Below are 288358 nucleotides of genomic sequence, written 5' to 3'. Positions count from 1 at the left end.
TACAAGCTGTCCTGGGAAACCTGCGCGGTTCTTTTTAATTGTACCGCAAGCTACTGTATCAAAGCAATACAGTAGCTTGAACAAAAGGACACTTGTATAAAAATTGTCTAAGTACAAGTGATACCCTTTGTTCATTAGGGGTAATATCAGGTCCCAGACAATCTTGCCAGTGGTTCCCATATGTTCTGGGCAACCTGGAGGGTCAAGGTGGCTATCCTTTCCCTCATACACCCGGAAGGCCTGAGTATACCCAGTCTCGCTGTCACAGAGCTTATACACCTTTACCCCATATCTGGAGCGTTTGGAAGGAATATACTGCTTGAATCCCAGCCTTCCCTTATACTTCATTAGGGATTCATCAACGCATATATTCCTTCCAGGTGTATAAGCCTCTGCAAACCTGGCAGAAAAGTGGGTTATCAGGGGGCGGATTTTATACAGCCTGTCAAATTGGGGATGCTCCCTAGGGGGGCACAGGCTGTTGTCGCTAAAGTGCATGAAATGCAGAATCATTTCATACCTCTTCCTCGACATAGTCTGGGAGAAAATGGGGGTAGAGCAGATGGGGCTAGTACTCCAGTAGGAGCGAATGGAGGGTTTCTTTATGATGCCCATCAGCATAGTCAATGCCCAGAATTTTTTGAATTCTGGCACATTGATGGGGGCCCATTGCTGCTTTGCCAAATATGTTCCAGGCTTTGCAGCACGGAACTGATGGGCATATAAATTAGTTTGGGCGACAATGTTCCCCAATATATAATCGCCCAGAAACACTTCCAGAAACTGCTGGGGGCTAAAACCTGCCACATCTATATTTATGCCAGCATTTGCTGTGAAGGGTGGGATATCTGGCCTCTGGAGATGAGGCGTTACCCACTCTTCAGCAGCAATGGCAGCAACACGCCTCCTTCTGGCAGGGGGGCTGGCAGGGGGGGTAGCAGGGGGGCTGGCAGGGGGGCTAGCAGCCACAGATACATCACTATCAGTTGAGACTGCATCTAGTGATGTATCTGAGCACATGGCAGGGTCAAAATTGGGGTCTGAGTCAGAAATAGAGGCATCTGACTCTGACGCAAGGATGGCATACGCCTCCTCAGCACTATATCTTTTCTGTGACATTTTTGTATCTGTCACAGAAAACAATTACTAAAAAAAATTAAATTAACTAAATTTATTAACTAAATTAACTAGCAAAAAAGTACAGCTATGCTACTGCCAGTGATTTATAGCGATCACTGGCAAGCTAGGGGTTAATGGCTCTGAAAATTAAATTAAATTAACTAAATGTTTCTGAAAAGAGCCTTTGGGTTTTTAAAAAATTACAACAACAAAATTAACCCCTAAAAAAATGCACAGACAGCAAAAAAGTACAGCTATGTAACTGCCAGTGATTTATAGCGATCACTGGCAAGCTAGGGGTTAATGGCTCTGAAAATTAAATTAAATTAACTAAATTAATTAACTAAATTAACTAGCAAAAAAGTACAGCTATGCTACTGCCAGTGATTTATAGCGATCACTGGCAAGCTAGGGGTTAATGGCTCTGAAAATTAAATTAAATTAACTAAATGTTTCTGAAAAGAGCCTTTGGGTTTTTAAAAAATTACAACAACAAAATTAACCCCTAAAAAAATGCGCAGACAGCAAAAAAGTACAGCTATGCAACTGCCAGTGATTTATAGCGATCACTGGCAAGCTAGGGGTTAATGGCTCTGAAAATTAAATTAAATTAACTAAATGTTTCTGAAAAGAGCCTTTGGGTTTTTAAAAAATTACAACAACAAAATGAACCCCTAAAAAAATGCACAGACAGCAAAATGCAGCAAAAAAAAGTGTACCTATGCTACTGCCAGTGATATATAGTGATCACTGGCAAGCTAGGGGTTAATGGCTCTGAAAATTAAATTAAATTAACTAAATGTTTCTGAAAAGAGCCTTTGGGTTTTTAAAAAATTACAACAACAAAATTAACCCCTAAAAAAATGCGCAGACAGCAAAAAAGTACAGCTATGCAACTGCCAGTGATTTATAGCGATCACTGGCAAGCTAGGGGTTAATGGCTCTGAAAATTAAATTAAATTAACTAAATGTTTCTGAAAAGAGCCTTTGGGTTTTTAAAAAATTACAACAACAAAATTAACCCCTAAAAAATGCACAGACAGCAAAATGCAGCAAAAAAAAAGTGTACCTATGCTACTGCCAGTGATATATAGTGATCACTGGCAAGCTAGGGGTTAATGGCTCTGAAAATTAAATTAAATTAACTAAATGTTTCTGAAAAGAGCCTTTGGGTTTTTAAAAAATTACAACAACAAAATTAACCCCTAAAAAAATGCACAGACAGCAAAATGCAGCAAAAAAAAAGTGCACCTATGTTACTGCCAGTGATATATAGTGATCACTGGCAAGCTAGGGGTTAATGGCTCTGAAAAGAGCCTTTGGTTCTATATTTTTTAACAAATAAAAGAAATAAATCTCTCTCTCTGCTAAATACAGGTCTCTCTCTCTCTCCAACAAAATGGCAAGTGAGGAGAGGGAGGGAGATCCACACTGATCATAGTCAATATTTACAAATATTGACATGATCAGACAAATGGGGTATTTTATTATTATTTTTTTTTTTAGGGTGGGAGGCTCAGATAGGGTGACCCTAGCTTGCCCCTATGATGATGCAGGCTAGGGACACCCCCAGAGGCCCCATGATGCACTGGGCATCGCCATCTTGGATGCCTAGTGAAGGGGGAGGGGGGGGCTATTTAGGGCTTTTTTTTTATTTAATTCGTTTTTTTTTTTTTTTTTTTTTTACTTTTATTTAATAACCAACTAAGTGCCTCGACCCACCGAGGCACTTAGCACACAAGCAGAGCATCGGAAGCGTGTCCGATCGCTTCCGATGCTCTGAAACACTGCCGGGCTCCACGTGGAGCGAAACCGGAAGTGATCACTCGCGGGGGAGTGATCAATCCGGTCCCGGCACTCGGGAACAGTATTGCAGGATGCCTAGACCTCAAGGCAAGCCTGCAATACTGTTAGAGCAGCTGGAAGCGATTTCGATCGCTTCCAGTGCTCTGTTAAACCGACGACGTATGCCATACGTCCTCGGTCGTTAAGTGCTTTTTTTTTGAGGACGTATGGCATACGTCGTCGGTCGTTAAGGGGTTAATATTTATTTATTCCCCAGCTTTGCATAACCAACATATACTTTTTACCTCTATGATTACCTGTATCTAAGGCCCTGCTGACTGTTCCTTATCTCAGTACTTTTTTTTAGCTTTTTACAACCTTGCATTTTAGCCAGTTAGTGCTGACTCTTGGAAACCATTATCATTCACCACATGAGTGAGCACAGTTATTTATATGGTACACACAGGGGCGTATTATGGCCTAGACCAACAAGGCCGGTGCCTAATGTGGCAGATTTTTTTTGGGGGGGCGGCACTAATTTCATATCAAACACTCATGGAATGCATAGTTCTATTTGAACGCATTTATCCCATGGCTGCCTAGGATGGTAGACCATTGTGTAATTAAGCGCTCGATTTTCCTAGGAGCTCAGCACCAAGATTTTGTGATCCTCACATTCTCTAATGTCCATACGTGGGCCTGCTATCCCTGGCCTGTCATATGTCCATGCGGCTGTAGCACAGAGTGTTTATTCATGAACCCAGCCCTCCCTGCTTACTCGCTATACTGAGGCTTACAAGCAAATGGCCGGAAACAGCAGGTGGATGGTGCGAGCGAGCGAGCGGGAGGCATTAGTTCCAGCAGAATCAGACAACAAGCAGGGAAAGTCCCAGCAGACCGTACAGTTCTGATCTGTAAACCAAAGAAGCAGCAGATCGTAGTGGCCCGTGAAGTAGCGTGCCACGGGTGTTTGCAGCAATGCTCTTGCTTGAACTGATATAGTTAGTGATGGTTCAACAGCATGCTTCCTGCCTTGTGTCACATAACAGGTACGGGGTAAAGCCTCAGATTTACTGAGTGGGAAATCTGTTTATTTTGTAAATTCCAAAAATGCCACTATGGTTATATCAGCCAGATATTTGTTTAATGGACAAACTTAAAGTCATTCCAATGGAACAAATCACTGAGCTAGCACAGTCAACATCTATTATATATATATATATATACATACATACACACAAAATGTATGCATGTGTATAGGAGTGTGCGTACGTGTATATATATATATATATATATATATATATATAATGTTGAATGTGCTAGTTCAGCGAATGGTTCCATTGGAATAACTAATATTCCAAATCCATCACAAAAATAACTACTTGAGCAGAGCCCCTGGCCAAAAAAATAACAGGCAATATTAGAGGTTATAAATTATATTAATATAACAATATTGGTTATATAAAGCTGGAGAATAGATAGTAAAGGCGTTGCCTATATTTTTAAACAAAAAATACAAAACAATTAGACTTTCCCTTTAATTGAAAATCCTAGTTAGGGATGGGCGAATGGGTAGAAAATACAACTTGTTTGGTTGAACGAATAGTTCTGTGGACATTTGTTTTGGACAAACAAATATCGATAAGGAGAAAAACCCTTTAAAAATCGTTAAATTAATGTTATTTTTGATTTTTGAATGTTAATTTAGTTTTTGAATGTTCAGAATTAGATTGAATATCCAAATTGAAATTTTGAATGTAACATTTGATTTAACAAACACTATTCAGAAGTTCATGTAATTTAGTAAATTGATACAAAGTAGATACAAATATATAGATTCAAATATTTCTATTTGGAATATTGCATAATTCAAATATTACATTTAAAGAGAGCATTAAAAATACCATTACAAATACATTGATTCAACGTTTTCTAATTTGAATATTGCATAATTAGAATGTTTAAAAATAGCCTTAGAAATAGTATTACATTAACCCCTTAAGGACCAGCACGTTCCTGGGCCTCTTTCTGCCACAATCTCGCTAACAGTGGTGAGATTGTGCTATTTCTGCATGCCCCACGAGTGGGGCAGTTCAGAAATTGAAGTGCAGAAAAAAATTATGCAAAGAGAGACACCCTGTGTTCATTGTTGGCGTGAGAGGGCCAGGAAGGAGGTGTGGGTGGTCTATCACTGGAGGAGGGAGGGAAGAGACCGCTACACTGCAGAAAATAATCCACATTGAGAGCGGGAGAGAGGGCCCCTAGAGTGGAGTGGGAAAATTACAGGGAAAAGATTGGGAATTAGAGGTGAGAGGGTTGAATCAAAAAGATCGCTTATAGGGGGGAGGTGGGGTGAATGAGGGGGGAAGCTAAACTACAGAAAAATTTGTTTTTTTTTAAAAAAAAAAAATGTATAGAAAACTGGGTACTGGCAGACACTAGTTAGAGGGGGAGGGTTAAAGAGCTGTTTGGGAGGTATCAGGGAGTTGGGAAGGTAAGGGGATAATCTTACACTTACCTGATACTTCACATTGGCAGACTGCTGCCAGTACCTAAGATGGTGTGAGGTGAGGGAGGGAAGAGAGCTTTTTAGGAGAGATCAGGTGGGAGGGTAATCTCTAATCTATAGTTAAACTTAACCTTACAAGATACCTGATTAACCCCTTAACTGCCAGGAATTTCAGAAATATAGAGCGTCCTTCTGTTTACCAAAAATTAATGGCAAAGCTATGCATGTCTGCTATTTTTGAACAAAGGGGCTCCCAGAGAAGCATTTATATTCATTTGTGTTATGACTGCACAAGCTGTATATAAATAATTTTAGTGAGAACCCCAACATTTATGAAAAAGTTAATTTTTTTAGTATGATCGCATTTTGCAGCAAAATGATGGCATGAAATATACCAAAATGGGTCTAGATCAATACCTTGGGTTGTCTACTTAAAAAAATTATATAGTTTTGATAAGTTAATTAAAAAAAAAAACAAGGCTCTATTTATGTTTAAATGGAGAGATGGCAAAAATGCTTAAGGTCCTTTAAAGGGTGGTCCTTTAACCCCTTAAGGACCAACGACGTACAGGGTAGATCCTACAAAAAAAATGTCCTTAACGACCAAGGACGTTGGTTCCTTCAAACGGTGGAAGCGATCCTGATAACTTCCAGCTGCTTTCCTGTTATTGCAGTGATGCCTTGATATTGAGGCATCCTGCAATAACAGTTTTTTTAGCCATCTGATGCAGAGAGAGCCACTCTGTGGCCCTCTTTGCATCGGACATCAATGGCCACGATCGTTGGTGGGTGGGAGCCGATGTGGGAGGCGGGTTGGCGGCCATCAATGTCAGGTTGCCGCCAGAGCGGGGGCGTGCACTGGGGGTGGGCGCGTGCACGGGGCGGCAGCGGATGGGAATCGCTACACTATGGAACATTTTTTGGACACAAAGTGGGAGAGAGGAGGGAGGGGATTTTGATCTAAGGGATCTAGGAGGGGGTGGGGGTTCGCTATTGAGGGGGGGCAGCTACACTACAGAAAAATAAAAAATAAAAAAAATAAAACCATTATTTTTGGCAAACAGGGTAATGGCAGGGTGAGGGTTAGAGAGCTGTTTGGGGGGATCAGGGAGGTTGGGGGCTAAGGGGGGATCCTATACAGCAGAATATGTAAATATGTGGGAATTTAAAAATAAAATTAAATTAAAAGATACCTTTTATTTTAGTACTGGCAGACTTTCTGCCAGTACTTAAGATGGCGGGGACAATTGTGGGGTGGGGGAGGGAATAGAGCTGTTTGGGAGGGATCAGGGGGTGGGATGTTTCAGGTGGGAGGCTGATCTCTACACTAAAGCTAAAATTAACCCTACAAGCTCCCTAATTAACCCCTTCACTGCTGGGCATAATACACGTGGGTGGTGCACAGCAGCATTTAACGGCCTTCTAGCCTTCTAATTACCAAAAAGCAATGCAAAAGCCATATAAGTCTGCTATTTCTGAACAAAGGGGATCCCAGAGAAGCATTTACAACCATGTGTGCTATAATTGCACAAGCTGTTTTTAAATAATTTCAGTGAGAAACCTAAAATTGTGAAAAAGTGAACGATTTTTTTTTATTTGATCGCATTTGGCGGTGAAATGGTGGCATGAAATATACCAAAATGGCCCTAGATCAATACTTTGGGTTGCCTACTACACTAAAGCTAAAATGAACCCTACATGCTCCCTAATTAAACCCTTCACAGCTGGGCATAATACACGTGTGGTGCGCAGCGGCATTTAGCTGCCTTCTAATTACCAAAAAGCAACGCCAAAGCTATATAAGTCTGCTATTTCTGAACAAAGGGGATCCCAGAGAAGCATTTACAACCATTTGTGCCATAAGTGCACAAGCTGTTTGTAAATAATTTCAGTGAGAAACCTAAAGTTTGTGAAAAAATTTGTGAAAAAGTGAACGATTTTTTTTATTTGATCGCATTTGGAGGTGAAATGGTAGCATGAAATATACCAAAAATGGGCCTAGATCAATACTTGGGTTGTCTTCTAAAAAATATATATATATACATGTCAAGGGATATTCAAGGATTCCTGACAGATATCAGTGTTCCAATGTAACTATCACTAATTTTGAAAATAAGTGGTTTGGAAATAGCAGAGTGCTACTTGTACTTATTGCCCTATAACTTGTAAACATTGGGTATTTCTAAACTCAGAACAAAATTTAGAAACTATTTAGCATGGGTGTTTTTTGGTGGTTGTAGATGTGTAACAGATTTTGGGGGTCAAAGTTAGAAAAAGTGTTTTTTTTTTTTTATTTTTTTCCTCATATTTTATCATTTTTTTTACAGTAAATTATAAGATATGATAAAAATAATGGTATCTTTAGAAAGTCCATTTAATGTTGAGTAAAACTGTATATAATATGTGTGGGTACAGTAAATGAGTAAGAGGAAAATTACAGCTAAACACAAACACAGCAGAAATTTAAAAATAGCCTTGGTTCCAAACGGTCAAAAAATGGAAAAGTGCTGTGGTCACTAAGGGGTTAAAGGAGTGGTCCTTTAAAGGGATAGTAAAGTGGTCCTTTAAAGGGATAGCAAAGTCCAAATTAAACTTCAATGATTCAGATAGGGCATGTCATTTTAAACAACACTATAATTTACTTTTATCATCAAATTTGCTTTGTTCTCTTGGTATTCTTATTTGAAAGCTAAACTTAGGTAGGCTCATATGTTAATTTCTAAGCCCTTGAAGGACGCTTCTTATCTGAATGCATTTGACAGCTTTTCACAGCTAGAGGGTGTTAGTTTATGTGTGTCATATAGATAACGTTGTGCTAATGCGCATGGAGTTATTTAAGAGTCAGCAATAATTTCCTGAAATGCAAGTTTGTCAAAAGATCTGAGATAAGGGGGCAGTCAGCAGAAGCTTAGATACAAGGTAATTACAGAGGTAAAAAGTATATTTCTATAACAGTGTTGGTTATGCAAAACTGGGGAATGGTAAATAAAGGGATAATCTATCTTTTTAAACAATAACATTTTTGGTGTTTACTATCCCTTTAAGTGAATAGGTGCCTTTTTTTCCTTGATTTTTAACTGAGTAAAAGTCACACAAAAAAATCAAGCAAAAGCTTGTATATTTGCATACAAATGCTTATATTTTTGCTTGTAAACCAAATAAAAGCTTGTATTTTGACAGTTTTTTTTTTATAAAAATATGTTTGAAAAAAGTGATACTGCCCCTTTTTATGTATCTGTTATATGTAATTATTATTCTTGGATGCTCACTGTGCAGATTAAAGGGCCATGATACCCAAATGTTGAAGCACTTGAAAGTGATGCAGCATAGCTGTAAAAAGCTATCTAGAAAATATCCCCTGAACATCTTTATGTAAAAAAGATGTTTTATTGCACAATTTCCTCAGTAGCTGAATCCCATTGTAAAGGGACTTTAAGGGGTCGATTTATCAAAGGCTTTGCAAGCCTTTCGACCCCCTATGAGTGCAGGTTCTCACAAGAGAACCTGCAGTCCGTATTTAACAAGCAGCGCTCATCTAAGATGGCGAAATTCAATCTCCCCGTTCTCGTCCGACCGGGAAAATTGACAGCTCCTGCCCGCGGGTGATTGGCTGAGCGCAGGCCCCCTGCAAAATAGTGCTCGTGTGCAATGCTGAATTCCGCCAGCGGAATTCAGCCCGCCAGAGGCGAGGTGCGGCGGACAGGGGCGCTTTTAGATAAATTGACCCCCTAAGCATCCAATGAGTTTCAAGGAAGCATACATCTGTCACTGTCACCTTATTGGCCTCCTAACTTTAAAGGGACATTACACACTAATTCAATGTAAGCATTGTATTAAGATTATTCCCCCGCCTCCCTCTATTTATGGGTGCCGCCATGTTTAAATGTATCTTTCACTACATTTTAGTACTGACCTGTTTGCACATGTGCAGCAACTCTCCTTCAGTGTATCCTAGGTGTCATAATGATGATTATAGGGAGGTGCATGAAATGTATTTAGTGTTTAGTATCCCTTTAAGGAAGTTAACTATGAAACCTAGCAAGATTTCAGTGAAAACCACATGAGGTCACAGTAAGGTAATTGGCTGTAGTTTTTTTTTTCTCTGTATCACAAAGCACTTACTCTGGTAAGCTGAAAGAATTTTGAGGTAAAATATCTTCTCTTTTTTACAGAGATGTTCATGTGATTTTTCTTGTCAGCTTTTGAAAATGATTCTGCACTTTCAAGTGATTTAGCATATGGATTTTAATGTCCCTTTAAGAATGTGGATACTTTTTCTTTCTGTACCACTATTTTGCAGGTTTTTGTCCACTGGCTACATGCAGATGGGAAATTTTGCAGCGTGCCTTAATGCTTTTTTTCTGAAAAGCAATTTAGCAATTACAATCCTTTAGAAACATTAAAGTCTATGGGGATTTATAAAGATAAATTATGAGATAAACTTTTCTAAAAGATTGTGATCGACCCAATATATTTAAAATATGTCTAGTGGATACTTAAAAAATGCAAATGCTTGTTTTTCATGCAACAAACCACATGGCTAAAAAAAAGCTCACATACATTACAAGAAATGCTTCAGAATTTTGTCACTTTGCTTGAACTTGAATACTGGCTTGCTTGATTTTGAATATGCACCTATGTGTTAAAAGCCTTTAAAAGGGTTAAACATGTAGTCAAAGTTACACTTCTGTAACACCCCAACTCTGCCCCAGATGAGTATGACACCCCCCCCCCCCATGACTCTTTTTTCTGATGCTCACGTTTTGCTTTATCATCCAATCAGAAATGAAGCTGCACGGCTTGCTATTTTCCATGTGTCCTAGTTTTATTTGTCATATGCTTTCACGATTATTTGCAGTATAGCCACATAGGGTATCCCAATGATATAGTAGTAAACATTGAATTGGAGCTCTTGTTCCTATTCAGTGTTTACCTATATTGCAGCAATGTTTTGCACACTATTTCCCTGGCGCACACATTCAGAACTACGTATAAAGTTTGTGGGGCTGCTCTAAACGTCACTAGGCTAGAGAAAGGAAAGTACAAGAGGGACAAGTAATTAACACCCTGAGTGCTAACGACGGTTTAGAGCCATCACTAGCACTCACCTACCTTAAAAGCAATCTGGGGGCTCCAATCGAATCCCACCCCGGTGATTGGGCCTGTATAGTGACAGGCATTGCCGGGGGTTCCCGCTACGTGCGGTGACGTCACGCGCAATGACGTGATGACGTCAACCGCGCAACTTTATTTAAAAATTACAATGGACAAGATAGGGAAAGGGGGCATGCTGCTTAGAAGCCTGTATCTCAGGCATCTAAGCAGCTACAGACCCCCAAGACCCACCGTTGGAAAGGTAATCGCCTAACCTTATATAAGTCTTGGGGATCTGGGAGGGAAAAAATATTTTTTTTATTTTTTTTAAATAGTAAAAAGCAAAAAAATATTAAATCCAGCTTAGCACTCAAAGGGTATTAAACACACAGAGAAATACATTGTTTATAAATTTTAAACATACAAAGACATATTTATAAGAAATAAACTAGAGGATTTTTGCTATGTTACGAATACTATTTAATGGTAAGTTATAAACAGGTTTACTTTACCATTACTTTAAGGTTAAGAATTAGAAATGTATGTTCCTTCATCAAGGTATTTACTATGATATCATAGCACAAATCATTATTTTTTACATAACTGTCTACTAACGCTACCTTTTCTGCTATGTTTAGTACAATGTAGATTTTTCTTGAAAAATAACTCAGAAACCTGAAATTAAAAGGAATATGAACCCCCAAAAATGTATTTTGTGATTTAGAATTCTAAAAATGTTTCTAATTTACTTATATTATCAAGTTTGCTCAGTTCCCATTTTATTCTTTGTTGAAGAGATACCTAGGTAGGCGTCTAAGGCACAACATTGGAGGAAAAACTGCTGCCATCTAGTGCTCATGCAAATGGATAACATACTTGAAAAACTGCTGCCATATAGTGCTCCAAACACGTGCACGCTCCTGAGCGTATGCCCCTGCTTTTCAATAAAAGATGCCAAAGGAACAAAGAAAATGTAATAATAGAAGCAAATTAGAAAGTTATTTAAAATGGTTTGCTCTATCTGAATCATAAAATAAATTGTGGGTTTCATATCGCTTTAAAGGGGCATACTACCCATATGATAAATCTCTTGAAAGTGATACAGCATAACTGTAAAAAGCTGACAGGAAAATATCACCTGAGCATCACTATGTAAAAAAAGGAAGATATTTGACCTCATCCTTTCTTCAGCTCACCAGAGTAAGTGCTGTGTAAACAGTTATAATTCAGCTGCTGTCCAGCTGCAAGTTGGAGGAAAAAAATGAGATTTCATAAAACTTACTTAAACTGAATAGGAAAATAACATGACTGCGCCTGCACATGCCACACTCCCTTGCAAGTCCTGGGACAAGAATCCTGACTGGCTGCTTAAAGTATCTTTACAGTGGAGTGTGAATACTTAGGAAATTTAAGGTAAAATATCTTCCTCTTTTACATAGACATATTAAAGTGATATTTTCTATTCAGCTTTTTACAGTTATGCTGCATCACTTTTATGTGCTTCAACATTTGGGTATTTCAGCTTCTATAATGGTCAAGGAAGAGGTGGATGTTTACCTCCTATGAATTTCACTTACACCTCTTGGTGCCTTGCCAAAACTTACGCCTAGATTACGAGTCTTGCGTTAGCCTTAAAAAGCAGCATTGAGGGGTCCCAACGCTGCTTTTTAACGCCTGCTGGTATTATGAGTCTGGCAGGTACAGGTGTACAGCTCACTTTTTTTCCACGATTTTCGCATACCGCAAATCCCCTTACGTCAATTGCGTATCCTATCTTTTTAATGGGATTTTCCTAACGCCGGCTTTACGATTGCTGGAAAAAGTGAGCGGTACACCCTCTCCTGTCCAGACTCCTACCGCATTTAAAAGTCAGTAGTTAAGAGTTTTATGGGCTAACGCCGTAACATAAAACTCTTAACTAAAGTGCTAAAAAGTACACTAACACCCATAAACTACCTATTAACCCCTAAACCGAACCCCCCCCCCCACATCGCAAACACTTAAATAAAATGTTTAACCCCTAATCTGCCGACTGGACATCGCAGCCACTGTAATAAATATATTAACCCCTAGACCGCCGCACTCCCGCCTCGCAAACACTATTTAAATTTTATTAACCCCTAATCTGCCGTCCCTAACATCGCCGACACCTACCTACATTTATTAACCCCTAATCTGCCGCCCACAACGTCGCCGCTACTATATTAAATATATTAACCCCTAAACTAAGTCTAACCCTAAGTCTAACCCCCCTAACTTAAATATAATTTAAATAAAACAAAATTAAATTACTACAATTAAATTAATCCTATTTAAAACTAAATACTTACCTGTAAAATAAACCCTAAGCTAGCTACAATATAACTAATAGTTACATTGTAGCCATCTTAGAATTTATATTTATTTTACAGGCAACTAGGTAGAATAGTTATTAAATAGTTATTAACTATTTAATAGCTACCTAGTTAAAATAAGTACAAATTTACCTGTAAAATAAATCCTAACCTAAATTACAATTACACCTAATACTACATTTCATTAAAATAACTACATAAACTAACTACAATTAAAATAAATAAACTAAAGTACAAAAAACAACAAACACTAAATTACAGAAAATAAAAAAATAATTAAATTTTTTTAAGATAATTACACCTACTCCAATCCCCCTAATAAAATTAAAAAGCCCCACAAAATAATAAAATTCCCTACCCTATACTAAATTACAAAATAGCCCTTAAAAGGGCCTTTTGCGGGGCATTGCCCCAAAGTAATCAGCTCTTTTACCTGTAAAAAAAAAATACAATACCCCCCAACATTAAAACCCACCACCCACACACCCAACCCTACTCTAAAACCCGCCCAATCCCCCCCGAATAAAACCTAACATTACCCCCTTGAAGATCACCCTACCTTGAGAAGTCTTCACCCAGCCGGGCACAAGTGGACCTCCAGAGGGGCAGAAGTCTTCATCCGATTCGGCCAGAAGAGGACATCCAGACCGGCAGAAGTCTTCATCCAGGAGGCATCTTCTATATTCTTCCATCCGGAGCGGAGCGGGTCCATCTTGAAGACATCCAACGCGGAGCATCCTCTTCCATCCGACGGCGACTGAAGAATGAAGGTTCCTTTCAAGTGACATCATCCAAGATGGCGTCCCTTCAATTCCGATTGGCTGATAGAATCCTATCAGCCAATCGTAATTAAGGTAGGAAAAATGCTATTGGCTGATGCAATCAGCCAATAGAATTGAGCTCGCATTCTATTAGCTGATTGGAACAGCCAATAGAATGTGAGCTCAATCCTATTGGCTGATTGGATAAGCCAATAGGATTGAACTTCAATTCTATTGGCTGATTGCATCAGCCAATAGGATTTTTCCTACCTTAATTCCGATTTGCTGATAGGATTCTATTAGCCAATCGGAATTGAAGGGACGCCATCTTGGATGATGTCACTTAAAGGAACCTTCATTCTTCAGTCGCCGTCGGATGGAAGAGGAAGCTCAGTGTCGGATGTCTTCAAGATGGACCCGCTCCAGATGGAAGAAGATAGAAGATGCTGCCTGGATGAAGACCGGTCTGGATGTCCACTTCTGGCCGGATCGGATGAAGACTTCTGCCCCTCTGGAGGTCCACTTGTGCCCGGCTGGGTGAAGATGTCTCAAGGTAGGGAGATCTTCAAAGGGGTAGTGTTAGGTTTTATAAGGGGGGATTGGGTGGGTTTTAGAGTAGGGTTGGGTGTGTGGGTGGTGGGTTTTAAAGTTGGGGGGTATTGTATTTTTTTTTACAGGTAAAAGAGCTGATTACTTTGGGGCAATGCCCCACAAAAGGCCCTTTTAAGGGCTATTTGTAATTTAGTATAGGGTAGGGAATTTTATTATTTTGGGGGGCTTTTTTATTTTATTAGGGGGATTAGAGTAGGTGTAATTAGCTTAAAAAAATTGTAATTATTTTTTTTATTTTCTGTAATTTAGTGTTTGTTGTTTTTTGTACTTTAGTTTATTTATTTTAATTGTAGTTAATTTTAGTTAGTTTATTTAATTAATTTAATGATAGTGTAGTGTTAGGTGTAATTGTAATTTAGGTTAGGATTTATTTTACAGGTAAATTTGTACTTATTTTAACTAGGTAGCTATTAAATAGTTAATAACTGTTTAATAACTATTCTACCTAGTTAAAATAAATTCAAAGTTGCCTGTAAAATAAATATAAATCCTAAGATGGCTACAATGCAACTATTACAGGGAGTGCAGAATTATTAGGCAAGTTGTATTTTTGAGGATTAATTGTATTATTGAACAACAACCATGTTCTCAATGAACCCAAAAAACTCATTAATATCAAAGCTGAATAGTTTTGGAAGTAGTTTTTAGTTTGTTTTTAGTTATAGCTATTTTAGGGGGATATCTGTGTGTGCAGGTGACTATTACTGTGCATAATTATTAGGCAACTTAACAAAAAACAAATATATACCCATTTCAATTATTTATTTTTACCAGTGAAACCAATATAACATCTCAACATTCACAAATATACATTTCTGACATTCAAAAACAAAACAAAAACAAATCAGTGACCAATATAGCCACCTTTCTTTGCAAGGACACTCAAAAGCCTGCCATCCATGGATTCTGTCAGTGTTTTGATCTGTTCACCATCAACATTGCGTGCAGCAGCAACCACAGCCTCCCAGACACTGTTCAGAGAGGTGTACTGTTTTCCCTCCTTGTAAATCTCACATTTGATGATGGACCACAGGTTCTCAATGGGGTTCAGATCAGGTGAACAAGGAGGCCATGTCATTAGATTTTCTTCTTTTATACCCTTTCTTGCCAGCCACGCTGTGGAGTACTTGGACGCGTGTGATGGAGCATTGTCCTGCATGAAAATCATGTTTTTCTTGAAGGATGCAGACTTCTTCCTGTACCACTGCTTGAAGAAGGTGTCTTCCAGAAACTGGCAGTAGGACTGGGAGTTGAGCTTGACTCCATCCTCAACCCAAAAAGGCCCCACAAGCTCATCTTTGATGATACCAGCCCAAACCAGTACTCCACCTCCACCTTGCTGGCGTCTGAGTCGGACTGGAGCTCTCTGCCCTTTACCAATCCAGCCACGGGCCCATCCATCTGGCCCATCAAGACTCACTCTCATTTCATCAGTCCATAAAACCTTAGAAAAATCACTTGAGATATTTCTTGGCCCAGTCTTGACGTTTCAGCTTGTGTGTCTTATTCAGTGGTGGTCGTCTTTCAGCCTTTCTTACCTTGGCCATGTCTCTGAGTACTGCACACCGTGGGCACTCCAGTGATGTTGCAGCTCTGAAATATGGCCAAACTTGGCAGCTGCATGCTTGACTTTTCTCAGTTCATGGGCAGTTATTTTGCGCCTTGGTTTTTCCACACGCTTCTTGCGACCCTGTTGACTATTTTGAATGAAACGCTTGATTGTTCGATGATCACGCTTCAGAAGCTTTGCAATTTTAAGAGTGCTGCATCCCTCTGCAAGATATCTCACTATTTTTGACTTTTCTGAGCCTGTCAAGTCCTTCTTTTGACCCATTTTGCCAAAGGAAAGGAAGTTGCCTAATAATTATGCACACCTGATATAGGGTGTTGATGTCATTAGACCACACCCCTTCTCATTACAGAGATGCACATCACCTAATATGCTTAATTGGTAGTAGGCTTTCGAGCCTATACAGCTTGGAGTAAGACAATATGCATAAAGAGGATGATGTGGTCAAAATACTCATTTGCCTAATAATTCTGCACTCCCTGTAGTTATATTGTAGCTAGCTTAGGGTTTATTTTACAGGTAAGTATTTAGTTTTAAATAGGAATAATTTAGTTAATTATAGTAAATTTATTTAGATGTATTTAAATTATATTTAAGTTAGGGGGGTGTTAGACTTAGGTTTAGGGGTTAATAAATTTAATATAGTGGCGGCGACGTTGGCCGCAGAAGATTAGGGGTTAATAAATTTAATATAGTTGCGGCGACGTTGGGGGGGGGGCAGATTGGGGGTTAATAAATAAAATGTAGGGTTTGGTGATGTTGGGGCATCAGATTAGGGGTTAATACATATAATGTAGGTGGCGGCGGTGTCCGGAGCGGCATATTAGGGGTTAATAATATAATGTGGGTGGCGATGATGTCGGGGTGGAAGATTAGGGGTTAATAAGTGTAAGATTAGGGGTGTTTAGACTCGGGGTTCATGTTAGGGTGTTAGGTGTAGACATAACTTTTATTTCCCCATAGGAAACAATGGGGCTGAGTTAGGAGCTGAACGCTGCTTTTTTGCAGGTGTTAGGTTTTTTTTCAGCCAGCTCAGCCCCATTGTTTCCTATGGGGAAATCGTGCATGAGCACGTTCAGCCAGCTCACCGCTGACTTAAGCAACGCTGGTATTGAGGTGAGATGGGGAGCTAAATTTTGCTCAACGCTCACTTTTCTGAGGCTAACGCCGGCTTGCAGAAAACTCATAATACCAGTGTTGTCTTAAGTGAGCGGTGAGAAAAAAAGGCTTGTTAGCACCGCACACCATTACCGACAAAAACTCGTAATCTAGGCACTAGATTTCCTAAGATAAATGGAACAAGCCACAGTATCTCACAATTTAATTTTGTATCAGGTAACTTACAAAAAAACACATTTGCAAACAAGATTATTTAAACTGCCATTATCTAAAATAAAGCTGAGATTAAAAATATATTTATATATTTTGGGCCCTGGTTTGTGTGTTCCTGTCCCTAGTACCTTAACCCCTTAAGGACCGGGCATTTCAGACTAAGGGGCCAATTTATCAAGTTCCGTATGGAGCTTGATGCCCCTTGTTTTGAAGGCTCGCCGGAAACAGAAGTTAAGAAGCAGCGGTCTAAAGACCGCTGCTCCATAACTTGTCCGCCTGCTCTGAGGCCGCAGACAGATATCAACCCGATCGAATACGATTGGGTTGATTGACACCCCCTGCTTGGCCGCAAATCTGCAGGGGCGGCATTGCACCAGAAGTTCACAAGAACTGCTGGTGCAATGATAAATGCAGACAGTGTATGCTGTCGGCATTTATCAATGTGCGTCGGACATGATACGCTACAGCGTATCATGTCCGTCCGCCCTTTAATAAATATACCCCTATAACTTCCCCAAAAGACCAGAGCATTTTTAGCATTTTTGCCATCACTACATTTAAACAGAAATAGAGCCTTTTTTATATTAACCTATCAAAACTATATATATATTTTTTTTTTTATAGACAACCCAAAGTATTGTTCTAGGCCCATTTTGGTACATTTCATGCCACCATTTCACCGCCAAATGCGACCAAATAAAAAAAATTGTTCCCAACTTTTTTACAAACTTTAGGTTTCTCACTAAAATTATTTACAAACTTCTTTGGGATTTCCTTTGTTCAGAAATAACAGACATATATGGCTATGCCATTGCTTTTTGGTAATTAGAAGGCCGTTAATTGAAGCTGTGCACCACACTTTTATTATTCCCAACAGTGAAGGGGATACTCAGGTAGTTTGTAAGGTTAATTGTAGCTTTAGTGTAGAGATTACCCTCACACCTGATACTTCCCACCCCCTGATCACTAATTGATCCCTCTCAAACAGCTCTCTTTCCTCCCCCACCCCCCATTGTCACCCCCATCTTAAGTACTGGCAGAAAGTCTGCCAGTATGAAAATAAGGGTTTTATTTTTTTTAATATATATTTTTTAAAAATATAGTTTCTGCAGTGTAGGTGCCCCCTTAACCCCCAACCTCCCTGATCTTTCTCCAAACAGCTCTCTAAACCTCCCCCCTCTACCTATTAGCCGCCATCTTAGGTACTGGCAGGTGTCTGCCAGTACCCAATTTGCTATAATTTTTATTTATTTGACCAAAAAAACTTTTTTTCTCTGTAGTGTAGCTGCCCCCCCCCCATTACCATACCCCCTCACAGATTTTTTTCCCACCCTCTACCCCACTTTCCACTATAGGAACCCCGTCTCCCTGCTTCCCCCTCCTCCACCCTCCTTCCCACTCACTGCCACGCTACACTTTTTTTTTTTACATAGCGTAGCGGTCCCGCCCCTCCCACCCACCTCCCGCCCCCCTACAGTGAAGGACCACCCAAACGCCTCCCTCCTTACCCTCCAACCTGAAGGCTCACCGGAAACAAGGGGCCTCAAGCTCCATACAGAGCTTGATAAATATGCCCTTATATCAGGGATCCCTGAATAAATGTTACCAGTGTAAATGTTGCAACTTAAAATATATCATAGCCGTGTAATGTGGCACCACGTAATCAGCAATCTGTTAAAAGTTCCACCTGGAATAGTGAACAATGTATCCACAACATGTTGCAGTTCATATAAGTGTTAAAAAACAGGGCTAAGTAAGCCTCTCTTCTTAGTGACTTAGTGAATTCACAGTATAAATCACTGCAGCATGCAAACAGACCAGCGGTCCTCCTATAGAGCAAGCTCACCGGGCCACTAGATCTTCCGCAGGGACTCACCAGCTCTGACTTGGTATATGTTAATATGCAGGTCTTCTTACCCAGGGGTGATTTATACTGTGAATTCCCTGTCACTAAGCAGAGAGTTTTACTTAGCCCTGTTTTGTTACACTTATATGAACTGCAACATGTTGTGGATACATTGTTCACTATTCCAGGTGGAACTTTTAACAGATTGCTGATTACGTTGTGCCACATTACACGGCTATGATATATTTCAAGTTGCAACATTTATACCGGTAACATTTATTCAGGGATCCCTGATATAGGCTCAGTTGAATTTGTTTGTTTTTTATTGCCCTAATAAATATTAATTTGATGTATCTCAATATGAGTGTGAAGTGTACACTGATTTGTTCTTAAAGGCACATTGTCTGAACTTCTGTATTTGGCTTAATAGGGGGTTGCAGGATTAGGTTTACTGTTGGTGCTCTCTTTGATCTCTCTCTCTCTCTATCTATCTCTCTCACTCTCTCTCTCTCTCTCTATATATATATATATATATATATATATATATATATATATATATATATATATATATATATATATATATATACATACACACACACACACACACACTAGTGTCCAAAATTTGGGGGTCACTCCGAAATGTCATTGTTTTTGAAAGATTAGGATTTTTTGGTCTAATAATATAAAATCAAATTAATCAGAAATACAGTGTAGATGTTAATGTTGTAAATGAATTGTAGCTGGAAATGGCAGATTTTTAATGGAATATCTACATAGACGTACAGAGGCCCATTATCAGCAACCATTTGTCCAGTGTTCCAATGGCACATTGTGTTTTGGAAAAAAAAGGGTTATGGACAGACAAATTTAAGTTAGATATGTTCGGATCAAAAAGAAGAACATTCGTTAGATGCAGACCAAATGAAAAGATGCTCAAGGAGTGCTTGACACCATATGTCAAGCATGGTGGGGGCAATGTGATGGTCCAGGGGTGCTTTGGTGATAGTAATGTCTGAGATTTATAAAGGGTAAAAGGGACCTAGAAGAACGAAGGCTATCACTCCATCTTGGGACGCTATACCATACCCTGTGGGAAGTGCTTGATTGGAGGCAATTTCCTCCTGCAATAGGACAATGACCCAAAGCACAGCTACAAACTATGCAATAATTATTTAGGTTAGAAGCAATAAGCTAGTATTCTGTCTTTAAAGGAGTGGCCAGCACAGTCACCAGATCTCAACCCAATTGAGCTGTTGTGGGAGCAGCTTGACCATCAAGTCAATCCAGCTTGTGGGAGTTGCTTCAGGAAGCATGTTGGGAAATCTCTTCAGATTACCTTAACAAATTGACACCTAGAATGCTAAAAGGTCTGCAAGGCTGTAATTGCTGCACAAGTATGATTATTTGACAAAAGCAATGTTTGAAGGACACAATTACTATTTTCTAACCTTGTCAATAACTATATTTCCTATTCAAACTAATTTTATGTATGTTTTCATGGAGAATAAGGAAATGTTTAAGTGACCCCAAAGAAAAATACCACTATAGTTTGCTAGTCAGGTGTTAAAAGCTCCTAACCCAGAGGGGAAAAGTTACTAGTACAAACAATGTTAAAGATAGGAAAAAGTAAAATTTCTAATTCGTCAGCTGCAATTTCTTACTCGTCCGGGAGTAGTGCAAATTTCAAGCCCTGTACATTATATATATTCAGTGCACATCTAGAATCTGATAATATGCTTTTACGCAAATGCAGGATGTCTTGGGGGGGGGGGGGCACAAAAAAAATTCTTGTACCAGTGCCCACTGTTTATTATGTTACAAAAAAAAAAAAAGTTTATTAAATCTCCTTTCTTCTAGCATTCAAGCGTGACCTCTTGCCACAAGCAATTGTCTTGGTTTTTAAAGCACTTTCACCAAGTATGTCTATAAGCCTTGATAATATTTGTATTAAAATAAAAAACAAGAGTAAACACCCTCCAAGGTGCGCTAAAAGAATACACAAAGATATAAGCAATAATATATATATATATATATATATATATATATATATATATATATATATATATATATATATGATATAAATGTATAGAAGTCTGAAGATTATGTGACTCCACAACTTGTTCATACGGCTGCACTCCAAGCTAGAAGGTGGATCGTAACACAAAGTCCTATAAGACAAAAAAAGGAGGCGCCTAATGGTGTAATATCATCAGGCAAGTAGATGTGTGTGTATAAAATGACTATTGCCAACTCACATATGGAGAAACATACACAGTGCTATCACAGACAAACCGAGGCCTCTGAGCCGCTCAATGGTCTCACTCCCAGCACAGCTCTCTCAACCACGAAATATTACGTCCGCCAATGGAGATTCTCTTCATGCAGTACATCAGATGCACAGTCAGGGAACCACCACCAATCCGACCACTCAGACAAGGGGTGTGTCTCATACCACGGCACAAAGTCTGGTACAAATATAAAAATGTGAAGCGGAGATATGGTTTAAAAGGGTTTCTTAAAAACACATATTAAAAACAGCAACACGTTTCTCGGCTCCTATGCCGTTTCATCAGGCTGTCCAGCAGCGCTGGGAGTGAGCCCATCGAGCGGCTCAGAAGCCTTGGCTTGTCTGTGATAGTACTGTGTGTGCTTCTCCATATGTGAGATGGCAATTGTCATTTTGTATACACACATCTATTTGCCTGACGATATTACCCCATAAGGCGCCTCCTTTTTTGTCTTATAGGACTTTGTGTTATAAGCTTTTAAGAAGTATATAAAACTTTTAAATATTCCTCGTTTTTTAGTAGCTAAAAATGGCCACCAAGCTCCGCCCACAGCTTTCTTCTTGTCCAGTTAGCTGTTTTCTTGTATGCCAGTTTAGCAGTGCACATTTAATACTTTTCAGTTAGCTATTTCAAATTGCACATGCACAAATTAGCATGTGCGAGTAGAAACACTTATTCAATTGTGATTGGAGAAACTTAACATACTAAAATATACACGCAATAAGTGGGTGGGGCTAGGTAGCTATTGTCTGCTCCCTAAAAAACTATGAATATTTAAATGTTTCATGTACTTCTTACAAGCTTATAGATGTGGGAGCAGTTGCAGGATGCTTCTCTGGTATGTAACAAAAAGTAATCAAAATTATGTATTGGGTCTAGACTGTATTTTTTAGTGATCAGATCACCTCTAAAGCACATTTTTCTACAGTAAATAGACCAAAATTGTCTGACTTCTCCTCTAGACGAAATACTCCATTCCCCGTTTTGTGGCCCTTCTCTGAATCTTTCTAATTCTCCAATGTCCTTTTTGAAAATTGATCCCCTGAACTAAAGTTCATATTCAAAGTGATGTCTTACCATCTACTTAGCGATATAAAAGCAGGAGAAACATTAGGGTATAGAGGTGCCAGAAGAAAAAATAAATGGAAGCCGCCCAAAAAATAATATGGGCGGGGTCGTGGACTCTCCCTGCCAGGAAAGAAAGGAATTTATCTGGTAAGCATAAATTTTGTTTTCTTTCCAAAGGCAGGGAGAGTCCACGACTTCATTCATTACTGTTGGGAACCAATACCCAAGCTCCAGAGGACACTGAATGAACCAAACAGGAGGGCAAAAAGGAAAAAGGCGGACCCTAATCTGAGGACACCACAGCCTGTAACACCTTTCTCAAAAGCTGCTTCCGCAGAAGTAAAAACATAAAATTTATAGAATAAAAAAGTGTGTAAGGAGGACCAGGTAGAAGCCCTACAAATCTCATCCATAGAAGCTTTGTTCTTAAAAGCCCAGGAAAAAGAAACTGCTCTAGTGGAATGAGGCGTTATCCTCTCAGGAGACTGTTGTCCAGCCTTCTCATAAGCCAAACGGATGATACTTCTCAGCCAGAAAGATAAGGAAGTCGCAGTGGCCTTCTGGCCCTTTCGCTTACCAGAATATAACACAAACAAAGAAGAGGATTGCCTGAAATCCTTAGTAGCCTGAAGATAGAATTTTAAGGCACGTACAATATCCAGATTTGAGGAAGAAGAATTAGGACAAAGGGACTCTGCGAGCAGAGGTGATAGCCAACAAAAACAAAACCTTCCAGGAAAGAAGTTTAAGATTAACAGAATACATAGGCTCAAACGGAGCTTGCTGTAAAATACAAAAATATAAAAGAACAAAGTTGAGGCTCCAAGTAGGAGCAACAGGTTTAAACAAAGGCCTGATTCTAGCCATAGCTGAACAAAGGGCTACACATCTTGAAGATCTGCTAATCTCTTGTGCAGTAAGACTGACAGGGCCGAGATCTGACGTTTAACAGAACTAGCGGACAGACCCTTCTCCAAACCGCCTTGGAGAAAAGACAGGATTCGGGTAACCTTCACCTTGTGCCATGGAAGACTATGTTCCTCACACTAATGAAGGTAAGTATGCCACACCTTATGGTAAATACGGTGAGTAACCAGCTTGCGAGCCTGAATCAAAGTGTCTATGACACTATCCGAAAAACCTCTTTTGGATAAGACTAAGCGATCAATCTCCACACAGTCAGTCTCAGAGAATCTAGATTTTGATGTAGGAATGGGCCTTGAATCAGAAGGTCCGCTCGATAAGGTAACCTGCACGGAGGGGAGGGAGACATTCTTATTAGATCCGCAAGCCAGGTCCTTCGAGGCCAGGATGATGCTATTAGAAGCACTAGAGCCTGCTCCTGTTTGATGCGAGCCACTACTCGAGGAAGGAGTGCCAATGGAGCAAAAAACATAATTTATGTAAGAACTTACCTGATAAATTCATTTCTTTCATATTAGCAAGAGTCCATGAGCTAGTGACGTATGGGATATACATTCCTACCAGGAGGGGCAAAGTTTCCCAAACCTTAAAATGCCTATAAATACACCCCTCACCACACCCACAATTCAGTTTAACGAATAGCCAAGAAGTGGGGTGATAAGAAAAAAGTGCGAAAGCATATAAAATAAGGAATTGGAATAATTGTGCTTTATACAAAAAAATCATAACCACCACAAAAAAGGGCGGGCCTCATGGACTCTTGCTAATATGAAAGAAATGAATTTATCAGGTAAGTTCTTACATAAATTATGTTTTCTTTCATGTAATTAGCAAGAGTCCATGAGCTAGTGACGTATGGGATAATGACTACCCAAGATGTGGATCTTTCCACACAAGAGTCACTAGAGAGGGAGGGATAAAATAAAGACAGCCAATTCCTGCTGAAAATAATCCACACCCAAAATAAAGTTTAATGAAAAAACATAAGCAGAAGATTCAAACTGAAACCACTGCCAGAAGTACTTTTCTACCAAAAACTGCTTCAGAAGAAGAAAACACATCAAAATGGTAGAATTTAGAAAAAGTATGCAAAGAGGACCAAGTTGCTGCTTTGCAAATCTGATCAATCGAAGCTTCATTCCTAAACGCCCAGGAAGTAGAAACTGAACTAGTAGAATGAACTGTAATCCTTAGAGGCGGAGTTTTACCCGACTCGACATAAGCATGATGAAATAAAGATTTCAACCAAGATGCCAAAGAAATGGCAGAAGCTTTCTGGCCTTTTCTAGAACCGGAAAAGATAACAAATAAACTAGAAGTCTTACGGAAAGACTTAGTAGCTTCAACATAATATTTCAAAGCTCTAACAACATCCAAAAAATGCAACGATTTCTCCCTAGAATTCTTAGGATTAGGACATAATGAAGGAACCACAATTTCCCTACTAATGTTGTTGGAATTCACAACCTTAGGTAAAAATTCAAAAGAAGTTCGCAACACCGCCTTATCCTGATGAAAAATCAGAAAAGGAGACTCACAAGAAAGAGCAGACAATTCAGAGACTCTTCTGGCAGAAGAGATGGCCAAAAGGAACAAAACTTTCCAAGAAAGTAATTTAATGTCCAATGAATGCATAGGTTCAAACGGAGGAGCTTGAAGAGCCCCCAGAACCAAATTCAAACTCCAAGGAGGAGAAATTGACTTAATGACAGGTTTAATACGAACCAAGGCTTGTACAAAACAATGAATATCAGGAAGATTAGCAATCTTTCTGTGAAAAAGAACAGAAAGAGCAGAGATTTGACCTTTCAAGGAAATTGCGGACAAACCCTTATCTAAACCATCCTGAAGAAACTGTAAAATTCTCGGTAATCTAAAAGAATGCCAAAAAATGATGAGAAAGACACCAAGAAATATAAGTCTTCCAGACTCTATAATATATCTCTCTAGATACAGATTTACGCGCCTGTAACATAGTATTAATCACAGAGTCAGAGAAACCTCTTTGACCCAGAATCAAGCGTTCAATCTCCATACCTTTAAATTTAAGGATTTCAGATCCTGATGGAAAAAGGACCTTGCGACAGAAGGTCTGGTCTTAACGAAAGAGTCCACGGTTGGCAAGAGGCCATCCGGACCAGATCCGCATACCAAAACCTGTGAGGCCATGCCGGAGCTACCAGCAGAACAAACGAGCATTCCTTCAGAATCTTGGAGATTACTCTTGGAAGAAAAACTAGAGGCGGAAAGATATAGGCAGGATGATACTTCCAAGGAAGTGAAAAATGCATCCACTGCCTCCGCCCAAGGATCCCGGGATCCGGACAGATACCAGGGAAGTTTCTTGTTTAGATGAGAAGCCATCAGATCTATTTCTGGGAGTTCCCACATTTGAACAATCTGAGGAAATACCTCTGGGTGAAGAGACCATTCGCCCAAGTGCAACGTTTGGCGACTGAGATAATCCGCTTTCCAATTGTCCATACCTGGGATATGAACCGCAGAGATTAGACAGGAGCTGGATTCCGCCCAAACCAAAATTTGAGATACTTCTTTCATAGCCAGAGGACTGTGAGTCCCTCCTTGATGAATTGATGTATGCCACAGTTGTGACATTGTCTATCTGAAAACAAATGAACAACTCTCTCTTCAGAAGAGGCCAAGACTGAAGAGCTCTGAAAATTGCACAGAGTTCCAAAATATTGATCGGAAATCTCACCTCCTGAGATTCCCAAACCCCTTGTGCCGTCAGATACCCCCACACAGCTCCCCAACCTGTAAGACTTGCATCTGTTGAGATTATAGTCCAGGTCGGAAGAACAAAGAAGCCCCCTGAACTAAACGATGGTGATCTGTCCACCATGTCAGAGAGTGTCGAAAAATCGGTTTAAAGATATTAATTGAGATATCTTTGAGTAATCCCTGCACCATTGGTTCAGCATACAGAGCTGAAGAGGTCGCATGTGAAAACGAGCAAAGGAGATCGCATCTGATGCGGCAGTCCTAAGACCTAACATTTCCATGCATAAGGCTACCAAAGGGAATGATTGTGACTGAAGGTTTTGACAAGCTGATATCAATGTTAAACTTCTCTTGTCTGACAAGGACAGAGTCATAGACACTGAATCTATCTAGAAACCTAAAAAGGTTACCCTTGTCTGAGGAATCAATGAACTGATTGGTAAATTTATCCTCCAACCATGAACTTGAAGAAACAACACAAGTCGATTCGTATGAGATTCTTCGAAAATGAGAAGACTGAGCAAGTACCAAGATATCGTCCAAATAAGGAAATACCAAAACCCTGTTCTCTGATTACAGAAAGAAGGGCACCGAGAACCTTTGAAAAAAATTCTTGGAACTGAGGCTAGGCCAAACGGTAGAGCCACAAAACTGGTAATGCTTGTCTAAAAAGAGAATCTCAGACACTAAAAGTGATCTGTATGAATCGGAATATGCAGATACACATCCTGTAAATCTATTGTAGACATATAATGCCCTTGCTAAACAAAAGGCAGGATAGTCCTACAGTAACCATCTTGAATGTTGGTATCCTAACATAACGATTCAATAATGATAGATCCGGAACTGGTCTGAAGGAATTGACCTTCTTTGGTACAATGAAGAGATAAAATAAAACCCCAGCCCCTGTTCCAGAACTGGAACTGGCATAATTACTCCAGCCAACTCTAGATCTGAAACACATTTCAGAAATGCTGAGCCTTGCTGTGTTAACTGGGACACGGGAAAGAAAAAAAAAAAAAAATCTCTTAGCAGGAGGCCTTAACTTGAAGCCAATTCTGTACCTTTCTGAAACAATGTTCTGAAACCAGAGATTGAGAACGGAATTGATCCAAATTTCTTTGAAGAAAACGTAATCTGCCCCATACCAGCTGAGCTGGAATAAGGGCCGCACCTTCATAGGTACTTAGGAGCTGGCTATAGGTTTCTATAAGGCTTGGATATATTCCAAACTGGAAATAGTTTCCAAACTGATACCGCTCCTGAGGATGAAGGATCAGGCTTTTGTTCCTTGTTGTGAGGAAAGGAACGAAAATTATTATTTACCCTGGAAAGAAAGGGAAAGCAAAGTTGACTTAGAAGACATATCAGCATTCCAAGTTTAATCCATAAAGCTTTTCTAGCTAAAATAGCTAGAGACATATACCTGACATCAACTCTAATGATATCAAAAGATGGTATCACCAATAAAATTATTAGCATGTTATAGAATAATAATAATGCTATAAAATTATGATCTGTTACTTGTTGCGCTAAAGCTTCTAACCAAAAAGTTGAAGCTGCAGCAACATCCGCTAAAAATATAGCAGGTCTAAGAAGATTACCTGAACATAAATAAGCTTTTCTTAGAAAGGATTCAATTTTCCTATCTAAAGGATCCTTAAATGAAGTACTATCTGCCGTAGGAATAGTAGTACATTAGCAGGAGTAGAGACAGCCCCATAACCTTAGGGATTTTTGTCCCAAAAAACTCTAATCTGCCAGATGGCACAGGATATAATTGCTTAAACGTCTAGAAGGAGTAAATAAATTACCCAAATTATTCCATTCCCTGGAAATTACTTCAGAAATAGCATCAGGGAGATTAAACACTTCTGGAATAACTACAGGAGATCTAAAAACCTTATCTAAACGTTTACATTTAGTATCAAGAGGACCAGAATCCTCTATTTCTAATGCAAATAATACTTCTTTAAGTAAAGAACGAATAAATTCCATCTTGAACAAATACAAAGATTTATCAGCATCAACCTCTGAGACAGAAACCTCTGAACCAGAAGAACCATTATCAGTATCAGAATGATGATGTTCATTTAAAAATTCATCTGAAAAAAGAGAAGTTTTAAAAGACTTTTATGTATACTAGAAGGAGAAATAACAGACATAGCCTTCTTAATGGATTTAAAAAATAAAATCTCTTATGTTATCAGGAACACTCTGAAAATTAGATGTTGACGGAACAGCAACAGGTAATGTAACAGTACTAAAGGAAATTTTATCTGCATTAATAAGTTTGACATGACATGCAATACAAACAACAGCTGGAGAAACAGATACCAAAAAGTTTATAGCAGATACACTTAGCTTGGTAGCTCCAGCACTGGGCAGTGATTTTCCTGAAGTATCTTCTGACTCAGTTGCAACGTGGAACATCTTGCAATATGTAAAGAAAAAAACAACATATAAAGCAAAATTGATCAAATTCCTTAAATGACAGTTTCAGGAATGGGAAAAAAATGCCAGTGAACAAGCTTCTAGCAACCAGAAGCAATAAATAATGAGACTTAAATAATGTGGAGCCAAAAATGACGCCACATCCGGAACGCCGACATTTTTGACGCAAAAAAACGTCAAAAAATGACGCAACTTCCGGCGACACGTATGACGCCGGAAACAGAAAAAAATTTTTGCGCCAATAAAGTCCGCGCCAAGAATGACGCAATAAAATGAAGCATTTTCTGCCCCCGCGAGCCTAACAGCCCACAGGGAAAAAGTCAAATTTTTTAAGGTAAGAAAAAATGATTGAAACAAATGCATTTATCCCAAATATGAAACTGACTGTCTGAAAAACAAGGAATGTTGAACATTCTGAGTCAAGGCAAATAAATGTTTGAATACATATATTTAGAACTTTATAAACAAAGTGCCCAACCATAGCTTAGAGTGTCACAGAAAATAAGATTTACTTACCCCAGGACACTCATCTACATGTTTGTAGAAAGCCAAACCAGTACTGAAACGAGAATCAGCAGAGGTAATGGTATATATAAGAGTATATCGTCGATCTGAAAAGGGAGGTAAGAGATGAATCTCTACGACCGATAACAGAGAACCTATGAAATAGACCCCGTAGAAGGAGATCACTGCATTCAAATAGGCAATACTCTCCTCACATCCCTCTGACATTCACTGCACGCTGAGAGGAAAACCGGGCTCCAACTTGCTGCGGAGCGCATATCAACGTAGAATCTAGCACAAACTTACTTCACCACCTCCATCGGAGGCAAAGTTTGTAAAACTGAATTGTTGGTGTGGTGAGGGGTGTATTTATAGGCATTTTAAGGTTTGGGAAACTTTGCCCATCCTGGTAGGAATGTATATCCCATACGTCACTAGCTCATGGACTCTTGCTAATTACATGAAAGAAAGATATATCAAATTCAACCTCCATGGAACTGCTAATGCATCCACTAGTTCCTCCTGAGGATCCCTCAATCTCGACCCATACCTGGGTAGTTTGGTATTGAGACAATAAGCCATAAGGTCTATTTCCAGTACTCCCCATTTGAGAGTTATCTTGGAAAACACCTCAGGATGGAGAGCCCACTTGTCAGCTGAGGAAGTCCGCTTCCCAGTTGTCCAACCCGGGATGTGAATCGTGGAAAGGAGACAGTTGTGAGACTCCACAGTTGTGAGACTCCGCCCATTGAAGAATTCAAGACACCTCTATCATTGCAAGGAAACTTCTTGTTCCTACCTGGTGGTTGATGTAAGCCACCAAGTTTATATTGTCTGATTGGAATCTTATATACCGGGCAGAACAGAGCTGGGGCCATGCCCTTAGAGCATTGTAAATCACCCAAAGTTCCAAGATATTGATCAGAAGAGGAGATTCTTCTCGGGACCACGTCCCCTAAGCCCTCTTGGGACCCCAGAATGTTCCCCAGCCTGAGAGGCTGGCATCCGTAGTCTCAATCTCCCAGGACGGTCTTAAGAAGCACATTCCTAGGGCCAGGTGATCTTGGCAGAGTCACAGAGAGAGAGAGTCTCTCGTCAGATTCTCCAGAACAATTTCATGAGACAGGTTTAGGTGACCTCTGTTCCACTGACTTAGCATGCATAGTTGTAGAGGTCTGAGATGGAAGCTGGCAAAAGGAATAATGTCCATGGAGGCCACCATGAGACCAATTACCTCCATGCACTGAGCTACAGAAGGATTTGCTGTGGACTGAAGGGATAGATATGCTGCAACCAGCTTGGAACATCTCTGATAGTTCAGAGAAAAATAACCCCGGTACTGGGAAACAGGGAACTCTTTTCCAAATTTATCTTCCATCCGTAAGTTCTGAGAAGACACAGAAGAGACTCCGTCTGAAATCTTGCCAAAGGAAAAGATGCAGCTTGAACCAAGATATCGTCCAGGTACAGAGTCACTTTGATACCCTGAGATCTGGCCACTGTTAGGAGAGCTCCCAAATCCTTTGTGAAAATTCTGGGAGCAGTAGCTAAGGCAAATGGCAAGGTTATGAACTAGAAATGTTGCTCGAGGAATGCAAACCTTAGAAACTGAAAATGATCCCTGTGGTTCGGTACATGAAGGTATGCATCCTTTAAATCAATTGGATTAATGGAAGGATGGACTTAATGGTCTCCATTTTGAAGGAGAAACAATGCAACGCATTTCTCAGTAAAAACTGTTTCATCAGGCATCAGATGCCTGATGAAACAGTTTTTACTGAGAAACTAGTTGCATTGTTTCTCCTTTTATCCAAGATTTTATTTGGCACTACAAGAAGTTGTGTATTTTACAATTTTTAAATAAATTTGTTTTTATTTTACCAACTTTTAAGTGTTTATCATCTCTTGGTGCTACGCTACTAATAGGGTGAATTGCCCTATTGCTACCATCCTGCCTGTACACCTACTCTGGTCTTCAACCTGGACCTGTTGATTCCCTGCACCCTGGAGTTGCTTGTTAGGGCCTTGATCAGCTAGCTGGACTGCTGTAGAAATCCAGCATGCTCCTATAGGCATAACTGATTGCCTCTCCTACAAGTGAGTACCCTGTGTATATCTCTTATTGATAACCCTTGAGATTCCTCATTGATCTGCACCATTGGCGCCTCTATCTATTCTATCTTCACTACAGATCGTCCATCATTGTATGCTGTTAGAGAGCTCCTAAGAGGACTTTAGGGGGTTATTTATATCTCCCTTATTTCCTAACTTTTCTATAGTAATTGGCAAACCCCAAAAAACATTGAATAGACCGAAGACCAACTGGGCAAGGCCAATGCAGAACTGCAGATAACTTGTCAGGATCCATGGAGAACCCTGCAACGGAGATAACATAACCTAGGAAGGTTACTTGAGTCTGATGGAACTCACATTTCTCGAGTTTACAAAACAGGCCATTCTCACGTAGTCTCTGAAGAACCCGTGTAACATCAGAACGATGAGCCTCAAGTGTGGGTGAGTGTATGAGGATGTCGTCTAAGTACACCACAACACACTGTTGCAACATATCTCGTAGGACATCATTAATAAATTCCTGAAAAACAGCAGGAGCATTACATAGGCCAAAGGGCATTACAAGATACTCATAATGCCCGCTCCTGGTGTTAAATGCTGTTTTCCATTCGTAGCCCTCCATAATCCTAACGAGATTGTATGCTCCTCTCAAATAAAGTTTTGTAAAGACCGTAGCTCCCTTGAGGCAGTCAAAGAGTTCCGTAATGAGCAGAATTGGGTAAGCATTCTTAATGGTAAGACGATTAAGACCCCTATAATCGATGCATGGTCTTAACTTGCCACCCTTTTTCTTCACAAAGCAGAAGCCAGCCCCTGCAGGAGAGCAGGATTTGCGGATGATCCCCGCGACAGAGCATCGGCAACATACTCCTCCATAGCACAATTCTCTGCAACAGACAGAGGGTACACCCGGCACCGAGGAGGAATGGCTCCGGGTTGCAGGTCTATGGCACAATCGTAAGACCAGTGAGGAGGCAACGTACCGGCACGCACCTTGTCAAAAACGTCTAGGAACTCTCGGTACTCCTCTGGCAATTGAGATACAGAAGAAGTGCACAAGACTGTAACTGGTTTCCAAAGACAAGTGGAAATACATTGCGGGGACCATGACAAAATTTCGGACATGCGCCAGTCGAAACTGGGATTGTGCTTTTGGAGCGAGGGATAACCCAGAACAACCGGAAAATGCGGAGAGTTTATCACCTGGAACTGAAGGGTTTCAAAATGGAGAGCCCCAACAGCCATGGACAATGGAGCAGCTTTGTGAGTAACAAGTGCGGGCTGAAGGGGCCTGCCATCAATGGCCTCAATAGCAAGCGGAACGGACCGAGGAAAAACAGGAATGGAGTGCTTTGATTCAAAAGCACTGTAAATGAAATAGCCCACAAGTCAACAAGAGCCTGAGTGACTATGGAGGAGTTCACCCAGGAAAGGACAACCGTGACCAAAGGTTTCTCCTTAAGCGGTTCCGGGGACGAGGATAAACCACCCAAGGTCTGCCCCCGACAGGACCTTAGGTGTGAGCGTTTCCTGGCCGTGTAGGACAAGACTTCAAAAGGTGGCCCTGTAACCCACAATAGAGGCAGAGACCTCCCTCCTCCTAAAGGCCCTCTCCACTGGGAAGAGACGCATGAATCCCAACTGCATCGGCTCAGCAGTACCTGGTGACTCGGGACCAGGAGGCATGGGAGGAGAGGGTGGCATGGGTGGGAACGAACACGTATTAGACAACGGAACAGGAGGCTTTTGCAAGCGCACCTTGAAAGAGGGCCTCTCACTGAGTCTGATGTCAATTAGGATCAAAAAAGACACCAATGCCTCGAGATCCTCTGGTAAATCTCTGGCAGCAACTTCGTTTTTAATCGCACCAGAGAGCCCATGAAAGAAGGCGGCAACAAGGGCTTCATTGTTCCAACCTACCTCTGCGGCAAGTGTACGGAACCCAATGGCATACTGAGCAACAGATCTTGTACCTTGCTGAATGGACATGAGTCGTTTAGCAGCAGAGGAGGAGCGAGCCGGAACATCAAATACCCTTCTAAAGGAGGCCACAAATTCAGGGTAATTTGAAATCACAGGTTTATTAGTCTCCCACAAGGGATTAGCCCAGGCAAGATCTGTGTCAGAGAGTAACGAGATGAGAAATCCCACCTTAGCTCTGTCAGAGGGAAACGCCTGAGGTAACATCTCAAAGTAAATGCCCACCTGGTTCAAAAATCCTCTGCACTGAATAGGATCGCCTCATATCGCTGAGCTAGAGGTGCAGAACCGGACATGCTCCTGGTAGGCATAGGTGCAGCAGCGGAAACAGGAGCAGCCATAACTTGCGGGACACTTTGGTCCAAATGTGCAGTACGAGTCAGCAGGGTTTGCAGGGCTAGTGCAAATTGATCCAAGTGGTGATCCTGTACATCGATCCTGGAAATGATGGCAGGTAAAGGTGAATAATTAGCACCATCAGGATTCATGGCCTTTGCGTAATGTCAGGGTGCCAGGAATCAGATGAGAAGTGCAAAAATAATCACACCTTTATTAATAGCAAAAAATAATAAAAAGTCCACAAGTCAAATAACAAGCCAGGAGTCAAAACCAGAGCTGGTAGTCAGACGAGCCGAGTCAGGAGCCAAAGCGAATAGTCAGACGAGCCGGAATCAGGAACAATGAAAAAAGCAGAGTCAGGAACAAGCCAGGGATCAGGAACCAGGAAGGACGTCAGGCAGCCAGGTAATGCACAGGAACTCTCACAAACAGGTCTGAGACAACGCAAAGGCAAAGCATACTGAACAGAGGCCCTTTAAATAATAAGTGATGACATCACAATTCTGAGACTGCATCCTGTCTCCCATGGATGATGCACACCAGTCTGGCCATAAAAGGAAGTACAGGAAATGAGCAGCATTCCCCACAATGCACCATAGTCAGGAAGAGAGGTGAGTAAATGGGCTGCCAGCAACACATGACAAACAAACAGGGAAAAAACCCTGACACATGGTCAGTCCAGCCCCAAAATACCTGGCAATTAACCTCTGAACAAGGAACATGACAAACCCAGACGATCGTTTCGGCCTCCTTTGGGCCTCGTCAGTGAGGTGCAGCCATAACCGGCACGATTACTCCCAAGGAGACAAGATCCCAAACATAGTCTAAAAAGGCTGCTCTTTTCTCTGGTCTTGTAAACAATCTTGAAAGAAGAAATCTTCCCCTTGGGGGACAATATTTGAACCCTATCTTGTAACCCTGGGAAATGATATCTAATACCCAGGGGTCATGAATGTCTTGGACCCAAGCCTCTAGGTAGGACAGTCTGCCCCCTACTCCAGTCCTGGATCAGGGGCCGATTCTTCATGCATATTTGTTATCTGTAAACTTCTTGGTCTGCTTGGATTTGTTCCAGGACTGGTTAGGTTTCCAAATACCCTTAGACTGTTCAGGTTTGGGGGAGGACTAAGTCTGCTGAGATTTGTCTGTACAAAAGGAATGAAAATTAGAGAATTGGCGACCCTTAGTTCTCGCCTTCTTATCCTGGGGCACCCTTCCCTCCTGTTACCGTGGAAATGATGGAGTCCAGGCCTGACCCAAACAAAATCTTTCCCTTAAATGGTAACGAGAGAAGTCTGGTCTTAGATTCCATATCTGAAGACCAAGACTTTAACCAAAGAGCCCTACGCGATAGTACTGCAAAACCTGAAGCCTTGGCATTGAGATGGAACATTTGCATATTAGCATCTCAAATAAAGGAGTTGGCTATCTTAAGAGCCTTAATCCTGTCCTGTATATCCTCCATAGGGGATTCAACTTCAATTAAGTCAGATAACGAATCACACCAGTAAGTAGCAGCGCCTGCGACTGTGGCCACAGCTGCCGTCGGCTGAAATAGGAGGCCCATAAGTTGAAACATCTTTCTTAGATAGCCTTCCAATTTCCTGTCCATGGGATCCCTAAACAAGGAGCTATCCTCTAGAGGAATAGTAGTACGCTTGCCAAGAGTAGAAATAGCCCCGTCTACCTTAGGAATGGAACTTCATAACTCCAAATGTGAGTCAGGGACTGGAAACAATCTCTTGATAGTTGAAGAAGGGGAAAAAGGAGTCCCAATCTTTTCCCATTCTCTTGAAATAATCTTCGCCATTCGTACAGGAACTGGGAAGGTTTCAGGAACCTTCTTTTCCTCGTAGACAATATCTAACTTAGGGATAATAGGTTCCTCAGGAATCTTAGCATCCGGGACCTCTAGAGTAGATAATACCTCCTTCAAAAGAAAACGAAGGTGCTCAATTTTAAACCTAAATTTCGGTTCCTCGGGAGTAGGGGATTTCATTTCAGACACCTCTGACTCCGAAAGCTCACCCTCAGATGCAACCGAGGTTAGATCATCCTCAGAAAGGTGAGGCAAGCTAGCCAACTCAGATTGAATAGAGGGATTAACCCCCAAGTCAGTGAAACTATGCTTAACCTTTCTCTTAAGTATCCCAGAAATAGGTAAAATGTTTAATGCAGCTGGGACAGCAGATTGAAGCTTAGAAGTAAAATCTGCTGGCAAAAAAATTACCTCTAGCTGGAGATATAGGTGTGCCGCGGACACTGCCTGTGACATAGGGTTAAAGGGGGACAGTGGATGAAGAATAGGCATCTCCTGGACAACAGAATTCTGAGAGGTGGAAGGCTCAGAGCGCATAAAAGTGCCAGGGGATAAAACAGTTTTAGGCCCCCCTCTTGGCCTTTGAAACAGAACATAAGCAGACAGAACAAAATTGTGCAGGGGGACAAGCCATTGTCTCCTCACAATACAAACATCCATTTGTTACAGTGATTGCTGAAACTGAACCCTCTGAGGTTTTAACATCAGAATCCTCCATAGCGGTGCAAAAAGGTCTCAACATAAAGTGAATTTTTTTTTTTTAGCGTGGCGCCTCTACCCTCATCCTTGGTTGAGGTACTTACCACCTCCTAGCAAGTCAAAACTGACCAGAATGAAGTCAGTATCCCAAAATCCTGCTGCGAGATCCGTTATGCTGATCACTACGCTGGAACACATTTCTGTCTAGCCGAAGAGGAAACCGCGCCTGGTCACATGGTGCTCAATTCCGAGACCGCCTAGTAAAGAAAACGCGCAAAGCTGAATATCAGCTGCGTAGCGGTATATGGCCCCAGTAGGAACATTTTCCAAACTACCCTGCATTACACAAAACTGTCCTTATCTGTGTCTCTCATGAGCTAAGCAGTACATATAAAATAGCCCCAACTGCTCAAAATAATAACCTTCCTCAAAAAGGTAATAAATGTCCCCAGATCCAGAGGAGGAATGAAAAGTATTAAACTGTGAACTGATTTGCTTTATTAATGTCCCTGTAACTTCAGGGGAATTTGTAGCCCTACTAGGCATAATCCCAAAAAAGTAAAAAATAAATCTCCTCCAGGATCATTGCTGTTTAGCAGACATAGCGTCTCAAGGTCTGACAGTCTCATCCAACACATCTGACAGGGACCTGAGGAGAAGGGAAAACAGTGTAAAAAGTGAACACTGATTTCCCATTAGGTGATAGCGTTAAATCCCTTGATAGAGGTCAGAGATCGTTCCCTGCGACATCTAGAAGCCACATTTCACCATAACTCTCACTGAGAGGATAACATGGTTACTCAAACACCCAATCCACACTTGAAGGGAAAGTACCCATTAAATAAATACATTTTCTTCTAACACTCTCTTGCCATCCTCAATGACTGGGGGGATAGGGGAAGTGGGAGGGATATTTATAGCCTTTGGTTGGGTTGTATTTGCCTCCTCCTGGTGGCCAGGTGTTGATATTCCCAACAGTAATGAATAAAGTCGTGGACTCTTCCTGACTTTGGAAAGAAAGTATGTTTGGGTTGTAAACTGAAATTTTACACAGAGTTGGATGTCCATATTCTAGGATGGATTTCAGGTGTAGCCATTCTAAAACAGGGAAAACATTTTTTTTTTTTGTATGGAAAGGGGCACACACATTTTAGCAGGAATAGTAGGTTCTTTTAAGGATGGAATTGTGATAACTTATGCATATGATCTACCTCCAATATGTAGTAGTGTGTATTAATGTGTGTTTTCCTCTTGAAAAGGCTCCCTGCCCTTGTAACATCATGTGGTTTTTCTCTAACCCTGTTACATCATGGCTTTACTTTAACTAGTGGATATCTTCCCAGTGTCCATGACCTCTTATGCAAATCATGCTGTTGTAATTATCTTCCGATCGGCAAAAGGTCTTGTAAAATAGATCTCGACATTCATATATCACACAGGCTTATCTTTATGTTATTTGCAATAATGATTTAAGACTGAAGAGTAGTTTAATAAAATTTTGAGATATTTCACCTTTTATTCAGAGATTATGTCTGATTTGACACAATTAGTGATTTTCTTTATCAAAGGGACATTCCAGTCAAAATTGGAATCCTCATGAATGCATTTCAATTTTGAAAAGAAGCATATTTGTAATATACATGTATTGGCAAAAATGCTTCTAATATAAGCTATAGCTGTTTTAAAAGTGTATGTTAGTATGCACCATGCACCAGCATTTCAAACACAACACTTGCTCGGAGAGCCTAAGGTGCTTGCACCATCTGGTAATTACTCAATTTGTTAATTGCTGACATGATACAATCCCCACTAGCACTCTGAGCAGCTGCAGTATTTATCAAATGCTGGCGCACTGAGAATACCTAGCTATGCTTTACATGCGTGTGCAGAGCAAAATGTTAGCATTAAAACAGTGATAACTTTTACTAGAAGCATTTTTGACAATACATGTATATTGATACGTTTCTATTCAAAGATGTAATTCATCTACGTGCATTTAAATTTTGACCTGAATGTCCCTTTAAGCCTCATAAAAGTAGCTTTCCTAAACTTACTTAGTTGGGTTCACAGCAGTCCAAGGGGTACATTTAACAAAGGTCGAGCGGACATGATTCTATGTAGCGAATCATGTCCGCTCTACCTCACTAAATGCCGACAGCATACACTCTTAGCATTTAACATTGCACAAGCATTTATGGTGAAATGCTTGTTACATGCCGCCCCCTGCTCACTGGAAGCCGCAAGCAGAGGCTGTCAATCATCCCAATCACATCGGGATGATTTCAGTCCGCCACACAAGTTAAAGAGCAGTGGTCTTATGACCACTGCTTCTTAACCCCTTAAGGACCGGGCATTTTGGACAAAAACTTCTCCAAAAGACCAGAGCATTTTTGCCTTCACAACATTTAAAAAGAAATAGAGCCTTTTTTTATATTTACCTATCAAAACTATATATATATTTTTTTTTTGTAGACAACCCAAAGTATTGATCTAGGCCTATGTTGGTATATTTCATGCCACCATTTCACTGCCAAATGCGATCAAATAAAAAAAAATTGTTAATTTTTCACAATTTTAGGTATCTCACTGAAATTATTTACAAACAGCTTGTGCAATCATGGCACAAATGGTTGTAAATGCTTCTCTGAGATCCCCTTTGTTCAGAAATAGCAGACATATATGGCTTTGGCATTGCTTTTTGGTAATTAGAAGGCTGCTAAATGTAGTTGCACACCACACTTGTATTATGCCCAGCAGTGAAGGGGTTAATTAGGTAGCTTGTAGGGTTATTTTTAGCTTTTGTGTAGAGATCAGCCCCTCACCTGACACATCCCGGCCCCTGATCCCTCCCTGACCCCCTCTCAAACAGCTCTCTTCCCTCCCCCACCTCACAATTGTCACCGCCATCTTAAGTACTGGCAGAATGTCTGCCAGTATAAAAATAAGTTGTTGTTTTTTTTAAATATATTTTCTGCAAGGTAGTATCCCCCTACCTCCCAAACTCCCTGATCCCCTCCAAACAACTATCTAACCCTGTGGCCCTCTCTGCATCTATAACTCTATTTCTGCAGTGCAATTTTTAGCGAGACTGCGGCAAAGAGAAGCCCAGGACTGCAGCGACCTTAGGGGCATAACGACCAGCGTCGTACAGGCTACAGCGCTGGTCCTTAATGGGTTAACATCCGCTTCAGGCGGGCCTGAAACGATGGGGCTCCAAAGCAGCATCTGCTGCTTAATAAATGAAGCCCCAAGTCTTTAGCAGCAGTGTACCCTTCACTTCAGTCTGAGTATCTCTTATGAAATGACAGTTTAGGTGAAACCCTCCTAAGGTTTTAATTTAAACCAATTAATATTGAATGTTTAATGTCGTAACTTAAAGGGACATGAAACCCAAAACTTTCTTTCATGATTCAGATAGAGCATACATTTTTTAACAAATGTGCTTCATTCTCTTGTTATCCTATGTTGAAGGAGCAGCAATCCACTACTGGGAGTTAGATGAACAAATTGGGTGAGCAAATGACCAGAGGCATATCTGTGCAGCCACCAATCAGCAAATAGCTTCCAGTAGTGCATTGCTGCTTCAGAGCCTAACTAGCTATGCTTTTCAACAAAAGAGCAAATTATTAGATAATAGAAGTAAACTAAAAAGTTGTTTAACTCCTTGTGCGGTATGGACATAGGTATTATGTCACATATATCCAGCACAGAGGTTCAGAGTCCATGATTACAATCCCCATTGTCAGCTTAGACAGCGGGAGCCGCAACTAGAGGGCAGAAGGCATCTGCCATTTATATGTTAAAGGAGCATATGAAGCCAGATTGCTGATCATTATGGTTTGTGTCACTCTCTGCATCGATTATCCCATAGGCGTCACTACAGGGGGGCAAGGGGGGGGGGGGCAAGTGTCTCTCCTAGTTTATCCTTTGCCCCCCCCATGTAAACCCCCCCCCCCCTACTGAGCCGTGAAGTTTTCACCTTGTTTACCTACTTGCTCATTGTTTGCTGACTGAGAGGAAGAAGCTGTGACAGCAGTGTGGAGGTGGGATTGAATGAGCTGCCCGCTGAACTGAGAGGACAGAAGCAAAGTGTATCGACTAAACTAGGAGAGGAACAGCTTAAGGGAAATTGACTTTACTGACTGGGAAGGTTATAGGGGGTTGGGGGCTAGGCGTAGCCCCTTCCTTTGAATAGCACAGCTATAGTAGGACAATAGAAGAAGGGATGGGCAGTGTAGATAAGCTGCAACTAGCTGATCCTGAATAGACTAGCACAGGGATTGGCCAGGAGGGGGAGAGGGGGTATGAACAGGAGTTGAGGGGATTAACTGCCTATAAAGATGATTGCACAATGCTTGGAGCTCACAATAATTATTTTCTTTTTTCAGAGCAGAGCAGAGCAGTTTTCTTTGTTGCAGAAATGGCTCCAAGTAACAGGATAATTGCTAAGAAATTTGGAAAGAACTTTGGATACTGAAGTCTCATTCATTGTTACATTTCTAGCTGGTAATGTATAAATAGGTTCTACAGCTTAAAGCTGTGATTTAATAGTGTATTTTATATCTATAATTTAATATCAAATAGATCATTGTATCCTATATAATATTCATGCTAGCATTGATTCAATTTACCACTGTAGAAAGGGTTTTTGTTTTTTATACTCATAAGCTATTTTAGTTACTGGTAAAAGTTTTGAAATTGATTGTGGCCAGATCAGACTCATTATGCTGTACTTGTTGATATATTGAATTGTTAATAAGGTATAAAATGCTCTGGTTGATTATTTAGTCAGTGTTTTTACAAGTTTGTTTAAAATTAGGAGCCAGTAATAATATTTAGGAGCCAGGCATATCTTCTGGAGCCAGACAGTTAGATTTGTATATAGATATATGGATAATAACCCTTTAGGAAAAAATTCTAGAAGCCAGTGGCTCTCAGGCTCCTGGGTTTGTTGAGCCCTAATTTAAGTCATATATAACTATTTTGGTTAGATAGCTAAATTATACCTCCTGGAAATTATAGTAGCTTTAATATTTGCTAGCTATATGTTAAATAAGCCATATTCCAAATTCGTTAAGGTTACTGGCTAATCATAAATTGTTCTATCTAGTAACATTAAATGGTGATATTTTATAGTTAAGTCATTTTGAGGTAAAGTCATTTCCTAATAATAACGTGACCATATCCAGGATACAGGCGATTTAATTGAATATTAATTAATCTAATTAACCTTACTTTATATTATAATTTTATTATGGTAATAATCAATTTATATATATGGTCATAACCAATAGTCTATTTACTGCATACATATAATCACTGTGTTTATAAAAACAACCTGTTCAGAAATAAGATAATATTTTAATTTGGGATTAAATATTGATATTTGATAGTAAGCTTGTTGTCATTAATTGCTAAATATCTCAATAGTGTGATTTTGGAGTGCGCTTCTGGAATTATATAACAATTTTCTGGGGTGCACTGCTAAGATTTTACTATATGAATTGGGGTATTGCTGACAATAATTTTATTGTTGTTATTAATATTCATAATCCATAAATAATCTCATTGGGAGGGCACTCCTAAACTGTACTCATATTTATTGAATACACAGCTGAAATATTCTATTAAGCAAAATATCTAATGGAGGGGAGAGAACGGGGGTTTAAAGGATAAGGATACAGAACAATATGATCAGGAATATGATGCAGATGATGAAGTCTCAGCAACAAGGTTGCTGCCGTTATCTAGGCATTTAAAGACAAAATTAGTGGAAAACGCTGAGAAGGCCCTGAATGGGTTATAGGTTTTGCTTTCTATGCACAGACAAAAGGGATGATGAGGTATTTGCATTTGATCGCTGATTGTTACATGGCATATGGGGGGTTCTTACAAATTCCCAGAAGTTTTGAGAGAAAAACTATGGAAGGAGGTAGCCTTAGGAAGGATGGCAGGCCCCCTTTAATGACAAACAGCTAAAGAATTGATTAAATCATCTTTGGGAGTGGTTACCAAAAAAGAGGCCAGTAAATTCTGAATGATTCAGCGATTATCCTACCCTAAGGGTCAGTCAGTAAATGATGCATCAGTATCCTACCAGCATTTGACCAGGCAGTAAATTTGGTTAGGTTGGCAGGCTGGGTCCTGATTTAGCAAAAGTTGATATAGAATCTGCATTCAGATTACTACCTATAAAGCCAAAAAGTTTTGTTTTGATGGGATGCAAATTTGAGGGCAAGTTTTATATTGACAAATATCTGCCTATGGGGTGTGCTATATCTTGTGTGGATTTTGAAATGTCCAGCACTTTTGCATTGGCTGGTAGAGAGAAGGGCAGGTGAGAGTAGTATCGTGCATTACCTTGATTACTTCATGGTAGTAGGTAGAAAGGGTACAGGAGAATGTGATAGAGTTCTTAATGTACTGCTGAAAATGTTTGTAGAGATGGGGGTTCCAGTGGCAGATGACAAATCAGAGTGTCCCTGTTCTAAGTTATTCTTTCTAGGCATTTAGAGTTATTCAGTAATCCCCATTGCAGATTGCCCCAAGATAAGGTTGTGAAGATAAGGGAGGCCATACGGCAGGTGATTTATAAAAGAAGGTATCACTTGGAATATGCAGAAATTACTGAGGCTGTTACATTTTGCATGCAGGGTGATTCCAGTGGAATCATTAAAAGAAGGTTGGAAGTGAGTACCAGAGGGGCTGTAAAGCCTAGTCACATGATTTGACTGAACAGTCAATTAAAAGGGGATTTAAAAGTATGAGATCATTTCCTAAGTAGTTTTAATGGCATCAGGATTTGGGAGCAGAAGGTGACAGCTAATGAAATCCGGTTATATACAGATGCTACAGGAAGTGCAGGGTTTGGGGCTTATTTGGATGGCAGAAGATGCGTGGGTAAGTGGCCACAGGCTTGGCATGAGAAGGGTTGGTGTTACTTGAATCTTTCCCAATTGTGACAGCGATAGAACTATGGGGGAAAGAATTGGCTAACAAAAGCATTTTGTTCCAGTCTGACATAGAGGAGTTGTAATTGTATTAAATAACCTATCAGCATCTTCCCCTCAGGCCATAGCATTCATGCAGCCTCTAGTTTTAAAATGTTTAGAGCAATAATATAAAGTTATAAACACATACCAGCAGTTAAGAATGTCGTAGCTGATGCTTTATCAAGGTTTAAATGGGAGGCCTTTAGGAAGCTCGCACCCAATGCGGCGCAGAAAGGTAAGGATTGCCCCATTTATCTTTGGCAGATTGGGAGCAATTAGAGGTAATCAATGGTTTGGTCAGACAATCATTGACAACACGGACATGGACTGCATATAATAAGTATTGGAAGGATTGGTAAGGGGTAAAAAAAGGATATTTTTGGACAATTTGGTATAACCTAGGCACGCAGGTATCAAGAAAGGCAACTTAAGCACTGTAATGTCAGTCTCCTTCTTTGCGCAGCTGTTGGAGGAAGTGGATGTGACAAAAAAGATTCCTGGTTAGGAAAAGGGTTAGAGGTTGGTCAGTGGAGAGATTGGAAATCTTAGAAAAAATTTTAAGCAAGGTTTGTACTGCTGGTTTTGAGAATACAATTTTTGCAACAATATTTATGCTGGCTTTGGGGAAGCATTGAGGATGGAATTGCAGTAGAATCAGGAATAATATTCATATGAAGATCAGACAGATAGGGAAGGGAAAGGGGCTTGGATAACTTCTAAAGCAACAGGGGGTAAATATGTCCTGTTTCACATGTGAGAGGCTATTTAGGTGTGGCCCCTGCTAAGGGCGTCATGTTCTTTAGGCACAAGAATAGTAGTAGTTTAACCAGGTTCCAGTTCAAAAGGGTTTTTTCATTAGTAGTGGAGAAGCTAGGATAGAAAAGCAGCTTTAGACAGTTGGTTTGTTGTTTACGTTGTGGTGATAATGTGTTTGGTGTGTCCATTTCAGGTAGAGCCACAAGATTATGGATAATCGGACACTCCTACGTGCACTGGGCAGCTTCACACACAGCTGCAACCAGGCAGGGAGCAAACTTAGGTTTTAGTTCTAAAGAAGCAGGAATTAGGTGGATTGGGAAGAGAGGGATGAAATGAAACCAGTTATTGGGGACAGCACAGATCTCTATGTGAAAGTGGGGTCTACCCGATATCTTAATTATACACCTGGGTGGGAACGACGTAGGTTTGGTTCCTTCAATTGAGCTACAGGAGCAGGTAAAATAAGTATTCATCTGGTTCAAGCTAAAATGGGTGGGGACTGAACTAGTCTGGTCTCTGTCTTGGAGGGATAGTGTCACACAGGAAGGATGGACATTGAGTGGTGGTCTGCCGATAAAAATAACATGCTCGCCTGCTCTTCAAACCTTGTGTTATTTGCTATGTCTTACAACTTCTTAGTCACGTGGGGCCGCCTATTTCTTTACAATGCTGGTGCCTTGATCTGTATGATCGGACAAGAGTAGGAAAAAGGTAAACCAGGCTGTTATGATCTGTTATGATCCAACAAGGGTAGTAAAAAGGTAAATCAGGCTGTTATGATCTGTTATGATCCGACAAGAGTAGGAAAAAGGTAAACCAGGCTGTTATGATCTGACAAGAGTAGGAAAAATGTAAACCAGGCTGTTATGATCTGTTATGATCCGACAAGAGTAGGAAAAATGTAAACCAGGCTGTTATGATCTGTTATGATCCGACAAGAGTAGGAAAAGGTAAACCAGGCTGTTATGATCTGTTATGATCCAACAAGAGTAGGAAAAAGGTAAATCAGGCTGTTATGATCTGTTATGATCCAACAAGAGTAGGAAAAGGTAAACCAGGCTGTTATGATCTGTTAGGATCCGACAAGAGTAGGAAAAGGTAAACCAGGCTGTTATGATCTGTTATGATCCGACAAGAGTAGAAAAAATGTAAACCAGGCTGTTATGATCTGTTATGATCCGACAAGAGTAGGAAACGGTAAACCAGGCTGTTATGATCTGTTATGATCCGACAAGAGTAGGAAAAATGTAAACCAGGCTATTATGATCTGTTCTGAGGTCTGAGATCTGAGGGCCATCGTAAAGACCCTTACAAGGTAAGAAAAGGTCACTAGGTGTGCTTTGGTTGGCGGCAAGAGGGTCCTCTTTTGGTGGCGGGAAGTGGGCGTCCTGGCACGTGGGTAATGCAGTAATGGGGGGAGGTGTGTAGGGTACGGGGGCGGGGTATTGGTCTGTCGGTCAAACCCACAAGCCCTCCTAGTCTGCAGACCTTTCGGCCCGTTACTAGCAAATTGACGCCCCTGAGTTGCGCGCGGTCACGCTCCTTGGTTACGTGGGGACGCCCAGTTCTCTCGTCATGCTGTTGCATGAATTGTGTTATCAATTCAAATCCAAATTGGATTAAGGATATGTTATTATCCTAGTAGTTGAGGATCGCTCATTTTTCATAATTTAGATTTGAATTTAATAAATGTGACCTTTTCTAACGCCAAATCTGTGTCTGTCATTATTGGTATATGAAAATTGGGTAAAAGGGGTTACCGAACTAAAGGTAAAGTGGGAGCATTTGGGTAGCAGGTACCTGTGAAGATAGTTAAAGTGTAAATCCCTTAGCAAAGTGTATCGACTAAACTAGGAGAGGAACAGCTTAAGGGAGATTGACTTTACTGACTGGGAAGGTTATAGGGGGTTGGGGGCTAGGCGTAGCCCCTTCCTTTGAATAGCACAGCTATAGTAGGACAATAGAAGAAGGGATGGGCAGTGTAGATAAGCTGCAACTAGCTGATCCTGAATAGACTAGCACAGGGATTGGCCAGGAGGGGGAGAGGGGGTATGAACAGGAGTTGAGGGGATTAACTGCCTATAAAGATGATTGCACAATGCTTGGAGCTCACAATAATTATTTTCTTTTTCCCTCCCTCCCTCCCTAGAAACGACAAAGCCTAGCCCAAGGAAGAGGTCACGCACAAGAGCGATCACAAGCGACACGGCTAAGGGCAGATGCTGTGGTGTTTCCGCCACTCAGATTAAGACCGCCCGTGTAGCGCCCCTTAAGGGTTTTTTCGCCACGAAGCAGGAAATCGGCTACTGGTCTGTCGGTCAGAGCTGGTGGATGGCATAGAGAAATCATGGCGTTTTTAGTGGTATATTTCATGACGCGGCGGGAAGTGGGCGTCCTGGCACGTGGGTAATGCAGTAATGGGGGGAGGTGTGTAGGGTACGGGGGCGGGGTATTGGTCTGTCGGTCAAACCCACAAGCCCTCCTAGTCTGCAGACCTTTCGGCCCGTTACTAGCAAATTGACGCCCCTGAGTTGCGCGCGGTCACGCTCCTTGGTTACGTGGGGACGCCCAGTTCTCTCGTCATGCTGTTGCATGAATTGTGTTATCAATTCAAATCCAAATTGGATTAAGGATATGTTATTATCCTAGTAGTTGAGGATCACTCATTTTTCATAATTTAGATTTGAATTTAATAAATGTGACCTTTTCTAACGCCAAATCTGTGTCTGTCATTATTGGTATATGAAAATTGGGTAAAAGGGGTTACCGAACTAAAGGTAAAGTGGGAGCATTTGGGTAGCAGGTACCTGTGAAGATAGTTAAAGTGTAAATCCCTTAGTGGTGTTATGAGCAAGAAGGGAGGAAATAGATGGTTAGGAAGGTGCACAATGACAGGTGGAAGTAGAAGGTACAGGGCACCAGACGGGACAAGAAGAAAAAGGGGCAGCTGAAGGGGAACCATCTTCTCCTGGTTTGAAACATGTATATTAGCGCTCTTTCCAGCTTTCAAAGGTGACCATTTCTTAGCAGGCTTAGTGACTGTCTGACTATGCCATTTGTAAAACTAGAAACAATCAGTTGTGCTAACATAGCACTGAGACACCAGGCTTTCCATTCCCTTCTGTCCCCCCCTTCTCTTTTCCCTCACGCGCTGCTGAAAATATTTCCTGTGCAGTAAGGAAGCACACTGCGCAGTTGTGCGCACACACACGGCTAAGGCAGGAGGTCAGAGATAAGCTGAGCCAGATAGGGTAAGAAAGGAAGCAAAGGGCATCTGTGTTTTAAAGGTGCAGATTGTCATCTGATATTATGGGTTACTGGCTTTTATGTCTGCTTCATGCATCATTAAACAAGTAGGCTCCCTGCTTCAAGCTCCCCCATCTCTGACCTGCTACTGAGCCTCTCCTCTGCTAGATAGAGTGGCCAGAAGCTTTTTAACATTTTTTCTTTCACTCCTTTTTCTTTTACAGCATTTCTTTATCTACTTCCTAATACACACTCTCTGTAACACACAAACACAAACATCTCACACAAAAAACCCAGACAGACACACTCTATAAATATGATATGCAATATTTTTTAGCAAACAAAAAAAGAAAAAAACACTTTGCATGTGTTAATGTGTATGTATATTTTATTTTCTATATACTGTATGTATGTATGTATATATATATATATATATATATATATATATATATATATATATATATATATATAAAAGGATAAAGTCCAGCACCAATTCACCTTAGTTTATGGGTGCAAGCAGTCTCTGTCTCACCTCAAACAGATAGTAATATCAAATATAGAAATTACTGCAGCACTCCAATAGTATTTTAAGGATTTTTAATTACAAGCAGTTGTGTTGCTATGATTATATGATTCTACAGCAGCCTGGACTACATTTCCTATTACTGAATATTCTATAAAAAAAAGATAAAATAAAAAAACCTACAAGAGAATATAAAATTCAAAATGCTTCCATGTATCACCCACTTGCTGATCTTCCCTACAGTGTATAACATTAGCATGTTTGGGATTCTAAAAGTGTGTGGAAAAAAACTTGCTTAAAGGGACAATAAAGTAAAAATTACACCTTCATTATTTAAACAGAGGATGCAGTTTTAAAAAAACTTTCCAGTTTAATTCTATTATCTAATTTGCTTCTTTCCCTTGGTATCCTTTGTTGAAAAGCAGATATAGGCAGGCTCAGGAGTACTAAAGCACTACTGGTTGCTAGTTGCTTATTGGTGGCTACACATATATTCATCTTGTCATTAGTTCATCCAATGTGTTCAGCTAGCTCACAGTAGTGCATTGTCACTCATCTGATAAAATATACCAAGGGAATAAAGCAAATTTGATAATAGAAGTACATTGGAAAGCTGTTTAAAAACATATGCTCTATCTGAATCATTAAATAAAAATATTGTGTCCCTTTAAGAGGATACTTACATGGCTTATACAACAGAGTGGTTCAGAAACCTGTGTCTGGTTACAATGTTTTTTTTTCTCTTTAATTTTTAAATAAAGCTTTGCTAGATGATGACCATGATAAATGAATCTTACATGGCACAGTGCAGAGGTTTAGTAGGTACCGCAATAAATATATATGATTTAGTGGTAAAAATGATTAGTGCCCCTCCAGGTTTGACTGTGGTATCTTATGTGCCCCCCTATATATTGTTCCTAGAGTCGCCACTGGATTATCCATTGGTACCGAATGAGAGCAGTGGGAAGGAGGGAGGTGGGTCTGCGGTCCAGCAGGGGAGGGAGGGACACGGTTCTGTACATTACATCAAGGGAGAGATGGGGCCCAACACTACAGAAAAATGAAAAAAATATATATTTAAATATAAAGTAACAAACATGGAAGGTAGCAGTGGGATGGGGAAGGGTTAAAGAGCTGTGGGTGGGTGAAGAGGAAAAAAAGACCCTAAAATTGCATACTGGTAATCTGCCAGTAACTAAGATGGTGGTGACCAGTGGGATGGAGGGAGTAGAACGGTTTGGAAGTGATATCCCTGCACTAGAGAAAATATTAACCTTACAAGCTAAATGATTAACCCATTAACTGCCAGAAATTTCAGAAGTTTGATGCGCAGCTGCAATTAGTGACCTTTTACCAAAAACAATGGTAAAGCCATGCATGTGTGCTGTTTTTGAAAAAGGGGATCCCAGAGAAGCTTGTACAACCATTTGTCTTATAACTGCAATAGTTGTGTGTAAATTTCAATGAGAATCGCAAAAATTTGCAAAAAAAATAAATTTATGCTTACCTGATAAATGTATTTCTTCCAGATATGGTGAGTCCACGAGTTCATCTTAATTACTGCTGGGAATATCACTCCTGGCCAGCAGGAGGAGGCAAAGAGCACCACAGTAAAACTGTTAAAGGGACACTGAACCCAAAATTTTTCTTTCATGATTAAGATAGAGCATGCAATTTTAAGCAACTTTTTAATTTACTCCTATTATAAATGTTTCTTCGTTCTCTTCCTATCTTTATATAAAAAAGAAGGCCTCTAAGCTTTTTTCTTGGTTCAGACTCTGGACAGTAGTTTTTGATTGGTGGATGAATTTATCCACCAATCAGCAAGGACAACCTAGGTTGTTCACCAAAAATGGGCCGGCATCTAAACTTACATTCTTGCATTTCAAATAAAGATACCAAGAGAATAAAGAACATTTGATAATAGGAGTAAATTAGAAAGTTGCTTAAATGTCCTGCGCTATCTGAATCACAAAAGAAAAAAAATTGGGTTCAGTGTCCCTTTAAGTATCACTCCCTTACCCACAACCCCCAGTCATTCGACCGAAAGGAAATGGAGAAAAGAGTAACACAAGGTGTGGAGGTGTCTGAGGTTTAGTCAAAAATTCTTATAAAAAACAAAAAGGGTGGGTCCATGGACTCACCATATCTGGAATAAATAAATGTATCAGGTAAGCATAAATTTTGTTTTCTTCCTAAGATATGGTCCACAGGTTCATCTTAATTACTGTTGGCAACCAATATCCAAGCTAGAGGACACAGATGAATAGGGGGGATAAAAAAAAAGCATGCTAAACAGAAGGCACCGCCGCTTGAAGAACCTTTCTCCCAAAAGCCGAGGCAAAAGTATCAAATCTGTAAAAATTTGAAAAAGTATGTAAAGAAGACCAAGTTGCAGCTTTGCAAATTTGCTCCATGGAAGCTTCATTTTTAAAAGTCCAAGAAAAGGCAACAGCCCTGGTGGAATGAGCCGTAATTATCTCTGGAGGTTGCTTCCCAGCAGACTCATATGCTAGACGAATCACACTTAGCAACCAAAAAGAAAGAGTAGAAGCAGTAGCCTTCTGACCTCTACGTTTCCCAGAAAAACAAACAAAAAGAGCAGACGACTTGCGAAAATCCTTAGTCGCCTCCAAATAGAATTTAAGAGCACGAACCACATCCAAATTGTGCAACAGACATTATTTAACAGAAGAATGCTTCAGACACAGAGATGGAACAATGATCTACTGATTAATATTTCTTGTAGAAACAACCTTAGGAAGGAACCCTAACTTAGTACGAAAAACAGCCTTATTTGCATGAAAAATAAGATAAGGAGAATCAAACTGCAAAGCTGAGAGTTCAGAGACTCTCCGCAAAGAAGAAATAGCCAAAAGAAATAAAATTTTACAAGACAACAACTTAATGTCTAAGGAATGCATTGGCTCAAACAGAGCCTGCAGCAAAACTGTAAGAACAAGGTTAAGGCTCCAAGGCGGAGCAACAGATTTAAACACAGGCCTGATTCTGAAGGCCCAAAATTTTACCCTTAGAGTGCTAACAGATAACCCTTTCTCCAGGCGCTCATGGAGAAAAGACAAAATTCTTGGAATCCTAACCCTACTCCAAGAGTAGCCCTTGGATTCACACCAATAAAGATATTTCTGCCATATCTTATGGTAAATCTTTCGAGTAACAGGCTTATGAGTCTGAATCATGGTATCAATGACTGACTCAGAGAACCCACGCTTAGACAGAATCAAGTGATCAATCTCCAGGCAGTCAGCTTCAGAAAAATGAGATTTGGATGATGGAAGGGACCCTGAAGTAGAAGGTCCATCCTCAAGGGTAGTCTCCATGGAGGTAGAGACGATATCTCCACTAGATCCGCATACCAGATCCTTCAAGGCCAAGCCGGAGCAATTAGAATCACTGATGCTCTCTCCTGTTTGATACGAGCAATGACTTGTGGAAGCAGAGCAAATGGAGGGAATAGGTATGCCAACCTGAAGTTCCAAGGAACTGCCAACACATCTATCAGAAAGGCCTGAGTTCCTCAACCTGGAACTGTACTTTGGAATCTTGGAGTTCTGTCAAGACGCCATCAGATCCAGCTCTGGTACCCCCCATTTGAAGGTTAACCTGGAGAACACCTCCAGATGGAGTTCCCACTCCCCGGAATGAAATGTCTGCCTGTTCATGAAATCCACTTCCCAGTTTTCCACTCCTGAAATATGAATGGTAGATAGGCAGCAACTGTGAGCTTCTGCCCACTGAATGATCCAAGCCACCTCCTTCATGGCTAGGGAACTCCGAATTTCCCCCTGATGGTTGATGTAAGTCACTGAGGTTATGTTTTCTGACTGCAATCTGGTGAACTGGGCTAAAGATAGTTGAGGCCAAGCCATCAGAGCATTGTAAATAGCCCTCAACTCCAGAATGTTGATAGGGAGAGCGGACTCCTCCCGAGACCAAAGTCCCTGCGCCTTTAAGGAGTCCCAGACTGCTCCCCAGCCCAACAGGCTGGCATCTGTGGTCACAATCACCCAGGAGGGTCTCCGAAAACAGGTGCATTGAGACATGTGCTCCTGAGAGATCCACCACAGGAGAGAGTCTTTCGTCTCCTGATCTAGAATTATATTCTGAGACAGATTTGCATAATCTCTATTCCATTGTCTGAGCATACACAACTGCAGAGCTCTTAGATGAAATCTAGCAAAGTAAACTATGTCCATGGAAGCCACCATCAGGCCAATTACTTCCATACATTGCGCTACTAAAGGATGTACAGCAGCCTGAAGTAATCGGCAAGTGGAAAGAATCTTTGCTTTTCTGACCTCTGTCAAAAAAATCTTCATCAGAACATAATCTATTATTGTCCCTAAGAAAACTACCCTTGTAGCTGGAACCAGGGAGCTTTTCTCCAAATTCACTTTCCATCCATGAGAACGAAGAAAACACAACAACATCTCCGTGTGAGATTCTGCTTGTGGAAAAGATGGAGCTTTAATTAGGAAGCCACAGCAATTCCCCTGAACCGAAACACAGCCAAGAGGGCCCCCAGAACCTTTGATAATATTTTTGGAGCTGTGGCAACACCAAACGGAAGAGCCACAAACTGGAAGTGATGGTCGAGAAAAGCAAACCTCAGAAACTTGTGATGATCTCTGTGAATGGGAACATGAAAGTATGCATCTTTTAGATCTATGGTTGTCATGAATTGACCCTCTTGTATTAAAGGAAGAATGGTACGAATAGTCTCCATCTTGAAGGATGGAACTCTGAGAAATGTGTTTAGACATTTCAGGTCTAGATTGAGACGGAATGTTCCCTCCTTCTTGGGAACCACAAACAAGTTTGAGTAAAAACCTAGACCCTGTTCCAGTAATGGAACTGGGACAATCACTCCCAGAGAAGAAAGATCCTGAACGCATTTCAAGAACGCCTCTCTTTTTCTGGTCTGCAGATAGTCTTGAAAGGTGGAACCTGCCCCTGTGAGGGCAATCTTTGAATTCCAACTTGTAACCCTGGGAAACAATGTCCACAGCCCAGGGGTCTTGGACGTCTCTTATCCAGACTTGAGAGAACTGAGACAGTCTATCCCCTACTTGATCCAAGCCTGGATCGGGGGCAAACCCTTCATGCTGAAGCTACAGGTTTCTTCGACTGTTTTCCCTTGCTCCAAGACTGATTTGGTTTCCAGGAAGGCTTGTTATGGTCCTGTTTTGACGAGGAAGAGGATGGTTTTCCTCTAAAGTTTAGAAAGGAACGAAAATTACTCTGACATCCCTTTGGTCTGGCCTTCTTATCTTGAGGCAGAAAAGACTCATTCCCGTCTGTAATATCAAAAAGGATTTTAGCCAACCCAGGTCCAAACAAGGTCTTCCCCTTGTAAGGAAGCACCATAAGCTTGACCTTTGAGGAAACATTGGCTGACTAAGACTTCAACCATAATGGCCTTCTGGCTAAGACTGCAAAACTAGAAGACTTAGCTCCCAGTCTAAGGACCTCAGTTTACTGAGGCGCTTACCTTACCACCACTGTGTTCCTCCTCCAACTTCATAGACCTCTAGCCGAGAAGATGGAAACCCTGTTGCAAAACGGAAAGGGCCGATCACGTGATCGGACGTAAGAGAAGCGCGAAAACCTCCTGCGGCGCAACAGTAAGGGGGGCGGAGCCAAAACCCAAAGTGAAGACTCACACACGCCACAAACAAATGGCAAAAAATAAAACAAAAATCTCACTCTTCACAACAGCACTTTCACATACAAACGGATCACTTCCACTGTGACCTGTCATGCCTTAGTGTGGCCCTTATACCAGGGTGAACTAATCTTCGTCCCAATAACTTAGCAAGGTAGTGTAGTCTTGAAACCTAAGTGCACATATCTCCCACCTGGAATAAAAGCACTTACCTGCTCTGCTGTCCGGCATGTAGACAGTCCCTAGGCATGGAAGGACACATCTCCCCACAGAGACCTAGAACAAAGGTAGATAACAAAGTAAACAACTTTGGTATCCCATACTAGGGCAGCCTTGTTGAGAAAAATGCAGCAAGCACCTCTTTGCAAGTTCCCAACTGCTTTAAAGCCACCACAGCTCGACTACAAAGACTGATGGGGGATATGGCAATACCCTAAAAACTTGCTAGAATCAATCTTCTCATCAGACACCTAAACTTTACTTCCTCCATGCACAAAAGGCAAAGAGAATGACTGGGAGTTGTGGGTAAGGGAGTGTATACTTAACAGTTTTACTGTGGTGCTCTTTGCCTCCTCCTGCTGGCCAAGAGTGATATTCCCAACATTAATTAAGATGAACCATGGACTCACCATATCTTAGGAAGAAAGTTAATTTAAAAATATAAATTTTATATATATATATATATATATATATATATATATATATATATATATATATATATATAACCCGCTCTATTTCTGTTTAAATTGAGTGATAGCAAAAATGCTAAAAATTCTATAGGGCAAGTTTTTCTCTGAAATTTCTTGTAGCAAAGGGGTTAAAATTGCATGCTCTGTCTTAATTTAATTAAAAAGTTTAATTTTTATTTTACTGTCCCTTTTAATATTTCAACATAAAAAAAAAAATCTATGTTGTAACCAAATAAAAAAATATTTCAACATAAATGAATATTAAACTTTTGTCTTTATTACGATCAGGGTTTATTCTGGTTACAGTGACAAAAAACACCCTTACATTTTATTAAGTATAAGGAAGAAAATATTATTCCTTACATGTGTGTATGTATATACATATATATATATATATATATATATATATATATATATATATATATATATATATATATATTTATTGTCTGAGGAAGGGGAAGGTTGTTCCCTGAAACTTCACTAATAAATACACAGATGAAGAGTGAGTGCTGTGTCAAATATATATATATATGTATATATATATATATATATATATATATATATATATATATATATATATATATATATATATATATATATATATAATCTATATCATGTAATGTAAGCCAAGATACATAATTAAAGTTAAAAGAGAAATTCAGCGAATGCAAGCTTCAATTAATTTGTAAATACCCACAAATCCATAAACAAACTTCAAAGTCGTCAAAGTTTAAACTAGAAAACAAATTATTAATAAAGAAGTTATTTGGAATTTGAGGAAATAAGCACTAAATCAGGATCAATAATTCAAAAGCTATTAAATCAAACAACATGTTTAATGTTTGAATGTTCTAGAGTTCGTTTGATTATTTTATTAATGTGTTTTTCCATGGTCAATGTATCACGCTTACCCCTTGAGTCAGTAATACTAATATAAAGCTATTCTTGGTATGTGTAAATTATAAAGGTCCGACATTTCTGTATTGATGGTATCCTCTAATGATATCCCCAGTTTCAACAGAAATATTGGTTGTATATTGTGTTTAAAATAGATCATTTTAAAAATGATCCAAAGCAGACATTTTAAAACATCACTGATTGGAGATAATTATTTATCAGTTACTTTTCACTAACACAACTAAAATATAACATTATCATGGTCTAATAATCTCACAGAGATGTATTGTGCCTAGCGATAATGTTAAAGTTAGTATAAAATCAGCATTATAAAGGTAACACAGTACATAAGAAAAAAAAAATTGTTTGGAGACTGATTATGTCTTTTAGGAACAACCTAAAAAACATGGCTCCTAGAATTTTACAACTGGTTCCTAATTTTATTAGATTATTCTATGGGAGAGATTTTTCAGTTTGGACCATAGATCTCTGCCCTTATTTATCATTAATGAAAAGCCCCCTGTTCTCAAGCAACCAATCACGAGGTAGCAGGGGTTGTCAATCATCTTGTTCAGATCAATCAGGGGTAATTTTAATGTGCGACTTCTGAGTAGTTGATCTAGACTGCTGCTTCTTAAAATTCAGTTGCAGGCTTGCATGAGCAAACCTGCACACCCAGTGCCATTCACATTTTTATAACTTACCCACCAATATATATCTAAACTGTTCCGACTGTCTTGTAAGTGTGATATTAAATGCATGAGGGCTTAGTCCTACTGGATATTTCACCCTACTGAGATAAATTAACCGTAACCTTAACTTTAACAAATAAATACAAACACACAAAGCTGGGTTAAAGACCATGCCTGGTCGCGTTTATTTATAATTAATAACCAATTAACTGTAAACAATAGGTGGCGGCATACAAGGCTATAGAAACCCCATATGACCAGAGGCCATGATCCGGGTTTTGAGTGTGGGTGGATCCTGCCAGAAATTCCACCCCTAACAATTTGTACAACCTGGGGACATCACCCCGCCCATTAGCCCGACTGTCACCCTTGTGGACTCTGTACTGTAAACTTGGGCCATGACCTCTCGCCGCTAGGAGATAAACATTCTAGACTACTCCAACCAATAAGGCAACTGGATATAAAGCCATACAGCAATTTACTCCAGGGGAGAGCCAAAATTAAGACAAATGGATGAGGGCTTACAAAGACTAGGCCAACTAACCCTATCCCTGCCTAACCCAGATCAGCAATCCTATGGAAGCCATCACCCTCAATTTGCCGCCACCACTCAGACCTCTCTTAGGTCTTATCAGTGTTGAAACTCACTGTTAACTAATTTTTTTTTAAACTTAAAGAAAAAAGGTGGAGGGAGGGACAAGCTTCTGCAATGTCTCCAGGAAGAAGAAAGAGGCAGAGATGGACACTCCTCTCACTTAAGTAAGGTAAGGCTGACTCCTCCCCTTAACCTGCAGCCCTCTTAGGCTTACATGTCAGCAGAGGAGCAGGCCCTTAATTCCATTTCTGGATACAAGCTCCCTGCACTTAAACAAGGGCTTAGTTCCTAATGGACATTTCACTCTACTGAGATAAATTAACCGTAACCTTAACTTAAGCAAATAAATACAAACACACAGAGCTGAGTTAAAGACCATGCCTGGTCGCATTTATTTATAATAAATAAATAAATAACAAATTAACAAGGCTATAGAAACCCTATATGACCAGAGGCCATGACCCAGGTTTTGAGCGTGGGTGGATCCTGCAGAATCCCGCCCCTAACAATTTGTACCAGATGCCCTAGAGGATCTTCAGCCAGCAGACCTGCATAATGTCCCCAGACTCTCAGGGCACGACCTGGGGACATCACCCCACCCATTAGCCCGACTGTCACCCTTTGCGGACCCTGTACTGTAAACTTGGGCTATGACCTTTCGCCACAAGAGACCCTCTCACTTAAGGTGAGCCAGGACTCTTGCCACCACCATTTTTTTTAATTTAGGAAGACAAGGTCATCTTAAGGTCTGTGAAAAATATGTCCTATCCCTCATCCGATAAGTGGTCTCCGTCCAGCCGAAACAAACTTTTTATCAGCTGACAGATGGTCATGATGGACCCCAAAACCCCCGGCAGCCAGCACAGCTCTACCTAGCTCCCTGTTCAATTTTTTCCTAATGTGGTAAGCAGCTTTGGGGGTTGGGAAGTTCCACCATCACAGCCTCGGTACAATGTTGGACCAACCCAAATGTATCCCTGGGTACGTTGCACACATCCACCGTACATCCGATCTCATCACATTGATGAGGTCCAATGCCATGCCGACTCCATGTCATTGCCACCCAGATGCAAAAGTATGATATGGGGCTTGCCCCATCTGCACTGCATCTTCTGAAGTAGAAAAGACAATTCACTTCAACTCAATCCCCTCCAACTGAGCCACCTCAATGATGCTTACAAAGCCCAAGAGCTGTCCGTCTGGAATGGAAATGGCCAGAATGGCTGCCCAGCAAATGTAGGGATGACCCACTATCCAAACTCTAGTGGGCCATAACAAAAAATAACAAAAAAACATAAGCCTATACTCCAGAGCATAGAAACTACAGAAAATGCCCACAAGAGCAACAATATAAACTAGTCTAATCCTGAACTGGGGGCCTAACATATAACCTGTATCTCTGCGACTTCCAGTGCCCTAGGTGTCTGATTGTCTGCTCTGTCCAGCCTAACGCAGCCGTGCTAGTTGCAGTCCCTATTCTATATGAGTGAGGGGCCAGTCGAATTTCCCCCAAACCCTACTTTGCTCTTACCCTGCACAACACTGCACAAACTGGAATTTAGTCAGGTTAGAGTCAACATTGTGAATCAAAAGCTGCTAGCTACTCTGCGGCCTAATAGCTAAAAATTCCCTTGTGCAGAAAACCGGACAAATATTCTTCACATCTGAAAGTGGCAATGAAATCCAAGCCCCCCTTGCCTCTTGGTCTGTTTTTGACCTGGGAATAAACAGCATCAGGAACCTGTCCAATACCTGGACATGTTGGATCTGAATCCCTGAGCCCCTGCTAGACTTGGAGCCCGCTATCAATTCCCCCGGGACGAAGTGCCCCAAACAAAGCAAGCACATCTAAACAGGCACCATTCGTAGTGTGAGGTGTATACTTCCCCCAGAGACTCCATCAAAGCGTGCAAAAGTAGCTGGCTCCCAAGTATCAGCCATTTTACTTAGAGACTGTCCCCAACCTTTCGCTACTTGAATGATGATGTGTGATTCTGAAACCTGTACAGTTTATTGAAAAAGGACAAAGCTGCTAACCTACTCCCCAAGGCGCCCTTCTGCAGCCCTTGCGCCTGAAAGGCCCATTAGCCATTCAAGAAGGAGCGCTTGAGTGCCCATCTGGGGAGAAGACGCATTCACCATGCAGAAAGACCCACAATCATACCAGTATTGAGTATATGCCTGCCATGTTGAACGAGCCACCGATGCCTGGATCAAAGGAAGAATCAACTCTCAGTCTCTGCAATCTGCCATAGAAAAGGTGGACAAGGCAGCCCATCAGTTGAGGCCTAAGGCACCAATCTCCTAAACAGCCCCACTGAAATCTGGAAAGCGAATCGGCTTTCACATTATTCATGCCAGGTGCATGTCGGGCCACAAAGTGGATATTAAACTGCAAACATCTAAGTACTAGATGCCGCAGGTAATTCCCCACTACTGGCAATGATGCTGACAACCAATTAATAGCAAAGACTACACTCAGGTTATCTGTCCATAAGACAATTGACCTGTTTGCTAGCTTGAGCCCCCACAATTCAATAGCGATCACAATAGGGAAAAGTTCTAAGAGTGTCATGTTACAGGTAAGCCCTGTCTCCACCCAGCATGGGGGCCACTGCCTAGCACTCCATGCACCCCCTAAGTATGCTCCATATCTGACTACTCACCGCATCCGTAAACAGATGGAGCAACTGACTCGTAATGGGAGCCTCCTGCCATAGAAAGATACCATTAAAGTGCTGAAGAAACAGCTCCCATACCCTAAGGTCCGCCATCATCTCAGACAAAATCTGGATCCTATCCTTCCCGTCATAACCGCCCCTAAGAGGTGCTTCTAGCCGTCTGTTAAAAAAGAAATGCCCCATGAGAATCACTCTGCAGGCAAAGTTCAAAAGACCCAGCAGTGACTGAAGATCCCTAACAATCACCTAGCTTGCTGCAGCAGTCCTTTCCGACCACTCCCAGCAGATGCTGAATTTTGTCCTCAGGGAGACAACATAGCTTTTCCACAGTGTCAATCAGTGTCAGTGTCAAGGGACCTGGGTCTTATCCTCTGCTAGCAGAAAACCAAATTCCTTCATTAAGTGTTGCATAACAACCATAAGTCTGTCACATTCCCGGGAGCCCGGCGGACCAACCAACAGGAAGTCATCTAAGTATTGGGCTAACACACCACCCCCTACTGCCGTTGCCACGGCCCAGTGCAGAAATGAGCTAAACGCCTTAAAATATGCACATGAAACCGAATAGATATATCAATATAGGAAGGTTTACAGACTGAAATTTCAAAGAAAGAAAATACTAAATATACTCTTGTTTATTCCAATCAGTTTTTATAGATAAAAGCATAAGACACATATCATAAAAAACATATCTTCAAAACATAATATATTCTATAAATGATTTATTTATAATGTGACTGGCCAGTCAAAGATAGAAAAGAGGATTATGTTAATATATAATCAACCTAACTATATGTCTAAAAAAGTAACAAAATATCAAATTTAAAATAAACCTCAGTAAAAAATTAACTTGTATCAATATGATCTACCTAACTTGTTGCCTAACAGAAGGGAACAAAATATCAGATGCAAACTCCACTTTATATATATATATATATATATATATATATATATATATATATATATAAAGAGCTTATACCTTTCTGTGTACAGAACTAAATATTGGTGTAACATAAGAATTATAATTGAAAATTATCATGCACCCAGGAGTTAGTCAAATTCGACAGATCAAGCAAACAATGTTTTTTTCTTTTCAGTTGGTATTCTGAAATGAGGACCTATTTTTAGAGTATCGAATCAGAAGTTTCAAAAATTTGTGCTGAATAAGTCTCCAAAACTAAGCAAGCCTTATTTGTATAAGAGTGCCAAAAGCAGTTATTAGCAATGATTGTTCCGATGATTTATATTGTTAAACGTTGGCAAATACCGGTAAATGCATCCTCCGATTGATCTGCTTTGAGGTCAGAGTAATTATCCGCTGGCGTTCTAAGGGACACATGTATACAAGGCGGGGCCACAGTAAGACTGATTTCAAAATAAAAAAACTGCCATAATTTTAATGGGAGGATATAATTGTGATGCATTTACCGGTATTTGCCAACGTTTAACAATATAAATCATCGGAACAATCTTTGCTAATAACCTATCTTGATATATCTATCCTGTTATATATATATATATATATATATATAGATCATATATTTTAGTTTATTTTAGTCTATATCTGTATTATCAGCTTTAAGCCTTTATTTGAAAGTCTAGGCTAACATTTAAAGGCGCAACCACACATTTTTTTGTTTTTCAAATTGTATCCCAGTACGCCAATTTTCCTGAGGTTTTATCGTTTTTAGTGTAGTTGCTTAGCAGATATATACAGACGCACTCTTTTTACTGTCTTTTAGTATTTTCTTGAACATGAAACCGAACAACCCATTGGGAGACATCTGTCGATGTAGTACTGCCCTTTGAAACTTGCAGCCCATCAACCTAAAAGACGAAGGGTGAATGGGCAGCAGCCGAAATGCAGACTCAATGTCCAGCTTAGCCATGAGGAGGCTCTAGTACTTGTCCCACATACTAGAGCCTCGTCAAAAGATTGGTACTTAACAGGGCTGACCTCTGGGGCTATCGAGTCATTAACCGACCTGCCCTGCAGGTTGGACAGATGCTGAATGAGGCAAAATTTACCCAGCTCCTTCTTGGAAATCGAAGGAATCAGGGTTTCCTTAAAGGGCCTACAAATCGACCCAGGGATAGCTCCTTCACCAATTTATCTTGGAGGACCTCAGGGTGCTCATATGCTATCTTGAGATTCATATGTGTTGCCAAGCCAACTACATCCCCCTGGGCCGGAATCTTGAACCCCTCCTGAATGCCCTTGCACAGTACCTCTGCTGCCTCCCCATCCGGGTAGGCCACAAGCCAGGGCTTAAAGGGACAGTATACACTCATTTTCATATAACTACATATAATAGACACTACTATAAAGAATAAGATGCACAGATGCGGATATAAAAACACAGTATAAAACTGTTTAAAAACTTACTTAGAAGCTCTCAGTTTAGCTCTGTTGAAAAGGTAGCTTTTTTTTTTTTTTGCATATGAAAAGACCCTTTACACAAACAGGAGCAAGTTGAAGAAGGTAGCTGACGGTATTCTCATAAAACTTTGGGGCTTGGTTAGGAGTCTGCAAATCAGAGCAAGGTTATTTAAAAATAAGCAAAACTATACATAAAAAAAAACTTTATGGGCTATATAAATAGATCATCTACAAAACATTCATGCAAAGAAAAATTTATGCAAAGAAAAAAATAAGTTTATAATGCCCTTTTCAGCGCTGCTAGCTTCAGAGGCGTTGGGGCCCTTGTTATCACAATAATTTTGTGGCTGACCCCTGCTGACGTGAGCCCCCGCAGTACAAGCATATGTGTCGAAAGGAGCAATATATCCCTTTGTCGCACTGCCTGTCATTATACTTCCAGCACTCCCTGCCCCTTCTTTTAAGCGCTCCCACCTGCCTAACAGATCCAGTACGCTGTTGAGGCACTGGTGTAATGGAGTCTCGTGCCCGAGCAAGTACCAGAGATGCAGATCTTTGGAACCAAAAGTCAGCACCGGATTACCTACCGTCTTACGTCGGAATTCTGAATCGTAATTCCTCCATCACCAAAGTTACTGTGTACGTAATCTATGGTGTCCAAGTATTTAAACAGATCTATCGCTTAGCCTCAATATAGCAGGTTGCAAACATGTCAAAAGATCTCTGCCACTCCTCATAAGTGTCAGGGTGTTTCACATTCTTGGGACCCATCCCATCTGCGCTACGCTCTTTATCTCTATAGGCCTCTTTGGAGAACTCGAAAATATTAATATATTTTCCCTTGCAGATTTTTGCAACCGCCTTTGGCATCAGATTCCCATGTAAGGAATGCACAAAGCAGGGATACGAATTCCCTTGCACTGCTGCCTTCCTAGCTGCTGCTCCCAACTGCTCACTTATTAACAGACTAGCCACACTGCCCTGAAGCTAACCTCCTATGTCCTACTGTGGGTGCTACTCAGGCCCTCCCCCCACTACAGGTGCTAGCAAGGGGGCTGATAGAACCATAGCACCAGGTAGTACTGCCTCAGCAACTGTGGGCTATCTAACTCCCCCACCCTGACCAAGGACTGAAACCACCCTGCGCAGCATCCTATACATCCTTCTCTGTTTATTGACTAAACCTAAGGCCTTACCACTATCGGAATCCGAATATAAACTGGATTCCCAAGTGGGTGCCTGTAAAAACAAAATGTTTGCTTACCTGATAAATTATTTTCTTTGCTGGCATGGAGAGTGCACAAATCCATTCAATTACTAGTGGAAGTTCAACTCCTGGCCACCAGGTGGAGACAAAGAACAACCCAGCAAAGCTGTTAAGTATCACTCCCACTTCCCATAAACCCCCAGTCATTCAGCCGAGGGAAAACGGAAAGAGAAGAGGACACAAAGGTATAGAGGTGCCTGAGGTTTAAAAGAATAAATATAAACACCATCTTAAAAATAAATCAAGTGCGGGTCGTGGACTCTCCATGCCAGGAAAGAAAATAATTCATCAGGTAAGCATACATTTTGTTTTCTTTCCAATGGCATGGAGAGTCCACACATACATTAAATTACTAGTGGGAACCAATACCCAAGCAAGAGGACACAGAAAGGAAAGGGAGGAAGAAGAAGACAGGCGAACCTAAACAGATGGCACTGCCACTTAAAGAACTTTCCTCCCAAAAAAAACCCCATTGAGGTCAAAAACATCAAATTTGTAGAACTTTGGAAAGGTATGCAACAAGGACCAAGAGGCCGCCTTGCAGAGTTGTACCACAGAAACCTAATTTTCAAAGGTCCAAGAAGAAAAGACAGCCCTTGGAAAGAGCCGTAATCCTCTCCGGGAAGCTGTTGTCCAGCTGTATCATATCCAACCTAAACACACTTCACAACCAAAAGAAAAAGAAATGATCTTCTGGCCTTTACGCTTACCAGAAAATCTCTAGTTGTTATGCAAAAGATGAACTGTCTAAGCTGAAGAAATAGGAGAGAACGAAGGAACGACAATATCCTGATTGATATTGAGGTTTGACACCACATAGGAAAGAAAACCTTACTAGGTACGAAGAACCGCCACATCCTCATGAAAAATAAGAGGAGGAGGGTCTTATTGCAGAGCTGCATAAGAGACAAAACCTTAATAAAACCATATTGCACAGGATCAAACAGTCTCTGTATTAGGACACTAAAAACAAGATTAAGACTTCAAGGAGTAGCAACCCGACTGAAACACAGACCAGATTCTGACAAATGCCTGACCAAAAATAGAACATCTGACAGGTGAGTCAGATATTTATGCAAAGGAATCGAAAGGACACAGAAATCTTACCTTTTAGGAAACTGACTGAGAAATCCTCCTCCAAGCTCTTCTGAAGAAAAAAAGACAAAATGCTAGGAACCCACTACAAGAGAAAAATCCTAGATTCCCACCAAAAAAGTATTTACGACATACTTAAAAGTAAATCTTGTGAGATACTGGCTATGATTCTGAATTGTAGATCAATCACCATATCTGAAAAACCTAGTCTAGACAAGACTAGGCATTCAATGTCCAAGCAGTCAGCTTCAGAGAAAACTAGGTTTGGATGTATGAAAGGCCCCCAGTAGAAGGTCCTTCCTCAGAGGAAAGGGCTAAAACATAACCAGAGAGTGGATTTGATCCCTCAACCCTCCACTACTATGATTAATAGGGACATCCTGCACCAGCAGCTGAATTCAAACCAACAACCCTTGAGCTGCAAAGTCACAAAGCCAACTTGGCTACATTGACAGCTAGGTACAGAAAGACACAAGCTATGCCCGAGGAAGGAGGGCCAGCCGAGGAATCCGAAAAAACATAAATTATGCTTACCAGATCATTTCATTTCCATCTGTATGAGGAGAGTCCATGGCTTCATTCCTTACTTGTGGGAATACAGAACCTGGCCACCAGTAGGAGGCAGACACACCCCAGCCAAAGGCATAAATACCTCCCCCACTCCCCTCATCCCCAGTCATTCTGCTGAGGAAACAAGGAACAGTAGGATAAATATCAGGGTATAAAAAGGAGCCATAAGAACAAAAAAATTTAGTCCCGCCCAACGGAGAAAACGGGCGGGAGCCGTGGACTCTCCTCATACAGATGGAAAGGAAATTATCTGGTAAGCATAATTAATGTTTTCCATCTTAATATGAGGAGAGTCCACAGCTTCATTCCTTACTTGTGGGAAACATATACCCAAGCTCTAGAGAACACTGAATGAAAACGAGAAGGAAGAGAGAGGTGGACTCTATTCTGAGGGCACCACAGCCTGTAAAACCTGTCTCCCAGCCAAAGCAAAAACATCAAATTTGTAAAACTTTGAAAAACTATGTAAGGAGGACAAGGTAGCCGCTCTCCAAATCTGCTTCTTTGGGACCACAACAAGGTTTGAGTAGTATCCCAGACCTCTTTCTGCTAGAGGTACTGGCACAATGACTCCTAGGGAGGAGGGATCGCTCACGCACCCCAGAAAGGTGTCTCATTTTTATGGTCTTGAAGACAGGTTTGATAAGAGGAATCTGCCCCTGGGTGGATGATATTTGAAGCCTATCCTGTAACCCTGGGCAACGACCTCCAGAACCCAAGGGTCTTGCACGTCTCCCAGCCAAGCCTCCACAAAGAGAGATAGTCTGCTCCCCCACACGATCCGGTGACGAATCGGGGGCCGCCCCTTCATGCCGATTTTGTCTCAGCAGGCTCCTTGTTCTGCTTGGATTTATTACAAGATTGAGCTGGTTTCCAAGTTCCCTTGGGCTGATCAGGCTTCGCGAAAGGCTGCTAATGTTGGGATTTATCCAAACAAAAGGGACGAAAATTAGGACCCTATCCTTTAGCTTTATTCTTCTTATTCTGCGGTAAGAAGACACCCTTGCCCCCAGTAACCGTGGATATGATAGAGATCCAGTTCTGGACCAAAAAGAACCTTCCCCTTAAATGGAAGGGAAAGTAATTTAGATTTGGAAGTCATGTCAGCCGAACAAGATTTCAACCATAGAGCCCTATGGGCTAGAACAGAAAAGCCTGATGTCTTGGGCATTCAAGCGGATAGTCTGCATATTTGCATCACAAATAAACGAATTAGCAACCCTCAAGGCTTTAATTCTTTCCTGGATCTCATTGAGGGGAGTTTCCACCTCGATCATCTCCAAAAGGGAGTCATAGCAATAGGTAGAGGCTCAGGCCACCGCAGCAACCGCCACGGCCGGCTGAAATAAAAATCCTGTGTGCTGAAACATCTTTCTTAACAGAGTTTCTAGCTTCTTATCCATGGGTTTCATAAATTAGGAACTATCCTCAAGTGGGATAGTGGTGCGCTTAGTAGCTCCATCCACTTTAGGGACAGACCCCCACAACTCTAATTGGGAGTCAGGGACCGGGAACAATTTCTTAATGGAAGAAGAGGAAAAAGAGGATCCCATTCTTTCCCATTCATTCTTAATAATATTTGTCATCTTTACGGGGAACCGGGAAAGCTTGTGGCACCACCCAGTCCTCGTAAACCTTATCAAGCTTAGGAATAGAAGGTTCCTCGGGTAACTTGGATTCCGGAACCTCTAACATAGCCAACACTTCCTTCAACAGAAAGCTTAAGTGCTCTATCCTATATCTAAAGTCTGGTTCCTCTGTAGTCAGAGGCTTAGAGGCAGCCGATTCCGACCCAGAAAGAGCCTCCTCTTAAGTATCAGAGGCGTCTTCATCAGCGGATAATCTAGTATCAGATAAATCAAACAAGTTAGTAGATGACCCCTGGGAAGAATAGCAATAATTAACCTTTTGCTTGTGCTTAGCAGGGCGAGGTAAAGCACTAAAGGCCGCATACACTGCCGTTTGCAACTGTTCAGAAAAGTCTGGCGGTAACAGGGCCCATCCCGAAGCAGGATTAGTAGTGCAATGGGGAGCTGAATGTGTAATAGGAGATAATTGCAGGGAATGCACCTCACGGGACAGAGACCCTTCAGAGGTGGACGGCTCAGTGGTACTAAACATCTTGTTCTTTTTAGATATAACTACTTTATCAAGGCATGTGGAACATAATTGAGCAGGCGGGTTTACCGTAGCCTCCTCACAATAAAAACAGGTATTAGATTTGGTTAAAGAGGAAGTACCCTCTAACGCATCAGACTCCTCCATAGCTTGTGCTTGTACAATGGACTACAGAAAAAAAGAAATGGCACCTTTATACCCTGAAGCACTCACTACCTCCTGTGACTCAGGCCCCACAGAGAAACCGCTTTGTCTCCTGTAAACCGCACGGTCAGGAAAGACAAAGCCAATGAGGCCACACTCTGTCACATGGAGTGCCATGCAGGACCGCCTCTGCTTCAGAAAGAAAGAGCGCCAAACTGACAGGCTGTGCAGTTATCCAAAATGAAAGTAAAACCTGAATGTTCACACATCTGCCAGAGCCTCATCTCATACATGTCGCAGCATAAAACATAATAAAACAAATCATGTATAAATCCCCCCTGTTCAATAATCCCCTTCCGGAGATATTAACTCTTGATTCCATACAGATAAAAGAGTCACACTGTGACCCTGTCTTCTTTCGTTATCATATGAGATAAAATGAAACAATCTTACCGGAATCATTGCCTTGGAACACACACAGTCTCTCAAGTTTGACAGTCTTGTAGCATCGCACCGGACATGGACTTGAGTGACAGAAGCAGACAGTGAAACTCGTCAACACTGATTGCTTAGGAGTTGTTAATATGAGTCTGGATGGTTTCATAGAAAGACTCTCCCTGCATCTCCAGACCCTAACCTTTGTCAATGCTCTCACTGAGAGGCTGAGAAGACTACTTAAAACTCCAGTCCCATAGCGAAGAGTACTACCTTCCATAAGCGACTACTCCAAATCTTCTGACACTTCTGTGCCATCCTCCTGTGACGTAAAGCAAAGAATGACTGGGGGATAAGGGGAGTGGGGGAGGTATTTAAGTCTTTGGCTGGGTTGTCTTTGCCTCCTCCTCCTGGTGGCCAGGTTCTGTATTCCCACAAGTAAGGAATGAAGCCGTGGACTCTCCTCATATTAAGATGGAAAGAAACCGAAGATCCATGAAACCACTAGAACATAGAACAGGGTCGCCTGTGGATCTCATGATCTGGATCAGAATCAGAAAGCTTGGCGTGTAGGAGAAAAATGCCATCAGATGTAACTCTGACAACTCCCCTCCAGAGAGTGATCATCGAAAAGACATCAAGGTGGAGAGCCCACTTAGATAAAAAATGTAACCCTTGGGCGAAAGGTCTGTCTGCTCAGATTCCTTTAAAATGTTATATAGAGAACATTCAAATGATAGACCTGTACCTAGAAGAGATCACATATCAGGGTCTCAAAGTCTCATGACTTTCTCCCAGCAGCAACGGAAAAAAACAGGGCGCAAGGTAATGCACTCTATAAGCTCCTTACCAAACTATACCCTTCCCTAGGTGTAATAAAAGGAGTGAATCAAAGAATAAAAAGTTTTATGATAAGATGCGCTCAATGAGAGCAATAGAGTACTGAAGGATTAAATATGAATGAAAATGTATTTAGCAATATAATCCATGATATAAAACTTAACATAAACATAAATATTGAAAGGCAGCAGATAGAAGCTTTAAAATAGGGATGTCTCCCAGAAAAATCGAAAAATATATTAGTATAAAGCTAAAATACAACCCACAACCAATGATTAGACTGAATTCTTAAGAGCTTTGAGTTGTGTGCATAGTGTTAAAGTGCAAAGATATAAGGTGCAGGTATATGTGATAATGTAGATAATAAAATTAGGCAAACCTAAAATAGAGTACAAAAACTAAATGCCTAGATCGACTGTAAAACCTATACGGCTAGATTTAGAGTTTGGCGTTAGCCATCAAAACCAGCGTTAGGGGCTCCTAACGCTGGTTTTGGGCTTCCGCTGGTATTTAGTCAGTCAGGAAAGGGTCTAACGCTCACTTTGCAGCCGCAACTTTTTCATACCGCAGATCCCCCTACGCCATTTGCGTATCCTATCTTTTCAATGGGATCTTTCTAACACTGGTATTTAGAGTCGTGGCTGAAGTGAGCGTTAGAAATCTAACGACAAAACTCCAGCCGCAGCAAAAAGTCAGGAGTTAAGAGCTTTCTGGGATAACGCTGGTTCATAAAGCTCTTAACTACTGTGCTCTAAAGTACACTAACACCCATAAACTACCTATGTACCCCTAAACCGAGGTCCCCCCACATCGCCGCCACTCTAATAAAAAATTTTAACCTCTAATCTGCCGACCGCACACCGCCGCCACCTACGTTATCCCTATGTACCCCTAATCTGCTGCCCCTAACACCGCCGACCCCTATATTATATTTATTAACCCCTAATCTGCCACCCCCAACGTCGCCTCCACCTACCTACAATTATTAACCCCTAATCTGCCGACCGGACCTCACCGCTACTCTAATAAATGTATTAACCCCTAAAGCTAAGTCTAACCCTAACACTAACACCCCCCTAAGTTAAATATAATTTAAATCTAACTAAATAAATTAACTCTTATTAAATAAATTATTCCTACTTAAAGCTAAATACTTACCTGTAAAATAAATCCTAATATAGCTACAATATAAATTATAATTATATTGTAGCTATTTTAGGATTAATATTTATTTTACAGGCAACTTTGTATTTATTTTAACCAGGTACAATAGCTATTAAATAGTTAATAACTATTTAATAGTTACCTAGTTAAAATAATTACAAAATTACCTGAAAAATAAATCCTAACCTAAGTTACAATTAAACCTAACACTACACTATCAATAAATTAATTAAATACAATACCTACAAATAAATACAATTAAATAAACTAACTAAAGTACAAAAAATATAAAAGAACTAAGTTACAAAAAATAAAAAAATATTTACAAACATTAGAAAAATATTACAACAATTTTAAGCTAATTACACCTACTCTAAGCCCCCTAATAAAATAACAAAGCCCCCAAAAATAAAAAAATTCCCTACCCTATTCTAAAATACAACTAGAAAAGCTCTTTTACCTTACCAGCCCTTAAAAGGGCCTTTGCGGGGCATGCCCCAAAGAATTCAGCTCTTTTGCCTGTAAAAAAAACCATACAATACCCACCCCCCCAACATTACAACCCACCACCCACATACCCCTAATCTAACCCAAACCCTCCTTAAATAAACCTAACACTAAGCCCCTGAAGATCTCCCTACCTTATCTTCACCACGCCGGGTATCACCGATCGGTCCAGGCTCCGAAGTCTTCATCCAAGCCCAAGCGGGGGCTGAAGAGGTCCATCCTCCGGCTGAAGTCTTGATCCAAGCGGTGGCTGAAGAAGTCCATCATCGGGCAGAAGTCTTCATCCTATCCGGGCAGAAGAGGAGATCCGGACCGGTAGACATCATCATCCAAGCGGCATCTTCTATCTTCTTCCATCCGACGATGAGCGGCTCCATCTGATCGGAACAGCCAATAGAATGCAAGCTCAATCTGATTGGCTGATTAGATCAGCCAATCGGATTGAACTTGGATCTGATTGGCTGATTCCATCAGCCAATCAGAATTTTCCTACCTTAATTCCGATTGGCTGATAGAATCCTATCAGCCAATCGGAATTCGAGGGACGCCATCTTGGATGACGTCCCTTAAAGGAACCTTCGTTCTGTGTTAGGACGTCGGAAGAAGAGGATGGATCCGCGCCGGAGGTCTTGAAGATGGAGCCGCTCGTCGTCGGATGGAAGAAGATAGAAGATGCCGCTTGGATGAAGATGTCTACCGGTCCGGATCTCCTCTTCTGCCCGGATAGGATGAAGACTTCTGCCCGATGATCGACCTCTTCAGCCGCCGCTTGGATCAAGACTTCAGCCGGAGGATGGACCTCTTCAGCCCCACTTGGGCTTGGATGAAGACTTCGGAGCCTGGACCGATCGGTGATACCCGGCGTGGTGAAGATAAGGTAGGAAGATCTTCAGGGGCTTAGTGTTAGGTTTATTTAAGGGGGGTTTGGGTTAGATTAGGGGTATGTGGGTGGTGGGTTGTAATGTTGGGGGGGGTATTGTATGTTTTTTTTACAGGCAAAATAGCTAAATTATTTGGGGCATGCCCCGCAAAAGGCCCTTTTAAGGGCTGGTAAGGTAAAAGAGCTTTTCTATTTGTATTTTAGAATAGGGTAGGGATTTTTTTTATTTTGGGGGGCTTTGTTATTTTATTAGGGGGCTTAGAGTAGGTGTAATTAGCTTAAAATTGTTGTAATATTTTTCTAATGTTTGTAAATATTTTTTTATTTTTTGTACTTTAGTTAGTTTATTTAATTGTATTTATTTGTAGGTATTGTATTTAATTAATTTATTGATAGTGTAGTGTTAGGTTTAAGTGTAACTTAGGTTAGGATTTATTTGTACAGGTAATTTTGTAATTATTTTAACTAGGTAACTATTAAATAGTTATTAACTATTTAATAGCTATTGTACCTGGTTAAAATAAATACAAAGTTGCCTGTAAAATAAATATTAATCCTAAAATAGCTACAATATAATTATAATTTATATTGTAGCTATATTAGGATTTATTTTACAGGTAAGTATTTAGCTTTAAATAGGAATAATTTAATTAATAAGAGTTAATTTATTTAGTTAGATTTAAATTATATTTAATTTAAGGGGGTGTTAGTGTTAGGGTTAGACTTAGCTTTAGGGGTTAATACATTTATTAGAGTAGCGGTGAGGTCCGGTCGGCAGATTAGGGGTTAATTATTGTAGGTAGCTGGCGGCGACGTTGTGGGGGGCAGATTAGGGGTTAATAAATATAATATAGTGGTCGGCGGTGTTAGGGGCAGCAGATTAGGGGTACATAAGGATAATGTAAGTTGCGGCGGTATACGGAGCGGCAGATTAGGGGTTAAAAAAAATATGCAGGGGTCAGCGATAGCGGGGGCGGCAGATTAGGGTTTAATAAGTGTAAGGTTAGGGGTGTTTAGACTCGGGGTACATGTTAGGGTGTTAGGTGCAGACTTAGAAACTGTTTCCCCATAGGAAACAATGAGGCTGCGTTAGGAGCTGAACGCTGCTTTTTTGCAGGTGTTTTTTCAGCTCAAACTGCCCCATTGTTTCCTATGGGGGAATCGTGCATGAGCACATTTTTGAAGCTGGCCACGTCCGTAAGCACCGCTGGTATTGAGAGTTGCAGTGGCGGTAAATATGCCTGTACGCTCCTTTTTTGGAGCCTAACGCAGCCATTCTGTGAACTCTCAATACCTGCGGTATTTGAAAGGTGCAGGGAAAAAAAAGCCAGCGTTAGCTACGCGGGTCGTTACCAACAAAACTCAATATAGCCGATAGTATTTAAGCTAAGTAATAGGCCATGGTGTACTAAAGTGATAAATAAATAAGGATGGATACAAATAATAATAATTCATGTCTCTAATTGATCTAAATATAAGTCACAAAATCTCAGTCTAAAAAGGTATCCTATGACTAACAAAAATTGACACAATAATGTATAGTATAAAAACTAAATAGATATCGGAAAATTTGACACAATTAGCACAATGTTACACAGTAAAAACAAACAAACAGTGGACACAAATATAACTAATATAAAACCATCCTTGATTTTGGGTATATAAAACAGTGTTGAATCAACGACTATTGGGGAATGTTTGTAAGAGTATTTCCACAAATCCAAAGGGGATAAATCAAACCAGTCTATCGGCTAATAACAGGAGGGTATAAACAGATAGACCCCGGAGTAGAAATGGTGGCTGAAAAGAAACCATATATAAAGCAAGCTTCTCTGCTTGTATCTTTGAAGAATATATGAGTGAGTCTGTTTATAGTACTGTGACTTTACCTCTGACCAGTACTCTTGATTATCTTCTCAAATGCTGTAATCTCTCACAATAAAGAACTTGGCAAATCTGTTGTATAACTTACGGAGCCTTAGCCACATTCGCGGCTTACCACAGCGTCTATAGAGGAAGCACAAACTGTTCCCCAGCCAGAGAGACTGGTAACAGGGCTCACAATCTCTTAAAAATTTCTCAAGAAGAATGCATCATGAAAAGAAAGGTCCTGATGGAGCCACCGGGATCAGGAGCTCATTAGATTGTAAAAGACTATCCTCTGCAAGAGGACAATTCTCATCTATTGGAAAAGCAAGCATAACTGTAGAGGTCTCAGATGGAAGCAAGCAAAATAAATAACTTCCATGGAAAAAATCCTTTAAAAATGGTTCCCATACAGAGCCACCGTAGGTGGACAGAGAACTGAAGAGAAAGACCAAATCTCTTGACCATCATGAGAAAAAAACACAAAAAAAACACATGGAGATCAAATCTATGATCGTCTCCAAAAAACCTCCCCTGGTATCTAGTACCTACCAGATTCACCTTCACACAAGAAAGAGGAGGATCAACAAGAGATATCTTGCTGAAAGAGCGCCCTAAAAGAAAAATGTCCACTTTGGAATGCTTGCTGACACCAGAAGCACACGTCAGATGAGGAAGCAGGAGCTTTACCTGGAAACAAACCCACAAACTTCTGTTTCAAAACAGTGAAGCGAACCACTTGAGCCACATCTCCCTTAACCAAGATATCGTCCAAAAAGGTGAACCTAGAGATCATGCCCCCTAGAAGAGCCCCTAGAACCAAAGGATTTAAGGGGCAGGGACTACAAATTAAAATATTTTGTCTAAAAGGCATAGGAACAGGAAAAGGATCCTAGAGCATAGGGACCTAATACACACATCCTTCAAGACTATGGAAGTCTTGTACTGATTCTGAAATAGGAGAAAAACCTAAACCATTACCTGTTCCAACAGAGGAACTGGCACAATCACTCCAAGAGAAGATGTAGGCCTGTAGAATAAGGAAACCTGCCCTCTACATAAGCCTAGGTTATATTGGTGGTGAAACCTTCATGCTAAATTGCTTTCAGAGAAAGGCTTCTTAGATCCCATATCCTTATACCAAGGCTGGATAAACCTTAATAAAGAGTCTAGAAGAAGAGGATGGTAGTTGTCTAAAATCAGAGTATGCCCTTCAGGGACTTATACATTTAAAGAATCTGAACACTTGTGATCACCCTTCAAGGTGCAAGTAGCTTTAGAAAATTTCAAACGGCAAACCTTCTACGTGCTAGGATGCTAAGATAACCATTAGGCTATAGAGCTGGCTAAATACCCAGCTGAACCACCTCATCTTCTGAAAGTTGTGAAAGGAAGAGAATATAAAAAATTATCTTAGAGTCCTAAGACTATATATATATTTTTTTAAAACTGTAAATCGGACAAAAAAAAAAACAAAAAAAACATTAAAAAGGACATCTAGTCCCAGCCGTTGGGACAACAAACCTACAGATGGAAGATAAACCATATTCAATAGGGAAACGAAAAAATAAAGAAGTACATGAGCAAACAACATGAAAAGCAATGTAATAGACATTAGAAAATATATCATCACCTCAATAGCAGAAATATTCTAATATGTCTTCCTATAATTAGATTATAGTTGAAAACAGCTTGCGAGCACATATATTAGGTGCTAGGACCTGCTGTTAAAATAAAAAGAATAGTGTTGTAACAGAAATTTATCTTTCAAAATGAGAAGAAATACGCCCTTAAATATAAAATAGGGCAACATATATGTCGCAGACACTACATGAAAATATGAAAAAGATTACATGGTCAAATACATATACATAGTTAGGGAAACCTAAAAGAAATAAATTAAATGCTCCCACCACATAAAATGTATGTATATATATATATATATATATATATATATATATATATATATATATACACAAACAAAGAGGTATCAGCGCACATCCATTTTCAAAAGCACAACATATTTTTTACTGCTTCAAAAAATTGCCTGCATATACATCAAGAGACAACTATCTTTTTTTAAATAATATTGGGAACTTAGTCACACAATATGGCCATATTTTGCTTAGCCAGTCACCGCTTACAAGGTGCCCCAATTCGACTGGTCCTACTCTAAATCCTTTTGCCACAGAGGGCTGAAACATTGGGGCACCTTGTAAGCGGTGACTGGCTAAGCAAAATATGGCCATATTGTGTGACTAAGTTCCCAATATTATTTAAAAAAAGATAGTTGTCTCTTGATGTATATGCAGGCAATTTTTTGCAGCAGTAAAAAATATGTTGTGCTTTTGAAAATGGATGTGCGCTGATACCTCTTTGTTTGTGTAATTACTGGGTCATATTGGCAGCACTCCCAGATGTTGATTTAAACTTTTTGTAAGGTGTGCTAAAAAACCAAATTTTGTATTTGTATTTAAAATTACCAGGGAGACTGACCATCTCCCATTGGTTTAAGCACCCCACCCAAGTTCAGGTGTGCTCATTACAGTGTTAAAGAGTTGTGAATAAAAAGCCAGGGAGTCTCATTCTATTATGAAGAGTAAAAGCAGTAATGTTTCAGCCCTCTGTGGCAAAAGGATTTAGAGTAGGACCAGTCGAATTGGGGCACCTTGTAAGCGGTGACTGGCTAAGCAAAATATGGCCATATTGTGTGACTAAGTTCCCAATATTATTTAAAAAAAGATAGTTGTCTCTTGATGTATATGCAGGCAATTTTTTTGCAGCAGTAAAAAATATGTTGTGCTTTTGAAAATGGATGTGCGCTGATACCTCTTTGTTTGTGTAATTACTGGGTCATATTGGCAGCACTCCCAGATGTTGATTTAAACTTTTTGTAAGGTGTGCTAAAAAACCAAATTTTGTATTTATATATATATATATATATATATATATATATACACACACACACACACAGACTCTGCTGTATACTAGGGTACGACCATCCCACTACGTGTGGGGGGGCTGTCCCCGTGATAACGGTAGCACTTGGCATCAGGCGCATTTTGTGGCTTGAGTGCTAGGTGGAAGTCCAGACATTTCGGTGAGGTCACTCAATATTCCACGATAGAGGACCATAGTCCTAATTCAGGACATTATTCCTAGTACTTACAGGGATACATTGGGGCATGGACTCTAAGCACCTGCATTGGCTTTATGAGCAGGATGTAGTAACACAGGGGTGCCGATGGTCACTTCAAAATAAGTTCCACAGTAGGGGTACTGTCTGAAGTATAACATCATATCACTAATTGGTCTTGGGGGTCCATAATGGTACTATAAGTCTGGTATAGGATGGTGTTAGATACCAAATTATGTTGGAAGATACAAAATCAACAGTTAAAATGTAAACTTTTACACATAGATCTGGGGTCAAGAAGTAAAGTGAGCTGGAAATCACTAATTGGCACGCAATTCTATGTGAAGATCCATGCATTAATACATACATAGATAGATGTATATATAACAATTAGGACAGCACACAGTATGGTCTTATAGTGTTGTTTGTTTTTAAGTGTGTATATGTGGTAACATTTTTTTGGTGTGGAGTATACACCATAGAGGCGGGATACACCTTAGTGTACAGGTACAGGTACGGACCATAACCGCACTATGTGACATATACGGCTCGAATAATTTTCATTTTTAGTTTTATTTCCCTTTAAGTGTTTCACAGCAGGGGATAAACATAGAGATTATGCATATCTAAGAATAGGGGTACATTATGTTACCTGTCTGAAGTTCCCCAACAATATATGATTCACTTGATATTTTTGATATACGAAATAGGTTAAATGATATGTCCTAGGTGTGAAAGGAAACGGATAAGGGGTTTGATATGAGCCGTAGCGGTTACTATGGCAATGAAGGAAGCCATACCGCATTATGACCTCTAGTTATCAACGTGTCTACCTCAAATACGCTGGAATTCCGCAGTGTATTTGTGGCAAGGCTGATTCGCCTTAGTTATCAAGCCCTAGATACCGGCAAAAGTAGAATTTAGTGACGTAAGCTTTGATCCGCCGGACTCAGTCCGACACAGATCGATTCTTACGTCACTCCAGATGTTCCGCACACAAGTGCGGCACAATCTGACTACTTTTGCTAGTTATCAAAAAACTAGCAGGTACGCTCGGCACTTTTCCGGCCCTGGAGGTGGCGGATCCCATAGGAATCAATGGGAGTCTGACCATAGCGAAAGTTCATGTTCGCTGCTGCCCGACATCCCATTGATTCCTATGGGAGCTGTCTACACCTAACACCCTAACATGTACCCCGAGTCTAAACACCCCAAATCTGTCCCCCTACACCGCCGCAACTAAATAAATGTATTACCCCCTAAACCGCCGCTCCCGGACCCCGCCGCAAGCTATACTAAATATGTTAACCCCTAAAACGCTGCTCCCGGTCCCCGACGCAACTATAATATATGTATTAACCCCATAAACCGCTGCTCCCGGACCCTGCCGCCACCTACATTATACCTATTAACCCCTATCCTGCCCCCCCTACACCGCTGCCCTCTATTATAAAGTTATTAACCCCTATCCTGCCCCCCCTATACCGCCGCCCTCTATAAAAAAGTTATTAACCCCTATCCTGCGGATCCCGGACCTCGCTGCAACTAAATAAATAGTTTAACCCCTAATCTGCCCCCCCCCCTACACCGTCACCACCTATAATAAATTTATTAACCCCTATCCTGCCCCCCCTACTTCGCCGCCACTGTAATAAAATTATTAACCCCTAAACCTAAGTCTAACCCTAACCCTAACACCCCCCTAACTTAAATATTAATTAAATAAATCTAAATAATATTTATCTTATTAACTAAGTTAATCCTATTTAAAACTAAATACTTACCTTTAAAATAAACCCTAATATAGCTACAATATAAATAATAATTATATTGTAGCTATCTTAGGATTTATTTTTATTTTACAGGCAACTTTCAATTTATTTTAACTAGGTACAATAGCTATTAAATAGTTATTAACTATTTAATAGCTACCTAGCTAAAATAAAGAGAAATTTACCTGTAAAATAAAAACTAACCTAAGTTACAATTACACCTAACACTACACTATACTTTAATAAATTATTCCTATTTAAAACTAAATACTTACCTGTAAAATAAACCCTAAGATAGCTACAATGTAATTAAATAAATTACCTACAAATAACTACAATTAAATACAATTACATAAACTAACTAAAGTACAAAAAATAAAAAAAGCTAAGTTACAAAAAATAAAAAAAATAAGTTACAAACATTTAAAAAATATTACAACAATTTTAAGCTACTTAAACCTAATCTAAGCCCCCTAATAAAATAACAAAGCCCCCCAAAATAAAAAAATGCCCTACCCTATTCTACATTAAAAAAGTTCAAAGCTCTTTTACCTTACCAGCCCTTAAAAGGGCCTTTTGCGGGGCATGCCCCAAAGAATTCTGCTCTTTTGCCTGTAAAAGAAAAATACAACCCCCCCAACATTAAAACCCACCACCCACATACCCCTAATCTAACCCAAACCCCCTTAAATAAACCTAACACTACCCCCCTAAAGATCATCCTACCTTGAGTCGTCTTCAGCCAGCCGACCCACCGATGGAACCGAAGAGGAGATCCGGAGCGGCAGAAGTCATCATCCAAGGCGCGCTGAAGAAATCTTCCATCCGGGCGATGTCATCTTCCAAGCGGCGTCTTCAATCTTCTTTCTTCCGGATCCATCTTCATCCCGCCGACGCGGAACATCCTTCTTCCCCGACGGCCGACCACTGAATGAAGGTTCCTTTAAGGGATGTCATCCAAGATGGCGTCCCTTCAATTCCGATTGGCTGATAGGATTCTATCAGCCAATCGGAATTAAGGTAGGAAATTGTTCCGATCAGCCAATCAGATTTTTCCTACCTTAATTCCAATTGGCTGATAGAATCCTATCAGCCAATCGGAATTGAAGGGAACCCATCTTGGATGACGTCCCTTAAAGGAGCCTTTATTCGTCGTTAGTCTGTCGGGGAAGAAGGATGTTCCGCGTCGGCAGGATGAAGATGGATCCGGAAGAAAGAAGATTGAAGACGCCGCTTGGAAGATGACATCGCCTGAATGGAAGACTTCTTCAGCGCCGCCTGGATGATGACTTCATCGGATGGAAGACTTCTTCAGCGCGCCTTGGATGATGACTTCTACCGCTCCGGATCTCGTCTTCGGTTCCATCGGTGGGTCAGCTGGCTGAAGACGACTCAAGGTAGGATGATCTTCAGGGGGGTAGTGTTAGGTTTATTTAAGGGGGGTTTGGGTTAGATTAGGGGTATATGGGTTGTGGGTTTTAATGTTGGGGGGGTTGTATTTTTCTTTTACAGGCAAAAGAGCAGAATTATTTGGGGCATGCCCCGCAAAAGGCCCTTTTAAGGGCTGGTAAGGTAAAAGAGCTTTGAACTTTTTTAATTTAGAATAGGGTAGGGCATTTTTTTTATTTTGGGGGGCTTTGTTAATTTATTAGGGGGCTTAGATTAGGTGTAAGTAGCTTAAAATTGCTGTAATATTTTTTAAATGTTTGTAACTTATTTTTTTATTTTTTGTAACTTAGCTTTTTTTATTTTTTGTACTTTAGTTAGTTTATGTAATTGTATTTAATTGTAGTTATTTGTAGTTAATTTATTTAATTAATTTAATGATAGTGTAGTGTTTGGTATAATTGTAACTTAGGTTAGGATTTATTTTACAGGTAATTTTGTAATTATTTTAACTAGGTAGCTATTAAATAGTTCATAACTATTTAATAACTATTCTAACTAGCTAAAGTAAATACAAACTTACCTGTAAAATAAATATAAATGTAATTATTAATTATATTGTAGCTATGTTAGGGTTTATTTTACAGGTAAGTATTTAGTTTTAAATAGAAATAATTTATTAAAGTATAGTGTAGTGTTAGGTGTAATTGTAACTTAGGTTAGTTTTTATTTTACAGGTTAATTTCTCTTTATTTTAACTAGGTAGCTATTAAATAGTTCATAACTATTTAATAGCTATTATACCTAGTTAAAATAAATTGAAAGATGCCTGTAAAATAAAAATAAATCCTAAGATAGCTACAATATAATTATTATTTATATTGTAGCTATATTAGGGTTTATTTTAAAGGTAAGTATTTAGTTTTAAATAGGATTAACTTAGTTAATAAGAGAAATATTATTTAGATTTATTTAATTAATATTTAAGTTAGGGGGGTGTTAGGGTTAGTGTTAGACTTAGGGTTTAATAGTTTTATTACAGTGGCGGCGGTGTAGTGGGGGGTAGGATAGGGGTTAATAAATTTATTATAGGTGGCGACGGTGTAGGGGGGCAGGATAGGGGTTAATAAGTTTAATATAGGTTGCGGCGGGGTCCAGGAGCAGCGGTTTAGGGGTTAAACTATTTATTTAGTTGCGGTCAGGTCCGGGATCAGCAGGATAGGGGTTAATAACTTTATTATAGAGGGCGGCAGTATAGGGGGGGCAGGATAGGGGTTAATAAGTTTAATATAGGTTGCGGCGGGGTCCGGGAGTGGCGGTTTAGGGGTTAAACTATTTTAGTTGCAGCGAGGTCCGGGATCAGCAGGATAGGGGTTAATAACTTTATTATAGAGGGTGGCGGTATAGGGGGGGGCAGGATTGGGGTTACTAGGTATAATGTAGGTGGCGGCGGTGTCCTGGAGCGGCGGTTTAGGGGTTAATACATTTATAAGAGTTGCGGCGGGGTCTAGGAGCGGCAGTTTAGGGGTTAATAACTTTATTGAGTTGAGGGGGGCTCCGGTATAGGGGGTAGAACAGTGTAGTTTAGTGTGGGTACTTAGTGACAGGCTAGAAATAAAGCTGTCAAAAAGCCGAAGAGCAGCGAGATCGGATGAGTGATAACTCTCACAGTCCGCTGCTCTTCGCCCCGTACTTGGTGCGCGGCTTTTTGACAGCTCACGGTATGAGATTTGTGTTGTGTATTTTGTTCACTATAAATTGTGTGTTTGTATTCACATTTGACATGCTGATGAAGGGGACATTGTCCTCAAAAAAATTACATTAAAAGTGATTTTACTTTGTTTGAAAAGACCTGTGAGTGCAATCTTTTTTCTGAACTATATATATATATATATATATATATATATATATACATATATATATATATATATATATACATACATACATACATACATACATACAGGTGGCCCTCGGTTTACGCCGGTTCAATTTGCGCCGTTTCAGAATAACAACCTTTTTTTCAGTCATGTGACTGCTATTGAAAAGCTTTGGAAAGCAAAGTGCACTAATTAAAATAGCCAGTAGATGGAGCTGTCCACTTGTTTTGCAGCAAAGTTATGCAACTTAACAGCCTTAAACTGATCTGTGTACACAGATCAGACCAGATCTATCAAGCAAAATGTAGCAGCCATTTCCCTATTATCTTCCTGTCCAGCAGCTTGAGTTGAGGGTGCCTAACTGCCTATTAATCACTGCAGATTAAAATGCATAGAATAGGTGCAGACCCGATATTATCTAACATGCTAACAATGCAGAGAACTGATTGCAGAAAAATGCAAGTAAAAAAACATTTTTGTTCATTACTTAGTTTGATGATGATGCAGTCTGTTGTGTGATTATCTAATTAGGTGCTGTTAGCAAATGTTTTTGTTCATTAAACTTAGTGTGATGATACAATCTACAGTTGCAATAAAAAGTATGTGAACCCTTTGGAATGATATGGATTTCTGCACAAATTGGTCATAAAATGTGATCTGATCATCATCTAAGTCACAAAAATAGACAATCACAGTCTGCTTAAACTAATAACACACAAAGAATGAAATGTTGCCATGTTTTTATTGAACACACCATGTAAACATTCACAGTGCAGGTGGAAAAAGTATGTGAACCCCTAGACTAATGACATCTCCAAGAGCTAATTGGAGTGAGATGTCAGCCAACTGGAGTCCAATCAATGAGATGAGATTGGAGGTGTTGGCTACAGCTGCCCTGCCCTATAAAAAACACACACCAGTTCTGGGTTTGCTTTTCACAAGAAGCATTGCCTGATGTGAATGATGCCTCGCACAAAAGAGCTCTCAGAAGACCTACGATTAAGAATTGTTTACTTGCATAAAGCTGGAAAGGGTTATAAAAGTATCTCCAAAAGCCTTGCTGTTCATCAGTCCACTGTAAGGCAAATTGTCTATAAATGGAGAAAGTTCAGCACTGCTGCTACTCTCCCTAGAAGTGGCCGTCCTGTAAAGATGACTGCAAGAGCACAGCGCAGACTGCTCAATGAGGTGAAGAAGATTCCTAGAATGTCAGCTAAAGACTTACAAAAGTCACTGGCAAATGCTAACATCCCTGTTAGCGAATCTACAATACGTAAACACTAAACAAGAAACAGAATTTATGTTTACCTGATAAATTACTTTCTCCAACGGTGTGTCCGGTCCACGGCGTCATCCTTACTTGTGGGATATTCTCCTCCCCAACAGGAAATGGCAAAGAGCCCAGCAAAGCTGGTCACATGATCCCTCCTAGGCTCCGCCTACCCCAGTCATTCGACCGACGTTAAGGAGGAATATTTGCATAGGAGAAACCATATGGTACCGTGGTGACTGTAGTTAAAGAAAATAAATTATCAGACCTGATTAAAAAAACCAGGGCGGGCCGTGGACCGGACACACCGTTGGAGAAAGTAATTTATCAGGTAAACATAAATTCTGTTTTCTCCAACATAGGTGTGTCCGGTCCACGGCGTCATCCTTACTTGTGGGAACCAATACCAAAGCTTTAGGACACGGATGAAGGGAGGGAGCAAATCAGGTCACCTAAAAGGAAGGCACCACGGCTTGCAAAACCTTTCTCCCAAAAATAGCCTCAGAAGAAGCAAAAGTATCAAACTTGTAAAATTTGGTAAAAGTGTGCAGTGAAGACCAAGTCGCTGCCCTACATATCTGATCAACAGAAGCCTCGTTCTTGAAGGCCCATGTGGAAGCCACAGCCCTAGTGGAATGAGCTGTGATTCTTTCGGGAGGCTGCCGTCCGGCAGTCTCGTAAGCCAATCTGATGATGCTTTTAATCCAAAAAGAGAGAGAGGTAGAAGTTGCTTTTTGACCTCTCCTTTTACCAGAATAAACAACAAACAAGGAAGATGTTTGTCTAAAATCCTTTGTAGCATCTAAATAGAATTTTAGAGCGCGAACAACATCCAAATTGTGCAACAAACGTTCCTTCTTTGAAACTGGTTTCGGACACAGAGAAGGTACGATAATCTCCTGGTTAATGTTTTTGTTAGAAACAACTTTTGGAAGAAAACCAGGTTTAGTACGTAAAACCACCTTATCTGCATGGAACACCAGATAAGGAGGAGAACACTGCAGAGCAGATAATTCTGAAACTCTTCTAGCAGAAGAGATTGCAACTAAAAACAAAACTTTCCAAGATAATAACTTAATATCAACGGAATGTAAGGGTTCAAACGGAACCCCCTGAAGAACTGAAAGAACTAAATTGAGACTCCAAGGAGGAGTCAAAGGTTTGTAAACAGGCTTAATTCTAACCAGAGCCTGAACAAAGGCTTGAACATCTGGCACAGCTGCCAGCTTTTTGTGAAGTAACACAGACAAGGCAGAAATCTGTCCCTTCAGGGAACTTGCAGATAATCATTTTTCCAATCCTTCTTGAAGGAAGGATAGAATCTTAGGAATCTTAACCTTGTCCCAAGGGAATCCTTTAGATTCACACCAACAGATATATTTTTTCCAAATTTTGTGGTAAATCTTTCTAGTTACAGGCTTTCTGGCCTGAACAAGAGTATCGATAACAGAATCTGAGAACCCTCGCTTCGATAAGATCAAGCGTTCAATCTCCAAGCAGTCAGCTGGAGTGAAACCAGGTTCGGATGTTCGAACGGACCCTGAACAAGAAGGTCTCGTCTCAAAGGTAGCTTCCAAGGTGGAGCCGATGACATATTCACCAGATCTGCATACCAAGTCCTGCGTGGCCACGCAGGAGCTATCAAGATCACCGACGCCCTCTCCTGATTGATCCTGGCTACCAGCCTGGGGATGAGAGGGAACGGCGGGAACACATAAGCTAGTTTGAAGGTCCAAGGTGCTACTAGTGCATCCACTAGAGCCGCCTTGGGATCCCTGGATCTGGACCCGTAGCAAGGAACTTTGAAGTTCTGACGAGAGGCCATCAGATCCATGTCTGGAATGCCCCACAGCTGAGTGACTTGGGCAAAGATTTCCGGATGGAGTTCCCACTCCCCCGGATGCAATGTCTGACGACTCAGAAAATCCGCTTCCCAATTTTCCACTCCTGGGATGTGGATAGCGGACAGGTGACAGGAGTGAGACTCCGCCCATAGAATGATTTTGGTCACTTCTTCCATCGCTAGGGAACTCCTTGTTCCCCCCTGATGGTTGATGTACGCAACAGTTGTCATGTTGTCTGATTGAAACCGTATGAACTTGGCCCTCGCTAGCTGAGGCCAAGCCTTGAGAGCATTGAATATCGCTCTCAGTTCCAGAATATTTATCGGTAGAAGAGATTCTTCCCGAGACCAAAGACCCTGAGCTTTCAGGGATCCCCAGACCGCGCCCCAGCCCATCAGACTGGCGTCGGTCGTGACAATGACCCACTCTGGTCTGCGGAATGTCATCCCTCGTGACAGGTTGTCCAGGGACAGCCACCAACGGAGTGAGTCTCTGGTCCTCTGATTTACTTGTATCTTCGGAGACAAGGCTGTATAATCCCCATTCCACTGACTGAGCATGCACAGTTGTAATGGTCTTAGATGAATGCGCGCAAAAGGAACTATGTCCATAGCCGCTACCATCAACCCGATCACTTCCATGCACTGAGCTATGGAAGGAAGAGGAACGGAATGAAGTATCCGACAAGAGTCTAGAAGCTTTGTTTTTCTGGCCTCTGTCAGAAATATCCTCATTTCTAAGGAGTCTATTATTGTTCCCAAGAAGGGAACCCTTGTTGACGGAGATAGAGAACTCTTTTCCACGTTCACTTTCCATCCGTGAGATCTGAGAAAGGCCAGGACGATGTCCGTGTGAGCCTTTGCTTGAGGAAGGGACGACGCTTGAATCAGAATGTCGTCCAAGTAAGGTACTACAGCAATGCCCCTTGGTCTTAGCACAGCTAGAAGGGACCCTAGTACCTTTGTGAAAATCCTTGGAGCAGTGGCTAATCCGAAAGGAAGCGCCACGAACTGGTAATGCTTGTCCAGGAATGCGAACCTTAGGAACCGATGATGTTCCTTGTGGATAGGAATATGTAGATACGCATCCTTTAAATCCACCGTGGTCATGAATTGACCTTCCTGGATGGAAGGAAGAATAGTTCGAATGGTTTCCATCTTGAACGATGGAACCTTGAGAAACTTGTTTAAGATCTTGAGATCTAAGATTGGTCTGAATGTTCCCTCTTTTTTGGGAACTATGAACAGATTGGAGTAGAACCCCATCCCTTGTTCTCTTAATGGAACAGGATGAATCACTCCCATTTTTAACAGGTCTTCTACACAATGTAAGAATGCCTGTCTTTTTATGTGGTCTGAAGACAACTGAGACCTGTGGAACCTCCCCCTTGGGGGAAGTCCCTTGAATTCCAGAAGATAACCTTGGGAGACTATTTCTAGCGCCCAAGGATCCAGAACATCTCTTGCCCAAGCCTGAGCGAAGAGAGAGAGTCTGCCCCCCACCAGATCCGGTCCCGGATCGGGGGCCAACATTTCATGCAGTCTTGGTAGCAGTGGCAGGTTTCTTGGCCTGCTTTCCCTTGTTCCAGCCTTGCATTGGTCTCCAAGCTGGCTTGGCTTGAGAAGTATTACCCTCTTGCTTAGAGGACGTAGCACCTCGGGCTGGTCCGTTTCTACGAAAGGGACGAAAATTAGGTTTATTTTTTGCCTTGAAAGGCCGATCCTGAGGAAGGGCGTGGCCCTTACCCCCAGTGATATCAGAGATAATCTCTTTCAAGTCAGGGCCAAACAGCGTTTTCCCCTTGAAAGGAATGTTAAGTAGCTTGTTCTTGGAAGACGCATCAGCCGACCAAGATTTCAACCAAAGCGCTCTGCGCGCCACAATAGCAAACCCAGAATTCTTAGCCGCTAACCTAGCCAATTGCAAAGTGGCGTCTAGGGTGAAAGAATTAGCCAATTTGAGAGCATTGATTCTGTCCATAATCTCCTCATAAGGAGGAGAATCACTATCGACCGCCTTTATCAGCTCATCGAACCAGAAACATGCGGCTGTAGCGACAGGGACAATGCATGCAATTGGTTGTAGAAGGTAACCCTGCTGAACAAACATCTTTTTAAGCAAACCTTCTAATTTTTTATCCATAGGATCTTTGAAAGCACAACTATCCTCTATGGGTATAGTGGTGCGTTTGTTTAAAGTGGAAACCGCTCCCTCGACCTTGGGGACTGTCTGCCATAAGTCCTTTCTGGGGTCGACCAAAGGAAACAATTTTTTAAATATGGGGGGAGGGACGAAAGGAATACCGGGCCTTTCCCATTCTTTATTAACAATGTCCGCCACCCGCTTGGGTATAGGAAAAGCTTCTGGGAGCCCCGGCACCTCTAGGAACTTGTCCATTTTACATAGCTTCTCTGGGATGACCAACTTGTCACAATCATCCAGAGTGGATAATACCTCCTTAAGCAGAATGCGGAGATGTTCCAACTTAAATTTAAATGCAATCACATCAGGTTCAGCCTGTTGAGAAATGTTCCCTGAATCAGTAATTTCTCCCTCAGACAAAACCTCCCTGGCCCCATCAGACTGGGTTAGGGGCCCTTCAGAGATATTAGTATCAGCGTTGCCATGCTCTTCAGTATCTAAAACAGAGCAGCCGCGCTTACGCTGACAAGTGTTCATTTGGGCTAAAATGTTTTTGACAGAATTATCCATTACAGCCGTTAATTGTTGCATAGTAAGGAGTATTGGCGCGCTAGATGTACTAGGGGCCTCCTGAGTGGGCAAGACTCGTGTAGACGAAGGAGGGAATGATGCAGTACCATGCTTACTCCCCTCACTTGAGGAATCATCTTGGGCATCATTGTCATTATCACATAAATCACATTTATTTAAATGAATAGGAATTCTGGCTTCCCCACATTCAGAACACAGTCTATCTGGTAGTTCAGACATGTTAAACAGGCATAAACTTGATAACAAAGTACAAAAACGTTTTAAAATAAAACCGTTACTGTCACTTTAAATTTTAAACTGAACACACTTTATTACTGCAATTGCGAAAAAACATGAAGGAATTGTACAAAATTCACCAAATTTTCACCACAGTGTCTTAAAGCCTTAAAAGTATTGCACACCAAATTTGGAAGCTTTAACCCTTAAAATAACGGAACCGGAGCCGTTTTAAACTTTAACCCCTTTACAGTCCCTGGTATCTGCTTTGCTGAGACCCAACCAAGCCCAAAGGGGAATACGATACCAAATGACGCCTTCAGAAAGTCTTTTCTAAGTATCAGAGCTCCTCACACATGCGACTGCATGCCATGCCTCTCAAAAACAAGTGCGCCACACCGGCGCGAAAATGAGGCTCTGCTTATGCTTTGGGAAAGTCCCTAAGTAATAAGGTGTCTAATACAGTGCCTGCCGATATTCTTATATCAAAATACCCAGATAAAATGATTCCTCAAGGCTAAATATGTGTTAATAATGAATCGATTTAGCCCAGAAAAGTCTACAGTCTTAATAAGCCCTTGTGAAGCCCTTATTTATGATCGTAATAAACATGGCTTACCGGATCCCATAGGGAAAATGACAGCTTCCAGCATTACATCGTCTTGTTAGAATGTGTCATACCTCAAGCAGCAAGAGACTGCATACTGTTCCCCCAACTGAAGTTAGTAGCTCTCAACAGTCCTGTGTGGAACAGCCATGGATTTTAGTTACGGTTGCTAAAATCATTTTCCTCATACAAACAGAAATCTTCATCTCTTTTCTGTTTCTGAGTAAATAGTACATACCAGCACTATTTCAAAATAACAAACTCTTGATTGAATAATAAAAACTACAGTTAAACACTAAAAAACTCTAAGCCATCTCCGTGGAGATGTTGCCTGTACAACGGCAAAGAGAATGACTGGGGTAGGCGGAGCCTAGGAGGGATCATGTGACCAGCTTTGCTGGGCTCTTTGCCATTTCCTGTTGGGGAGGAGAATATCCCACAAGTAAGGATGACGCCGTGGACCGGACACACCTATGTTGGAGAAATGGGTTTCATGGGAGGATACCACAGAGGAAGCCACTGCTGTCCAAACAAAACATTGCTGCACGTTTACAGTTTGCACAAGAGCACCTGGATGTTCCACAGCAGTACTGGCAAAATATTCTGTGGACAGATGAAACCAAAGTTGAGTTGTTTGGAAGAAACACACAACACTATGTGTGGCGAAAAAGAGGCACAGCACAACAACATCAACACCTCATCCCAACTGTGAAGTATGGTGGTGGGGGCATCATGGTTTGGGGCTGCTTTGCTGCGTAAGGGCCTGGACGGATTGCTATCATCGAAGGAAGAATGAATTCCCAAGTTTATCAAGACATTTTGCAGGAGAACTTAAGGTCATCTGTCTACCAGCTGAAGCTCAACGGAAGATGGGTGTTGCAACAGGACAATGACCCAAAGCATAGAAGTAAATCAACAACAGAATGGCTTAAACAGAAGAACTGTATATTATTAGGTTTATAATGCTGTTTAGCATTTAAAGCCATCATTTCAAAGCTTTAAAAATAATGTATTAGGTGCTACTTATGACAATTTTGAGAAGGGCCTGGAACCTAACCCCCTCACTTCCCTTTGACTTACATTATAAACTGGGTTTCAATTTACAACGGTTTCGATTTACAACCATTCCTCCTGAAACCTAACCCCGGCGTAAACCGAGGGCTACATATATATATATATATATATATATATATATATATATACACATACATACATATATATCTATATATATATATACACATATACATACACACACATATATATATATATAAGAATATATAAGAAGCAGGAAATCCCCAAAGGAGGACAAAATAGAGGCCGAACCTACATCCAAGGTCAGTTCAAAACCAGTTTATTGGCAGAGTGCAGGTACAAAGGTGAAGCCAGGACATTAACACCTGACGCGTTTCGCGCATGCGCACATGCGCTTCATCAGAGGTGATGTGTTCAAGGTGTGGATAGACTTATATACAGCAAAACAACCAATCAAGGTACCATTTGGTAAATAGGGTAACGATTACACCTGTGGTATGTGATGGGATCGTTTGCTGTAAACAAGTCAGCCACTCATTCTTTTCCTTAGATATATACATGTGTAAACAACTAAGTTCTAAGGCTTCATATATAGAAGTCTGCAGTGGTAATGGTGCATATTATAATATAGACATATATTGTGATATGTTAAAAAAAAAAAAATTCTCAATAATAAAGAAAGTACAATTAATAAATACAACAATAACAAATAAAATAAAAATATAATGTAAGAAAGGTAGAAATATAAATATAAATGTGAGTGATACATGTAGATGAGGATAGGACACAAATTACTGGTTAAGAACCATATGAATAATAGAAATGTATATATAAACTTTGTTACCAGGTATCAAATATGTGAGAACTAGATAACAAAACATACATCCAATCTTCCTTTCCTCTTTCCTTTTATCCTTTATTTAAGCTTAGCCAATCAAAACAGGAAGGAAATTACCAAATTCCGAACATGGTTATTGTCACGCAGGACAATCAATCTTTCAAGCAAAAAGAAAAAATATTTCAAATAAACTGTAAATAATGCACTTACAATATTAAGTAAAACAGAGTTTACAACCTATACTTTGGCCAAATCCAGAATTCCATATCAACTAAAATCATAATGGCTAATATTTTATAAGCATATAGACAACCATTAAAACAACAAAAACACTCCTATAACATAAAAATGAAATAAGAAAAGGAAAGAAAGAGAGAAAAAGAGAAAAAAAAAAAAAAAAAGGAGATGAGCCCCCCCCCCGTAAAACGATATCTTGAAAGTATCTATGAACCCCACTTAATCTATATCACGAGCATTCCTGAGCCAAGTATCCGGAAATACCTGCAATAACACCATCTCTGCAAAACTCACAGAGGACCGAAATGGCATTAAGATCTGCTTCTGGAGACTAGGAGTATAAGTTTTAATAACCGGCGCCCAGCCTACCAAAAATTCTCTTATTCTTTTTTCAGATACCTGCTGCAAATGAAAAGATTCAAAAATAATATGAGCTTGAATATCTCTCAATACTGAAGGGAAAGTGGGGGGAGACTTTGACATCCATTTTTTGAAAATATTATATCTCACCGTCAATACAATAGTATTTATGACCCGCCGCGTAGAACTATTTCCCTCCTCTATAAATAGTAACACTATCTCCTTAAAGGACAGGGAGATATTACTTTCGAATACTCTGTTATACCAATATTGTACCTTCTGCCAAAGTTGAAAAATTTTAGGGCAGGTCCATAACATATGGCAGATATCGGCCCGGACATACGAGCAGTGTTCACATATAAATAGTTTACCCGGATAATATTTAGTTAATGTTGCCGGAGAATAATATGAATTGTTTAATAATTTTAAATGAGATTCTTTCCAACTCTCTACCACCGGAGATCTGACCACTGTTGCCAGACTTTTGGATATTGACTCAAACTCTAGGGCTGGAAAATAGAATCGCCAGAATTGGCACAATTTATCCTTCTCTCCTATACCTTGTTTGGAAAGCATAATATCATAAAGAAGAGAGATTGATGCAACCCCTCCAATAAATTTCCTAATACAGATCTTGATCTCGGGCCACTCCCATCCTTCAGACGCATACCAGCTTTGAGCAGAAAGAAAATGACGGATTTGAAAATAAGCAAATCGATTAGAACTGGGTAGAGAAAATTTCTCCCTAATGGTCTCCCACGGGAGTATCTGCATACCATTATCGAGTAATTGATATACATATTCAAGCCCTCCAGCTATCCAGACCTGGAAACATTTATGATCTATTCCTGGTCGAAAAAGGGGATTCCCTCTAATAGGCAGAAAGTCCGAAAAAGAGGGATCTATTTTGGCCAGTTTACAGAATTTATGCCATATCACTACTACATTCCTAACTGAACTAAGGGAGGATACCTTCGTCGGAAGAGCCTTCAGCGGGCAGTGCAAGAGCGCCACTAGGGACCATGGTTTAACCATGTACGATTCCAACTCGTATGTAGTAACCAAGTTAGACCGCGCAATCCAGTCTAATGCTATTTTAATCAGAGCTGCCCAATTGTATAATTTAATACTGGGGAGGGCTATGCCTGCCTCAATATATTTCTGGGTTAGCCTATTAATCGAAATTCGAGGTTTCTTTGATTTCCAAAGAAACTTCGAAAACCAAGAAGATAAATTCTTCAAATCCCTATTGAGTATCATAAGAGGTAAATTCTGCAAATAGTAAAGATATTGATGAAATTTCCGGAACCTTTTTCCGATTTTATCAGCATCTATATTCTGAAGGGGAATTTAGCTTGGATAATCAGTTGGAATTTTGGTCCTCTATTTCGGTTCCCGAAATCCAACAAGAGGAATTAGAAGTGCTAAATGCACCAGTTTCGGTGGAAGAAATAAGTAAAGCTATTGCACGTGCAAAACTTAATAAAGCGGTGGGTCCAGACGGATTTCCGTCTGAGTTCTATAAAAGTCTCTCTGATCAGGTTATACCCATGTTAGAGAGACTGTTCAATAATTATTACATATTAGATAACTCTATTTCTTCCCTCTTCGCTGCGGCCAACATTTCCCTGATCTTAAAAAAAGGGAAAAATCCGGAGGATCCAGCCTCCTATAGGCCTATCTCTGTCCTCAATGCGGACTATAAAATCTTAGTGTCCATTATAGCCCAGAGACTAGTGACCTGTTTGGATAGGTTGATTCATGTCGATCAGGTGGGATTCATGGCAAACCGTAGTTCCTCTAAAAACATAAGAAAACTAACAACTCTAGTGGACTATATATGGAATATAGAGCAACCGGAAGCGAAGCCGGAATTTAAGGACCTAGCGGTCCTGACATTAGATGCGGTCAAAGCCTTTGACTGCATCTCTTGGAGACACCTTTTTGCGACTTTAACGAGATTTGGTTTTGGGGGTAGCTTTTTTAACTTTGTTGCCAAAATATATCAGAATCCGGTGTCTTATTTGCTAGTGAATGGCAGGACTTCTCCTGGCATTCGATTGCAGAGAGGTACAAGGCAGGGGTGTCCACTCTCGCCTCTCCTGTTTAACATTGTCCTAGAACCGCTGGCGATTAGATTGCGAGAGGTCCTGCCCGGAATTCCGTTAGGTGGGCAGAATTTGAAAATTCTCCTCTACGCTGATGATATTTTGCTATTTTTGAATAAAACATCAGTAACCATCCCGAGAGTGGTTGACACGATAAAGCTTTTTAGCACGTTTGCGGGTTATAAAATCAATATGGGGAAGAGCGACTTGATGTGGCTCGGACGGCAGCATAGGGAGCGCCCTAATATTTTATTTCGTAATGTTAATGCCATTAAATACCTTGGGCTAGAAATTAATAGAAACCCGAAACAGTGGTATCAGGCCAATTTTAGGCCACTTTTTCAGAAAATTCAGGATGACCTTAAGCTCTGGGCGGCTTTTCCCTTATCATTATCAGCCTCGGCCAATTTACATCCAATCTTAACCAGATAACTATCAATAGTATAGGAAAAAAGAGAGAAAGAATTTTTTTTTTTTAAAAAAAACAATTTTTGTTTTTTTATATATCATGATCTATATATAGAACAAATAATTAAAAATAAACATTTAATAGTAATAAACCTAAATAAATTAAAAAATATATGGATGCTAATAAAAAAGAAAAAGATCTAATTTGAAATGAGGGAACATTACTACAACAATTAGCATTTGTACTATATTAATTTTCAAATAAATTTTGATTTTAATTTGAACAGATTAAGGAGCTAAGGGACTGTAATGATTTAACCATATTGGTAAGTTAGAAAATAGGTAAAGACAAACTTTAGTAGAGACTAACTTTTTGACAAATCAAGATAAGAATTTTGAAAGAATTAGATAACTGGGCAGCAGAGGGCTATTCAACAAATAGGTCAACATCCATCCTCTTGTTGATGCCCTCCGGTGCTCTAGTATGTAATTTCACAATCCAAAAGACTTCTTTTTTCCTAAGGCTTTTTTCCCTATCTCCCCCTCTAGGATGTTTTTTGATTAAATCAATGCCTATAAATGAGAAATATTTGGGACCCATACCATGTAATCTGAAGTGTTTAGCTACAGGTGTTCTGGGCTCTTTGTCATCAAAAGAGTGCACGTGCTCACGAATCCTATCTTTCAATGGGCGGGTAGTTATGCCTACATATTGGCAAGAGCAAAATAAGCAATTAACTAAATAGACCACATATTGGGAGTTACAGTCAATCCTGTCCCTAATATGAAATGTTTGATTCGTCACATGTGAAGAAAAAGTGTCAGTCACAGTTATACTCGTGCACCCTTTACATGGTACATGGCCACATTTAAAACATCCTGATTTTAGGCTTAGCCAATTAGAGCCCACTGTTACTTTTTCAGTGAACTGCTTACTAGTTATCTCTCTTATGGTAGGGGCTTTACGTGCTATGCACTTAACTCCAGATGTTAGGATATATTTTAAGGCCTCATCTCCTTTTAGAATGGTCAAATTATTCTTGACTATACTACAAATCTGATTATATTGTTTACTAAATTGTGTAACAAACAGAAGATTTTGATTAGGCAGTACAGTCTTGTTAAATATCATGGTCCTATCTAGATTATTCCTCCCTCCCTTGAAGTAAGTTTTGTCTATCTAGTGTTGCTACTTGTTTTTCTGTTTGTAATAGTAAATTTCTTTGATAGCCCCTATCTGTCAGTCTATTTGTCAATTCTCTAGCCTGGGAGCAATATTCTGTTAATTCTGTACAATTCCTCCTAAGGCTTAAGTATTGGGCCTTCGGTATGCCTCTCTTTAGATGGTCGAGATGGCAAGAATCAGCTCTCAGTATTGTATTTCTGGCCAAGGGTTTACGATAAGTACATGTAGAAATTTTATTATCTGATGCCTTTAAGTTCAGATCCAAAAAATCAATAGTCTGACTATGTGTCTGTGCTGTGAAAGTCAAATTGTATTCATTATTGTTCAAATACTCTGTTAGTTTGTCTACACTACAACTTTCACTCGTCTCCCAAATGACAATAATGTCGTCTATAAAGCGACCATAAAGTATAACATTACCTTTATACGGAAATGAATCTGAAAAAATCATGTTATATTCTAACCACCCCATATAAATATTGGCAAAGGAAGGGGCAAATTTTGCCCCCATCGCCGTGCCTCGTCTTTGCAAGTAATGAGTACCCTGAAAAATGAAAAAATTATGTTGTAAAAGGAACTCAGTTACCTGAACAATAAATGTTATAAATTCATGACTATAATCTGAGTATATATGTAGCATAAAATCAATGGCTTCTAATCCTTTTGAATGAGGGATATTTGAGTATAGGGCAGTCACGTCAATAGTGGTCCATACATAGGAGTCACTCCAAGTGAGATCTTTGATCTGTGTAAGCAAGTGTGTAATGTCCTTAATATACCCAGGAAGTGCCACCATAATTGGTTGGAGAATGTGGTCGAGCCAGCCACCTAATCTTTCACACAAAGACCCATTGCTAGCCACAATGGGTCTTCCAGGGGGATTTTTAAGTCCCTTATGTATTTTTGGTGCAATACGAAAATATGGGGTGGTTGGCTCTTCCACATATAAATATTCTGTCAATTCTTTAGTCATGAAATTGTGTTCTGTTTTTGAAGGAGGTGGTGGGATTGAATGTTAGTTTGGTGTATAACATACAATCACTCAATTGGCTCTCAACTTCGCCAATATAATCTTTTTTATTCAAAACCACCACCGCCCCTCCCTTATCTGCCTGGACTATAACCAGGTCTTCATTTTTCTGGAGTCTAATCAGTGCTTGTCTCTGTCGTCGGGTGAGATTATCCCTAGGTATGTTAAATGGATTATTCTCAGTCATTCTAAATAGGTCAGTCAGTTCCTTTTCTACTACTCTCTGGTATACATCTAATAGGTGATGTCTAGCAAGAATTGGGTAAAAGTGAGATGTGTTTTTAAATTTAAAAGATGTGCAGTTGTCAGCCAAAGTGTCAGGAATTCTGATAGATTCCTGTTGCAAAGAAGTTAAATTAGTAAGGTCTAACAAATCAGTATACTTAAGTCCCACTGTATCATATTTGATAGGTATATGTGTTGTTAGGGATGAGTGATCAATTGGATTGTCTTTAAAGTGTCTTTTCAAGACAATCTTACGAACAAATCTATTAATATCTATGAGTGTATTCACAAAATCAAAGTTGTGTGATGGTGCATATGACAAACCTTTATTTAACAGGTTAACTTCTATGCTAGACAAGGTATAATCAGAGAGGTTAATAACCGCTACTTCTTTACATTTTTTCTGACCCTGCTGGGGTAACGAAAAGTAGATTCAGTTTGTTCATTATTAACTTTTTCTGGTGATCTTATTGGGGTACTTGTTTGAGCAGGTGACTTAACCAAAGCTTTCAACATTTTTCTATTGGGATTAGAGTCTAAACTAGTCCTTTCTGGTTCAGGGAGATCTTCTGATGATTGGGCACTGGTGTCTTGACAATCAGTATCTATACTTGAAAACGTGACATGTTTACTTTTTTCAGACTTATTTTTATTACCTTTTTTGTTTTTATTTTTATTCTTATTGTTCTTATTAGATGACCAATTTGATCTAACCGGTTTATGTTGTTGCCAGGAATATACTATATTAAGTTCATAATCCTTAACATCTCTCTGGTATTTTTGTACCTTTCTTTCAGATAAAACTGTATCTAACTGTAAACTGTATCTTCATTTCAAAGCTTTAAAAATAATGTATTAGGTGCTACTTATGACAATTTTGAGAAGTGCCTGGAACCTAACCCCCTCACTTCCCATTGACTTACATTATAAACTGGGTTTCAATTTACAACCATTCCTCCTGAAACCTAACCCCGGCGTAAACCGAGGGCTACATATATATATATATATATATATATATATATATATATACACACACATACATACATATATATACACACACATATACATACACAGACACACACACACATATATATATATATATATATATATATATATATATATATATATATATATATATATATACATATACATATACATATACACACACACACACACACACATACATACATACATACACACACACACACACACTTGTACCTAGGGCAAAACCCTTAGCGGCCAAAGAACACTAAGAAATACAAGTAAACATTATATAATATATAATGTATACTATATAAAGTATGACCCTGTATAAAGTCCCCAATTTAAACAGAAAGAGAGGTATATACATGTGTCCAAATGTATAAAGGAAACCTGCTAAAAATGATTCATATAAAAGTACAGTGCCTCACAATTAACCACCACTAGGTGGCAGCAAACAGGGATCCTAAAATGAAAACCGTACTAAATAAAAAGTAACGGTATAAAATAAAAAGCATGAGTATATGGGCATACATAATACTACATAGGAATTGCCTGAAACATAAAGGCAAACTGATTCCCATAATTTTTTAAAACATATTATAGGGATAGAGAAAAAGGGCTACTGAATATTATTGATATACTCCTGAAGCACCTAATGTGGGCATAAGAAAACAACCTGTACAAACAGAAAAAATACTGTTATTCAACTGTCAAAGCACGCCAAGTCTGGGGCTACAGATACATTTTTATAATCCCCTCCGCTATTAGATATACAAATATATCAGATATAGACACACAAAGCGCACACGAATGTCAGAGAAAGAGACTGTCAATGGAGACTGATCTCCCAAGTCCCAAATAGCTTCCTCTGCTTATCACCCTGCTATCAAATGGCTCTGGGGTGGAGCGCAGGAAAAAAACTTGCTGCGCATAACAAACAAGTTAAAACCACCATGATGAGTGAAAAACATGGCATGTATGAGCAAACGACTAGTAGAGGCTTAAAACAATTGAAATAAAATAAAAAAACAAAAACACTATCCAACCACCTAGTTTGAAGGTACGTCACAAGCTAGCGAAGTAAATGTACGGTGCAATAGTTGGAGCATAATGGTGCACTTTGAATGTTAAGTTAAAAAAACACAAACTTACTCAGGGGCAAATCTACATACACCAAACCCCACTATGAGTCAAAAAATATTAATACATTACTCAGCCAGCAGTAACCTTGTCCCGTGATGAGTAAAAGGAGGTGCAGCCGCATTTGTCCAAAATACACACTTAGTTCCTTTATTCCTAGGGGTTCCGTACACTACAAAACCCATAATATAGAGTACATGCCTCCCCTCACTGAGTAGGAAAATCAGGTTAAAATCCTCCCACATAGAGGGATTAACCCCTTAATTTTGTTTTGAGGGAATTTAAGGCTGAAGAAACAGCTATTCACTGGATAGTCCAGGATGCTGCTCAGCCGCAAGATATCCCACACTAGAGGATATATAAATTAAACATACATACCCTTCCTGAGGGGATCAGGATCCACTAGGTCCCTGTTTTAGAATCCCAGTCCTGTCTCTGATATGCATGAAAATAAATAAGAAAGGACTTACCCTCTCCAGGGTCTTCTGCTGTTCAGCAGTCACAGCAGCTCCAAGTGTGTCAGCCTCATCTGATACTCGCTGACAGGGACCTGAAGAAAACAAGAAAAACAGAGTAACCAACCCTGGTTTTCTATATAGGGGTTAGCATAGATGTTGGAGGGTAAGCAAAAACTACCTCACCGCCTTCTAACTGCTAAAAGCCACCATAACTCTTACTAAAGAGCTTACCATGAACACAGCATAGCCATAAATCCTTTCTTGCAGGGAAACTACCCATAAAAGGATTAAATATTATCAGACACCAACTTCGCACATCCACCCGATGAACTAGGCAAAGAAAGACTGGGGGTTGATGAGAAGTGGGAGTGATACTTAACAGCTTTGCTGGGTTGTTCTTTGCCTTCACCTGGTGGCCAGGAGTTGAATTCCCACTAGTAATTGAATGGATTCGTGGACTCTCCATGCCATTGGTAAGAAAAGGAAAGAGCAGTTAACTCACCGGTCCCTGCAGCTCTGGTCACTGCTCTAAGTCCTGCTGCACCTGCACTCGATGCTTGCAATGTCCCTGGCTAGGGGTCACTTCTGCCCTGTGCCGACCAAACAGCCAGCTGCTCCATGCCAGTTCCAGATAAACCCACCTATAGGGGAGACATAAAGGAGAGGGGAGTACCCAATCCAAAAATGACCTGTCCCCTGCCCCCTGTTAAACTAATGTCAGGGGTAGAAGTGATCCTCAGAAGCGTTCCATCCTTCTCATGCAACAACGCACTCAATTGACCCCCACCAAATGCATTCAAAACATCAGATGGGGCCTATTCTGATATTGCTGCCTGCACAGCCGCGTGTGTTCCTGCATCTTGGCCAGACAACACAACTCCTACACACTTGTCTGCCTCCCTTCTACTTGCCCTAGCTCTGCCATGCGCCACATCTGCACACTTGCATTTGGCCTAAGCTGTGATGCCCTGCTAGCAACCAATCCACCTAAAGCTATGGCCCTCCGGGGCCTACCAGGCCCCGATTGAGAAGCCCCCCTTGCCATCCCTTTTCCTAAACCTCTGCCCTGTGAGAGACCCAGCCCCTGATCTCCTGTGCCAAGCTGCTTGAGCACTTTTGAAGAGCGTTGGGTACCCTCTCTCACCTGCCTGCACCGTCTTCTTCCTGGATGCTCCAACCGACAACAAGCCTGCTGCCACCGATGCCGCTCCGACCAGAAGCGATGTCACTCGCGATACCCGCCTGAAGTCCGGAACCGGATGTGACATCAGCAACCGCTAATGCAACAGCGCCTAGTCGAGGATCCTGTACCAGAACCATCCCTGAGGGCAGGAGAGGAGCCACCACCGAAGAAGGAGCCGCCCCAGATGACAGGCTCGCCGCACTATGAGGGAGCATCACACTAAAGGCCCTGAATAGGCACACTACAGTTTCCGCCGGCGTCATACCAGATGCGGTAAGGGCTCCAATGCCGGCCGCAAGCGCTCCCTCCAACCCACTTTGCCCCACAGAGGGATCCCTGCCTTCCTGTGTCCTGGAAAGGGAGGGGGACTCTATCTCAGGTCTAGCAGGGGGAAGGGGAGGAGGGGGATCGACTGCGGCCTACTGAGGGGAGGGGCTAGTGGAGACCCCAGCCCCATCACTTATATGTGTATTGGCAGGTCCCACGCTGCATTGTAGGATCAACAGAATACCTGAACCAATTCGTAGAAATCAATGCCCGCCTGCTACGAACCCTCCTGCCAAGACACAAGCTTCTCCAACGTCTCCAGGAAGAAGAAAGAGGCAGAGATGGACACTACTCTCACTTAAGGAAGGTAAGGCTGACCCCTCCCCTTAACCTGCAACATTGTTGCAAACCTCAGGCTTAAATGGCAGCAGAGGAGCAGGCCCTTAATTCTGTTTCTGGATACAGGCTCCCTGCACTTCCATTGTTTGCAGCAGTTATTTCCTGAAGTCAATTAGGACAGATATACCGTTATGTAGAAGGGTTAGCCTCGAGAGGTCTGAAATGTACATTTTCATCTCCAAGAATTAGAAAATCCACAATTTTTAGAGCTAAATAAAAGGGAGCAAAATAAATTATGCAATAATGAAAGTTGTTTAAATAAGCAAAACCATATTTTCTCTGGAGTGAACCATGTCACTGAAACATATCTAAATAAAGAACCATCATATCAAATCTATTATGTATATTGTTTATTGACAAAGGTAAAACAACACACTGACAATTCTATATCTTTATATAACTTTAAATTATTGATATTGTTATTGGCACTTCAGCATTATTCATTTTTGAAAACAAGATTCCAAAACTCTTGAGATGAAAAATTTCTGTTCCTGTCAACCAGCAATCTGAGTGCTTTTGCCTCTTTTATAGATTGCTGGAAGCTGGGTTTCCACATATCCCTCATAGTGGACTTCGCAGTACTTTCTGGCAAGAAAGGAAATGTTTCAGGTTCTGGACAGGTCAGATGTGTTGAATCTGCATTCCACTGCCTGATCCGCAGACCCTGCCAAACAAAGGAAATGGATAATACCTGGTTATTCATTTAATTTTCCTTTATCCAATTAATTATAGTTGCATACTTTGTTATTGTTTTTTTAATTGCAATCAATTTTAAAGGGACATAAAACCCAATAATTTTCTTTTGTGATTCATATACATCATACAATTTTAAACAACTTTCCAATCTACATCAATTATTTAATTTGCTTCATTCTCTTATCCTTCGTTGAAAAGTGTATCCAGGTAGGCGCAGGAGCAGCAGTGTACTACTTGGAGCTTACTGCTGATTGGTGGCTGCACAAACATGCCTTTTGTCATGGGGTCACCCAATTTGTTCATCTAACTCCCAGTAATGCATTCCTGTTACTTCAACAAAGGATACCAAGTGTATAAATCAAATTTGATAACAGAAATAAACTGGAAAGCTGCTTTAAATCTTATCTGGTCGGATTCATGAAATAAAAAACAAAATTTATGCTTACCTGATAAATTTATTTCTTCAAGATGTGGTGAGTCCATGGGTTCATCATAATAACTGTTGGGAATATCACTCCACGCCAGCAGGAGGAGGCAAAGAGCACCACAGTAAAACTGTTAAGTATCACCTCCCTACCCCAAATAACCCCAGTAATTCGACCGAAAGTAAATGGAGAAAGGAAAGCAACAGAAGGTGTGGAGGTATCTGAGGTTTAGTCAAAAACATGAAAAATAAACAAAAGGGTGGGTCAGTGGAAGAAAATGTATCAGGTAAGCATACATTTTAAGAGATAGAGGGCACCACATAGTGCAGATCAGCAGGTCATACCAAGCGATAAGTGAAGATATAACAACCCTACTCACGTGATGGAATGCACAAATGTGCAGATAAAGCAGGCCGGATCCACAAAAGTCGTCCGGCAGACTCTCAGGCAAAGAAAACACCCAACAGCCAGTGATAGGCAGTAAGATATGCCAGATAGAACAACAATCCAGATAATCCAAAAAGGATCCAGATTATCCAAAAAGTAAGTAAAAAACAGCAACGATATAATGAGTAAAACGTTCATTAAATTAATTAAAATTTCCTCCGTATCTTATGATAAATCTTTCTGGTAGCAGGCTTACGAGCCTGAATCATAGTCTTAATAACAGACTTGGAGAACCCACATTTAGAGAGAATCAATCGTTCAATATCCAAGCAGTCAGCTTCAGAGAAACGAGATTTGGGTGAATAAAGGGTCCCTGAAGAAGATGATTCTTCCTCAAGGGTAACCTCCATGGAGGCAGAGACAACATCTCCACCACATCCGCATATCAGATCCTCAGAGGCCAAGCCTGGGCAATTAGGATCACTGATACCCTTTCCTGCTTTATGCAGGCCATCACCCAAGGAAGAAGAGCAAACAAAGGAAACAGATAAGCCATGCTGAAGTTCCAAGGGACTGTCAATGCATCTATGAGGCAGGCCTGGGGATCCTTCGATGTGGAACCGTACTTCGGAAGCTTAGCATTCTGACGAGACGCCATCAGATCCAATTCCGGAATCCCCCATTTGGAGACCAACTTTGAGAACACCTCCGGATGGAGGTTCCCATTCTCCTGGATGGAATGTCTGTCTGCTTAGGAAATCCGCTTACCAGTTGTCCACTCCCGGGATGTGGATGGCAGAAAGACAACCATGAGCCTCTGCCCATGTGAATGATCCGAGTCACCTCCCTCATGGCTGAACTCAGAGTTCCCCCCTGATGGTTGATGTAAGCCACTGAGGTTATATTGTCCGACTGGAATCTGATGAATTGGCTCTGGGTCAATTGTGGCCAAGCCAACAGAGCGTTGAAGATTGCTCTCAACTCTAAGGTGTTGATCGGCAGCTCAGACTCCTCTTGAGACCAAAGCCCCTGCGCCTTCAAAGAATTCCAGACTGCTCACCATCCAACTAGGCTGGCGTCCGTGATCCCTATCACCCAAAAAGGCCTCCAAAAAATGGTGCCCTGAGACAGGTGTTCCAGAGAGAGCCACCATAGAAGAGAATCCCTCATCTTCTGATCTAGAGATAACCTTGGAGATAGATCCACATAATCCCAGTTCCACTGACTGAACATGCACAACTGCAGAGCTCTCAGATGAAATCGAGCAAATGGGACGATATCCATCACGGCCACCATTAGACCAATTACCTTCTTGCATTGAGCGACTGAAAGGAGAGCTGTCTCCAGCAATGTTCGACAATTGCATAGTAGTTTCGATTTTCTGGCCTCTGTTAGAAAGATCTTCATTTGAACCGAATCTATGATAGTTCCTAGGAGAACTACCCTTGTCGTCGGGACCAGGGAAGTCTTTCCCCAGTTGATCTTCCAACCGTGGCATTGGAGGAAGGCCAGGAACAACTTTGTGTGAGATGCTGCTTGATAAAAGGTCGGCGCCTGAAACAGAATTTCATCCAGATAGGGAGCCACTGCAATCCCCTTGGACCGAACCACCGCCAAGAGAGCTCCCAGAACCTTTGAGAATATCCTGGGGGCCGTGGCCAGGCCAAACAGTAGGGCCACAAACTGAAAGTGTTGGTCTAGGAAGGCAAATCTCAGAAACTTGTGATGACCCTGTGAATGCGAACATGTAAGTATGCGTCCTTTAGGTCTATGGTCGCCATGAATTGAGCTTCTTGAATCAGAGGAAGAATCATACAAATTGTTTCCATCTTGAATGATTGGACCCTGAGAAACTTGTTTAGACTTTTTATGTCCAGAATGGGTTGAAAAGTCCTTTCCTTTTTGGGAACCAAAAATAAGTTTGAATAAAACCCCAGACCCTGTTCCTGTTTTGGAACAGGTACAATCACCCCCAGAGACGAGAGATCTTGAATGCAATTCAAGAACGCCTCTCTCTTTATCTGGTCTGCAGATAACCTGGAAAGGAGGAACCTGCCCCTGGGGGAGCAATTTCTGAGAGACAATTTCAACAGCCCAAGGGTCTGGAACGTCTCTTAGCCAGACTTGAGGGAACAGAGAGTCTGCCCCCAACCTGATCCAGGCCTGGATCAGGGGCAACCCCTTCATGCTGACTTAGAGTCATAGTGTGTTTCTTGGACTGCTTCCCCTTGTTCCAAGACCGATTTGGCTTCCAGGCGGGCTTGAAACTGTCCTGTTTGACCGAGGAAGATGATGGCTTTCCTCTAATAATAATACCTGTTATCAGTGCCACAAGTAGGTTAAGTTCGAGATTGTGTGCTATACAAGTATCCAATTAAAGTTCTGCAAGGAACGAAAATTACTCTGACATCCCTTAGGCCTGCTCTTTTTATCCTGAGGTAAAAAAGACCCCTTTCCACCTGTAATGTCAGAAATTATCTCCGCCAGACCCGGTCCAAACAAGGTCTTACCCTTGTAAGGAAGCGCCATAAGCTTGACCTTAGACGAAACATTGGCTGACCAGGATTTCAACCATAAAGCTTTTCTTGCTAACACTGCAAAGCTACAAGCCTTAGCTTCCAGTCTGAGAACTTGAAGAACAACATCTGCAAAAAAAGAAAAGCGCTATCTTAAGAGCCTTAATCCTATCCTGAATCTCGTCTAAGGGTGTCTCTTCCTGAAGAGAGTCAGACAAGGCTTCAAACCAGTAGGAGGCTGCACTAGTCACCATGGCAATGCAAAGTACAGGTTGCCATTGGAGGCCTAAGTGTACGTAAATATTTTTAAAGTACGCCTTCATCTTTTTATCTATTGGGTCCTTGAAAGAACAACTATCCTCAATGGGAATAGTGGTTCCCTTGGCCAGGGTAGTGATGGCCCCTTCCACCTTAGGAACCGTAGACCAGGACTCCTTGATAGAAGTCTCCACCGGAAACATATTTCTAAACACTGGGGACGAAGTGGAAGGCACCCCAGGTTTCTCCCATTCCTGAGTTATGATTTCCTTAGCCCTATCTGGCACAGGAAACACCTCTGAGGATGAAGGAACATCAAAAAACTATTCAGTTTACTAGACTTTTTAGGCGTAACTACCGCCTGGGTCTCTGAATCATCCAGAGTAGCTAAAACCTCCTTTAATAGTAACCAAAGGTGTTCAAGCTTAAACCTGAAGGAAGCTCCTTCACTATCAGACAAAGGAATCCAACCGTCCGAATCTGAGACCTCACCCTCAGAATGAGAGCCTTCCTCATCCTCGGATCTTTGAGGAGCATGAGACTCATTGCCAGGGACAGATACCATGTTGTCTGAATTCTTAGTTTTCCTCTTATGCTTCCCCAAAAACCTGGGAAACTCGGCCAATGCTGCAGATACCGCTGAGGATACCTGTGCAGCAATCTCTGCCTTTAAAAACACTCCACTAGGAGTTAGTGAGAACCGCAGACACAGTGTTTGAAGTCAAGGAGGCTTGGGACAAAATAGGAGATGGCCCTAGTAACACCTGGACAACATCCTCCTGAGAGACATCAGGCTCCACATTGTAAAATTTTTGTTTACCCTGTAAAGTAAGCTTAACACAGGCAGAACAGAATTGCATGGGTGCTGCAATTTGAGCCTCTAAACATAATAAACAAGGGTTAAATTGAGTGTTCTGATCCATGTCAGACATGCTTGTAACTATCCCCATGGACTTAAAGGGACACTGAACCCAATTTATCTTTCGTGATTCAAATAGAGCATGCAATTTTAAATAACTTTCTAATTTACTCAATTTTTCTTCATTTTCTTGCTATCTTTATTTGAAAAAGAAGGCATCTAAGCTTTTTTTTTTTGGCTCAGAACCATGGAAAGCACTTGTTTATTGGTAGGTGAATTTACCCACCAATCAGCAAGAACAACACAGTGTGTTCACCAAAAATGGGCCGGCATCTAAACTTACATTCTTGCATTTCAAATAAAGATACCAAGAGAATGAAAAGAATTTGATAATAGGAGTAAACTAGAAAGTTGCTTAAAATTGCATGCTCTATCTGAATCACAATAGAAAAAAAATTGGGTTCAGTGTCCCTTTAACTGTTATATGAAGACTAAAGTCATAATAAAAACGAAAAGGCAGATAACCTGTAAATCCTGCTTCTAGCGCTATATCTAAATACAGGGTACCAAAAAACTCAAAAAAGCAAAATATAGATCATCAGACAGGCTATGCTTAGGCGAACGTTGTCGCTCAGTCTAAAACCTCCCTCCACACCTCAGTATACTCTTGGCACCGATAACCAGCTACTCTGACCTCTCCTTTAGCGCTACTAGCGATGATGTTCCCACCCAGGAGGCACAGCCGCATACGAACAGATTCACTTCCGTAGTGGAACAGGGAACAGAGACAGTGCCGATAACCTGACTGAATGTAGGGAAAGCGCGAAAACCGCATAACACAGGGAAGGAGGGGGACGTGGCAAAGCCAACCCCACATGCCAAAGTGTGAAAATGCCAAAACGGACTAACAACAAGTAAAAAGCACCCCACACATTAATAGGAGCCTTCTGAAATTAAAGCAACACAAAAAACGTCTCTCAAACACTGTGCCTGCATCCATGTCTTAGCGAAGCCATTATACCAGGGTGAGCTAAAGGGTCCCCATATACAAAATAAAGTGTAACATATTCTAAGTGCCCCTTCTCCCTCTGGAAGGCTAGCACTTACCCGTTCAGCTGCCTGACATGAAGACAGTCCCCGGGTATGAGAGGACACCTCCTCCTCACAGCGACCTGGCCAAATGCAGATAGCAAAGTAATCAACCTTGGTATCTGAAACTAGGGCAGCATATGTGGGGAAAACGCAGCAAGCACCTCTTTGCAAGTTCCCCACTGCTTTAAAGCCACCACAGCTTGACCGCAAAGACTAACATGGATCATAGCTATACCCTAAAAGTTGCTTGAAGTAATCCATCTCCTTCATAAAACACTAATTTAATTACACACTAAACTTCACCTCCTACATGCACGAGAATCAATGACTGGGGTTTATGGGTAGGGAAGTGATGCTTAACAGTTTTACTGTGGTGCTCTTTGCCTCCTCCTGCCGGCGAGGAGTGATTTTCCCAACAGTAATTATGATGAAGCCATCGACTCACCACATCTTTAGAAGAAATGTGTTTTATGTCCCTTTAATTCCTCCTACAACATGTTTTAATGTATAACAGGATTTATTATACTGATTCACCTTAGAAGCAAGTTTAATGTCAAGAAAGCTATGTGCTAGCAGTGACAACCTAGATAGCTGTTGCCGTAATGTAAGCTAGGTCTGTATGCAATATCAATACCTGGTTATCAGGGAGCTTACAGGGTTTTTCTGGGAGAGGGATAAAATAAACACACACTACAGTGACACAAGCTCTCTCATATCGCAATACATCTTCAGCCTCCAGACCCCCTTAGCGACATCTTTGTTAGACGGCAATCGCTGGGGCCCCAAGGCGACACCACCATTCAAATGCATGTCTTCAGGACAAGCTTTGGCATCCTGTATAGAGATATGGAAAATGTGATGCAAGGCTTCCAGAAATACAGATTGGTAGCCCTGTAGTAAGTTGCTGATATCTGTCAGAAGGTATCAACCATTACTTTATAGAATTCTACCATCGTATTTTAGCAGATGTTACAGGTATGTGTAGACCAAATTCCATGCAATGTCTTGCGGGATATCACCCTACAACAACAAAGACACAAATGTGCCCTGCCAGGCAGGGGGGGCATAGGTAGTAGGCCGCAACCCTTAAAATCTTCCGGAAGGCTGAATCTGGCATCAAATCTAAAAGTAGTAATTATCGCAAAATATATAGCGAAAAGTAATACTCGATGGAGTGTTGGAGAGAAGATTTTGTACAGATTACTGCTAAGGTTTGAGGCAGTAAACAGTCTTGCAACCTATCATGGCAGCCACCTGGAAGTCTCCCAGGAGCTCTGTTTAATATCCCTTTAAGCTTCTAACATCTTAGCTAAGTAAGAAGCCAAAAGGCCCGTGATTAAAATATGTTTGCAGATCATACAGCCCTTTGAACTGCTTACTGCACAGGTAGGACGATGCAAAAGGTGTCAGATTTTATAAGATGTGTACAAAATATGTTATTCAGATATTGTTCAGATATTCGCTTATCAGATATTATTCAGGAATTATTTTGTCAAACAAATTCCAAATATGGCTACAGGTAGCAGCATTTAGCTATTTTCGGTGCCGGATAGATTAGTGTTAAAGTGCAACACACAAAGATCTAGATTTGCACAAATATATTTTTGTATTGCACTTTAACATTCATAGATCCGGCACCAAAAATAGCTGAATGCTGCTACCTGCAGCCATATTTGGAATTTGTTTGACAAATATTTGAAAAATGAATTTTGCACTCACCTAGATTTTATACCAACAATGGGCTTGATTACGAGAAGAGCGCAAACGTTTGCGCCCGTGAGATAAGGGTTATATCACAAGGGTTTGCACTTATCTGGCTTGGCGCTCGTATTACAAGTTGAAATTGAATGTAATTGCGCTCACGCTAGAAGGATTACCGTGACTTCAGCGCTGTGGTTAACTGTTTCGCGAAACATAAAAGTTGCACAAAACGCATCAAAAATGCATTACAAAGTACAGTTACACTCATAACACTAATAATTATTTAAAATTAATATTGCACACAAAAGTTATAAAGGCTCAAAGAAAGGAGGTCTTAGTTGTTAGGGGAAAAAAAGGCAGGAAAAGGGCTTTAACAGAGATACATTCATATACATGTCTAAAGATGTATATATATATGGATATGGGGTAAAGTCAGACATTACCTAAGCGGCTGTGGGTAAAGCCCAATGTATGATCATAAATCCCATCAGAGTGCGGAGTCATCGTATCATGTCAGATTAGCGCAAATAAGAAAATGCGATTGTATTTGCGCGAGAGTAGGGTGTTAAGTTGTTTTCCCACTTTTGTCGCTCCATTGACTTCTATGAGAGAATGCATAAACGCGCATGCAATATTCTAACTTAAGATTTGTTTCGCTCCTTGGCTTGGTGCGACAGCAAAAAAAAACAGTTTAACTTTCAACATATAATACGAGCGCAACTCAACAAGCGCAAACATCTTACTTCTAGTGCATTTAACGCTCAAGTGGGAGTGTTGATTTGCACTCCACTCGTAATCTGGCCCAATGTATTTAAAAACAGTATAATTTTAGCACATGTATACAAGGGAAAATAGGCCATGAAAATTAAAGACTGCTATCTCCCTTTAGCTCTTTAACATAACATAGTAGATAAGATAAGGTTGAAAAAAAAATGAAGTCCATCGAGTTCAACCTATACAAATCTAAAATACTTACAAAAAGCTCCAGTTAAGCTTAAATAACCCCATTAAAAGGTGACCCATTTAATAGTAGCAATCATATCCATGAATTTTGTTTATATACAGAAATGTATCCAGACTATTTTTAAATGTATCTATGGTATTGGCATTCACTACCTCCTTTGGTAATGAGTTCCACAATTTTATTGCTCTTACTTTGTTTTGAAAACGTTTAGTACAGTCCATTACAACATCAAACAAACTGAAGTTTAGTGCAGGGCTTGATAAATACTGGGAACCAGGGCTCATAGAAACCCCCAAGGCAGAACATACAGTGATGTGAGATGTCATCGCAGAAAATGCAGCATGTCTTCAGAAAGAACAGGACACATGCAGGAACTGTTAGCGCTTGAACTTTGTAGTGCTGCTCCACATTAGACAGTTCTCTTCAAACAGAGCTGTGCTCTGTCTGCACTGTATACATTTTCCTTAACACAGTGCATCCAGGGCAAAGTGCTGTTTGAAGCGAGTAGTCAAATATGCAGTAGCACTGCAAAACAGCAGCTCATTTCTTGTTAACTGGCTCTCAGAATTTCTTTTAAATCCGCCCCTTAGCCTTTCCCAGTCTGCAAAGCTGTTTATTCTGAATGTAAGAGCACTGCATCTTTTTATTACAACATTTCTATGTTAGACCAAGAGAAAAGGAAACAGATTTATTAAAGAGACTTAAAATGTCTTTTTTGTATGCAGCTAATTTGCAATGCAATTTTCAACTACTGCACTATATTATAAAACAGAAAATTGCTTTATTCTTAAGTTAACCAACACATTGCCATTAAACTGGTGCCTTAGAGTAGCTGTCTAATTTAAAATTGAATTTTATTTAAAAATGACCTGCAGAAACATTTTTACAAAAAAAAATCTCATCATAGAAAGTAAAGTTCTGCCTCTGGGATAGAAACCTACGTATATATCTATAGAAATGGCGACTCCTGGGAGGTAGGGAATCATAGCTAAATGTTGACACTTGGATCCAATCGTTTTAGATTATTTAACATTTATCTAACTATTCATTTAATCACCGACACAATGTGATTGGATGTCTTGTAAGTGTCATACAAATCTACATACATGTAAAGGAATTCTGGTAAAAGATATAATGAAACCAATGGAATATAGGTGTACATTGTAACTGATTTTAAATGCATCACATATTTAAAAGTATGAGTAGGACATTTATCCCATAAAGGGACAGAAAAGTCCAAATTAATTCAAATTTAAGCAACTTTCCAATTTATTTCTGGTATCAAATCTGATTTGTTATCTTGGTATCCCTTTGTTTAAAAGCATATCAAAAGTAGGCTAAGGTTCAGAAATGTACTACTAGGAGCTAGTAGACAATAACAAAAGGCATGCATGCACCAGCTAGCTCTCAGTTGTGCGTTGTTGCTCCTGAGCTTACCTAGCTTTGCTCTTCAACAAAGAATACTAATAGAACAAAGCACATTTTATAAAAGAAGTAAATAAGCTAACCTCTTGTTCTTGTAAGATATCTTTTTATATAGGTTGCAGAGACAATCGGGTGAACAGTATTACTGATTTTTTAAATGCATCACCTATCAAATGTATTAGAGCAGTGAATCTCAACCAAAGTGACCTCAAGGCCCGGTAAATTTTAGCAGGACATGTCCAGGGCCCGGTATATATATATATATATCGATATATATATATATAAATAAATAAATCAATCATGTAGAGATAGGTGCACTCCCACTAACAAGCTTCATATGCCAGAGTGCTAAGAGTAGTAGATAGAGCTGTAGGTCTGATGAAGGGGTAAACACCCCGAAACATATATATATATAGTGGGTCTGTCAAGAGTGCGCAATGGGGGCATGGCCTGGCTGTTGAAAAAACAGGTATTTAGAGTACTGTGGCCAAAATATCGTACTTCACATTTTTTTGTGTGGGGGATAGTGCACAGTTAACAGTTTGTTTTTTTCCTTTTGTTTATCATGAAACACAAATACATTGTATAAATTAAATATATATATATCTAATTCCACAAATCACAAATGTAAGCTGTCCCCAAGGACAGCTATGTCAAGAAGGCTATTTTATAAATATAGAAGATTAAACAAGCGAGTTATCTACTGAAAAGTGCACATCCTTGATTAACAAAACGCATATGAATATAACGCTTATTAAAGTAAAGGACCTTGAGGAATAGTAGATATACACCCCCATTCACATTACTTTTAATTAGCATAAATAACTGTCTGGCATAAATGTGTATAATGATTTATATTAAGAAGAAGAAAAAAATTTGAGCTTCATTGGCTTTCAGAATAAGGGAAAATTAACATCCGTAAGTGAATTTGAAACCATTATTATTAATCAATCTTACATGGTTGTCTGGGCACTGTGTAGATGAATGATATAGTATTAATTCTCTAAAAATGTTGGCTTTTCGCCTTTATAGATTATTAGTGGGTGGCTTAAAAAAATAACGTCTAATGTAATTGGATGGTGCTGCCATTATTTCATACTTTGAAACAAATTGGTGCTTGGAAAAAATGCCTTAAACCCTTTTATACAGAAGTAGAATTTAAAGAGAGAAGCTGTATATGTATATAATATGAATCATAAGATAAAATATATAAAAAGGACCATCAAAGCACATAATAATTACACAATGATCAAAGTACAGTATATAATAAAAAGTGATTTACATGGAAAAATACAGAAGCTATATTAAAAAGGGACACAAGTCAAAATAAACTTTTAGGATTCAGAAAGATCACGCAGTTTTAAGACACTTTCCAAATTTTTATAATCACACTTTCTGGAGACCAAGATCCTACTGAGCATTTGCACAAGCTCACAGGGTATACGTATACTAGTCTGTGATTGGCTGATGTCTGTCACATGATACAGGGGGCCGGAAAATGGAAGAAAAAATAAAAATTTGTCAGAAAAACTGCTTTTATTTGAAATTCAGAGTAGGTGTCATTGCCTTGTCTTTTTATTATGCACTTGTTAATTATGTAATTCTACTGTATTGAGTGGTCCTTTAAAGGGCCAGAAAATACAGTAGATTTGCATAATCAACAAACGTGTGATAAAAAGACAATGCAATCGCACTGAGGGGCCGATTTATCATGGCCCGAATGGGGCCGTATACACCTGTTCACGCGTGAGCCTTAAGGCTCACCGGAAACAGGAGTTAAGAAGCAGCGGTCTTAAGACTGGTGCTCCTTAACTTGTCCGCTACCTCTGATGCGGCGGACAGCAATACGCCCAATCGTATACGATACCTGCTAGCTGCGAATCTACAGGGGGCGGCATTGCACAATCATTTCTAGTGAAATGCTTGTGTAATGATAAATGCCGACAGCGTATGCTGTCGGCATTTATCGATTTGTAGCGGACATGATCCGCTGCACTTTGATAAAATCGGCCTCTTAGTCTGAACTAAAAGTGAGTAGTAGATTTTTGTTCTGACAAAGTTCAAGGTTATGTCTAATCCCACTCCCCCTGTACCATGTGAAAGCCATTATGCAATCACAAATGCATATACGTCTATATAAAATTAAATAATATGTATATGTGGAAGGTGTCACGCCGCGCCGCTCTAGCCGTTGCTAGGGGCACGGCATCTCCTTGCTTCTCCTTCCCTGCGTCATCACTGCATGCTCCTGATGCTGGTCGGACCTTTGTGGCGCAAATCCTGCGCCTATGTAAGTTTCCTACAACGATCTGTTACTGCCCAAGTATAGGTGTTACTTTGTGTGCTCAGATCGTTGAATTCATTTGCCTATTTGTGTATTATCCCTGCCTATCTGACTACTCTGTCTGCTATACCCCTTAATTACTGGATTGATATACTGCTGCTGAACCCTGCCTGTCTAACTACTCTGCTTATTAACCCCTGTTCTGGATTGTCTCTGTTGCCGAACCCTGCCTGCCTGACCATTCTAGTGGTGTGCCCTTGGACTGCTTTACTGTTGCCAAATCCTACCTGACTATTCTTGTGGTGTGCCCTTGGACTGCTTTACTGTTGCCAAATCCTGCCTGCCTGACCATTCTTGTGGTGTGCCCTTGGACTGATTTGCTGTTGCCAAACCCTGCCTGCCTGACCATTCTAGTGGTTTGTCCTTGGACTGCTTTGCCGTTGCCGCTGGGAACTGTCCTGCCTGTGGTGAGTGCCGCCTTCCTCATCTTAATAACATTCTCTGCTCTGGGATATTCCCTATCATTCCGGCTTGACGCCGGGATAACAAGACTACTGGCCGAGTTTGGTCTGATAGAGGAGTATCCCACGAGCATTAAATTATACTTGAGCCATGGAGCCAGAGGAGGTGGCACGAGCAGTTTATCTTCAGGGACAGATGTTGGGAACCTATACCACACAGTTGCAGAATATGGTTTCCAAACTAGAGGCTATTACCGCTCAACTCTCCTTACTAGTTACAGCGAGGAATACCGCTCCTGTTTCACCACCAGTCCCTATTCCTAGTACTGTGACTTCTTCCTCTGCTTCTGGAAGTATACCCCGGATACCTTTGCCTGACAAGTATAAAGGTACTACTGATTGCAGGGGCTTTCTTAACCAATGCAGGCTGCACTTCCGCAATGATCCTCACACCTTTCAGTCTCACCAGTCAAGGGTAACCTTTATCATTTCCTTACTGAAAGACAAGGCCCTAGCCTGAGTCTCTTCCCTTTTGGAAGAAAATGCTACACTCCTGCATGATGCTGATGATTTCATTACTGCTTTATCTGCTGTGTTTGGGACTTCTGTCCGTACCTCTGCTGCAGAATATTATCTCCTGGATCTCCGCCAGGGCAATAGAATTGTGGCATAATTCGCCATCGAGTTTCGCACCTTGGCACTTGAAACCACTTGGGATGGCAGTGCTCTCAAGGCAGCCTTTAGGAGGGGTCTCCATGAACGCATCAAAGATGAACTCACTTATCATGATATTCCTTCTTCTTTGGATGACTTTATAACGCTTTGTATCAGCCTGGACTCTCGCTTTCATGAGAGACAAGCCGAGAGAGACAGAACAAGGAAGGTCCTTCCCTCCCGTCCTCCTGTTCATCCGGTTTCGGCAGTATCCTCTACCCCTTCAGCAGGTCCAGTTACCTCAGTGGAGGAACCCATGGATCTCTCCTCTTTCAAACCCTCAAAGTCTGAAAGACAGAGAAGAAGGAGACAAAGACTATGCTTTTATTGTGAATCAAACGCCCACCAACTAAAGGACTGACATTTGGCCAGGAAAAGCCAATGCTTAGGGGATAACACAGGGGTACCTCTAAGCATGATCTCCACTAAATCCCCTCACTCCTCTCGGATCCTGGTACCCGTGTCCCTTACCTTCCTTCAGAATACTGTCCACACTCAAGCCTTCATTGATTCAGGGGCAGGTGGAAACTTCCTGGATCACCGTTTCATGATTCAAGCTGGCTTGCCTCTTTTGCAGAAAAGACATTGTCTCAAGATAACTACTCTGGATGGCACCCCCCTAGGTTCAGGCTTGATCCATTTTGAGTCAGCACCCCTGAACCTGACTGTGGGAGTCCTTCATACCGAACAGCTGCAGTTAAAGGTTATTCATTCCCCAGCACAGCCTGTCATCCTTGGTCTTCCTTGGCTTCAGGTACACAATCCACAGTTTGACTGGGCTGAGGGACAACTGACTTCCTGGGGTACCTCTTGTTTCCACTCCTGCCTTGCTAAAGTTACTCCTCTGCTCCGCATTCCCATAGCCAGAATACAGACTTCTTCAAACCTTCCTTCAGTATACGCAGACTTTGCGGACGTGTTTGAGAAAAAAGCAGCCGATGTGCTGCCACCCCACCGTCCATATGACTGCAAGATCAACCTCTTTCCTGGAGCCCCACTTCCTAAAGGGAGGACTTATCCACTCTCCAAGGCTGAAACCAAATCCATGGAGGAGTACATAAAAAAAAACCTAGCTAAAGGCTTCATTCACCCTTCCTTCTCTCCTGCTGGGGCAGGCTTCTTTTTTGTCAGTAAAAAGGATGGTGGGCTCAGACCCTGCATTGACTACAGGGCCTTAAACAACATAACCATCAATAATCTATATCCCATACCATTGATCACCGAACTGTATGACTCACTCCAGGATGCTCGCTTTTTCACCAAACTGGACTTACGTTGGGCATACAATCTGATTCCAGGCCACGAATGGAAGACCGCCTTCAACACAAGATCTGGGCATTACGAATACCTTGTAATGCCCTTTGGGCTGTGTAACGCCCCCGCAGTCTTCCAGGCATTTGTCAACGATGTCTTCCGTGACCTCCTCAACCACACTGTCATCGTCTATCTGGACGATATCCTTGTTTTCTCTTCCCCTTTAGAGGAGCATCATAGACACGTGAGACGGGTGCTTCTACGTCTCAGATACAATTCCTTAGTAGCCAAGCTAAAAAAGTGTGAGTTTGATCAAGTTCAGATCCAATTGCTTTGTTATGTCATCTCGAAGGAGGGTTTTGCCATGGACCCTGCTAAACTCACCGCAGTTCTAGAATGGCCTCAACCAACTTCTCTAAAGGAATTACAGAGGTTCTTGGGGTTCTCCAATTATTACCGCAAGTTTATAAAGAACTTTACACAGTCGCTCCTCTCACTGAATTGACAAAAAAAAAAACGGAACAAAGACTGTAAACATTGGCCTCCCGAAGCCATAAATGCATTCTCTTGTCTAAAAAAGGCTTTTTGTTCAGCTCCTGTGCTCCACCATCCTGAACCTGACCTACAGTTCACTTTAGAGGTTGATGCATCCAAGAAAGGGGCTGGAGCAATTCTTACCCAAAGGGTCCTTCGACTTCCAAGTCACACCCTGTAGCCTTTTTCTCTAAACGCTTTACTCCTGCTGAGAGGAACTACGATGTGGGTAATCGAGAACTCTTAGCCATTAAGATGGCTTTGACTGAATGGCATCATTGATTAGAGGGCACTGCCAATCCCATTCAGATTGTAACCGACCACAAGAATCTGACTTACCTAGAGACTGCTCATCATCTCAATCCTCGACAAGCCAGGTGGACCTTGTTCTTTTCCCGTTTTCATTTTGTGGTCTCTTATCTTCCTGGGACCAAGAACAAAAAGGCAGATGCCCTTTCCCGTCAGTTCCCTCACTCAAGTGACTCCTCTGAAGCTCCTATTGAACACATCATACCTCCCTCCTGTGTGGTTGCTCAACTAAATACCACCCTTCTGTGGTGTCATAAAACCAGAGAACAAAATAATGAACTTGAAAAAACTAAAGAAGAAGTTATCCATCCATGGTGGGGAGTACTCACCGATGTAGAAACACACCCGATAATGAGAACTCTCGCCTTAATGATTATGTTTATCCAAGTTATAACAACAGCTGTGATACTGAATTTCTGTGTGACATTAAAGAAGATGAAGAGGAAGCTGAAAGCAAGGAACCAAAATTACTTTATTTAAGTGTTATTCTTGTTGTTCAGCCACGACTGCATACTATTCTAATAAAGTTTATCCATAAATTCACACTTACAATCACATACGCATCCCTCATCAGGTAAGTATGCTTTGCGAAACCCACCGCCATGCACCCACATTTCTCTCTATCTTCTGATAATTTGTTTGTTTTTTTACTTGTATAAATTTGTTTGGATTGTGTTGGGAATAATAGTTAGTTTTTTTTATTATTAACTGTATAACATTTAGGTTAGCAGTTGACAGTCCTAGGAAAGTACAGAAGAGCTCAAGTCGCCAAGGGATTTATTCTGGAGGAACGGTGGATTGAATTTTTCCTATAAGGTTTTCGCTCCCACTGGGTTCTTATGTATTAATGGGTATAAATAGAAAACGGGGCAACATAGGAGAAATTAAAGTGGGGGAATGTGGTGTCATAAAACCAGAGAATTTATCCCTAGAGTGTTCAAGTAGTTAATTCTTAAATTTACAAACATATTTAGAAATATAGACTAGGCCTTTGGCCTAGTCTTTGTCTAAGAAGGACACTCCCATGTAGTCTTTGATTGGTGTATGGTAGGACACACCTTAAGTGAATTAAGTATACAATGGGAGCCAACAGTTGCTAGACATTTTATTTTATCTTCCTCACCTCCTGGAAGCAACAGAGAGAGAGAGAGAGAGAGAGAGAGAGAGAGAGCATTGGAGGACTGAACTGGCTGAGTATATTAGCATTCTTATGCATTTACTTTGGGATACATTCTCTTATTCACTATGTTTAGTTAATATTGCTTAATCTGGGTTTGTTTAAGATACAGTTGCCCTGTATAATATTGACTGGATGTTTGTAGCTCTTGGTATTTCTTGAGACTTGGTTTATATTTTGTAGCTTATAGATAATTGTTAATCTTCATACCTATATTATTTGTCTTCCAATAAAATAATTTTAAAAAGTGGACAACCACTTTGGTTTAATATTCTGGTACTAATTACCACCACACCTTCTGCAAAGATTGCAACGTGCCCAGTCTAGTAAACCTCCTGGAGCCCCCGTGGCCTCCAATATCCTCTTTGTACCTCTGAACCTACGCACCCCTGTGCTATCCTGGGCTCATGATAGTAAACTCTCAGGACATCCTGGTTTGACTAGGACTTTTAAGCATCTTTCCCAACACGTATTGTGGCCTACTATGAAGTCTGACGCTCAGGATTATGTGAGAGCCAGCACAACTTGTGATGCCAACAAAACTCCCCGATCCTTGCCTCCTGGCTTGCTCCAACCATTGTCCATTCAAAAACAACCATGGACTTCATTTTGGACCTTCCTCCCTCTGACCACATACAGTTATCTGGGTCGTGGTGGATTGCTTTTCCAGACTGGCTAATTTTGTACCCCTAACCAAACTGCCTTCTGACCAAGAATTATTGTCTCTTTTTCTCTTGCATGTGGTACGACATCATGGCATTCCTGTGAATATTGTTTCTGGCAGAGGTCCACAGTTCATCTCTACCTTTTGGAGAGCTTTTTGTAAGTTGATTGGAACCACTATTTCCTTGTCTTCTGGCTACCATCCTCAGACCAATGGACTAACAGAGAGTAAACCAGGAATTTGAAGATTATCTTAGAGCCTTTGTCAACGCTCGTCATACCAACTGGTCTGAGTTGTTACCCCTAGCTGAGCTGGCTTATTCTCCTGGAACCGACGGTCAGTAAAAGGAAGATAATGAGGCCACACCCTGTCACGTGGGGTGCCATGCAGGTCCGCCCCTGCAGCTGAGAAAAACCACACCAAACTAAACATGCTGTACAGTTAATCAAAATAAAAGAAGAATCTGACTGTTCACACATTGACAGAGCCACATCTCACACATGTCGCAGCAAAAAACACAATAAAGCAATCATGTATAAACCCCCCCTGTTCAATAATCCCCTTCCGGAGATATTAACCCCAGATTCTATACAGATAAAAGGAGTCACACTGTGACCCTGTCTTCTTGCGTTATCATAAATGTATAAAAAATGAAACAATCTTACCAGAATCTACACCATAGAACAGGAACACGGCCTCTCAAGTTTGACAGTGTTGTAGCATCGCTTCTGAGATGGACTTGAGTAATAGAAAGCAGGCAGTGAAACTCATCAACACTGACTGCTTAAGGAGCTGTTAATATGAGTCTGGATGATTTCGCAAAAAAAGACTCTCCCTACATCTCTAGACCCTAACATTCGACAATGCTCTCACTGACAGGCTGACAAAACTACTTAAAACTCCAGTCCCATTGCGAAGAGTACTACCCTCCATAAGAGACTACTCCAAACTTCCGACACTTCTCTGCCATCCTCCTATGACGAAAGGCAAAGAATGACTGGGGGATGAGGGGAGTGGGGGAGGTATTTAAGCCGTTGGCTGGGGTGTCTTTGCCTCCTCCTAATGGCCAGATTCTGTATTTCCCACAAGTAATGAATGAAGCCATGGACTCTCCTCGTATTAAGATGGAAACAAACATTTGCCTAAGCCAAATACTTTTGCCTAACTAGTATTCAGGCAAATAGTTTTGCATGTTTTTTTTTCAGCTTTCAAATTCTTTTTTTTTTTTGCTAGGAAATAGGGGGCAAGGTAACCTGAGAAAGTAGCCCCTGCTCACCAATAGCTGCCCAGGCATCCCCAGAAAGTGGCCAGCTCATCAATAGCCGCCTAGGAACCCTCAAGAAAAGTGGCCCCTGCACACCAATACATGTCCAGGCACCCCTGGAAAGTGGCCCTTGTTCACTAATAGATGCCCAGGATCTACACAAAAGTTGTGACAGTGGCCCCTGCTGGCCAATAGGTGCCAAGACACCCCTGGAAAGTGGCCCATGTTAACCAAATATGGCCACAGGCACCCTGAGAAAGTGGCCACTGCTCGCTAATAGACTCCCAGGCATTCAAGAAAAGTTACCCCTGCTCACCAAAACACACCTTAGCACCAAGGGAAAGTGGCTCCTGCTTGCCAATAGGCTCTCAGCCACCCCAGAAAAGTGACCCCTGCTCGCCAATAGGCAGTCAGGCACCCTAGAAAAGTGACCCCTGCTTGCCAATAGCCGCCTAGGAACACTCAAGGAAAGTGGCCCTTGCTCATCAACAGGTGTCTAGGCACCCCAGAAAGTGGCCCCTGCTTGTCAATAGGCACCTGCTAGTCAACAGGCTCCCAGGCAACCAATATGTACCCATGGATCTAGAAACTGGCAGCTGCTTATCAATAGGAATCTAGGCACCTTGGAAAGTGGCCCCTGCTCACTAATAGACACCTTGGCACCCTTGAAAAGTTGTCCCTGGTAGCCAATAGGCACTCTTGCACCCCAGTAAAGTGGCCCCTGGTCTTCAGTAGCTTCCCAAGTACCCCAGGAAAGTGACCTCTACTCGTCAATAGGAACTCCGGAATGCTAGGGCATGATTTGGTAAGCAGGGGCTCCTGGAAGCCTATTGATGAGCAGGGGCCTCTTACCCAACTTTCCCAGGGTTCCTGTGTGCAAAATGGTGAGCAGGACCAATTTCCCAAGGTCCCTGGGCACCTATTGGTGAGCAAGGACCAGTCTTCTGGGATGCCTGGGTGCCTATTGGTAAACAGGGGCCACATTCCCAGGGTGCTTTGGTTTGTTTTGGCGAGCAGAGGCCACTATTTCCAGGTTGTCTAGGCATGCTTGGGCGTTTTGCTAAGCAGGGGCTACTTTCCCAGGGTACCTGTGTGAATATTGACAATAAGGGGCCACTTTCCCAGGGTTCCAAGGGTAAATACCTCCTGAAAAATATCAAATGAAATGGTAGGTACATTTTAATTTCAGGCACATAGCTTTTGCCTAGGCAAATGGTTTTTATAGCTAAAATAACTATTTGCCTAGGCCAAAGACTTTTGCCTAACTAGTATTCAGGCAATCCCCAGAAAGTGGCCAAAAGGAAATGTGGGAATCAGAGTGTTCCCACTACAGAATGCGAATACAGCACTCACTGCCCTAATTACAAGGCAGAAAAGGGCACCAGCTAAATTAAAACATAACTTTTAATAGTAAATTAAAAATAGGTAAGAGAATTTTAAAACCATGGAAGGAGTAGGTGTGTTATAATAACCCTAGTAAATAGTATTTCAATAGGCCTTTGAGTTAAGTTAGCCTCAAATTATCCAAGGGTTAAATGCTGAATAGCTTAGGTATCCAAATAGTATTAACAATGCCACAAGTCTAGGTAATATATCCTACACCCCAGTCTTGAAAATAAGATTGAGCAGATGAATCTGCTTGTATATATTAAAGGGACACTGAACCCAATTTTTTTCTTTCGTGATTCAGATAGAGCATGACATTTTAAGCAACTTTCTAATTTACTCCTATTATCAAATTTTCTTCATTCTCTTGGTATCTTTATTTGAAATGCAAGTATGTAAGTTTACATGCCGGCCCATTTTTGGTGAATAACCTGGGTTGTCCTCGCTGATTGGTGCATAAATTCATCCACCAATAAAAAAGTGCTGTCTAGAGTACTGAACCAAGAAAAAAGCTTAGATGCCTTCTTTTTCAAATAAAGAAAAATTGATAATAGGAGTAAATTAGAAAGTTGCTTAAAATTGCATGCTCTCTGAATCACAAAAGAAAAAAATTTGGGTTCAGTGACCCTTTAAACAGATATCATTCAAGACAGAGTGGGAAAAAGGAAGATGTTCTGTAATAAATGTAACCTGTGTGTAATATAATGCTTCAACACGTGAAAACAAAATTTATGCTTACCTGATAAATTTCTTTCTCTTGTGGTGTATCCAGTCCACGGGTTCATCCATTACTTGTGGGATATTCTCCTTCCCAACAGGAAGTTGCAAGAGGACACCCACAGCAGAGCTGTCTATATAGCTCCTCCCCTAACTGCCACCCCCAGTCATTCGACCGAAGACAAGCAAGAAAAAGGAGAAACTACAGTGGTGACTGTAGTTTAAAAATAAAAAACACCTGCCTTAAAGTGACAGGGCGGGCCGTGGACTGGATACACCACAAGAGAAAGAAATTTATCAGGTAAGCATACATTTTGTTTTCTCTTGTAAGGTGTATCCAGTCCACGGGTTCATCCATTACTTGTGGGATACCAATACCAAAGCTTTAGGACACGGATGAAGGGAGGGACAAGGCAGGAATTTAAACGGAAGGCACCACTGCCTGCAAGACCTTTCTCCCAAAAGTAGCCTCCGAGGAAGCAAAAGTATCAAATTTGTAGAATTTAGAAAACTTATGAAGCGAAGACCAAGTCGCCACCTTACAAATCTGTTCAACAGAGGCCTCATTTTTAAAAGCCCATGTGGAAGCTACCGCTCTAGTGGAATGAGCTGTAATTCTTTCAGGAGGCTGCTGGCCAGCAGTCTCATAAGCTAAACGGATTATACTTCTCAGCCAAAAAGAAAGAGAAGATGCCGAAGCCTTTTGGCCTCTCCTCTGTCCAGAGTAGACAACAAACAATGCAGATGTTTGACGAAAATCCTCAGTAGCGTGTAAATAAAACTTTAAAGCACGAACCACGTCAAGATTGTGTAATAGACGTTCCTTCTTTGAAGAAGGATTAGGACACAGTGACGGAACTACAATCTCCTGATTGATATTCTTATTAGATACCACCTTAGGAAGAAATACAGGTTTGGTACGCAACACTACCTTATCTGTATGGAATATCAGATAAGGGGAATCACACTGTAAGGCAGATAACTCTAAAACTCTTCGAGCCAAAGAGATAGCTACCAAAAACAGAACTTTCCAAGATAAAAGCTTGATATCTATGGAATGCAGAGGTTCAAACGGAACCCCTTGAAGAACTTTAAGAACTAAATTTAAACTCCATGGCGGAGCAACAGGTTTAAACACAGGCTTGATTCTAACTAAAGCCTGACAAAACGCCTGAACGTCTGGAACGTCTGCCAGACGCTTGTGCAGAAGAATAGACAGAGCAGAAATCTGTCCCTTTAAGGAACTAGCTGACAATCCCTTCTCCAATCCTTCTTGGAGAAAGGATAATATCCTAGGAATCCTGACTTTACTCCATGAGTAACCCTTGGATTCACACCAATGAAGATATTTACACCAAATCTTATGATAGATTTTCCTGGTGACAGGCTTTCGAGCCTGAATAAAGGTATCAATGACCGACTCGGAGAAACCACGTTTTGATAAAATCAAGCGTTCAATCTCCAAGCAGTCAGCCGCAGAGAAATTAGATTTGGATGTTTGAATGGACCTTGGATTAGAAGGTCCTGCCTCAGCGGCAGAGTCCATGGTGGAAGAGATGACATGTCCACCAGATCTGCATACCAAGTCCTGCGTGGCCACACAGGTGCTATCAAAATCACTGAAGCTCTCTCCTGCTTGATCTTGGCAATCAGACGAGGGAGGAGAGGAAATGGTGGGAACACATAAGCCAGGCTGAAGGACCAGGGCACTGCTAGAGCATCTATCAGCGCTGCCTGGGGATCCCTTGACCTGGACCCGTAACAGGGAAGCTTGGCGTTCTGACGAGATGCCATCAGATCCACTTCTGGTTTGAATCAGCTGGGCAAATACCTCCGGATGGAGCTCCCACTCCCCCGGATGAAAAGTCTGCCGACTTAGAAAATCCGCCTCCCAGTTCTCTACTCCTGGGATATGGATAGCTGAGAGATGGCAAGAGTGAACCTCTGCCCATAGAATTATCTTTGAAACCTCCAACATTGCCAGGGGGTTCTTGTCCCCCCCTGATGGTTGATATAGGCTACAGTCGTGATATTGTCCGACTGAAATCTGATGAACCTGACCGCAGCTAGTTGAGGCCAAGCCTGAAGAGCATTGAATATCGCTCTCAGTTCCAGAATGTTTATTGGAAGGAGGGCTTCCTCCTGAGTCCACGAACCCTGAGCCTTCAGGGAGTTCCAGACTGCGCCCCAGCCCAGAAGGCTGGCATCTGTCATGACTATAGTCCACTCTGGCCTGCGGAAATTCTTTCCCCTGGACAGATGGACCCGAGAGAACCACCAGAGAAGAGAATCCCTAGTCTCTTGACCCAGATTTAGCAGAGGGGACAAATCTGTGTAATCCCCATTTCAATGATTGAGCATGCAAAGTTGCAGTGGTCTGAGAGGTAGGCGGGCAAACGGAACTATGTCCATTGCCGCTACCATTAGGCTGATTACTTCCATACACTGAGCCACTGACGGCCGAGAAGTGGAATGAAGAGCACGGCAGGAAGTTAGAAGCTTTGATAACCTGACCTCTGTCAGAAAAATTTTCATTTCTACTGAATCTATCAGTGTTCCTAGGAAGGAAACTCTTGTGAGAGGGGAGAGAGAACTCTTTTCTTCGTTCACCTTCCACCCGTGAGACCTCAGAAAAGCCAGAACAATGTCCGTATGGGACTTGGCGATTTGAAAAGTCGACGCTTGTATCAGAATGTCGTCTAGGTAAGGAGCCACCGCTATGCCCCGTGGCCTTAGAACCGCCAGTAGGGACCCTAGAACCTTCGTAAAGATTCTTGGTGCCGTGGCTAACCCGAAGGGAAGAGCCACAAACTGGTAATGCCTGTCTAAGAAGGCGAACCTGAGGAACTAATGATGATCTCTGTGAATCGGATTGACGATAAGCATCCTTTAAGTCCACGGTAGTCATATATTGACCCTCCTGGATCATAGGGAGGATGGTTCGGATAGTCTCCATCTTGAAGGATGGGACCCTGAGAAATTTGTTTAGGATCTTGAGATCCAAGATTGGTCTGAAAGTTCCCTCTTTTTTGGGAACTATAAACAGATTTGAATAGAAGCCCTGCCCCTGTTCCTCCCTTGGAACTGGGTGGATCACTCCCATAACCAGCAGGTCTTGAACACAACGTAAGAATGCCTCTTTTTATCTGGTTTACAGATAATTGTGAGATGAAATCTCCCCTTTGGAGATGAAGCTTTGAAGTCCAGAAGATATCCCTGGGAAACAATCTCTAATGCCCAGGGATCCTGGACGTCTCTTGCCCAAGCCTGGGCGAAGAGAGAGAGTCTGCCCCCCACTAGATCCGGTCCCGGATCGCGGGCTACTCCTTCATGCTGTCTTAGAAGCAGCCGCAGGTTTCTTGGCATGCTTCCCCTTGTTCCAAGCCTGGTTAGGTCTCCAGACTGGTTTGGACTGGGCGAAATTTCCCTCTTGTTTTGCATTAGAGGAAACTGAAGCTGCGCCACTCTTGAAGTTTCGAAAGGAACGAAAATTATTCTGTTTGGTCCTTAACTTATTGGACCTATCCTGATGAAGGGCGTGACCTTTTCCTCCAGTAATATCAGAAATGATCTCCTTCAGACTGGGCCCGAATAGGGTCTGTCCCTTGAAGGGGATGTTAAGAAGCTTAGACTTTGAAGTAACGTCTGCTGACCAGGACTTAAGCCATAGCGCCCTACGCGCCAAAATGGCAAAACCTGAATTCTTAGCCGTTAGCTTGGCTAAATGAAAAATGGCGTCAGAAATAAAGGAGTTAGCTAACTTAAGAGCTTTAATCCTGTCTAGAATATCGTCTAACGGGGTCTCCACCTGTAGAGCCTCCTCAAGAGACTCAAACCAAAAAGCAACTGCAGCAGTAAGAGGCTGGAGAATAAAACCTTGATGTATAAAAATTTTCTTAAGGAGACCCTCCAATTTTTTATCCATAGGATCTAGGAAAGCACAACTGTCCTTGATGGGGATAGTTGTACGCTTAGCTAGGGTGGAGACTGCTCCCTCCACCTTAGGAACCGTCTGCCACGAGTCCCGTATGGTGGCATCTATGGGAAACATCTTTTTAAAAGCAGGAGGGGGAGAGAACGGCACACCTGGTCTATCCCATTCCTTAATAATAATTTCCGAAAACCTCTTAGGGACTGGAAAAACATCGGTGTAAACAGGTACTGCAAAGTATTTGTCCATTTTACACAATTTCTCTGGAACCACAATGGGGTCACAGTCATCCAGAGTCGCTAAAACCTCCCTAAGCAATAAGCGGAGGTGTTCAAGCTTAAATTTAAACGCTGTCATCTCAGAATCAGACTGAAGTAACGCCTTCCCTGAGTCTGAAATGTCACCCACAGATAGAAGCTCACCTGCCTCGGCTTCTGAGCATTGTGAGGGTATATCGGACACAGGCAATAAAGCGTCAGAAAGCTCTGTATTAATTCTAGCCCCAGAGCTGTCTCGCTTTCCTTGTAGCCCTGGCAGTTTGGAGAATACCTCTGTGAGGGTAGCATTCATAACTGCCGCCATGTCCTGTAAGGTAAAAGAATTAGACGCGCTAGATGTACTTGGCGTCACTTGAGCGGGAGTTATAGGTTCTGACACATGGGGAGAGTTAGATGGCATAATCTCACTCTTTTTAGTCAGAGAATCCCCTGGAGATAAATCTTTAAGCGCCATAATATGGTCTTTATAGTTTATAGAAATTTCAGTACATTTGGTACACATTCTAAGAGGGGGTTCCACAATGGCTTCCAAACATATTGAACAAGGAGTTTCCTCTATGTCAGACATGTTTAACAGACTAGTAATGAGACAAGCAAGCTTGGAAAACACTTTAATAAAGGTGAAACAGCAATTAAACAAAAACGTTACTGTGCCTTTAATAGAAAAAAACTAGCACTTAAACTGCAAAACAGTGAAAAAATACAGTAAGATCTTTGAAATTTTTACAGTGTGAATAAGGGACTAAAGCAACATTGCACCCACTTGCAAATGGATGATTAACCCCTTAGGCCCCAAACCGGATTGAAAAACTATAAAAAAACGTTAAAAATCAATTGAGCACCATGCCACAGCTCTGCTGAGGCTCCTACCTGCCCTTAAACACGATTTTGTGCAGAAATAACCCCTTTGAAATGGTTCTCAGATGCCAGAGGACTCTTCTAGGGAAGCTGGATGTCTCAGTCTGTATTAAAACTGCACAGTTAGAGAGCTAAAATAGGCCCCTCCCACCATGTACTGGATGTCAGAGGGGCCTTAAGAAAATACTCCTGGGAGTATCTGACTAGCCATGTGGAAACTAGGCCCCAAATAAAGACTTATCTCCCTCAGAGAAAAAACGTCCTATTTATGAAATCATGTAAACGTTTTGTCACTAAGCAATATGAATATTAACATGAGTATTACCCTGTTATGTAAGCATGATCCCAGTCGCTGTTAAATCACTGCATCAGGCTTACCTCAAATACACAAGGCTCTGTCAGCATTTTCTAGAACTTATTCCTTTCTCTAGAAATAAAAATACTGAACATACCTCAAAGCAGGTAATCTGCAGGCCGTTCCCCCAACTGAAGTTTTCCCATATTCATCAGTTATGTGTGAGAACAGCAATGGACCTTAGTTACAAACCGCTAAGATCATGAAATCTCCAGGCAGAATTCTTCTTCTAATTTTTGCCTGAGAGAAAAACAGTATAACGCTGGTACCGTTTAAAAATAACAAACTCTTGATTGAAGGTTAAACTACACTAAGTCACCACATATCTCTTGATACTTCCTTTCTTGTCGAGAGTTACAAGAGAATGACTGGGGGTGGCAGTTAGGGGAGGAGCTATATAGACAGCTCTGCTGTGGGTGTCCTCTTGCAACTTCCTGTTGGGAAGGAGAAGATCCCACAAGTAATGGATGAACCCGTGGACTGGATACACCTTACAAGAGAAATCTAGGTTATACAATGGTCTACATATTAGGTTACACTTCGGGTGACACAGATCCCAAGTCCCAGTGTTGGGATATTCTCCCAATGGTCTGGGTTATAACGTTTCAATACATGAATCTCAATGGTACAATGATATGCCTCTTAGAACGCAAATGTTATCATCCAAAAATCTGGGCTATGATACCGTTAATATGATACTAAGGGCTGTGTTAGTATAAATGGGCACTCTCAAATTCTGAGATCAATCTAAGAGAGATTATTGGTATTGGCCAGTTCTCTGTTATAGTAGGGTGCTTAGCTTATTGTCATGTAAACAATGAGAGGGGTAAATTCCTATATTTTTTAAAATATTGTATTTACAGTAGTTCAAGCAAAATAACCGTTATTGATTAAATGTTATTAACATATATCTTTTATGCGCTTGCAGTTAGCATTTTACGATACATGATTATTGTGTCATGTGCAGCTTGGATCTGAGATTATTAGCTCCATAATTAAATTAAGTATGGGTATTCTTATGTCAGTGTCACCATGTATAAAATTAAACCAAATCCGTTCCTTGAGCTTCAAGTTTAGGCTCTGAGCTGGTTCTGTGAGTATGTAAATAAAATTAATTAGACCCTTTCAACATCTAGGTGTGTAGCATGGTGACATACTGTCACTAGCGCTGTACTGTTAGTGTGCCCCTTATAATTCTATTGTACTTCGTCAGGATTATTCACTAAAGGGTTAATATGACTTAATATAGAGGCTCTCATCTACTTGTAATTGTTGAACTTAATAAATAATCAACATTAGTTGTGTAGTAATACTACTTCTTAGTAACTATAGCCTATTGTAACAGTTGGTGCTGATACGGGTTTCCTTTAGTTATACATTTCCAACTGTCATATATTAGCCACAGAGTATGGATATTAAACACCTTTGTATGCTGTCTGCTGAGCTCTATTTAAAGTGAATCTCTTGATACAATTTGTAAATAGACTGTTAATATTGTATTATCTCCATGCTGGTTGCATTCCCCAGCAGGAGTGACTAACTTGTAACAGTTAAAATCGCTAATACTTTGTTGCCAATATGTTAGCACAGCCGTTGTATATATGCTGTGAATCGGCTATACTTAATTTAGATGCCGGATTAATAGTTCAACTGCAGAGTGATATGTGATAACTATACCGTTGGGAGAACAACTCATCCTAAATTACCCATACTAATATATCATGCAATGCAATCCCTGCGTACACTTAATAATGGCACTATTGACTCAGGTTAAGTGAGGAGCATACAATTGGGAGAACAACTCATCCCAGGATACCTATGGTATAACAACACTATACACATCTCCTATCCAGTTAAAAAAAAGGAGCCCCCATAAGCTCCTTTCCCCTAACTCATTTCGCCCTTACTGGGCTTTTTCAAAGGCGGCGGGCCGCCCGTTCTCTGGAGATAAGTAACCAGTGTAGACCGGAAGTTCTGCCTCAAAGTGATTCCCAATGGTTGATTCGAGTGTCAATCAATGCGGACATCATAGCCCGATTTGCTGTGTTGTTAAGGTGGATTATTGCAGCCTGTCAATATTTCCTTAAGGTGGATCCAAACACTGCCTTGCTGAAAGTATATAGTTGTACTAGATGTTAGCCGGAGAGCTAATCTAGATAAACGATTCCTCGAGTTCTAAGTTTATAAAGGGAAAAAGGTCTCCTGTTACATGTCGTGGCTTACGTGAATTTAAAATAGATGTGTAGAACTCAGATGCTAGACGCTTAGTATTCAGGTATCCAACATTATGGTTGACCATATATATTTAGTAATAGCTCAGTACCTAGATGCTGGGGTTCTTAGATGAGTTACTAATTGTATTCCTGGCACTAGATTGGACTAGCTCCAATATTTGTTGTCATGTTCATTATTATAATAGGGATTTGGCATTGTTATTATTATTATGAATACAAAAAGTAGGATACTGACTTAAGTGGCATATTGACCCCAACATCATAGATTAGCAGTAGTGTCCATGATATAGGTTATTCTCTGATTACACATTAGTGAATTGGTTCACTCTATTCCGATTGAAAAAAGTGGTGTTCAAATAATGTCGGAACAGTGAACTATGTGCTAAGATCAAAAGAAAAATGTGTATACTAATGTATAATCAAGATTGTGGAATGAGAACATATGTGTTGTATGTGGTGTACGTGAAAAAGCAAATGGCACCCAAACGGTGAAAAAGAAAACAATTGGAAAAAAAGAAGAAACACACTGGGATATTCAAACTCCCAGGGGGGTGCAGGTTTTTTTTTATGAAAACTAATTATATTGTAAAATATCCTGAAGTACCAGGATCAATCAATACTATGAGCAGGCTTATAAGGTACCTCCATTGATCAGTCTCTGAAGGGGCTACGTGTGTAGGTCCCTGAGCAGGACTGTTGGGTTTATACTAGGTGGGTTATAAATAGTTATTGTGATGTGAGCGAAGGTGAATGGGAATTAAACTGTAAATTAATGAGGTTCAGTAATTCAGATTAGAGTGTCCCTATGGTTCCACACAATAGTGTGGGTATCTTATCTTGAACCTTGGTGTAAGGATTGAGATATTCGGTCACTTTCTCAACGTCTTGTGATATCACAAGAAATTCCTTTGTGCTACCATGATCATTGATTGATCTATTTATTGGGGTCGTCCTGATAAGATTTCTATACAGTCATGGAACCCTTATTCTTTGGGGTCATCTTATATAGCCAATATTGTTAAACCTGTGTTATGGTCCTGTATGTAGGTCTAGTATCCATTTCAATTATTTTAATGTAACTTTCTAGTTTACGTGAGTCCACTCCTGTTGTTCTCTGTATATAGTATCTTATTGTCTAATGGAACTCAAACTATTATATCTTTCATTTATCCTTCAGAAGGATATCTATCCATTACATATCTTGTGAAGATTTATATGAATAAATAATAAATAAATTTGCTCATTTAGCCCATTGGGTTGTACTGAATTCAGCAGATATATGCATCTGCTTTCGGCCTTTAGCAGTGCAGTTTCCAGGTCTCCACCTCTTATGTCCAAACTCACTTTTTCGATTCCTCAACATTGAATGTCCTCTTTTCTGGAATTGTGGTGTTCCAAGAAATGTAGGGCTACACTTGTAAGAGTTTTCCCTTCTCCTCTGTCTATGCTGCGTTCTTAATATTTCTAAGATGTTCCATGAGATGAGTTCTTAGCTTTCTTGTCATTCCAACATAATACTTTCCACATTTGCAGAGGAGAACATATATCAGCCTTTCTGTATTGCAGCTAATATACCAGCGAATTTTGTGATTTTTGCTGCATCTGTCCGATATCGATGGGGTTCTCACTATATACTTACAAGTGCTGCAATTTCCACCCTTGAATGAGCCTGGATTAAAGGCTGTTCTGGTCTTCTTTTTTTTTAAATGGCTGCTGGTTATTAGGTCTTTTAGGTTTTTAGACCGTCTGTAACTTATCGCTGGCTTGTCTCCTATGATGGCTTTCAAGGAGGGATCGGTCATTAGGATTTCCCAATGTTTAGATATGATTTCTACTATTTCCGGGGTATATGAATTATATGTCAGAAAAAGTCTAGGTACATCTTGTTTGTCCTTAGTTTTTTTGTAGAGAAGTTCTTGTCTATTTGTGTGTTGGGCTCTTTGTTTAGCCTTTTTAGTGAATCTCTTACTGTAACCTTGTTCTTTAAGTCATGTGGTTAGTTTGGTTGCTCTCAGTTGGAACGTACTCACCTCCGAGCAGTTTCTATGTACCCTCAGAAATTCTCCTGTGGGCAAGCCTCTTATAGTTCCTGGTGCATGTGCATTGGTGCTCACTAGAAGACTGTTAGTAGCCGTTTTTTTCCTGTGTAGATGGGTCTGAATATTGCCATTTGGATCTTTCTTGATTGTTAGATCTAGGAAGTTGATGGTGTTTTGACTAGCCTCATGGGTCAATTTTATGTTCAGCTCACTTTTGTTTAATATTTCCAAAAATGTCATGAATTCTTCATATGTACCCTCCCATATGAAGAAGATGTCATCTATGTACCTCAACCAAATTGGTATCTTGTCAGTGTATATTGTGTTGACATCAGTGAAAACTTCTACTGCCTCCCACCAACCCAAGAAAAACAAAAGTTATGCTTACCTGATAAATGTATTTATTTCTTGACACGATGAGTCCACGGATCATCTAATTACTAATAAGATATATCACTCCTGCCCAGCAGGAGGCAGCAAAGAGCACCACAGCAAAGCTGTTAAATATCACCTCCCTTCCCTCCCACCTCAGTCATTCGACCGAAGTAAAAGAGAGAAAGGAAGCAACAAGGTGCAGAGGTGTCTGAAGTTTATAAAATACTAACAACCTGTCTAAAAAACAGGGCGGGACGTTGACTCATCGTGTCAAGAAAGAAATACATTTATCAGGTAAGCATAAATTTTGTTTTCTTTCTAATGACACGATGAGTCCACAGATCATCTAATTACTAATGGGATTCAATACCCAAGCTAGAGTACACAGATGATAAGGGAGGGATAAGACAGATAACTTAAACGGAAGGCACCACTGCTTGAAGAACCTTTCTCCCAAAAGCGGCCTCAGCAGAGGCAAAAAGTATCAAATTTATAGAATTTTGAAAAAGTGTGAAGAGAGGACCAAGTTGCAGCCTTGCAAATCTGTTCTACCGAAGCTTCATTTTTGAATGCCCATGAGGAAGAAACAGCCCTCATGGAATGAGCCGTAACCCTCTCTGGAGGTTGCTGTCCAGCAGTTTCATAGGCAAAACGTATGATACTCTTCAGCCACAAAGAAAGAACTAGCCGTAGCTTTACGTTTTCCAGAGAAAACCACAAATAAGGCAGAAGACTGACGAAAATCCTTAGTTGTCTGTAAATAAAATTTTAGAGCACGTACCACGTCCAAATTGTGCAGAAGCCGTTCCTTCTGAGAAGAAGGATTAGGACACAAGGAAGGAACAACAATCTCCTGATTAATGTTCCGGTCAGAAACTACTTTAGGGAGAAACCCTAACTTTGTACGTAAAACTACCCTATACAAATAAAAATAAGGTAAGGAGACTCATACTCTAATGCCGAGAGCTCTGAGACTCTACGAGCAGATGAAATAGCAACAAGAAACAAAACTTTCCAAGATAAGAACCTAATATCTAAGGAATGCATAGGCTCAAACGGAGCCCCTTGAAGAACCTTAAAGGGGCAGTACACTGTTAAATTGTTTTTATATTAATGTATTTTCAATGACTTGTTATATCAGCTGCAGAGTATAAAATGTATGAGAAATTGCATTTTCAGGTTTATTTGTGTATATGAAGTAGCTGGTTGTGTGCTTTTAAATCACAGCCTATTATAATGGGTTGAGCTTCAGGTAATATTATATCTCATTATCTTATAACTTTGTGTACACAGACTTGCTTCCTTATTTTATATTTGTCTGGAAAACTAAAGCTGAATACATAGAGAGAACAATGGAAAATTATCATTTTATTACTTAACTATCCTGCACCCTACTGTGAGTGTAATTTATTCTGCTGGCTGTGTGTACATAGTCTGTCAATAGCTGAGACTCCAGTATCAAAACTTTCAGTATAGGTTGGGATACCACAGGCTAAATCAGCTATTTCAAAGGCCAAAATAGGGGTGAAGGAGCTACTTGTAAAAAATTTAATACACTCCAGCAGGTAAAATGGATCATTGGGAACAATTTAAATGGGAGAAATTTAATAACTAAATTAAGACTCCAGGGAGGAGTAACTGGTTTGAACACAGGCCTGATCCTGACCAAGGCCTGACAAAACGATTGCACGTCTGGTACGTCCGCCAGATGTTTATGTAACAAAATAGACAAGGCAGATATTTGACCCTTTAAGGAACTTGCCGATAATCCCTTCTCCAAACCTTCTTGGAGAAAGGACAGAATTCTAGGAATCCTAACTCTAGCCCTTGGATTCATACCAATATATATATTTACGCCATATCTTGTGGTAAATCTTTCTAGTCACAGGTTTACGAGCCTCAATCATGGTCTCTATGACCGATTCTGAAAATCCCCGCTTGGATAAAATTAAGCGTTCAATCTCCAAGCAGTCAGCTTCAGAGAAACTAGATTTGGATGAAGAAAGGTCCCTTGAAGTAGAAAATCCTTCCTCAACGGAAGTCTCCAAGGTGGAAGAGATGACATGTCCACCAGGTCTGCATACCAAATCCTGCGAGGCCACGCCGGTGCAATGAGGATCACCCACGCCCTCTCCTGCTTGATTCAAGCAATGACCTAAGGTAGAAGAGCGAACAGAGTAAATATGTATGCAAGACTCAAGGTCCAAGGTACCGCCAGGGCGTCTATCAGTACAGCCGGAGGGTCCCTTGACCTTGACCCGTACCTCGGCATTCTGCCAAGATACCATGAGATCCAATTCTGTCTGACCCCATTTGAGAATCAGGCTGGAAAACACTTCCAGATGGAGTTCCCACTCCCCCTGATGAAAGGTCTGCCTGCTCAGAAAGTCCGCCTCCTAGTTGTCCACCCCTGGGATGTGGATCGCCGATAGATAGCAATTGTGGGTCTCCGCCCACCAAATTATCTTGGCTACCTCTGTCACGGCTAACGAACTCCGCGTTCCTCCCTGATGGTTGATGTAAGCCACTGAAGTTATGTTGTCTGACTGGAACCTGATGAACCGGGCCAAGGCCAACTGGGGCCAGGCCAGAAGAGCATTGAGGATTGCTCTCAGCTCCAGAATGTTTATGGCAGTGATGTGCAGTCACTAGAGGCAGGTGAGGCAGTACTTCACCTCTCATATGGGCAAAAATATATTTTTTTTTATTGGCTTTAAAAAAAAAAAAAAAAATTCCCCCAGCATTTTTTTTTCACAGCTACATGTTGTGCAATGGAGAGGCACAAGCAGGTCTGCCCACCATTACACAACATGCTGCGCCACCTACAGGATGAAAGTGGTTAAGGTCATTGCATGGCCCATTAACTGCCTATTTGAGGCAGTCCTATTTGGGCTGAACCAATCCAGTGAGAGGCATTAGTAAAGTGGAACTTAGGGTTGGGGCTGGATGTTAAATCATATAAAACAAAACAAAAACGGAAAAAAAACAACTTTCATATATTTTGTTGCTGTCATGTGAAACTGTAAGCTTTGCTAAAGTGAAAAAGAGAGTTCTGTTCTTCCCCTCTAAGTGCAGTGGAATGTGCCACTGTCACTTCCTGAATCCTTACAGAGCAGGAAGAGAGGCAGAGAGGCAGAGAGAGCAGTGTTTCAGCCACAGTAAGATTTTACTGAAAGGGATTCTGTTAGTGAAAATGACAATTTAATGAATGTGGTTTAGTGTTTTTTTACTCTTTTACAGCAAAGGATCGTTTTTGTATTTTGTTTACTCAAAATTTACACCCACTAACTTAGCAGCTTGCCTCTGTACTTCACACTAATGTATAGTCTCATTTTCTGAACTCTCTGAAGCTCTGCTGTTTTATTACTTAAAAATGCAGTGGTCCCTCTCCCCCCCCCCCCTTGTGTGTGTCTCTCTATCTATCTATCCATCTCTCTCCTTATGTGTAGTTCTCCCCCATGGTCTCTTTCTCTCTCTGTCTCTCTTCCTCCCCCTCTGACTCTCTCATCCCTTATGTGTCTCTCTAACCCTCTGTGTGTGATTGTGTCTCTCTCTCTTTCTCTCTAACCCTCTGTGTGTGGTTGTCTCTCTCTAACCCTCTGTGTGTGATTGTGTCTCTCTCTCTTTTTTTCTCTCTAACCCTCTGTGTATCATTGTGTCTCTCTCTCTCTCTCTCTCTCTCTCTTTCTCTCTCTAACCCTCTGTGTGTTATTGTGTCTCTCTCTTACCCTCTGTGTATGATTGTGTCTCTCTCTCTTTCTCTCTCTCTAAAGGCTGTGACACACTGCAAGCGGAGCGGTGCGCAGCGTGTAGATGCAGCTGTGCGCGCTCAGTGTGTCTTGCCTTTTCATCTCTGAGCACTCTGCTGCGTCAGGTCGCGTAGCTAAGCGCTCAGAGATGAAATATTTGAACTTCAGAAGCGATGCGACGCGGAGAAAAGCAGCTGCTTTGCCTCGCACTGCATCGCTTGCAGTGTGTCACAGCCTTGACCCTCTGTGTGTGATTGTGTCTCTCTCTCTTTCTCTAACCCTCTGTGTGTGATTGTGTCTCTCTCTTTCTCTAACCCTCTGTGTGTGATTGTGTCTCTCTCTCTCTCTCTTTCTCTCTCTAACCCTCTGTGTATCATTGTGTCTCTCTCTCTCTCTCTAACCCTCTGTGTGTAATTGTGTCTCTCTCTTTCTCTCTCTCTCTATAACCCTCTGTGTATTATTGTGTCTCTCTCTCTTTCTCTCTCTCTAACCCTCTGTGTGTGATTGTGTCTCTCTCTCTAACCCTCTGTGTGTGATTGTGTCTCTCTCTCTAACCCTCTGTGTGTGATTGTGTCTCTCTCTCTAACCCTCTGTGTATGATTGTGTCTCTCTCTCTCTTTCTCTCTCTCTAACCCTCTGTGTTTGTTTGTGTCTCTCTCTCTCTAACCCTCTGTGTGTGATTGTGTCTCTCTCTCTCTCTCTTTCTCTCTCTCTCTAACCCTCTATGTGTGATTGTGTCTCTCTTTCTCTCTCTCTAACCCTATGTGTGTGATTGTGTCTCTCTTTCTCTCTCTCTGTAACCCTCTATGTGTGATTGTGTCTCTCTTTCTCTCTCTCTCTCTAACCCTCTATGTGTGATTGTGTCTCTCTCTCTCTTTCTCTGTAACCCTCTGTGTGTGATTGTGTCTCTCTTTCTCTCTCTCTCTAACCCTCTGTGTGTGATTGTGTGTCTCTCTCTCTCTAACCCTCTGTGTGTGATTGTGTCTCTCTCTCTCTCCCTCTCTAACCCTCTGTGTGTGATTGTGTCTCTCTCTCTCTCTTTCCCTAACCCTCTGTGTGTGATTGTGGCTCTCTCTTTTTCACTAACCCTCTGTGTGTGATTGTGCCTCTCTCTCTCTTTCTCTCTAACTCTCTGTGTGTGATTGTGTCTCTCTTCCTCTCTCTCTAACCCTCTGTGTATGATTGTGTGTCTCTCTTCCTCTCTCTCTAACCATCTGTGTATGATTGTGTGTCTCTCTCTCTTTCTTTCTCTCTCTCTCTAACCCTCTGTGTGTGATTGTGTCTCTCTCTTTAACCCTGTGTGTGATTGTGTCTCTCTCTCTCTTTCTCTAACCCTCTGTGTGTGATTGTGTCTCTCTTTCTCTCTCTCTCTAACCCTCTGTGTGTGATTGTGTGTCTCTCTCTCTCTAACCCTCTGTGTGTGATTGTGTCTCTCTCTCTCTCCCTCTCTAACCCTCTGTGTGTGATTGTGTCTCTCTCTCTCTCTTTCCCTAACCCTCTGTGTGTGATTGTGGCTCTCTCTTTTTCACTAACCCTCTGTGTGTGATTGTGCCTCTCTCTCTCTTTCTCTCTAACTCTCTGTGTGTGATTGTGTCTCTCTTCCTCTCTCTCTAACCCTCTGTGTATGATTGTGTGTCTCTCTTCCTCTCTCTCTAACCATCTGTGTATGATTGTGTGTCTCTCTCTCTTTCTTTCTCTCTCTCTCTAACCCTCTGTGTGTGATTGTGTCTCTCTCTTTAACCCTGTGTGTGATTGTGTCTCTCTCTCTCTTTCTCTAACCCTCTGTGTGTGATTGTGTCTCTCTTTCTCTCTCTCTCTCTAACCCTGTGTGTGTGATTGTGTGTATCTCTCTCTTACCCTCTGTGTGTGATTGTGTCTCTCTTTCTCTCTCTCTCTAACCCTCTGTGTGTGATTGTCTCTCTCTCTATAACACTCTGTGTGTGATTGTGTCTCTCTCTTTCTCTAACCCTCTGTGTGTTATTGTGTCTCTCTCTCTCTCTCTAATCCTCTATGTGTGATTGTGTATCTCTTTCTCTCTCTCTCTCTCTCTCTCTAACCCTCTGTGTATGATTGTGTCTCTCTCTCTCTTTCTCTCTCTCTAACCCTCTGTGTTTGTTTGTGTCTCTCTCTCTCTAACCCTCTGTGTGTGATTGTGTCTCTCTCTCTCTCTCTCTCTTTCTCTCTCTCTCTAACCCTCTATGTGTGATTGTGTCTCTCTTTCTCTCTCTCTAACCCTATGTGTGTGATTGTGTCTCTCTTTCTCTCTCTCTGTAACCCTCTATGTGTGATTGTGTCTCTCTTTCTCTCTCTCTCTCTAACCCTCTATGTGTGATTGTGTCTCTCTCTCTCTTTCTCTGTAACCCTCTGTGTGTGATTGTGTCTCTCTTTCTCTCTCTCTCTAACCCTCTGTGTGTGATTGTGTGTCTCTCTCTCTCTAACCCTCTGTGTGTGATTGTGTCTCTCTCTCTCTCCCTCTCTAACCCTCTGTGTGTGATTGTGTCTCTCTCTCTCTCTTTCCCTAACCCTCTGTGTGTGATTGTGGCTCTCTCTTTTTCACTAACCCTCTGTGTGTGATTGTGCCTCTCTCTCTCTTTCTCTCTAACTCTCTGTGTGTGATTGTGTCTCTCTTCCTCTCTCTCTAACCCTCTGTGTATGATTGTGTGTCTCTCTTCCTCTCTCTCTAACCATCTGTGTATGATTGTGTGTCTCTCTCTCTTTCTTTCTCTCTCTCTCTAACCCTCTGTGTGTGATTGTGTCTCTCTCTTTAACCCTGTGTGTGATTGTGTCTCTCTCTCTCTCTCTCTAACCCTCTGTGTGTGATTGTGTCTCTCTTTCTCTCTCTCTCTCTAACCCTGTGTGTGTGATTGTGTGTATCTCTCTCTTACCCTCTGTGTGTGATTGTGTCTCTCTTTCTCTCTCTCTCTAACCCTCTGTGTGTGATTGTCTCTCTCTCTATAACACTCTGTGTGTGATTGTGTCTCTCTCTTTCTCTAACCCTCTGTGTGTTATTGTGTCTTTCTCTCTCTCTCTCTAATCCTCTATGTGTGATTGTGTATCTCTTTCTCTCTCTCTCTCTCTCTCTCTAACCCTCTGTGTGTGATTGTCTCTCTCTCTCTCTTTCTCTCTAACCCTCTGTGTGTGATTGTGTGTCTCTCTCTCTTTCTCTCTCTAACCCTCTGTGTATGACTGTGTCTCTCTTTCTCTCTCTCCCTCTAACCCTCTGTGTGTGAATGTGTCTCTCTCTCTTTCTCTCTCTAACCCTCTGTGTGTGATTGTGTCTCTCTCTCTCTTTCTAACCCTCTGTGTATGATTGTGTGTCTCTCTTTTTCTCTCTCTCTAACCCTCTGTGTGTGATTGTGTCTCTCTTTCTCTAACCCTCTGTGTATGATTGTGTCTCTCTCTAACCCTCTGTATGTGATTGTGTCTTTCTCTCTCTCTCTAACCCTCTATGTGTGATTGTGTCTCTCTCTCTTCCTCTCTCTCTAACCCTCTGTGTATGATTGTGTGTCTCTCTCTCTTTCTCTCTCTCTCTAACCCTCTGTGTGTGATTGTGTCTCTCTCTTTAACCCTCTGTGTGTGATTGTGTGTCTCTCTCTCTTTCTCTCTCTAACCCTCTGTGTGTGATTGTGTCTCTCTTTCTCTCTCTCTAACCCTCTGTGTGTGATTGTCTCTCTCTCTCTCTCTCTCTCTCTCTCTCTCTAACCCTCTGTGTGTGATTGTGTCTCTCTCTTTCTCTCTCTCTCTAATCCTCTGTGTGTGATTGTGTCTCTCTCTTTCTCTTACCCTCTGTGTGTGATTGTGTCTCTCTTTCTCCCTCTCTAACCCTCTGTGTGTGATTGTGTCTCTCTCTAACCCTCTGTGTATGATTGTGTCTCTCTCTCTTTCTCTCTCCCTAACCCTCTGTGTGTGATTGTGTCTCTCTCTCTAACCCTCTATGTGTGATTGTGTCTCTCTTTCTCTCGCTCTCTAACCCTCTGTGTGTGATTGTGTCTCTCTCTCTTCCTCTCTCTCTAACCCTCTGTGTATGATTGTGTGTCTCTCTTCCTCTCTCTCTAACCATCTGTGTATGATTGTGTGTCTCTCTCTCTTTCTTTCTCTCTCTCTCTAACCCTCTGTGTGTGATTGTGTCTCTCTCTTTAACCCTGTGTGTGATTGTGTCTCTCTCTCTCTTTCTCTAACCCTCTGTGTGTGATTGTGTCTCTCTTTCTCTCTCTCTCTCTAACCCTGTGTGTGTGATTGTGTGTATCTCTCTCTTACCCTCTGTGTGTGATTGTGTCTCTCTTTCTCTCTCTCTCTAACCCTCTGTGTGTGATTGTGTGTCTCTCTCTCTTACCCTCTGTGTGTGATTGTGTCTCTCTCTCTCTCTCTCTCTTACCCTCTGTGTGTGATTGTGTCTCTCTCTTTCTCCCTCTCTAACCCTCTGTGTGTGATTGTGTCTCTCTCTAACCCTCTGTATGTGATTGTGTCTCTCTCTTTCTCTCTCTCTAACCCTCTGTGTGTGATTGTGTCTCTCTCTTTTTCTCTCTCTCTCTAACCCTCTATGTGTGATTGTGTCTCTCTTTCTCTCGCTCTCTAACCCTCTGTGTGTGATTGTGTCTCTCTCTCTTCCTCTCTCTCTAACCCTATGTGTATGATTGTGTGTCTCTCTCTCTTTCTCTCTCTCTCTAACCCTCTGTGTGTGATTGTGTCTCTCTCTTTAACCTTCTGTGTGATTGTGTCTATCTCTCTTACCCTCTGTGTGTGATTATGTCTCTCTCTCTCTCTCTTACCCTCTGTGTGTGATTGTGTCTCTCTCTTTCTCTCTCTCTAACCCTCTGTGTGTGATTGTGTCTCTCTCTCTCTATCTCTCTCTCTGTAACCCTCTGTGTGTGATTGTGTCTCTCTCTCTCTTTCTCTCTCTAACCCTCTGTGTGTGATTGTGTGTCTCTCTCTCTTACCCTCTGTGTGTGATTGTGTCTCTCTCTAACCCTCTGTGTGTGATTGTGTCTCTCTTTCTCTCTCTCTCTAACCCTCTGTGTGTGATTGTGTGTCTCTTTCTCTTACCCTCTGTGTGTGATTGTGTCTCTCTCTCTCTCTCTCTTACCCTCTGTGTGTGATTGTGTCTCTCTCTTTCTCCCTCTCTAACCCTCTGTGTGTGATTGTGTCTCTCTCTAACCCTCTGTATGTGATTGTGTCTCTCTCTCGTTCTCTCTCTCTAACCCTCTGTGTGTGATTGTGTCTCTCTCTCTCTCCCTCTCTAACCCTCTGTGTGTGATTGTGTCTCTCTCTCTCTCTTTCCCTAACCCTCTGTGTGTGATTGTGGCTCTCTCTTTTTCACTAACCCTCTGTGTGTGATTGTGCCTCTCTCTCTCTTTCTCTCTAACTCTCTGTGTGTGATTGTGTCTCTCTTCCTCTCTCTCTAACCCTCTGTGTATGATTGTGTGTCTCTCTTCCTCTCTCTCTAACCATCTGTGTATGATTGTGTGTCTCTCTCTCTTTCTTTCTCTCTCTCTCTAACCCTCTGTGTGTGATTGTGTCTCTCTCTTTAACCCTGTGTGTGATTGTGTCTCTCTCTCTCTTTCTCTAACCCTCTGTGTGTGATTGTGTCTCTCTTTCTCTCTCTCTCTCTAACCCTGTGTGTGTGATTGTGTGTATCTCTCTCTTACCCTCTGTGTGTGATTGTGTCTCTCTTTCTCTCTCTCTCTAACCCTCTGTGTGTGATTGTCTCTCTCTCTATAACACTCTGTGTGTGATTGTGTCTCTCTCTTTCTCTAACCCTCTGTGTGTTATTGTGTCTTTCTCTCTCTCTCTCTAATCCTCTATGTGTGATTGTGTATCTCTTTCTCTCTCTCTCTCTCTCTCTCTAACCCTCTGTGTGTGATTGTCTCTCTCTCTCTCTTTCTCTCTAACCCTCTGTGTGTGATTGTGTGTCTCTCTCTCTTTCTCTCTCTAACCCTCTGTGTATGACTGTGTCTCTCTTTCTCTCTCTCCCTCTAACCCTCTGTGTGTGAATGTGTCTCTCTCTCTTTCTCTCTCTAACCCTCTGTGTGTGATTGTGTCTCTCTCTCTCTTTCTAACCCTCTGTGTATGATTGTGTGTCTCTCTTTTTCTCTCTCTCTAACCCTCTGTGTGTGATTGTGTCTCTCTTTCTCTAACCCTCTGTGTATGATTGTGTCTCTCTCTAACCCTCTGTATGTGATTGTGTCTTTCTCTCTCTCTCTAACCCTCTATGTGTGATTGTGTCTCTCTCTCTTCCTCTCTCTCTAACCCTCTGTGTATGATTGTGTGTCTCTCTCTCTTTCTCTCTCTCTCTAACCCTCTGTGTGTGATTGTGTCTCTCTCTTTAACCCTCTGTGTGTGATTGTGTGTCTCTCTCTCTTTCTCTCTCTAACCCTCTGTGTGTGATTGTGTCTCTCTTTCTCTCTCTCTAACCCTCTGTGTGTGATTGTCTCTCTCTCTCTCTCTCTCTCTCTCTAACCCTCTGTGTGTGATTGTGTCTCTCTCTTTCTCTCTCTCTCTAATCCTCTGTGTGTGATTGTGTCTCTCTCTCTCTCTTACCCTCTGTGTGTGATTGTGTCTCTCTTTCTCCCTCTCTAACCCTCTGTGTGTGATTGTGTCTCTCTCTAACCCTCTGTGTATGATTGTGTCTCTCTCTCTTTCTCTCTCCCTAACCCTCTGTGTGTGATTGTGTCTCTCTCTCTAACCCTCTATGTGTGATTGTGTCTCTCTTTCTCTCGCTCTCTAACCCTCTGTGTGTGATTGTGTCTCTCTCTCTTCCTCTCTCTCTAACCCTCTGTGTATGATTGTGTGTCTCTCTTCCTCTCTCTCTAACCATCTGTGTATGATTGTGTGTCTCTCTCTCTTTCTTTCTCTTTCTCTCTAACCCTCTGTGTGTGATTGTGTCTCTCTCTTTAACCCTGTGTGTGATTGTGTCTCTCTCTCTCTTTCTCTAACCCTCTGTGTGTGATTGTGTCTCTCTTTCTCTCTCTCTCTCTAACCCTGTGTGTGTGATTGTGTGTATCTCTCTCTTACCCTCTGTGTGTGATTGTGTCTCTCTTTCTCTCTCTCTCTAACCCTCTGTGTGTGATTGTGTGTCTCTCTCTCTTACCCTCTGTGTGTGATTGTGTCTCTCTCTCTCTCTCTCTCTTACCCTCTGTGTGTGATTGTGTCTCTCTCTTTCTCCCTCTCTAACCCTCTGTGTGTGATTGTGTCTCTCTCTAACCCTCTGTATGTGATTGTGTCTCTCTCTTTCTCTCTCTCTAACCCTCTGTGTGTGATTGTGTCTCTCTCTTTTTCTCTCTCTCTCTAACCCTCTATGTGTGATTGTGTCTCTCTTTCTCTCGCTCTCTAACCCTCTGTGTGTGATTGTGTCTCTCTCTCTTCCTCTCTCTCTAACCCTATGTGTATGATTGTGTGTCTCTCTCTCTTTCTCTCTCTCTCTAACCCTCTGTGTGTGATTGTGTCTCTCTCTTTAACCTTCTGTGTGATTGTGTCTATCTCTCTTACCCTCTGTGTGTGATTATGTCTCTCTCTCTCTCTCTTACCCTCTGTGTGTGATTGTGTCTCTCTCTTTCTCTCTCTCTAACCCTCTGTGTGTGATTGTGTCTCTCTCTCTCTATCTCTCTCTCTGTAACCCTCTGTGTGTGATTGTGTCTCTCTCTCTCTTTCTCTCTCTAACCCTCTGTGTGTGATTGTGTGTCTCTCTCTCTTACCCTCTGTGTGTGATTGTGTCTCTCTCTAACCCTCTGTGTGTGATTGTGTCTCTCTTTCTCTCTCTCTCTAACCCTCTGTGTGTGATTGTGTGTCTCTTTCTCTTACCCTCTGTGTGTGATTGTGTCTCTCTCTCTCTCTCTCTTACCCTCTGTGTGTGATTGTGTCTCTCTCTTTCTCCCTCTCTAACCCTCTGTGTGTGATTGTGTCTCTCTCTAACCCTCTGTATGTGATTGTGTCTCTCTCTCGTTCTCTCTCTCTAACCCTCTGTGTGTGATTGTGTCTCTCTCTAACCCTCTGTATGTGATTGTGTCTCTCTCTTTTTCTCTCTCTCTAACCCTCTGTGTGTGATTGTGTCTTTCTCTCTCTCTCTAACCCTCTATGTGTGATTGTGTCTCTCTTTCTCTCGCTCTCTAACCCTCTGTGTGTGATTGTGTCTCTCTCTCTTCCTCTCTCTCTAACCCTCTGTGTATGATTGTGTGTCTCTCTCTTTCTCTCTCTCTCTCTAACCTTATGTGTGTGATTGTGTCTCTCTTTCTCTCTCTCTCTCTTACCCTCTGTGTGTGATTATGTCTCTCTCTCTCTCTTACCCTCTGTGTGTGATTGTGTCTCTCTCTTTCTCTCTCTCTAACCCTCTGTGTGTGATTGTGTCTCTCTCTATCTCTCTCTCTGTAACCCTCTGTGTGTGATTGTGTCTCTCTCTCTTTCTAACCCTCTGTGTATGATTGTGTCTCTCTCTCTCTCTCTAACCCTCTGTGTGTGATTGTGTCTCTCTCTCTTTCTAACCCTCTGTGTGTGCTTGTGTCTCTCTCTAACCCTCTGTATGTGATTGTGTCTCTCTCTCTCTCTAACCCTCTATGTGTGATTGTGTCTCTCTCTTTCTCTCTAACCCCCTGTGTGTGATTGTGTCTCTCTCTCTCTTTCTCTCTCTGTAACCCTCTGTGTGTGATTGTGTCTCTCTTTCTCTCGCTAACCCTCTGTGTGTGATTGTGTCTCTCATTCTCTCTCTCTCTAACCCTCTGTGTGTGATTGTGTCTCTCTCTCTCTCTCTCTAACCCTCTGTGTGTGATTGTGTCTCTCTTTCTCTCTCTCTAACCCTCTGTGTGCGATTGTGTCTCTCTCTCTCTAACCCTCTGTATCTCTCTCCCCCGTCTCTCTCTCCCTCTCCCCCCCCCCCCCCCGAGTGCTTTTCTGTGTTTCTGTTTACCTTTTATTTATTTAATTAATGAATTGGTAGTGCCATCTGATGGTGTGGCTTTATTTAAAGGGGTGGGGTCAAGCGCCCCACCATCTTTAAATTTCCCCAGCCGCCACTGGATCAAGACATTTTTATATTTACTGAATAATGAAAGAATCTATAAGCATAATTTGCAGCATTAAAGTAAAAAGTATGTTTTAAACATATTTTAATGGGTATGGATTTCTAGATCTCATAATCAGAGCAAGCATTGTGTTATCTGGCAAGAGTTTCTGTTACAATCCTTTTAGACTAAAATCAGATGTTTACTAAGTTGACCAGTTTTCCAAGACACCATTTAAAGGGACATGAAACCCATATGCAATTTTAATTAACTTTCCAATTTACATCTAATATCTAATTTTCTTCATTCTTTTAATATCCTTTGTTGAAAATCATATCTAAATATGCTCAGTAGCTGCTGATTAGTGGCTGCACAGATACCTCATGTGATTGGCTCACCCATGTGCATTGCTATTTCTTTAACAAAGGATATCTAAAGAATGAAGGTGTATCCTAGCCACTGCCTCACCAGCCTCTGACGTCACCGCACGTCACTGGTTTATGGGCAGAACAGACTCCGGCCAAGTCCAAGTTCCCTGAGCCTTTAGAGAGCCCCAGACTGCTCCCCATCCCAGAAGGCTGGCAACTGTTGTCACAATCACCCAAGAGGGTCTGCGAATGCAGGTTCCCTGGGAGAGATGATCCTGAGATAACCACCAAAGAAGAGAATCCCTTGTCTCCTGCCCCAGCTGTATTTGCAGAGACAGGTCAGCATAATCCTGGGTGAAGAAGAAAAGTCTGCCCCTCACAAGATCCAGTCCCGGATCGGGGGAAGTCCCTTTATGCTGATTTTGAATCCATAGTAGGTTTTTTGTATTGTTTTCCCTTCTTCCAAGACTGATTAGGTCTCCAGGAAGGTTTGGACTGCTCCTGCTTGGAAGAGGAAGCGGAAGAATTTTCAAAAGAAACGAAAAATTACTCTGACGTCCCTTTTGTTTGTTTCTCTTATCCTGAGGGAGAAGATGACACTTTCCTCCCGTAATATCAGAGATTATTTCAGTCAAACCCGGTCCAAACAAGGTCTTTCCCTTGTAAGGAATCGCTAAAAGATGACACATCTGCAGACCAAGGTTTTAACAATAAAGCTCTGCGGGCTAGAAAAGCAAAACCTGAAATCTTTGCTCCCAGTTTGATAACATGTAGGGAAGCATCAGTAATAAAGGAATTAGCCAACTTAAGGGCTTTTATCCTATCCTGGATCTCATCAAGGGGAGTGTCTGTCCTAATAGCATCAGACAATGCATCAAACCAATATGCCCCCGCACTAGTAACGGTAGCAATGCACAATGCAGGTTGCCATTGTAAACCCTGGTGTACATACATCTTCTTAAGTAACCCCTCTCATTTTTTGACCATAGGATCCTTAAAGGCACAACTATACTCTATGGGGATGGTAGTCCTCTTGTCCAGAGTGGAAATTGCCCCTTCCACCTTGGGTACTGTTTGCCAAGACTCCTTGATAGAGTCCGCTATGGGAAACATCTTTTAAAATATAGGGGATGGGGAAAAAGGGATACCCGGTCTCTCCCATTCCTTAGCAATGATCTCAGAAGCTCGGTCTGGTACAGAAAAAACCTCCACCAAGGAAGGTACATCAAAATATTTGTTTAGCTTACTGGATTTTTTAGGATTAACTACGACCATGGTGTCGCTGTTGTCCAATGTAGCTAAAACCTCCTTAAAGGGACACTCAAGTCAAAATAAAACTTCATGATTCAAATACAGCATCCAATTTTAAACAACTTTCCAATTTACTTCCATTAACAAAATGTGCACAGTTTTTTAATATTTACACTTTTTGAGTCACCTGATCCTACTGAGCATGTGCAAGAATTCACAGCATATACGTATATGCATTTGTGATTGGCTGATGGCTGTCACATGATACAGGGGGAGTGGAAATAGACATAACTTTGCAATTTATTTTAAAAAAAATCTACTACTCATTTGAAGTTCAGACTAAGTGCTATTGCATTGTCTTCTTATCATGCATTTGTTGATTATGCAAATCTACTGTATTGACTGGTCCTTTAAGTAACAGACGGAGGTGTTCTAGCTTAAACCTGAAGGATACAACTTCAGTATCAGCAGGAGGAATTACACTGTCAGAATCTGAGATTTCACCCTCAGATGCTACCGAAGTATCCTCCTCCGGCTTCTGGGAGGGGGCATTTGAAATAGCAACAACTGCGTCAGTAACCTTGCTTACTGAATGTTTACTTTTTCTCTTGCGCTTTACCTGTAGCATGGGAAAAGCAGACAACGCATCAGAAACCACAGAGGACATGAGAGAAGCGATGTCTTGCAACGTAACTACAGGAGGAGTTAGAGGAAGCGCAGGGCACTGCATGTGTGGGCGATACAAGTTGGGATGCTTGAGGAGAAAGCTGCGGCATATATTGAACATTGTCATTAGACTCCTGAGCAGCATCCGCCTTGGAAAATGTTGGCTCAGAAAAAAGTATATCCCTATAATTTAAAGTTCTCTCAATACATGAGGAACAGAAAGGGATTGGTGGTTCCACATTGGCATCAAAACACAAAGAACAAGTGACATTTTGTAAAGCCTTTTGGTCCTTTCTGACTCACAATGGATCAAATAATCAAATAAAAACCTTAATTTTTTACAAAAAAATTAAAACAAAAAAACCTTACTGTCCCTTTAAATTTTAAGCCGTAACTTTTTTACATATGTCTGCAGAATGAGCAAATTTGCTAAATAACTATAACAGAACACCTCTACACCTCAGCTTCTTTGCTGAGGTGCCTACCTGCCCTTCTGCACTGGAACTTTGTCAATCCCACTAGGCAAACGATCTGGAACTCAGTGTTAGATAAAGAGAGCCGTTCTCCGGTCCTAGAAACGCACACTTTTAGATAATCATGCGTTTCTAGACAGTCCCTGTAGTCTCTCTCCCTCCGGTACTCGGAAGTGAAGTAAAAGTGGCGCGCAACTCAGATTTCCATCTCCCTTAGCTCCGCCCAACATGGGCGTCCCCAAAACAAGAATCTCCTGGTCGGCATCTTGTCTCTTAAAGTTTAACCGCCAGGAGTAGTGAAACCACCTGAGCCAAAATTCCTCAGCCCCAGTGCCTGCATAAACGGCTGTCTCATAAGTCCTCTCCATGTATAGGAGAGTAGTGTCCCTCTTTTATAAATAAAGTGCCCTCACTCTGAGCCCTTTATATATGTTTCTTTTTCTGAGTTTCTTTTCTTCCTTATCAATCCCAGAAATTATAAAGTCAGCACTTACCTCACAAATCTGCCAGACAGCAAGGCAGCTCACCAGGTTTGAGAGGTCCTCTCCCTCACATAGACCTGTGGAAAGAGATAAAGACTGAGTAATTTTAATCAGGCTTTCAGAGTTAGGGCAGCACAAATTACATGGGAGGCGCAGTGAGAATTATGTCCCACAAATTCTCATTGCTCTAAAGCCACCACTGCCCTACTGAAGAGACTGATGTGGACTACGGCTACACCCTAGGACAAAGCAGCACAATCTTGCACTACTTAAAAAAAAAAAATTTTGCTTGAAGAATCTTTTCTAACACCTAACTTTGCCACTTCCTTGCTCTAACATAGACAAAGGGAATGACTGGGGTGGGAAGGAAGGGAGGTGATATTTAACAGCTTTGCTGTGGTGCTCTTTGCCCCCTCCTGCTGTGCAGGAGTGATGTATCCCATTAGTAATTAGATGATCCGTGGACTCATCGTGTCATTCGAAAGAAAGATTTGCATACGTGGTTGCGCAGGCTGTGCCCATGGCAGTCCCACGTATTTGGAGGTAATACTGGTTGACAAAAATGAAAAAAATATTTTGCAGTACAAATTCCAGTAGTTTTATGATGAAGTCCCCAGAAAGTGGCCCTGCTCATCAATAGCCGCCTAGGAACCCTCATGAGAAGTGGCCCCTGCACACCGATACATTCCCAGGATTGGAACCGAAGGAAAGTGGCCCTTGCTCACTAATAGATGCCCAGGTTCTACACAAAAGTGGTGACAGTGGCCCCTGCTGGCCAATAGGTGCCAAGACACCCCTGGAAAGTGACCCATGCTAACCAAATATGGGCACAGGTACCCTGAGAAAGTGGCCACTGCTCGCTAATAGACTCCCAGGCATTCAAGGAAAGTGACCCCTGCTCACCAAAAAACACCTTAGCATGCCCCTGCTTGCCAATAGGCTCTCAGGCACCCGAGAAAAGTGGCACCTGCTCACCAATAGGCACCCCAGAAAAGTGAACCCTGTTCATCAATAGCCACCTATGAACCCTCAAGGAAAGTGGCCCCTGCTTGTCAACAGGTGCCTAGGCACCATGGAAAGTGGCCCCTGATTGTACATAGGCTCCCAGGCAACCTGGTAAAGTGGCATCTGCTCATCAGCAGGCTTCCAGACAACCTTGGAAAGTGGCCCCTGTTTGCCATTATGTGCCCAGGGATCCTGATAATATGCGGTCAGGTACCCCAGGAAAGTGGTCCCTGCTCGCCAATAGGCATCCAAGAAAAGTGGTCCCTGCTTGCCAATAGGCACCCCACACCCCTGGAAAGTGGCCCCTGCTCATCAATATGCACTCAGGCATGCTTGGAGCATGTTTTGGTAAGCAGGGGCGCCTGGAAGCCTATTGGTGAGCAGGGGGCTCTTCCCCAGGGTGCCTGTGTGCCTCTTGGCAAGCAAGATCAACTTTCCCAGGTATCCTGTGCGCCAAATTGTGAGCAGGACTACTTTACCAAGGTGCCTGGGCACCAATTGGTGAGCAGAGACCATTTTTCTGGGATGCCTGGGTACCTATAGGTGAGCAGAGGCCACTTTCCCAGGGTGCTTGGGTGTATTTTGGCAAACAGAGGCCACTATATCAGATTGGCTTAGCATGCTTAGGGATTTTTTGGTAAGCAGGGGCCACTTTCCTGGGGTGCCTGGAAACCTATTGGTGAGAAGGGGCCCCTTTCCCAGGGTGCCTGTGTGAATATTGGCAAGAAGGGTCACTTTCCCAGGGTTTCTATGTGCCTATTGGTAAGCAGGGGCCACATTCTCAGTGCGACTGTGCGCATATTGGCGAGCAGGGGCCACTTTCCCTTGGTGCCTGGGCATGTATTAGCTTGCCTGGGAGCCTATTGGTGAGCAGGGACCAGTTTCCCAGGGTGCCTTGGGGTCTATTGGTGAGCAGGGGACATTTTCTCAGGATGCTTGGTGTGTTTTGGCGAGCAGGGGCCACATTCCTGGGGTGCCTGGGTGCTAATGGTGAGCAGAGGCCAATTTCCCAGGGTGTTCGGGCATGTTATGGTGAGTAGGGGGCAATTTTATTGGTTCATAGGAGCCAATTGGAGAGCAGGATACACTTTTACAGGGTGCCTTGGCTTTGAAAGCTAAAAAAAATATGCACAGATAATTTGATTTTCTAAAAGATATTTGCCTGACTACTAATTAAGCAAAAGGCTTTAGCCTTGGCCAGGGGTCAGCAACCTTGGCTCTACAGATGTTTTAGAACTACATTTCCCATGATGCTTAGGCAAAGTAAAGACACTTCAGCATCATGGGAAATGTAGTTCTAAAACATCTGGAGAGTCAAGGTTGCTGACCCCTGGCCTAGGCAAATGTTTTTTTAAAGCTGGAAAAACGTAGAACAACTATTTGCCTGAAATAACTATTTGCCTACTATGGGCTAGATTACAAGTGGAGTGCTAATTTATCTTGCGCCCGCAAATGGGCAAACAGTAAGTATATACAGTATAATCCAATCTAAGATCTTTTCATTACAATAATGATATACCTCTTTACTGAAGCACTAAGTTATTGAACAAAACAAATGAAGTACTATATGGTTCAAACAATATTTTAACGTGTTTTAAAGTACTTTGTAAGTTGAATGTCGAACATGTTGTCATTGAAAAAAGGCTTGACAACTTGAAAAGATCAATCACGGGAAGTCAAATTAAAATAACTCTTTCACGCGGAGCTAGCCAGCGCCCAAAATGGTCGCAGGTGTTTAGAGCTCCGAAGTAAGGTCGGCTCTATCGCAGAATAAGCCCTAAGAAAATGTGAGTGTGGGGCAAAGAATATTGGCAATCGATCCCTGACACCTCCTAGCACTCCCGGTAACTGCCGTTAAGACCCGGGAGAACAGAGGACTCAGCCACAGCCCAGCGCGGCCTCCCGCGACTATTTTGGGGCCTAATATTACCTACGCAGCAAGCCCACGCACATGCTTTACGGGCCGCCAGAGGAGTACAACAGCTCAATTCCTCCCCTCATCATGCACCAGAGGATTGCATCTATCAGCCGATGACTAGGTGGAGGTGGGTTATCGCACTGCACGGGACTCGCAGGGTAAGTGAGTAGGGGCGGCCTGCAGTAAAACAAATGCATCGCAGCGTGGCAGACATAATGGGTTAACCCCTCACAGACCATAAACTATGCCTGCATAAAGAATTATCAGACCCACTTGTGCAGCACCCCACATGGCTACAGCATAAATACCCACATGGCCTAAGTACAGCCTATATACTACCTTCTATGAGTTCAGCTATCCCTGCTTAGACTGTGTCCCACTAAAAAGAGCCTCTACTCACATCAAGCAATTACCCCCACAGGAAAAGCATATTACTCGCAGAGGAAGCCTCAGACGGAGACTTACCCTTTCTCACCAGGGACGAAAACAGAATTTATGTTTACCTGATAAATTACTTTCTCCAACGGTGTGTCCGGTCCACGGCGTCATCCTTACTTGTGGGATATTCTCCTCCCCAACAGGAAATGGCAAAGAGCCCAGCAAAGCTGGTCACATGATCCCTCCTAGGCTCCGCCTACCCCAGTCATTCGACCGACGTTAAGGAGGAATATTTGCATAGGAGAAACCATATGGTACCGTGGTGACTGTAGTTAAAGAAAATAAATTATCAGACCTGATTAAAAAAACCAGGGCGGGCCGTGGACCGGACACACCGTTGGAGAAAGTAATTTATCAGGTAAACATAAATTCTGTTTTCTCCAACATAGGTGTGTCCGGTCCACGGCGTCATCCTTACTTGTGGGAACCAATACCAAAGCTTTAGGACACGGATGAAGGGAGGGAGCAAATCAGGTCACCTAAATGGAAGGCACCATGGCTTGCAAAACCTTTCTCCCAAAAATAGCCTCAGAAGAAGCAAAAGTATCAAACTTGTAAAATTTGGTAAAAGTGTGCAGTGAAGACCAAGTCGCTGCCCTACATATCTGATCAACAGAAGCCTCGTTCTTGAAGGCCCATGTGGAAGCCACAGCCCTAGTGGAATGAGCTGTGATTCTTTCGGGAGGCTGCCGTCCGGCAGTCTCGTAAGCCAATCTGATGATGCTTTTAATCCAAAAAGAGAGAGAGGTAGAAGTTGCTTTTTGACCTCTCCTTTTACCAGAATAAACAACAAACAAGGAAGATGTTTGTCTAAAATCCTTTGTAGCATCTAAATAGAATTTTAGAGCGCGAACAACATCCAAATTGTGAAACAAACGTTCCTTCTTTGAAACTGGTTTCGGACACAGAGAAGGTACGATAATCTCCTGGTTAATGTTTTTGTTAGAAACAACTTTTGGAAGAAAACCAGGTTTGGTACGTAAAACCACCTTATCTGCATGGAACACCAGATAAGGAGGAGAACACTGCAGAGCAGATAATTCTGAAACTCTTCTAGCAGAAGAAATTGCAACTAAAAACAAAACTTTCCAAGATAATAACTTAATATCAACGGAATGTAAGGGTTCAAACGGAACCCCCTGAAGAACTGAAAGAACTAAATTGAGACTCCAAGGAGGAGTCAAAGGTTTGTAAACAGGCTTAATTCTAACCAGAGCCTGAACAAAGGCTTGAACATCTGGCACAGCTGCCAGCTTTTTGTGAAGTAACACAGACAAGGCAGAAATCTGTCCCTTCAGGGAACTTGCAGATAATCCTTTTTCCAATCCTTCTTGAAGGAAGGATAGAATCTTAGGAATCTTAACCTTGTCCCAAGGGAATCCTTTAGATTCACACCAACAGATATATTTTTTCCAAATTTTGTGGTAAATCTTTCTAGTTACAGGCTTTCTGGCCTGAACAAGAGTATCGATAACAGAATCTGAGAACCCTCGCTTCGATAAGATCAAGCGTTCAATCTCCAAGCAGTCAGCTGGAGTGAAACCAGGTTCGGATGTTCGAACGGACCCTGAACAAGAAGGTCTCGTCTCAAAGGTAGCTTCCAAGGTGGAGCCGATGACATATTCACCAGATCTGCATACCAAGTCCTGCGTGGCCACGCAGGAGCTATCAAGATCACCGACGCCCTCTCCTGATTGATCCTGGCTACCAGCCTGGGGATGAGAGGGAACGGCGGGAACACATAAGCTAGTTTGAAGGTCCAAGGTGCTACTAGTGCATCCACTAGAGCCGCCTTGGGATCCCTGGATCTGGACCCGTAGCAAGGAACTTTGAAGTTCTGACGAGAGGCCATCAGATCCATGTCTGGAATGCCCCACAGCTGAGTGACTTGGGCAAAGATTTCCGGATGGAGTTCCCACTCCCCCGGATGCAATGTCTGACGACTCAGAAAATCCGCTTCCCAATTTTCCACTCCTGGGATGTGGATAGCGGACAGGTGGCAGGAGTGAGACTCCGCCCATAGAATGATTTTGGTCACTTCTTCCATCGCTAGGGAACTCCTTGTTCCCCCCTGATGGTTGATGTACGCAACAGTTGTCATGTTGTCTGATTGAAACCGTATGAACTTGGCCCTCGCTAGCTGAGGCCAAGCCTTGAGAGCATTGAATATCGCTCTCAGTTCCAGAATATTTATCGGTAGAAGAGATTCTTCCCGAGACCAAAGACCCTGAGCTTTCAGGGATCCCCAGACCGCGCCCCAGCCCATCAGACTGGCGTCGGTCGTGACAATGACCCACTCTGGTCTGCGGAATGTCATCCCTTGTGACAGGTTGTCCAGGGACAGCCACCAACGGAGTGAGTCTCTGGTCCTCTGATTTACTTGTATCTTCGGAGACAAGTCTGTATAATCCCCATTCCACTGACTGAGCATGCACAGTTGTAATGGTCTTAGATGAATGCGCGCAAAAGGAACTATGTCCATAGCCGCTACCATCAACCCGATCACTTCCATGCACTGAGCTATGGAAGGAAGAGGAACGGAATGAAGTATCCGACAAGAGTCTAGAAGCTTTGTTTTTCTGGCCTCTGTCAGAAATATCCTCATTTCTAAGGAGTCTATTATTGTTCCCAAGAAGGGAACCCTTGTTGACGGAGATAGAGAACTCTTTTCCACGTTCACTTTCCATCCGTGAGATCTGAGAAAGGCCAGGACGATGTCCGTGTGAGCCTTTGCTTGAGGAAGGGACGACGCTTGAATCAGAATGTCGTCCAAGTAAGGTACTACAGCAATGCCCCTTGGTCTTAGCACAGCTAGAAGGGACCCTAGTACCTTTGTGAAAATCCTTGGAGCAGTGGCTAATCCGAAAGGAAGCGCCACGAACTGGTAATGCTTGTCCAGGAATGCGAACCTTAGGAACCGATGATGTTCCTTGTGGATAGGAATATGTAGATACGCATCCTTTAAATCCACCGTGGTCATGAATTGACCTTCCTGGATGGAAGGAAGAATAGTTCGAATGGTTTCCATCTTGAACGATGGAACCTTGAGAAACTTGTTTAAGATCTTGAGATCTAAGATTGGTCTGAACGTTCCCTCTTTTTTGGGAACTATGAACAGATTGGAGTAGAACCCCATCCCTTGTTCTCTTAATGGAACAGGATGAATCACTCCCATTTTTAACAGGTCTTCTACACAATGTAAGAATGCCTGTCTTTTTATGTGGTCTGAAGACAACTGAGACCTGTGGAACCTCCCCCTTGGGGGAAGTCCCTTGAATTCCAGAAGATAACCTTGGGAGACTATTTCTAGCGCCCAAGGATCCAGAACATCTCTTGCCCAAGCCTGAGCGAAGAGAGAGAGTCTGCCCCCCACCAGATCCGGTCCCGGATCGGGGGCCAACATTTCATGCAGTCTTGGTAGCAGTGGCAGGTTTCTTGGCCTGCTTTCCCTTGTTCCAGCCTTGCATTGGTCTCCAAGCTGGCTTGGCTTGAGAAGTATTACCCTCTTGCTTAGAGGACGTAGCACCTCGGGCTGGTCCGTTTCTACGAAAGGGACGAAAATTAGGTTTATTTTTTGCCTTGAAAGGCCGATCCTGAGGAAGGGCGTGGCCCTTACCCCCAGTGATATCAGAGATAATCTCTTTCAAGTCAGGGCCAAACAGCGTTTTCCCCTTGAAAGGAATGTTAAGTAGCTTGTTCTTGGAAGACGCATCAGCCGACCAAGATTTCAACCAAAGCGCTCTGCGCGCCACAATAGCAAACCCAGAATTCTTAGCCGCTAACCTAGCCAATTGCAAAGTGGCGTCTAGGGTGAAAGAATTAGCCAATTTGAGAGCATTGATTCTGTCCATAATCTCCTCATAAGGAGGAGAATCACTATCGACCGCCTTTATCAGCTCATCGAACCAGAAACATGCGGCTGTAGCGACAGGGACAATGCATGCAATTGGTTGTAGAAGGTAACCCTGCTGAACAAACATCTTTTTAAGCAAACCTTCTAATTTTTTATCCATAGGATCTTTGAAAGCACAACTATCCTCTATGGGTATAGTGGTGCGTTTGTTTAAAGTGGAAACCGCTCCCTCGACCTTGGGGACTGTCTGCCATAAGTCCTTTCTGGGGTCGACCAAAGGAAACAATTTTTTAAATATGGGGGGAGGGACGAAAGGAATACCGGGCCTTTCCCATTCTTTATTAACAATGTCCGCCACCCGCTTGGGTATAGGAAAAGCTTCTGGGAGCCCCGGCACCTCTAGGAACTTGTCCATTTCACATAGTTTCTCTGGGATGACCAACTTGTCACAATCATCCAGAGTGGATAATACCTCCTTAAGCAGAATGCGGAGATGTTCCAACTTAAATTTAAATGCAATCACATCAGGTTCAGCCTGTTGAGAAATGTTCCCTGAATCAGTAATTTCTCCCTCAGACAAAACCTCCCTGGCCCCATCAGACTGGGTTAGGGGCCCTTCAGAGATATTAGTATCAGCGTTGCCATGCTCTTCAGTATCTAAAACAGAGCAGCCGCGCTTACGCTGACAAGTGTTCATTTGGGCTAAAATGTTTTTGACAGAATTATCCATTACAGCCGTTAATTGTTGCATAGTAAGGAGTATTGGCGCGCTAGATGTACTAGGGGCCTCCTGAGTGGGCAAGACTCGTGTAGACGAAGGAGGGAATGATGCAGTACCATGCTTACTCCCCTCACTTGAGGAATCATCTTGGGCATCATTGTCATTATCACATAAATCACATTTATTTAAATGAATAGGAATTCTGGCTTCCCCACATTCAGAACACAGTCTATCTGGTAGTTCAGACATGTTAAACAGGCATAAACTTGATAACAAAGTACAAAAACGTTTTAAAATAAAACCGTTACTGTCACTTTAAATTTTAAACTGAACACACTTTATTACTGCAATTGCGAAAAAACATGAAGGAATTGTGCAAAATTCACCAAATTTTCACCACAGTGTCTTAAAGCCTTAAAAGTATTGCACACCAAATTTGGAAGCTTTAACCCTTAAAATAACGGAACCGGAGCCGTTTTAAACTTTAACCCCTTTACAGTCCCTGGTATCTGCTTTGCTGAGACCCAACCAAGCCCAAAGGGGAATACGATACCAAATGACGCCTTCAGAAAGTCTTTTCTAAGTATCAGAGCTCCTCACACATGCGACTGCATGCCATGCTTCTCAAAAACAAGTGCGCCACACCGGCGCGAAAATGAGGCTCTGCTTATGCTTTGGGAAAGCCCCTAAGGAAAAAGGTGTCTAATACAGTGCCTGCCGATATTCTTATATCAAATACCCAGATAAAATGATTCCTCAAGGCTAAATATGTGTTAATAATGAATCGATTTAGCCCAGAAAAGTCTACAGTCTTAATAAGCCCTTGTGAAGCCCTTATTTATGATCGTAATAAACATGGCTTACCGGATCCCATAGGGAAAATGACAGCTTCCAGCATTACATCGTCTTGTTAGAATGTGTCATACCTCAAGCAGCAAGAGACTGCATACTGTTCCCCCAACTGAAGTTAATAGCTCTCAACAGTCCTGTGTGGAACAGCCATGGATTTTAGTTACGGTTGCTAAAATCATTTTCCTCATACAAACAGAAATCTTCATCTCTTTTCTGTTTCTGAGTAAATAGTACATACCAGCACTATTTCAAAATAACAAACTCTTGATTGAATAATAAAAACTACAGTTAAACACTAAAAAACTCTAAGCCATCTCCGTGGAGATGTTGCCTGTACAACGGCAAAGAGAATGACTGGGGTAGGCGGAGCCTAGGAGGGATCATGTGACCAGCTTTGCTGGGCTCTTTGCCATTTCCTGTTGGGGAGGAGAATATCCCACAAGTAAGGATGACGCCGTGGACCGGACACACCTATGTTGGAGAAATTACGTATAGTTACAGCTGCTCCCTCACGCATCAGCACTCTCACATAGGGGCAGAATTTTCTCTCAATATGACAACAAAAAGGGCCCCCAGGGCTGACAAGACAAGTAAGAGCAGCTCCTCTGTAACCCCCACAGTACACAACTTTTTTAAAGCGGTGGAGTTGGCTACAACTGAGCAAGCTGATGATAACATGAAAGTGCCATCTCCACCCCCAGACCTTGCACATGAAGGGACCCCAGAGTCAATGATAACCAAAGCAGACCTACAGACCCTACCTTCAAAAGAGGACTTTAATAAATTCATAGGACAAGTCAGCTCTATGATAAAAACCAGTCTATCTGAGGTCAGGAAGGAGATTAGTGAAATTGGCTCCAGAATAGCTCAAATAGAGGAAGATGCGGAACACACAGACAGAATCTTAGACGAACAGATCCGCCATGTGACACAACACTCCACTATCATAAGTCAACTGCAGGACCAGGTGGAAGACCTGGATAACAGGGGGCGGCGTCAGAACATTAGAATTAGGGGGGTCCCTGAGCACATCAAGACCTCAGAACTCCTCCCATATCTACAAGTTTTATTCAATACCCTGATGGACAATGACAAGGCAGTGGAATACCCTCTGGACCGCTACCACAGAGCTCTGAGACCCCCCCCCAAAAAGATTCAGCCCCCCTAGGGACATTGTAATCAAATTCACAAGCTTTAGGGACAAAGAGAATATCCTTTCAGCTGCCAGGAAAAAATCCCCCATTTCACATAATGGGTGCACTTTACAAGTTTATGCAGACCTCAGCCAGCTGACCCTGGGTAAAAGAAGGGAGGCCAGGTATCTTACACTACACCTAAGAGATCTCGGGATCCCCTATAGATGGGGTTTCCCCTTTAGCCTAAGAGCGTTGAAGGACAATACCACTGCGGTTTACAGGACAGCGGAGGACCTGGAGGACTTTTGCTCGCTCCTTAAAATTCCGAAACCCAGCCTTCCAGCCCTTCAGGAGAACCCAAAAGAACAGCGCACATCAAACTCACGTAGACAGGAGTGGACTCAGGTCCCCTACAGGAGGAAAAACAGACCATCAGCAAAGAACCCTGATAACCAGGAGATGATCACTTAACTCATGGAATTTTTCTGCCAGTAGCTTTTTGCTGCATCAGGCCCGCAGTTTGGCGAGGCTTTCTCCCTCTTTATCGTGTCCCTCACTGGACTTATGAAGGGAGGACATGAAAATAACTTTCACCGTTTACCTTACCCTTTACACTACTGGAATATGTAAAGTATAGTTTTTACTTATATACTTTAAGCTTGGTTGTTACACAAAATGTATGCTCAAACAATGTTGGGTTGTTCTGTGTTTTGTAGCCATTGGGGGGGTCTAGTATGCCAGAAAGTGAAATACATATTTGGCTTAGTTTTACGCAATAGGGGTACTGATGCAGTTAAATGTAAATGACGCCATAAGGCTATGTTACTACATCTAAGACAATGTAACTGGAACATTAGTCCCAAGAAACTAATGATTCAATGGCCGACCTGCTACCATAAGGTGTAGCAGTTACTTATTCCCCTCATCCCTTAGTTAGTCATCAGAAGCATAGGATGCTTCTAGTTAGTGCTCAAGTTTTACAGTTGAAATATGTTAATGTTTATGTTTATATGGTTTTTGTTAATTGAGCATCTTACCATTGCAGATATACTCTTTTCAACCCTTCCCCTTTGGACCCTCCATCCCATACCCCTCATCCCTGGCCCGGCCGGAGCCACAGACCCCACACAACGGTTCACTGTCAGGTAACCCATTCAATCACCACATTTCACTGGAACACAGCCACCACACCCATCAGACCACAATCATATCTAAGGCCCCACTTATATAGCAGAATAGTATGGCTTCATTAGGAAACCAGAGAACCCTCCACGCGGGACAACACCGCATTAAACTGGTCTCTCAAAACACAAAGGGACTGAACTCCCCCACAAAGCGGTCTGTCGCGCTCTCTTGCTTTAAAAAGGCTGGAGCGGATTTGGTTTTTGTGCAGGAGACACACTTTTCGAGGGACAACTCCCCCAGGTTCACTAATAAGGATTACCCTACTACATATTTAGCTTCGCAAACAGATAAACGGGGGGGGATAAACGGGGGGGGAGTGGGAATCCTGATCCATAGGTCGTTGCCGTTCCAGCTGTCCACTCTGGAGGCGGACACGGGTGGTAGATGGCTTATCCTCATTGGCCTCCTATATAACCGACCAATTACTTTGGTCAATGTATATGCCCCAAACCTGAAACAGGCTCAATTTTTCAACAAATAACAAACAAGATACTGCAGGTTCAGAAAGGATCATTAATTATAGCTGGCGACTGTAATGTGGCACTGGAGCCGGAAGTAGACTGTTCCTAGGGTCGAGGCAGCATCCCTATTAAAACCCTCCAAGACATTAGATCATTCACTCACAAACTTGCCCTGATAGATATATGGAGGGTTAAGCACCCGAGCCAGCGAAACTATACTTTCTTCTCTAACCCTCACAAGCGCTATTCGCGCATTGACTACATCTTCACAGATCAAAGTACCTATAGTTTAGTGAAAGACGCTGATATTGAGCCCACTAGTTGGTCGGATCACGCTGCAGTGTCGGCAACCTTAAATTGGTCCGATAAACCCCTAACCCCATATACATGGAGATTAGACGAATCCCTGTTAAAAAAAAAACAGTTTTTTCTAAGCATATAGCAGAAAGGATAAAAGAATACTTCGCTCTCAATGGCACCCCAGATATTTCCCCGCACACACTATGGGAAGCCCACAAATGTGTCATTAGGGGGGAAATGATCAAACACAAGGCAGGTCTAACTAAGCGGTACCGGGAAACCTATAACTGTATGATACAAAAGATCAGAGAGATAGAACAACGCCACAGGGTATCCCCGATAGATGGGTTCATAACAGACTAGCTCAGAAGGGCCAGAAACGAACTAAATAGCCTAATATATAAAGAAGCCCAATCTAAAGCACTATACCTTAAGAAAATGTATCTAGCCAACTCCAATAAGATAGGGCCATCCCTGGCGAGATCCCTTAGGGAGCAGAAGCTTAACTCGTATGTACACAGCATAACTGACTCGGCCGGCAACCAAGCCTTAGGCAGCCACCAAATTGTAGAACAATTCAGAGCGTATTATAGCAAACTATATAACCTGCCGCAACCGCCACTAGCAGCGAATCCCATGGCGCGAGAACAATACATAGCGGAGGCTGACCTCCCGACCCTCTCAGCAGAACAATCGCAGAAATTAGAAGCTCCCATCACGTCCTCAGAAGTACTCTTAGCAATAAAATCCCTTCCCCCACGCAAAAGCCCTGGCCCTGACGGGTTTACAAACTTATACTACAAAAATTATAGACAGCTCTTGGCCCCGCACCTAACATCCATGTTTACAGCAATAGACACAAAACAATCGTGGCCCAAGTGTAACTTAGAAGCACATGTCATAGTCCTGCCAAAGGCGGATAGGGATCCCCAAAAAGTAGAGTATTATAGGCCTATATCTTTGCTCAATTCTGATATTAAGATTTATGCAAAAATTTTAGCAACTCGCCTGAATTCAATTCTCCCTCAAATAATCCATGTAGACCAGACAGGGTTTATCCCAGGGAGGAAGGCGCGGGATAACACCATCAGGGTAATCCAATTAATTGAGCATGCCAGCCGGTCGGAAACCCCTTCTATATTAATATCCACTGACGCGGAGAAAGCTTTCGACCGGCTGGACTGGCAGTTTCTGCGCTCGTGCCTGTCCGCCTTTGGCTTGGGTGACCTAATGACCAGTAGAATCCTTAGTTTATACACCCAACCTTCAGCGAAAATAAAGGCGAATGGTGTCCTATCTGATAGCTTTGGAATCGGTAATGGCACGAGGCAGGGTTGTCCCCTGTCCCCGCTCCTCTTTGCCATATCCATGGAGGTGCTGGCCTCTCATATCCGACGCAACCCTAGAATAACAGGCATAACATTGGGCCCTAGATTCTCTATATATTACAAACTGTACCAATACACTTACCCCATACTTACATAAGCCAAATACAGACAATGCTAAACTCCTTCATTTGGGGAAACATTAAACCGCGTATTAGCAGGAAACTCATCACAGCCCCACTGGGAGAGGGAGGACTTGGGGTCCCGTCAATACTGGCATACCACCAGGCTGTAGTTATGCAGAGGGTAATTGAATGGCACAATACAACAAACACTAAGGCTTGGGCATCCATTGACTCTTTCCTCTTAAAGACACCAAGTATTGGCCCACTTAGCTGGATTAAAAACACGGCTAGACCCCCCGTGGCGGGGCAATCCCTGCTCTATGGCCACTTATTTAGAACTTGGGATAGGATCCGCTCTAAAATAAAAGGCATTTCGTCCCCCATCTCTCCAATGTCACCAATATCATATAATGCAGAGTTTGCGGGGGCATATTGGCAGAGAAACCTAACCTGGCAGGAGGAGAACACACAACACCTTTTGTTAACCTGGTATCTAACAACAAATTAAAGACCCGCACACAACTCGCAGAAACGGCGGGCGGAGCTTTCTCGGGTTGGCTCAAATATGCACAGCTCACACACCTACTAAACATATCACCCCATAGGGACAGTTTACTTAGAAACCTAACACAATATGAAAGGCTTTGCCTGACCGGTGTTACGCCCAGCGGCTCCCTGTCATTGTCCAAAAAGATGCTCGACGCGGCACTTACACCGAAACTCCCTTCATGTAGATTACACTGGCAGAGAGAACTAGGCACAGAATTTTCCGAGGAACAATGGCAGGATATCCTACTCCACACAGCTAAGTTTTCATCATTGCCCAGGTCCCTGGAGCTCAACCACAAAGTCCTTTTCCGCTGGTACCTCACACCAGAGAGAATAAGGCAAATCTATCCGGGCGCGGGGGTGACCTGCTGGAGAGGATGTGGATCCGCTGGATCGATGTCCCATATCTGGTGGCAATGTGCCTCTATATCCCCATTTTGGAGAAAAGTAGAGATGGCCCTTAGGGAACTACTGGGGGCATCATTTAATTTATCACCTTCCCTTGCCCTTTTAAATCTAAAACCGGAAAAAATATGCAAATATAAATGGAAATTAATACAAATCGGTTTAAATAGCGCCAGGACCCTGGTTGCTCGACACTGGAGATCTGCTCGCATCCCTGAGATGCAGGAATGGATCTCCCTCACTTCAGAACTTTTAGCTGCGGAGGAGTACTCCTATTATCGGACTGGCAACTTAACCTTTTTCCACAATGTCCAGTTTTACTGGGACTGCCTTTCCAAAACCCTCCAGCCATCGGAGGTCCCCGTTTTTTCGGACACGCCGTAACTTAATAGAGTGCCCCGGCCGGGCATTCCCTCCCCCCCTCCCCCACCCTTCCCTCCCCCAATTCCCATCTTTGCACAACTGGATATGTCTCTTTAGGGGATGTAGATGTAGATATTTGCATGCATGGTATAGACAGTTAAATGCAGTATGTTATGTATATTTGCACTGGAGAAAAAGGACTTCAGTTTTGCAGCATTTATTGATATCAGCCTTCTCTCGGGACTTTGCACACATGAACAGAGACAAGGTAGAGGAGACCTTTCCACGATGTTTCTCTCCACGTGCCACCAGCACAACCCCCCTTTTCACAAAATTGACCCTCACACATGTGTGAACTATTGTAAATGTGGCCACCCTCTTGAACTATTATGCATCTTTTGGACTGTAATAATCCATTGTAGTCTCTGAGTCTTACATAGATCAACATGCTGTAACGCTTTGGTTTTTCAATAAAAGTTTTCAAAAAAAAAATAAAAATAACTCTTTCACCATAAAAGAAATTGGTTTAATGAAGCACGGCATTACCCAATTATCTCAACCAAATTGCTGTTCACATATGAAACTGTTTTAATTTTAATATTATAACCTCTAGTCTAGTCAAACATGTAGACACATTTTTTAGTAGATTAATTGTTTTCTATTCATGTATATGCGTTGATTTAATAGTATCACATCCCCTTTCCTTATCTATTGTTTAAAAAACAAACAAAAAACATAAAAAGGGCAGATTTATCAAACAGCGAACAGCCATTGTAGTGCAGGCTCACTCATGCAAGCTTGCAATTTAAACAGCTAAGTTCTAGACCAGGGCTTGACAAACCTAGGCACCCCTAGCCCTTAAAAATAGTCCCTGGCGCCCTTGTTTGGAGATGCCATAACTCCTATAGCTGTCCCCCACATGCTGCTTACTGCTGCCAGTCGCACCTAAAATTTAGCCTGGTGCGGCTGGATCTTTTCTAGGCTAATTCAATTTACTTAAAAACTTATTGACTGAGCTAGCATGTCTTCGAAAAGCAGAGGCAAATTCCTTCAACTGTGATTCAGCTGCACCCTGGCATCAAGTTACACACAAGCGGCTAAGATAAAAAAGAACATGAGGTCTATGTAAAGTTTATTTATTATTTTCTTGTGTGTATGTATCTGCATATGCATTTGTGTGTGTATATATTTATGTGTGTATTTTATGTGTGTGGAAAGGGTGGGACAAGTTTAAGGCAGTTCCTATTCAGACGACACTTCAGCCTTAAAGTGAATGTAAACTTTCATGAATCAGTGCCCGTTTTTTAAAAATACTGCAGCGTTTTAAAAATACATTGCAGCGTTTGTTTGTTTTTTTTACATATAGTTACCGTTTTCTTCAGCCAAGCCGGACCAGCGATTCCCCCCGTCCGCTTCTTATGCTGTACTTAGCGCAGCAATGATGAAACCGGCTTCCTCCAAACAAGGTGTGGCCCCAGGAAATGTTTGCTCTTGGGGGGAAGCCATGATTGAAGGAAGCCAGATTCATCATTGCTGACTCTTAAGTACAGAGGAGCTGCGGGCAGGGGATCGCTGGTCAGGCTTGGCTGCAGAAAAAGGTATTTTTTTAAAAACGCTGCAATGTAAACTTTCATGTATGAAAGTGCCCCTGTTTTTAATAGTATTTTTAAAAAACGGGAACTAATTCATGAAAGTTTACATTCACATTAAGGACTTTACTTCCAAAAGCTGCTTGCTAAGAAGCAAAAATATCAAAGTGGTAACATTTTGAAAAGGTATGCAGAAAAGACTATGTTGCAGCTTTGCAAATTTGCTCCAAATATGCATCATTTTTTAAAGCCCATGAAGCTGCAACTGATCTAGTAGAATGGGCTGTGATATGCTTAGGGGCGACTTTCTCACCACCAAGAAAGCCTTGTGACATACCTGTTTGAGCCAAGAGGCCAAAAAGGTAAAGTAGTAGCCTTCTGCCCTTTACAAGACCCAGAGTAATGAACAGACAAGCTGGAAGATTGTCTGAACTCCTTAGTAGCTTATAGATAAAACTTAAATGCTCTGACTACATCAAAATTATGTAAAAGTCTGTCCTTAGAATTAGTAGGATCTGGAAACAAAGAAGGAAGAACAACCTCCAGATTGATATTTTCAAAAGAAACTACCTTAGGAAGAAAATCATATTTTGTACGAAGCACAGCTTTATCTTTGTGAAAAATTAAAATTGGAGAATGACAGGAAAAAGCTGATAACTCAGAAACTCTCCTAGCATAGGAAATTGCTAACAAGAAAAGCACATTCCAGGATAAGAGTATGATAGCGAAGGAATAAAATCGGTTCAAAGGGAGGACCTTGCAGAACAGAAAGAACTTAATTCAAAGTCCAGAGCGGAGAAATAGGTCTCACAACTGGCCTAATTTTTACTAGCGCCTGGACAAAAAAGCCTAACTATCAGAAAGATAAGCTAACCTAAGTAAGAGAAAAGATAAAATCAGAAATTTGATCTTTTCCGGAGCTATCAGACAAACCCTTGTCAAGGCCATCTTGTAAAAACTGGAGAATTCTAGGAATCCTAAAGGAATACCAAGAAAATCCCTGGGAGAGCACCATATAAAAGTATGCCCTCCAAATATTGCGATACATTTTTTGGGTAACAGGTTTTCTGGCTTAAATCAGTGTCAATAACTGAATCAGAGAACCCTCTATGTTTAAAAACTAGGCGTTAAACTTGAGATTTTAAATCTTGATGAAAAAAAGAGAACTTTGAGACACTAGATCTGGTCTTAGAGGAAGAAACCACTGATCACTAGATCCACATACCATATTCTGCTGGGCCAGGCTGGAGCAATCAAGATTACCAAAGCTGACTCCTGTTTGATTTGAGCAATTAATCTAAGAAGTAGAGCAAATGGAGGAAACAGGTACGCTAGATGAAAATTTCCATGGACACAGCTAGGTGTCTATAATTTAAACCTTTGAATCTTTTGATCTTGTGCAATACATTGGAAGATTGTGATTTAAACTGGAAGCCATCAGATTTATGTCAGGTAGACCCCATTTGAGCACTAATTGAACGAAGATGTCCTGATGGAGAGACCACTCTTCTGGATGGACTTGATTGACAGATGAAGTAATCTGCGTCCCAATTGTACACTCCTGGAATGTGAACTGCCGACAGGAAACATTGATTACTCTCTGCCCCAGACAGCATTTGGGACATATCAAGTGGACTGTGGGTACCCCCTTGATGATTTATGTAGGCCATCGCCGTGATATTGTCCGACTGGAAACGTATATACCACTTTTCTCTTTTAAGAGGGGCCAGGACTGAGAAGCCTCGAAGAATCATTTAGAGTTCCAGAATGTTGGTTAGTAACCTTGCCTTCAGTGCAGACCAAACTTCTTGCACCATTTGAGAATTCCAGACAATGCCCTCGCCTGAAACACTGGCATTCATCGTCACAATAGCCCAAGATGGGCGAAGAAAGGACACTCAAAGGGTCAAAGAAGGACCCTGTATCCACCAAGAGATAGATATTGTCTGACAGACAAGTCCAGAGCAATCTGCGGTTCCAGTTGTAGATAATTCTATGACCACTTTTTGAGCATAGACAGTTGAAGGGGTCACAAGGGCAGGGGCAAAGCCGCAATCATAAAACCCACTACACCTCCATGTATTGAGATACTAATGGAAATGATGTTGCAGGGACAGACATGCCTTCTGAAGTTTTATTATGCATGATTCAATCAGGAATAGACACATTAGGAAAGAATCAATGACGACTCCTAGAAAGGACACCGTTGTAACTGGAAATAAAAAAAACACTCTTGTTGGAACCTTGATTCTCCAACCACGGTCTTGGAGGAAAGGTAGTAGCCTTTGGATATGAGCAATATCTAGAGGCAGGGAAGAAGCCTGCACTAAGATTTTGTTCAGATAAGTGGCAATTGAGATCCCCTGAGCTCTGATCACCACCAACAATATTCCTAGCACCCTGGAGAAGATGCAAGGAGCTGTAGCCAGACCAAATGGAAGGGTGACAAACTGGTAGTGTTTATCTAGGAATGCAAACCTTAGGCATTGATGGTAATCCTTGTGACTAAGGCTGTGCAGGTATGATCCTTAAGGTTTATTGTAGACATTAATTGACCCTGTTGGATTAAAAAAAAATTGTGTGAATTGTTTACATCCTGGGGACCCTGGCAAGCTTGTTAAGGGTTTTCAAACCCTTGTAGCAGGATTTTGGGGGAAATGAGACTTGAGGACGCCTGAAGCAAAAGCCTATCCTGTAGCCCTGGGATATATTTTGAACCCAGGGGTCCTTGACTGACTGAAACCAGGCCTTCTGAAACAGACTCAGTCTGCCCTTACCAGAACATAATCTGGACTGGGAGTCACACCTTAATGCAGATTTTGTATTGGAGTTGGACTTCTTGGAATGCTTGTTCTTTGCCCATAAATAACCAGGCTTCTAGGCCAGCTTGGAGCGCTCAGGCTTTTGAGAAGAGGAGGATTTATGAATTCCTGAGGAACGAAAGTAATGAAACCTATTATTTGGTCTGTTCTTTCCCTTAGATTTCTTGTCCTAAGGGAGAAAAGCATAAATGATGCTCAAATCAGAACCAAATAGGATCTTTTGTTGGAAAGAGACAATAACCTATTTTTTTGAAACCATGTCTGCTGACCATACATTTTAACCATAAGGCTCTTCATGCAATAACTGCCATAGACATGTTCTTTACATCAATCATGATGATGTCTATTACTGCGTCACATATAAAGGTGTAAGCCATTTTAAGGGCTCTATGCAATTCTGGAAGTCCTCAGTAGATAATTGTTCAGAGACCATTTTTTCCCAGAGGGCCCCTGCCACAGCCACACAGGTATAGATAGGCACTGCTGGTTTAAGCAGAAGACCTGTCTATAGGAAGAGTGATATCAGGAAAGACTCCATTTTGCGGTCCATTGGATCTCTTATGAGGTGCTATCCTCATGAGGATGGTAGTGCATTTGGCAAGAGTGGAAATAGCTCCATCAATCTTGAGTACGGTTTCCCATAATTTCACATTCTGTTCTGGAACCGGATACATTCTCCTAAAGCTTGAAAAAAGAGCAAATGGAAAACCATTTTTCTCCCCATTCTTTGGCTATATAGTTAGAAACCAAATCTGGAATCTGAAATAACACTGGAATCTTATGGGGAGCTCTGAAAACAACTGATTTACAGGCATGTTTTCAGCAAGTTTCTTTCTCAGACATACCAGAGTTCTCTGTACCTCATGCAACAAGATACGGATATGCTCCACTTTAAATCTGAAAGCAATGTCAAATTCAGGGTCAGGAACAGGGTCCTGTTCACCAGATAATACTTCCCCATCTTAACTGGATGATTTTGAGTCCTTACAGGCAAAGCAGGACAGGTATTTGAGGTTGAGGGGAAGGAGTTTGCATGTTCACATCAAGAGAGTGAGGCAAAGGCCCAGATTTGCATTTACGCTTACTTGGCTTGGGGATAGCTGCTAAATATTCTGCCATAGCCCTGTGTAAATTATATTTAAACTCAGGAGGCTCATTAGAGGAAGTAGAGGGATGTGGCTGATTTGAATGCAGAAATTCAGGTACACAACTATTGCAAAGTTAATTGACCTGGCGCACTGGAATGGATTTGTGAAATAGACACAAAAATGTACAGGGAAAGGTAAACGTAGGACCCTCTTCTATAGTGTTTGATATAGTTTCAGGGGGGAAAGATTCACTGTGTTCCACAAGCCAATTTACACCCCTGACACCTGCAAAGTGCATAAAGGGTAAGGTAATACCTAGGTCCTATAAAAATCTTACCGACAAAATGCCCCCAAGTGGCCCTCTGGCAGCTCCTGTGTGGATACTCACCCCCTACAGGGACAGGATCCAATTTGAGGCTGTTTTTAGGTAAAAAAAAAAAAAAAAGGCTGACAGAGGCTTTGAAGGCCATTTCCTCCCTAGCTGCTGATCCGGAGTGAGGAGAAAAAGACTGCAAAGCTAATGGGGCAGGGAGACTGCCTGAAACAGTACCAGTGCCTCAGAGAGGCTAAAAACAGTGAAAAAAAGGCTCAATAAAGATTTAGTGCAAAAGATGCCTAGTGAGGGAACATTGATTGCTTTGTGCAAAGTGCCATACCCCTATTTTTTTAAAATGTTAAAGGGGTCCCAGGGCTACCAAAGGGTCCAGAAAGGGTGTCATGGGTCTGAGAATGCCCACCTAAGTAATGAAGGGCACTTACATTGCTGTTTTAGGCAAAAAAATTGCGTCAGTGGGAGAGTAGGCTGAATCCCTTGGTAAGTGGCTTACCTTAAGTTGCACCCCTCCATCAGCTTACCAGTCACCAAACTGTAGTAGTATCCAGAAGAGAGCCCATCAAGTTCTTATACAAGTACAGCAGAGGATTTTTGAGGAAATACCATTATCCCACAGGGTTAGGCTAAGGGACATGTCCCTGCGAAGCCTAAGGGTATTTATGCCTGAAATTCCTAAGGAGATACTGTGAACATAACAGGGTATTCCTATGTACCTGTATCATTTAGATTGCTGGAAATCTCTTCTGTGTTCTTCGTGAATGATATATCCCAGGGATAAAAGGTCTCACATTCATCTGAGCTCCCAAACATTAAAGGGACAGTCTAGGCCAAAATAAACTTTCATGATTCAGATAGAGCATGTAATTTTGAACAATTTTCCAATTTACTTTTATCACCAATTTTGCTTTGTTCTCTTGGTATTCTTAGTTGAAAGCTTAACCTAGGAGGTTCATATGCAAATTTCTTAGACCTTGAAGCCCACCTCTTTCAGATTGCATTTTAACAGTTTTTCACCACTAGAGGGTGTTAGTTCATATATTTCATATAGATAACACTGTGCTCGTGCACGTGAAGTAATCTGTGAGCAGGCACTGATTGGCTAGAATGCAAGTCTGTCAAAAGAACTGAAAAAAGGGGCAGTTTGCAGAGGCTTAGATACAAGATAATCACAGAGGTTAAAAGTATATTATTATAACTGTGTTGGTTATGCAAAACTGGGAAATGGGTAATAAAGGGATTATCTATCTTTTAAAACAATAATAATTCTGGTGTAGACTGTCCCTTTAATCAATACGCAAGTAGCTGGAACACCTCTATTCTCGCCCTTCTCCTGGGAGGCCAGGATTGGAGGGAGTTTAGGCTCTTGTGTGGGTTCTTAGCTTCCTCCTGATAGCGCAAGTTGAATCCCACATGTTATGGAGCCCTATGGACTATCATCATTATATGAAAAAAATTATGAGTTTAAAAAGGAGAATAAAACATAGGGGTTATATGAGAATAATGTGTGTATGTGTGTGTATGGTAGAGAAGTAAAGAGTGGGCAGGAAGACATAGGCAGAGGGTAAAGGAAGAAGTAGGGAAGTTATACAAATAACAAAATACAAGTGGTTGATAAGGAAAACTATCAAAATAATAGCTTACAGGAATAAAACTACATGAAGGGGTAAAACAATACCTTTTTGGAGGAATAGAAAAAGGGAGATGAGAAAAACAAAGGATATAATAAGAAAGCCTAGACACAAATAGAACAGAAATATGTTGTGTCCCTACTTTGGTTGTTATAAAGAAATAAGAATTATGCTGCCAAGCATCAGTTGTTATAAAGAAAATCTGCATAAAAAAACAAAATAAATACTACTACTACAATTTGTGGTCTTCATTAAATTGGCTTTATGTTACAATAAAGATGGCTTCTCTTTATTTAAATATACATATACACACACTTCAAAATACCTGGCACCAAGGTTTTTGAGCTGGCTCTTAGATGTTTAACATATTTGTCAAGCACTGGTCTAGACCACTGCTTTCTAACATCTCCACAGAGGTGGAGGATTAGAATCACCCCAGATTAATCCAACCAGGGTTGCTCAATTGCTTGCTCTAAGCAGGGGCGCTAATGCACAAGCAACTACGTGGAAAAATAAATACAGGCAGTGAACACTGCCTGCTAATTGCCATCCAATGTGGAACATTGTACTAACATACGGCTAGATTTAGAGTTTTGTCGGTAACGACCCGCGTATCTAACGCTGGCTTTTTTCTGGCCGCACCTTTAAAATAACTCTGGTATTGAAAGTCCACAGAATGGCTGCGTTAGGCTCCAAAAAACATAATTTATGCTTACCTGATAAATTCCTTTCTTCTGTAGTGTGATCAGTCCACGGGTCATCATTACTTCTGGGATATTAACTGCTCCCCTACAGGAAGTGCAAGAGGATTCACCCAGCAGAGCTGCATATAGCTCCTCCCCTCTACGTCACTCCCAGTCATTCGACCAAGGACCAACGAGAAAGGAAAAGCCAAGGGTGAAGTGGTGACTGGAGTATAAATTAAAAAATATTTACCTGCCTTAAAAACAGGGCGGGCCGTGGACTGATCACACTACAGAAGAAAGGAATTTATCAGGTAAGCATAAATTATGTTTTCTTCTGTTAAGTGTGATCAGTCCACGGGTCATCATTACTTCTGGGATACCAATACCAAAGCAAAAGTACACGGATGACGGGAGGGATAGGCAGACTCTTTATACAGAAGGAACCACTGCCTGAAGAACCTTTCTCCCAAAAATAGCCTCCGATGAAGCAAAGGTGTCAATTTTGTAAAATTTGGAAAAAGTATGAAGCGAAGACCAAGTTGCAGCCTTGCAAATCTGTTCAACAGAGGCCTCATTCTTGAAGGCCCAAGTGGAAGCCACAGCTCTAGTAGAATGAGCTGTAATTCTTTCAGGGGGCTGCTGTCCAGCAGTCTCATAAGCTAAACGAATTATGCTACGAAGCCAAAAAGAAAGAGAGGTAGCGGAAGCTTTTTGACCTCTCCTCTGCCCAGAGTAAATGACAAACAGAGAAGACGTTTGTCGGAATTCCTTAGTTGCCTGCAAGTAAAATTTTAGAGCCCGGACTACATCCAGGTTGTGCAGTAGACGTTCCTTCTTTGAAGAAGGATTTGGGCATAAAGAAGGAACAACAATCTCTTGATTGATATTCCTGTTAGTAACTACCTTAGGTAAGAACCCAGGTTTAGTACGCAGGACTACCTTATCCGAATGAAAAATCAAATAAGGAGAATCACAATGTAAGGCTGATAATTCAGAGACTCTTCGAGCCGAGGAAATAGCCATTAAAAATAGAACTTTCCAAGATAACAACTTTATATCAATGGAATGAAGGGGTTCAAACGGAACGCCCTGTAAAACATTAAGAACAAGGTTTAAACTCCATGGTGGAGCAACAGTTTTAAACACAGGCTTAATCCTGGCCAAAGCCTGACAAAAAGCCTGGACGTCAGGAACTTCTGACAGACGTTTGTGTAACAGAATGGACAGAGCTGAGATCTGTCCCTTTAATGAACTAGCAGAAAAACCCTTTTCTAAACCTTCTTGTAGAAAAGACAATATCCTAGGAATCCTAACCTTACTCCAAGAGTAACCTTTGGATTCACACCAATGTAGGTATTTACGCCATATCTTATGGTAAATCTTTCTGGTAACAGGTTTCCTAGTCTGTATTAAGGTACTAATAACTGACTCAGAAAACCCACGTCTTGATAAAATTAAGCGTTCAATTTCCAAGCAGTCAGCTTCAGAGAAGTTAGATTTTGATGTTTGAAGGGACCCTGTATCAGAAGGTCCTGTTTCAGAGGTAGAGACCAAGGCGGACAGGATGACATGTCCACCAGGTCTGCATACCAAGTCCTGCGTGGCCACGCAGGTGCTATTAGAATCACTGATGCTCTCTCTTGTTTGATTCTGGCTATCAATCGAGGAAGCAACGGGAAGGGTGGAAACACGTAAGCCATCCTGAAGTCCCAAGGTGCTGTCAGAGCATCTATCAGGACTGCTCCTGGATCCCTGGATCTGGACCCGTAACGAGGAAGCTTGGCGTTCTGTCGAGACGCCATGAGATCTATCTCTGGTTTGCCCCAACGTCGAAGTATTTGGGCAAAGACCTCCGGATGAAGTTCCCACTCCCCCGGATGAAAAGTCTGACGACTTAAGAAATCCTTGTAAACAACACAACTTTAGCAAAGGTTTAATCCCATTAGCAAAGATAACAAATTCTGAAAGCAGGAAACAAATTACAGAATAAAAGTTTTTTATCTCAGTCAAACTATAATTCTCACAGCTCTGCTGAGAGAAATTACCTCCCTCAAAATAAGTTTTGAAGACCCCTGAGCTCTGTAGAGATGAACCGGATCATGCAGGGAATACAATGAGTTGCTGACTGAAATATTTGATGCATAGTAAAAGCGCCCCTCCCCCACACACACAGCAGTGAGGGAGAACAGAAACTGACAGAAAAAACAGATTTAAGCAACTGCCAAGTGGAAAAATGGTGCCCAAACATTTATTCACTCAGTACCTCAGCAAATGAAAACGATTTTACATTCCAGCAAAAACGTTAAACATAATCTCTAGTTATTAAACAGCTTTATGTCTTTCTTACAGTGTAATTCTAGTGAAGTACCATTCTCCCAGAATACTGAAGTGTAAAGTATACATACATGACATTATATCGGTATGGCAGGATTTTCTCATCAATTCCATTGTCAGAAAATAAAAACTGCTACATACCTCTATGCAGATTCATCTGCCCGCTGTCCCCTGATCTGAAGTTTACCTCACTCCTCAGATGGCCGAGAACAGCAATATGATCTTAACTACTCCGGCTAAAATCATAGCAAAACTCTGGTAGATTCTTCCTCAAACTCTGCCAGAGAGGTAATAACACACTCCGGTGCTATTTTAAAATAACAAACTTTTGATTGAAGATATAAAACTAAGTATAATCACCATAGTCCTCTCACACGACCTATCTAGTTGCTGGGTGCAAGAGAATGACTGGGAGTGACGTAGAGGGGAGGAGCTATATGCAGCTCTGCTGGGTGAATCCTCTTGCACTTCCTGTAGGGGAGCAGTTAATATCCCAGAAGTAATGATGACCCGTGGACTGATCACACTTAACAGAAGAAAAGGAGCGTAGAGCATATTTAACGCAACTTCAACTCTCGATACCAGAGTTGCTTACGGACGCGGCCAGCCTAAAAAACGTGCTCGTGCACGATTCCCCCATAGGAAACAATGGGGCTGTTTGAGCTGAAAAAAAACACCTGCAAAAAAGCCGCGTTCAGCTCCTAACGCAGCCCCATTGTTTCCTATGGGGAAACACTTCCTACGTCTGCACCTAACACTCTAACATGTACCCCGAGTCTAAACACCCCTAACCTTACACTTATTAACCCCTAATCTGCCGCCCACGCTATCGCTGACCCCTGTATATTATTTTTAACCCCTAATCTGCCGCTCCGTAAACCGCCGCTACTTACATTATCCCTATGTACCCCTAATCTGCTGCCCCTAACACCGCCGACCCCTATATTATATTTATTAACCCCTAATCTGCCCCCCACAACGTCGCCTCCACCTGCCTACACTTATTAACCCCTAATCTGCCGAGCGGACCGCACCGCTATTATTATAAAGTTATTAACCCCTAATCCGCCTCACTAACCCTATAATAAATAGTATTAACCCCTAATCTGCCCTCCCTAACATCGCCGACACCTTCAATTATTAACCCCTAATCTGCCGACTGGAGCTCACCGCTATTCTAATAAATGTATTAACCCCTAAAGCTAAGTCTAACCCTAACACTAACACCCCCCTAAATTAAATATAATTTTAATCTAACGAAATTAATTAACTCTTATTAAATAAATTATTCCTATTTAAAGCTAAATACTTACCTGTAAAATAAATCCTAATATAGCTACAATATAAATTATAATGATATTATAGCTATTTTAGGATTAATATTTATTTTACAGGTAACTTTGTATTTATTTTAACCAGGTACAATAGCTATTAAATAGTTAAGAACTATTTAATAGCTAAAATAGTTAAAATAATTACAAATTTACCTGTAAAATAAATCCTAACCTAAGTTACAATTAAACCTAACACTACACTATCAATAAATAAATTAAATAAAATACCTATAATTATCTACAATTAAACCTAACACTACACTATCAATAATAGAAGATTCCGCTTGGATGAAGACTTCAATCGGATGGAAGACCTCTTCTGCCCCGCTTGGATGAAGACTTCTACCGGATGGAGGACCTCTTCTTGCTCCGCTTGGATGAAGAATTTGGCTCGGCTGGGTGAAGACGACTCAAGGTAGGGAGATCTTCAGGGGCTTAGTGTTAGGTTTATTTAAGGGGGGTTTGGGTTAGATTAGGGGTATGTGGGTGGTGGGTTGTAATGTTGGGGGGGGGTATTGTATGTTTTTTTTTACAGGCAAAAGAGCTGAACTTCTTGGGGCATGCCCTGCAAAGGGCCCTGTTCAGGGCTGGTAAGGTAAAAGAGCTTTGAACTTTAGTAATTTAGAATAGGGTAGGGCATTTTTTTATTTTGGGGGGCTTTGTTATTTTATTAGGGGGCTTAGAGTAGGTGTAATTAGTTTAAAATTGTTGTAATATATTTCTAATGTTTGTAAATATTTTTTTATTTTTTGTAACTTAGTTCTTTTTTATTTTTTGTACTTTAGTTAGTTTATTTCATTGTATTTATATGTAGGAATTGTATTTAATTTATTTATTGATAGTGTAGTGTTAGGTTTAATTGTAGATAATTATAGGTATTTTATTTAATTAATTTATTGATAGTGTAGTGTTAGGTTTAATTGTAACTTAGGTTAGGATTTATTTTACAGGTAAATTTGTAATTATTTTAACTATTTTAGCTATTAAATAGTTCTTAACTATTTAATAGCTATTGTACCTGGTTAAAATAAATACAAAGTTACCTGTAAAATAAATATTAATCCTAAAATAGCTATAATATAAATATAATTTATATTGTAGCTATATTAGGATTTATTTTACAGGTAAGTATTTAGCTTTAAATAGGAATAATTTATTTAAGAAGAGTTAATTTCGTTAGATTAAAATTATATTTAATTTAGGGGGTGTTAGTGTTAGGGTTAGACTTAGCTTTAGGGGTTAATACATTTATTAGAATAGCGTTGAGCTCCAGTCGGCAGATTAGGGGTTAATAATTGAAGTTAGGTGTCGGCGATGTTAGGGAGGGCAGATTAGGGGTTAATACTATTTATTATAGGGCTAGTGAGGCAGATTAGGGGTTAATAACTTTATTATAGTAGCGGTGAGGTCCGCTCGGCAGATTAGGGGTTAATAAGTGTAGGCAGGTGGAGGCGACGTTGAGGGGGGCAGATTAGGGGTTAATAAATATAATATAGGGGTCGACGGTGTTAGGGGCAGCAGATTAGGGGTACATAGCTATAATGTAGGTGGCGGCGCTTTGCGGTCGGCAGATTAGGGGTTAATTATTGTAGGTAGCTGGCTGCGACGTTGTGGGGGGCAGGTTAGGGGTTAATAAATATAATATAGGGGTCGGCGGTGTTAGGGGCAGCAGATTAGGGGTACATAAGTATAACGTAGGTGGCGGTCGGCAGATTAGGGGTTAAAAAAATTTAATCGAGTGGCGGCGATGTGGGGGGTCCTCGGTTTAGGGGTACATAGGTAGTTTATGGGTGTTAGTGTACTTTAGAGTACAGTAGTTAAGAGCTTTATGAACCGGCGTTAGCCCAGAAAGCTCTTAACTCCTGACTTTTTTCTGCGGCTGGAGTTTTGTTGTTAGATTTCTAACGCTCACTTCAGACACGACTTTAAATACCGGAGTTAGAAAGATCCCATTGAAAAGATAGGATACGCAATTGACGTAAGGGGATCTGCGGTATGGAAAATTTGCGGCTGAAAAGTGAGCGTTAGACCCTTTTTTGAATGACTCCAAATACCGGCGGTAGCCTAAAACCAGCGTTAGGAGCCTCTAACGCTGGTTTTCACAGCTACCGCCAAACTCCAAATCTAGGCCATAGAATGATAAATATACCCCATTGTCTAAATTTATGAGAAGTAAAATATCCTGCACTTCCAAAAACCAAACAAACAAACTAATTTTAGTGATGTCTCATAACTATTTTGTGATAAACCTTTAGGTATATTCCAATTCGTTAGAAAGGCTGTGCAAAGTGGTTAAGGTCATTCCAATCCATAAAAAGAAATCAAGTTATTTTGTATTTTCTTTCAAGTGCTTTCTATACTCCTATTTATTTGCAGAAGTATTCCAATCCATCAGAAAAACACTTCGTGATTTATGGGATTTTCCAACTTTACAATTAGAAAACATACTTTTGCCTTTTTTTATGGCAAATCTTGGGTCCTAACATGGCCTTTTTTTCCAATGTTTATGCTTTATTGTGTAAAAAATTTTATAAAGCATTTATTAACCCCTTATCCTAATAATATACAATAAAACTCTGCATTTAAGTGTGGTTTAATGATTCAAATAAGTGTTCTCCCCATGACCTGTTTAACGGGTGCACCACCAAGCTAATTTTACTGACCACTAAGCTAAAATTTTAGCCAATATTAAGCTAAAATTGTTCCATTTTTATTGAAAAAAAATGTATCATTAAATACATTTATGTTAAATTATGCAATTAATTTGTGCTTTGAATAGCAGATTATAATAAGAAAATATTACACTGCCCCCTCCTGGCTACTTCATAATTCCACCCGGCTGGCAAACTTTTCAAGGGCAGAACACTGACGGTTTTCATGTCCTTATAGCTATGAAGTAATTGCCACAGAATAAAAAATAACATGGCAATAACTGCTAGCTCATTTTGTTGTGCAGTTGATGTTAGGGCTCAGTCTTTGAACTTAAAAATAAAAAAAAGAATCAAAATAAAAGGGACAACTGGAATGTAAAAATAGGTGATATTTTGTAAAATTCTTTATAGCCACCAATCAGCAAGCACTACACAGGGTGCTGAACCAAAAATGGGTCGGCTCGTAAGCTTACATTCCTGCTTTTTCAAATAAAGATACAAAGAGAACGAAGAAATGTTGATAATAGGAGTACATTAGAAATTTGCTTAAAATTGTGTGATCTATCTGAATCACAAAATAAAAATTTCATATACCTTTATCCCCTTAACGACCGAGGACGGGGGGGGAATACAAATCAGAGGATCTGGGAGGGGGAGAGGGGTTTTGAGGGGGGGGCTGCTACACTACGGAAAAATTATATATTTATTTAAAAATAAATAATACAAAAAATTGTTTTGGGGGCAAAGTACCCAAGATGTCGGTCAATAGGCAGTGGGGGAGGGTTAGAGAGCTGTTTGAGGGAGATCAGGGAGGTTGGGGGCTTGGGGGGTCCATCAGAGCTACATAATTATTATTTTTTTTAAATTAAGAAAAAAAAAAGCCATTTATTTTAGTACTGGCAGACTTTCTGCCAGTACTCAACATGGCGGGGACAATTTTGGGGTGGGGGAGGGAAGAGAGCTGTTTGGGAGGAATCAGGGGGTGGGATGTGTCAGGTGGGAGGCTGATCTCTGCACTAAAGCTAAAAACAGAATTTATGTTTACCTGATAAATTACTTTCTCCAACGGTGTGTCCGGTCCACGGCGTCATCCTTACTTGTGGGATATTCTCCTCCCCAACAGGAAATGGCAAAGAGCCCAGCAAAGCTGGTCACATGATCCCTCCTAGGCTCCGCCTTCCCCAGTCATTCGACCGACGTAAAGGAGGAATATTTGCATAGGAGAAATCATATGATACCGTGGTGACTGTAGTTAAAGAAAATAAATCATCAGACCTGATTAAAAAACCAGGGCGGGCCGTGGACCGGACACACCGTTGGAGAAAGTAATTTATCAGGTAAACATAAATTCTGTTTTCTCCAACATAGGTGTGTCCGGTCCACGGCGTCATCCTTACTTGTGGGAACCAATACCAAAGCTTTAGGACACGGATGATGGGAGGGAGCAAATCAGGTCACCTAGATGGAAGGCACCACGGTTTGCAAAACCTTTCTCCCAAAAATAGCCTCAGAAGAAGCAAAAGTATCAAATTTGTAAAATTTGGTAAAAGTGTGCAGTGAACCAAGTCGCTGCCTTACATATCTGATCAACAGAAGCCTCGTTCTTAAAGGCCCATGTGGAAGCCACGGCCCTAGTGGAATGAGCTGTGATTCTTTCAGGAGGCTGCCGTCCGGCAGTCTCATAAGCCAATCTGATGATGCTTTTAAGAGAGAGGTAGAAGTTGCTTTTTGACCTCTCCTTTTACCAGAATAAACAACAAACAAGGAAGATGTTTGTCTGAAATCCTTTGTAGCATCTAAATAGAATTTTAGAGCACGGACAACGTCCAAATTGTGTAACAAACGTTCCTTCTATGAAACTGGATTCGGACACAAAGAAGGTACAACTATCTCCTGGTTAATATTTTTGTTGGAAACAACCTTCGGAAGAAAACCAGGCTCAGTACGTAAAAACCACCTTATCTGCATGGACCAGATAGGGCGGAGAACACTGCAGAGCAGATAACTCAGAAACTCTTCTAGCAGAAGAGATTGTAACCTAAAACAAAACTTTCCAAGATAATAACTTAATATCTATGGAATGTAAGGGTTCAAACGGAACCCCTTGAAGAACTGAAAGAACTAGATTAAGACTCCAGAGCCTGAACAAACGCTTAAACGTCTGGCACAGCTGCCAGCCTTTTGTGAAGTAAAACAGATAAAGCAGAGATCTGTCCCTTCAGAGAACTCGCAGAAAATCCTTTCTCCAAACCTTCTTGTAGAAAGGAAAGAATCTTAGGAATTTTTATCTTGTTCCATGGGAATCCTTTAGATTCACACCAACAGATATATTTTTTCCATATATTATGGTAAATTTTTCTAGTTACAGGCTTTCTAGCCTGAATAAGAGTATCTATTACAGAATCTGAAAACCCACGCTTTGATAAAATCAAGCGTTCAAACTCCAAGCAGTCAGTTGGAGGAAAACCAGATTCGGATGTTCGAATGGACCCTGAATAAGAAGGTCCTGTCTCAAAGGTAGCTTCCATGGTGGAGCCGATGACACATTCACCAGGTCTGCATACAAAGTCCTGCGTGGCCACACAGGAACTATCAAGGTCACCGAAGCCCTCTCCAGATTGAACCTGGCTACCAGCCTGGGAATGAGAGGAAACGGTGGGAATACATAAGCTAGGTTGAAGATCCAAGGTGCTACTATTGTATCCAATAGAGTCGCCTTGGGATCCCTGGATTTGGACCCGTAACAAGGGACCATGAAGTTCTGACGAGAGGCCATCAGAACCAAGTCTGGAATGCCCCATAATTGAGTTATTTGGGCAAAGATTTCCAGATGGAGTTCCCACTCCCCCGGATGCTCCTCCATCGCCAGGGAACTCCTTGTTACCCCCTGATGGTTGATATATGTAACAGTCGTCATGATGACTGATTGAAACCTTATGAATTTGGCCTTTGCTAGTCGAGGCCAAGCCTTGAGAGCATTGAATATCGCTCTCAGTTCCATTATGTTTATCGGGAGAAGAGAGTCTTCCCGAAACCATAGACCCTGAGTTTTCAGGGGTTCCCAGACCGCGCCCCAGCCCACCAGACTGGCGTCGGTCGTGACAATGACCTATTCTGGTCTGCGGAAGCTCATTCCCTGTGACAGGTTGTCCAGGGTCAGCCACCAACGGAGTGAATCTCTGGTTATTTGATCTACTTGTATCGTCGGAGACAAGTCTGTATAATCCCCATTCCACTGTCTGAGCATGCCCAGGTGCAATGGTCTTAGATGAATTCGTGCAAAAGGAACTATGTCCATTGCCGCAACCATCAACCCTATTACTTCCATGGACTGCGCTATGGAAGGAAGAACAACAGAATGAAGTACCTGACAAGAGCTTAGAAGTTTTGATTTTCTGGCCTCTGTCAGAAAAAACCTTCATTTCTAAGGAAACTATTATTGTTCCCAAGAAGGGAACTCTTGTTGACGGGGACAGAGAACTTTTTTCTATGTTCACTTTCCACCTGTGAGATCTGAGAAAGGCTAGGACAATGTCCGTATGAGCCCTTGCTTTTGACAGAGACGACACTTGAATCAGGATGTCGTCCAAGTAAGGTACTACTGCAATGCCCCTTGGTCTGAGCACCGCTAGAAGGGACCCTCGTACCCTTGTGAAAATCCTTGGAGCAGTGGCTAATCCGAATGGAAGTGCCACAGGTAATGCTTGTCCAGAAAGGCGAACCTTAGGAACCGAAAATGGTCCTTGTGGATAGGAATACGTAGGTACGCATCCTTTAAGTCCACCGTGGTCATGAATTGACCTTCCTGGATGGTAGGAAGGATCGTTCGAATGGTTTCCATTTTGAATGATGAAACCCTTAGAAACTTGTTTAGAATCTTGAGATCTAAAATAGGTCTGAATGTTCCCTCTTTTTTGGGAATTAAGAACAGGTTGGAGTAAAAACCCATCCCTTGTTCTCCTAATGGAACAGGATGAATCACTCCCATGCTTAACAGGTCTTCTACACAGTGTAAGAATGCCTGTTCGAAGATAATTGAGACCCGTGGAACCTTCCCCTTGGGGGTAGTTCCCTGAATTCCAGGAGATAACCTTGAGAAACTATTTCTAGCGCCCAAGGATCCTGAACATCTCTTGCCCCAGCCTGAGCAAAGAGAGAAAGTCTGCCCCCCACCAGATCCTTCCCAGATCGGGGGCCAACACTTCATGCTGTTTTGGTAGCAGTGGCAGGTGACTTGGCCTGCTTACCCTTGTTCCAGCCTTGCATCGGCCTCCAGGCTGGCTTGGTTTGAGAAGTATTACCCTCTTGCTTAGAGGGTGTAGAATTTGAGGCTGGTCCGTTTCTGCGAAAGGGACGAAAATTTGGCTTCTTTTTAGCCTTAAAAGACCTATCCAGAGGAAGGGCGTGGCCCTTTCCCCCAGTGATGTCTGAAATAATCTCTTTCAAGTCAGGGCCAAACAGTGTTTTACCCTTGAAAGGGATGTTAAGCAAAAGCGCTCTGCGCGCCACGATAGCAAACCCTGAATTATTCGCCGCTAATCTAGCTAATTGCAAAGCGGCATCTAAAATAAAAAAGAGTTAGCCAATTTAAGAGCTTGATCTCTGTCCAAAACCTCCTCGTACGAAGATTCTTTATTGAGCGACTTTTCTAGTTCTTCGAACCAGAAACACGCAGCTGTAGTGACAGGAACAATGCATGAAATTGGTTGTAGAAGGTAACCTTGCTGAACAAACATCTTTTTAAGCAAACCCTCTAACCTTTAATCCATAGGATCTTGAAAGCACAACTATCTTCTATAGGAATAGAAGTGCGTTTGTTTAGAGTAGAAACCGCCCCCTCGACCTTGGGGACTGTATGCTATAAGTCCTTTCTGGGGTCGACTATAGGAACTAATTTCTTAAATATAGGGGGAGGACAAAAGGTATGCCGGGCCTTTCCCACTCCTTATTTACTATGTCCGCCACCCGCTTGGGTATAGGAAAAACATCGGGGGGCACCGGAACCTCTAGGAACTTGTCCATCTTACCTAATTTCTCTGGAATGACCAAATTGTCACAATCATCCAGAGTAGATAATACCTCCTTAAGTAGTGCGTGGAGATGTTGAAATTTAAATTTAAAAGTTACAATATCAGGTTCTGCTTGTTGAGAAATTTTCCCTGAATCTGAAATTTCTCCCTCAGACAAAACCTCCCTCCTGGCCCCTTCAGATAGGTGTGAGGGTATGTCAGAACAGATATCATCAGCGTCCTCTTGCTCTTCAGTGTTTAAAACAGAGCAATCACGCTTTCTCTGATAAGTAGGCATTTTGGAAAAAAAATGCATGCAATAGAATTATCCATTACAGCCATTAATTGTTGTATGGTAATAAGTATTGGCGCACTAGATGTACTAGGGGCCTCTTGTGTGGGCAAAACTGGTGTAGACACAGAAGGGGATGATGCAGTACCATGCTTACTCCCCTCAGAGTAATCATCTTGGGCAATATCATATCTATGGCATTATTATCCCTACTTTGTTTGGACATTATGACACAAATATATCACATATATTTAAATGGGGAGACACATTGGCTTTCATACATATAGAACATCGTTATCTGATGGTTCAGACATGTTAAACAGGCTTAAACTTGTCAACAAAGCACAAAAAACGTTTTACAATAAAACCGTTACTGTCCCTTTAAATTTCAAACTGAACACACTTTATTACTGAATATGTGAAAAAGTATGAAGGAATTGTTCAAATTTCACCAAAATTTCACCACAGTAACTTAAAGCCTTAAAAGTATTGCACACCAAATTTGAAAGCTTTAACCCTTAAAATAACGGAACCGGAGCCGTTTTTACATTTAACCCCTATACAGTCCCAGGTATCTGCTTTGCTGAGACCCAACCAAGCCCAGAGGGGAATACGATACCAAATGATGCCTTCTATAAGCTTTTTCAGTGGTTCTTAGCTCCTCACACATGCATCTGCATGCCATGCTTTCCAAAAACAACTGCGCATTAGAGGCGCGAAAATGAGGCTCTGTCTATGACTAGAAAAGGCCCCCAGTGAAAAAGGTGTCCAATACAGTGCCTGCCGTTTTTATTAAAACAATCCCCAAGATTTAACAACTATTAAAAGTAATAATCTGCCAAATATACTTAGTAAAGTAATCGTTTTAGCCCAGAAAAATGTCTACCAGTTTTTTAAGCCCTAATGAAGCCCTTTATTCTTTTACTTAAACTAAGAAAATGGCTTACCGGTTCCCATAGGGAAAATGACAGCTTCCAGCATTACAGAGTCTTGTTAGAAATGTGTCATACCTCAAGCAGCAAAAGTCTGCTCACTGTTTCCCCCAACTGAAGTTAATTCCTCTCAACAGTCCTGTGTGGAAACAGCCATCGATTTTAGTAACGGTTGCTAAAATCATTTTCCTCTTACAAACAGAAATCTTCATCTCTTTCCTGTTTCAGAGTAAATAGTACATACCAGCACTATTTTAAAATAACAAACTCTAAGCCATCTCCGTGGAGATGTTGCCTGTACAACGGCAAAGAGAATGACTGGGGAAGGCGGAGCCTAGGAGGGATCATGTGACCAGCTTTGCTGGGCTCTTTGCCATTTCCTGTTGGGGAGGAGAATATCCCACAAGTAAGGATGACGCCGTGGACCGGACACACCTATGTTGGAGAAATTAACCCTGCAAGCTCCCTACAAGCTACCTAAATAACCCCTTCGCTGCTGAGCATAATACAAGTATGGTGCACAGCGGCATTTAGCAGCCTTCTAATTACCAAAAAGCAACGCCAAAGCCATATATATGTCTGCTATTTCTGAACAAAGGGTATCCCAGAAAAGCATTTACAATACTTGCACAAGCTGTTTGTAAATAATTTCAGTAAGAAACCTAAAATTGTGAAAAATGTAACAATATTTTATATTTGATCACATTTGGCGGTGAAATGGTTGCATGAAATATACCAAAATGGGCCTAGATCAATACTTTGGGTTGTCTACACACACATATACATACATACATATATACACACATATATTGCTGGTATAGGGTCCCTAAACGAAGCCCTCTCTGAACTTGTTGATACATTTTTACAGCCTCTAGTATGTAAATTACCCAGTTATATACAAGACACTACTTCATTTGTTAATAAAATTGCCAAAATTGAAAGGAAACCAAACTATAGACTAATGGTGATAGATGTTACATCTTTATACACATCCATTGAACATTCCAAGGGTCTCACCGCTATAGAATTCTTTATCAATTCTGCCTGCGAATTTGAGGAAGCCACGAAAATTTTCTTACTCAATGCCATTGAGTATTTGTTAACCCACAATTTTTTTTATGTTTCAGACGGATTACTATCTCCAAAGACGTGGGACAGCTATGGGGGCTAAGTTTGCCCCCTCCTATGCCAACCTATTTATGGGTTGGTGGGAGCTGTCCCACGTCTTTGGAGATGAGAATCCTTTTAAATATGTGATAATCTCGTATTATCGCTACATAGACGATATGTTTTTTTTATCCTGGATTGTGATGAAACCAAAGCAGATCTCTTTTGTAAATATCTTAATTGTAATCATCAAGGTAGAGAGCTCACTGGCATTCACAGTGATAGCAGTGTGAACTTTCTAGATCTCACTGTTCAGGGTGGAAAAATTGGATCACTTATTGAGACGAAAATGTATAGAAAGGAAACAGCAGGTAAAACATTATTGAAATTTGAATCATGTCATCCCCGACATGTATTAAGAGGTATACCTAAAGGGGAATACACTCGTATTGCACCACAGAGAAAGAATATCACAAACAGGCTAGTGAGGCCACAAATTGATTCAAACATAGAGGCTATCATGAAAGTCTTTTATCTAAAGCTAAAGAAAGTGTTGATCAAATTCCCAAAGAAAAATTGCTTCAATACAAATCCAACAAACTAAAATCTCAACAAGATGAAACCAACAAAATTAAATTTATTACCACCTACAGTGTTGAATACACTAAAATATGTGCAATAATTAGAGATTCTCTTCCCATCTTATATTCTGACCCTACCATCAAAGAAATTTTAAAATCTGAATGTGATTTCATTCCAAAAAGAGCAAATACTCTAGCCAATTATTTATCACCTTCTGATATTAAACCTAAAGCTAACAAATGTTGGCTCAAACAAAAACAGGGATGTTTTAAATGCAGACGACCCATCTGCAAAACGTGTAACTTTATAAGAGAGGGTAACAAATTTCTTTCTAGTACAACAAACTCAGAATATGATATTAGGTACTTTATCAATTGTGCTACAACTCATGTTGTCTATCTACTTACATGTGATGAATTACAATATACAGGCAAAACTAAAAGGTCCCTCAAAGACAGGTTTTTGCAACATTTGAGGTCAATTGAAGATGAGGACAGTGACACCCCCATATCTAGACACTTCAAAATATATCATAATTCAGATATCTCATCCTTAAAAATACAGGGCATTGATCACATAACTAAATGGAGAAGAGGAGGGAATAGAGAAACATTACTAAATAAAAAGGAACATTTTTGGATGTTCAAATTACAAACTAGTGAACCTGAAGGACTAAATATTAGACGTGATTTAGATACTTTTACTTAAATATTGCTGAAGTTTTTTACCATCTAGTCACACTGTAGGTTAACTTTAATATCGCAATTTAGCATTTATTTTTCCCTCTTTAGTGATTTTTGTATGAAAAGTGATCATAAATTATGCATATATAATTTTCTCTTTCTAACTTTGAGCTAAGCATTTGAATGTATCTAGGTAATATAATATATTGTCAATTGTTTCTTGTCATATATATCTTTACATACAGAAATATTTCACTTATGCTTTTATCTGCTTGTGTTACATATCGGATCAATCTAATCAGTCAGGTGGATACAGGTATCCAATCAGGTTTTAGATTATCATAGTCTTGATTGCTAAACTAGCTTTAAATAGGTGGTTGTGCTGATCCTCAGGTAAGCAGTGAACAAGTGCGCAAACGCACGAAACATGTCTGGATGAGGATCAGCACACCAACCTGATTGTAAGAGTCACTGCTGGCTTGCTGTGTAGGACATCGCTACGTGTCCTTTTTATCTTTTGGAATAAATGTAATTTTTACTTTTACCTTCTGCCTGGATCTTACATTTTCTACATATACCTCCAGTACTTGTGAGCGCAACTTCTTTTTTTGGATTCTGTTCTATACGCCAGGGACGTGTGTGGCAGACACGCCTGTAGCTGCAGCCTATCGCCTGGATCCATACAGGGGGTGTGTCCCCCGCCCACTCTCCATTGTGCTGGGCTTCTTCCATACATCGGACGCTCAGGAGGAGCGCAATACACAGTGAATTATTTTGTGTATATATATATATATATATATATATATATATATATATATATATATATATATATATATATATACACACACACACACACATGTAAAAATTGGGTATTTCTAAACTCAGGACAAAATTTAGAAACTATTTAGTATAGGAGTTTTTTTGGTGGTTGTAGATGTGTAACAGAATTTGGGGGTCAAAGTTAGAAAAAGTGTGTTTTTTTTCCATTTTTCCATCATATTTTATATTTTTTTTTATAGTAAATAATAAGATATGATAAAAATAATGGTATCTTTAGATAGTTCATTAAATGGCGGAAAAAACGGTATATAATATGTGTGGGTACAGTAAATGAACAAGAGGAAAATTACAGCTAAACACAAACACCACAGAAATGCAAAAAAGCATTGGTCCCAGATGGTCAACAAATGGAAAAGTGCTCTGGTCACGAAGGGGTTAAAGGGACACTGAACCCAATTTTTTTTTCTTTTGTGATTCAGATAGAGCAAGAAATTTAAAGCAACTTTCTAATTTACTCCTATTATTATATTTTCTTTATTCTCTTGGTATCTTTATTTTAAATGCAATAATCTAAGTTTAGATGCCGGCCCATTTTTGGTGAACAACCTGGGTTGTCCTTGCTGATTGGTGGAAAAAATTAATCCACCAATCAAAAAGTGCTGTCCAGAGTTCTTAACCCAAAAAAGCTTAATGACTTATTTCAAATAAAGATAGCAAGAGAACGAAGAAAAATTGATAATAGGAGTAAATTAGAAAGTTGCTTAAAATTGCATGCTCTATATGAATCACAAAAGAAAAAAATTGGGTTCAGTGTCCCTTTAAGTTAAATAAAACATTTTAAAATTAGCAAATAGTTATTTTTCTTAAGTTAAATAAAACAATTAATAGTTATTATTAAAGGTAATCATTTTTCTCATTACAATAAAGAACACCTGAAAAGTAGATCAAACAGAAATGATTAACATATTAAACTGAAGAAAGTTCACCTACCAATACTTTCATTCATTTCAATCTATCTATATATCTATCTATCTATCCATATCTAAAGATATATAACCAAATGAAGTAATGGTCTGATATAACTGGAAAAATGAAAAATATATTATTCTAAAAATGAAAACCATGAATTAAATAGATTTAAAACAGTCTTACTGACTAGTGATGTTTTAAAATATTTGACAATATTTCCTATAAGGCTATTTTTTAATTGTATCTATATTTTTATTAGAGATATTTCTTACTTTTTCTTGTAGTCGAATATTATCCCACACTTTACTGCAAACCATACATTCAAAGGCGTCAACATAGTTGTCTTGCATCACATCTTGCACACCCCACTTTCTGTTTTTCATGGCAGATATTAAGTTTTTGTTGCTGATGTGGTTTCGAAGTTTCCAGTCTAGAAATTCCATATAGAGTGTATCATTGCCATCTAGCCGTTTTATGAATTGTGCCAGATCTTTGGGGTGAGAAAATGTATTCACAATAATTGCACTTCTGTTACTTGGGAGCCAGTCTTCAATATTGGGAGCACCATAATATACTGGGATAGCTCCTAACTTGAGTGGTCGCCATAACTTCTCGGTTATGTAGTCTTCACAAACTGCATTTTCAAATGCTAGGACAAACTTGTATTGAGCAAGTATTCGGTAGTAAGCTGCATTGTCCATGAAAGATGGGTTGTTGATATCTTTTGGGAGATCTCGATTGTGCAAACATTCACCGTAGGAATCCACAGCAACATACCTCATGAGCTCTTGCACATATCGATCACGGTCCGAAGGAGGATCACAGTCAGACTGCACATATACTAGTGGAGCAAGGTGTCTCCTTAGCATATTCTTCTCTTGCAATGGAACCAAGTACTCATGGGATTTTAAGGACTGTAAATTCTCCAAGTACTGGGTTGTTAATGGCAAGTGAGAATTTCGACTAAAAGTAGCTGAGTGGTTAAATAAAGTAATAGTTTGTTGATGGAACAGTTTATAGTTATTTTTTGGAGACTCCTCATGGAACAGAGCCCATTCAAGATTGGGTTCTCGTGGAAGAGGTAAACTGTCAATATTAAAGTCTGTGCCTAGAAAGAAAAGAGGAAAAAATAAAATGTTTTAATACACAAATACACATTACACACACACAAAGTGCTACTTAGCTATACAATAAATGTTGTATTTCTTACATTTCTAAAATGGAAGAATAAAATCAAACAGTAAAAACATAATTTATGCTTACCTGATTAATTTATTTCTCTTGTAGTGTATCCAGTCCACGGATCATCCATTACTTGTGGGATATTCTCCTTCCCAACAGGAAGTTGCAAGAGGATCACCCACAGCAGAGCTGCTATATAGCTCCTCCCCTCACTGCCATATCCAGTCATTCGACCGAAACAAGCCGAGAAAGGAGAAACCATAGGGTGCAGTGGTGACTGTAGTTTAATTAAAATTTAGACCTGCCTGAAAAGGACAGGGCGGGCCGTGGACTGGATACACTACAAGAGAAATAAATTTATCAGGTAAGCATAAATTATGTTTTCTCTTGTTAAGTGTATCCAGTCCACGGATCATCCATTACTTGTGGGATACCAATACCAAAGCTAAAGTACACGGATGATGGGAGGGACAAGGCAGGAACTTAAACAGAAGGAACCACTGCATGTAGAACCTGTCTCCCAAAAACAGCCTCCGAAGAAGCAAAAGTATCAAATTTGTAAAATTTGGAAAAAGTATGAAGCGAAGACCAAGTTGCAGCCTTGCAAATCTGTTCAACAGAGGCCTCATTTTTAAAGGCCCAGGTGGAAGCCACAGCTCTAGTAGAATGAGCTGTAATCCTTTCAGGAGGCTGCTGTCCAGCAGTCTCATAGGCTAAACGGAATATACTCCGAAGCCAAAAAGAAAGAGAGGTTGCCGAGGCCTTCTGACCTCTCCTCTGTCCAGAGTAAACAACAAACAGGTTAGATGTTTGGCGAAAATCTTTAGTAGCCTGTAAGTAAAACTTCAAGGCACGGACTACGTCTAGATTATGCAAAAGACGTTCCTTCTTTGAAGAAGGATTAGGACATAATGATGGAACAACAATCTCTTGATTGATATTCTTGTTAGAAACCACCTTAGGTAAAAACCCAGGTTTTGTACGCAGAACAACTTTATCTGAATGAAGATCAGATAAGGAGAATCACAATGTAAGGCAGATAACTCCGAGACTCTTCGAGCCAAGGAAATAGCCATCAGAAAAAGAACTTTCCATGAAAGAAGTTTGATATCAATAGAATGAAGGACTTTAAGAACCAAGTTTAAGCTCCATGGAGGAGCAACAGGTTTAAACACAGTCCATGGTGGAAAGGATGACATGTCCACTAGGTCTGCATACCAGGTCCTGCGTGGCCACGCAGGCGCTATCAATATCACCGATGCTCTTTCCTGTTTGATTTTGGCAATCAGACGAGGGAGCAGAGGAAACGGTGGAAACACATAAGCCAGGTTGAAGAACCAAGGCGCTGCTAGAGCATCTATCAGTGCCGCTTCTGGGTCCCTGGACCTGGATCCGTAACAAGGAAGCTTGGCGTTCTGGCGAGACGCCATGAGATCCAATTCTGGTTTGCCCCAACGGAGAACCAATTGAGCAAACACCTCCGGATGGAGTTCCCATTCCCCCGGATGAAAAGTCTGACGACTTAGAAAATCCGCCTCCCAGTTCTCTACACCTGGGATATGGATCACTGACAGGTGGCAAGAGTGAGTCTCTGCCCAGCAAATTATCTTGGAGACTTCTGACATCGCTAGGGAACTCCTGGTTCCCCCTTGATGGTTGATGTAAGCCACAGTCGTGATGTTGTCCGACTGAAATCTGATGAACCTCAGTGTTGCTAGCTGAGGCCAAGCCAGCAGCTCATTGAATATTGCTCTTAACTCCAGAATATTTATTGGGAGGAGTTTCTCCTCCTGAGTCCATGAACCCTGAGCCTTCAGGGAGTTCCAGACTGCACCCCAACCTAGAAGGCTGGCATCTGTTGTTACAATTGTCCAATCTGGTCTGCAAAGGTCATACCCTTGGACAGATGGGCCCGAGATAACCACCAGAGAAGAGAATCTCTGGTTTCCTGATCCAGATTTAGTAGAGGGGACAAATCTGTGTAATCCCCATTCCACTGACTGAGCATGCATAATTGCAGCGGTCTGAGATGCAGGCGCGCGAATGGCACTATGTCCATCGCCGCTACCATTAAGCCGATTACTTCCATGCACTGAGCCACCGTGGGGCGCGGAATGGAGTGAAGAACACGGCAAGCATTTAGAAGTTTTGATAACCTGGACTCCGTCAGGTAAATTTTCATTTCTACAGAATCTATTAGAGTCCCTAGGAAGGAAACCCTTGTGAGAGGAGATAGAGAACTCTTTTCTTCGTTCACTTTCCACCCATGCGACCTCAGGAATGCCAGAACTATCTCTGTATGAGATTTGGCAATTTAAAAGCTTGACGCCTGTATCAGGATGTCGTCCAGGTAAGGAGCCACCGCTATGCCTCGCGGTCTTAGGACCGCCAGAAGTGAGCCCAGAACCTTTGTAAAAATTCTTGGGGCTGTAGCCAACCCGAATGGAAGAGCTACAAATTGGTAATGCCTGTCTAGAAAGGCAAACCTCAGGAACTGATGATGATTCTTGTGACCCTCTTGGATCATGGGTAAAATGGTTCGAATAGTTTCCATCTTGAATGACGGAACTCTGAGGAATTTGTTTAGGATCTTTAAATCCAAAATTGGTCTGAAGGTTCCCTCTTTTTTGGGAACCACAAACAGATTTGAATAAAACCCCTGTCCTTGTTCCGTCCGCGGAACTGGATGGATCTCTCCCATTACAAGGAGATCTTGTACGCAGCTTAGGAATGCCTCTTTCTTTATCTGGTTTGCAGATAATCTTGAAAGGTGAAATCTCCCTTGTGGAAGAGAAGCTTTGAAGTCCAGAAGATATCCCTGAGATATGATCTCCAACGCCCAGGGATCCTGAACATCTCTTGCCCACGCCTGGGCGAAGAGAGAGAGTCTGCCCCCTACTAGATCCGTTGTCGGATAGGGGGCCGCTCCTTCATGCTGTCTTAGAGGCAGCAGCAGGCTTTCTGGCCTGCTTGCCCTTGTTCCAGGACTGGTTAGGTTTCCAGGCCTGCTTGGATTGAGCAAAAGTTCCCTCTTGTTTTCAAGCAGAGGAAGTTGATGCTGCACCTGCCTTGAAATTTCGAAAGGCACGAAAATTAGACTGTTTGGCCTTTGATTTGGCCCTGTCCTGAGGAAGGGTATGACCCTTACCTCCAGAAATGTCAGCAATAATTTCTTTCAAACCAGGCCCGAATAAGGTCTGCCCCTTGAAAGGAATGTTGAGTAATTTAGACTTTGAAGTCACATCTGCTGACCAGGATTTGAGCCATAGCGCCCTACGCGCCTGGATGGCGAATCCGGAATTCTTAGCCGTTAGTTTAGTCAAATGAACAATGGCATCAGAAACAAATGAGTTAGCTAGCTTAAGAGTTCTAAGCTTGTCAACAATTTCAGTCAATGGAGCTGTATGGATGGCCTCTTCCAGGGCCTCAAACCAGAATGCCGCTGCAGCAGTGACAGGCGCAATGCATGCAAGGGGCTGTAAAATAAAACCTTGTTGAATAAACATTTTCTTAAGGTAACCCTCTAATTTTGTATCCATTGGATCTGAAAAAGCACAACCGTCCTCAACCGGGATAGTGGTACGCTTTGCTAAAGTAGAAACTGCTCCCTCCACCTTAGGGACAGTCTGCCATAAGTCCTGTGTAGTGGCATCTATTTGAAACATTTTTCTAAATATAGGAGGTGGGGAAAAGGGCACACCGGGCCTATCCCACTCCTTACTAATAATTTCTGTAAGCCTTTTAGGTATTGGAAAAACATCAGTACTCACCGGCACTGCATAGTATTTATCCAGCCTACACAATTTCTCTGGCACTGCAATTGTGTCAGTCATTCAGAGCAGCTAATACCTCCCCAAGCAATACACAGAGATTCTCAAGCTTAAATTTAAAATTAGAAATCTCTGAATCAGGTCTCCCCGATTCAGAGACGTCACCCACAGACTGAAGCTCTCCGTCCTCAGGTTCTGCATATTGTGACGCAGTATCAGACATGGCTCTTACAGCATCTACGCGCTCTGTATCTCGTCTAACCCCAGAGCTATCGCTCTTGCCTCTCAATTCAGGCAATCTGGATAATACCTCTGACAGGGTATTATTCATGATTGCAGCCATGTCCTGCAAAGTAATCGCTATGGGCGTCCCTGATGTACTTGGCGCCATATTAGCGTGCGTCCCTTGAGCGGGAGGCGAAGGGTCCGACACGTGGGGAGAGTTAGTCGGCATAACTTCCCCCTCGACAGACCCCTCTGGTGACAATTCTTTTGTAGATAAAGACTGATCTTTACTGTTTAAGGTGAAATCAATACATTTAGTACACATTCTCCTATGGGGCTCCAGCATGGCTTTTAAACATAATGAACAAGTATCCTCTGTTTCAGACATGTTTGTACAGACTAGCAATAAGACTAGCAAGCTTGGAAAACACTTTAAAGCAAGTTAACAAGCAATATAAAAAAATTTACTGTGCCTTTAAGAGAAACAAATTTTGACAAAATTTGAAATAACAGTGAAAAAAGGCAGTTACACTAACAAAATTTTTACAGTGTATGTAACAAGTCAGCAGAGCATTGCACCCACTTGCAAATGGATGATTAACCCCTTAATAACAAAAACAGAATAATAAATGACAAAAAGTTTTTTTTTTTTTGTTTGTTTTTTAAACACAGTCACAACAACTGCCACAGGTTGTTACCCTCCTCAAACACGACTTTGAAGCCTTTTGAGCCCTTCAGAGATGTCCTGTATCATGCAGAGGGAAGCTGAATGTCTCTGTCAGTATTTTTATCTGCACAGAAAAGCACTAAAAAAGGCCCCTCCCACTCATATTACAACAGTGGAAAGCCTCAGTGAAACTGTTTCTAGGCAAAAATCAAGCCAGCCATGTGGAAAAAAACTAGGCCCCAATAAGTTTTGTCACCAAACATATATAAAAACGATTAACATGCCAGCAAACATTTTATATTACACTTTTATAAGAGTATGTATCTCTGTTAATAAGCCTGATACTAGTCGCTATCACTGCATTTAAGGCTTAACTTACATTAATCCGGTATCAGCAGCATCTTTCTAGCAAATTCCATCCCTAGAAATATGTTAACTGCACATACCTTATTGCAGGAAAACCTGCACGCCATTCCCCCTCTGAAGTTACTTCACTCCTCAGAATATGTGAGAACGGCAGTGGATCTTAGTTACTTCTGCTAAGATCATAGAAATCACAGGCAGATTCTTCTTCTAATGCTGCCTGTGATGAAACAGTACACTCCGGTACCATTTAAAAATAACAAACTTTTGATTGAAGTTAAAAAACTAACTATAATACACCACTCTCCTCTTACTACGTCCATCTTTGTTGAGAGTTGCAAGAGAATGACTGGGTATGGCAGTGAGGGGAGGAGCTATATAGCAGCTCTGCTGTGGGTGATGCTCTTGCAACTTCCTGTTGGGAAGGAAAATATCCCACAAGTAATGGATGATCCGTGGACTGGATACACTTAACAAGAGAAATAAACAGTAATGCACTATTAGTGTATCTTTGTCATTCCCTTTTCCCCTCATCTGGATGTGGAAGCCGCATTAACGTGGGGGCCAGGGCTTCCAGACAGATTGAATTTCATCAACCCGGATTGAGTATTCTTTCCTTGAAAGGGGTTCTTCTGCAGACGCTGACTCAGATGCGGATACCGTTCTCAATCTGTGGACTTCTACTTACCTCATATGATTGGGGGTATTTCCCGTAAGTAAGAATTACCAGCAGGGGGAGGACTGCAGAACATGTGTGCGATCCTACAATATCATCTAGAACTATCGGGACTGTGTCTGTTTTTTCTTCTGGGCACCTTCTTTCCCTTTTTTCCCCCCAGACTTTTACATAACCAGCTGTCTTTCGTCCACTTGTTGATACATGCTGATATTTATCGTGTACTCATATGCTCGGTTTTATTTTATTCACTTCTGTGTACACACCCCCTATATACACACACACACACACACACACACACAATCTCCTCTATTTTAGAAGTGTGGCTTGTAGTTGAGAACTCCACTTTGCCCTGAATTTTAGTGGGTTTGCTTATATTTATTACTACTCAGACATTTATAGGTGTTTTTTCTTACACTAGGTTTTGCGCTAGACCATCCCTTTCTTTCCTTGACAATTTTCTGTACACACTATTCACTGAGGGTAGTTCTGTCCCCAGTGCGTGTCTGTGAGCTGCATTACATCAGTGTAGGTTATACCACATAGGGTTCTAGCGCTTCTTTTTACTTTGCGCGTGCGTATATATATATATATATATATATATATATATATATATATATACACACACACACACACACACACACACACACACACATATATATATATATAAATAAATAAAGAAATAAGAAATAGACGCACTCAGCTGAGACAGAACAAAAGCTAGAATAACTTCCATGCCTGTTCATTTTCATTACCACTCAGAGTGCATACACTTTTAGCACACTATGCCCTTCCACAGAGAAATAATATCCTTAGCATATCAGTCTGACCCTGCCCAAAGACAGTCCAGCACCAAAATACCAGGCAATTCCTCTTTGAACAAGAGAAACAACAACCCCAGATGATCATTTTGGCCTTCTGTGGACTTCGTCAGTGAGGTGCAGTTGTATCTCTCTAAGGGCATGTGTGCAAGGAGTCCACGTCTGGTTTCCCCCATTACTCTTAGGGAGACCCAAGAGTAATTTTCATAAATGTGAGAAGAAGTAGGGACATATTCAGCTGAGACAGAACAAAAGCTAGAATAACTTCCATGCCAGACGTGGACTCCGTGCACACATGCCCTTAGAGAGATATAACTGCACCTCACTGACGAGGCCCACAAAAGGCTGAAACGATCGTCTGGGGTTGTTGTTTCTCTTGTTTAGAGAAGAATTGCCTGGTATTTTGGCGCTGTACTGTCATTGGGCAGGATCAGACTGATACGCTACAGGATATTTTTGTCCCTGATTATATATATTCCCTTAAGAACCGGGCATTTTAGACAAAAACTTCCCCAAAAAGACCAGAGCATTTTTGCCATCACTACATTTAAACATAAATAGAGCCTTTTTTTATATTTACCTATCAAAACTATATATTTTTTTTTAGTAGACAACCCAAAGTATTGATCTAGGCCCACTTTGGTATATTTCATGCCACCATTTCACCGATAAATGCGATCAAATAAAAAGAATCAGCAACTTTTTTACAATTTTTGGTTTCTCACTGAAATTATTTACAAACAGCTTGTGCAATTATTGCACAAATGGTTGTAAATGCTTCTCTGTGATCCCCTTTGTTCAGAAATAGCAGACATATATGGCTTTGGCATTGCTTTTTGGTAATTGAAAGGCCGCTAAATGCCGCTGCACACCACACTTGTATTATGCCCAGCAGTGAAGGGGTTAATTAGGTAGCTTGTAGGATTAATTTTAGCTTTAGTGTAGAGATCAGCCTCCCACCTGACACATCCCACCCCCTGATCCCTCCCTGACCCCCCTCAAACAGTTCTATTCCCTTCCCCACCTTACAATTGTCACCGCCATTTTAAAAGGGACATTCCAGTCAAAATATAAATGCACATAGTTAAATTACATCTCTGAATAGAAACATATTTGCAATATACATGTACTGACAAAATGCTTCTAGTAAAAGTTATCACTGTTTTAGTGTTAGCATTTTTCTCTGCACGTGCATGTGAAGCATAGCTAGATATTCTGTTTAAATACTGCAGTTGCTCAGAGCATTAGTGGGGCTTGTATCATGTCAGCAACTAACAAACGGAGTCTTTACCAGATTAAACAAGCACCTTAGATTCTTTGAGCAAGTACTGTGTTCAAAATGCTGGTGCACGGTGCATACTTAAATACACTTTTGAAACAGCTATAACTTTTACTAGAAGCATTTTTGCTAATACATGTATATTACAAAAATGCTTCTATTCAAAATTGAAATGTTTCCATGTGGATTCCAATTTTGGCTGGAATGCCCCTTTAAGTACTGGCAGAAAGTCTGCCAGTATGAAAATAAAAGCCTTTTTAAAATATTTTTTTTTAAATATATTTGCTGCAGTGTAGGTTACCCCCTAACTCCCAAAAAACCCCAACCTCCCTGATCCCCCCCAAAAAAGCTTTCAAACCCTCCCCCCTCTACCTAATTGCCGCTATCTTAGGTACTGGCAGCTGTCTGCCATTACCCAGTTTGCTGCAAATTAGGCATTTAAAAAATAAAAACATTTTTTCTGTAGTGTAGCTGCCCCCCCTCAATACCCTACCCCCTCCCCGATTGACTTCCCACCCTCCTATTCCCATCACTAACCAATATTACCAGGATCCCCCCGTCTCCCCCTCCCCACCGCTTTTAGTGGGGCGGGGGGGTTTCTCCATAGTGACGCACAACTCCTGCATCCATCCAGCAATGGGCCACCCACCCGCCTCCCTCCTTAGCCTCCCACCCACCAACGATCGGCATCACCGCTCTGCATCAACAACTCTGCAAATCTATTTCTGCAGTCCACTCAAAGGTTTTTTGTTTTTTTTTACTCATCTGCTGCAATTTGTCACTTATTTGTAGCCAAACTAGCAAATCTTCAAGCATAACATTTCCAGAGAATTACACCCCATGCTTACCCCTAACATTAATAAAACTAAATAATAAAATGTATCATGGCTTCTGTTACTATTTATTTAATTATTTTTAATTTACACCCTCCCCCCTCTACCTAATTGCCGCTATCTTAGGTACTGGCAGCTGTCTGCCATTACCCAGTTTGCTGCAAATTAGGCATTTAAAAAATAAATAAAAAAATTCTGTAGTGTAGCTGCCCCCCCTCAATACCCTACCCCCTCCCCGATTGACTTCCCACCCTCCTATTCCCATCACTAACCAATATTACCAGGATCCCCCGTCTCCCCCTCCCCACCGCTTTTAGTGGGGCGGGGGGGTTTCTCCATAGTCGCGCACAACTCCTGCATCCATCCAGCAATGGGCCACCCACCCCCCTCCCTCCTTAGCCTCCCACCCACCAACGATCGGCATCACCGCTCTGCATCAACAACTCTGCAAATCTATTTCTGCAGTCCACTCAAAGGTTTTTTGGTTTTTTTTACTCATCTGCTGCAATTTGTCACTTATTTGTAGCCAAACTAGCAAATCTTCAAGCATAACATTTCCAGAGAATTACACCCCATGCTTACCCCTAACATTAATAAAACTAAATAATAAAATGTATCATGGCTTCTGTTACTGTTTATTTAATTATTTTTAATTTACACATTCCAACTATAAGTATACGTCAGTAAATTAAGTTGGTAACAGGATATGTATGATACTACATAATGTTTTTAATTAATGCTGAATAAAATGATCTGCTGAAATGCAACAGGGTGCCACAAATCATGCCTAAGAACGCCATATGGATTTTGGCATGCAGTAGTAGTGATAAATGAGAAAGCAAGTAAAATATGAGTTTCAGTAAGAAAGACATTATTCACAATAATTATAAAATCCGATAAACATTATGTTCAGTAAGCTTTTAAAGTACGACACATTTTTATGATTCTTCTGCCTTATTTCAAAATATTCATGTTTTAATTCAGCTTTAAGTTACTAATATATTTATTTTTCTTATATTATTTCAGATAGCACTTTGGGCTAGATTTATCAATTGCGCACGAACAAGATCCGCATTTCATCACATATTGTGGGTCACCTTTGTTTACCATTGGCTCTATGCACAACTGTTTATATTTTTGAGCAAGAAATCAAATTGGAGAAATCAACTTGATATGTCAGATGACATGCAAGTAGAAATATCAGTATCTTTACCTCAATTCCATGTTTTCATTAAGCATAAAAAGCATAAATCTGGCTAATTGTAGCTAGTTTGTGTATTTGTGATTTGCCATTTTAATATAAAATATTTCTTATGATTTTCTTTCAGCTGTTCCAATCCATATGTAAAATAAAACCATCTATTGACATATTTTGAAGGGATATGGGGACATATTGGGCAATCCATTGAGGGTCTGTAATCGTAAAAAGATTAAGGACACCTAATTTAGACATACACTATATGGCCAGGACACCCCTACTTATTGATATTCAGAAAGAAATAGAGAGAATACTGAATAAAGCATATAACATCAAATTAATTGATAAAAAATTGAAAGATTAAAGGGGGGCGGAGCGAGCAGCCGACCATGATGGCTGCACTTCACTGATGCTCCGTAGTCAGACCGGGTGTTAGAGCCTTCAACAGCTCCAAATTCTACAGTTAGCCTGCAGCTTTTGGTCGATAATTACATCTGCCACTACAGCGCTCAATTCAAGTACCAGATGGTTTCTCCTGGAAAACTTTTGACCGAAGTCGGACACCACTAGGCTTAAGGCCTTCACGCGGCCCTGTTTTTAAGCAAGTTACCCAGCCTGCAACAGCTAGCGAGCGGAAAGAACAGCCTCAACGGGCGCTTCAACATCGGCTATCAGTATCCGGAGACCACAACACCGATTCCTATAATCGGACAGGGTAACGCAGTCTCACTCGGATCAGCGCAAGTTGCCGTCTGTAAGCAAAACGAGCCGATTATATTGCACTACGCACCTATCTATCAAACAAACTGGTCACACTGAGGGACACTCTGTAAAAGACTCTTTATTGCATAGGCGCTGACGAAAGCCATAATTATCGCCATTAGCAGTCACTCACCATGGCGCTCATTAAAACCACACTTGCCATGCAATCTTAAATAACCAAGTGCGTATAGCACACAGGGGCCTGACTTGTCAAACGGCTCTTAAATGTAGGCCTGAACCTACCAGCAAAGAGTTGAGACGGCGTCTACGCTAATACAAGGACATAAGGGCAAATAATTGATCGTTGAACCTCATGTAATAAACTGTGACGCACTTACAAGCTGAGCTCAAGGCCTACTGCTCGCTAGCTACACTATCAATGCTGATGTCCCACTAGTTTACTGTGGCACGACATATGGAACTAAAATTATTCAGCTAGTAAGGTGACACCAATAATACCGTTCTCTAACACAGATGGACTACAGTCTAAATAAACACCACCATATATTTCAATAACTGCCACCTGGCCTGCTTCTACTATTCACTCATCAGGCACATACCTCCATCCCTTTTCCCGCCACACTAAGTGGTGACGGGTCATATCCCCTTTACCTTTTCCCGTAATCGCCCTGTGAGGGTAAAATCCCCCAGGAGGTATAGTGCCAACCACCACCACAAAATCAACTGCCAAAAACAAGTAACAGCAGGGATCACAATGTCACAAAGAAAAAATCTTCGCCAGGACAGACCGCAGAAGATATCACAAAACAGCCAAAGCACAGTTCACACTTTTTTTAAACAAACAGACCAAAATTACAAATGTAAGGAAGCTGAGTGTCTACAGAATACTACAGAAGAAGATCCAGACCAAGATAATACACAGACCAAAATGGATGATGGACCAGCCATTAACCAGACACATGAAGATGACACTCCGATCACATACCAAGCAATGGCAGCCCTAATTGAACAGGTTAAATCCTGTATTAAGGATGAGTGTGCGGACCTCAAAAAAGAGATAACAGAACTAGGTCATAGAGTAGACACTCTAGAGCAACACAATATGTTGTCTCACAAAAATTAGCGAATCTTTCTACCAACCAAGCACAACAACTCCAGCATCTAACTGATCTAGAAGATAAAATTGATGACTTTAGAGGAATACCTGAAACAGTTATGAATCATGAAATTAGAGATTACCTACAGGCTCTATTTAATGAGGTATTGAGAAATACCACTTCTGACAGTGAGGAGATTGCCCTGGACAGAGCTCACCGCGCACTTCGCCCAAAACCACCAGATGATTCGCCTCCAAGGGACATTGTAGTTCACTTCCAAAATTACAGACAAAAAGAAGAAATATATAACGTAGCAAGGAAGAGCCAAACCATAAATTTCCAAGGTCACAAAATTCAAGTATTTCAGGACCTTTCCCAAAGAACTCTGCAGAAGAGGAGGGACTTTCAGTCTTTAACATCACACTTGAGGACATTACACATCCCATATCGATGGGGTTTTCCCACCTCAGTCATAGTCATGAAGAATGGAAAGAAAGTTGAATGCTCCTCTTTGACAGAAATTAACAGATTCTGCAACCTACTAAACATCACCCCGCCTGACAGCGGAAATCTTCCATCTCCCCATGCACAACAAAACAAGTTGGAAAACCCTAAGTCTCAAAGAAGACCAGGCCCTGATACCAAAAACAAACAGTCCAAAAGACGACATATCTCAGACCAATACTGGCAGCGTGGACACAGACTCTCCAGGATGAGTAATTATAACTGTCTAATTGTTTCCTTTATAACTATTGTTTATCTCAATGACTAGTAGCCATGTTATGGAGACCAGGTAATATCTCCTTATGGTCTTTCTAGAGGGGGATGGAGGACTATTTTCTTCTGAAAAAAATGGTGGAATTAATAGAAAAACAAAGACATTTCATTGTTGATGAGATGAACCTACTTAAGTTGTAAACAGAGTTTTATTCATTATTTGTTGAATAGTTTGTTTAAATATCATTATTCAAGTTTATTACCACTTAATAATCTTAGTAGAGTTCAATTTACTATATGTTGACCAATATGTTTAAATGATATTATTCTGGATATGTCTGCCTATCACTCTACAATAGTACCACGATACTCACACAAAATGTTCCTACGACCTGCTCCTCTTTAACATACTTTAGCTTACTAGACATTATACATAGAAGCTGAAATGTATGCCTCTTCCTTGGCCTAACTACCTGAAAGTTGTGGGCTATCACCCACTGACAAATAATCACACTTTTAAAGATCAGTGATCACTCCCTATTACTATCACTCTAAAAAGTAATAGAATGAATAAGTACATGTTCCTATATATGCATGTTTAGAAGTAACAACTGGTTTATATTAGAATACCCTGTTATGAATATATTATTATCAATGTCGCTTGTTTCAGACTTATATTGACTAAGACTACTTTATTAATCATCACACAAATAACTTAACTAGAGACATCTATTTGCTATACACAGAGCCCATCTCACATAAATAACCGCCAAATGATGAGCTTCCATACTAGCCGCAGCTCACAGCAGTAACTCCATCAGCCCTTAGCTCATGATCTATCTTTAACGACCTTAGACATAAACATATGCCCCGAAGCTGCTGGTTATGCACAGGCCTAAGAAAGTTAAACGCAATAATAACATAGCTCATTGGACTAATCAAAAACAAACCAATTTCTTCTCCAGACGATGATCTAATGAGATATGAATGTTATAAGCGGCACAGCTGAGAACTGTATTAGACACATCACAAAGTGGATGATGGCCTACTTCTTATTGATCAGTCTTAGTTTAAGGCACTAAATCAGATAATAGGCCACTAATAGGCTAAATGCGGAATTTTTACACAGCCCCACACTATTAAGACACCCGGTCTGTAAAATATAGCTCCCAAACTAAATTTGAAACAGAAGCTATCATTAGATTTGCTATTGTGATTTAATTTAACACAGTTGATATTAATATTGCTATATATACTCTTATCAATACCAATCTTATTTTCTAGAACTATACCTTTCCCCTCCCTCTTAACTTACCCAACTCTCTTTCTTTCAAATAAGTACTCCTTCCCAGACCTATATTTCCCTAGATTGCAAACAGATATATAATTAATACTCTCCAGTGTCCTTGTGGTTCCCACTAATTATCCAACTTATCTACACAAAATATCAGGCTCTATGATGACTCAGACATCTCATCCAAAAACAGATACTTTACACAAAGCTACACAAAATGTCAAAGGTTTTCTCTCGGCAGAGAAGAGGTCTATCGCATTTCACGATTTTTACAAAAGAAAAATAGATATCATAATGACTCAGGAAACCCATTTTAAGAAAAATCATGAGCCTACGTTGTCTAAGAGATATTATGATCAACACTTTTGTAGCTCAGGCACACATAAGAAAAATGGAGTCAGCATTTCATTTAGACGAAACTTTTACTTTGAATTACTACAGAAACACTCCGATAAAGAAGGTAGAATTTTTATTTTAGTGGGCCTATGCTATGGTGCCCCAGTAACCCTAGTTAACATTTACGCCCCAAACAAACCTACCCCACATTTCTATAAACCTCTTATCAACATAATATTGGATATAGCTAAAGGGCCGATTATTGGCGGAGGAGACCTCAACTTCCCCTTAAATCCAACATTAGACACATCTACTGGGAGATCTTACCTACGAAACAACACCCTCAAATCTAACTGCACAGCCCTACAAAACATCAACCTTTTTGACACTTGGAGGATAGTACACATGGACAAAAGAGACTACACCTTTTTCTCGCACCCACAGCACTCCTACTCCAGGTTAGATTACATTTTATGCGATCAAACTCTCCTCTCAACTCTTGTGCACTCAAAGATCACTCATACTTCTTGGTCAGACCATAGCATGGTCTCTACTATCTTTAAATGGTCCAATAAACCACGTAATACATTTAACTAAAGACTGAATGACCACTTGATTACTGACCAGGAAACAGTGGAGAACATTAGAAAACACACAGACGAATATTTTTCTCTAAACAAACCTGGGGATACGTCGTTAGCAAACAACTGGGAGGCTTATAAATGCTTCATTCGTGGAGTTATCATAAAACATAATGCCCAACAACGTAAAAAACATATGGCCCAATACACCTCACTGACTGGAGAACTGTCCACATGTGAGGCTGCACTCAGAGCAGACCCCACCTCAGCCCCTAATCTTATTAAATTAACAAATGCAAGAGAAAACCTTAATAATTTCCTCGTACAGAAAGCTCATATGAGGGCGATGACTACTAAGTCTAGGTTCTTTGTAGAAAGTAATAAAGCAGGTCGACTACTAGCCAGATCTCTCAAAAAATGTAGAATCTCCAACTTTATTAAAACAATCAGAGATCACACAAGGGGGAACATTCATACAAACAAAGAAATTACTTAAGTATTTGTCTCCTATTACACGAATTTATACAATATACAAGGCGCTACAGCACTAGATAGGACAGAAAACCTAAAGACATATCTAGCCACTATTGATACACCGTCCATTACCGACGAGAATAAACAGCTATTAGATTCCCCTATCACCCTCCGCGATATCACTTTAGTAATACAATCTCTGCCAAATGGCAAATCGCCGGGCCCAGACGGCCTTACGGCAAAATTCTATCAACTCTTACAGAAACAGATAAATCCTCATCTTCTATCACTCTATACTGATATAGACTGTGGAAATACTCTTCCTAGTTCCCTTCTAGAAGCAATGATTACAGTTGTCCCAAAACCGGGTAAATCCAGAGACATAATAGGTAACTATAGACCAATATCACTCATAAACATAGATATGAAAATCTATGCGAAAATTTTAGCTAACCGAATGAGCATAATATTACCTAGTATTATACACCCAGACCAAGTGGGCTTCATTAGGGGGCGGGAGGCGAAGGACAATACTATAAGATTGCTTCACTCTCTACACCACGCATCTTATAACCATACACCACTAATTTTGCTCTCCACCGATGCTGAGAAGGCATTTGACAGGGTGGACTGGCAATTTATGTGGTCCACCCTGTCAAAATTTGGCTTTTCTGAAAAATTTATCAATAGAATACAGGCCCTTTACCACAATCCAAATGCTAAAGTCAGAATAAACAACACCATTTTGCAGACTTTCCCTATTTCTAATGGCACTCGCCAAGGATGCCCGCTCTCCCCCCTATTATTCGCTCTCACGGTTGAAATTCTGGCGATACAAATTAGAGATAATCATCATATTCAAGGTTTACAATTTGGTGATATTGTTCAGAAATGCCTCCTGTTTGCTGATGATGTGATCCTCACATTGCAGTCTCCAAACATTTCCCTACCGGCCCTCATAGAAACATTGGAAAGATATAAAGTAGTCTCCAACTTCTCCATTAATATGGAGAAGTCGGGACTGATGCCAATTAATCTAACGTCCGAGGAAATACAGTCCATATCACAACAAACAAAATTTGTACTGACAGACAAACTTAAATAGTTAGGCTTAATAATCCCCAAAGACACTCATAAACTATTCTCAGATAACTACATTGCCCTTCAAAATAACATCAAGAACTTATTAGACTCATGGCATAGACAGGGACATCTATCATGGCTAGGCCGGATTAATACGGTGTAAATGATGATAGTTCCCAAATACCTATATTTATTCCAAACCCTGCCCATGACTATACCTAAACCATATCTTCAAGCACAGCAAAAGATGATAAATTCTTTTATCTGGTCCTATAAATGCCCGAGAATTGCCCAACACACATTATACCTTAGCAAAGAGGATGGAGGCCTTAATGTCCCCAATCTAGCGAATAACTATAAAGCGACACATTTAACTAGAATAGTGGCTTGGAACCACTTCACATCCTCAAATATATGGATACAGATGGAGAGCCATCTATCACAGATTAACCACATGAGAGATATGCCCTGGATCCCTAAAGACTCTAGACCCCACATTATACAACACAATGAAAATATTAAAACAATACTAGCAGTATGGGATGAATTGATCACACGTACAAAAGGAATATCAACACCAATATCCCCCCTAACCCCTGTCCTACGATACCATATATTTTTAAAACATAGCCTCCACACCCATGCTAATGACAACAAACTCTTACTGAATCTACCAATATATTTAATAACTACACCTTTGGGAGTAAGAGACAGACTTTCACTCAATGAGGAATTGGGATCTCCATTCCACAACTGGTACGCATATCTTCAAATCAGACATGCAATTAACCACAGTCCACATAGAGTAGAAATTCTGAGACCAATGACTAAATTTGAACAGTTATGCACTAACCCGAAAAACACGAGAGCACATCTTTCTCAGATATATAAAATCCTTAGAGGTTCCTTCCCTGATAAACGCCCGACATACCTAACGAGATGGTCAGACGAGCTAGACACAGAGTTAGATACTGAGTCCTGGAAACGCAGGTTTCGTCACAATCACTCCTCATCCACCTCATTAATCATGTCCGAACTAAATTACAAAATACTAGCCAGGTGGTACTTAACCCCTCAGCGTCTACGAGTTATTTACCCCACAGCTTCATCCAGTTGCTGGAGAAGGTGTGGAGACGAAGGTACCTTAACCCACATTTGGTGGACATGCCCAAACTTAGGTGACTTCTGGCCCCAGATAGAAAGACACATAAACAAAGTCCTAAGCATGGACATTACACTCTCTCCGCAGATTGTTCTCCTCAATCACATTCCAAAACTTACCTGTCTCTATCGCAAGAAACTTCTGCTTTTAATGATAACCTGTGCAAAGAGGTTAATACCTAGACTATGGAAAACACAAGAGAAACCCACTATAGCTCAATGAAGGTCAGAGGTCACTCATGTCCTCACGCTAGAGAAAATGCACTATTGTTATCAGGGAAAACCAGACACAATATTAAATATCCAACTCATTTGGGAACAAAATATTAAAAATGTTCCATGAGCTCCTCATGAAATAACGGCTATACAGGGTAAACTAGCAAGGATACTTACCCCTTCCCCTTCTCTCTTAACCCCACTAACCTCCTCCTTTCTCTACCTTTCTTTGGGACTGGTTCCCTACTCTGTTAACTTAATCTACAAATACTGTTGTTATTAATAACTTTGAAAATACATAAGAAAATTAGGTCTTTGATAGTACATGCTAATAACCCTGTGTTTTATACGGTGCCAAAAGTGCACAAAGATGCTATAAGACCACCTGGAAGGCCCATAGTCTCCAATGTTAACTCTACATTTACCAATATTTCTGTTTTCCTAGATAGGATATTACAACCAGAGGTGCTACACATGTCTTCTTATCTGAAAGATACGGGAGATTTTCTTAATAAGGCTAAAGAAGTGTGTTTGGAGAGTGACAAATTTTTGTTATATACTATGGACGTGAAGAGCTTATACACGGCCATTAAACACGAAACAGGCATTGGAGTGGTTAAAAAGATTCTTATGTGTAATAAAAAGTATACTGAAATACAAGCTGAATTCATTGAGGATTTGCTTAGACTTATTTTATATTGGAACCATTTTATCTTCCAAGATGATTGGTATGTGCAGATTAAAGGAACAGCCATGGGGACCAAAGTTGCCCCATCATATGCCAACTTATTCATGAATGAAGTTGAAGAGAGAGTCATCTATGAAAATGAGAAGTTTATACAATATGGTGCCACCTGGTGGCGCTATATAGATGACATATTTGGCATATGGTGGGGCAACGTTGAGTCCCTGATGGAGTTTGTTAAGGAGATCAATGCAGCGGTAAGGGGCTTAGAATTTTCCATCACATACAGTGAGGAATCAGTTTCTTTCCTAGATACTAGGGTTTATAAAGAAGAAAATAAACTTAAATTTGATTTATTTGTTAAAGAAACTGATAGGAACACACTTTTAAGCTATGATAGTTTTCACCCTATTAATCTGATAAACTTCCTGCCTAAAAGTCAACTTTTGAGGGTAGATAGAATAGTAAGTGATACCAAAGTGAAAGAAGAAAGACTTAAAGAGATGCAAGAAAAAATTGTGAATAGAGGGTACCCAAAAACACTTATCAAGGAACATCTTAATAACCTTACAGATATAAGTGGCAATAAAAATAAAAATTAAAACAAGAACGATGGGAGAATGGTAGTAGTGATCCAATATAATCCTAACAGTGAACAAGTGTCACGCATTATTAAAAACCATTGGCATATCCTCAAAGAGTGTAATAAAGACATGGAAATCTTTAAGAATCCTCCCCTAATGGCCTATAGGAGGGTGAAAAATCTTAGAGACAAATTAACCTGTACTGATATAGGGTCTAAAAAGAAAGATACACAGACCTTCCTAAGTAAAAAACACTTAGGATGCTATCCCTGTTTAGGCTGTCTAAGCTGTCACTCAATGATTAAAGGTAAATACTTCTTCCACCCCAGAAAGGGTAAAAGGTATGAAATTAAGGAATTCTATACTTGTGAATCCACGCACGTAATATACCTCATTAAATGCCTCTGTTCCCTTATTTACTTAGGGGAAATGACCCGTAAGATACGAGATAGGCTTACTCAACATAGGTCCAATATTAGGTGTAAAAATTATGAAGCTCCTGTATCAAACCACTTCTTAAAATGTGGCCACCACATTAGCCAACTAAGGTGGCAAATAATTGATAGTGTTAAACCACAAAGAAGTGGCCTTAATAGAGAGAGACTCCTCAAACAGAGGGAAATGTATTGGAAATATGAATTAGATAGTTTGGCACCTAAAGGCCTTAATAGGGAGTATGACTGGTCTGTGTTTTTGTAATACATTGAAATACATGGTTAATATTAGAGAAGTGCTGTAAATTAAAAGGAAATTGTATCCATGTAAACTGTTTGTAAAAGTTGCAACAGTGCAAAGTAGGCAAAAATGTATTCTATAACATAATTTATGCTTACCTGATAAATTTATTTCTCTTGTAGTGTATCCAGTCCACGGATCATCCATTACTTGTTGGATATTCTCCTTCCCAACAGGAAGTTGCAAGAGGATCACCCACAGCAGAGCTGCTATATAGCTCCTCCCCTCACTGCCATATCCAGTCATTCGACCGAAACAAGACGAGAAAGGAGAAACCATAGGGGGCAGTGGTGACTGCAGTTTAATTAAAATTTAGACCTGCCTTAAAAGGACAGGGCGGGCCGTGGACTGAATACACTACAAGAGAAATAAATTTATCAGGTAAGCATAAATTATGTTTTCTCTTGTTAAGTGTATCCAGTCCACGGATCATCCATTACTTGTGGGATACCAATACCAAAGCTAAAGTACACGGATGATGGGAGGGACAAGGCAGGAACTTAAACGGAAGGAACCACTGCCTGTAGAACCTGTCTCCCAAAAACAGCCTCCGAAGAAGCAAAAGTGTCAAATTTGTAAAATTTTGAAAAGGTGTGAAGCGAAGACCAAGTCGCAGCCTTGCAAATCTGTTCAACAGAGGCCTCATTTTTGAAGGCCCAGGTGGAAGCCACAGCTCTAGTAGAATGAGCTGTAATCCTTTCAGGGGGCTGCTGTCCAGCAGTCTCATAGGCTAAGCGTATTATGCTCCGAAGCCAAAAGGAGAGAGAGGTTGCCGAAGCTTTTTGACCTCTCCTCTGTCCAGAGTAAACGACAAACAGGGCAGATGTTTGACGAAAATCTTTAGTAGCCTGTAAGTAAAACTTCAAGGCACGGATTACGTCCAGATTATGCAAAAGACGTTCCTTCTTTGAAGAAGGATTAGGACACAATGATGGAACAACAATCTCTTGATTGATATTCCTGTTAGAAACCACCTTAGGTAAAAACCCAGGTTTGGTACGCAGAACTACCTTGTCTGAATGAAAAATCAGATAAGGAGAATCAGAATGTAAGGCAGATAACTCAGAGACTCTTCGAGCCGAGGAAAAAGCCATCAAAAACAGAACTTTCCAAGATAAAAGTTTAATATCAATGGAATGAAGCGGTTCAAACGGAACTCCCTGAAGAACTTTAAGAACCAAGTTTAAGCTCCACGGGGGAGCAACAGTTTTAAACACAGGCTTAATCCTAACTAAAGCCTGACAAAATGCCTGGACGTCTGGAACTTCTGCCAGACGCTTGTGCAAAAGAATAGACAGAGCAGAGATTTGTCCTTTTAAAGAACTAGCTGATAAGCCTTTGTCCAAACCCTCTTGGAGAAAGGACAATATCCTAGGAATCCTAACCTTACTCCATGAGTAACTCTTGGATTCACACCAATAAAGATATTTACGCCATATCTTATGGTAGATTTTCCTGGTGACAGGCTTCCGAGCCTGTATTAAGGTATCAATGACTGACTCGGAAAAGCCACGCCTTGATAGAATCAAGCATTCAATCTCCATGCAGTCAGTCTCAGAGAAATTAGATTTGGATGATTGAAAGGACCTTGTTTTAGAAGGTCCTGCCTCAGAGGCAGAGTCCATGGTGGAAGAGATGACATGTCCACTAGGTCTGCATACCAGGTCCTGCGTGGCCACGCAGGCGCCATTAGAATCACCAATGCTCTCTCCTGTTTGATTTTGGCAATCAGTCGAGGGAGCAAAGGAAACGGTGGAAACACATAGGCCAGGTTGAAGAACCAAGGAGCTGCTAGAGCATCTATCAGCATTGCTCCCGGGTCCCTGGACCTGGATCCGTAACAAGGAAGCTTGGCGTTCTGGCGAGACGCCATGAGATCCAGTTCTGGTTTGCCCCAACGATGGACCAGTTGAGCAAACACCTCCGGATGGAGTTCCCACTCCCCCGGATGAAAAGTCTGACGACTTAGAAAATCCGCCTCCCAGTTCTCTACGCCTGGGATGTGGATCGCTGACAGGTGGCAAGAGTGAGACTCTGCCCAGCGAATTATCTTTGAGACTTCTAACATCGCTAGGGAACTCCTGGTTCCCCCTTGATGGTTGATGTAAGCCACAGTCGTGATGTTGTCCGACTGAAATCTGATGAACCTCAGTGTTTCTAACTGAGGCCAAGCTAGAAGAGCATTGAATATTGCTCTTAACTCCAGAATATTTATTGGGAGGAGTTTCTCCTCCTGAGTCCACGATCCCTGAGCCTTCAGGGAGTTCCAGACTGCGCCCCAACCTAGAAGGCTGGCATCTGTTGTTACAATCGTCCAATCTGGCCTGCGAAAGGTCATACCCTTGGACAGATGGACCCGAGAAAGCCACCAGAGAAGAGAATCTCTGGTCTCTTGATCCAGATTTAGTAGAGGGGACAAATCTGAGTAATCCCCATTCCACTGACTTAGCATGCATAATTGCAGCGGTCTGAGATGCAGGCGCGCAAATGGCACTATGTCCATTGCCGCTACCATTAAGCCGATTACTTCCATGCACTGAGCCACTGACGGGCGTGGAATGGAATGAAGGACACGGCAAGCATTTAGAAGTTTTGATAACCTGGACTCCGTCAGGTAGTCAGGTAAATTTTCATCTCTACAGAATCTATAAGAGTCCCTAGGAAGGAGACTCTTGTGAGTGGTGATAGAGAACTCTTTTCCACGTTCACTTTCCACCCATGCGACCTCAGAAATGCCAGAACTATCTCTGTATGAGACTTGGCAATTTGAAAGCTTGACGCCTGTATCAGGATGTCGTCTAGATACGGAGCCACCGCTATGCCTCGCGGTCTTAGAACCGCCAGAAGTGAGACAAAAACCTTTGTAAAAATTCTCGGGGCAGTGGCCAACCCAAAGGGAAGAGCTACAAATTGGTAATGCCTTTCTAGAAAGGCAAACCTTAGGAACCGATGATGATCTTTGTGAATCGGTAAGTGAAGGTAGGCATCCTTTAAGTCCACTGTGGTCATGTACTGACCCTCTTGGATCATGGGTAGGATGGTCCGAATAGTTTCCATTTTGAAAGATGGAACTCTGAGGAATTTGTTTAAGATCTTTAGATCCAAGATTGGTCTGAAGGTTCCCTCTTTCTTGGGAACCACAAACAGATTTGAATAAAATCCCTGTCCTTGTTCCGTCCGCGGAACTGGATGGATCACTCCCATTACTAGGAGGTCTTGCACACAGCTTAGGAATGCCTCTTTCTTTATCTGGTTTGCTGATAACCTTGAAAGATGAAATCTCCCTTGTGGAGGAGAAGCTTTGAAGTCTAGAAGATATCCCTGAAATATGATCTCCAACGCCCAGGGATCCTGAACATCTCTTGCCCCCGCCTGGGCGAAGAGAGAAAGTCTGCCCCCCACTAGATTCGTTTCCAGATAGGGGGCCGTTCCTTCATGCTGTCTTGGGGGCAGCAGCAGGCTTCCTGGCCTGCTTGCCCTTGTTCCAGGACTGGTTAGGTTTCCAGGCCTGTCTGGAATGAGCAACAGTTCCCTCTTGTTTTGAAGCGGAGGAAGTTGATGCTGCTTCTGCCTTGAAATTTCGAAAGGCACGAAAATTAGACTGTTTGGCCTTTGATTTGGCCCTGTCCTGAGGAAGGTTATGACCCTTGCCTCCAGTAATGTCAGCAATAATTTCCTTCAAGCCAGGCCCGAATAAGGTCTGCCCCTTGAAAGGAATGTTGAGTAATTTAGACTTTGAAGTCACGTCAGCTGACCAGGATTTAAGCCATAGCGCCCTACGCGCCTGGATGGCGAATCCGGAATTCTTAGCCGTCAGTTTAGTCAAATGAACAATGGCATCAGAAACAAATAAGTTAGCTATCTTAAGCGTTCTAAGCTTATCAATAATTTCATTCAATGGAGCTGTCTGGATGGCCTCTTCCAGGGCCTCAAACCAGAATGCCGCCGCAGCAGTGACAGGCGCAATGCATGCAAGGGGCTGTAAAATAAAACCTTGTTGAATAAACATTTTCTTAAGGTAACCCTCTAATTTTTTATACATTGGATCTGAAAAAGCACAACTGTCCTCAACCGGGATAGTGGTACGCTTTGCTAAAGTAGAAACTGCTCCCTCCACCTTAGGGACCGTCTGCCATAAGTCCCGTGTAGTGGCGTCTATTGGAAACATTTTTCTAAATATAGGAGGTGGGGAAAAGGGCACACCGGGTCTATCCCACTCCTTGCTAATAATTTCTGTAAGCCTTTTAGGTATAGTAAAAACGTCAGTACACACCGGCACCGCATAGTATCTATCCAGCCTACACAATTTCTCTGGAATTGCAACTGTGTTACAGTCATTCAGAGCAGCTAATACCTCCCCAAGCAATACACGGAGGTTCTCAAGCTTAAATTTAAAATGAGAAATCTCTGAATCAGGTTTCCCCGAGTCAGAGATGTCACCCACAGACTGAAGCTCTCCGTCCTCATGTTCTGCATACTGTGACGCAGTATCAGACATGGCTCTAACAGCATTTGTGCGCTCTGTATCTCTACTAACCCCAGAGCTATTGCGCTTGCCTCTTAATTCAGGCAATCTAGATAATACCTCTGACAGGGTATTATTCATGATTGCAGCCATGTCCTGCAAGGTAATCGCTATGGGCGTCCCTGATGTAATTGGCGCCATATTAGCGTTCGTCCCCTGAGCGGGAGGCGAAGGGTCTGACACGTGGGGAGAGTTAGTCGGCATAACTTCCCCCTCGACAGAACCCTCTGGTGATAATTATTTTATAGATAAAGACTGATCTTTACTGTTTAAGGTGAAATCAATACATTTAGTACACATTCTCCTATGGGGCTCCACCATGGCTTTCAAACATAATGAACAAGTAGGTTCCTCTGTGTCAGACATGTTTAAACAGACTAGCAATGAGACTAGCAAGCTTGGAAAACACTTTAAAACAAGTTTACAAGCAATATAAAAAACGTTACTGCGCCTTTAAGAAACACAAATTTTCCCAAATTTTGAAATAACAGTGAAAAAATGCAGTTACACTAACGAAATTTTTACAGTGTATGTAATAAGTTAGCAGAGCATTGCACCCACTTGCAAATGGATGATTAACCCCTTAATACCAAAAACGGAATAACAAATGACAAAAACGTTTTTTAAACAGTCACAACTGCCACAGCTCTACTGTGGCTTTTTACCTCCCTCAATACGACTTTTGAAGCCTTTTGAGCCCTTCAGAAAAGTCCTGGATCATGCAGGAAGAAGCTGGATGTCTGTGTCTGTAATTTTTGCTGTGCAAAAAAACGCCAAAATAGGCCCCTCCCACTCATATTACAACAGTGGGAAGCCTCAGGGAACTGTTTCTAGGCAAAATTCAAGCCAGCCATGTGGAAAAAACTAGGCCCCAATAAGTTTTATCACCAAACATATGTAAAAAACGATTAAACATGCCAGCAAACGTTTTAAAATACACTTTTATAAGAGTATGTATCTCTATTAATAAGCCTGATACCAGTCGCTATCACTGCATTTAAGGCTTTACTTACATTACTTCGGTATCAGCAGCATTTTCTAGCAAATTCTATCCCTAGAAAAATATTTTAACTGCACATACCTTATTGCAGGAAAACCTGCACGCTATTCCCCCTCTGAAGTTACCTCACTCCTCAGAATATGTGAGAACAGCAAAGGATCTTAGTTACTTCTGCTAAGATCATAGAAAACGCAGGCAGATTCTTCTTCTAAATACTGCCTGAGATAAACAGTACACTCCGGTACCATTTAAAAATAACAAACTTTTGATTGAAGAAATAAACTAAGTATAAAACACCACAGTCCTCTTACGACCTCCATCTTAGTTGAGAGTTGCAAGAGAATGACTGGGTATGGCAGTGAGGGGAGGAGCTATATAGCAGCTCTGCTGTGGGTGATCCTCTTGCAACTTCCTGTTGGGAAGGAGAATATCCCACAAGTAATGGATGATCCGTGGACTGGATACACTTAACAAGAGAAATTTTGTTTTTAAGTGTAAGGTGTATAATTCACCAATAGATGGCAGCAGACCCACAATAATTAGTGGCTGGCGCGAAAAAGTGGTTTTAAAAGTGTGCATTTCATAAGTTGTATTATAGCATGAGTAAGAGTCTGCTGACTCAAAACGTCGCTTGTATAGTAGTTTTGCAATAAAGATATTATTATTATTAGTGCTGTGGACAACGTTGATATTAATTGAGTTCAAGTGTTTCAGCCATACCCATTGTTAACAGGTGCATAAAAACATAATTTATGCTTACCTGATAAATTCCTTTCTCCTGTAGTGTGATCAGTCCACGGGTCATCATTACTTCTGGGATATTAACTCCTCCCCAACAGGAAGTGCAAGAGGATCACCCAGCAGAGCTGCTATATAGCTCCTCCCCTCTACGTCACACCCAGTCATTCGACCAAGAACCAACGAGAAAGGAGAAGCTAAAGGGTGCAGTGGTGACTGGAGTATAATTTAAAAATTTAGACCTGCCATAAAAAACAGGGCGGGCCGTGGACTGATCACACTACAGGAGAAAGGAATTTATCAGGCATAAATTATGTTTTCTCCTGTTAAGTGTGATCAGTCCACGGGTCATCATTACTTCTGGGATACCAATACCAAAGCAAAAGTACACGGATGACGGGAGGGATAGGCAGGATCTTTATACAGAAGGAACCACTGCCTGAAGAACCTTTCTCCCAAAAATAGCCTCCGAAGAAGCAAAAGTGTCAAATTTGGAAAATTTGGAAAAAGTATGAAGCGAAGACCAAGTTGCAGCCTTGCAAATCTGTTCAACAGAGGCCTCATTCTTAAAGGCCCAAGTGGAAGCCACAGCTCTAGTGGAATGAGCTGTAATTCTTTCAGGAGGCTGCTGTCCAGCAGTCTCATAGGCTAAACGTATTATGCTACGAAGCCAAAAAGAGAGAGAGGTAGCCGAAGCTTTTTGACCTCTCCTCTGACCAGAGTAAACGACAAACAGGGAAGATGTTTGTCGAAAATCTTTAGTTGCCTGTAAATAAAATTTTAGGGCACGAACTACATCTAGATTGTGCAGAAGTCGTTCCTTCTTTGAGGAAGGATTAGGACACAAGGATGGAACAACAATCTCCTGATTGATATTCCTGGTAGTGACTACCTTAGGTAAGAACACAGGTTTAGTACGCAGAACTACCTTATCCGAGTGAAAAATCAGATAAGGAGAATCACAATGTAAGGCTGATAACTCAGAGACTCTTCGAGCCGAGGAAATAGCCATTAAAAATAGAACTTTCCAAGATAACAATTTTATATCAACGGAATGAAGGGGTTCAAACGTTTTACGCCCTGTAAAACGTTAAGAACAAGGTTTAAACTCCATGGCGGAGCAACAGTTTTAAACACAGGCTTAATCCTGGCCAAAGCCTGACAAAAAGCCTGAACGTCTGGAACTTCTGACAGACGTTTGTGTAACAAAATGGACAGAGCTGAGATCTGTCCCTTTAAAGAACTAGCGGATAAACCCTTTTCTAAACCCTCTTGTAGAAAAGACAATATCCTAACCTTACTCCAAGAGTAACCTTTGGATTCGCACCAATACAGGTATTTACGCCATATTTTATGATAAATCTTTCTGGTAACAGGTTTCCTAGCCTGTATCAGGGTATCAATTACTGACTCAGAGAATCCACGCTTTGATAAAATCAGGCGTTCAATCTCCAGGCAGTCAGCTTCAGAGAAATTAGATTTTGATGTTTGAAAGGACCCTGAATCAGAAGGTCCTGTCTCAGAGGCAGAGACCAAGGTGGACAGGATGACATGTCCACTAGATCTGCATACCAGGTCCTGCGAGGCCACGCAGGCGCTATTAGAATTACTGATGCTCTCTCCTGTTTGATTCTGGCGATCAATCGAGGAAGCATCGGAAAGGGTGGAAACACATAAGCTCTCCCGAAGGTCCAAGGTGCTGTCAAAGCATCTACTAGGGCCGCTCCCGGATCCCTGGATCTGGACCCGTAACGAGGAAGCTTGGCGTTCTGTCGAGACGCCATGAGATCTATCTCTGGTTTGCCCCAACGTCGAAGTATTTGGGCAAAGACCTCCGGATGAAGTTCCCACTCCCCCGGATGAAAAGTCTGACGACTTAGGAAATCCGCCTCCCAGTTCTCCACTCCCGGAATGTGAATTGCTGAGAGATGGCAAGAGTGAGACTCTGCCCAACGAATTATCTTTGATACTTCCATCATCGCTAGGGAGCTTCTTGTTCCTCCTTGATGGTTGATGTAAGCTACAGTCGTGATGTTGTCCGACTGAAATCTGATGAACCCCCGAGTTGTTAACTGGGGCCAAGCCAGAAGGGCATTGAGAACTGCTCTCAATTCCAGAATGTTTATTGGCAGGAGACTCTCCTCCTGAGTCCATGATCCCTGAGCCTTCAGGGAATTCCAGACAGCGCCCCAACCTAACAGGCTGGCGTCTGTTGTTACAATTGTCCAATTTGGCCTGCTGAATGGCATCCCCTTGGACAGATGTGGCCGAGAAAGCCACCACAGAAGAGAATTTCTGGTCTCTTGATCCAGATTCAGAGTGGGGGACAAGTCTGAGTAATCCCCATTCCACTGACTTAGCATGCACAATTGCAGCGGTCTGAGGTGTATGCGTGCAAAGGGGACTATGTCCATTGCCGCTACCATTAAGCCGATCACCTCCATACATTGAGCCACTGACGGGTGTTGAATGGAATGAAGGACACGGCAGGCGTTTTGAAGTTTTGTTAACCTGTCTTCTGTCAGGTAAATCTTCATTTCTACAGAATCTATAAGAGTCCCCAAGAAGGGAACTGTTGTGAGTGGAACGAGAGAACTCTTCTTTTCGTTTACCTTCCACCCATGCGATCTTAGAAATGCCAGTACAAACTCTGTATGAGACTTGGCAGTTTGAAAGCTTGAAGCTTGAATCAGAATGTCGTCTAGGTATGGAGCTACCGAGATTCCTCGCGGTCTTAGTACCACCAGAAGAGCCCCCAGAACCTTTGTGAAGATTCTTGGAGCCGTAGCCAACCCGAATGGAAGAGCTACAAACTGGTAATGCCTGTCTAGGAAGGCAAACCTTAGATACCGGAAATGATCTCTGTGAATCGGTATGTGAAGGTAAGCATCCTTTAAATCCACTGTGGTCATGTACTGACCCTTTTGGATCATGGGTAGGATTGTCCGAATAGTTTCCATTTTGAACGATGGAACTCTTAGGAATTTGTTTAGGATCTTTAAATCCAAGATTGGTCTGAAGGTTCCTTCTTTCTTGGGAACCACAAACAGATTTGAGTAAAACCCCTGTCCGTGTTCCGACCGCGGAACCGGATGGATCACTCCCATTAATAAAAGATCTTGTACACAGCGTAGAAACGCCTCTTTCTTTATTTGGTTTGTTGACAACCTTGACAGATGGAATCTCCCTTTTGGGGGAGAGGATTTGAAGTCCAGAAGATATCCCTGAGATATGATCTCTAACGCCCAGGGATCCTGGACATCTCTTGCCCAAGCCTGGGCGAAGAGAGAAAGTCTGCCCCCCACTAGATCCGGTCCCGGATCGGGGGCCCTCAATTCATGCTGTCTTAGGGGCAGCAGCAGGTTTTCTGGCCTGCTTGCCCTTGTTCCAGGACTGGTTAGGTCTCCAGCCTTGTCTGAAGCGAGCAACAGCTCCTTCCTGTTTTGGTGCAGAGGAAGTTGATGCTGCTCCTGTCTTGAAATTACGAAAGGAACGAAAATTAGACTGTCTAGCCTTCGGCTTGGCTCTGTCTTGAGGCAGGGCGTGGCCTTTACCTCCTGTAATGTCAGCGATAATTTCCTTCAAACCGGGCCCGAATAAGGTCTGCCCTTTGAAAGGTATGTTGAGTAACTTAGATTTAGAAGTAACATCAGCTGACCAGGATTTTAGCCACAGTGCTCTGCGTGCCTGAATGGCGAATCCGGAATTCTTAGCCGTAAGTTTAGTTAAATGTACAACGGCATCTGAAACAAATGAATTAGCTAGCTTAAGTGTTTTAAGCTTGTTTGAAATTTCCTCTATAGTTATTGAGTCAAGAGTCTCTTCCAGGGACTCGGACCAAAAGGCTGATGCGGCCGTGACAGACGCAATACATGCAAGAGGTTGTAATATAAAACCTTGTTGAACAAACATTTTCTTAAGGTAACCTTCTAATTTTTTATCCATTGGATCAGAAAAAGCACAGCTATCCTCCACCGGGATAGTGGTACGCTTAGCCAGAGTCGAAACCGCTCCCTCCACCTTAGGGATCGTCTGCCATAAGTCCCGTGTGGTGGCGTCTATTGGAAACATTTTTCTAAATACAGGAGGGGGGAAAAAGGGCACACCGGGCCTATCCCACTCCTTAGTAATTATCTCTGTAAGCCTCTTAGGTATAGGAAATACGTCAGTACTCGCCGGTACCGCATAGTATCTATCCAGCCTACATAATTTCTCTGGAATTGCAACGGTGTTACAATCATTCAGAGCCGCTAATACCTCCCCTAACAGTACGCGGAGGTTTTCAAGCTTAAACTTAAAATTAGAAATGTCTGAATCCACTCTAATGGGATCAGAACCGTCACCTGCAGATTGAAGCTCTCCGTCCTCATGTTCCACATACTGTGACCCAGTATCTGACATGGCCCTAGTATTATCAGCGCACTCTGTTCTCACCCCAGAGTGGTCCCGCTTCCCTCTAAGTTCTGGCAATTTTGACAAAACCTCAGTCATAACATTAGCCATGTCCTGCAATGTGATTTGTAATGGCCGCCCTGAAGTACCAGGCGTTACAATATCACGCACCCCCCGAGCGGGAGATGCAGGTACTGACACGTGAGGGGAGTTAGACGGCATAACTTTCCTCTCGTTGTCTGGTGAAAGCTGTTCAATTTGTACAGATTGACTTTTATTTAAAGTAGCATCAATACAATTAGTACATAAATTTCTATTGGGCTCCACTTTGGCTTTAGCACATATAGCACAGAGATATTCCTCTGAGTCAGACATGTTTAACACACTAGCAAATAACCAGCAAACTTGGAAATACTTTTCAATTCACTTTTATAAATAGTATGCAAAAACGCACTGTGCCTTTAAGAAGCACAGAAGGATATGACAGTTGAGTACAATAAAACAGATAATTTTATGAAAAACAAACTTTTTTCTCAGTAAAAATACAATTTTAGCAAAGGATTGCTCCCATTAGTAATGGATAACTATCCCTTTAATAGCAGAAAAAAAGTACAGAATGTAACGTTTTTTTATCACAGTCAAGCACAATCTCACAGGTCTGCTGTGAGTGATTACCTCCCTCAAAATAACTTTTGAAGACCCCTGAGCTCTGTAGAGACGAACCGGATCATGCAGGGAAGAAGAACAGACTTGTGACTGAATTTCTGATGCGTAGTAAAAGCGCCAAATTCAGCCCCTCCCCCTCACACACAACAGTGAGGGAGATCAGTAAACTGTCATAAATCAAACAAAATGCCCGCCAAGTGGATAAAACTAATGCCCAAATAAGTTTTCACCCAGTACCTCAGAAATATAAACGATTTCACATGCCAGCAAAAACGTTTAACATCAATAAATGTATTTGTCATAAAAAGCCTGCTGCAAGCCGTTTTAACTGCAAAATAGGCTAAAGTTTTATGTAAACAGTATTATTTCAGTGAAATGCCATTCCCCAGAATACTGAAGTGAAAATATACATATATGACAGCCTGATACCAGTTGCTACTACTGCATTTAAGGCTGAACTTACTTTATATAGGTATTTGCAGTATTTTCTAGTCAATTCCATTCTCAGAAAATAATATGCTGCTACATACCTCTTTGCAGGTGAACCTGCCCGCTGTCCCATGATCTGAAGTTTACCTCACTCCTCAGATGGCCGAGAACAGCAACATGATCTTAACTACTCCGGTTAAAATCATACAGAAAAAACTCGGGTAGATTCTTCTTCAAATTCTCCCTGAGAAGGAAAAACACACTCCGGTGCTGTTTTAAAATAACAAACTTTTGATTGAAGTTATAAAAACTAAGTAAAATCACCACAGTCCTCTCACACATCCTATCTATTAGTTGGGTGCAAGAGAATGACTGGGTGGGACGTAGAGGGGAGGAGCTATATAGCAGCTCTGCTGGGTGATCCTCTTGCACTTCCTGTTGGGGAGGAGTTAATATCCCAGAAGTAATGATGACCCGTGGACTGATCACACTTAACAGGAGAAATTCAGCACATAACCATAACTATACACAAACAATGGCAGTACAATGGCCGGTGAAGGCTCATCTTAATGCTACAGGACACAGACATTTTAGACAATAGGATGCTTCCAACTTTGTGGCAACAGTTTGGGCAATTTGTTGTTTCAGCATAACTGTGCGCCCGTGTGTACAAAGCACTGTCCATGACATGAGCTTGACAAAGTTGGTGAAGGAACTAGAATAGTCTGCACAGAGCCCTGACCTCAACTCCACTGAATATCAGTTTTTCAGGAATTTGAGATTGAAAAATATTTTCTCTTATGACAATGTTGATAAAGTTTATAGGCAATGTGTGTGATAAAAGGTATTGAAGCATTACCAGTTGAGCTGTGACACCCTCACCTTGAAAGGGTCAAATTTGAGGGATAAAAGAAGGCTTATTCCCCCACAAAATAATCATAGTATCGAGACATGTATATCCTTATTAAATAGAGATATAGAGGTACTTAATAAAAAATAAATAAAAAAAAAGCTGTATGAAATAAGATGATTAAACATAATTTGACTAGGGAGGAAATAAATGCTATTAAATCTTTGAGAGAAAAAGAAGATGTGATAATCAAATCAGCTGGGTGGAGCAAGTTATAATGGAGAAAGATTACTATGTACAAGAAACTTTGTAGGATCTGCTAATTGTTCCAATCTAATACAGAAAGAAATGAACTCCATATTACTGTGTGCAGACAGATTAAAAATCATTGAGAAGTTAAAAAAAAAAAAATCTCTGTTTTGTACACATTGAACAAAATACATAAAAATTATGATCAACCCCCTGGCCGTCCAATTGTGGCTAGTGTAAATTCAGTTTTCTCTAATATTTCCAAATACTTGGATAAACTGTTACAACCTTTGGGAAACCATTAAGCTCATATATAAAAGATAACAGTTAATTTATTAAAAGAATACAACAAATTGAGTATAATATAATAATAACCCTATAATAAATATATTCTATATACCCTAGATGTGGGGAGTCTACATACATCTATTGGACATGAGTGTGGGATAGGAGCAGTGATGAAAACTTTACATTGTAGTCATCAGTTTGATAAAAGACAATGGTCTTTCATTGAGGAATTCTTGAGGTTAATACTTTATTCCAACTATTTTTTTAATTTCAAAATGTCAAATGCTGCCCTCTCATATGCCAACATATGGGACATTTTAAAGTAAAATTTGTGTATGAAAACTCCTTATTTTTACAGTTTGGAACTATAGGGTGGAGATTCATCGATTATGCGTTTGGTATATGGGGGGGGGCAACATTGAGTCATTGTTAATCTTTGTAAAAGAACTAAATAGTACAGCAAGTGAAGAATCTATCAGTTTCTCAGATACAAGAGTGTATAGAGAACAAGAAGCAGATAATACAAATATACATTTATAGTAAACCTACAGATAGGAATAATATATGTTGCATTATTCAAGCTTTAATAATCCCAAATTAATTAAATATTTACCATGCAGTCAATTGGTTCGTGTAAATCAAATTGTTAGTGATGATAATGTCATAAGTGATAGACTTAACACAATGGGGGAAGACATTTTTGGAAACTTTGTTAACAAATGAAATTGAGAAAGTACATGAGAACAGGAAAGAAAAAAATGTATAAAAATAGTCATGATGCAAGAAATAATCCAGAAAGATTGGTATTTGTATCTAAAATTTAACCCATATAGTAAGAAAATTGAAGAAAATTGAATGAATAAATAAGAATTTCATAATTTTCCTATGATGGCGTGTAAAAGAGTGCCCAATCTTAGAGATAAATTAGTGAGAACAGATATACTGTAGGTAGTTATAAGCAAGTAAACTATGGAAGTTACCAATGTCCGAACAGCGAAAATTGTAACTAGCTGATTAGAAGTAAAGAATTCTTAAATCCAAGGTCAGGATTTAAGTATAGAATTATTGATTATTATACTTTTAATTCATCTTATGTAATTTATTTGATTAAAATTCCCATGTTAAAAAATTAGTGGTGAGACAACTAGGAGGGTGCTGGAGAGAATTAATGAGCACAGGTCAAACATTAGATGTGGATATAAGGAAGCCCCTGTTTCTTCACACTTTCTAGAAAGTGGTCATGGTATTAGAAAATTACGTTGGAAAGTTATAGGTGGTGTGAAGAAATCAAGGAGGGGAGGAGATTGGGAAATTATGTTAAAACAAAAAGAATTGTTTTGGATTTGCAAATTAGAGTCAATTGTACAAAATGGGTTAAATAGAGACAAAGGCCTCTATTTTTCTGTGAAGTATATTTTCTTGTGAAGTGCATTTGTTGCTTATGAGCCAAAAAATGTTTTTCCTGTGTGAATTGCAATAATGTAATAATTTTTAATGCAGCAAAACCTACTCTTACATATGGTTATATATTGATACACACCAACAAGTGATTTTTTAATGTTGTGTATCCTGAGCCACTAGGTGGCAGTGTATAATTACAGTTGTGATTTTTACGTGTAATATATGGTTTGGGATTCTACCTGTATTGTTGGTGAATAGGTGTGTATTTAAGCACTGAAATTAGTGTTCAATAGTATGGCATGATTAAGGGTGAGTAAACCCGAAACGTTGCCTGTAACAACCTGAACCTATATGTTCCAATAAAGTTTTGAAAAATGTCATGGTGCTGTGGGAACTTAATTGGATACTCAACTTCATTGAACACCTTTGTGATGAATTGGAATGTTTTTTGCAGGCTAGACCATCTTCTCTAACATCAGTGCCTGACCGCACAAATTCTCTTTTGGCTGGATGGGCACAAATTCTCACAGACACATTCCAAATTCTTGTGGAAAGCCTTTCCAGAAGAGCTGTGGATCCTAAAGCCGTGTTAGGGGTAGCCAATTCAATATTAATGCCCAATGATTTCAGAAATGGGATATCCAAAAAACTCACATTAGGTGTGATGGTCAGGTCCCCACATACATTTGGCCATATTGTATATATTACTAAATGAGAAGGTAAAGTTCGGTCTTCGATCTCTAATCCCAAGGCTCCCTTTTAAATAAAAGTGGATCTCCCAAAACCACTTTAGAAAAAATGGGCAAATATAAGGGTGTGGAAAAGGGGTGCTAGAAGCTAGTGATTAAGGTATGATAATAATAGTATATACAAATAAAAATAAATATAAATATATACAAATAAAAAATATTACAGGTTGTATCTTTTATTAGGGATTTTTGGACAAATGTATTGATGTAATATATGTATATATAACAACCCAAATGTGTAATTATATCTAAATATAATAATCAAATGAATAATGTTCAAACTTTAGTCTAACAGTATAATTCGATCATAAAATATGTCTAATGAATACTAGTAAATACAAATAACACATGAATCATAATTCTATTTATAATAAAACTCACAGAGTAAAATTGACAAAGTAAAAATCAATATATGCATATATGCTGATTAGCAATTCATAAACCTGAATATCTAAAAGTATGTTGTGGCCACAACAAAAAATAATCAAAGGATAAAAAGCTAGCGAAATAGTAAGATAGCATATAGAACAAAACAATCCAAAAAAAAAAAAAAGACTTGTATAGGCGTCTATTGTTGATGTATACAAAGTGCGTATAGCAAGACTACCTGAAAGAAGCCAACAGGTTACTAGTTGACCAAACCACTTATAAAAAAATAAACTTTAACCCCATAGAAAACCAATGAGTGGCCTTTAACAATCTAAATCGATAAAGCCAAAATGGAAGGGATCATTTATCCCAATGAATATAGATTTTCATCAATTAAATATCCAAAAACACCAGTTTTTACTATTTGCCAAAAATTCATAAGTCCCTAGAAAGACCACCAGGGTGGCCTATTATTTCTGGCATATGCTCACTCACTTCAAATATGTTGCAATACATTGAACAATTATTACAATCTTATGTACAGAACTTACCTTCCTATTTAAAAGGACACAACCGGGGCGGGGCCAGCCAGCAACAGGAGCGGTTGTGTTTCTGATCTGCTGCTCTGTTAATAAATTTCAACAAAGGAGAAAAAAACAATATACCTATCATTTAAGTACACCTTTATGCTAATTAAGCTTATGATTATCTGTCGGTGTCAGTTTTGATGGCTTTGACTTAGCTTAATGCCTGATTGATGATTCAGAAGGATCCAGACTCTGAGCTTTTGAGGCCTTAGGACGCGACTAAAAGATACCAGATCAGCAAGCACAACAAAAATTGTGAGTAACAGTAACAACCTACTGGCCCGCTTGGCATCTAAAAACATGAAGGAGGTAAACATTGCAATTCTCAAACTTTTATCAGACCTTGATCAAAAGATGTCTGTAGGATTCAAAGACCTCACGTCTATTGTGAAAGGCGTGCACGTGGAAGAGGCCATATCTATATCACAGCAGTATTCTGAGGTAATGGAGCGGCGGGAGAGAGCACAGCAGGCTGTGGACACATTTATGGGGGAGAGTGAGACAACACACACTAGGAGGAGCACACCAACAAATTATGCAGCCTTCACTCCGGCTCTAGATATGGAAAATGTGGCTTACACTAGAGAGGAGATCGAGAGCCTTGATATGCGAGCAGCCAGACATACCGGGAGCGCGGAAGTAAATGACAGCTATCCGACTGCCTTCTTGATTGTGTCAAAGTTAGACCAGCGATCGAGCGCTTCTATAGACTTTGATGATCAGGACCATGGCGCTTCCCACCACAGCCCTTTCGGTGCCGCCATTGAGGATACAAGTGCAGCTTGGGTCTTAGAAAAAGAGCGCCGCTCCAACAGACTCCCGAGTAACATACAGCTAATGGAACATGACCTCAGATTGTTAAGTCTGGAGTTCCGTGTCAGACACGCTGTTTCAGCTTATAGATTGGATCATGGAGCAGGCTTCACATATCTTACAGGATGGCTATTGGGTCTACATGAACTGGCTAACACTCGCAGCTTATTTAACTTATGCGGCATAGGTTGATAAGAGACCACAAAGCTTCTTCTGTTTACTCTCCCTAAGTTAGATGTAAACATTATGCATGTCTTTTGTAGAGTTTTAAGTTACATATCCCTTTTTTTTTTTTTTTCTCTTGTTTATAACATAACAGTTACATGTTGCTTTCATAGTACTCCCATTTACATATCTACAGTTTGAGGAGAGCTGTAAAACAGCCATGTGGTGTAATACTGTATTCCAGCTCAATGTTAGTCACGCTATTTTGTTTAAGGTATTATAACCCGCAAAGTTGGACAGTAATACATTAGCCTGCCTTTGAGAATCTTTTGCTACAGGTGTCATCATCATCATCTCAGTGAACGCTATCTCGGTAGTTGTATTTGATATTGTTGTGCTTAGGACCATAAATGTCGCCTCTAGAGTTCATAGATGGTACAGAGCAATGTTGAAGTATACTACTTAACTCTTACAAGCCATCTATACTTACATATAAGCCTATTCTTACTGAATTTACCCCCTGCAAGAACAAAGGCGCCCCATACTTATTTAGATGGACCTAAGCTTTTATTTCTACCAATTTTGCAAAACGGAGTTATCCTCTCTTTTCTTAATTTAGTAATTTAGACACAGCTGAGGATAACTGCTCATAACACAGCAAATACTAATGCATCTCCTCTTATAAGGAGATATATGTATGTGTAAGGACATCAATATGTGAATATCCACAAGTACTGCCATAATTATATATATGTGTTATGTTGACATGGAACTTCCTCTTAAGATTGTCTGATGGCATTATGTTATACTATATTCCTATTAATTGGTTGCCATACCTACTGTCCTCATAAGGCTCATAGTCTGCTGTTATTGGATCTCTCTAGACTCAATCCAGACTGGGATGAATATATTAAGCCTCTCTAAAAAGACCCTCCTTAAGTATCCCATATAATTCCCTCATATTAACATTGGCTCTGAAAGTTTAAGATGCTATGATGGGGCTGTGCAACTTCAGTTTTTATGTTGGCAAACTATATTTTTATTCTGGCTAACGGTCTCTAGCACTAATCAGCTGTTTGCTGTTGTGTTTAGCCAGATGTGCTCTACTTGCAGCCACAGAGTCTAATTAACCATAGAGATCTTATATCCCTTGAATTGGTGTTATATAACTAATCTGACATTTACCCCTATGTATTTACCTTTTGATGACATCTTATATATAGGAGGCAGTTTGATACCATCTCTTCCAACAGTATTATATGTTCTCTAGTTGTTTAGTATTAATGCAAATTATACCTTATAAGGCTGTTATATTCCTACTCAGGTTCTCATGTGTACTGTGGTCTCTGATGCGCTGCCACATTCTACTTATAAATGCTTGGCATCTATGTATATGCAGGAGACAGTTTGCCTCTTTTTCCCCCTATAGTAGTGTTATATATTACCTACCTATTTAATTATAATATTAGTTATGTCTTAAAATGTTGTAAGGCGCTTATTTAGCTCTTTAGAGACTAAGATGCTCATGTTGACCGATTGATTTTCTCCCTAATTGTTTGAAACTATGCTATAGGTAATACGGCCAACTATATATTCTATGTGCTTTAGGGGCTGCTTTATTTAAATTTATAAATATCATAGATGAAAGCTGTGTTACTAATTCACGTCTGCCAATATATATGCTTAATGTGAAAGTTGTCAATAACTAATGTTTCTCCTGGAGGAAATTTTTACTGCCCAGCATTTGACCTTATCTGATAGAATTTTATAACTGCCTACCTACCATTTTTCCTTTATATACCAGCTTATCATGCGCCATTTACACTCAGCTAGTCACACGCTAACAATTGAGTCAGAAGAATATACAAATATTTGCTCTTGCACTACCAGATACATACCCAGATATATACTCTTGTAACGCTTTTGGTCTCTTGTGTGTGTGGGGGCTTGGACATCTGCGGCCGGAATGTCTGAGCCTTCCTGCTTAGTTATATACAGTTACAACATGTAGACTAACTATAGACTGAAGGCTACAGAGCTATCAGAGAACCATTGGCATTTATTGTTTTATATGTGTCTGTGCCATTACATGATAACTGTAGATATCTGCGCATTGCCAAAGCTAGATATGGTAGGATAGATGTTTATAGCCGGGATAACCTTTGATATCCTAGTCCCTGTTATGGTATCACATAGCCTGTACCCGCTAGAAGTCTTAGTATGTATATAGTTGCCATACCCCACAAACCCTGATATTGTAGGTATGTAGTTTCGGATACAGCACCACCTCATTACTAGAGCATATCATTTATTATTGTTAGGCTCCTCTCCTCCCTTTCCCGCCGGTACTTGTTGCCTGCGGGTCATACCCCTACTCCCTTTTCCCTTATCGCCTGTAGGTGGCATCTCCCCAGGAGAGAAGCTCATCTGGAAGCACCCTATATCTCATTCTATACCATGTATGCTATCATTTGTCTTATATCTCATAGTGTATATATCCTAATACCCCTCTTTGAGAATAACTGCTCCAGAATGTAATCTTATTCATTTCATACACAAAAGCCCAGGGATTTTTATCAGGTTTCTACTTAAGTATACTTATAAAGATTAGACATCATGATAACAACCTGGGAAGCTTGTTGGCTCCAATATGACTTATGGCTCCGCCCCCCCCCCCTCCGCCCTCACCTTTAACTACTGTTCACCCTTACTGTAAGTGAACAAATAAGCGGTGTTTATCCGCAATGGTTAATATATTGTTATAAGTTTTTCTTATTTCCCTTTTTTATTTATATAGAATCCAAATACATCTTTATGTTATATTTAGTCTACCATACTATAGGATGTACAAGTTGTTATGGATTTTAAACTGTGAATGGTATTTTTCTTCTTTCTGTGGTATAACATAGGAAACAAAACGAAAAAGAGGTAATGCCAGAATGTGATTACTTCATGTTATGCTAGAGGTTAATGGTTTGACAAAACCTCAGAGGTGACGTGTTTCAATACTATGTATAATGTTTATTGTATGATACCCTTGTATATCTGGTATTCCTCAATAAAAAAAAACTTTGATTCTAAAAAAAAAAAAAAAGGACACAACTGACTTCCTAAATTCCATAAATACCATCACATGGAATGATAGTTATACTCTTGTCACTCTAGATGTCAATTCTTTATATTGAAGTATTGACCATCAATTAGGCATTGAAGCAGTTCACAATTATTTGTCTAATGATTTTGAAATGAACAACACACAAATTGAGTTTATCTTAAACTGTATCTCATTCATCTTAAACAATAATTATTTTAACTTTAATGGCCAATATTATCTCCAAACAAAAAGGTACGGCTAGGGGCACAAGGTTTGCGCCCAGTTATGCCAATTTATTTATGCGATTATTTGAACATCAACATATTCTTGAATCCCCCTGGTGCGCAAACCTTGTGCTCTATAGGCGGTATATTGATGATATTTTTATTGTTTGGAAAGGAGACATAAAACTTCTTGATTCTTTTTTAGATGATTTAAATTCTGATAGGGTGTTACTTTTACTAGAGAAAGCAGTAAACAGACAATTTTTAGATGTAAACATTAATATAAAAGACAATGCTATTTCAACCACTACTTTTTTAAAACTGTGGATGCGAACAATTTTGTCCACTCAGAAAGTTGTCACTTAAAAAGATGGATCGATAATATCCCAAAAGGACTATTTCTAAGAATTCCAAAGAATTGTTCAGATACAATCGATTATATAGATCAAGAGTTTTTAAAGAATTTTTTTTCTAGAGAAAGGATATAAAAACTGCTAAAGTAATAAAAATAGAGGAGATCTTCTAAAACCAAAGGATAAGTCCCAAATTGTAAATAATGAAAATAGAGGTTAATCTTTTATTACAAATTATAGTGAAGATCATAGACTTATTAAAAATATCCTAAATAAACATTGGAATATAGTTAAAAAAAGACCCTCTACTATGCGATATTCTTGAAGATTCGCCACTCATAATATTTAGAAAAGCAAAACAATTAAAAAAATATTCTTGGGGGGGGGCGGAGCCTAGCCACCGAGAGAGATGGCTGCATCTTGTTAATGCTCTGTAGTCCCTGTTATACCTTGTTAAATTTGGAATGATCGAATAGCCCAAAAAAATATTGAAAAGTACCCAGGAGTGGTCCCTCACCCCATAGCTACTCATTTGCTGAGCAGGACCTGACTCCCGATTGTGGAGAGAAGGAACTAGTTAGAGGCGGCCGCCATCCGTGCAGCGCAACACTCATACCCGGCTAATTACAACCCACCTGAGCAATCTGAGACAACCCGGACAAATAACTCCCCCAGAGCCAAATAACAAAGCGGAGAAGCAAACGGACCTACCCGAAGCGCTAAGAGACTCCCTTGAAAAGCCGCGAGCCAGACGCTGACAGTCCTTACCCACGTTCCAGATAGAATCGTCAGAGGAGCAGGCCTCAAGACCGGGGACTCAATTAAGGCGCATCCGGTCTGACACGGCCAAGTCCCCTTGGGGCACACAACACCAGATCGCTTGACTGGCGGACATCACATTCTGGTGACAGCAGGCACTCAGCAGGCAAAGGAGTGGTAAGCTTTGTTTATAACCGGGACCACAGAAATGAAAGTGGAGGTGGCACTCTCATGAAACTCCGTGGGTTGGGGGGAAAACCTAATACCGCACAGAGACTCAGTCTGCCTGCCGCATAATAATTCGCAGGTGCCGGTGGTCGGAGAGGGATAAGAAGATCACAGTAAAAAAAAAAAAAAAGACATTGTCCCAGCCTTTTGCAGGAGCTAGCAGGGATCAGTGAAAAGAAAAGATTAACTGGGTGCAGGGGTTAATAAAAACAGTTAGAGAGCACTGACTTTAATAAGGATGTCCAGTAAGAGGAATATTAAACCTCATAAAGGCACACACTCCTCTGTCATGGAGAACTATTTAATCTCAGCAGACTCTGGAATACCCCCCAGTAAGACCACACATGAAAATGTAGGACAGCATAGCGCAGCTCAGACAACTGAACCAGAACATAGTGCACTATCGCATAACTATCTTACAAAAAATGATATTTCACACCTTTCCTCCAAGGAGGACATAAAGAACGCAATGATTGACTTCAAGAACATGTTTGGAGAGCTAAGAAGAGATATTGGGGCGGTGAGCAGGCGAGTCACCCAAATCGAGGAGAAGCAAGAGACTCTCAGCTCAGATATGCAACAACAAGCCAGCTACCTACAGGCCCAGGAGGGCACAGTACAATGCCTCATGGATCGAATAGAGGATCTCGAGAACAGGAGCAGACGGAGCAACCTTCGTCTGCGTGGTGTCCATGAGGCTGTGGAACCTCCAGCGCTCCAACAATACATTCAAGAATTCATCAGGTACCTGAAAAATAATATAGATGCACAGAAAGTACAAATAGAAAGAGCGCACAGGGCGCCCTAAACCACCAAACAGAGCCCCACCGAGAGACGTTATAATGAAATTCCTTTCCTTCAAGGAAAAAGAAGAGGTCCTCAAGCTGGCGAGGGCGAAACACCCTCTCACATTAAGGGGATCAGAAATCCAAGTGTTTCCAGATTTATATCCTACAACACTACAAAAAAGAAGGGACTTAAGGCATATCACTTCAGCTTTAAGGGACAAAAGGATCCCCTATAGGTGGGGCTTCCCCACAAGCCTGATAGCTACCAAAAATAATGCCACTCATACCTTTAAATCTCCAGAGGACATCCCTAACTTCGCACAAGCCCTGGGCCTAGATATTAGACCACCCCGAGATGCTGAGGCAGCTCCCCAAGACCTCCCTAACAGAAATCGGGAGGATGTTCAGCAACCAAGAATTTAAGACTCTCCTTTTCCACAGGTACACTTCACCGGTGCCAAGTGTCCCCACTTCTCCCTGAAGCAAAGACCTTACTTGTTGCCCCTGGTGGAGCACTCTCTCTCCAAAGGGACAAGAATCCTGGACTTATCTCAAGGAGCCTTAAGGTCGTATATGTATTGGTTATGCCTATATTGTTGTGAATATACAAACTGTGAACTTTTGGCCTGTATTAAACATTTTAGTGGCCCAAACTCACGCAACATGTTCTCTCAAATAGCAAATAACCATGTTACTAATATGCCTATAAGTAGATCATGTAACTTGCTGGGATGGCTGTTACTAGGTTTAGTAGGAGACAAAATGTATCAACTAAGCGGTATCCCCCTTTTCTATAGCTACTACATGTATTGAATCTATCTACGCTGTCATGTTGATACAATAATAGACTTGTTTAAATAGGTATAAGACATTTATGTTGCTTAGCAATGAATAGATCACTTTCACACATACTAGGCATCTTTACTAGATTCAAACTCAAGCGTAGAATAGGATAATTAGCTCGGGTATAAGGAAGAAAAGGAAGCAGGGGATACAATGAAGCAGACCTTCTTTCCCTTCACCCTCACGGGAATTTGCATTCATAAGCCACCAAAGTGGGGGAGCCTTGCATGGGGAACATATGGTCATACATTCAGGAAAATGCAGACATGACATAGGCATGGCTAGGATACACTCACACGACGAATGGCATTAACAGCTCCAGTTAGCTTGACAATCAGACCTAGAAAACACACACCACCTATTAAGTCATATACCACTCTGATAATGGATTAACAACATTCAGAATATAAGCCAAACTTGGGATAGAGCAGACAGGATATCATCATAAGTGATGACATACAGACAATATAGTGGAGAGGGGGGACGATACACCGGACACATAATCCCAACAATGAAACCTGACAGGTACCGTGTGGAGTATGTACTTTACATTCATAGATCATTCCAAATATGTTGATGTTACAAACAAGAAATACAGTGACAACTACCCCTAATTGGTTAAGTAGTTGATACAGTTATTATCTTTAGTCATATAGAACTAAGTGTTATTGCAAAATTGGTCTTCCATAAGGGGGACACCCTCTGCTTTCTTTTTCCCTTTCACCTATACTCCCTCTTAATCCTCTCCTCATAACACTACCCTCTTCCTCCCACAACACTAATCCACTACTCATCTCGGAGCGATACAGAACCCCTCTTATCTTTGTTTTTTTTCTTCACCTCCCCCTTTCCCACACCCTTTGCCTCCCTCCAACCTCCCGTAGGCGGTTTCCCTCATCCCCCCTATCACAGCCCCTTCTCCCAATCACTGTCGCCAAGTCCCCGCCTTTGATATGACGCGACGGCTGACCTCTGGGTCCCACCCATTAGAACTTATCTCTATAAACACGAAAGGTTTAAATAGCCCCAATAAGCGTTCCATTGTGCTCAAAGATTTGCAGAGACATTGTCTATTTACAGGAAACTCACTTTTCCACCACGCATGAACCAAAATGGTTTAACCATTCCTTTCAGAATGCTTATTTTGCTTCGGGCCCTGAGAAAAAAAAAACGGGGTGGGAATTCTTTCACGAGGGCACCCACTTCCAGCTCTCACAAATTCACAGAGACCCGGAGGGTAGGTTTCTGATACTAACTGGCACTCTACACAATAGGCCCATAACGCTAGCAAATGTTTACTGCCCTAATGTGTCCCAGCACCTCTTTCTCCAGAAAGTCTCCCATAAGATTCTTGAGATGCAGGTTGGTGTTCTCTTTCTCGGTGGAGACTTTAACGCTTCACTTGATACCTCCCTCGACACCTCCAACGGCATTTCCAGTGCTCCTCAGAAAGTCCGGAGACGAATGACCGCAACACTTACGGAACTCGCGATGCACGATATTTGGCGCACACATCACCCACAGGCCAAAAACTACACCTTTTACTCACACCCACATCGGAAATACTCACAAATTGATTATCTGTTCACTGGCTCAACAGGTCTCATTATCACTAAAAGTAGTAATATTCACGCGATCACCTGGTCCGACCACACTCCGATAAGTTGTTCAATCCAATGGCCTACCACCCCAATCACCCCCTTCGTGTGGAAGCTGGACGATACACTATTGGCAGATCCAATATTCAACTCGGAAATTCGGAAGTCTATAGCCGAATTTTTCCTATTAAATGCTAATGATCATTTGAAAGCCACCACCGTATGGGAAGCACATAAGTGCACCATCAGAGGCTTGTTGATTAAGCAAAAAGCCAAGCTCAAAAGACTAGGTAGAGAGCGTTATAATAGCCTCCTCTCTCAAGTGGAACAGGCAGAGCTAGCTCACAAAACGTTTCCACAAGACGAAGCTCGGCTCGATCACTTACTCGTATCCAGGAAAAGACTGCTCCAGTTTCTGCAAGAAGGTTACCAAAAACAAGCCCTTATCCTAAAACAATTATATTATGAGCAGGGTGACAAACCCGGAAAGCTCCTCGCTAGAGCAATTGCGAGAAACAAATTGAGAGCATATGTACACCATATGAAAGACGCTCTGGGTTTAACCAAATCCGATGGTAACTCCATAGCGGAGGTCTTCAGGGTTTACTATGAGTCCCTTTATAACCTGCACAGCCCCGACCAGACGGGAAGGGCACCTCACACACCCGACCGTGACGCTGCAGACACACTGGCTTATCTACAGGACATAGTGCTCCCTAGGCTGTCAGACTCTGACTCTGAGCTCCTAGACTCCCCGTTCACAAATGAGGAGGTACATAAAGCTATAAAAGACCTTCCATCGGGCAAATCCCCGGGACCAGATGGCTTCAGCCTCAAATATTACAAGCTTTATGCGGACACTTTGGTTCCGAGGCTAGTGAGGATGTTCAACGACCTGACAGACTGCCCCGACCTACCGGGCTCCATGCTTGAAGCCCATATTGCAGTAATTCCCAAGCCAGGAAAAACCCCAGATAGGCCCGAAAGTTACAGACCTATATCTCTGCTCAATTCAGATGTAAAGATATTGGCAAAAGTTCTAGCTGCCCGTCTAAACAGATTTTTACCCGACCTAATCTCCACTGAACAAGTAGGATTCATTTGCTTCCGTGAGGCCAGGTACAACACCCTGAAGGTGTTACAGCTGATAACCCATGCTCATGAACGCAATTTACCCCTGGCTCTGGTCACAACAGACGCAAAAAAAGCGTTTGACCGGGTCAGCTGGTGTTTTATTCGGCTTACACTGCTAAAGTTTGGGTTTGGACATGGTTTCATTAACAGAGCCATGTCTTTATACTCGGCCCCTAATGCAAAAGTCCGGGTCAATGGCACTCTCTCGGGGACCTTCCTCATCAAAAATGGCACGAGGCAGGGCTGTCCTTTGTCACCCCTCCTCTTTGCCCTAACAATCGAGGTATTGGCGAGTAAAATCAGAGCCAATTAAGCAGTGAGGGGGATTGTCGTGGGCGGAGTCGAACATAAATTGTCGATGTATGCCGATGATATCCTCCTCACTCTCAGACTTGGGGGCTCCCTGGAGGCTGCACTGGGGGGAATTCGGGAGCTACGGAAGGATCTCGAACTTCCTTCTCAATCCCTCTAAATCAGAGATTTTAAACATATCAGAACCCACTGATGCCTTTGCCAAAACTAAATCAAATTGTCCGATAAAAGTGGCGGAACACAAAATTAAATACCTGGGCATCACAATCACATCTGACCTGGCAGAGATAATTGAGCTGAATTACGGAAGCATTCGAGATGAGGTCATCAAAGATCTCATTAATTGGAAAAAGAAGAAGACCATCTCGTGGATGGGCCGTATTGGGGTGGTCAAAATGAATATTCTCCCAAGAGTTTTATATGTCATGCAGACAGTACCGGCTTCCGCAGCCTCTCACTGTCTCCGACAAATCCAAGCAGCAATAGAAACGTACATCTGTAACGGGATCAGGCCTAGAATCAAGCGGCGCACCATCTACCTCCCTAGAGAGGGGGGAGGACTGGGAGTACCGCTGTTGAGAGAGTATCAGAGAGCTATTTCTCTACAGCGGATAGTGGAATGGTGTAGAAACTCTCCCGATAAACGGTGGATCCAGATAGATAATGACATTCTTAAAAGCAGAAACGTGGGGGCACTGGCATGGGTATTGGAGGGGAAACGCCCGGTACCTGTGTCTGCGTATCCTATGATCGGTGACACACTCACGACTTGGGATAAAACCCTGACTGAAGGTTCCTTTGTGTCTTCAAAGGCTTCTCCAAACATACCGGTTCGGGACAACCCAGATTTGGGAATGGAATTTAAACCCTACTCACCGGGTGGTACATACACCCTTGCGGAGGTTTCAATCTCTAACATTCTACACGAAGGAAAACTCAAATCACAGGCTGACCTGCTTGAGTGGGATCGAGATATGTTTGGGTCCTGGTATCGATGTGCACAAATCACGCATTACTTAAACACACAAGGAACAACGTGCGTTGTCTAGACACAGAACGCAATTTGAGAAGCTATGTACAATGCAGCAAACCCCAACCCACCTGATTTCACAACTGTATAGGATCCTTCTGACCAGAGGCGGGTCGGAGCTCCCGACATATGCGACAGCCTGGCAGACAGAGCTAAAGACAGAGATATCAGCCAAAGAATGGTCTAAGATTTTCATGAGAGCCAAGAAAGTCTCGATATCAGCGAAAGTGCAGGAAATGCATTACAAGCTCTTAAGCCGGTGGTATCTAACCCCCTCCAGGATTCATAAGATTTATCCTCAAGCGGGGAGGGATTGCTGGAGAGGTTGTGGAGAGGAGGGAACAATACTTCACATATGGTGGGACTGCCCGCACATAAGACTGTACTGGGAGGAGGTGCTGGGCGCAATGAGCAAGCTTTTGAAAATTATAATTCCCCCAAAACCTACACATCTGATATCCCACGGGTTCCCCAAAATAGTTGGAGAGGACAAATACCTCCTCTTCCTGTTGATGCTAAACAGCGCTAAGGCACTTATTCCGGTCCACTGGAAAAGTCCACAGACCCCAACTCTGCAGGAGTGGCGGCTCAGAGTGGGGGAATCACTTGGTCTAGAGCGATATCACTTCCTTAAAATTGGAAAGATAACCACACATGAGATGATGACCCTGACTTGGGAAGGTAAGGGACTATAGCCTAAAACCCTTGTTCCATCACGACCTGCACAGGCCAAACTACTTGCTTCTGCCCCTCGCGCCACGTCTGCCTCATCTCCCTCCCTTCCCCTACTCCCTCCCTCCCTCCCCTCTTTTTTTCCTTATCTCCCTTCCCCCTCCACCTCTTTCCTGCCCTCTGACCCCCCCCTTTTTTTTTTCTTTTTTTTTTTCTTCTCTCCTTCCCTTACTCCCAGGCACCCCTAATACTCTTTCAACACCTCCTTTCTTATCTTTCTATCTTAGCCCTCACACACACCTGTGTGTAAACACCAGGCATCATGATACGCTCAGCTATGTATAGGTGAAAAGCTGAGCTCCTTTAGTACAAAATAAAACTGCCTGATGTATAAACTGTATGTGGACATAAAGTCTGTATATATCTGTCTTGTATACCCCGAGCATTCCTGCTCGCCACAGCAAGCTCATGGACATTAATCAGTGAAAACTCTGTCATTGATAGGACTGAGTCTATACAGCACATCTCATAAGGATTCGCTGTCTCAGGAGGAGACTCAACATTGATCTTGTTGCAAAAGTCTGAAATGAGAATTATGACAATATGTTCAGTGTAATGTTTATCATTGTGTGTAAACTACTGTTTCAAATTATGTTGTACAACTCGACTTGTCACAAATAAAGCTTGTTTTATAAAAATAAAAAAAAATAAAAAAATATTCTTGCCCCAAGTGAATTTAAAAAGAAGGAACTGAATGAGCAAGACCTAAAAGGAGATAAAATACAAGGCTTCTTTCCCTGCACAAGCTGTAAAGCCTGTACATTTGTCAAGAAAGGGAAAAAAGTTAGATTGACTAATAATGATTTTGAATACAGGATAAAAAAAAAAAAACTATAAGATGCTCAGACAGTAACATGATTTATTTAATACAGTGTCCCTGTAATTATCAATATTTGGGACAAACAAGTTGCCCACTCCGCAACCATATTGGAGAACACATCCTAAACATAAAATGGAGTTGTATCAAACATAATTTATCAAAGCACTTCCTAGAGAAACATAACAAAAGCACAGAAAGCCTAACATGCTGGGGTCTCAAAAAGCTATCTAAAAACAGGAGGAGGAGATATGGAAAAAAAAATATTATATGCAGAAGCACAACTTATTTTTAACTTTAATACACAAAAACCTAACTGATTAAATGTCGATTTTGATTTAAATCTATTTATATGAATTTCTTTTTTTAAGATAAACACACTTTGTTCACATTTTTAAATTTCTTTAGTTAATAAAATTTAGTATTATTATTCTAGGGTTTAAACTGGAACCACATTTATTCACAGATTACTATATTAGGATAGATTAGAATTATTTAAATTTCTATTAATTTCAAGGGATTTACACCTTATCCGTTTTAGAACAGTGTAAATGTATTACAAACAAGTGGATATTCAAAGGTTTATTTTCGTATTGCATTTAAATGTGTATGAGAGAGAATACATTTTTATGATACTTTATAGAAATTGTTTTATTGCGATATTCCTTTTTTTCCCCAGTATATATGCATTTTGTCTAATATATATACACATTGTTTACTGTATTTGCAATATTGTCTATTGTTTATTTTAAATTGGTAAAAGGTTTATCCGTAAAGTGCATCTATGGGATATTAAATAGAATGGAACCTGTCTATAAGGAAAGTGAAGAGTTAACAAAAAGATGGGAGGTCTCTTAGACAAACTATAAAAAGATCTCAGCTACCCAAAGCAGTAATAAACTTGATAAAGGCGCAATACATAGCACCGAAATGCGTAGCAATATATCTGCCAACAGAGGTAGCTATTTTTCTGGTGAACGTTCATGGACCTTCTATTTAATTTTTTTTCACTATTTGAAATACTTTGAATCCGGAGTAACCAGAGAGAAGATATCCTAAGCCAGACCAACCAGATTGGTGTAGTAGCACACGTGACGTTGTGAGTTCAGCAAGTTGATTGCCCGCAGTGACCAAGGATGCTCAAACAGCACAGAGAGAAGACGCTCTCTCCGGTATCACTTTGGTGGTGAGAACTGCTCCAATTCCACTCCAGACGGAGTCCTACACCTAAGACGACCCTGGTAAGATTCCCCGGGTAAACCCGGGTGGTGTATAATCTCCCTTTGAACATTTTGTATTTCAATATATAAGCCGAATTGGAAGCCATTCATTCACACTTTTCACGGACATTGTGTTACCTTCTCCGACAAAGTCAATAGCAATTTTTCCACTGTGTTTACAAAGAGACCTTGCTATACGCACTTTGTATACATCAACAATAGACGCCTATACAAGTTTTTTTTTTGTTCTATATGCTAGCTTACTATTTCGTTAGCTTTTTATCCTTTGATTATTTTTTGTTGTATCCACAACATACTTTTAGATATTCATGTTTATGAATTGCTAATGAGCATATATGCATATATTGATTTTTACTTTGTCAATTTTACTCTGTAAGTTTTATTATAAATAGAATTATGATCAAATTATACTGTTACACTAAAGTTTGAACATTGATTATTATATTTAGATATAATTACACATTTAGGTTGTTATATATAATACATCAATACATTTGTCCAATAATCCCCAATAGAAGATACAACCTGTAATATATTTTATTTGTATATAATTTATTTATATATTCTATTATTATCATACCTTAATCCCTAGCTTCAAGCGCCCCTTTTCCACACCCTTATATTTGCCCATATTGTATATATTGAGGTATTTTCAAACCTGTGCTGAGCCGTTTTGCAGTTTTAAGATGCTGCTGACATTTAGACCCGACTGTAGGTCAAACACACCTATCATTTTTTGTTTTTGTTTTCAGAAGACCCAGCAGATTAAAACTATACCATTAGTTTATGTCTATATCATGATATGTAAGAAACCTGCAACAAAGTGTGGAAAATGTATTTTTAAAGTAAAATATTAATTTAAAAAAAAAAAATTATAACCAATAGTCTGGGTGCGTTTTTCCCTAAACTCTAAAACTCTATAAAAGAAAAAAAAAAAAAAGGTTATGCTTATATAAATAAGGAACTTTTGGTATAGTTATGTAAATTTGATGTGCACATACGGGCTCGTAATAACAGGTTAATTAAAACATATAGGGGGTTTATTTTAAAGTGAAGGTAAATTTTGATGAATGAAAGCCAGTTTTTTAAAAATACTATTAAAAACAGGGTCACTTTCATTCATCAAAGTTTACAAAGCAGCCGTTTTGATTAAAAACTTACCTCTCCTTTGCACAGCCAGAGCAGGTTCCCCCTCCTGGAAATCCTCTTTTCACACGTCAATGACTAATCCGGCTTCCACCAATCACAGCATGGCCTCAGGCAACGACTACCCTGGGGGGAAAGACGTTATTGGAGGAAGCCGGATTAGTCATTGCCGACGTGTGAAGAGAGGAAATCCAGGTGGGGAAGCTGCTCTGGCTGTGAAAAGAAAAAAAAGGTAAGTTTTTAATCAAAACAGCTGCTTTGTAAACTTTGATGAATGAAAGTGCCCTTGTTTATAATAGTATTTTAAAAAAATGGGCTTTCATTCATCAAAGTTTACCTTCACTTTAATGAGGGGCTTTAAAACAAATGAACTAAACATTGAAATAAATGTGACGGGCTCCTGTGCTGGTAAAAGCAGCCGACAACTTTTGATGCTCTTTTGAAAAAAACAAAACAGAGGAGCAGAAGAGAACGGCAAGGAAGTTAAGGTAAGTAAAGCTTTTGGGGGTTAAATCTTTAAATGCCTATTTTTTTTTTTTACAGATGTTGCTAGGTTAATGTTACATAACTCTGCACATAGTGCAGAATAATATAACATTAATATCTATGTTTACTGTCCCTTTAAGGACCCACATCCAGCTCCATTAAGACCTGTGGTCCTTCCCGGCAGTTCCAGGGCTTGGTGATGTCCCCATGTACATGCAATGTTGGAGCACTAGACCACAAGGGATGCAGCGTACGTGGTTTCAGAGCAGATCATGCCTCCCCCCTTACTGAATGACAACACTCATTATCCGAGTCAAATACATTGTGCAGATGAAGACCACGTGACGTCATTCACACTAAATAGGTTAACACTAAATAAAAAAAATTGCAAGCGTTAAATAACTACTGAAGTTACTGAAATGTTCACTGTAATCTTATATGAATTTGTGCCAATGTAAATCATTTCAATGTACTTTTTTTTTTACTATTTCTACTTAAAGGGACAGTCTACACCAGAATTTTTATTGTTTTAAAAGATAGATAATCCCTTTATTACCCATTTCCCAGTTTTGCATAACCAACACAGTTATAATAATATGCTTTTAACCTCTGTGATTATCTTGTATCTAAGCCTCTGCAAACTGCCCCTTTTTTCAGTTCTTTGGACAGACTTGCAGTCTAGCCAATCAGTGCCTGCTCCCAGATAACACTGTGCTCGTGCACGAGAAGTTATCTATATGAAATACGTGAACTAACACCCTCTAGTGGTGAAAAACTGTTAAAATGCAATCTGAAAGAGGTGGGCTTCAAGGTCTAAGAAATTAGCATATGAACCTCCTAGGTTAAGCTTTCAACTAAGAATACCAAGAGAACAAAGCACAATTGGTGATAAAAGTAAATTGGAAAAGTGTTTAAAATTACATGCTCTATCTGAATCATGAAAGTTTATTTTGGCCTAGACTGTCCCTTTAAAGTGAATGTCAATTTTGATGCTAAAGTGCCTGGTTTTTAAAAATTTGATTAAAAACAGGGGAACTTTAATTCATCAAAATTCACATTTCACTCCTGTTGAGAAAAAAAAACCTACCTTTTAATTTTCACAGCAGCTCCAGCTTCCTCCGGTCGTTGTAAGCCATTTCTGACGTCAGAAATGATGGATAGGTCTTCCTCCAATCACGGCTTCCCCCCCGGGGGAATCAGTTTCTGATTCGATGCCGTGATTGGAGGAAGCCGGATTCCTCATTTTAGACCCAGGAAGAGGCTTGCGATGGGAGGAGGAAGCTGGAGCTGCTGTCAAGATTAAAAAAGGTAAGTTTTTTTCTCAATAGGAGTGAAATGTAAAGTTTGATTAATCAAAGTGCCCCTGTTTATAATCAAATTTTTAAAAACCGGGCACTTTAGCATCAAAATTGACATTCACTTTAACAAAACTACTTTTTAATAAGGTTGAATGTGTTGTTGTTTTTTGGATCAAATACAGGTAGCCCTCAGTTTACGCTGGGGTTAGGTTCCAGAAGGAATGGTTGTAAATCGAAACTGTTGTAAATTGAAACCCAGTTTATAATGTAAGTCAATGGGAAGCGAGGGAGATAGGTTCCAGGCCCCTCTCAAAATTGTCATAAGTAACACCTAATACATTATTTTTAAAGCTTTGAAATGAAGACTTTAAATGCTAAACAGCATTATAAACCTAATAAAATAATCACACATCACAGAATATATAATTAAGCTAAGTTAAATTCACAAAAACATTTGCTAAACAGCATTATAAACCTAATACAATAATCACACAACACAGACTTCACTTGCATTTTTCTGCAAACAGTTATTTCTATGCATTCCAATCTGGACTGATTTATAGACAGGAAGATCTTGTTCCTTTGAAATCTGCTCGATAGCTCAGGTCTGGTTAAACTGATTAATTTCAGCTTGCTTGGCTTTGCTGCAACACAAGCGGACAGCTCCACCTACTGGCTATTTTAATAAATGCACTCAATGCTTTTCAATAGCAGTCACATGACTGGAAAAAAAGGTTGTTATTCTGAAACGGTGTAAATTGAACCGTTGTAAAATGAGGGCCACTTGTACATGTTTTGAAATTTGAGCCTCTCCAATTGTAAATATTCACAGAAAGTGTATGTGTAAATATGGCAGATCATATTTTGTTTAAAGCTGTACATCTGTGAATAACAAAGTTTCTTAATATATAGCAAAATTGTATAAAACTAAATTTGATAGATTTGTACCATAGATGCTGAATATGGCCTCTGTGGAAAAAAAAATGTTCATATCAATCATCAACTTGGTAATAACAGCAGGACACCCAAGACAGTTATGTAAATATTCTGTCTTTGCATTTTATAACATTACAATCAAAATATTTAGTGGAACAGTTGATGCCATTGTACGGTTTAAATAAAAAGCAAGTGAATTTCATTGGTGGCCTGGATTACTTAGTCTTGCAGAGGCTGAAAAGATGAAATGCTAATTCCAGATAATACAGCTTCACGTGGAATTAAAAAAATGCAGATATTTTCTCCTGTAGCAAAAATTTGCTGGATGTGACTACACGTTATTTCTACATGAATTTGAATAGCAGGTGCTCTCATTTTGCCAGATCGACTATTTTCATTTAACGGATATGAAACCCAAATTTCTACGCTTTCATTGCTGCAGAAGTTATTTTCTTTTCCCAACCCTCAGTGAGTCCTATAACAGAGAGCAGCAGAAAAAGGTACATTACATTTGAGAAAAAGCGATTTTGACCCAAACACATTTCACAGTTATCACTAGATAACTAGTTTATGTGTTCACAATTCATAGCAGAATGCTATTTTGCTGAGAGGTGACGTTTCCAGGCTTGGTGCTAGTTGGAACGCACAGCTATTGGCTAAGAGGGGGAAACGTAACCTCACAGCTGAAAAAAGCATACTGCCGCAGGCTGCATGAGCAGCTCAGTGCAGCAAACGCTTCCAACAAATAAAGGAGAAATATTCCAAGCAACATCGCCACCTACATTGGCAATGTAAAGAAAAGGATCCCTTTTAAATATTTTGCACAATATAGTATATACGCACCACAGCCTACATTAATAACCCCCAAATCGCTATAACCCCCCCACCGCAATAACCCCTACATTACTTAACCCCCTACACTACTTAGCCCCTATACTGCCTTAACCCACCTGCAATAACCCCTACACTACCACAACCCTCTACTGAAAACTACTCCTAACCTATTAACCCCCTAACCGGCAATACCCCACCACAAACTACACTACTCCCTAACAGCTATCCCCCCCCCCCGCGGCAGCTAAGCTAACATCCCCTAAGTTACAAAAAAAATACTAGCATTACAAAAAATACCAAAAAATGGGGGGTGGGCAGGGGTTAGACTATGGGTTGTTTTTTTTAAAGGCAAAAGAGCTGATCATAACTTTGGGCAATGCCCTACAAAATGTCATTCTTATGACAATTTTTTTAGGAAAGGATTTTTTTTTTTTTTAAAAGCAAAAGAGCTGATCAATTTAGGGCAATGCCCTTACAAAATGCCCTTCTTAGGACAATTTTTTTAAGATTTTTTTTTTCTCTCGTGTGTGTAAATAAATAACAAAAGTTTGTCATCACAAGTGTCAGTGGACAACAAATAAGATATTCATTTTACATTAGTGCAATATGTTCTAATTGAGATTAATACAATGTTACATCTTATATTAAGAATAACACTAAGGAGAAGGGGGAAAAATAAACACAAAAGCGGAGATGGGGGACTGTTAAAATTGACCCGGAGGGGTGCGCACTTACCAGTGGTGTGTCACTGCAGTTAGGGGGACCGGCTACAGGCAATCTTTGGAGCGGACATCTGGAGCTGCTTTCCGGAGTTTTCCGGGTCTGAAGTGTGAGATTGGAGTGGTGCCTGCGGCTCCTCAGGCGGCTATCTACGAGTTTGGACTGATACCTGTGGGGAGTATCTGGTGGTCGCCTTCTTCTTTCCCACCCCACTACCAGTGCAGACTCCCCCACCGGCCTCCGACACTACATCTCTGGGCTGGTTTGGGCCCAGGTATTTCAGCACAGGCCGCAGCGTTTGCCTGTTCACAGCAGCTACCACGTGGGTGGCGCAGGGACAGCACTGGCCGGAGTATACTGAAGGAACCGGGATCATTGACAACAGGGGTAAGAGACTGTTTGCTGACCTGTCTATAATTTAAGGCTGCACCTTAGGACATAATCCACCCCCACTTAATACCCACCTCTTAGACTGCAATTCATTATCTCAGCTGTAAGTTCTGGCAGGCTATATTACACAATATAATATATTTTGGGCATCAAGATTCCTTATAGACTTACTCATTGGGTGCCCTGTCCTTCTAGGAAACATAAGAAGATCAACAATAAAAGTGGGTAATTACCTGCAGGAAAGCCCTTTGTCCCCACCCAAGCCTAATTCTACTATAGTTGTGCTCTGTTTTCCACTTAGGATCCCTGAGGGGCTCTTTTGTTCAGTGGTCCTCTCTGCTGGGCATTTTTAGGAGTGACTGTTTGTGCAATCCACTGAAAATTAGGAGCCAACATCAAACCTGCTTTTTTTTACAATAGGCCAGCCTCAGGCAGAACATCCCAAGATTGTCTACTGACAGTTAAGTAATGCAGTGCCTTCTCAGTTAAGTACAAAAGTCTGGCACCCGATACACATAACACAACTCTACTGCCCATATAACCTGTTCATATGCTCTGGATTGTTCTTTAACAAACACTGTTGCTGCGCCACCCTGTATGTCTTGGGCCTTTTTCTACACAGCCTGACTTTTTACACCAGTGGATTTTACCGTATTGTCAAAATATCGCTGCTGTGTCAGTTTATGTTTCTTTGGGCCTAAGCCCAAAGTGGAGTGTTGTATTGCCTTACTGTCTGTCTAACAACTTTCATTGATTGCAGGTCCTTCTCATGGTAATAGTCTCACCTGTAAATTAAACTACTGCATGCCTAAGTGTTAACTTCTCAAGACTCTCCCTTTCCGGCCTACCTAGTCTAGGCTGGTCACTTCCACTTCCCCTTTCCCCTTCCTTCGGGTCGTATCCCCCTCCCCCTGAGTACTAACAGCCTATTCATACCTCACTAAGCTGTGTTTTATAAAGCCTCCCCGCTCCTACCCAGCTTGTCTGGGCGGGACACTTCTCAGCTCAGAGTGGAGTGTTATATTGCTTTACTGTTTGTCTAACCATTTTTATTCCTTGCAGGTTACAGCTATTAGTTAAGTGTACACTTGAGTGTTAACCCCTCAAGACTCCTCCTTTCCAGTCTAGCTAGTCTAAGCTGGTCACTTCCACCTTCCCTTTCCCCTTCCTTCGGGTCGTATCCCCCTTCCCTGAGTCGAGAGGAGGTCTGGTAGGCCCAGGGGTAGCCAGTCAGGTAGTCCTATGCTTGGGATACTGCGGTTACTATTTAAAGTGCACAGAACTGTCAATTGCATATGATATCTGCCAGGTATTTTCAGACAGCCATTAAGATCTGAAGGGTAGATTTCTGCTCATAGGTGCCGCCATGGGGAGATAGATGTTACAGGTAAGCATCTGGCCCTGCTCCGTAAAGCAATACCAATGTATATGTGAATTTCCCCTTTGTATCCTGTCAACCTGTAGGGCCTCAAAACTTCTTTAACAACCTCCAATCTAAGCCCAACTGTCCAGTATAAGACACCCACTTTCCACGCAAAAATGCCTCACACTTCCAGAAAGCATCTGAAAACCCCAGGCTCTGTTAAAAAACGGTCCTGGACCATTTCTCACACGCATCTAAGGAGCAGACTGGTGAATCCAATGAAGGTCAGAGTGATTCTGAATCAATGGGGGAGGGATCTCAGCCGGACCATATGCCATCTGCCAGACCACAACACTTTATCACAGAAGCCACCCTTAAGAAAATGCTTGCAAACCAAACCCTCTCCATAACCAAAGAGATCCAGCGCAACCACGCTGAACTCCGCAAGGATATCTCAGATATCGGAGATAGAGTGGACTCCTTAGAAAGGAAACAAGACGACATTGCCATCGACCAAACCAACTTATTGAGCTACTCAGAATCCCTTGCTGAACAGATTAACCAGCTGGAGTTTAAGCTTGCAGACGTGGAAGATAGAGCTTGCAGAAACAATGTCAGGTTTTGAGGAATTCCAGAAGATGTCCAGCTGGCCGAGAAACAAAACTTTCTAAAAGATCTCTTCAAAGACATCCTTGGTCCAACAGAAGGGCTAATTGACACCATGGAGAGAGCTCATAGAGCCTTGCGCCCTAGAACCGTCTCACAGGAGAAACCGAGAGACGTGATTGTTTGTTTCCATAGTTTTCTCTTCAAAGACAGACTCATGCAGGCGACTTCCTTAAACCACAGCTGTCTGATCGGTTTAAAGACATCCAGCTGTTACCTGACCTCTCTGCACATACCCTGCAGCATAGGAGATCCTTCCAGCATATTACACTAATTCTTTGCAAGGAGAATATCAAGTATAGATGGGGTTACCCGACCAAATTAGTAATAACAAAAGACAATAAAACATTTACGGTGACTTCCTCCCTCAAGGGACTTCTCTTCTCACACAGTGGGGGCTTATGGCAGAAGATACAAGAGTCCCCCCTCCTTCTGGCTCAAAACTAAGAGTCACTGCACCTGAATGGTCTGCTAAGGATCAAAGACCCAAGAGGTTGAAAACACTCCAGCCTCAGGATCTAACTCAGCAACAGAAGGTTCCCTCCTAAACGCAGGTTCATTTCTTGTGACTCTGCCTCCTCCAGGTATCCCATGTCCTTTCTGGACTGAATTTTGGCAGCCCTATGGGTGTTACCGAGAACTTTTGGAGGCCTGACTGATTGACTACCGTTATACTTACAGGTTCGATATTACAGTTTGTACTTAACCCCAGGTTCCTTATCATTTGTTTCATTGCATAACTTATCAAGGAGCAGGGCCTGCAATGTTCGTAATATGCCATTTTTTCTTTATTACTTGTAGGTAGTCAATTTCAACTGTTTCTCGCTAGACACTTATTCTTATAATGTTGTTACTTGTTTGTTTTGTTTTTTGGTGGTCACCTTTTGGGGCCCGAAGGTTGACAAATGTTAAAATATTTTTATGATCTTCTTGTTAATTGTTTGACTCACTTTGCTTATGGAGTGGGGCTGGATTTTCCGGCTCCCCCGGGTATAGTTTTGCCCTTAGCTCCCCCCCCCCATACAGGTTAACCCACACCAGGGTTCCACCTAGGTGGACTATTTCCACCTCACACTGTCGGTACATTCCTATTCTAAGTGTCACCCGGTTCCCCTTTCCTTATACCCTTCCCGACCCGTGCACATTTCCTGTTTGGGTCCTGTCCTCAACCTCCTCTCTTTTCTCCCTATCCCAACTCACTCACTTCTCAATAAAAGCTATCGAAAATGAACCGCTTGAGAATTCTTACACACAATTCCAGAGGCTTAAACTCCCCTTTTAAACGAAGTTTGCTTACCCGTATGCTCAAACATCACAATCCTGACCTGGTGTTTCTACAAGAAACCCATTGGCAGTCAGACTCCCCCCATACATTTTATTCACGCTCATACACGACCGTAGAGTCCTCCCCGTTTACGAAGAAAGCTAGAGGAACTGCAGTCCTGATTCATAGGAGAGTAGACTATGAAGAAATCCAGATATTAAAAGACCCCCAAGCTAGATTCACCATCATAGTCTGCAAGTTAGATCATGTCCTCCACACTCTGGTCTCAGTATACTTGCCTAATTCACACCAACCAACATGCCTTAGAAAAATTCTGCAGTTAATAGATCAATACAAACAGGGCAGAGTCATAATTGCAGGGGACTTCAATATGATATGGGACACTAAAATTGACCGTAACACTTTTTCCCCGACTAAGACTTCTTCCCAACTGAACCTTATCTCTGCACGATTTAGGACTATTATGGCTGAGTATGGTTACTATGACATTTGGAGGTCGCTACACACAACAGACAGGGACTACACCCATTATTCCCAGGCCCACAAGACTTATTCTAGGTTGGATCATATATTTTGTTCAGCGGCAACCCTAGACTCAGTCCTTCATGCCAATATCCCCCTTTGTTCATGGTCAGATCATGATCCGGTCCTCGTGGTCCTGCGCGCGAATGACCCCAGTTTCCATAACAATAAGTGGACCCTTCCGCGTAATATCCTTGCAGACACCCCCTTTAGAGAAGAATTACGCAGAGACATAACAGAACTCATTCAACTCAATGATAATGGACAGACCGCAGATGACACTTTATGGGGAGCCATTAAGGCTGTAGTTAGAGGTTACATCATTCGTAAGCAGGCCCGACTTAAGAGACTAGCAGGACTCACCCTTGCCCAAGCCCACTGTAAACTTAGACTACTCGAATCCACCAACCGAGCCAATATCACGGAAGCATTGATAGCACAGATCTCGGCTGTTCGTTCACACATCAACCAATTAGAACTGCGTCGCACCCAAGAAAACCTCACAAAGCTTAGGCAGCTATTCTATCATAAAGGCAACAGAGCGGACACCTTGCTAGCCCACAGACTGCGCCAGCGGACTAACACGTCTCGCATACACCAAATTCGGTACAATAGCAAGACATACAGACTCCCCTCACAGATAGGTGACTGTTTCTCAGACTACTATTCCAAACTTTATAACATTGAAAATTCTGAACACAAAACTCCTGCTTCCATACAGCAGATTAGACACTTTCTCGACTCATTAAACCTCTCAACCTTAACGTCGGAGCAACAAGAGTTCTTGACCAGCCCATTCTCTCTGCCTGAGCTCAAGCAAGTTATCAAGGGTCTTAAACCCTTTAAGGCTCCTGGGCCTGACGGGTTTCCCGCACAGTTTTATAAAACCTATTGCCAAGAACTGATGCCTCTGCTCCTCCAGGTCTTCAGTTTGGCCAGGCAGGGAGGAAGCTTTAAGCAAGAATTCTTGGAGGCTGATATCATTATGATTCCTAAGCCTAACAAAGACCCTTCTCTTTGCCCTTACTACAGACCCATCTCGCTAATCAATGTAGACCTTAAAATATATTCCAAACTTCTGGCCAATCGTATATGCAAACTGTTGCCCAGCTTAATCAGCCCAGACCAAGTGGGGTTCATACTTAACCGCGAGGGCCCAGATAACACGAGGCGTCTTATCAATATTGTATGCGAGTCGACGAGACTGAACAAGCCTTTCTCAGTCATCTCCTTAGATGCTGAGAAGGCTTTTGACAGAGTCAGGTGGAGTTATCTCTGGGAGACCCTTAGAGCTTTTAAGTTCCCCTCCGACATGTGCCTCGTGATACAAGCCTTATACTCCAGTCCCACGGCAGTGGTCAGAGGCTTGGGCTTCCAATCGTCCCCATTTTCCATTTTTAACGGAACGAGGCAGGGCTGCCCACTCTCCCCGTTACTGTTCGCTCTGGCCATTGAGCCACTTGCTGAAACAATACGCTCCGACGCGGGATTAGAAGGCATTACACTTTCCGGCTCCAAACATAATATCGCTCTGTTTGCAGACGATGTTACTGTGTTTTCCGCGGACCCACTTCGCACAATCCCAAGACTTCTAGAAATCTTGGAGACCTTTGGTACTCTATATTTCTATAAGCTGAACACCCCCAAGACAGAAATTTACTGGTGGGGTTATCCCCAATATTATGCCATGGAGTTACAAAGGACGTTTGATTTCAAATGGTCTAACAACTGGGTAACACACCTTAGTGTAAAGATCTCCAACAACCTGAAGCAAATGGTTAAGGATAATTATCTCCCCCTCCTGGCAGACCTTTGCGCTCTGAAAAATGTATGGGACCACAAGAACATTTCTTGGATGGGCCGCATAGCTTCCCTCAAAATGTTGTTTCTTCCTCGGCTCACCTATTTGTTTCGATGCCTCCCAATTAGGATACCTACTCACCTCTTATTACAATTTCAAAGTGAGTGTACGAAATTTATCTGGCAAAATAAGACCCCAAGAATAGCCCATAGGACATTACAGCTTCCTATCGAGCTAGGAGGGCTGGCTTCCCCATCCATAGTCAGGTACTATGAGGGAGCCATGCTTACGCATATTTCTCAATGGGGGGTGCGCCAAGCTACAGACAGGTGGAGAGATGTTGAACAAGCCTCTTTACCCTTTGACATTTTCCTAAAGGACTTAATCTGGACCCCAGTTCATAGCCGCAGGGCCTTAGGCATACATAATCATGTAGTACTTGAGTGTCTGGCAATCTGGGATAAGATCAGGCATCGCAGCCTGATCGCACCTCATCCCTCCCCGATCACCTCTGTTTCGGGCCTCCTTACAGGCCTCGCGGAAACACACCCCAATACATGGGCTCGATTCGGTGTCAAACAAGTTTCTGACTTTTGGTCAAGGTCTAGTGGAGACGGTTTTATTTCACTGTCTCAGGGCCGACCCTGCGAAAATGTCCCGTTCTTCCTCCATTTCAAACTCACTAGAGTTAAGAGCTTCCTCTCCAGTTGGGGGTTCCACCCTTCTGCCCCTCGCCAGCTCACTCCATGGGAGTCAGTGTGGAACGGGGGCCGTAGACTCCATAAGCCTCTCTCGAGAGACATTATAGTTTGCTTGGGGACACCAATCCTCCTACCCCGGCATCTCACCTACTAAAGAAGAATGCTGCTCTTCACACCCACATTCCTGTAAACTCCTGGCAGAGGTCCATTACCTTAACTAAAAAATCATTACACTGCATAACAATGTACGAGACCTACTACAAAGTCATCTCTCAATGGTATCTCGTCCCAACGCGGCTTTCTAAAATGTTTCCATTGACCTCGCCCTTGTGCTGGAGAGTGTGTAGTCTCCCTGGAGACATGCTCCACATGTGGTGGGAGTGCCCAAAGGTGGTCCGATATCCTTAACACGATGGCCTACCTGTACACAATGGAGAAGGGCGTATATTATAGTCTAGACAAAGTTGACCTATTTGAACTGGTTTGGGCTGACTGTAAAGACGCACATGACACTCAATGGATACCTCCAGTTAGGGCCTAAGCGATTCTACCCCGGACACTTTGGGGTGACTACCTGTGTTGTCCCCCCCTCCCCCCCCCCCCTTATCTGGGTCCCTTCCTTTCCTTCCCCCCCCATCCTCCTACCCTCCTTTTTAATAATTATCTTGAAATGTACCAACCCTTTTCTATGTCTGTTGATCATACAAGTGGATAGAGCAGGAAATTTTAACATAGTTTTAAAGGGCCATGAAACCCAAATATTTTCTTTCATGATTCAGATAGAGAATACAATTTTAAACAACTTTCCAATTTACTTCTATTATCTAATTTGCTTTATTTTTTAGATATCCTTTGTTGAAGAAATAGCAATGCACATGGGTGAGCCAATCACACAAGGCATCTATGTGCAGCCACCAATCAGCAGCTACTGAGCCTATCTAGATATACTTTTCCGCAAATGATATCAAGAAAATGAAGCAAATTAGATAATAGAAGTCAATTAGAAAGAAGTTTAAAATTGCATGTTCTTTCTAAATTATGAAAGAAAAAAAAATTGAGTTTAATGTCCCTTTAAATTCACTTTTACTTTCAAATGTGCTTCATACTCTTGGTATCGCTTGTTGAAAAATAATACGCGCATATCCTACACTAGTGGAAGCTAGCTGCTGATTGGTGCCTGCACACATTTGTCTCTTGTGATTGGCTTACTAAATGTGTTCATATAGCTGCAATGTTGTTGCTTCAGAAAAGGATAACAAGATAATGAAGCATATTTGATAATAGAAGTACATTAAAAAGTTGTTTAAAATTGTATGTTTCATCCAAATCACAAAATACATTTTTGGGGTGCAAAAGAGCTATTCACTTCAACTAGGGCACTGCCCGTCAAATGCCATTTTAAGGGCAATATTTAGAGTAGGTTTTAGTGTTAGTATTGGGTTTTTTTTAATTTTGGGGTGGGCTTTATTTTTTGTAATGGTAGTATTTTTTTTGTAACTTAGGTGGTGTTAGGTTAGGGGTCTTGGGGGGTTAGCAGTAAAGTAGGGTTAGTTTGCAATGGGGGTTGTGGCGGTTTAAGTGTTAATAGGTTAGGGGATGATTAGGTTAATAGGTTATGGCAGATTAGGGGTTAATAGTTTACAGAATCATATGTATATACAATGTTAAAATAATATGCATTATACAAAAATATGCATATAATCTAAAGTATTGTATAAAAAGCTGTTTTTTTCCATGTATTTTTATTTTAAACGTTAATATTTATTTTTCTAAATATAATTATTTTATGAAAGTCAGTAGTCAACTTTAAAGTTTTTACATAATGGCATTTGTTTAACATTGCAAAGTTAAAGGGACACCGAACCCAAATTTTTTTTTTCTTTCGTGATTCAGATAGAGCATGCAATTTTAAGCAACTTTCTAATTTACCCCTATTATCAATTTTTCTTCGTTCTCTTGCTATCTTTATTTTAAAAAAAAAAATTAAAAAAAAAAAAGGCATCTAAGCTTTTTGTTTGGTTCAGGGCTCTGGATAGCACTTTTTTATTGGTGGATTAATGTATCCACCAATCAGCAAAAACAACCCAGGTTGTTCACTAAAAATGGGCCGGCATCTAAACTTAAATTCTTGCATTTCAAATAAAGATACCAAGAAAATTAAGAAAAGAGGATTAAGAGGATTAAGAGGAGTAAATTGGAAAGTTGCTTAAAATGTCATACTCTATCTGAATCACAAAAGAAAAAATTTGGGTTCAGTGTCCCTTTAATCATTATGCAGTTTTGTAACACTATAAAGTTTAGGTTACTGTCTTTTATAACATAATGATATATAGAAAAATAAATATTAATGTTTAAAATAAAAAAAACAGCTGTTTAAAATCAATACAAATACTTAAAACACATAGTATTGCATTGTACACTAAATGATACATTATATATACACATGTATTGGCGTAGCTCCTATAGTTAAAACATAATTAATATAGTTTTGTCTTTATTAGTCAGGTATAGCAAAGACATGATGATTTAGTTACAGTAAGGTTAGGTATGTATTATTTGAATTGGTCCTACACAGAAACCGTTTTTCATTTTGTCTGTGCTATGTAGAAACAGTTCAAATATGCAACCCCCCTCCCCCAGCTGGGCGGACTTTTGCTGAAGCCATTGCCACTCGTCAAGACTTTGCGGTTCAGCACCCTTTTTTTTAAATATAAAAAAAAAAAAAAAAAAAAATCGACAGACCGATGGACTGCGAGCCTGGCAAACCCAAGCAGGCAGTTTCTCGGCAGTCTGTCCATGTTTTGAATATCAAGACGCTCTTACCGTTATGCCCATATTACAGCAGAATATTTAGCATGTGTCTCTTCTGTCCAGTGAGATACATAGTGAACACATAATGGCTCCGAATAGAGCTACAAAGCCTTAAAAGTTCAGCACCTTTTCGTGTGTATTGCAAGGTCGCTCACAGACCAGAAAATGCATTAGCAGCTAATTTGTAAAAAGCAATGTAACTTACAAAGGCGGTTCCAGAAATTACACACAGGGGGCAAACATTTGTCTTAAAGATCTCCGCCAGGAAGCTGGGCGTTTTGTAGGTGGAGTCAGGACAGGTAGAGGCGGGACATGGATGGGGTTGTACAGTCTTTGGACATAGCTAGGCATGGATAGGGGTAGGGATGACCTTTTTATCACTAATCATTCTCAGCCAAACCAGCAGAGCAGGGCTACATTGATATTAGGAGCTTATTTTGCTATTTGTGGCATTCTCATTTGCATTACCTTAAAATTATGGAGATCAGTTCTGGGGACCAATCTCTAGAAAATACATTGAAAAGACTTAGAAAAAGTTCAGAGAAATGCCACAAAACTAATAAAGAAAAGGAGAATTTAAGCTATGAGGAGATGTTTGCCAAACTGGGTCTGTTTTCTCTAGAAAAAAGGCGCTTGAGAGGTGACAGGATTACTTTATATAAATGTATTCTAGGCCCATATACAGAGATGGCAGAAGCTCTGTTTATTCCAAGAAATTTTTTTGTGACAAAAGGTCACAATTTAAGGTAGGAGAAAAGGAGATTTAATCTTCAGCAACGTAAACAATGTTTATTTAAAAGGTTTATTAAAATATATATGACATAAGACAATATACAATGTTAACAAGATCGTCGTATTGCTAAGCCATATAAGTTAACAAACAGGTTTATACTTTGCAGGTCATCAAGACGGTTACTAGGCTGTAATCTTGTGCTGTATTATTTTCAGTGAATCAGTCTTTCAGTCTTTAAAAACAAATATCCTAGTAACTGTCTTGATAGCCTGCGAAGCATAGCCCTGTTTGTTAACTTATACAGCTTAGCAGTGGGACGATCTTATTAACAGTGCATATTGTCTTTATGTCCTATATATTTTAATAAACCTTGAAGCAGTGTTTCTGTAATTACTGGAGCAGCCGAGGGACTTTAATACCTGTCTGAAAACTTAGAGCTGAGTTATAAGCTCTGTTAAGTGCGAGTAAGATTCCATGAATTATCACAGTTAGTTTTCCTGACAGTACTCACTATTGTGTGTATGTTCCTTTTGAGATACAGCGAAGGAGGAATTACCCCATTGGCCTTAAAGGGGCAGACCACTCTAATGCAAATAATTCACATATACTTTTTTGAAAAATCACAAAATATATTCACTTATATTGTTTCACACTATTGTTGTTTTTTATTGATTTACTTGTTTGGTGTGTGTATAGTTTAGTTTAGTGACAACTGTTATTTTATTATCATTACCTAAGGAGGCAGTACATGCCAATACCTTAAAAATGGTTTAGATACATTTCTTGCTAGAAACAGAATTCAGTGATATGACTGCTTTTGTTAAATGGGTTACCTTTTTAATGGGATTAATTTAAGATCAACTGGAGATTTTATTATAGATAAATTAAAAGGACCACTAAATACAATAGAATTGCATAATTAACAAGTATGTGGTGGATTGCCTTATATGAGCACAATGTTTACAATAATAGTAACATAAGGTTTGTCTCTCCCTAGCATCTATTAATTGTGACTAGTATGTAATTTTTATGACTCCGATCTTTTGTATCGCTTATAGCTCTACCTTTCTACAGTTAGTATATGTTAGGGCTTCCTTTTGTAATAGTTGTGATAATGTTGTAATTTATATGACAATGCAATAGCACTTACTCTGAATTTCAAATAAGCAGTAGATTTTTCTATGGCAAATGTATTGTTTTCTCCCATTTTTCAGCTGTATCATGTGAAAGACATTAGCCAATCACAGACTAGTATACGTAAATCCTGTGAGCTTGTGCTCAGTAGTAACTGGTGCCTCAGAAAGTGTGTATATAAAAATACTGAGCAAAACTTTATGGGAGTAAATTGGAAAGTGTCTTTAAAACTGCATGCTCTATCTGAATCATGAAAGTGTTTTGACTTTAGTGTCCCTTTAAGATTTGTATAGGTTGAACTTGATTGACTTCTGTGTTATGTTTCAACCTCATCTACTATATAATGATTTATACATTTTTCATTTTAAACCAAAGCGCTTCAACAGTAGTTGAGGTATTTTATTTGCATTAGTTATAAAATATAACCTATGAAGTCTATTAAAAAAATTACATTACATTAATTAGTATTTGCATTCAACTTCAAATTTTCTGTTATTTCATCAAATTTGCAGGCGCCCTGATTTTTTTGTCTAAAGTGCGAGCCCAGCAGCTAGGAAGGATTATTCTGTTTTGTCCTAAACTGCTGTGGCAGTAATAGATGTGAATAGACTACTTGCATCATTGTTTCCTAATCCTCATTGTCCATCACCCTTCAATACTTCAGAAAAAAGAACAAATATGCAGTGTATATGTTGCTGAGTCTGTTCTAATGTATGGATAAGTTTATTTATAGAATGGTTATTATTATTATTAGTAGTAGTAGTAGCAGCAATAGAGACTGAGAGCCAACATATTCCGCAGTGTTAAAGGGACAGTCTACACCAGAATTTTTATTGTTTTAAGATAGATAATCCCTTTATTACCCATTCCCCAGTTTTGCATAACCAACCGTTATATTAATATACTTTTAACCTCTGTGATTATCTTGTAATCTAAGCCTCTGCAAACTGCCCCTTTATTTCAGTTCTTTTGACAGACTTGCAGTTTAGCCAATCAGTGCCTGCTCCCAGATAACTTCACGTGCACGAGCACAGTGCTATCTATATGAAATACATGAACCAACACCCTCTAGTGGTGAAAAACTGTTAAAATGCATTCTGAAAAGAGGTGGCCTTCAAGGTCTAAGAAATTAGCATATGAACCTCCTAGGTTAAGCTTTCAACTAAGAATACCAAGAGAACAAAGCAAAATTGGTGATAAAAGTAAATTGGAAAATTGTTTAAATTTACATGCCCTATCTGAATCATGAAAGTTTATTTTGGCCTAGACTGTCCCTTTAATAATGTAGATAGACTAAAAACAATTGATTTCTTTTTGTTAAATGAACAGCAAACCCACATTTTTTCTTTCAGGATTCAGATAGAGCATACAATTTTAACCAACTATCCAATTGACTTCTATTATCTAATTTGCATCATTATTTGGGTATCCTTTGTTGAAAAGCATATCTAGGTAGGCTCAGCATGTGGGTGCTATTTGCCAATTGGTGGCTGCACCCTACCTAGCTATGCTTTTCAACAAAGGATACCTAAATAATGAAGCAAATAAGATAATAGACATCAATTGGGAAGTTGTTTAAAATTGTATGCTCTCTCTTTCAAACCTGTCTTTAGGCCTCCCTAACAGGCCACATTTTTATGATATCTGAACTGGATGGAGCACAGGTGAAATAATCAGCCGATTAGTATACATGGTTATTTTACCTGCCCTCGCCCAAGGTAATCCCAAAAACCTGGCCTGTTGGGGAGGCCTGAAAACCAGTGTTCTATCTGCATTATGAAAGAAAAAAAAAAATTGGGTTTCCTGTCCCTTTAATCTCTGAAACTTCTGGCAGTTTTAGGGCTTTAAAGATGGTAGGAGTGGGGTGTTAGAAAAAAAACAGCACTGAAAAGTGTCTTTACATTGATGTCTATGGGAACTGTGTGTTCCCATAGACTGCAATGTAAATATATATATGTATATGATTATATACATATTTATTTATTTGCTAATATGTGTATATACAGATATTAACCCCTTAATGACTGGACCATTTTTCAATTTTCTTACCCTTAATGACAATGGCTATTTTTACATTTCTGCAGTGTTTGTGTTTAGCTGTAATATCCCTCTTACTCATTTACTGTACCCACACATATTATATACCGTTTTTCTCGCCATTAAATGGACTTTCTAAAGATACCATTATTTTCATCATATCTTATAATTTACTAAAAAAAAAATAATAAAATATTCCCTCCCCCACCCCACAATTGTTCCCGCCATCTTAAGTACTGGCAGAAAGTCTGCCAGTACTAAATAAAAGAGGTTTTTTTTTTTTTTAAATAAAAATAATAAAGTATTTTAGCTGTGATGGACCCCTGCCTTAGCCCCAACCTCCCTGATCCCCCCTCCAGCTCTCTAACCCTCTCCCCTACCTAATTACCACCATCTTGGGTACTGGCAGCTGTCTGCCAGTACCCAGTTTGGCCCCAAAAACCCCCCAAAAAGTATTTTTATTTTATTTTTACTTAAAAAACTATTTCTGTAGTGTAGCAGCCCCCCACAATACCCCCACCCCCGCCCAGATCCTTTTATATTTTTAAAAAAAAAAAATCCCTTTTTTTCCCCTTTCTGCATCATTCATTGGTGTCAGTGTGGCTAATGGGTGCACGTGCACGCGCACATGCATGCTCACGTGCACACGCGCGCATCGTGCACGAGCACGCGCACCCTCACACCCGGCACTATCGCTACCGGTGCAGAGAGGGCCACAGAGTGGCTCTCTCTGCATCGGGGGCTTGTAAAGTGGTATTGCAGGATGCCTCCATATCGAGGCATCACTGCAATACCCTCAGAGCTGCTGGAAGCATTTGTGATCGCTTCCAGCACTCTGTTAGACAACTGACTTACCAGGTACGTCCATTGTCATTAACTGCTTGTTAATGCATGACGTACCTGGTACGTCAGTTGTCATTAAGGGGTTAACTAATATATATATTCATAAACATATATATTTAAAAATGCTGCGCTACTTACCCCTTTTGCTGCTCAAGATTCTGATGCCGCCTATGACGTCATCAGAACGAGGCTCCCATAGAAACGAGTTCTCGTGAGCGAACGCAAGTGTTTTATTTGTAATACCAGCGCACATTATTGTGCGCTGATGTTACAAACTGGAGCGCAAATATTGTTAGCATGCAAGCGATATTTAGCACTCCACTTGTAATCTAGCCCTAACTGTTTACATAGACATAACGCACTCAGTTGGACCTACTGTTTCCCTGAGACTTAGGAGTGCGTATCCTTTTTTTTTCTATTAGCTTCCCATTACCCATGCTAGCTACTGCACTGAAAAAGAAAAACACAACAGTCTAACAGGGGAACAGGCAGCAAACGGAAACAGGAAGGCAACAAAATAATATATTTGTGTTGCATTTAAAATAAAAATAAAAAAAAACACACCATGAACATACATACATATATATATGTATATATATATATATATATATATATATATATACACATATACACACATACATACATATACATGCTGTATATATATATATATATATATATATATATATATAAATACATAGCTAAAATCAGCTCTAGAGCACAATGCACTAGGTACCTAGCTGAACATATTTGGTGACCCAGTGACAAGAGATATAAGTACACAGTCACCAATCACCAGCTAGCTCCCAGTAGTGCACTGCTACTCCTGAGCCCACCTAGCTATGATTGTTAACAAAGGATACTAAGAAAACAAGGTAGATTAATAAAAAGTACATTTAAAAAAAAAAAAAAGTGTATTAAAATGACATGTTCTATCTGAACGATGAACGTTTCATTTTGACTTTTATGTCCCATTTAAAGAAATGAAGCAATGTCTTACCGTAGAACAGAATAGCTTTTGTCATTGGATTATGAAGATATGTTCTGTTGATAGTAAAAAAGCAACTGTCCCTTCCACATCGTCCCACTCTTCCATTCTCCCCAGTCAATGGTGACCACCAGAGCATGATGGGATATTTGTCCATTCCATGTTTTAACCTTCTCTGAATATGCTGCTCCTCCAAATGTTTGAGCAATGGAAAGGTTTGTTTTTGACGTTTAAAATCTTGCAGTGAGGTTTGTTTTATTTTCTTCTTTTCAAACCTTCCAAGCTCTACAATAACCTTTATAGATAAAAAAAATAAAATACAATGATTAGAACTTCTATTATCCTAGCTTTAGGTCAGGAATGGACAACTGGCATCTCAAGGGCCTCATGCGACACTCTAAACTAATCTTTGCGGCCCCAGGAAAAAAGCATAGCTAAAAATGTGTGCCATATATTTTGTGGCCCCAGGAAAAAGGTAAAAAAAAGTGTTTAATAATCATATTTATACGTGACCCTTAAAGGAACATTGTACACTAGATTTTTCTTTGCATAAATGTTTTGTAGATGATCCATTTATATAGCACATCTGTGTGTGATTTTGTAAAAATGTATAGTTTTGCTTATTGATAAACAACATTGTGCTGATTTTCAGACTCCTAACCAAGCCCCAAAGCTTTAGATGTATACCGATGTATACAGACTTCAGATTGCTTCTGTTTGTATAATGGGTATTTTCATATGCAGGGGAGGGAATAATTTACTTTCAGCTCCTTTCAGTGGGTTTCCCTGCCATGCTAAATTTGGAGCATCTAGGTGAGATTTTAAAATGTTTTATACTGAATTTTATATCAATATCTGTGCATATTATTATTTATAGTAATGTCTATTACATGCATTTAAATAAAAATTGGTGTATACTGTCCCTTTGAGGCTTCTAAAATATTGACCTGGAATCCCCCAATGTTAGGAAGTTGGCCATCCCTGATTTAGTTGTCATCTACATCACTATACATTGACATTTATCTAACAGTCCTTCCAATGGCTTAATCCTTTATGTTTATTTTTGTCATTGAAACCAAGCCTCCGTCCATTTTTAGCAAAAAGAAAATGCCCATTTACAAGGAAATGCAGACCTGCTTATCTCACCCCTCTCTCCAGAAAGGACAATATTTAGCTACAGAAATTTTAATTAATTATCAGTAGTAGTTTCAATGAGAGAAGCTATCTATTTAAGCTACTACAATAGATAATTCCCCATACAATACTATTTACCTTGTATATCAAGTCATTGAGAACATTATACAGGGACATTTAAGGGACAAAGAACCCATTTTTTTTCTTTCATGATTTAGATAGAGAATACAATTTTAAGGGACAGTCTACTCCAGAATTTTTATTGCTTAAAAAGATAGATAATCCCTTTATTACCCATTCCCTAGTTTTGCATAACCAACACCGTTAAATTAATACACTTTTTATCTCTGTGGTTACCTTGTTTCTAAGCCTCTGCAGACTGCCCCTTATCTCAGTTCTTTTGACAGACATTTTAGCGAATTAGTGCTGATTCTTAAATAACTCCATGCGAGTGAGCACAATGTTATCCAACTTAAACACAACATTAACATAATTTGTGTGTGTATATATATATATATATATATATATATATATATATATATATATATATATATATATATATATATATATATATATATATATATACACACACACACAGTGTACATACACACATACATATACACACACATACATATAAACATACACACATTCAGTTTTCTCCCCAGGACCTTTTTAGCGGGTGCACCACCCAGCAGATTTATCTGACCACCTGGGTAAAATTTTAGCCAGAGGCAGAACTTTTTTCACTTTAGTGAAAATGTTTCTGCAGGTCATTTTTAAATAAAATTCAATTTTAAATTAGGCAGTTACACTAAAGCACCAGTACAATTGCAATGTGTTGGTTAACTGGAGAATAAAGCCATTTTTAAAGTTTTATAATACAGTGCAGTAGTTGAAAATTGCATTGCAAATTAGCTGCAGACAAAAAAAAAAATTGTAAAAATGTCTCTTGAATAAATGTGTTTCCTTTTCTCTTTGTCTAACATAGAAGTGTAGTATTAAAAAAGGTGCATTGCTCATACTAACATCTTACATTCAGAAAAAAACAGCTTTGCAGACTGGGAAAGGCTAGGGGGGCGGGTTTGGAAAAATCCCTGAGAGCCAGTCAACAATTAATACACTGCTGCTTTGCAGCTCTACTGCATATTTGACTGTTCCCTTCAAACAGCACTTTGCTATGAATGCACTGTGTTAAGAAAAACATACACAATGCAGCCAGAGCACAGCTCTGTTTGAAAAGAACAGCCTAATGTGGAGCAGTGATGCAAAGTTAAATCGCTGAAAGTTCCTGCATGTGTCCAATTCTTTCTGCAGACATGCTGCATTTTCTGCGATGACATCTCAGATCACTGTATGTTCTGCCTTGGGGGAAGCTAAAATTAACTAATATTAAAAAAAAAAAAAAAAATACATTTTTATTTTACAAAATTATCATACAATATATTTATATTAAATTATGCAATTAATTTGTGCTTTGGATAGCAGAAAATATTGGAAAATATTACACTGCCCCCACCCGGCTACTTCATAATGCCACCCGGTTGGCAACATACACACACACACACAGATATATATATATATATATATACACACACACACATTAATATATATGCCACTCTATTTCTATTTCTTTCTATTTCTAGGTGTGTGCTCAAGAAATAAAATAAAAAGAAAAATATTTTGGAATTAACTGAAGATATGGTACTAACAACCAGACCTCCTTTGGTGGAACAAGTTTTTTTTAAGGAAACAAAACATTAATTAAAAGTTTTATATTTCAACAAGTAAGCTGAATAATGTATAAGCACTGTATAATGTAAAAGATAAGTCGACTATAATATCAACAATGTTCTAGTAAGTCAGTGACCATTATAAAGTTTCATTATTTAAATAAATAAATAAAATTAAAAAAAAAAAACTTACCTGAAGAGTAACTAACAGAAAGAAAAATGCTATTACAAGGCAAGACACCCAAAATGTTGTCCCCCAGATTCTAATCATTCTGCACGATCATTGTAGATGATTAAATAAAGTTCTTCACTGATATATTTCTGACAGATTATTATATAAGAATTTGCATGTTAGAAGCAACAATCTTGATTCTGGAAAAAAAAAGTAGAAAGAACAGTTAGCCATGCTTTTTCTATCCATTAAAAGAAAGTTTTCTTAAATCACAAATGCATTTTTTAAAGTGAAAGCCAATCCTAGCGTTTTACAAACCCTAGGATTGACTATTGAAACAAATAAAGGGCACTTTCATTCATGAAGTATAAGACACTTCATGTAGAAAGCTCCTTTATTTGTTTCAACCGATCGCCGTTTTTAGCTGCTACAGCAGCCCACTGCTAAAAAAGTTTTGCTAAGAGGTGACGTTTTCACCTCTTAGTCAATAGCCGTGCGGTAAATCCGGCTCCCATGGGCGCCAAGCCGGATTTACCGCACGACTATTGGCTAAGAGGTGAAAAAGTAAATTTTTAGCCGTGGGCTGCTGTAGCAGCTAAGAACGGCGATCGGTTGAAACAAATAAAGGAGCTTTCTACATGAAGTGTCTTATACTTCATGAATGAAAGTCCCCTTTATTTGTTTCACTAGTCAATCCTAGCGTTTGTACAACGCTAGGATTGACTTTCACTTTAAGTAATGGCATTTTTTGTTAAAAGGATAGTAAACACCTTGAGATATTTGTATAAAATGTTTAGTTATGCATAATAAAACTGCAATTTATTTGCATTATTTGTTTTGCCCCCTTTTCATGTAATTTAGCTCAGAAAATATAGCAATTTCTAACTCTCAGACCTTGAAATGCACACTGCTGACTTATTGAGGCTAGCCCTGCTACATAATTGTCCCTAATTAGTTTTAACTCCTAACAACTACAAACAATTCACTTTATACTGACTTTATGACAGTGGTTAGTGTTGTTGAAAGCCCAGATTGGTTTCTACATATAAGGGAACTGGTGAGTAAAGTTTGGCTATTGAAAAATAATTGCAGTAAAAAAAAAAAAAAAAGTATGTTAACTCTATAGCAATGATGTCTAACTTTGGCACGCCTGATGTTTTCAAATTATGAAAAACAAGTTAAGACTCTCAATGGTACTGAATGCTAAGGACCTGTGCCATGCAACAAATCAGGTTGAATGAATCATAAGAGGGTTTATCATTTAAACCTATTTAACACATTTAAACATATAACACACACATATGCAATCCAGCAAACACACACGGACCATATCTATTGCTGCAGACAGAATAAAAACATAGAGCAACCTATTCGTTTAGCACTTACCAAACCCGGTGATACACTCTCACGTTCACTTCTGTGTGTTATTTACTTTTCTCTCCCTGGCTGCAAGCTCACATCCTGCTTCCAGTAAACTGTGGGCAGAGTGGATTCCAGTTGTCAGGGAGGGGGCTTTCCTTTCATTTCAAGCAGAGCTCCAAGTCAGGAAGTACATGATCCAGGTCACAGTTTAGGAAGCTGCAGCCTGAAAAAAAAAAAAAAGTGTCTATTGACAACAAGGTCTGAAAGTAAAATACGGACTGGAGTAGGAACTGCAAGGCTAAACATAGCAATGGAATGACTTGAGACGCTAAAATCTCCCAGCCACACTTTACAAATTTCTTCTTAGCTCATTTGTGAATGTGAACCAAGCCTCAATGCTGATGCTGATGGAAGTCTGTGCTTTTGCAGCACGCAGATGCTGTATTTCATGAGCAAACAGTGATTATTGCAAACATCACTGCAACTAAAATCTTCTTGACAATGAATTCTTATTGTATATTTAGTAAACTTTAATGTTTCTCAAAATGTAGTTGTGACAAATTTTTCATTCAATAATTTAAAATGTTAAGGTGACCAGATCTTCCAGACTCAAATTCAGGACTCCACATAAAAAAACTCTGAAAACACTGGGCATATAAAAATATTTATCTACAATACAGCCAATAGTAAAAACTATTTTTAAGTCACTGTCGTTATCCTTACTTTAAAATTAAAAGGACACTAAACCCAAATTTTTTTCTTTTGTGATTCAGATAGAAAATGCAATTTTAATCAACTTACGAATTTACTCCTATTATCAATTTTTCTTCGTTCTCTTGCTATCTTTATTTGAAAAAGAAGACAGCTAAGCTTCTTTTTTTTAGGTTCAGAACTCTGGACAGCACTTTTTTTTTGGTGGATGAATTTATCCACCAATCAGCAAGGACAACCCAGGTTCTTCACAAAAAATGGGCCGGCATCTAAACTTACATTCTTGCATTTCAAATAAAGATACCAAGAGAATGAAGAAAATTTGATAATAGGAGTAAATTAGAAAGATGCTTAAAATTTCATGCTCTATCTGAATCACAAAAGAAAAAAATTGGGCTCAGTGACTCTTTAAGAAGAGTGGCACATCCTTACACCTACATCTTAGCAATAGTTTTAAAAAAATTTTTTTTTAACCAACTACTAAATACAGAGTTTACATGTACTGTAAAAACAAATGCACACCAGTGACACCACTCTTGACCTTACACTACAGATCAGGGGTCACCGCGTTACATTGCGGAATATAAAAGGCATATTCTAATTACCTTACACACGTACAAACACAAGCACACAAATACACACGGACAAACACATACAAATGTACACACACATGCACAAACACACACATATGCACACAAATACACACATGGACAAACGCATACAAATGTACACATGCACACAAATACAAACTTACACAAATACACACATACACAAATGGACAAACACATACAAATGTACACAAACACATGCACACATACAAATTTACACAAATACACATGCACAAAAATACACACATGGACAAACACATACAAATGTACACAAATACACACATGGACAAACAAATACAAATGTACACAAATACACACATGCATGCACAAACATACACATGCACACAAATGCAAACTTACACAAATACACACATGCACAAACACACACATTGGGTTGCCAGGTGTCCAGTATTGTCGCACATTACTGAAGCTTGCCGCTAGGTTATTAACCCAGCTGTGAGCTTCAGTAGGGATGTGGGACAATGTGAAGGGCAGACTGCAAATTCAGAACAATCTGGGAAACCAGAAAATGTCGGAACAGAGGTCCCAAATTCGGATCTGTCCCGGGATGGCCACCTTAAAATGTACATAAAAAAAAAGAATTATAAAATTGGATCATTGTATTATTTTTTCTCCCTTTCAAATATGAAAGAGATCTATTTTAACAAATAAATATTTTGCCTCAAGTAAGGTTAAGGGGCACTACAGATTGTGCAGTATTTATCACAGTGATAAAGGAAGCACACAGCCACTAGTTACGTTTTCTTGTATGGGACGTATCGCCTAATATTTTTATTGTATATTCTGTGTTATAAAAAAAAATACATATATTTTGTGTGTGTCACTGGCCACCAAAATAAGCGTGAGAGTTGATCTTATCCACCAGTAAACTGTTTAGGGATGAGCTGTGCACAAACTTCATATTATTTTCAAAATAATTTTAACTTAAAGGGACAGTAAACTTTTTATTTTTGTTTTATTTTATTGTGTAGTATACAAAGGCTCACCTTTTAAAGAGGAACCCTCACTATATTTTGTCCCCCAAAACAGCCCAGGTTCACTCATAGCCATTCACCTTAAAGGGACAGTCTATTCCAGATTTTGTATTGTTTAAAAAGATAGATATCCCTTTATTACCTATTACCCAGTTTTGCATAACCAACACCGTTATATTAATATACTTTTTACCTCTGTAATTACCTTGTATCTAAGCCTCAACAGGCTGCCCACTTATTTCAGTTCCTTTGACAGACATGCATTTTAGCCAATCAGTGCTGACTACAGAGGAGTGAGCACAATGTTATCTATTTAGCACACATGATCTATCGCTGTCTAGCTGTTAAAAAATTGTCAAAATGCCCTGATATCAGAGGCAGTGTTTAAGGTCTTAGAAATTAGCATGTGAGCCTAGCTAGGTTTAGCTTTTAATAAAGAATGCCAAGAGAACAAAGCAAATTTGATGATAAAAGTAAATTGGAATGTTGTTTAAAATTGCAAGTCCTATCTGAATAATTAAATCTTAATTTTGACTAGACTGTCCCTTTAATTTAGCACATTCCCGCACTGGATTAAGCAGCCGAGACTTTATCCAGTGCAGGAGAATGCTGCATTAAGGTGAATGGTTTTATTGATCGGGCTGTGATTTGGTAACAACTCTGTGATATAGTTTTAAAAAATAAACGCAGTGCCAGACAGGTGATCTATGAAAAGTAAACCAGGGGCCGTTTTTTGGGGAAGAAAATATAGTGAAAAATTCTATTTTAATAGGCGAGTCTTTGACTGTGCTTATTAATTTTGCACAAGCTGCACAATTATGTTAAAAAAAAGTCATAGAGCTAGATTACAAGTGGAGTGCAATCATTTGCAACTGAGCCATAAGGGATAAGCAACGTTTTTGCGCTCATCTGGCTTACTGCTTGTATTTATGTATTTATATGTGTATATATGTAATTACACATATATACACACATATAAACACATAAATACATATATATGCATATATTGACATATACATAAGTGCATTGGAACCCTTTGCCGTTAAGTAGATGAAAACATGTGAAAGCATATTTATGCAATATTCATTTTTAATAAAGGTTTTAACTATGTATTTACTGTAAATATTTCACATTCCAATGTTCTGCACATAGCAGAATATTTTCATTGCATTTATAAACAGATAATACTATATATATATGAATAAATAGAACATTCTGTTATTTGAAGAACATTGGAATATGAAATATTCATATTTTCATGTCGGGGTAGCACAACTGAGGATAAGCAATCTTGTTTGCGTGAGAGTGGGATAGTTAAAATAGATAGCGAAAATAGTTTACTTTAAACTTGCAATAGGAGCACAACTCGACTAGTGCAAAAATTTTAATTCTAGCGGAGTTAGAGCTTTAGCAGAAGTGCAAAATACCTCTCCACTTGTAATCTGGCCCATAGTTAATAAACAAAACCTTTCCAATATACATCCATTATTAAAGGGACAGTCTAGTTAAAATTAAACTAAACTAAATTTGCTTTCCTCTCTTGATATTCTTTGTAGAAAGCTAAACCTAGATAGGCTCATATGCTAATTTCTAAGCCTTTGAACTGCCTCTTATCTCAGTGCATTTTGACAGTTTTTACAGGTAGACAGTGGACACTGCTAGTTCATGTGTGTCACATAGATAACATTGTGCTCACTCCTATGGTGTTGTTTAAGAGTCAGCACTAATTGGCTAAAATGCAAGTCTGTCAAAAGAACTGAGATAAGGAGGCAGTCTACAGAGGTAATCACAAAGGTAAAAACTATATTAATATAACCGTGTGGGTTATGTCAAACTGGGCAATGGGTGATGTGATGACCAGGGTTAACCAACCCTGCGCCAGTCACTTGTCTGGCACAGAAAGGGTTAACCGACCCTTCCTACTTTCACTAATCTGTCACAGTCTAGCCACTCCAGGGGGTGCAAGGGTTAACAACACTCTCTAGTCTGTCCCAAAACTCCCCTTTACTGCCACTCAAAATAAATAAGCTGCCACCACTAATTTAAAAGAGGAGAATAGCTGCTTTGTGACCCCTCCATTGAAAGAGTAGCCTCTCCTCTTTTAAAAGAGGACTTGCCCTGGTGTAGTGCTTGTTTTGCGGTGCTAGGATTGTAAAGTCAAAAGCACCATAAATATACCAAGTATAATGATGGTTGAAATTTCTAGGCATTCATAAGGCCCCTCATTTGAAAATGGGTTATTCCCCTCTTTCATTTGAGGGTTATTGTAGGAATGTGAGTGTTATACTGTTTTAAGGGATAGGGTCTCCTTTGAAGTCACTGCCCCCATACAGTTTATACATTAGATAAGTGATTGCCAATTTTATGCCAATCACCAGTTACCAATGACAGGGGTATGAACAAGGGTTCATGTATGCATAAAATGTGGCATTGACACAAGGAAAGAAAATACTTCCCCCACTATAAGCGGTTCTGGTATGACCTCACCTTGACTATGGAGTGCAGTTTTGGCAACATTTCTTAAAAATGACACAGCATAATTAGAATACATTTAAAGAAGTGAAATAACATTAATAAAAGGAAAGTGTAATTTATATGGAAATGTCAGAAAAAAATGGGTCGCATAATTAGGTTGAATATTTTTATGAGGTTGTACCAAGAGTTGGCAGAATCACTACTTATAGAAAGGAAATTGAATGCTACAAGAAATGCTTGCAAGTTCAGTGCACAGTGACAGCTTTATAAAGAGCATAGATATATATAAGTGGATTTAAAGAGTATCAATTGTTATTGTAAAAGGAAAAATAGTGTTTTTCTAAAATTAGTTCACTTTACAGTTTTTTTATTAATATCTGGAATTACAGGATATCTATGCAGGGTGAACTTAATGTACTTCTGTCTTTCATCCTAATCAACTATGTTACCAGATTCCCCGACTGTCCCAATTTGAGATGGACAGTCCATGATTTTGAGCTCTGTCCTACTGTCCATTTGAGACAGCCATATGTCTCTATTTGCAGAATTTCCCTTAGCCCCACCATGGAACGCACAGACACACCCACAATCCCTTCCACTTACCACCCATGATCCCACCCCTTCCAACACAGCTCTACCCACAAAATGGTGATGGCCCCCATCAACCTCCTAAGTCCCTGATACCCAGCCACAAATGTTCGGAGGTATGTGTTATCTGTCTGTCTGTTTATCTATCTGTCTATCTGTCTATTTATCTGTCTGTCTATTTATCTATTTGTCTGTCTATCTATCTCTATATATCTATCTATCATCTATATCTGTTTGTCTATCTTTCTGTCTGTCTGTTTATCTATCTATCTCTCTATCTGTCTGTCTGTCTATTTGTCTGTTTATCTGTCTGTCTCTTTATCTATCTATCAGCTAGATTACGAGTTATGCGCGCTATAGGGAAATCAACAAACGCAACAAAAGTTGCGTTATTTAACCCCCTATAGCGTAGCCATTACAAGTTTTCAAACAGCCGGCTTGTGCGTGCGATATGGTTCCATTGAGCTCCATACCGCACACAATACAAGCGCTGTTTTGACGTGCTCATGCACGCTTTCCCCATAGACATCAATGGGGAGAGCGGGTCGGAAAAAAGTCTAACACCTGCGATCACGGAATGGAAATCTCCGTAACGCAGCCCCATTGATGTCTATAGGGAAAAAAAGTAACATTTAAACCTAACACCCTAACATAAACCCCACGTCTAAACACCCCTAATCTGCCCCCCACTGAGATCGCCGCCACCTACCTAAGTTATTAACCCCTAATTTGCCGCCCCTGATTTCGCACCACCTAAATAAAACTATTAACCCCTAATCTGCCGCTCCCGATATCGCCGCCACTATATTAAAGTTATTAACCCCTATTCCCCTGCACCCCAACATCGCCCACACTATAATAAATCTATTAACCTTTATTCCGCCACTCCCCGACATCGCCGCAACTAAATAAAGCTATTAACCCCTAAACCTATAGCCTCCCACATTACTACCACTAAATAAACCTATTAACCCCTAAACCGCCAGCCCCCACATTGCAACAACCTAAATTAAACTATATTAACCCCTAAACCTAACCCTAACGTAACCCTAAGCCTAACCCTAACGTAACCATAACCCTAATGTAACCCTAACACCCCCAACTTTAACATAATTAAAATAGAGCTAAACTAAAGTTACAATTATTAACTAAATAATACCTATTTAAAACTAAATACATACTTACCTGTGAAATAAAACCACACGGCTAGATTTAGAGTTTTGTCTGTAACGACCCGCGTAGCTAACGCTGGATTTTTCCCCCCGCACCTTTTAAATACCGCTGGTATTTAGAGTTCACAGAAGGGCTGCGTTAGGCTCCAAAAAAGGAGCGTATAGCATATTTACCGCAACTGCAACTCTCGATACCAGCAGTGCTTACGGACGCGGCCAGATTCAAAAACGTGCTCGTGCACGATTCCCCCATAGGAAACAATGGGGCTGTTTGAGCTGAAAAAAAACCTAACACCTGCAAAAAAGCAGCGTTCAGCTCCTAACGCAGCCCCATTGTTTCCTATGGGGAAACACTTCCTAAGTCTGCACCTAACACCCTAAGATGTACCCCGAGTCTAAACACCCCTAACCTTACACTTATTAACCCCTAATCTGCCGCTCCCGCTATAGCTGACCCCTGCATTTTATTATTAGCCCCTAATCTGCCGCTCCGTACACCGCCGCAACCTACATTATACCTATGTACCCCTAATCTGCTGCCCCTAACACCGCCGACCCCTATATTATATTTATTAACCCCTAATCTGCCCCCCACAACGTTGCCGCCAGCTACCTACAATAATTAACCCCTAATCTGCCGACCGCATCTCACCGCTACTATAATAAAGTTATTAACCCCTAATCCGCCTCACTCCCGCCTCAATAAACCTATAAGAAATAGTATTAACCCCTAATCTGCCCTCCCTAACATCGCCGACACCTAACTCCAATTATTAACCCCTAATCTGCCGACCGGAGCTCGCCGCTACTATAATAAATGTATTAACCCCTAAAGCTAAGTCTAAACCTAACACTAACACCCCCCTAAGTTAAATATAATTTAAATCTAACTAAATAAATTAACTATTATTAAATAAATTATTCCTATTTAAAGCTAAATACTTACCTGTAAAATAAACCCTAATATAGCTACAATATAAATTATAATTATATTGTAGCTATTTTAGGATTAATATTTATTTTACAGGCAACTTTGTAATTATTTTAGCCAGGTACAATAGCTATTAAATAGTTAAGAACTATTTAATAGCTAAAATAGTTAAAATAATAACAAAATTACCTGTAAAATAAATCCTAACCTAAGTTACAATTAAACCTAACACTACACTATCAATAAATTAATTAAATACAATACCTACAAATAACTACAATTAAATAAACTAACTAAAGTACAAAAAATAAAAAAGAACTAAGTTACAAAAAATAAAAAAATATTTACAAACATTAGAAAAATATTACAACAATTTTAAACTAATTACACCTACTCTAAGCCCCCTAATAAAATAACAAAGACCCCCAAAATAAAAAAAGTGCCCTACCCTATTCTAAATTAAAAAAGTTCAAAGCTCTTTTACCTTACCAGCCCTGAAAAGGGCCATTTGCGGGGCATGCCCCAAATAATTCAGCTCTTTTGCCTGTAAAAAAAACCATACAATATCCCCCCCAACATTACAACCCACCACCCACATAACCCTAATCTAACCCAAACCCCCCTTAAATAAACCTAACACTAAGCCCCTGAAGATCTTCCTACCTTATCTTCACCATGCCAGGTTCACCGATCCGTCCTCCGAAATGTCTTCATCCAATCCTCCGAAATCTTGATCCAAGCCCAAGCGGGGGCTGAAGAGTGACGTCCATCCTCCGGCTGAAGTCTTGATCCAAGCGGGCAGAAGAGGACATCCGGACCGGCAAACATCTTCATCCAAGCCGCATCTTCTATGTTCTTCAATCCAATGACGACCGGCTGATCTTCAAGACCTCCAGCGCAGATCCATCCATCTTCACCGACGACTTCCCGACGAATGACGGTTCCTTTAAGGGACGTCATCCAAGATGGCGTCCCTTGAATTCCGATTGGCTGATAGGATTCTATCAGCCAATCGGAATTAAGGTAGGAAAATTCTGATTGGCTGATGGAATCAGCCAATCAGATTCAAGTTCAATCCGATTGGCTGATTGGATCAGCCAATCAGATTGAGCTCGCATTCTATTGGCTGATCGGAACAGCCAATAGAATGCAAGCCCAATCTGATTGGCTAATCGGATCAGCCAATCGGATTGAACTTGATTCTGATTGGCTGATTCCATCAGCCAATCAGAATTTTCCTACCTTAATTCCGATTGGCTGATAGAATCCTATCAGCCAATCGGAATTCGAGGGACGCCATCTTAGATGACGTCCCTTAAAGGAACCGTCATTCGTCGGGAAGTCGTCGGTGAAGATGGATGTTCCGCGTCGGCGGGATGAACATGGATCCGGAAGAAAGAAGATTGAAGATGCCGCTTGATAGAAGACTTCAGCCCGATCATGGACCTCTTCAGCTCCCGCTTGGATGAAGACTTCAGTCGGATCATGGACATCTTCAGCCCCCCGCTTGGGCTTGGATCAAGACATCGGAGGAGCTCTTCTGGATCGATCGGTGAACCCGGCGTGGTGAAGATAAGGTAGGAAGATCTTCAGGGGCTTAGTGTTAGGTTTATTTAAGGGGGGTTTGGGTTAGATTAGGGGTATGTGGGTGGTGGGTTGTAATGTTGGGGGGGGGTATTGTATGTTTTTTTTACAGGCAAAAGAGCTGAATTCTTTGGGGCATGCCCCACAAAAGGTCCTTTTAAGGGCTGGCAAGGTAAAAGAGCTTTGAACTTTTTTAATTTAGAATAGGGTAGGGCATTTTTTTATTTTGGGGGGCTTTGTTATTTTATTAGGGGGCTTAGAGTAGGTGTAATTAGTTTAAAATTGTTGTAATATTTTTCTATTGTTTGTAAATATTTTTTTATTTTTTGTAATTTAGTTCTTTTTTATTTTTTGTACTTTAGTTAGTTTATTTAAATGTATTTATTTGTAGGTATTGTATTTAATTAATTTATTGATAGTGTAGTGTTAGGTTTAATTGTAGATAATTGTAGGTATTTTATTTAATTAATTTATTGATAGTGTAGTGTTAGGTTTAATTGTAACTTAGGTTAGGATTTATTTTACAGGTAATTTTGTAATTATTTTAACTAGGTAGCTATTAAATAGTTATTAACTACTTAATAGCTATTGTACCTGGTTAAAATAATTACAAAGTTACCTGTAAAATAAATATAAATCCTAAAATAGCTACAATGTAATTTATATTGTAGCTATATTAGGGTTTTATTTTACAGGTAAGTATTTAGCTTTAAATAGGAATAATTTATTTAATAATAGTTAATTTATTTAGTTAGATTTCAATTATATTTAAGTTAGGGGGGTGTTAGGGTTAGGGTTAGAATTAGCTTTAGGGGTTAAAAAATTTATTAGAGTAGCGGTGAGCTCCAGTCGGCAGATTAGGGGTTAATGCTTGAAGTTAGGTGTCGGCGATGTTAGGGAGGGCAGATTAGGGGTTAATACTATTTATTATAGGGTTATTGAGGCGGGAGTGAGGCGGATTAGGGGTTAATAACTTTATTATAATAGTGGCGCGGTCCGGTCGGCAGATTAGGGGTTAATAAGTGTAGGCAGGTGGAGGCGACGTTGAGGGGGGCAGATTAGGGGTTAATAAATATAATATAGGGGTCTGCGGTGTTAGGGGCAGCAGATTAGGGGTACATAGGGATAATGTAGCTCGCGGCGTGCGGACGGCAGATTAGGGGTTAAAAAATGTAATTATAGTGGGGCGATTTGGGGGGACCTCGGTTTAGGGGTACATAGGTAGTTTATGGGTGTTAGTGTACTTTAGAGCACAGTAGTTAAGAGCTTTATAAACCGGCGTTAGCCCAGAAAGCTCTTAACTACTGACTTTTTTTTGCGGCTGGAGTTTTGTCGTTAGATTTCTAACGCTCACTTCAGCCACGACTCTGAAAAACCGGCGTTAGAAAGATCCCATTGAAAAGATAGGATACGCAAATGGCGTAGGGGGATCTGCGGTATGGAAAAGTCGCGGCTGGAAAGTGAGCGTTAGACCCTTTCCTGACTGACTCCAAATACCGGCGGTAGCCCAAAACCAGCGTTAGGAGCCTCTAACGCTGGTTTTCACAGCTACCGCCCAACTCTAAATCTAGCCGTAAGCTAGCTACAATATAACTAATAGTTATATTGTAGCTAGCTTAGGTTTTGTTTTTATTTGACAGGTAAGTTTGTATTTATTTTAACTAGGTAGACTAGTTAGTAAATATTGATTAACTACCTAGTTAACAGGGCCGGTGCTAGGATTTTTGGCTACACAGGCAAACACACATTTTGCCCCCCCCCCCCCCAATTTAAAAAAATATATATATTTCATTAATGTTCTAGTAATGTGTAATAGCTATAATGGTTAATTTCTGCATGACAAAGTCCTAAAGTGGTGGCTCTGCACAACATGCCAGGTAACAAAATTTACCTACACACACACATACAGTACATACATACTCTACATACTCATACACATACATAGTTTCACACATACACATTTACACACATACAGACACACTCATACACACACACATTTATACATACATGCACACATATTTAAACCTTTACATACACACACACATTTACACCCACACAATACATATTTACACATATTTATGCACACATATTTACACACACATATTTGCACACACACACAACCACATACACATTTATACACATATACATACACACACAATGTACTACAGTTGTTACAGATTTCCTATAGGTGTAGCCTCTTAATCTCTATACCACTAGTGTGCCTAGCTCTATAGAGACTCAGACTAATCATCATTTATTTATGAGAATTCCTGGATGGCTCTTGGCTGTATTATTATTTAATTCTAAACCCACAAAGCTAATGCTATATAACAGTTAGTGTCACAGACCAGTGAGCCCACAGTTTCCTTTTTTATATATATTTTTTCATATAAATCTAATGGCACCATTTTTTTTTCTTTCAACACCACTAGCACACAGCACTACACGTGGTGCCATTTAGGGATGGGTGAATGTTTCGCAACATTCGAAAAACGGCACGAATTTTAACACATTTGTTCGTTCGAATGGAATTTCGAATGTTTACATAACATTCTAACATTCGATTTTCGAATGTTCGGTTTCGAATTTTACGATTACATTCGAAAATATTCTTTTCGAAAAATTCGAATTTAGATTGTAATAGTATTGCTAATGCTTTTTCTTTAAATGTAATATTCGAATTATGCAATATTCGAATTCGAAAACAAAAAATTTGAATTTAGATTGTAATAGTATTTCTAATGCTTTTTCTTTAAATGTAATATTCGAATTATGCAATATTCGAATTCGAAAAATTTGAATTTATATTCGAATTCGAAAAATTCGAATTTATATGTTTGTAATAGTATTTCTAATGCTTTCTTTAAATGTAATAATCGAATTATGCAATATTCTATATGGAAACATTCAAAATGATATATTTGTATCTATTATGTATCAATTTACTAGATTCCCGCCCTACCACATGAACTATTGAACTTCTGAATAGTATTTGTTAAATAGAATGTTAAATTCGAAATTTCGAATGTGGACATTCGATATAATTATAAACATTCGAATTCGAAAGTGACATTCGAAAACTGTAAATAACATTCGATTTTCGAATTTTTAAGAATATTCGTTCTTATCGACATTCGGATTTAGAATTCGAATTTCGGTAATAACATTCGTTCTACATTCGAAATTCGAAAATTTACACATTCGCCCATCCCTAGTGCCATTAGATTTCTATGAAAAAAATATATATAAAAAAGGAAACTGTGGTCTCACTGGTCTGTGACACTAACTGTTTTATAGCATTAGCTTTGTGGGTTTAGAATTAAATAATACAGCCAGGAGCCATCCAGGAATTCTTATAAATAAATGATGATTAGTCTGAGTCCTATAGAGCTAAGCACTGTTGCACACTTGCACAGTCAGAGTCAGACATGATCTGTTCAATACTTCAGAGAGTGTCTACTCTGAAATAATACAGCCAGGCCCAGGCCCAGGGCACAGGAGCCACCCAGGAATTCTTATAAATAAATCTTTAATAATAAATGATGCACCAAAACGCCAACCACCTACCTCTCTCATAGTGTCCAGTAGTACCGCGGCGCCGGTCTCTCTAGCCATCTGGGTGGGACCATGGGTAGGCGTCTGGTCCTTCACTTGCTGGCTGCGTGGCTCAGCCTCAATTTCAAAAAGTGGGACAAGTTCTGTGGAGCGGTGGTTTGAGCTCCGGGCGTTCTCGTCCATCAACTGGCATATATCAAGGCATATGTATGGGCATTGCCCTTAAAAGGGCATTTAGCTCTTTTGCTGCCCAAACCCTAATCTAAAAAAAAAACCACCCAAAAAACCTAACACTAACCCCCAACGATCCACTTACAGTTTTTAAAGTCCCACTTGAACGATCTTCATCCAGGCGGCAAGAAGACTTCATCCAGGCGACCTCTTCTATCTTCATCCAGGCGGCCTCTTCTATCTTCATCCAGGTGGCGAAGTCCTTATCCAGGCGGCGAGAAGTCTTCATCCAGACGGCCTTATCTTATTTTTATTTTAATGCTTATGTTTTTCATAAAAAAATATAAAAAAACTGGAGAACTAATTTAGACTATTGCTCGAGCACTAAGCCAAAGTAGTGAAGCAGTGGCGTTCTTCGCTTTTATACAGTAGTATATAATTACATTAAATATATTTATGCGGTTGTACCAAGAGTTGGCAGGATCACTACTTATAGTAAGGAAATAGAATGCTACAAAAATGCTTACAAGTTCAGTGCACAGCTTTATAGAGAGCTTAGATATATATGTGGACTTAGAGTAAAAATTGTTATAGTAAAAGGGAAGAGTAATAGTATTTTTCTACAATTAGCTCACTTGTCAGTTTTTTTTTTATTCATGTCTACAATTACAGGACATCTATAAACGGTGAACTCAATGTATTTCTGTCTTTCATCCTAATCTACAATGCAGACCTCCCAATTGTCCCTATTTGAGAGGGACAGTACATGATTCTGAGATCTGTCCCTCTGAGACAGCCATATGTCCCTATTTGCAGAATTTCTCTTTTCCCCAGCATAGAACACCAAGACAAACCAACAAACCACCCAGACTCACACACAATCCCTTCCATTAACCACCCATGATCCCACCCCTCCCAACACAGATCCACCCACAAAATGGTGACAGGCCCCTATCAACCTCTTAAGTCTCTGATACTCAGGCACAAATGTTGGGAGGTATGAGTTACTGTATCTGTCTGTCTATCTGCCTGTCTGTCTATCTATCCATTATCTATCTATCTATTTATTTATCTATCAATCTATATCAGTTTTACAGGATTTCCTGAGACCTAAATGTAACAGAAAAAGAAAGCCAACAGGAATGCGAAATATAAAAAAATGTATAGATTGTGTCTTGTATAAGAACAAGTAATATAAAGGAAGAGGAACATCAAGCAGAGCACTGCAGGAATTGGTCATGCAAAAAAAAACCCCAAAAAAACAAAGAGACAAAAAGCATAGACTACTGAACTCTTGTATTGTACAGTTAAAGTTACAGAGATAATAAAGTGTACAAATTCCTATCATGCATATAAAAAGGTACTATCTAAACATGTCAATCATTTTTATTCAAATAATATTCAAAAGGTGTTTAGGGCTACACACAATGGCTGAAAAATGGCCAAATTGCATTTTTTTTCCCCTTAGCAACAGAAGATACTCTGCCCCACCATTTGAAATGCTCAATAAAAATAAATTATGACACTCTCTTATTTTTATTTTAATGTTTATATTTTTCATAAAAAAAAATATAAAAAAACTGGAGAACTAATTTCGACTATTGCTCGAGCACTAAGCCGATGGTGTAGCTGAAGTAGTGGCGTTCTTCACTTTTATACAGTAGTATATCATTAAATTTTAAAAGATCAACAAAGTATCCACAGCACCATCGTTCCAATTCTCTTTGTTCAAGCATAAAAATAGCAAGAAACATCAACGTTTCGGGGACAGACCCCTATGCATGATTAAGGGGCTCTGTCCCCAAAACATCGCTGTTTCTTGCTAATTTTATGCTTGAATAAAGAGAATTGGAACGTTGGTGCTGTGGACACTTTGTTGATACTGTATCTGATTGGGGAGTAGGCAGTTTCCCTTTGTTTTCACGTGCACCAATACATTGTTTGTGCTGTACCTATAGAACTGTTTGTATTAAATTTTAAAGGGCAATAAAGTCAAACTAAACTTTCGTGATTCTTATACAGAATGCAATTTTAAAAAAAATTCCCATTTAGTTCTATTAACTAATTTGCTTTGTTCTCTTTGTATCCTAAGACTTATGAGCAGCTATGCACTACTGGGTAGATGTGTGCAATTGGCAGTTATTCTCGGTATTCAACTCTTTTTGGACCCAAATATCCTCTTGTGCAAGTGAAACGCACTTAGATCTGTGCAAATCCAGATCTTAGTGTGTTTCACTTGCACAAAAGGATATTCGGCTCCGAAAAGAGCCGAATACAGAAAATAACCTCCTACTTCTGCATGCCGTGAACGAAACTGCCGAATGCAAACAACTACTATTGATTGGACAGCACCATTAAACAAGTGCTGTCTAGGGTCTGAACCAAAAATTGTCTGGCTCCTTAGCTTAGATGCCTTCTTTTTCAAATAAAGATAGCAAGGGAACAAAGAAAAATTGATAATATGAGTAAATTAGAAAGTTGCTTAAAATTGCATGCTCTATCTGAATCATGAAACTTTAGTTTTGACTAGACTATGAGGCCCATTTATCAAGCTCCGTGTTTCTGGCGAGTCTTCAGACTCGCCAGAAACACAAGTTATGGAGCAGCAGTCTAAAGACCGCTGTTCCATAACCCTGTCCGCCTGCTCTGATGAGGTGGACAGGAATCGCCACAATTCAACCCGATCGAGTACGATCAGGTTGATTGACACCTCCCTGCTGGTGGCCCGTTGGCCGCGAGTCTGCAGGGAGCGGCGTTGCACCAGCAGCTCTTGTGAGCTGCTGGTGCAATTCTGAATACGGAGATCGCATTGCTCTCCGCATTCAGCGATGTCTGTCGGACCGGATCCACACTGTCGGATCAAGTCCGACAGATATTTTGTAAATCGGCCTCTATTTGTTAATTTTTCTACATTACTCTATTGCAAAGCTATAATTTTATGAGTTTTACTCATATAATTGTAGTACTTTAACAAAACTGAAAACTTACAATTTCTGTTTTCAACTTTAAATGTAAATTGAAATTAAACTTAATTACATTAAAGGACCATTAAAAAGTAGAATATCACATTCAATAAATACATTGTAAAAAAAACAAAAAAAAAAACAATGCACTTACTCTGAATTTCAAATGGGTAGTAGATTATTTTCTGACACATTAAAAATTTAGTTCTATTTAACTTTCCCTTCAAATCATGTAACAGTACTTAGCCAAACACAAACTCATATAAACTGAGAACTCTTTCACATGCTCAGCAGGAGATTAGAAAGATTTCCTTTTTTATTAATTTGCATGCTCTATCTGAATATGGTTAACATTAACTTTAGTATGACACTAAACCTACTTGTATATCAGAATAAATAACTTTTTTATTTTCTAAAAGATAAAGTAAAAAAAACTTTAAAGAGACAAAATATCCCATATGCTAAACCACTTTAAATTGAATATTACACTTGAAAGTGCTCTTTGAGCAATTATCGTTCAGCTACTGTCCTGCTGCAATTTGAAAATAATAAAAGCAATATCAAATAAGCATCAGCAGTGCTGAGATTATGCTTTGCATTAATGGGATTTCATGAGATTTCCCTTAAATGTCATAAGATTTCATAGCAAACTTCCTTAAACTGAGTAGGGGTATAACGTGACTGTGTCTGCTCATGCCAGAGGCATGCTCCCTTGCAAGTCCTGGGACTAGCATCCTGGTTGGCTGCTTAAAGTGCCTTTACAATGGGATGTGGCTACTGAGGAAAAAAGGTAAAGGTATATTCATATTTTATAGAGATATTTAGGTGATATTTTCTAGTCAGCTTTATACAACTATTCTGCATTACTTTCAAGTGCTTCAACATTTGGATACCATAGGGCCAATTTTACAACTGTCAGATGGATGTGATCTGCTGTAGCGGATCATGTTTGCCCGTCATCGATATATGCCGACAGCATCCGCTGTCGGCATTTATCATTGCACAAGCATTTCTTGTGAAATGCTTGTGCAATACCACCCCCTGCACATTCGCTGCCAATCGGCCACTAACAGGGGGTGTCAATCATCCTGGTCATATCCGATCGGGATGATTGCTGTCCGCCGCCTCAGAGGTGGTGGAAGAGTTAAGGAGCAGCGGTCTTGAGACCGCTACTTCTTAACTTACATTTCCGGCGAGCCTAAAGGCTTGTGCGGAATAAGCAGCATCCGCTGCTTCATAAATCGGCCCCCATGTCCCTTTAACCTTATACTGCAAAAACCAACACTTACGTTTACATCACACGGCTGTTGTTGGTGAGCAGAGAAGCAGCACTGCCATAGGAAGCTGCAGTACCACACCATTGGTATCGACTTCTATAAACAACAGTAGTATTACCAACCAGGACAGAGGACATGTTTAATCTTTAAAATCCTCTAGCCTCACAAGACAAGTGTCTGAGAGAACCGTGGGGCAGGGATATTGGAGGCAGCAGCAGCAACCCACCCTTTAAACATTTGGTGGTTTCCATTCAAGGGGTATGTTAAAGCATCAGTCCAATAAGTTGATGGGGCTTATTTGACTGCTAATCACTGTAGGAGTTTCTTTGCAATGATGGAAGGAGAGCATCAAATAAAGGCTCTAGCCCCACAGTGCCACAGTGAACCACCTTCAGCAGGAGTGTAGTACATAGTACCTTCACTATAACATTCGTACATGACACTAACCAAAGAAGAATTGTCAAAGGCAGTTTGACAATGCACATGTCTCTTGGGAGGGACCATCTCTAGGAAGTAAATTACTGCTGCTGGTAGCTGTTATTCTAAAGGCTGGAATGGAGAAGGAACAGCACCTGGGCTATCATTTTGTATTTCACCATAAATAGGTTATGGATCAGTAGCCCACCTAAGGTCATATACTGTCAGTCTTTCAAAAATGCTGGCACAATGGGTTGGAGAGTAGGCTTGGACCAATGCCAGCATGTGCTTTATGGTGACAGATGGAGTTACTAACATGGTCAAAGTCCTTAGCTAACATGGTCAAAGCCTCTCTTCAAATTGAGGGTCATGGCAGGGTAGCTGAAATCTTCAATCAGTGTTGTAAGATCTCTGGGCACTTCCACCACTGTGTACAAGGCTGGCCAGATGCTGAAGGAAGAACAAAAGAGAGCAGGTGGAACACTTTGGAGATGCTGGAGTGTATCCTTGTTCAGCAGAGGGCACTATACTCTATGTTTTCAGAGCTGAACATTGGGGTAGGATGCTCTCAAGGTAGAGAGAAATGAACAACTATTGGGCAGTCAAAAAAACAAAGAATGCCAGCACTTCTGCTAATTAAAACTTCAATGCTTTATTTTCATGTGTTAAACTCACGTAGCAGCACTATAACATCTGGCATGTTTTGGCTGGTATGCCTTACTCATTTATGGCCCATAATATTTAACAATTAAAAAAAAAAATCAATAGCTAAATACTAATATTGAGTTTACATTTCCAATCAAATGTTGGAAAACATGGAATTTCTTAGACCCCCCCCCCCCAACCCCAGAGAATTTAACTACATAATGTAATATGTTTTGATGGTGGAGTTTCATTTCGGAATATCCAGGCTTTCTAATGTTTGGGAATTTAATCTCTGAAACTAACATACATTTTTTGTCATGAGAGCAGCAACTCAACAACAAAAGATAAGGTTAATACTTCTCAAATGAACAAATATGGTCAAATACATCAAATATAGCTTATTGAAAACTTATTCAGCTCCCAGACTTTGCAATATCTTTATTATTTACCATTCTCAAGGATCTTATCCATATGTGGGCAAAATATTTATAGTTCACTCAATATCAGTAGCTAGCTCCCAGGAGTGCATTGCTGTTCCTGAGCCTACCTAGGTATGCTTTTCAACAAAGTTATTTAAAATTGCATGCTCCATCTGAATAATGAATATTACATTATGAGGCCCATTTATCAAGCTCCGTATGGAGCTTGTGGGCCCGTGTTTCTGGCGAGTCTTCAGACTCGCCAGAAACAGCAGTTATGAAGCAGTGCTCTAAAGACCGCTGCTCCATAACCCTGTCGGCCTGCTCTGAGCACGATCGCGTTGATTGACACCTCCCTGCTGGCGGCCTATTGGCCTGCAGGGGGCGGCGTTGCAATGCTGAATATGGAGAGTGTATTGCTCTCCGCATTCAGCGAGGTCTTGCGGACCTGATCCGCACTGTCGGATCAGGTCCGCAAGACCTTTAATAAATTGGCCTCTTTGTCTTTACTGTCCCTTTAAAACTGAAAAAAATGTAATTGCTTACTTACAAGCAAAAAGCAGACTGATTAATCAGGTGATACAGCCTCTAATCAGCTTATCTATTAAAATGTGAAGGAGCATGGAACTGGCAAGATCTTCAGAAAAAAAAGAAACAATCTAATTTTCAAATATACAAATGCTGGCACTATTGCTCTAGATTAAGTTAAAGGGACAGACAAATAAAAATTAAACTTTCATGATTCAGATAGGGCATGCAGTTCTTTTTTTTATTTTTATTTTTATTTTATACATTTACACATGCATAGATAGGAGGTCAAGGGTATTCAAACAATATGATGCAGCATTACTCATAATTTGACATAGTTCCTTGGCCCCCCTAATAGGTTCAATCATAATATACAATCTTTAGAATCCCTGTTTGTTGCAAAATTTAGCAATCTGGGGTACAAAAACAATACAAAACTAAGCAAAAAAGAAAACAAAAAACAAACACAGATAAAGTGGAGCTGCGGAAAAATAAGTGTGTCTTTATCACTGATATACTCAGGTTTGCTTCTGGTGTGGCCGAGGGGGAGTGGGAAAGCTGAGAGAGTCTGAGTGTTGGGTCTTAAGAGAAACTTCTTATAGGAGACTACTCCAATTACTCGGTAGTTCCTTATTAGTTATCCAGGTTTTGACTAGATTTGATTTGACTAATGATTTGATAATTTGAAGTTGTATGTTCACTGACTGAGCTTCTATTATTTTTAGCCATTTAAGGAAGAACCTTTTTATGGTTTTCTCCGCGTCAAGGCTAATATCAAATTGTTCCAGAATCATTTGATTCTTCGGCCTCTAGATATCAACGTGTCTACTTTACCTGCCTTCGCCGACCCAATACGCCCGCCTAAGCTCGCCTACCATCGCCGCCGCGGACCTGAATACGTTCGCCAAAGTTATCAAAAAAACTGTCAAAAAGCCATGCACCAAGTACGGGGCGATGAGCAGCGGACTGTGAGAGTTATCAATCATCCGATCTCGCTGCTCTTTGGCTTTTTGACAGCTTTATTGACAAGCTGTCACTAAGCACCCACACTAATTACACTGTTCTATCCCCTATACCGGCGCCTCCGGAGCCCCCCCCCGCAACTAAATAAAGTTAGTAACTCCTAAACCGCCGCTCCTAGACCCCGCCGCAACTCTTATAAATGTATTAACTCCTAAACCGCCGCTCCCGGACACCACCGCCACCTACATTATACCTAGTAACCCCTATCCTGCCCCCCCTATACCGCCGCCACCTATAATAAAGTTATTAACCCCTATCCTGCGGATCCCGGACCCCGCTGCACCTAAATAAATAGTTTAACCCCTAAACCGCTGCTCCCAGACCCCACCGCAACCTATATTAAACTTATTAACCCCTAATCTGCCCCCCTACACCGTCGCCACCTATAATAAATTTATTAAACCCTATCCTGCCCCCCTACACCGCCGCCACTGTAATAAAATTATTAACCCCTAAACCTAAGTCTAACACTAAGCCTAACACCCCCCTAACTTAAATATTAATTAAATAAATCTAAATAGTATTTCTCTTATTAACTAAATTAATCCTATTTAAAACTAAATACTTACCTTTAAAATAAACCCTAATATAGCTACAATATAAATAATAATTATATTGTAGCTATCTTAGGATTTATTTTTATTTTACAGGCAACTTTCAATTTATTTTAACTAGGTACAATAGCTATTAAATAGTTATTAACTATTTAATAGCTACCTAGTTAAAATAAAGAGAAATTAACCTGTAAAATAAAAACTAGCCTAAGCTCCAATTACACCTAACATTACACTATACTTTAATAAATTATTCCTATTTAAAACTAAATACTTACCTGTAAAATAAACCCTAAGCTAGCTACAATGTAATTAATAATTACATTGTAGCTATTGTAGGATTTATATTTATTTTACAGGTAACTTTGTTTTTATTTTAGCTAGTTAGAATAGTTATTAAATAGTTATTAACTATTTAATAACTACCTAGCTAAAAGAAATACAAAATTACCTGTAAAATAAATCCTAACCTAAGTTACAATTAAACCTAATACTACACTATCATTAAATTAATTAAATAAACTACCTACAAATAACTACAATTAAATACAATTACATAAACTAACTAAAGTACAAAAAATAAAAAAAGCTAAGTTACAAAAAATAAAAAGAAATAAGTTACAAACATTTCAAAAATATTACAACAATTTTAAGATGGCGGCAGTGTAGGGGGGGCAGATTAGGGGTTAATAAGTTTAAGATAGGTGGCGGCGGGGTCCGGGAGCAGCGGTTTAGGGGTTAAACAATATATTTAGTTGCGGTGGGGTCCGGGATCGGCAGGATAGGGGTTAATAACTTTATTATAGGTGGCAACGGTATAGGGGGGGCAGGATAGGGGTTACTAGGTATAATGTAGGTGGCGGCGGGGGCTCGGAGCGGCGGTTTAGGGGTTAATACATATATTATAGTTGCGGCGGGGACCGGGAACGGCGGTTTAGGGGTTAACATATTTATTATAGTGGCGGTGGTCTCCGGGAGCGGCGGTTTAGGGGGTAATACATTTATTTAGTTGCGGCGGTGTAGGGGGGGCAGATTAGGGGTGTTTAGACTAGGGGTACATGTTAGGGTGTTAGGTGTAGACACTTCCCATAGGAATCAATGGGATGTCGGGCAGCAGCGATCATGAACTTTCGCTATGGTCAGACTCCCATTGATTCCTATGGGATCCGCCACCTCCAGGGCGGCGGTTGGAAAACCAGGTACGCTGGTACCTGCCGAGCGTACCTGCTAGTTTTATGATAACTAGCAAAAGTAGTCAGATTGTGCCGCACTTGTGTGCGGAACATCTGGAGTGATGTAAGAATCGATCTGTGTCGGACTGAGTCCGGCAGATCGAAGCTTACGTCACTAAATTCTACTTTTGCCGGTGTCTAGGGCTTGATAACTAAGGCGAATCAGCCTCGCCTCAAATACGCTGCGGAATTCCAGCGTATTTCAGGTTGATGGCTTGATAACTAGAGGCCATCATCTCTTTTACGTATTGTGCAATGCTAGGTGCTTTTGGTGCTTTCCACTTAGCTAATATCAATGCTCTACCTTGAAGAATTGCTGTATTAATTAAATTGGGATTCTCACGCCAGTCTGTACCCTGATACAAAAAAGCACCATTTTGCTATTTATTTGTAATTTTAGATCTAGCAACTTACTTAGCCAGAATTGTATTTGTTGCCAGAATTGCCGGATTTTTGGGCAGATATAAAGGCAATGTTCTAGATCTGCTTCTTTGGCGCCGCATTTATAACATACTATGTCCATATTTTTATACCATCTTGCTATTTTGTTAGGTGTGATGTACAATTGGTTAACTATCTTAAAATGTGACTCTCTCCAGGTGGTAACCTTAGTTGTCCTAATTACTGTACTAAAACTGTCTGCTAATTCCGCCCTTGTTTGCATAACATGTAGTCTCCTCCATTTACTTTTCACCGTCTGTAAATGTATTTCTATTTTATGTTCCATTTGGAAGTTGTAAATCATCCTAATTGCATATTTCTTTTGTGCAAAAACTCTAATGATTTTATCTAGCCCTCCTAGTGACCAATCTTTCCCATATCTAGCTTGTAATTCATTGTAAAGATGTCTAACTTGTAGGTAGGCAAAAAAGTCTGTATTAGGTAGCTGGTATTCCCTTCTTAATTCTTCAAAAGATTTAATTGTGTGGGTTATATTATCCTCAAGCTGTACCATGTTAATAATACCCTTCCTGCGCCATCTATGGAAAACTAAATTTCCGCTACATCCTGTTTTAAATTTAGGATTCCCTAAAATCGGTAAGTATCTGGATATACACATACAGTGGGGCAAAAAAGTATTTAGTCAGCCACCAATTGTGCAAGTTCTCCCACTTAAGAAGATGAGAGAGGCCTGCAATTTTCATCATAGGTATTCCTCAACTATGAGATACAAAATGTGGAAACAAATCCAGACAATCACATTGTCTGATTTGGAAAGAATTTATTTGCATATTATGGTGGAAAATAAGTATTTGGTCACCTACAAACAAGCAAGATTTCTGGCTCTCACAGACCTGTATCTTCTTCTTTAAGAGGCTCCTCTGTCCTCCACTCATTACCTTTATTAATGGCACCTGTTTAAACTTGTTATCAATATAAAAGACACCTGTCCACAACCTCAAACAGTCACACTCCAAACTCCACTATGGTGAAGACCAAAGAACTGTTGAAGGACACCAGAAACAAAATTGTAGACCTGCACCAGGCTGGGAAGACTGAATCTCCAATAGGCAAGCAGCTTGGTGTGAAGAAATCAACTGTGGGAGCAATAATTAGAAAATGGAAGACATACAAGACCACTGATAATCTCCCTCGATCTAGGGCTCCACGCAAGATCTCACCCCGTGGGGTAAAAATGATCACAAGAACGGTGAGCAAACATCCCAGAACCACACGGGGGGACCTAGTGAATGATCTGCAGAGAGCTAGGACCAACGTAACAAAGGCTACTATCAGTAACACACTACACCTCCAGGGACTCAGATCCTGCAGTGCCAGACGTGTCCCCCTGCTTAAGCCAGTACATGTCCGGGCCCGTCTGAAGTATGCTAGAGAGCATTTAGATGATCCAGAAGTGGATTGGGAGAATGTCATATGGTCAGATGAAACCAAAGTAGAACTGTTTGGTGGAAACACAACTCGTTGTGTTTGGAGGAGAGAGAATGCTGAGTTGCAACCAAACAACACCATACCTACTGTGAAGCGTGGGGGTGGCAACATCATGCTTTGGGGCTGTTTCTCTGCAAAAGGAACAGGACGACTGATCCATGTACATGAAAGAATGAATGGAGCCATGTATTGTGAGATTTTGAGTGCAAACCTCCTTCCATCAGTAAGGGCATTGAAGATGAAACGTGGCTGGGTCTTTCAGCATGACAATGATCCCAAACACACTGCCTGGGCAATGAAGGAGTGGCTTCGTAAGAAGCATTTCAAGATCCTGGAGTGGCCTAGCCAGTCTCCAGATCTCAACCCCATAGAAAACCTTTGGAGGGAGTTGAAAGTCCGTGTTGACCAGCGACCAACACATCACTGCTCTAGATGAGATCTGCATGCAGGTGTGACGGACCAAGGTTATCCAACCCTGCGCCAGTCACTTATTTGGCACAGAAAGGGTTATCAGCCCCCTTTTCTGTCACCAAAAGGTCACAATCTAGCCACACCAGGCAAGCTTGTGATTCAGTTTAGTGGGTGCAAGAGTTAACCGCACTCCCTTAATCTGTACTAGACGTAAGAGAAATGCCCAACACTCCCTTTTAATGCCACCCACAATAAACTATCAATCCTATAGCTCCAATACTGCCACCGCTTAATATTTATTAAAGGGAAAATCCTAAGGAAAAACCCAGACTTTACACATTAACTCTAGAAATACAATTTAGCAGAAAATAACCTAAATTATACAGTTCTAATATTCCAGTCTCTTCCAGTAACGTGGTTCAATTATTAGACAAAGGCCAAACTTAATAAAGGAATTATTTATTATGCCAAAATTATTATGCACAATGCATTATTAATAAAAAGTTGTTACAAATAAAATTACACACGCAAACAGTGTTTTAAAATAAAAAGGAGAAAAACAGAATTGAATACTTTACTAGCTTCAAGCTCTGTGCCCAGGGATGGCAGGAAAATGATGGCTCCTTACTTCTGTACAGCAGCTCCCCTTGTAAGAATGACAATCTTATTGTTAAGAAATAAGATTCTTAAACCTATTTTTCAGAGATCAGGTTGCTTAACCACACCCTCCTGGGTGGGCTAAGAAACCCCCCTGTCTTTATGACCTTCAATAGACTAATTTCTTGCCTGAAATTATACAATCCAGTATAATTTCTGCTAGGTAAGAAATTTCTATATTTACATATCTAGAACCTTTTAGTTTTATTGGGAGAATCGGTTTGATATCAAATATGCCATAGGTTGTCATATTTACCTTCCTTTAAGGGTATAACAGTTTTAACCCACATATGTACATAATATACCAATGTCCTGTCAGTGACCTGGTCAGTTTTTGCAATGAAGGGCCTGTTTTGCATCAGGCATTCTATTGACAGCTTAAGCCATAAACTTTATCCTGTGTATCTCTGTGACTAAGAGCTTCAGTGACTTTATGACTCAATGCATACACACTAACATTTTGTGGGCTATATAGGGGCTTCTGGCACTTCAAAGAAAATACAAACACAATTCTTCTTGACAACAAATAACTGTTTTGGAGTTCAAGCTACACAAAGTTAACTCCTTAGCAGCTGAATCCTGAGATATTCGTGACAGCAGGAATGGGCCAACATACCAGCAACAGTGTGTGACAACCTTGTGAAGACTTACAGAAAACGTTTGACCTCTGTCATTGCCAACAAAGGATATATAACAAAGTATTGAGATAAACTTTTGATATTGACCAAATATTTATTTTCCACCATAACAGGCAAATAAATTATTTCCAAATCAGACAATGTGATTGTCTGGATTTGTTTCCACATTTTGTCTCTCATAGTTGAGGTATACCTATGATGAAAATTACAGGCCTCTCTCATCTTCTTAAGTGGGAGAACTTGCACAATTGGTGGCTGACTAAATACTTTTTTGCCCCACTGTATTAACTCCTGCTACTTTGCCAAGTTTGTGCCAAGCCGCTATCACGTTATTAAACGTTAACCGCTGCAAAATTTCTTTTGGGAGATTTTTTATCTCACAATGTAAAAGTGCTTTAAGAGTATACAGTGCACAGATATCTGCCTCTAGCACTCCATAAGTCACGAAATCCCCATCAATAATCCAATCTATAGCATATTTCACCAAAGCGGCTAAATTGTATAATTGAAGATTAGGTAGCGCTAACCCCCCGGCTTTAAGCGGTAGAGTTAGTACTTCTGCTGAGCATCTTATTTTCCCTCCCGCCCATATAAAGCTATTACACATCCTGTTGAACCTAGCACAATCTTTCTAAGTATAATAGGAATATTCTGCAAGAGGTATAGTATGCGTGGGAAGATTATTGATTTGATTAACATCACTCTAGCTGAAATACTAGGGCATGCAGTTCTACACAACTTTCTATTTTACTTCTATTATCAAATTTGCTTTGTTCTCATGGTATCCTTGGCTGAAGAGTAATTCTATGTATGCTCATATGGGGCTCAGGAGTGTGCACATTTCTTTAGTACTCTGTGGCACTGGTGTTTGAAACAATATATAACACTGCTACACTGTTACAAACTCTGCTGCCATAGATAACTAGATAAACATGCACACTTCTGAGCCCCTATAAGCCTACCTAGAGGTATTCTTCAACCAAGAATACCAAGAGAACAAAGCAAATTTGATAGTAGAAATAAATTGGAAAGTTTAAAACTACATTTTTTTTTATTTTAAATCCCTTTAACTTAATTTAGAGCAATGGTGCCAGTATTTGTATATTAGAAAAAAAAATTCTGAAACTACTGCTAGTTCCATGCTACTGAACTTTTAACAAAAGTAAGATAGAGAATGTGTTTAAAATAACTTGTTCTATCTTAATAATGATAGTTTCATTTTGACTTTATTTCATGATTCAGAGAGAGCATCGTATTTCAAACAACTTTCCAATGTATTTCTATTATCTAATTTGCTTCATTTTCTTGGTATCCTTTGTTAAAAAATTGGTAGGTGTGGCAAACCTAGCCACTTCTGGACTATAATGTAAGAAAGGTTGTCTATAGGCTGTATTGTGTGCTATGTAGATGTGACAGACCCATCTGGGGGGTCAGACCTGCATAAATACTGGGCATATGAGCCTTAATAAAAACATTCTGTTTTAAACCTGAAAACTGGCTGGGTTGTGAATTGCTGATTCCCTATGCAGGACATTGTTCCCTGGTGTTAACCCTTGGTATCCTGT

At 40.7% G+C, this 288358-nt stretch overlaps 1 protein-coding gene across 1 annotated transcript; it reads right to left on the bottom strand.

Annotated features, from left to right (window-relative positions):
• Nucleotides 1-98929: 98929 nt before the first annotated feature.
• On the bottom strand, nt 98930-261549 carry FUT10 (fucosyltransferase 10). The gene is made up of 5 exons (XM_053703217.1): nt 261374-261549; nt 260009-260187; nt 256964-257246; nt 185459-186294; nt 98930-99258 (listed from the first exon to the last, which is right to left on the bottom strand). The coding sequence occupies exons 2-5, from the start codon at nt 260084-260086 to the stop codon at nt 99031-99033; spliced, it is 1425 nt and encodes a 474-aa protein (XP_053559192.1). The 5' UTR covers nt 260087-260187; nt 261374-261549; the 3' UTR covers nt 98930-99030.
• Between the last annotated feature and the right edge of the window lie 26809 nt (nt 261550-288358).

This window comes from Bombina bombina, chromosome 2 (genome assembly GCF_027579735.1).
Source record: "Bombina bombina isolate aBomBom1 chromosome 2, aBomBom1.pri, whole genome shotgun sequence".
Lineage (NCBI taxonomy): Eukaryota > Metazoa > Chordata > Amphibia > Anura > Bombinatoridae > Bombina > Bombina bombina.
Note: the sequence above shows the minus strand (reverse complement) of the source record. Positions and strands in the feature narration are given on the sequence as shown.

Coding starts and splice junctions, on each gene's coding strand:
- FUT10 (XM_053703217.1), bottom strand. CDS start 260,086: ATGATTAGAATCTGGGGGACAACATTTTGGGTGTCTTGCCTTGTAATA. Junction 257,247..260,008: donor TTCTGTTAGTTACTCTTCAG/GTAAGTTTTTTT, acceptor TTATCTATAAAG/GTTATTGTAGAGCTTGGAAG. Junction 99,259..185,458: donor ATATTCGACTACAAGAAAAA/GTAAGAAATATC, acceptor TTTGTTTGGCAG/GGTCTGCGGATCAGGCAGTG.